Genomic DNA, 288,358 nt, shown 5'->3' with positions numbered 1-288,358 from the left:
ATCATAAGAGGCCCTGCATGGAGTGCTGAGAGGTTTGGATTTTATCTTGAGGCAATGGTGAATCATTAGAAGGGTTTAGATCAGGAGAGTATTCAATTATATTGGTTCTTCTTTGGTTTAGAAGAGTCCTCTGTTTAGGTTCCTTTGTTATAGGTGGTATTTACCTGGAGTTTAGCAAGGAGTAATTTAAAAGTAAAGGAGGAGAAGGTTTGGGGGTCTGTCTCCTCCTACTCTCACCTCTAACCCTGTTGAATAGGAAGTTAAAATCCTGGGTCAGAATGAGAGGGAGACACTTGGGCTGGAGTTTTGAATTGGTTAGCAGGAGCCGAGAGCTGTGACTCTTGGATATTCACTCTGGAAGGATATTACTAAAGGCTGACCTTCCTCTGAAATGGCCAGAGCTAGGGTTTCCAGCCCTCTCTAGATCTCTCTAGATCCATCCAGTGTGTGTGGTTTTGTCTTCCCTACCCTATCAATCTACCTACCTACCTTATTTGAGCTTTTGATATTTATAGGTCATACTTGACAGATGACTCTTAGTTACAATTATAATTACTCTGAATAATGTTTTAATTCCACCTTGTATTTTAAAGTTATAATATTTAAACCCTCTGTACCACTCTCTTAGGTAATAATGACATTGTATTTCCTATATATTTTGGCCATATAAATAACTCCTGGCTTTAAATCTTATAATCTTTACATGCAACATACCATATCCTAAACCAACATTATATACTACTAACCAGAGTTGGAGTCCTTAAGTGTTTTTGTGTGTGAAGGAAGGGGAGGATTTAATGTGGAGAAGGGGTCTATGTTTTTGTTTTTGTTTTTAAAGATTTTAGTTATTTATTTGACAGAGAGATCACAAGCAGGCAGAGAGGCAGGCAGAGAGTGGGGTTGGGGGAGGGGTGGAAGCAGGCTCCCTGCTGAGCAGAGTGCCTGATGCAGGGCTTGATCCCATGAACCTGAGATCATGACCTGAGCTGAAGGCAGAGGCTTAACCCACTGAGCCACCCAGGAGCACCTGGAGAAGGGATCTCCTTGTTTGGGACAATGGCAGTCTGAGCTGATCTGATATAGTGGCAGAAATTAGGGAAATAGTTAAGGTATAAGCAGTAGACAGGGTAATGCCAAATGATAATAATAATAATAGAGAGCACTCACTAGGCACAATAGTGCCGAGCACTGTACTATGTTTTATTTATTTTAATTAACTAATTAATTTGTTTTATTTACCGGGATGTTTTCATTTAATTTGTTTAATCCCTGCAACAGACTGTGAGTTAGAATCCCTTCACTGATTCACGTACTTCTAGCCTTGACTGGCAGCGTGCTTCAGCTGACTTTCTGAACAGTTTTGATCATAATAATATTGATTTCCTATCAGTTCCATTAACATGCCTTGTTCCTCCTTACTCAGGGCCTTTGTGTATGCTGCGCTGTATCTGGAATGTTCTGCACACTCATTCCTACCTACTCCCAACTCAAAAGCAATTATCTAGTTAACATCTACTTTTAGATATAGCTCAGATGTTCCCTATTTAGAGAGGACTTCCTTATACCCAAATCTAGGTAAGATCCAATTAGTTCATGATCTTATAACACTACATATCTTTATTTCCAGTAGTAATCTCAGTTATAAATTTATGTTTATTGGTATGTTTATTTGGCTTATTGTTACATATACTAGGTTATAAATTTATGGGGATAAGAACCATACTTAGGTTTCAGTTTTATTTATCTATTTATTTGTGATCATCACGATCTCCCCAGCAATTAACACATTGCATGGCACATGGTAGTCAATTGATTAATATTATCTAGACAGATTGTGAATGTAAAGACTTTCACTTTCCCCCATTTACTTTTGAGAATTCATCAGTTTAAAATGATTCTCTCACTACCACCTGTGGCATCCTTTCCCAGTACTTAGAGTGACCACTAGTACTCCAAACACAATGGCACTCAGGATTTCTCTTGAACAATAATAGTCATCATGCTACTGTGACTTCCAGCTTCCATCTGCTTCCAGGATTCTCCCTGTGACCAACACTGCTCCAATGAGAACAGTCTTTTAATTTTGTAGATTCATAATCAAACACAAAGATGTGTGCCTGTGAGTTGACCACTAGTTGAATCAAAATCTGGAGCAGTTATTTTTGAGACAAGAGAATGGACAGTGATCAAAGGCTGGGAACTTTTAGTGCAAATAAAGGGTGGCTCATGCATTTTAAAGACATGACATTCATAATATCAGAGTGCAAGATAAAATTGCTACTGTAGAGATTACAGTTCAAGAAGGTAGTAAAACTTTTGGCTTCAAAGGCAGGAAGACCAACAACTTTATCATTTCTCTCTGCCTGCTTGAGGGAAATTTAAAAACGAGACAGAAAAAGAGACATCTCTGAATTCAGTTTTCAAAAAGTCAGGAAATTACAAAATTGAATCTACTTTAGGATTTTTATTATGTAAAAATATTCTATGTATATAAAAGGGAAATGACAAGATGAAATTTTTTGCAGTAACAAGATTATAGGTGAATTTCTTCCTTTATTTAATTTTGATTAACATTCTATCATATGCAATATATAACATATTTTTCAAGGAACTCCAAATCTTCTGTAAAATTCCAAGTTGTAATTACTGTGTATTTACCATATGCTAAATTTCCTATTATATTATTTTTGTTATTCCCAATGACTACCCTGAGATAATGATGTTGAAAGGCAAAAAAAAAAAAAAAAAAAGATAGAAATTTTCTTCAGGTCTTGTACCTTGTGAGAGGTGTTGGGATTTGAGCCCTGTTTATCTGACTCCAAGCTTAATTTTGATCAGTTGTCCTATTTTGTTTCCTTTTAGAGTCACTTGAGACAACATCTTAAAAGAGTTTCCAAATTCCTTGATACTGTCGAAAGTATTTCTTCCTCTGCTGCTTTGTTAATTATTTCAATAGTTATTTATTAAACATTTGCTGTATGCCCATAATTGTTCTGGTTTCTGGCTGAGCAAAGGTGAACATAATGGACAAGGTCCTTACTCTGAGGCTACTCTAGTAGAAGAAAAATAATAAACTTTAAAAATAACAAACCAGAAAACTATGAGATCATAGTAAGTGATACGTAGGGAATGAATGTTGTTATCTGTTAGTAACTAATTACTGGACCCCAGAAGCTTGAACTAATGTGAAGACCTCTCTGAGGAAGAAGCAAACATTGTAGCTGAGATCTGAACAACAAGGATGTTATCAGCAAAGGAACACATTTTTACAAAGGCCTATCATGGTATGTTTAAGTTGTGGAAAGAAGAACAGTGTTGCTAGAGCATAAGGAGGAAGCATGTAGCTGGGTCATGTAGAGATCTATAAGCCAGAATAAGGGTAATGGATTTTAGTTTAATGGACATAGGAGGTCCTTGGAAGATTTCAAATAAAAAATGTGATTTCTGTTGCTGTGAGGATGGTGGATGGTAGAGGAACAAGCAGAGAAGCAGAGAGAGGACACTGAAAGCTGTTATGATATTCCCATACACTGACACCGGAAGCTGGCAGTGGTTTTGTTGGGCACAAAGGTTTGCAGGCCAGAGTGTTCATCAGAATTCCCTGGAGGGCCTACTAAAACACAGACTGATGCATCTTCCTCTCCTTGCCTCCACCAGTTGTCTGATTCAGTGTTTCTGGGATGGAGCCTAAGAACTGCCCAACAAGTTCCCAGATGATCCTGATGCTGACTCTCCAGTAGACAAAGATAAAGGGGAGAAAAATAATACAGATAAAAGGGGAAAAATTCAGAATGTATTTTACAGTGGCAGTGGTAGAACTTGTCAATGAATTGAATTTAGGGAGGAGAAAAAGAGAGGAACCAACCCCTAGAATTTTGGGGAACTTGGGAGGGCTTTTCACTGAAATGAGGGTTCTTAGGAAGGAACAGTATTTGTGGGATCGAAGTAAGGGAAGAGTCAAGATTCAATTAAATTAGGGGAAAATATGAGGACATAATATTTTATACAATTATACTGGATTATTTAAGTATGACTTTATATGATTAATTGCAGTAGTCTAAATCCTTTTATTGAGCTGGGAAGGTTGGTGTAGGTGGCTTGGGTGGATTCTAACTAAGTTTTGGGGGTCAAAATAAAGGCTATAGCAAAAGAGGGTACAGTGAAGCTGTTGGAAGCCAGAGTTATGATTCAAGCCAGGTGAAGTGACTGAACAAAAATTATGTCAGGAAAAAAAAAAGAATATCAGAAGTAAGTTTGGCAGACTCTATATGATAGGGCTGGCTGGTGTTTTTGTCTAGGGCATATGGGCTGCAAAGTGCTTTGATCAACCAGACCAATTTAGAGGATGAGTGGCAAGACAGGAACATATTTCTTAATAAGTAGATATGATAATAGTAACAGCTAACCTTTATTGAGAGCATAGTGTTTGTTAGGCATTGCTCAGTGCTCTGCATAGGTTATTTAACTCTTATAATATTCTTGCTAAAAAGCAAAAATTTAACTGACTAAATTTGGAAAGTGTAATTGTCTTTATCCAACAATTGGGTTGCATCCCATGTAGCAAGTAGAAAGGATCTCTGAGGAGCTGTAGAAAAAAGGTTTTTATAAGCAGAAGCAGGTAGGAGCAAGGAAGTCATAAACAGAAGATAGGATTATTTCAAGCAAGATCACTTTTCTTTGGGGAAAGGGAGTGGGCAGGGGTCTATCAGGCCAGTTACCTCTAATATTGATCAGGAAATAATTTGTTAATTATTTCAATAGTTATTTATTAAACATTTGCTATATGCCCATGATTGTTCTGGTTTCTGGCTGAGCAAAGGTGAACATAATGGACAAGGTCCTTACTCTAAGGCTACTCTAGTAGAAGAAAGATAATAAACTTTAAAAATAACAAACAAGAAAACTCTAATATTGATCAGGAAATTCCTGACTATAGGTTTAAAATTCCAGTCTTGGGAGAGGTCGAAACTGCAATTAAGTTAGGTTTTAAGTCGTGGTTGCTGATGTAGGGGTTAGCACAAGTGACTCCATCTTGGATTTTCTTTTTTTAATACTGTATAGAAGGAAAACTCCTCTATTCTCACAACACTTCTGACACCAAAATGTGTGCATTTTTATAAACCAAGCAATTCTCCATTTCTTGGAGGACACCAACCAGGTGTCCTACAATTTAACCCAAGTCTGATACTGACGGATATTTGTGCAGACCCTACAGGTTAAGGGCTCAGTCCCAGGAGAGTGCTCCCCACTTGAGATACCAATTGCATGTTCCAGGTTGTCACCTGTAGTTCTGCCTGATCTGCTATAAATCAGGGGTCCCCACAAACCCCCTCTTTGGGTTTGGTAATTTGCTAGGACAGCTCACAGAACTCCAGAAAGTGCTTTGCTTACTATTACTGGTTTATTATAAAAGATGCAACTCAGGAACAGCCAAATGGCATTAACCGATATATGTGGCAAGTGGTGTGGAACTTGTATAACTTTTCTGGGTGGGTCAGCCTCCTAGCACCTGATGGTTCATCAACCTGGAGTTCTCTGAACCTGTTTAGTCAGGGGTTTTAGAGAGTCTTAATTAGAGAAATATAACTCGTTAAATTATGGACGATTAATGATTAACTTAATGTTCCTCCATTCCCCCCACCACCCCCCTCGGGATATTGGGGGAATGGGGCTGAAATTTCTAAACGCTAATCACATTCTTTGTTCCCCTGGCAACAAGTCTTCCCATTCTTAGGGGCTTTCCAAAAATCACCTCATTAACATAAACTCAGGTGAGGTTGAAAAAGTTTTGTTATTTTAACAAAAGATACTACCTTTACTTCTGTCACTCTTTTTTTTTTTTTAATTATTTATTTTCTCACCATAGCACATACCCTCCCCAATGTCCATCACCCGGCCACCTCATCCCCTCCAGCAACCCTCAATTTGTTTCCTGAGATTAAGTGTCTCAGAGTTTTTCTACCTCTCTGGTTTCATCTTGTTTCATTTTTCCCTTTCTTCCCCTATGATCCTCTGTCTTGTTTCTCAAATTCCTCATATCAGTGAGATCATATGACTTGTATCACTCTTGCTATATCAGTATTCAGGGACAAAAAACAACCATTTCGACAAAAGATACTCCTTTCACCTTTTTCAGTTGAGAAATTGTAAGGGTTTTAGAAGTTCTGGCCAGAAGCTAGGGAATGAAGACCGAAATATATATTGCTTATTTTGTCACAAATTTATGCCCTTTAACATAGGTATCATTATAATCCAGTTTTATAGATGAGAAAACTGGGTCTGAGAGGATTGATGTAGGCAGACTTGGTCTGGGGACCCAGAGAGGTCCTAATAGGACCAGCCGAGAGGTCCTTGAATTTGGGCAGGACAGAAATCAAACTCAAGCCAAAAGGAAGTGAGAGCAGAGTTTACTGAAGATACAGAGAGAGTGCAGATATGAACAGAGCAACTGGGAGACTCTGAAAGTAAAGTTAACTGAGTCTCGTCTTTGCTTGGGGTTTGGGGTTTTATTGAGGATTATGGTCTGGTGTACATTTCCTCTCAGGCATCTAGGAACTGGCCAAAACAAGGACAAGTGCTCAAGTGTCATCCATAAGTCACTTATGCCCTAGAGTCAGGGGTCTTGGTGAGCCAGGGTCTTGGAAAACTCATGAGGATCCTCCCCAATCACTCCTTAAAAATTATCTGTTGTGCTGAAAGACTCCAAAGAAATAATTAACTTCTTGACCTTTAAAAGGAGGACGTACATTATCAGTTATATAAAGCATATGTGATGTGGAGTTGTAGGTCCTAGCAAAAATAGAACCAGGAAAAGGAGCTTTAAAAAAAGCAGTTTTTCATGTGGGTCCCTTCAGGATAGTATAACTTACCTGTATAATTTACCTGACGTGATATAGTTTGATACTGATAGAGCTAGAATTCAAAACTAGGTACTGTTCAATTTCAGTATAGTTTAATAAAGTTTTACTCTGTACAGTTTATTTTTATTTTTTTAAAAGATTTTATTTTATTTATTTGACACAGAGAGATCACAAGTAGGCAGAGAGGCAGGCAGAGAGACAGGGGGAAGCAGGCTCCTGGCTGAGCAGAGAGCCCGATGCAGGGCTCGATCCCAGGACCCTGGGATTATGACCTGAGCCGAAGGCAGAGGCTTAATCCACTGAGCCACCCAGGCGCCCCCTCTGTACAGTTTTAAAATGAGCATTTTACTGGGGGGAATATTGAGGTATTCATTTAGACATCTTGAGAACCTGAGTTGGGGTGGAAATGCCAAGGAACCCATGCGCTGAATATAGGCTCTTCAAAGGCGGGGAGATAACTTTTATAAAAGAAATAGATTACTTTGTACCACGATATTATGCTAGGTCGTCATTTAGTAAATATTTTTTCAATTTTTAAAAATTTCATAGAAACTACTTTACAGACTGTGCAATAGTGTGTGTCTCTGTGCATACAGATGCAATCAGCACATTGCTGGTTGGTCTTCATTTCTGCAGAAAGGACTTTCAAATGCACCTTGTATTAATAACTGAAGAATACTTTCACAAATAGGACTTTATTTATTGTATGAATTTTTGTGCCTTGAACAGTTATGGAATGATAAACATAAAACGAAATGTGTCTTGATTGGGTATTGATTTGAATTAAATGGAAAAGCAAGAAAATCGCGAGTTGGTCAGGTACATAGAGAGAAATATGATACGATTGGGGGCTGGGAAGGTGTTTGGCAGAAGTACTTGTTTCTAAATATTTCTCTAATAGAACAGATAGGTTCTCAATATGTTGCCATTAGCTGTGAGGAGTCCCTAATTTAAAAGTAGTCTCCTGAGGGCAGCATCCAGTTGTCGTTAACAACTGATACTGGAAGTATTTGATATCTAATTAAGAGTTGGAGTTAATGAGAATGGAGTCCAGGTAGGTTTTTCAGGAATGAAGTTAAAGCATTTTCCCAGAGCTAGCTTTTCATGGAGATAAGCTGGAAGGAGTGAGAGGAAAACACAGAGAAACGTTGCCCCAGCTGGGCACTGGAGTCTCCCATTCTGAGGGAGACTGCCTTGCCTTAAAACCCTGCTGACAGGGAAGTGGTGAGGATTTTAACTACACTACATGACTCAGCCTTTCTTCTCTGGCCAAAACAGTTTATCTTGCTGTGGGGGTGGCTAGTGAGAGGGTAAGACATCTGAAATAGTGCAGCTGTTTTATAGAGCAGCCAATGACCTATGCCATAGTCCAATACAACAAGGTGAGTTGGACCAATTAGAGTCTCCCTTTCAGTTTGAGCTAGAGCTGAGAGGATGCTGTGGTGTGAAGTTGGCACGAGAGTGGACCATAATGAAACCGGAGTTTTTAGGGAGCTCACATTTTGAAGAAGCAAAGGAAGGCAGTAATTATGACCACCTAGCCCAGGGGAGGCAGACACAGAGAGTTACTGGTTCTTCAAGCCTGTGAGTAATCTCATAATAAGCGTGCCTGCTCATATGATGGCCGAAGCCAACCTCCCTTGTAGTCAAAGGACTCCGGCTAAAATGCTGCCTGGTTAATTTTTGTTTAGGATGATCTTGATAGAAAATACTGAAGTGTGTGATCACTATGCCACTAAGTTTCTAGAAGAAAGCAGGCAGTGTTATTTAAGAGGAAGGCATTAAATTTTATATACTCACTGGTAATCTAACTTCACAATCAGTCTTCTCAGCCCACCTACTTCTCTGATCTAATCTTGTATGAACACGGGTTCTGAGACTCTGCATAGGTTAAAAAAAAAAGGGTGACTACTAAAGGGAGGTTAGTAAGCATTGGGAGACAACTATGAAATTATCTATAGCTCTTGATTCTATCAAATAGATGTGAGCAAAATTTTATCCAGATTTAGTATAGAAACACCAGGGGCTACCCAAACTGAGTTTATTAAGACTTTTTATTTATTTATTTATTTATTTTTTTGCTTAATCCACTTTAAAAAGTATATAGGAAAAGGAAAGTTTGTTGTGGCATCATTCCTAACATTTTGGTTCCCACAAATGATTAGCTTTACCAGAGGATATGAAAAAAAAAAAATAAGAGCAAAAGATCATGAAATGAGACCATATTGTCCAAACAGGCTATGTATGCCTTGGCAAACAGAACGCATGTATTAAGACAAATCACATTTAATTTGCCAGAGAACTGGATCAAAGCTGGCACAGAAAAAGACTCCTGTTGGGCAGATCAGGCAGGGAAGCTTAACAGCGGTCCTGTGAAGTAGGGAGACCATTTAATGTATCTTCCAGACTGGGACATTTTTGAGAGTAGTAGGGATGTTACTATTAATTACTAGGTCAATAGATGTAAACTAGAAGTCTTCCAGGAAACTGGATGTATGGTTACCCTATAAGAAAGCCAATTCATCATTTCCTCTGAAAAATTGCATTTATCTAATGGTGAAAGAACTGAAAGGCGGCAAGTCCCAAATTTAAAAAGAGGAAGAAAAAATCCCAAATCTAGTTCTTTTGAAACTGCTTATTGTTAAAATGATTAACAAAAGTCAACATATCAGGGTTTTTATTTTAGGGCCACATTTTTTTTTTTCCAAAGATTTTACTTATTTATTTGACAGAGATCACAAGTAGGCAGAGAGGCAGGCAGAGAGAGAGGGGGAAGCAGGCTCCCTGCTGAGCAGAGAGCCCAATACGGGGCTTGATCCCAGGACCCTGAGATCATGACCTGAGCCGAAGGCAGAGGCTTTAACCCACTGAGCCACCCAGGTGCCCCAAGGCCACATTTTAAGAAAGTTTATTTAGGTTTTGGGGGTGGGGAGCTTTACTCTTAAAAAAACGGCATCTCAGCTATTGCTGTGAGGATTCTTGGATGCCCAGGGCCCAGCTCACTTGTGCTAGGCACACCAGTTCTGAGGACTTTCTGGGCCAGGTCACATGCACTGGAATTTAGTTTAGTTTTTGTTGTTGTTGTTGTTTGTTTGGTTTAATCAAGGTAAAATTCACATAACATAAAATTTACCATTTTCACCATGTAGAGTTGAGTCTTTTAGCAAGTTTAGCACTGTTGTGCACCCATCACCATGATCCTAGTTACAGGACCTTTCTATGATGCTTAGAGGAAGTCACATGCACATTATGGAGTCAATCTGCATTCCCCACTCTCCCTGGACCTTGGTAGTCAGTAAACTGTGTTCTGTCGCGGTGCATTTGCCTTTTCTGGGTACTTGATATAAATGAAATCACATAATATAGGGCCCTCTGTGTCTGAGTTCTTTCCCTTACCATCATATTTTCAAGATTCATCCATGTAGTAGGCATGTATCAGTACTTCATTACCTTCCATGGCTAAGTAATACACCATTGTGTAGATGTACCATATTTTGTTTATTCATTCATCTAGTGATGGACGTTTGGGTATTTCTACCTTTTGGCTATTTAGAATAGTGTTGTTATGAACATTCTTACACAAGACTTTGAACACCTGTTTTCAGTTTTGAGGGGTATATACACCTAGGAGTAGGACTGTTGGATTATATAATAATTTTATTTTATACTTTTTGAGAAACCACAGACTTCGTTTTATAGGCAGGGCAGCCATAAGAGTATTCTCACAGAGGTCACCCAGGAGAGGGATTCAAGGGTGGCCATCTAAGTATAGGGTCATTTCCTCAAAAGATTGAGGCCCGAAGATGTATATCGCTTTTTTTTTTAAGATTTTATTTATTTATTTGAGAGAGAGTGAACATGGGTGGGGGAGGGGCAGAAGGAGAGGGAGAGAGAGAGAGAAGCAGACTCCCCACTGAGCAGGGAAACCCAGTGGGCAGGACTCAATCCGGGACTCAGGCGAAGGCAACCACTTAACCAACTGAGCCACCCAGGCGCCTTGTATATCACTTTCTAACGCACAATAGAAGTATATTTGTTTGGTTATTTCTAAACCAGACAGACTTAGGAAGGAAGCCTTAATACCCAACACTTGACTCCACCAAGTGATTTATTTATTCAATAAAATGAGGTCGGAAATTTGGCAGGGATTTTTGGTGGCTGGGTTATGGACATTGGGGAGGGTATGTGCTATGAGGAGTGCTGTGAATTGTGTAAGACTGATGATTCACAGACCTGTACCCTTGGGGCAAATAATACATTATTTGTTAATTAAAAAAAAAAAAAGAATTTTCTCTGCATCCAACACTTGTCTTGGTGCTACCGAGTCTCTCATATTTCTTAGATTTATTTTGAATTTACCAACCTTCACAAATTATAAAAGGAGACATTGCTATGTTTTTTACTATGTATTTGTTAAGTGCCACTAATCTTCAGAGGCTGATCTTTTAATATCTTCAGAACAGATTATTTCCTTGTTTTGTTAAGAAATTGCTAATATAGGGGCACTTGGTTGGCTCAGTGGGTTAAAGCCTCTGCCTTCAGCTCGGGTCATGATCCCAGGGTCCTGGGATTGAGCCCCGCATCAGGGTCTCTGCTCAGCGGGACCCTGCTTCCCTTCCTCTCTCTCTGCCTGCCTCTCTGCCTACTTATGATCTCTGTCTGTCGAATAAATAAATAAAATCTTAAAAAAAAAAGAAATTGCTAATATAAAAAATGAATATGTAATATAAGCACACTGGGTTTTTTTTCCCTTACTCTTTTTAAAAGTATTATTCTTATCTTTATGGAATAATTTTTTCCAGTGAAAGAGTTTATTTACTAGAAATAAACCCTTTCTTTGTATAAGAACAGAAGGAACACATGTCTTTGGAAAGCTAACAGATAGGAGTCTGTGTTTTTGAGTATTTTACCAATATTATTTAAGAAGTTTAAACAGAGGGTTGACTAGCTTCCAAATCAAGTTGGGAATACTGTAATATACTTTGATTTCTTTTGGATGGAGGGTCCAAGAGACAAGTTCTATCCTGGGTTTTCTTGTTTTCAACTAATGAACAGGCATGGGATGTCTAGGGGAGTGACACATGTAATCACTACCTATTATGATTAGACAGTGGTTTCAAGTTGTTTCCTAGCTTCGTAAACGCTCTCTCTTTCAGAATGTTTACTCAACAGATTATATATGTGCAAAAGACTTATCCTATAGATGTGAATACATTTCAGCTCATATGTGATAATTTCTTTGCTTTTAAATAGCTTTTGGGGGGATGTATACACATATACATATTTATAATTATATAATTGTATGATTATACAAGGGTCAATTGATTGTATTTTTGTTCTCCTTTATTCCAAGAGAGCAGATGAAAATTTTCTCCATTCTGTCCTTTATTAAGAAAATTTTGAATATCTTTGTCTTTCCACTATTGTGGCATTTATTTTGCCAAACAAATTAACTTCCCATTTATGCTCCCAAGCAATACACCTTTATTGATTAGATAAGACAATTATACTTTTGCTTTATTAAATTTCACGTTTCCTCTATTATAGAACTAGCACAGACCATAAATAATAATAAAAATTCAAGATCATAATTAATAAAATGATCAGAGGCAATGACAATGAGAGGACTGAACAGAGGAGCAACACTAGCAAAGTGACTAGACAGAAAATGTGTACCACACACTGGAACCCTGGCAAAGATGTTGGAGGTCAGCACGTTGGTCAGAAAATTGATTTTTATCATTTCAAAGACCCAGGCTAGTCATGGATCTTTGTGTGTGTGTGTGTGTGTGTGTGTATACACTAAATATATATATATATATATACACATATATATATATACATAAATATATATGTATATATATATTCTATAGAATCAACAGTGGAATGCAGATTGTAATTTGTTAGGGTTTCCCCCCTGCATTGTTCAGGCACTATGATTGCAAACCTTGAGGTCTGAACATGATACTTTGGTGTTCAGTGTTGGAAAGGATAGTCAGCAAAGGAAAATCACCCTGAAATACCAGATTCTTTTGACTGGCGAAGGAATAAAAATAACCAGGAAGAGAGAACAGCAGCAGAGGGACAGCATCTGTTTCACTTTTTTAGGAACCGCATCTCATGGACCCATTCATTAAAATTCCAGTGCGCCGATGCTTGCTTTCTGTGAAGCTGCATTTCAGCCCTGTTAGATTTGGAAGAGAGAGAGGGAGAGGAAGAAAGAGAGGAAGAGCAAGAGGGAGAGCCCGAGCGACAGCGTCCTCATTTTAAGTGTTTCTCATCTACTACATTGGATAATATCTACTATGGGGATTGTAAACTTTCAGGCACAGTGATATATTTTTGAACATCTGAGATACTACACACTGAAAACACCATGAAATAAAAAAATCTCTTCACACTTCCCAACTGGCTGTTTATCAACTTTTTCCTTTCCCACATTTATGCATGAAGTGTCCCTTTGCAGCCAGAAACTTGCTTATTTTCAGAGTTAATGGCAAAAAGCAAAGAAAAATGTAGTCCATTAGTGTGTTACATTATGTAAAGAAAACAAGATTGCCAAATACTGCCATCCAGTATACTTTCCAAGCATCTATTTCAGCCTTTTAATTTCAAATCAAACATCAAATCGAACAGTCCTAAATAATAGAGTTGGAAAAAAGTTAAATCTCTGCCTAACAGCGATTGACCCACTTATTTCAAGTTTCTGTAAACCCATCCTCTATCACGAAACCTCCAAGGGGAAACAAACAAATGTATATATACTTACAGTCCCACAGCAAATATTGAATATTGACTTGCCTGATTTCCTTTCCTTCCCTTCCCCCAAGGCGGGGACACTGTAAGGTTTAATTCTCTCCATGGCTGCGTGCTTGTGCATGTGTGCATTGCAGATTTAACAAGCCATGACGATAAAAGGTGAGTAAAGTGAGTTGTTGGACCAGAAGGGTATGTGATCCAGAAACTTGCTTTGAGGTTCTTCAGGTAAGATTTTTTTTTAATGGATACTGAGTACGAATAATATCGCTACTTTGTAGGTGAGCCTGGAACTAAATAGATGCTTTCTATCGGAGGGCTGCCAAGGACACCATAGGGCTACTAAAGCAGCTCTGTCTTCTTTAGGCAGGGGATGCTCCTGAAATAGGTTATTTCAGTAGCATAATGCAATTCTACCTTCCAGGCCAGTAGTTCCAGGAAAATGTTTTATTTTGCTCAGAACAATTACTGAAATTACGCTATCCTAGAATTAAAGGGTATCTTCTTTCTGTTCATGTAAAAGCAAAAAAAAAAAAACAAAAAAAAAAAAAAGGATATATCCCAATGCACTAATTGTATGAATAAAGGCAGTTACGCACTTATTCTTTCTATCTTTATAAGTGTGTAAGAAAATGTTCAGAGGGGTTACACTTGTAACTCGTAACATTGCTTTCCTCGTGGGAGCTGATTTGGATTGGGGTGACGATCGAGTGGGACTTCAGAGTTCTTTATAACATTTTTCGTGTAGTGTGCGTGCATAAACGTGTCACTTGAGACATTAAAAATTAAAATAATTTCAAGATATAATTATAGGGATCATTTAAATTTAAAGAGAGAATTAGAAGAAGAGGTCAGAATAAATTGATATTACTATATCAAAAACATCAAAATATCATTGCTAACTCTGAAGATGGATGAAGAGAACCACAAGCCATGGAATGTGGGTACCTAAAAAAGCTGGAAAACAGAATATATCCTCCCAGAGAGCCTCCAGAATGAACACAATTGGATAGACACTTTGATTTTAGCCTAGCATGACCCATTTTGGATTTTTGACATTTTGTATTTGAAACCATGAAATAAATGTATGTTGTTTTAATTCAAAAAAAAAATAATAATTTCAAGAGTTATCTTTTCTAGGTGCTTGCCCTTAAGCAGAATATTTAAGTTGTTCAAGATAGTCTCTTACTTTTCTACTTAAAAGTTTTCTAATCTAGGGAAAGCTGCATTCCTAGCCATTCTAGTATTTTTTAGACGGTTAATTTTTTTTTCCTTTATTTTTAAGTTAAATTAAGAGGATGTAAATATCTCTTCTTTTGGTTCTGTTTTTTTCTTCAGAGGTGAATATAAGTGAAGAATGCTGAGCAACATTTCATGAAACAACAGGGCATTGCTGAAAATGGCAGCATTCAGGACAATTTGACTATCAGCATCCCTAATAACATGGAAGTACTTCTAGAGCAAAGTATAAGAGCAAGAGTAGGAACAACGATACATTTTGTGCATAAAGTCTTTATTTGTAAATATCTTAATCCAAAGCCTTAAGTTTGCAGGTGAAAAATGCAAAACCCATTGAGTCTTTGAGTTTCCAGTTTCATCTGCATATCTGGCAGGTATCTCCATGGTAGTGTTTTTAAAATAGAAAAGAATGTAGCACAGTATAGTACTTATTTAATTTGGGTAAATCAGTCCCCAGGTTCTTGATGCATAGCTTTTCCCTTGCTAGGTTCAGTTAAGACTGGCTCAAGCCTCCATGTGCCAGACTGGCTAGAAATGTAGATGTGCAATTGCTGCGGCCAACCAGTCTACAAGTTTGTAAAGAATTTCAGGGGTTACACAGACAAAAAAGAAGCCCTTCCCCAGCAGCACTCAGTCATGCAGATGGGCCCTGCATCAGCTTTGTGTCCTTGACTGCCACCAGTTTGCTTCCCACTGACTTGTTCCTCCGCTGCTGAGCCCCAGATTTTCTCCATCTGCTAGGCCATGCAGCAGCAAACTTGGCTGGGGCTCACCCATGTGGTCTTTCAAAGGAAGATGACTCTGGATGTTCTTCAGATTCTCAGTGCCCAGTCTTTTTAACCCCAAACACAACGCTTCTCTTTTGAGGCCCCACTGCTGGGCACAGAGTTGCTTCCGTGACTGCCCATTGGGAATCCCCCAGTCTCCCATCCCTCCTTCCCTCCTATTATACAAGGGTATTATCTTTTGCCTCAGAAGTTTACTCTCTAGGCCAGGCTTTTCTTTCATTTATTAGGCTATATCTGTTTCTGTTCTCTTAATTTCTTTCTTTCTCTCTTTCTTTTTTAAAGATTTTATTTATGGGTGCCTGGGTGGCTCAGTTGGTTAAGCAACTGAAGGTTAACCTTCAGCTCAGGCCATGATCCTGAGGTCCTGGGATCGAGTCCCACATCAGGCTCCCTCTGCTCTGCGGGGGAGTCTGCTTCTCCCTTTGCCTTCCACTCCCCCTGCTTGTGCTCTCTCTCTTTGACAAATCTTTTTTTAAAGATTTTATTTATTCATTTAAAACAGAGAGAGAGAGAAAGAGACAGAAAGAGCACAAGCAGAGGGAACAGAAGAGGGAGAGAGACTCAATCCCAGGACCCTGGGATCAGGACCTGAGCAAAAGGCAGATGCTTAACTGACTGAGCCACCCAGACACTCCTCTGTTCTCTTCATTTCTTACCTGGCTATTCCTCTTGTTTGCTGACAACTCCTAACTGCCTTCCTTGCATACTGTCCAGGCTTCCTATTACTGCACTTTGTCCGGTATGACCTGAAAAGAGCATTCTACTATATTAGCAAACTATTTAACAAGATAAACATCTTTAGTTTCTAGTGATTGAGAATTCCAGGGATTGTGTCCCATGAAACAACAAATTACTAAGAAGAATGAGATAATATATTATTTAAGCTGCATAATCAAACTTATGAAGGATTGATTTATATCGAAAAGGGTTTATGGGGGCACACAGGTGGCTCAGTCATTAAGCGTCTGACTTCCACTCAGGTCATGATCTCAGGGTCCTGGGATTGAGCCCCATATGGGGCTCCCTCCTCAGCAGGGAACCTGCTTCTCTCCCACTCTCCCTGCTTGTTGTGTTCCCTCTCTCACTCTCTCTCTCTGTCTCTGTCTCTCTCTCTCTCTCTGTTAAAAAAATAAATAAATAAAATCTTAAAAAAAAAAGACATTTATGTATAAAAGCACAATGTAGCTACCTTCAGCTTTTTTTGTTTTAAATCTTTGTCACTATTAGTGGGGGGGGGGAGAATCCCATTTGTTGCAAGCCTGGTTTATACCACGATCATAACTAGTTGTGATATTAGTGTGATCACATCATAGTCTGAGCAGACCACCAATTACTTCTTTAGAAAGAAAGTACAATTAAAAATATGTTGGAAAGCCAAAGGCTATCATTCTGCTTTACATAGTCTAACAATTTAATATTCAAATGTTCATATCATCTTAGAAACTGTAATATGACAGCTTTAAAGTAATTAAACATATCAAGAAGCAACAAATTTATATATTTTTTGTAAGTAACTTCTTCCAAGATATTGATAGGATATTAGCATCAATTTAGATTGCTTTTAACTCTGCTTAGCTGGCTAGGGTTTGCTTGTATGACAATTAAGCCTGTCAGTTCAGAATGTCTGTTAGGAGTGCCACCATCCTTAATAGCTATATTGTTTGGGCCATTGTTACAATTTTACCTATAGATATATTCCTCTTGTAAGGCTTAAACGTTAATCTAGTCTTCCTTTTATGTAACCTCTGGGTCATCTTAGCTTGGATATACGTATAATACTTCAGTCATGTTATAATATGCTATGACCCGAATCTTTCTTGGAATAACTGCTAAAATCAAGAAATAGGGGGAAACAGCTATTATTAGTTGGTCATACCATGTATTTTCTTTTTCAGATCTTTGAAGTACACTTTTTAAGTAGATCTGTGATAACTCAGGTCAGTGAGACTTGCATAGTTTGATTTAATCTCAAGAACTTTTGTTAAATTTTATTTTTTATGAAATGTATTTCACTTTTGACATTAGGAAGAGTGCAGCTTTGAAGAATTCACGTAAACCTTCTACCAGCACTTTATTTTGCTAATGAACTAGAATTGATCTCTGTAATCGAAAGATAATGATACTGTTTGACTATAATGACTAAATACCAAATGAAACTCTGCGCAAGTAAAATTCTACACAATCCTGGATATAATGTGATTGCTTTAATTAATTGTGAAACCACATTGTATATCTTCTTGAAATTGTTTAATTATTAAAAAAAATCAGAAATGAGCAGTAAAAATGTTGCTGAACTAGTCTTAAGTTTTAACCTGGATTCTTTGCAAAACCTTGGGCAAGTCACCCAATTTTCTTGGGGCTCAGTTTTTCACCTGCAGACCTCGTAGAACAAGGTCATTTAAGGTCTCTTCCAGCTCTTCCCTCTCTAGAATCTGAATCCCACCATTGATTTTTCATAGTCAGTAAAAAATCTGAACAAAGCTAAACTGTGAAATATTTGACAAGCATTAACAGGATTGAACATGTTTTAGACGTTCAGTGTTCTGTAGGAGAAAAGAACAGTTAGATCTACTCCCTACAGCCCTCTCCCCCCATAACTTGTATTTTTAAAATTTTGAAACACTGTACAATTGACAGTTATCTAAACTAGTTTTATAGTTCTTGTGGTAAGGATGAAGGGAGAATGCTTAAACGTATAATTTCACAGGGCATGTTGTGCTTTATAAATGCAGTGACAAACTGTGGTTTGGGTAGGAGATCTGGGTTAGCTTGGGTGGTATATAGTCCAGACTATACTTGACTGGGTTTATCCTTGATAACAGGGTCATGAATCTTACTGAGATTTTTTTTTTCCCCATAGGGATAAGAAAAAGAGAGGGAGACAGAAAAGCAAAAGTGCCTGCAATACCAGAGCACCTGCTTTATTAAATCTTCCCCAGGGAGGTTCATTATTAAGCTCTGGAATATAAGATCTTACTATAAATGGCAGATAGGAACCTGTACTCTCTTCACTTGTAATATGCATATTTTACTGATTTCTTATTAAAATCAAATTTACCAATCAGCTTATGCACAAAAATATACTTCTTTGTAGAATTTCATGGGTGGATACAGCATATTAAATTGTACGGGAAATGTTCACATATTCATTAATAAAGATTCCTGCATGAGACAAAACGATTCATTTTTATTGCCTTTGCATTTTTAGAGTCTGTGTAAGATAACTGTCTTAAAAATATCAGAGAGAAGATTTTAGAAACAGGTAAAGCAGACTTGCTTAATATACCAGAAAATATCTAGCTTTATTTTTACTGAGGGATAAAAATAGTATATGCGCATATATTTTGAAATGAAAGGGTATAAATAAAAATGCAATTGTAGAGCAGATAACCTGAATTAATAGACTGCTATTTATCTGCCTTAGTATTCACATGAGGCTAGATTTTAGCCATTTACATTAATAGACTTTTAGCCAAATAATCTCTGAGTTACAATACTTGATTTCACTTTATAAATTTTTTTAAAGGACTGATTTTTTTTGAAGGAATAAGTATTTTACTGTATTGTAAAGAAGAATCATATTCTCATAGTCTTTTGTCCTCAATAAACAAATTCCATGTTTGCAACTTAGGATTTTTTTTACAGTGATGATTGAAATATTAGATAATTCAGTTTAATTTAGACAGAGGAAATTTTTTTTAAATTTTTTTTTAAAGATTTTATTTATTTATTTGACAGAGAGAGATCACAAGCAGGCAGAGAGGCAGGCAGCGAGAGAGGAGGAAGCAGGCTCCCTGCTGAGCAGAGTCCAATGCAGGGCTCGATCCCAGGACCCTGAGATCATGACCCAAGCTGAAGGCAGCAGCTTAACCCACTGAGCCACCCAGGTGCCCCTAGACAGAGGAAATTAAAAGTTTTGTTACAATACACAAATTTCATAGCTTTCAAGGATTGTGGTGACAGGAGGTCTATTTTATCTAAACCTGGAAAAGAAATGCAAAAGGAAGCACTGAGAATGGGGAAGAATTTGGGATTAGGAGTATATCACTGGAGGGTCTGGGTGAAGTTATGCTGAACATAAAATATTGCTTTAGACACATAGTAAGCCCAGCAACACCATGGGTGCACCTGTAATCATGGCCTATGTTAATTTTTCTGTGATTAGTTGGCTTATCTGAAAAATGGGGATGATGGTAGAAAATATAAGGCAAAAACATAGCAAAATTTGCTTAGAAACTATATTTGAAAATTTATTTTAAAATGAAAAGTTTATTTTCTATGGAAGTCTAATATATTAAAGTAGATTTTAATGTCATAACTAACTAAAGAACTCCAGGAAGAGGGATGCTATTTTTTTGGTGGAGGACTCTTAATGTTCAGAAAAATGCAGTATTCATAGTATGAATTGGAATAAAATCTATTCCATGAATTCAGCATTTTCTAAAAACTGATAAAAGTTAATTGTAAAAATCTTATGAGAAAAAGTGGTAGTTATACCCCCAATAAAAAAGGCAGAGAGAGCACAAAAACTTCAAGGCTTGTATATGTATAATGAATATCTTTTCCTACCATCAGTCACTTTCATTTTCCAAACTGACGCTATTTTAAAGACTACATATATATGTGTGTGTGTGTGTGTATATATACACACACACACATATATATATACGTATACACACACACACACACACATATATATGTAGATATATATATAAAGTTGATGATTAACTTCATCATAGTCATTCTCCAAACCAGGAAAAAAGGCAATGATATTACAACTGTGAGACCAGAGTGCTGAGCAGGTTTGTTGAATTCTGTGCAGTAGGCTAGGGAACCGGCGTATGTCCGGGCGAAATTCCTCTTGAATATGCTCCTGTTCTTCTGAGCTGGTTCTTCAGGGACAGGCAATTTCAAGTCTCCTTACCCAGGAGCTCCTTCTTTCTGGTTGTTGTGACCTAAATTTGTTAATACTATATAGACAATGATAAGTTGTACTTTGATTCATTAGGTCTGTAAATGCTATTTTATTTTAGAGACTGAAAAGGAGGCAAACTTCTGTGTTTGCCTAAGTACTGAGAGCTGGTGAGGGCCGGCAACAGAGATAAGGCCATCTTACCTCTCTTTGGCTTTTAGGTAAACTCTGTTATGAGTTAAGAAAACTGCAGCTCAGACATCATTTTACACTCACAAAATAGACCGAGTGATCATGGTAAGACATAATGAAAAAGGGTAGCTTAGAAATGGAGAAGCAGAGCTTCTGATAGATATCCTATCAGAATAGGATATTCCTGATAGATATCCTAGGAAATGCTAAGGTGTAAGTGACATAGAGGCCTTTGAGGCTGGGGTGGTGGGGGGAAACAGAGAGAGGGGGAGAGCCTTAAGACTTTAAGGTTCTTTTTGGCTCTTTTATACTGTATATGGTTTAATACTGGTTTTTACCTTGCGATTTAGGTGGGTTGGATAGGGATAGCAGTTCACCTCAGTTGGCCAGAATCTTTCCAGTCTTCAGTATCCTAAATGCCTTAATCTGACTCTGGTTATCTTGCCTTCCCTCACCCTGTGCCCTTCTAGACTTTTTTTTTTTTTTTAAAGATTTATTTATTTGACAGAGAGAAATCACAAGTAGACAGAGAGGCAGCGAGAGAGAGAGAGAGAGAGAGAGAGAAGCAGGCTCCCTGCTGAGCAGAGAGCCCGATGCGGGACTCGATCCCAGGACCCTGAGATCATGACCCGAGCCGAAGGCAGCGGCTTAATCCACTGAGCCACCCAGGCGCCCCCCCTTCTAGACTTTTGATACCACAGGTATTACTCCTGTCCTCTCTTAGAGAGATGACAGGAAATTAACGTAGTATCATTAACTTGAGTGCGCTTTGCTCGTCACTATTAGAGAAGTTAGTAAAACTAAAAAAACTGGTTTAGAGAGCAGTAGTTCTTAAGATCTCAAGATGTGGTCACTGGGCCAGCAAGAGCAGTATTCCATGGAACTTGCTAGAAATGAGGGACTCTCCCTACTTCCCCCCAATACTGAATCAGAAACTCTGAGAGGGGGCCCAGCAATCTGTTTTGACAGTTTCTGTAGGTGAACCTTTCGAGTGCCAATGTTTGAGAAGGAAATCTAGAGACCCGAGCTCTTTTCTCAGTTCTACCACTTTCTAGCTGTTAGATCTTGGTTAAATTTTGCTGAACTTTTCTGAGTCCGCTTCATGTGTCTGTAAAATAAGAGGGCATCAACAATAGCCCTTCTAGCTTCCATTCTGTGAGTCTGGGATTCTAATTACCTGGTAAAAGAGAACGTAGTGGGGGAAACAGTGCCTGAACGCCCAGCTACAGAGATAAGTTTGATATTGCTGAGTTATTTGCTTCTTCCACATGTTTCACGTACAGGGATCCTTCTCTATCCTCATTAGCTCTGTGTCTTCCATGTAGCAGACACTGTAAAACAAAATGAGCCTGCTAAATAACTCAAGACCAATTCAATTTCAAGTAAGTAGAATAGATTACAATGATCTGACTTTTAATTGTTGAAGATGACACAAAGCATCAATGATATTATAAAATGTAATTAAAAAAATACACAGCTTTTAGGGGAATGGCTTTCCCCAAATTCACCATAAATCGAGTGCTCAGAGAGCACGTAATTAAGTCTAGAAGCAATAATAGGGTGACATAGCCCTCTTTTTACGTGATATAATGTATTTAAAGTTTAGAGACCGATAAACATAAATTTTCATAAGGATCTGCTGAAGCACACTTTTGATAGCCTAGTGAAGATTAGTTGGAATAGCCAAAGGGCAAATCTTTTACTTGTAGATTTCCTACTATCCTCAAAGCAGTTTTCAAATGGTAACCTGCTTTTCAACTTATGCAGAGGTATGACACATGATTTGGAAAGCTATAGCTTCTACTGAAAAGGTATAAATGTATGTCTTTATAAGTATTAGCTATGAATGTGAGTATTTGTATAATATACGGGGACTTAGGGCTGCTTTAAGACACTGAATTCTGGATATTGAGAAGTGCAGGTGTTGACATTTCCTATATTTGGGTTATGTCAATACTGCAGAAAAAGTTAACCTCCTCCATCCCTTTATTGTACTAATCTGAGTCATTATTTATGTATATATGAGATACCAGTTTTTATAAAAGGCGCAACAGTGATAAATTTGCTTTGACTAACTTGAGTTATGTTAAAAAAATTAGCCCACCAGACACGAGTGGCACACGTATGATCTGGCTTTCCTTGTCTGTGTCTGTTCATAATCTCATTCAATCAAGTTGGGTACAATATACACTTGGTAGCTTTGTTTAACAGTCTCTGTCTATGTATATGCATGCTTTTTTCTTTATGCAATTGAATGTTTAGTAATTGAAGCTTGTTTATGATATCATGGAAGCAATATGATTACAACAATTTTTAATTTTTTTGCTTATATTCTTGGTATACATAAATCGGAATTATTTTTAAAAAGGTGCTTGTAAATGAGGTCTTGGAGTAGCTTCGTGTAAAATTATGTAAGACCAACTTTAATTGAGGGTGACTCTTCAGCACTTTGTAGGAAATTATCATATCCTCTCCTTTACAATACACGATACCAAATTATTTTCTGTTGGCTTTAGGTGGTCCCTGAAATTCTTTGCTTCAAAACCTGTTAAATATATAAAAAGAAGACAATACAGGGTCGCGTGTTCTTTTAGAGTGGCAATGTCATTTGTCCAGAAGGGGGCGCTCTCAGTCCGCATGCAGCGGAGCAGAGCAGACAGTCTAGTATCTTCTCCGCTGCTTGGAAATTGTCTGACAGGAAAATATCAACACAAACCATGCGATTTGCCGCTGGAGCACGCTGGACCTCATCTGCTTAAAAAGATGCACGGATATAGTCATCACAGTTCATAATTTAATAAACTGCTAAAAAACCCACACATTTTCATTTTAGCGACTTTGGTCTCACAACTAAATTCACATTGCTACAAAGACATTTGAATTTTGCACTAATATGTCATGAGCACTGCACCCATTGCAAATTAATGAGTCTCTGAATAGCACTGTGCATTTGTCATTTGAATTTATGCTAATGCAATGAGGTCTCCTGGTGATGCTGATAGTCCATAGCAGCTGCTCGAACCAGAGAATGTACCAGCCCTTTGCTTCTGCTTTATATCGCTACCTCCTTTCTTAGCTTTTCTGGCCTGTCACTTAGGCGGCAGTTCTGTAGCTGGTTATTGATAGGGCTGCTAATTATCTTTGACTTTACACTATTGGCCTGACCCCCAACACTGAGCAGAAGTAATGGATCAGTGTTGAGAGAATTATGTACATCATATGGTGACAGCCTCAGACCAGGAGGTCAGAAGGAGTTCATTGAGAGCCAATGGTATTTACAGAGGATGTTGGTATGGAAATTCGTAATATTTTTCAGTGATATTGTGTAATTTATATCCATAGGTCAATCTGAGAAAGTGACTGGGACCTTTGCAATCATGATGAACAGCATATGTATGCGTGTGCAAAAAGAGAGGGTGGTCCTTTTCAATCTATTCTATTGCAATCTGAGAAAATGGTCATGGCAATACTTCTGGGGAATCAAGGCGTTTGAGTCCTCCTTATGGTTGTACAAATTGCTTACTGGTCAAAGAGATGTGGTGACACGTTTGGATCTAGTGGAGGGATTGCTGGCATATTGTGTGTGGGAGGGAGATGCACAAATAACCATTTTCATGGGACACAAATCAATGACGAAAGGTTCTCACTGTTATCTTCTTAGGCCAAGTCTTAATTACAAAATTAAAATTTTTCCTTAGACTAGTGTTTCCATTTGACCTGCTTCTAGAACGAAAAATGAAAAGTATGTAGAATTTATTCTAATAGATTCAGGAAATTAGATTTGGTGTTTAGTAATGTCATGGAAAAATTAAGCAGAAAATTAAAAGCTAAAAACAAAAGTATCCATTAGATTATGTACCTTTTGAAAATTGTTACTGAATTTAAGAAATATTCTTTTTTCTTCCCGGGGCCAAAGAAAAGCGTGAAAGCTTTCCCTTTCAAAAAAAAAAAAACAAAACAAAAAAAAACAAATGTATACCCTGATTAAAATGTGGCATTGTTAGCATTCATTTCCTCAATTGTAAGAGAGGCTGAGATAAGTAAGAGCCAGTTCCTGAATTTATCTCCAGAGGGGGAAAAACATTTCAAAGCAGGTATGTATAATTGTTTGTTAAGTGATGACAGGAGGTGTGGAGTATAGAAGTAAAAGTGACCTATTAATTTCAAGTAGTGCCCAAGAGCAATTATTTAGGAATTTTTTCTTAGGAAACTCATAATAGCAGGAGGGATTTTATCCTGATTCCATGGGCTGGTACGCTGCTCAGAGCCCAAGCCCCAGGAGATGCACACCCCACTATTTCTCTCTACCTGGAGGTAGCAACCTGAGGTTTAAAGGGCCACCCCGGAGAAAGCAACCTGCCCGAGAAGGCTGCAGAGATGCTTCACTATAGGCGCCTCTGTTTCCCATCAAGGGAGGGAGACGTTTTTCACTCTTCTTGGAAAAACTTTGAAATGTAAACTGTTTCGATTGATGGCTCCTTCTGGCCTTGGCAACTCTTTTTGGTAGCTGGTGCTCTTTCTGTAATACTTGTTAAAAACGTCTCCGAAGCAAAGATGTTGTTTTTTATGTGATTTTTTTCCCCCTAAGTCAGTACATGTGTGAGTACAGACAGGCTCTCATCTCGCACGGCGGAGACTGGCAGGTGAACACCTACTCCTGTTGCCCTTCTTCATTTGCAATACTTTATAAGATTAGTCTCTTTGAAAGCTGTTTTCAGTCTAAACTGTCAATCCTCTTCGAATGTGGTCCCTCTCCCTGGGAATGACTTCTTAGAACTCACGAGAATGTTGTGGCCTGAAAGCCCCTTTCTTCTCCGGGAGATGCTTTAGTGAGTCTCTGCTACCTTGTCCCTAAACCTCCTACAGAGAGGCTGCCTGGGGGCAGCTTCACAAAACTGGGATGCACATTGGAGGGATCATATGTTTTCAAGCTTGAAACTACAGACACAATTTCCCCCACCACCCACATCATTGTAACTCTTTTATCTAGTGTTGGAAATTTCATTTTTGGTCAATCATCTATGAAATTACTATGCATATGTGGGTTCTTAGAGTCTTGTCACATTCTTAAACTATCTCCATGTGGAAAGAATTTAGGTGGTGACATAGATCAATCTGCTTAAACCAATTGATTTAGAAAGCGAAATTGTCAAATTGCATAAACCAGTGTGAAAAGTGCCCATTTGAGTCTAAACATTGACTGCTTATATTGATCTGTTGGACTTAGAATGGTTAAATGATTTCTTTATCCTGGGCTATATCAAGTCAAGTTCATGAATTACATATTTTTATTTGTTGGGGAGAGATTTTTCTTTGTCTGATCATATTGGATGCATTATACTGCTCCGTTTTGCAGCTGTTGCTTTTCTTTTACATGCATCACGAAGAGGAAAGCCCTATGGCCTGTTTCAGAGTGGAGCAGCCCTCTCCCCCAGTGTCTTGCACCCTGGGTTCTCTCTCTTGCCAGACACTCTCTCCACCAGTAGCGCAGTTTGAGGCAGAGAGGCTGTGAATCAATAGCTTTTTGATTTGCAAGTGTGAAGGCAGGCACTGATTAAATGTGTGATTGGAAGGGCAAGAAGCCAGGCTGGTCTTAGTCCTCATCAGCCAAGTGGCCGCCCAGGTGCCCAGAAATGCTTCTTTCCTTCCATGGTCTCGTATATTTGTACACACATTACACACACACACACACACACACACACACACACACACACACACGTACACGTGACCTCATATGTAGGCATACACACAAAGTTGGGCTGGGATTATCACACTGCTATTTTTAGTTTTTACAATTACAGATAAACAACAAACACTTGTGTGAAGTTATCAACAATATTTCTTAAACTCATTTTTGTATTATTTCCCAAAATACAGAGAAAGTTAATCTCTCCTAAATCAATATGAAACATTACATTCCCTTCTTATGAACATCTTACAAACCAATGTTTAAGTTGCAACTGATTCTATTTCATTTTAGCAGTCAAGGGCATATGTATTTGGTATGTTATGATTCTTAAGCTGTGTGTACAAGCCCTGTGTCAGGTTCCTTGCCTTCGAGATGCTTGTAATCTTGTATGAAAACAGAATTAGAGGCAATATAATATGAATAAATGTAGAAGATATTAGCATTATGACATTGTTCCTTTGTATTAAAGAGAAAAGTGTTAGGTCAATACTTTTCTGAACAATGTTCTTGATTTCTTACATATCATTCTTATATTCTTTGTTTTTAAAAAAATGTGAAAAAATGCAAACCAGTAACTAAACGACAAAATGGTTTATGAAGTCAGTGCTTAGCTTGCTTTTCTTTCCCCCACACCCTCTTTTTCTTCTCCTTGGTCCTATTAGGGACCTCAGAGCTACACTGAGACCCTATTCTCCCTGCCCAGAGGGGAGATATGTAAGCCAAGTAGAAATCAAACAAAGGATGAGACCTCTCTGCAGGCCTAGGTAGAAGTCCTGGGACCATTGGACCATTGGACCAAAAGATTTAGTTTTCAATAAATTCCTGCCCTTACAAAACTTTCTTTCTTTATCATAATGGCTTAAATTTACTGAAGAGAATTATGGCAATTCACTCCCCGGGAGGTCTTAATTTTCTCATTTGTAATGTAGGATAAATCTGTAAAAAATTATAAACCATTAGGTGATACCTAACAAACCTTCTAAAGAAAAAATTGCTCAGGATGCCTGGGCGGCTCAGTGGGTTAAGCCTCTGCCTTTGGCTCAGGTTATGATCCCAGAGTCCTGGGATCAAACCCTACATCAGGCTTTCTGCTCAGCAGGGAGCCTTCTTCCCCCTTTCTCTCTGCCTACTTGTGATCTCTGTCAAATAAATAAATAAATTAAATCTTTAAAAAAAAAAATCTCTTTTCTGTGCTTCCAAATGATAACATCATGGAGTTCCAATTTTTATTACTTTGGGTCCTGGAGACTAATGCATAGTAAAATACCCCCAAAAGCAAAGAAAACAAACCCTAACCTAAAATTATTTAAAGAATTTATTTATTTATTTGACAGACAGAGATCACAAGTAGGCAGAGAGGCAGGCAGGGAGAGAGAGGGAATCAGGGCTTGATCCCAGGACCCTGAGATCCTGACCTGAGCCAAAGGTAGAGGCTTAACCCACTGAGCCACCCAGGCGCCCCTACCCTAAAAAGATTTAAACCAAAGTATGTTTTCAGTTTGATTAAGAAGTAGCAGGAAGAAAAAAATAATCAATTCATCCTGGTAAGATTTCTATCTTAAAACTGAAGATATTAGTAAGAAGAAAACAATTATATATATATATATATATATATATATATATATGTGTGTGTGTGTGTGTGTGTGTGTGTGTGTATACACACACACAGTTTTATAAAAAAAATTATTATTGTGGTAAGAACACTTAACATGATCTCTGCCCACCTAACAAATTTTTAATTGTACAATACAGTATCGTTAACCACAGGCATTATGTTGTATAGCAGATGTCTAGAACTTACTGTCTTGCCCAAGTGAAACAACATACCAATTGAACAACTCCCCATTTCCCGGTCCCTCAAGTCCCTGATAATCACCAGTCCACTCTCTGCTTTTATTACTCAGCTTTAATGAAGAAGGAAATACTGCATATGTGACAACATGAATGAAACTGGAGGACATTATGCTCAGTGAAATAAGCCAGTCGCAGAGAGACAGTTACTGCACGCTTCCACTCACAGGAGGTATATGAAATAGTCTCAGAGAAGCAAAGGGTGAGAGATGTTTCAGGGAGCAGAGGAGAGTGGAAAAGAAAGGGAAGTTGCATATAAATCACTTTGCTCAAGTCCCTCAAAGAATCTCTGGTATCATCCTCCAATTTCTTTAACCAGGTTTTCTTTTACTAAATAACTCACCTTTTTTGCTTCTTTCTGCTACAGACACTGGGATATAAAATGATAAAGACTTTTGAGCTCCCAAAGTACAGAAGGAGTCTGCATGATCCCAGCCATGTACACTATGTGGGGGGGAAGGGCAAAGATATTTAAAAACTTACCAGCGCACTGAAAAGAGAAAAATTACTGAAGTGAGGAAATTTGAGACTGTCACCTAACATTTATTTAAGGTCACTTGAGAGAGCTTTTAAAATCATAAGCGAGAAAGAGAAATTAAGATGCTAACAATCATTTGAACATCATTTGAACAATGTGTGCATAATATCATGATAGGGCATTTGTGGGGCCTGGTCCAGTTGATGATGTGGGGACATTAGAGTAAATTTTCACCCTCTCTTTTAAAATGAGGAACAGAGCAGTACATGTGAACTAAAGCCCTGTAAGGGGAAGCAGCTGATCCAGAAAATACGATCCATGGCCCTTAATTTTTGGTTAGATGACTGACAAATTTGAAATTCGTAAGCTTGCAAAGCCCGTGTCATACCCCTTGGCCTCTCTGTGTGTCCTGGAGGCCAGATTTAAGGGGATGGTCTCTGCAGGGCAGGCATGTAGGAAGTGCTTGCCAAGTGATTTATTTTGCTAAAATATGATAATCGGCTTAGTAGGACTTGGTAGCTTAAAAAAAAATCATAAACGGTATGGAAAAGATGTCTACATTTCTAAATCTTTCAAAAAAAAAGCCTTCAGAAATTTTATCTGGCACTATGAAAATAGACTCCACAGAAGATTCTTCCCCTTCCTCCTCCCACTCCCCAATTTAAATCAACTAATTAAGAAAGACTGTAACTAGAAGGGAATGATTAACTCATTAACTTAATCATTGTCATACTTGTGAATATGGACTTATACCAGAGTTAAGAGGTTAATGAATTCAAATATATTGTCAAAACTGCCTATGGTTTTCAAAGAGGGGGATTTTATGTTCTGTAGTTCACATGCTTAGAAGTTAGAACTCGGCTGTGATAAAGTTTGACATCAAAATAGGTTACTGAAATTGTGCAGAAAATGGTGAGTAGGAAAAATAAGAATTTCTCTTTACCACCATTGCCACTATCATTGCTACCTTCAATACCACTGCCACAAACACTACCATCATCTTCACAAAGACTTTTCTTTTTTCATCTGGGCAGCTGGGAATTGACTTGCTTGGGCATTGGGCTTGGCCATATGTAGGGATTTTGAGATCCCTAGAATTTAGTCTGGCCATATACCCTTATTCTGGATGTTTTGTAGCGATGGGTTGATGGATTAATGGCTAATGAGTCCATTACCTACCCTGTTATCCATCAAATATAGCAGGCACTGAGCTAGGTGCAGTGAGTGGATCCAGTGTTCCGCAGAACAGACACTGCTCTTGTCCCAGCAGCAGTTACCCCCATCAGTAAGCACTTACCCCCTGGGGAGTTGCCTTCAACACAGGATACAAGTAAATATCTAATCGTAAATTACACAAGAGAAGATGAGAGATTACCGCCTCATGGTGGGACTTGGTTTAGGTTAGGAAGCTTCTTTAAGGAAGTGACACTTCTTGAAACCTGACGGGTAAGAAGGAGTGGCTTGGTGGAAGGTTGGGAAGAAGAAAACTCCAGACAAAGCTAACAGTAGGTGCATGAGGAGACCATGTAGAGCCTTTGCTTTGCTTTGGGATTGAGGATTTTGTTTTAAGAGAAACAGAGAACCACTGAAAAATTTTAAGAAGGGTCGACATGACCAGAATTTTATTGAAAGAAAATCACCATGGTTATTTGTGAGAAATATACTGGAGGAAGGAAAATGGTAGAAATATAGGAATAGTGGTCTACCTGAGAGAAGACGGTGCCTCAGTAAGACGGTGGAGATGTCGAGAAGGACATGGATTCAAGATACAATTTGAATTGATTGTTAGATTATGAATATTTAATAGATACTGAATTGATTGGTAGAATTGATAGATCAGGCCTAGTGAACAATGTGTACCAAAAGAAGGGTTTGCAAGAAAGTCTCATTTGTCAGAGATTGACTACCCCACTAACCACTTAACACAATTGTATGGTGATCCCACCCTTGGAAGAGAAATACTGTGCAGTGCAGCCATGTGGCACGACTCCAGGGGAACTCTCACAACTTTTCTTTGTGATTGGGTGTCCCCTGGAGTTGTGCAATGCAATGGCCCTGGGGCTGTGGAATATTGATTGTGCTTTGTTGCCTATAAAGATTATAACATGGAATGTTATTTACGCTGAAGGCCTCCATGTATAGTTATGTTCTCCTGAGAGGCTGGCTGGGGACTGGAAAATGCACCCTAGGAAGGGGAAACCATTTACTAGTTGGTCCCAACTAGGGAACCTTTGATAATTAATAATTTAATAATAATTCACTGTCCAAAGTGTTGCTCTTATATGATTTGTGTATCCTAAAGGGTGATCTTCTCCTAATTATGTGCTACCTGTAGCCCTGTTTCCATGAGGTACCACAAATTCACCTCTTCAAAGCATAGAAGAGGGGCGCCTGGGTGGCTCAGTGGGTTGAGCCGCTGCCTTCGGCTCAGGTCATGATCTCAGGGTCCTGGGATCGAGTCCCGCATCGGGCTCTCTGCTCAGCGGGGAGCCTGCTTCCTCCTTTCTCTCTGCCTTTCTGCCTACTTGTGATCTCTCTCTGTCGAATAAATAAATAAAATCTTTAAAAAAAAAAAAGCATAGAAGATGATGGTAGACAGGGTAGTAGCAAAAACGTTTATAAGTTGGAGATGAAATAGACATCAGAGGAAAATTATCCGTAGTAGTAAGGAGGAGCCATCAGTCAAGACAGGAGATTTGGAATCCAAAGCTTCTGGCTATCATTTTCATACATTCTCTTGAGTAGGTAAAATCCTTAAGCAAGCCACCCCTACATCATCACAGCCCGCTTTCACCTTGGAATTCCAGGCCCAGCCTTTCTAGTGTTCATTCACATGTTCATAAACGCAGATCACTGGCACCACTTTGAACAGTTTCCTTCCTTTGTCGGTAGGAAATAAGCCAATAGAGAGAAACTCAGAATTTGTTCCTCTCCCTCCCCTTTCCCTGTGTTCTCCAAATCTTGCACCTTGACACCTCTAAGGGGCTGCAAGTTTAGACATCCAAAGGCTGCTATTTCTACTCTTTTGATTTCTGAATTTGATAGGCCTCTGAATTAAAAGCTGAGGAATCTTGATTCAATCTTTATTTTATTTTTTTAAAGGTTTTATTTATTTTATTTGACATACAGAGATCACAAGTAGGCAGAGAGGCAGGCAGAGAGAGAGAGGAGGAAGCAGGCTCCCTGCCGAGCAGAGAGCCCGATTCGGGGCTCGATCCCAGGACCCTGGGATCATGACCCGAGCTGAAGGCACAGGCTTTAACCCACTGAGCCACCCAGGCACCCCTCAATCTTTATTTAAATTTAAAATAATTCAACTCTTCAACCTTAGGTCTTAATAATCTTTTTTTCTTTTTTTTAAAGATTTATTTATTTATTTGACAGAGAGAGTTCACAAGAAGGCAGAGAGGCAGGCAGAGAGAGAGGAAGAAGCAGGCTCCCTGCTGAGCAGAGAGCCCAATGCAGGGCTTGATCCCAGGACCCTGAGATCATGACCTGAGCCGAAGGCAGCGGCTTAACCCACTGAGCCACCCAGGTGCCTCAGTTCTTAATAATCTAAACCAGAACAGAACACATCTATTTTACTCCATAGTTGTTCTATCACTGTCTTCATTATTGTAGCAAAAGCACCACCATCAACCCATTTGACAAGACAGAACCTGGACATCTTTCTAGTTCCTCCATTCTCCATTCTCTTCTTACTCTCATCTGTTCCCTGAACCGATATCTTGAATCCATCTTTCCTCCATATCCATTGACCAATTAAAGCAGGTGGGGGGCACCTGGCTGGCTCAGTTGGTTAAGTGTCCAACTCGTGATCTCAATTCAGGTCTTCTTCTCACGGTGGTGAGTTCAAATTCCATGTTGGGCTCCATGCTGGGTGTGGAGTCTACTTAAAAAAAAATTTAAAAAGCAGCAGTGCAGTGACTCAGCTGGTTGAACATCTGCCTTGGCTTGGATTGTGATCCCAGGGTCGTGGGTTAGAGTCCCGCATCTGGCTCCTAGCTCGGTGGGCAGCCTGCTTCTCCTTCTGCCCACAACTCCCCCTACCTGTGCATGCGCTCTCTCACTCTCTCTCTAACAAGTAAATAAATAAAATCTTTCAAAAAAGCAGTTAGAAGGATTTTTTTAAAATGCATATTTGATCACTTCCTTCTTTTGCTTAAAATTCTTCAGTGACTTTTTATTATCTTTAAATACAATTAAAATTTATTGGGAAGTCAGACAAAGTCTTTAATAAACAACTGATGTCTCCCTGCTACCTGTTTGTCTGTTTTCATTTCCTGCCATTCCCATTTAAGTTACACTGAAATACAGATTCTGACATAGGCCTGGTCTTAAACTCTGTGACTTCAAATTTTTTTCCTCCTTCCTGGCTCTCCCCTTTATCCACAGTTTTCTGTCTAACTACAAATAATTCTTTAAGACTCAGATCAAAAATAATTTCTGATATGCACTGACATGCCCCCTGCACCTGACTCAGGAACCCCTTTCCTGGGTGGAATTAGGGGCTTTTTCTTGTATTCTGTACTGGAATCTACCATATGATTTTATTGTATGATCTCTGTCGAATCATTTTTTTTGTGTAGTTGCAGTATATATATAGAATAGTGACTAGGAATGTGGACTTTGGAGTTATGCAGACCTCCCAATCAAACGTATGACCAGGCAAAGTTTGGTTTCTAAATCTATATTGATAGATTATTGATTGAAAACATAATGCAAATAAAATGCATAATTGTGCCTGGTGCATACTACATGTGTAACAAATGTTGTTTGTTGCTATTGTTGGTATCAGTAGGAGTAGAATCTTTTATCCTTAGTTTCTAACAGAGTATATATCACTTAATAGATACACAGTAATTTTGACTGATTGAATAAATAAGCCTATACCAAGGGAAATTGGCTTATAAAATCTTGAGGAAAATTTGAATTTCTTATAGGAAAACTATCTGAAGTTCCAAGCAGTTTGGATACCTGACCATTTTCACATTGCATTGTCAAGGGCATGAATATGGAATACTCCACATTTCATAACTGCCTCTTGATTTGCAGGTTTAAGAAAAAAAAACTGTAAGTGTTCATTTAATTAAAATTGTTGGTATCACCTAGCAGAATTTAATACGCCATGTAATTATGAGTGATATAAAGAAGACTTCTGGGAACATTTTATGAGGTGTATGGCATAAGGATGTTTCCACCAGATTATAGATTCCATATCCTGAATTCCCAAATATCTAGTTTCTATACAGAGCTTATTATTTTATTTTCCTGTGTGAATCAGCTGATATGTAGACGTTTGAAGGCTGTCCTCTTTTCCTTAACTCTATACATGTAATTAGCGATCATTAACATACCTAATTAGGTAAGATTATATTTAGAACAAATGTTTTATCTGTAAGTATTATTCATAATAACCAATATAACTAAGTCTTATTCATATATGGCAGTGAAGCAGATTAGTTACGTGAACAACTTTCTAAATTTTTTGGTTGAAATTTATAATATGCTTTGTTATTTTTGTTTGAGTTTTATGTACAAATGTTTGGACATAGAAAAGAATTTGAACCAAGTGATAAAGATGCAGTGCAAACCACAGGTAGGACTTCAGGGACTCATGCCCTGATTGGCACTGAAATTAGGCACCTGGACTCTGAGGGTTGGCAGGGATCTCAGAGACTGTGGAGTCCAACTTTCTACATAACGAATGTTTCTCTCCATGCCCCATCCCCGAAGTCTTTATCTAGTGTCCTTCTAATCCTTTCCAGTTTCACAAACCTTTCACTAGTGAGACTTGAAATAACTCTAGGGAGTGTTTTAAATTTTTTTGGTGAAACCCTATTTTCCTGTAACTTCCATCTATTTGTCTTAATTGTTCTCTGTGAATATATTCCAAGTATTGATTTTCACTTGACGAAAAGCCACTTTAAACAATACTTTTTATCAAAAATGCTTATTTTATAGAGGAGACTAGAAGATTTTTACTAGAAATCTGGAGTTTCTAGATAAGATAAAAGTCAAGACTTCCGTGATGGGGGAAAATTAGGTCATTCCAAAAGTTTTAACCATACTTCTGCTTTAAGAGAGGTGGCTTTGTTTTGTTTTGTTTTGTGACTGGGCCATTTGTGTGTGAAAAGATTAAGTCTGAGGTTGTGGTCTTGAAGGTGAAAAAATGCTTTTCATGGGCTTCCAAAGAAGGAGAGGGTAATGGGCCAGTGATTGGGGGAGAGGGGAACCAGTAGCTATAAAGGGGAGGATGCTATGAGATGGCCAGAGGCCAGGGCCTGAAGAGAAAATATTGCCTGTGGAAAAAATTTGCTGTGATGGGATTGGCACAAGCACTTAAGAGATAGGGTTATCTGGGGGCACCTGGGTGGCTCAGTGGGTTAAGCCTCTGTCTTCAGCTCAGGTCATGGTCTCAGGGTCCTAGGATCAAGCCCCACATCGGGCTCTCTGCTTAGCAGGGAGCCTGCTTCCCTCTCTCCCTCTGCCTGCCTCTCTGCCTACTTGTGATCTCTCTCTCTGTCCGATAAATAAAATCTTAAAAAAAGAGAGGTAGGAATATCTGGAACACATTTTTATTTTTAGTTTTTTTTTTTTAAAGATTTTATTTATTTATTTGACAGAGATCACAAGTAGGCAGAGAAGCAGGCAGAGAGAGAGAGGAAGCGAAGCAGGCTCTCTGCTGAGCAGAGAGCCCTATACGGGGCTCGATCCCAGGACCCTGAGACCATGACCCGAGCCGAAGGCAGAGGCCTAACCCACTGAGCCATCCAGGCACCCCTGGAACACATTTTTAATCTTGTGGTTTGCATGCTGCTTCCATGTATTGCCCTCCATCTTAATCTGTAGTCAAAAATCTATATGTTACACACCGCCTTTTATTCACTATTCCTTTTATTATTAGTACTCAGGAGAGAATTGATGGAAAAAGGGACCATATTTCATAATTGGGTGAGCAGGAGTATAATAATACAGCGGAGAACCTTGAGGATGTTTGGGGGTGGGTTTGGATTTGAGACTGAATTTTCTACTCATCATATTTTGAGATAAGATTAATTTCTTAAATAATACTAAATATAGGGTGCCTGGTGGCTCAGTGGGTTGAGCCTCTGCCTTCGGCTCAGGTCATTATCCCAGGGTCCTGGGATCGAGTCCCGTGTTGGGCTCTCTGCTCAGCCGGGGACCTGCTCCCACCCCCCCACCTCTGCCTGCCTCTCTGCCTACTTATGATCTTTATCTGTCAAATAAATAAATAAAATCTAAAAAAAAAATACTAAATATAGGGGAGATTGAATACAGTTGGAAGAATTGAGAACACTCAGGTTATTAAGGTAGGGTCTCACTTAAAAAACTTAAAATTTTATGATTGCAGTGGGCTACTCTGGATGTGTCTAGTTATGTTGGAGTATGAACTGGTAGGATTGTCTGAACCCCGTTTGCTGTTAATATTTTCTGTATTATCTGAGTAGAAATACTGCTTATATTCTGTCAATATAATTCTTGATAAGTGGATAGTTGTCTTTCCTATTTAGTTTTCCATATATTTAATGACATGAAAGCATATTATTTCAAGAGAAAATCTAAGTATTATACTTTCTCTTTACTCATGGCCTCATATTTTACATAGTTGTAAATCATTTACTCAAATTGCCATCTCCCTTGGTTGGTGGTTCTAACTAAAGAAGTCCTGTGGTGTAGGGGAAATACCCTAAACTTAAAGAGTTGGAAGATCCTGCCTTGAATATTAGCTCTGCTAAACATAATATGAATGCTTGGAATGTCACAAATTCTGAGTCTGAATTTCTTTATCTATAGAATTCAAATTTCAGAACAACTTTTCTATCTTCCTTATAGAATTGTGGTGATTGTCAAATGCCATGATATGAAAACATGGCACACTAGGGATGCTTTTGAAATCCCTTTGTTAAAAAAAAATATCCAATTAGAAGAAATGGAGATACTTTCGACTTGTCTATGAAATCATTATTTTGCTTCTATAACTTTGTAACTCTCCATGATTGAGTGAACCATCCAAACAACGAGTTTTCTGTATGCTAATTCACATCTTCAATCAACTAAATTCTTCAGATAAATTGCACGTCCTTTAAAAAAATTGATAACTATGCTATATAATTCACTGCTTTAGCAAGGTAGCTACTCAAAGTAGCTACTTTCCCCCCCCCCCCCATTGGGGGGCAATTAAAAATAAGAAAAAAAAAAAAAAAGGAAAGAAAAGCCCCAAACCTCCAAGCTCAAGCAATTTAATCTTTTTTCCAGTGAGAGGCATAAATATACATTTCACAAGTCATACAAAAATACAATTTTATATCATGGCCAGTTAAGGAATGAGAGACACTGAGGGGAAGAGAAAAAGGAAGAGTAAGAAGACAGAATCTTTCATTCATTGTGTTTTGAATTCTTTTCTTTATTTCACTGCCTAAGTCCTGACTTTTCTTTCCAAAGGCTTAGAATAGCCTTCTCCTACCTAATGGCTATTAAAATCCATGACTGTTGCCTGGCATCCAGTATCTATTTCTTGGCCACTCTACTGTTATTGTGACCCATGCCTTTGTCTCTCCCCACAAGCCCACCTTTATCTGAAGGCCAGAATCAGTGCCCCTGGTGGGAACATGGGAATAGCACCTCTTTAAACTATCACTCTTTTGGTCCTATTGCTTTTGCAGCGTTCAGATTTCCTTCTCACACGCAATTTAACTGTTGAAATGAACTGCTTGGGACGTACCTGGCTCTTTTCTGAGAATCTCAGAATCAACTGTTACACACGATGTAGGGACCTCAACCATACAATTAGAATTCTATTTGGCACCTTTGCACAACTGGATGAACTTATCAGTCAAGAAAGGGATGTTGGGTAGGCAATTAATAAGGAAGCTTGCCAGGGGCTTAATGAAATGAGGTTCAGGACTGGTTTCAGCTTATTGTCTGGTTCCCCCTCACCAGTCTAATTAAAGCACAGATTTGAAAGCTAAGAGGAAGAATTGAACATTATCCTGATTAATTTTCATACTGGTAAGACCTTAAGCTGATTTCTTACCTTCTCTGGGCTTTAAAGTTCATAGCAATTTGGCATGCACAGAACAACTGCTTAATGGTGAGCCATTTTTTCCCAAGAGACTGAAGCTTCTAGAAAGCCCAATGGATGACTTTTCACATCCTATGAACTGGAGCAAACATGTGATGCTGCCAAATTGGAGGGCTTACCCTGCCTTAGTTGGACCAAGACCCCAGTGAATGCCAAGGCCCAGCACAGTGCCTACTTAGTGACTTGCTGACTACCTCACCCATACTGCTGGTGTTGAAACAAATTCTATTTGGAAACAGTCCAGATTCTTCTGTGTCTCCTGGGGGACTCTAGAATTTTATAGTGCATGTTTATATTTGTGTAATCAGCACATTTTTCTAATTAAGTGGAAATTAGTGTGTTTTACTAAGTATAGTTAAAATTATTGCCTTTAAACACCAAACTACACTGTAAAATATAGCTTACAAAATTGTGTGTAATGATAATAATAATAATATATTATATAGTGCTTACTGTGTGTAAACACGGTTTTAATTGCTTAACTTGTATTAATTCATTTAATCTTCACAATGCTGCTAGATTAATTTTCTCTTATTAACCTCAGTTTACGTATCAGGGAGGGTCTTAAGGCCAAAAGAGGTTAAGTGATTTGCCTAACTTACACAAAAACTCAAGGTTATACAAAACATCCCACCTTTATTCTTGAATGACAAAAACATTTAATAGAAATCAGTGTGGGCTGATGTTTACAGGTGTTTGTGTAGGAAGAAGCAAAAAATCAGGAAATGGGTACCTAATTTAGAGAATGATTGAGTTAAGATTTAGTGACGAGGAGAGAAGATTTGAAGACTCAGATAGCAGTGTAGATAGTAGTATAGAAAGTGTAAGAGAAATGGAAAATTCAAGATGCAAGAAATATGTCTTTTCAAATTTTATGGGGATAATCTATAGATTAAGCAGTGAGTAAAGATAAAGTAAAGTGAAATAACTTAAGGAAAAGCAAGAAAGGTTAATTCAGGGAACTTGTGTGGACCGAGTACAGTCCTGATGCTGACTCATGTTTGAGTTGTTCAAAGAAGACAATTTCGATATTCAGTAGGAGAATTGATTGAAACCCTGACTGAAAGATTAGGCTGAACTAATGACCAAAGAGAGCCTTTCCTTGGATTTGGGGGAAAATAGGGACAAACTGTGGAGAAATTTACCCAAGCTGTGAGACACATAAATGGTAGTCAGAAACTATATGCATTAGGACTGGCTGTTTAAAAAAAAAAAAAAAAAAAAAAAGACTGGCTATAAACATTGCACATCTAATTCATATTTCCATCCAAAGAAATTATCTAAGAATGGGATATCAATCAGCTGGATACAAAGATAATATCTTCTTTTAAAATGCTAACATGTAAAAAGGCTTACAAGAATTTGATGGACTATGTGGATAAATTTTTCCTTTACAACTTAGTCCTCTGTATTTTTTAAAATTAACATATAATATATTATTTATTTCAAGGGTACAGGTCTGTGATTCATCAGTTTTACACAATTCAGAGTGCTCACCATAGTACACACCCTCCCCAATGTCCATCGCCCAGCCACCCCATCCCTTCCATCCCCCTCACCTCCAGCAATCCTCACTTTGTTTCCTGAGATTAAGAGTCTCTTATAGCTTGTCTCCCTCTCTGGTTTTGTCTTGTTTCATTTTCCCCCTTCCTTCCCCTACGATCCTCTGTCTTGTTTCTCCAATTCTTCATATCATTGAGATCATCTGGTTATTGTCTTTCTGATTGACTTATTTTGCTCAGCATAACACCCTCTAGTTCCATCCACGTCATTGCAAATGGCAAGATTTCATTTCTTTTGATGGCTGCATAGTATCCCATTGTATATATATATACCACATCTTCTTTATCCATTCAGTTGTTGATGGACATCTAGGTTCTTTCCATAGTTTGGCTATTGTGGACATTACTGCTATAAACATTTGAGAGCACATACCCCTTTGGATCACTACATTTGTATCTTTGGGGTCAATACACAGTAGTGCAATTGCTGGGTCATAGGGTAGATCTATTTTCAATTTTTTGGAGGAACCTCCATACTGTTTTCCAGAGTGGCTGTAGCAGCTTGCATTCCCACCAACAGTCCTCTGTGTTTTTAAAAGTATTTATTTATTTATTTATGAGAGCAAGAAAGAGAGAGGGAGAACAAGGAGAGGGGCAGAGGGAGAGAGAGAATTTCAAGCAGACTCCCCTCAAAGCCCGGAGTCTGATGTGGGGCTCAATCTTATGGATCCTGAGATCATGACCTGAGCCATAATCAAGAGTTAGATGGTCAACTGACTGAGCCACACAGGTGTCCCAGAGCTCAGTCTCTTTGAGCCAAAGTTCTCTTTTTATAGTATCTATTTGGTAATGTCACCAATACTTTGCCGAGATGAATTCCATAGGTAATGTCAAATCAATAATACAACCAATTATGTAGAGAAGAAATAAATGAAAAGATTAATATTAAAATAGTATGTATTTCAATATGTAAATGGTCTGGCAAAGTGACTCTAAAAGACATAATTAAGTAGTCAGATGTTTGCTCCTCTTTGAAGAATTGCTTGGATTTAATGATATAAAGGCAAACTGACACAGTTGTGTTATACTAGCAGCCCAGATACCACGAGTGGTGTTGTTCTCAGTGATGTGATTTTCCAGAATGATGAACAACTATAGGCATGCTTTCAAACAAAATAAAATGCCATCTTCTCTCATTTTCCGTGTATGGTAGATCTAAAAACTGTGTAAAGCATACTTGGTGTTTGTATGTGAAAGGAACTTAAGGTGTAGGCTCATGTTTTTCACCTAATTGAATATTGGCATGATATTCTCAAGTCAAGAGAGATGCTGAATAATATCTTGTGGTGCAAGGTGTCCAGCATTCCTGGGTTCTATCTACTAAATGTTCATAGCGCCCCCCATCACTGTGGCAACAAAATACTTAAGTGCCCGATCCAATATTGGGCACTCATAGTTTTTTGAGTGCAAAAGCAAAAGAAATCAGACTCTGCTGTCAGTAGTTTCTCAAGATGATCAGAAGACCATTTTAACTTTCTTAACACTTTATGTAGGTCATGAGAAGACAAAACAACAAAACACCCCCAAACTGAATGGCTTAAAGCAACAATGATATGTTGTTTTTCATAAGTTGGTTGGTTGGGCAGTTAATTCCTATGAATGCCAACTGAACCTATTCAGTCATAGAGACTGTCCAAAATACCCTCATACAGTCTTAAATTTTCACCTGGCAAACATATATTTAGTTTCCAAATCTCAGTTAGATATCACTTTGTCTAGGAGGTATTTTCTGATTCCATATTCTAGACTGAATTCTCCATGTGGTACTCCCATAGCATTCATTTCCTAACTCTCATCACGTTTTTAATAACTTGGGTATTTTCACTGTCATATTATGAATTCTATGAAGGTGAATCCCATGTTTTTTCATCATTGTACCTGGTTATGTTGTCCCAGATAGTTAAAGGGAACATATTTTTGCATTGTATTGTATTTGAAGTTGATTTGAAATTCAGTGTGTGGATCAATGGCCAAAAAATGTAACCTAATAGTTTTAAAAAATATTGGTAGATTATTTAAAATGTCATTGTATTAACTTAATTTTAAAAATTTCCCTTGGCGATGAAGGGAAACAATGTTTTTGATCAATAGAAAAATATCTGTACAAATAACGTGCATTTACCCTTCAGTGAGGCATTGCATCATTACCATTACATTCTCTGCTATTCTGCTAGTGGGTGCTTAGAATCTTCTTTGGACATACATCCTTACCCATCTGGATTTCTTACCACGTCCTGTCCTATATTTCTTGGGTACATACTCTAAATGTTGAACTTAGTTTGAATTCTTAGTTATTTGTATGCAAATGGTAGATATCTTTCCTTCCTAGGGATTTATCCACAGTTTTGAGTCACACTTCAGTCTCATTACAGCATACTTAATTATTATGCTTGATGGTTGGCCATACTCTCATGTTGTCACTCACAGGCTATACCTGATCTGCACAAATGTGAATCTCAGACTTCCCCTGTACGTCTAATCCCATGTTTTGTCCTGAACCTGGGAAGGGGACATGGCACCCATAAAGCTCCCTTTGTGAGCTCTCCAGGCAAATGATGTTGTTTTATTCATTTAATGATCCTTCATTCAAAATACATTCTTATCACTAATCTCTGAGTCCTGTCATGGTTCTAGGATTACAACTTTGGGAAAAAAAATCAGACTCTAGTTAATAAAAAGTCCACTTCTCAATAGGCTTTACATCTCAGAGGCTTTATTGAACTATTATATTAGTTTAACCAGTCCAATCTACTTTAAGTAAAATTTAAGTTCTCCCTATGAAAAGCAGGCACTGGTTTAGAGTATTTCTATGGTCCCTAGCAAATGCAGTATCAGAAATTTTGGAATTCCTCTCACATTGCTTCTTTGTGAACACCCCATTAAAAACTCCCAGATTACTGGTTTCTCTCTGCCTCTAGTTGGTGTGGTATCCATGCTTAGATAAGAAATTGGAACCTGGGAGAGTAAGGTGGGATGTGAGTAGGTAATTTTTTTATTTGCATGCTGCCTTACACATATGCTTAATCAGCCTTGTAGTTTGAATAAGTAGTAGAAGCAATGCTATGTATTTGAGCTATTTTGAGACATTGAAAACATTGTGTCTCTTTCAAAATTGGCCATGTCTTTTTGATTTTCTTCCCACTCCGAACATAAAACAGGTGCACCAGCAATAGTTGGCACAAAGTGAAAAAGTTTTTGCGTTGAAGACTGATCATTTCTTGTAGTTCCCTTTATCTTAGTCATCAGTGTTGATTCAGAGATATTAAGTATGGTAATAACTTGAAGCCAAATTAGTCGAGATTTGGCCAGCACTAACCAGGGTTTGCTTTTACTGTGGGAGGAACTTGAAAAAGGCAATATTGATTATGTCTGGGATATGCCAATTATAATTTGACATTCTGATTTTTGCTTTTTGTTTAACTTAGAAGCAGATTCTGCTTTGCTCTATTTGTGAAAGACAACTGGATGAGTGAAGATTGCTGCAACTTGCAGTAAGACTAGCAGTTTATCTGAAATCCTAGGCAGAGAAAACAATATCTCCTTTTTCCTTTTTCTGATTCAAAGTATGTGGAGTTGAGGAATATTATTGACCAGGATTATCTAGGTAAAAAGGGAAAGATGAAAAGAGTAAGAAAGCCATGAGTGATAGCTGAGATGAAAATTAAAACAAAATATAATAAAGTACTTAGAAGATTTAAGTATGATATATAGAGTGATGAAAAAAGTTAAAAGAATTATGTTGCCATGAAGAAAACAGTTGGGGACAGAAAGGGTGCAGAATAACTTGATACACAGGAAATGGGTATTTTGTCTGGCTGAGATCATTGCACTTTAGCATGTGGAACAGGACGTTAAAATGAGATTTTTCTCTTAGCTTTGGCTGAGGCATGAAGACATCAGTGGCTACATTCAAGAATGAATTATGAGAGTGGACACCTTGCCTGAGAATCAGCAAGATGACTCTGAAATGTATGTTGAAGATCAAGAGAGAGGGGAGAGGGCAGGATTCTGTGAAGGGAGTTTTTGGAGATCTGTGTGTGCTGTGGGTGTCACCACTCCTCTATATAGGAGTAATTGAGAGAAGTTCAGCTGAGAGAACTAGATGTGTGTTTTTTACAGTTAGGAACAGAGCAGACTGATGTCTGATTCATGCCCAAGTAAGCTGAAGTGGACTTTAAGGGAAAACGAGCGTGTCTGGAAAGTTTCTGTAAATTCCTCTGTTAAGGGGCCAAAAGTGCATGAATTGTAGCCACGGGGAAAATTCAATACAAACATAAGCTTGAAATAATTTAAACATGGGACTCTGCAAAAGAAAATGGTGTGTCAGGATGAGAGGATCCCAGAGTAAGAGGCTAAGGGGTATGCCGCTGAGGTCAGAAGCCACAGAAGGATTAGGGGCAACCAGTCGCAGACGAGGCACTGCCTTGGTCAAGGGAGTCCCATTTGCAGGTGCCCAGCATGAAAGTCTCCAAAGAATCTGCAAAGCAATGAGAGAATAATTCTGTGAGGTCTGAAGATAATGGTGCCTTTCTATGACAGCAAAGTCAGTAAGAACCTTTCTATGTCTTTTACTTCTCTTACCTCCTACCATGAATTGGAACCTGTAAAGTCAAGAAACAGCAGCTATTGATTAAGGGAGAAAGATAAGAGAAGCAAGGGAAAGAAAGAAGAAAGGTATCCCATATTCCTGAAGGCAGGTGGCCCATCTGATGCCAGCCTTACACGGAGAGCAGTGGAAGAGTCTTAGTTGTGAATGAAGTTGGAAGGGTTCATCAATATATTGGATTAAATATTGTGATGTCTGAGTAAAGGGTTAAAGGGACCATAGGAATTTCTATCACCAAGAAGAGATGAGAAAATCGTGAGGCTTGCTTGACATTTAATCCAACGACGAGGATGAGTTTCCTGTTGTGATCCTGTTTAAAAGTACAGAGGAAGACAGAAATCACAGAGGTAACTTTTGTTTATATGCCATGAGCCCTTTTCAAAATATTGGTTCCGGAGGAAAAAGCATAGGCCCTTTCTTGAAGAAGATGTGCCTTGAGTTAAAAGATCATAAGCTTTAGAATTTGCTTCAAAATCTCTGATCTGCCATTTCTTAGTTATAACCCAGAACAATTTACATAACTTCTTTAAACCTCATCTATGAAATGTAACATAATAATTTGTGAAGCTCCAGAGTTAAGCTCAAGGAATGTCATTTTCTCCACCTTCTCACTCGCTTTTCTAGATAAAATCTGAATCTATTATTTTAAAGAGTATACTTCATGAAACTTGTGGTAGGTGGTGTGGGGTCATTTAAACATGGGATTCTGGAGAAGAAGATGGTGTATCGGGGTGAGAGGATTCCAGAGGAAGAAGCTAAAGGGTATTCCACTGAGGTCAGAAGGCACAGAAGGATTAGGGGTAAAAAAACTTCCCATAGGTTAATACATATATATAATTATATGTATAATATATATCATCTATTATATCTATATACATATATATATATAGATATAAACAATTACTATTACTATATAATTCTCTCTAGAAAACAGATTATAAATTCTTTGAATGCAAGAGAGACAGCAACAATACTGAACATAGTAAAATATGATAGTCAGTGGAGACAGTTACCGAGGACAGATCGCCAACATGGGTTATTAGAAATAGTTATGGTATGAGGTGGTCAAGTTCAGCTGTATGGATATAATCAGACAAACTGGATTTGATAGGATGATGGCATAACAGGCAAGTATGTGGGATAGAATCTACAAGTATTTCCAGATAGAAAAAGATAAGCTTGGGCAAAAGTGGAAATGAGCAAAGCATAACTAGGGGACAATGAACTGATATTTGTGAAGGAGCAGAAGACTTGTGTAGGTTTGGGAATCCCTTTATAGGGATTTATAGAAGAAGGAAATAAGTGAGTCGATAGAAGATTCTTACGAACTGAGCCCTTTTGCTTGGCACATATATCATAATTAAGGTGAAGATCCTGAAAGTTTTGGATGGGGAAAAAGAAATCGTTTGAGACAAATTAATCAACTTTGGTTTATAGGGTGGGTGAGCAGGGGATGAGACCATTTACAGATTATTCCAATAGCCAACTCGTGAGGATCGTGAACTCAGAAAGTAATAGCTGTGAGAATAGAAAGAAGGGATGAAATATAAGGAGTGAAGAGTTGACAGACTTCAGAAAACATTTGCATTTTCAAACATTACACAACGAAGAGTCTCTAGGCCAGCTCTATCCAAGTGAATTTTCGGATTTTTGAAATTTTCTCTATACTGTGCAAAATGGTACTCACACGTGGCTATTGCTCACTTGAAATACAGCTAGTGAAAACTGGAATTGAAAGTTTTATTTGATGTTAATTACTTTACATTTAAACTTAAAGAGCCCCATGTAGCTCGTGGCTACCATGTAAGTGTGGTATCTCTTCCACAACAAACTGCAGGACCCACACATGAGTTGGTAAAGGATATTTTGAGTATTGCATTGGCAGAATTGCCTCCTACCCAGTGATTTGAATTTGGCACCGTTGCTGTCTTTGGCAATTAGTGCAATGAGTTGAATATTTTATTATATTTTTCTCTGACTGCCTTATGGAAATAGAAAAATGAAAATGCTATTACTATTCTTAATAAGTGTGTGTTTCATCAATTAAGTACAATTAAGTGTCCAGAAAGTGGTAAAACTTCTGTCTCAACCAAACCTGGGGAGAAAATAAAAATAAAAATCACATATAAAAAATGGTAGAAATAGACTGCAAAGGGTAATTTGGGATTTATGTAATTTTATTATTATTATCCTCATCATTATTCAGCAACAATGCTTATAGGTGCAGTGACATGGAACAGTATCATTTACTTTTCTCACATTCCATTTCTGGTTATAATTTCAACAAGGAATGTAGGCATTTCTTCTATAGATCACTTCTCACAACATTGGAAGTTATTACTATCTTCATTTTTAATGGAGAAAATGTGACTAATTTTTCTATAACTACACATCTGTAAATGACAGATTTTGAACAGATCTAGCCGATGCCCGAATTTCCATTTTTGGAGTAGTTAAACACGGGACAAAAAGTCTTCAAGTTATCACATGGAATAGTTCATGTTTTAACATTTTTATCTTTGGTTGTTCAGATCAGGCTTATTCTATCAGCATTAAAGCTAGACGTAATCACATATTTGAGTCTTTAGAGAGTTGATAATTAATTGCAAAAATATAATGATTATTATATTAGTAAATAATATTTAGTATTTATTAATGAGGTAAAAATTAATTTCTTAAGTCAATATATTTTCTTATAAAATGTAATAGGAAAGGTTTATCTGCTAGAAATTCTACACTGGACCATAACAATCACCCTTTTGATTGAGACTGATATGTTCTTTTTCTTCAAGTTCATGAAAGGAAGTACAAGGAGGATTGTTCTTTGGTTCTAATCTCCAGTTGTCAACAAGGAACCACAAAACTGTTTGTAGACCTTTCCTAAACAATCAGCAGTCTTGCTCAGGTAACCATGTTTTTGAAAGCCAGCCAATCACTAAACATACTGAAAGTTAGCCAGTAACTATATACTTCCATTTTTTTAAAAAAGATTTTACTTATTTATTTGACAGAGAGAGATCACAAGTAGGCAGAGAGGCAGGCAGAGAGAGAGGAGGAAGCAGGCTCCCCGCTGAACAGAGAGCCCGATGTGGGACTTGATCCCAGGACCCTGAGATCATGACCTGAGCCGAAGGCAGCAGCTTAACCCACTGAGCCACCCAGGCGCCCCTATATACTTCCATTTTTAAAGTCAGCCAAATCCCTGGACTCTTTGCTTTCCCCAAACCCAATACAAGATCAGGTTTTTGCTTGTTCAATAGACTGTGTTTTGCCCTGTCTTAGCCTGCAACAAATACATCTCTGTTTCAAATATAGTTGAATGGTGGTCTCCTGCCTCAGTATTTCTTTCCTATTTTACTAGGTGAGTGATGCTTTCCTAGTATTTATGACTAGAAGTGTTTGGCAGGGGGCAAATGACAAAAGAGATTAACTAAAAACCTGGGGAAAATATCTTTTTCTCCTAGGTTCTCATGGCCCTCCCAATATTTAAATATTAAAAGATAAATAGAGTGACCAGTTACAACTTGGTCTCATAAACTAACAAATATTAAATGTCCTTCTTTCTCAATTTCCTTTTTCTCTTAGGGTTTCTCCAGTACCTACTGGGAATAACCTGAACTTATATAAAATCCAAGGGAATGAGAATTCTTCCATGACCTGAAAAAAGAATTTGTTAAAAATACGATTTCTTTTAGGGTGCCTGGGTGGGTCAGTCAGTTAAGCTTCCAACTCTTGGTTTCAGCTCAGGTCATGATCTCAAGGTTGTGAGATCAAGACCACTGTGGGGCTCTGTGCTGGGCCTACTTAAGATTTTCTCTCTCCCAAAAGACAATTATCATATGATCTCACTGGTATGAGGAATTTGAGAAACAAGACAGAGGATCATAGGGGGAGGGAGGGAAAAATGAAACAAGATGAAACCAGAGAGGGAAACAAACCATTAGAGACTCTTAATCTCTGGAAACAAGCTGAGGGTTTCCGGGGTTGGGGGTGGGAGAGAGGGGGTGGCTGGCTGATGGACACTGGGGAGGGTATGTACTATGGTGAGTACTGAATTGTATAAGACTGATAAATCACAAACCTGTACCCCTGAAAAACGAATGAAAAAATTCTCCCTTCCCCCCCCAGCCCCCACTCATGCACTCTCTCTCTCTCAAATAAATAAATGAGTCTTTAAAAATATGATTCTTTTATTATATAAAACACAAAATTTAGGGGCACCTGGGTGGCTCAGTCAGTTAAGCATCTGCCTTCTGCTCAGGTTATGATCCCAGGGTCTTGGTATCAAGGCTTCTCCCTTTTCCGCGTCCCCTGCTTGTGTTCCTTCTCTAGCTGTCTCTCTCTCTCTCTCTCTAAAAATAAATAAATAGAGAGGGTAGTTGGGTTATGGACATTGGGGAGGGTATGTGCTATGGTGAGTGCTGTGAAGTGCGTAAGCCTGACGATTCACAGACCTGTACCCCTGGGGCTAAAATACATTATATGTTAATAAAAAATAAAAAATTAAGAAATAAATAAATAGATAAAAAATAAAATAATTAAAATATGACAAAATTTATATAAATTTGATTATTGATTGAATGTTAAATTTCATAGGGTTATATAATTGATCTCTTTGTAATTTGTTACAAAGTATCCTTCTTCTGTTTGTAACTCTTAATAAGAGATTCTGAAATGTCATTCCCGCCCTTGTTATTATAAGAGTAACATTGCCCCTGTTTGATGGAGAGTACGTCCTTAATAGTCGTCTATAAATGATTACGTGGCCATTGTGGTTTTTCCTGCAGGGTTACAAGATTCCTGGACCTGAAGAGTTAAGACTAGAAATCTGACAACATTTGGCACAGTATAATACCATAGTACTATGTACAAATTAAAATGACCAAGTTAAAATTTATCTTAAGAATGAGATTGCAAATGTGATTTCCTATGAGGGACTAGAAATGGGGCAAGTGGCATAAAATAAAGGGTATGAGTCTTGATGGGGGGGTTCTCCTTCAAGTCATGTTTTCCCATTGAATATAATAAATAAGTAAATAAATAAATATCAATAGATATATTTATTTAAGCATTTGTTAGTAGATAAAGGATTAAATCTATAGGATTAAGCTTTCAGCATGTATACAAGAGGGAATTAGGTAAAATAAACTGGAAAGTAGTACACAGTGATATGCTGGAATCCCCATGGTTTGGGTCACCAGAACCAATTATTACATATTTAAGAATTTTGCTAGCTGGTTGACAACACATTGGGAAGCTTGAGCTCTGCAGTGATAAAAGTTTTTATACCTTGGAAACTGACAAATACTATAAATCAAGGTTTCTTCTCCTCCCCACCCCCACCGCTTGTGCCCTTCTGTTTATAGTTATCTTTGTCTGAAGATAGATTTTGACACCAGTTTGTTTTTATGAGCCACATGGACCCCATCATGAAAATACTGTATTCTTATTTCTTTGTGGAAAAGGCATAACACCAGACAGATGTGTTTTCTGACGAAATTGAAGTGGAATTATTTACCAATTCTAAAATGAGGTTTAAAGGATGAAGTTCTGACTAAGTCTCCTTCTCTTTTTCTTTCCTTTTTGTGACTACACTGAGAAATTATAGGCTAGTTGGGATCAGGTATAGGTCTATTGTCATAGTGGTACACTATTCACAGCCTCACTAACAGTATACAAGGACTCCATTTTCTCTTCCACCTCAACAACTGTTGTTCCCTTGCTACCTTCTCTCTCTGTGTGTGGTAATAGTCATTCTACAGGTGGAGTGTTATTTTCTCGTGATTTTGATTTGCATGTCCCTGATGATTACTGATGTTGAGCACCTTTTCATATGCCTGTTGGCCCTTTATCTGTCTTCTTTTGAAAATATCTATCAAAGTCTTTTGCCCATTTTTAATCAGGTCATTTTAAAATTTGTTTACTTTTTTTTTTTGCCATTGAGTTGACTTTTTTTTTTTTTTTGCTATTATTTTGATATTTACCCTTTATCAGATACATGGTTTGCTTACATTTTATAGATTGCCTTTTTTCCTCAGTTGATTATTTTACTGTGCAGAGGCTTTTTAGTTTTATGTAGTCCCCCAAGTTAAAAACAGAACTACCATGTGATTCAGGAATCCCACTTATGGTATATGTTCAAGATATGAAATCTCAAAGAGATAGCTACACTTCCAAGTTTATTGCAGCATTGTTCACAATACCCTAAATAAGGAATTAATTCAAATATGCATTAAAGAATTAATGATTAAAGAAAATATGGGATATACATACAATGGAATAATATCCAGCCTTAAAAAAGAAGGAAATTCTACCATTTGTGACATGGATAGATCTGGGAGACATTACGCTAAGTGAAATAAGTCAGTCAAAGAAGGACAGATACTCCATGATTGCACTTTAGAAGGAAGCTAAAATAGTAAAACTCATAGAAGCAGAGAGTGGAATGATGATTTCCAGGAGGAGTGGAAATGGAGAATTCTTGTTCAAGGGGTATAAAGTTAGTTATGCAAGATGAATCAGTTCTAGAGATCTGCTGTCCAATGTAGTACCTAGAGTTAAACATATGGTATTGTGCAGTTAAAAATGTGCTAAGAGAATAAGTCTCATGTTAAGACTCGTGTTTACTCACCATAAAACAAACAATCCCCCCAAAAAACAATGACAACAACAAAAGGACATAAGGAAACTTTTGGAAATGATGCATAGTTTAATTACCTTGATGATGGTGATGATATCATAGGTGTATACACATATCTAAACTCATCAATTTGTCTACATCAGATATGTAGTTTTTACATTTGTTATACCTCAATAAAGCTGTGTGGGAAAAAAGAAATGAAAATCTAATGGCTACATCTTGATTAATTCATTCTTTCCTATCTTCAAATTTTGGTGACTGTTAAAAAAATGAGAAATTCTGGATCTTTGGGGAAAACAAAGGAGTCCTTTACCTCAAGTAACTGTGAAAAAAATGTAACAAAGTTTCAGCAAAGACAACCTTTTTCTTTTGTAGGCTAATCTCCTAGGAAGGGCTTCGAAAGCCGTACCAGCATCATCATAATAAGTGTGGAATGATCATTTCCTTTGTATCCTGTGTGATCTCTGGGAATTTTGAAGCCAGATTCATTCTAGATAGTACAGCAATGAAAAAAGAGAAACATTCCTTAGTACTCTGCGGGAGGGGGTTTATGGGATTGTGGCGGGGCTGGAGGGTATATGAATTGGCTGCTCTTTAGAAGATTCACCTCTACTGGAATCTGATTAGTTGGTGATTAGTGTTAAGCAAAGTTAAATGATGATTTGGATGAACAGGGTTAGATTTTTAAGGCACTTTTTATTTGCCTTTTTGCTTTCTTGCTCTATTCTGAGAAATAATTTGAAGTTAGGTTCCATTTCCTATTTTAGTTTTTCTTGTTAATATATTGATTCCCATCTTTGTCTGTATGGAGAAAAAAAAAAAAAAATCCTGATACCTGGCCCCTATCCCAGAACAATGAAATTCAGAGCAATTGAAAATCACTGCCCTGGAATATAAACTTTTAATGGGTTCAAGATAATTTTAATTTAATTTTGTTTTATCACTTAAGGAGTTAATTTCTAAGTTGGTTGTTCTCCTGGCTATCACATTTTCATATGGTTCTCTTAACTTTCTTTTTTTGTATACATGAAATATTTTTGATCAGATGACACCTACTGAATAGGCGGCTGTTTTGTCCAGGACATCAGTTCTACAGGCTGTTAATTTGATAAGCAGTTTGTGTGCTTTGTTTTCCTTGATATAAAAAAGAACCTATTGAGACATCAGCACATCTGGGGGAAAACATGCTTTTAATATTTAGGTTGTTATTATTCACTTAAAATAAAAAGCTATCAAACTTGACATGTATCTTTAAAAAAATAGAAATGAATCCTTATGGGTAATAATGAATATGATTTTGAGAAGAAAGCCAACTGGGCAGAGAGCCTTAAGCAGTTTTTCTTCATTATTATTTTATCGTAGGACAGGACCTTTGAGGATATTAAAATATGACTCTTGTCTATTGACCTTACAAGAGATGCAGCTCCTGTTAAACACGGTCGCTTTGTTTTTTGCTTTTGTTCTGCTGGCTTATACTGTGGTTTGTTGATTAATTTAAAAAATCCTCAAGACATGATGTAAAATGAATACCGTGTTCTGGTGACTGGTATATACCAAACTAGAAGCAAATTCACATGAGAAAAGTGCTCGACAAAAATATTTCATCTAAGATATTTTCCAGCTGAGTTGCCTTCGAATTCTGTTCCCACCACATTCTCTGAATTGCACGGTGTGGAAAAGCTGAGACTTTTAACTTATGCTCTGCAGAGTACTGGGAACTTGGGCACAGAAACCAGGTCATTTCTTTCCTTTTTTTTTTTTTTTTATTGCTGTCTTTCTGCAAGGATTTAATTATTTTTTATATTGTTTATGTAAGGGAAGAACAAATTTAGGAAGAATTTACTTTAAGAACTGTCAGCTATCCCAGTTATATATTCCCATGCATTTTGTTATTATTTTGTGACAGTGTATTTTGTTATTATTGACAAATGATATGGATCAAATGATAATGGCCTTTGTAGCCCCAGTTTGGGTTTATATCTGTTGTAAGTATAACAGTATAAGAAGCCTAATATTGTTTGTAAACAGAGATCGATCAACAGAGATCAATGTGTTTTACTGAGAGCATATTACCTAAATTTGGGCTGTTATCACTATTGATTATTGCATGCCAAAGGTGTTTTCAGGTCTCTACAGTAAATGTAAAGTTTCTTCCTTAAGTGTTTACTGTCCAAATTACATATTATTCAGCAGGACTATCCAGGCATGAAATAAACATGTTACTGGATTCCTCTGCTTTTATATGCTTTCTTTGTTTCTAATTTATATCACGAATCATTTGGCAAGAACCATGTTTAATCCTATCAGCACTTATAGAATAGTAAGTGAAGTAGATCCCTATCGGTTTATTGAAGAATTCCAGTAGAAGAGACAAAATGACTTTACTGAAGAGATGGTGTAGGATTTGAAGAAATCCGGGGGATTTTGAAAAATGGCTGACTTTGAAGAATATTTGTTCATTCGTGAAATACTAATTGACTACCAGTTGTATGAAGGGCACCCTACTAGACCATAAACACATACATCCATATATATGTGTATATATATATATGTGCATATGGATGTATTTGTATGCATACATATACACACATTTTTTTCTTTATTCCTAGGAAACTCAGAGTCTGTTGAGGAAATGAGATGGATACAAATAACTATAAGGCAGGAGAAATTTTGAAGAATGAGGCTAAGATTTACACTTACTCCTTGTTCTACTATTAACTAGTTTGTGATAGTAGGCATACCATAGAGCCTTTCCGGGACTTAGTTTCCATGCCTGTAATATGAGAATACAAACTACTTTGTCTCCAAGATCCTTTCCAGACTTTACCTTTTTTATTTTATTTATTTATTTATTTTATTTTTTTATTTTTTATAAACATATATTTTTATCCCCAGGGGTACAGGTAAACCTTTCCAGACTTTAAATAAACATTATTAAAAGGGCGTATTTATGTGATGTACATTTTAATGCACTTGAAAATATAGTTATTCCTTAGTAAGAAATTATCATCAAAAAGCTGATAAAAATTGGATGCATCTGTAAGAGCTAGAGAAGGCTGGCATGTGTATCAGATGTGAGTAATCAGGAGAAAATCACTACTTTGGTTTTCTTCTTTCCTGTTCCTGGAATGTTCTTCCCTCAGAACCCCTGCCTCCCTCTTTGGCACTCTCCCTATGCTCCAGGTCTTTGCAGATAGGTCACTTCTTCTGAGAAGCCTTCCCCGACCAACCTACTCACAAAAGTCTCCCTGCCCACATTTCTCTATCACACCCCTTACTTATTTTTCCTCATAGCTCTTATTACTCCCTATCATTGCATTTTGTATTGGTTCGTATTGTTAATTAGCTGCCTCTCCCACTAGGATACAAGCTCTATTATGAGAGAAATTTTATTTATGTGGTTCATTGCTGTTTCACCAGCTTCTACAACAGTGTCTGGTACATTGAAGCCATTATATAAACACTTATTGACAAAGAAAGTAAACTTCCTTAAAATGACTCCAATTTTTGAACAATAGCCCTTCCTCTTTTTCTACAATATCTATTTACTTTCACAAGTATTACAATACCTAAATAGCTTACTAATTTGTGCTAGCTTTTGTAGATCGGATTTCAGTTTTGCTTCCTTCATTCCTTCCTTACTTTTGAAATGTGGAAAGGAATTTTCAGTAAAGTAGTCAAGAATGTGGAGCCTTTACTTACTCCTTTCCTAAATGTCAACTAGAAACCTTATGAGATTGAACTTTCTCATGAGCTTAGTGTTATTTACAAGCTTTATCAAAACAGATAGAAGAAATAATTCTTGCAGTTGTTTTCCATTTTATTTTTAAGACAACCTGAATGTACACGAAGACTAAATATATATAGGTATGTATATTTATTTTTAATATTGAAATGAGCTTTTTGAACTTATAAATTATTTGTGTCTGCTCAGGTCAGAAAAACAGATTGTACTTTTATTTTTGATTCAAAATGAAGTGTCATAAGAGTGAAAAGCTGAACTGTAGCTAAATTTGGCTCCCATCATAAATCATTAGAATACTTAGATAGTCACATTGTCATTGGCTACAAAGTCGATGGGGGCAGTTGCATAGGATGAGCTCACTCTATAAGGAGAATCCTCCTGGAATTCTGTAGGTGAAAAATGGTTTCATTATTTGGGGCAAAAATGGAATGAAATTGCTTACATCAAACTTTTTTTCCCTTTCAACAGAGACTCTAGAAGTCCAAACAAAATGAAATAAATTAATTGGTCACTTATATGAAGCTAAATTATAAATTTTTATAACAAAAGCTTAACTTATTTGAATGAAGTAAGAAAAAAGGAGAGATAATCATAGGTTTGTCATAAACCCTGTATTCTAGCATAACTGATATTGATTTATAGCTTATATTTTAAGTTTTTAAGTTTTTAATTTTTTAAAAGCTTTTTAAATTTATTTTGAAAGAGAGAGGGAGAGAGCGCACAACCAGGAGGGACAGAGGGAGAGGGAGAAAGAATGTCCCAAGCAGACTCCTTGCTGAGTGAGGAGCCTGACATGGGGCTTGATCCTATGACCCTGAGATCTTTACTTGAGCTGAAACTAAAAGTTGGACACTTAACCAACTCTGCCACCCAGGTGCCCTTATAGCTTATGTTTTTATTATATGCAATCGTATTTGTGAGTTCTTGCTTTTTATTATCACTAGTATATTAAATATGTTTCTAATTATCATAGATACAGATATAAATTTGGGCATTTGCATTTTGATTTCATGAATTAGTATAATTGTGAAAAAAATACCTTAAGCAGATTAGAAAATCAGTTTTCACCTTGGAATTTAGGCTTATTCTAACCTCTGAAACCTTATTTATGTGTTGCTGGTCTCTGCTCAAGAAAGAAGCCATGGTCAAAAACACCTTATGTAATTTGCTTCTGTTTGCAGCTTGACCCACTATTGCTTTAATGTGGCCCCTGGCAACAGATAGCTTTGATGAACTGTGTTTGCTACAACTGTCTGCTATTGATAGTAGAGAAAATGAAGGACTCTACTTTTTAAATAATATGGGCCCCTTGATATTGACAAGCACAGAAAAGTCAATCAAAATATCATACGTGTTCACCATTAGTATTAAGTCTGTGTTTCATCCTTTCCAAAGCTGAGCAAAATGGGTATGAAAATGGGTATGAATTTAAGTACTTGGGTTTATACAACCAATGCAAACATGTTTGTGCCAGGCAGTGATTGCATTTGTAGTTCTGTTCATTTTAAAACTGACTCATGGCTGAATTATAAATGGGGCATTGGCCTGTAATTTACAAATGGAAAATTTTGGATCAGTGCCTCCTGGTTTTAGCAAAGTCAGATTTTATCAGTTTTGAACTATTGGCAAGTGCAGCATAGCATGAATATTAAATAAATCATTCATTTTACTAGTTAACAACATTGAGATGTGACGGAGGCTGATGATCCTAATGACTCTTCCTTCCTCCTTTCTCCTAGCCATGGTTGATGTCTACGGTAGAGGCAGTGTTAGGTTGGCAATAGTTAAGTGGGTAAAATCCTCTCATCTGACTCTTAGTGAGCCTTGGGGAAGGTGTCTGTCTCAACTCATTGGTAAATCTCTTCAACATTTGGAGGTATTAAGCGTCTCTTTTTATTTTTTAGGAGTACAGAAAGGTTTGTTATCATATCATGGGACTTCCTGGGGAGAGAAGGGCAGGCCTCTCTAGACTGTCCAAAAATGGCTTGAAAGAGCAGAGAAAGGAGACTGATTTGGAATTTTTATGGTGGTTAGGGCATAGGAAGTGAGGAGAACTCCTGTGCATGAATAGGGGTTTGCATATTTTGAACATCCCACTGTTATCAAAGAAGAGAGCACCTGGGTTTTCTTTTCTTATTTATTTATTTATTTGTATTTTATTATTTTTGTTTTTTAGCTTTCAGCCCTATTTGTTCATTTTGGAATTATTTGTTTAAAATATTAATAAGGTCTTGGGGCACCTGGGTGGCTCAGTGGGTTAATGCCTCTGCCTTCAGCTCAGGTTATGATCTCAGGGTCCTGGGATCGAGCCCTGCATTGGGCTCTCTGCTCAGTGGGGAGCCTGCTTCCTCCTCTATCTCTGCCTGCCTCTCTGCCTACTTGGATCTCTGTATGTCAAATAAATAAATTAAATCTTAAAAAAAGAAAATATTAATAAGGTCTCACTTTATGTTCAAAATTTGAAGCAACTCTTCTTGATTTAAAAAATTCTAATAATTCCACAAGTCAAACCTAGTGCATTCAAGTAGCCCAAGTATTGAAACAGTATTTTCTTTGTTTCTGCCTGAAGTTGATACTTAAGCTATACACAGTAATACTCCCATCCTTTGTAACATGTGAATTTTGTGAGTACTGAATTGGGCAAAGTTTTCATTAGTTCTAGAACCAATGTCTATTTCTCAAACATCATAAACACCAGGGTACAATGTTACAATGTTGTTTTTAGAAACAAGTTCCCTGAAATATTTTATATAACCAGATTCTAATGAAATACGCATTTCAAATGGAGTCATTCCCAGGTTGTATGATCCTAAGACTTCTCTGGGTCTAGCTTCAAAATCAGTACTGTTGCTGGTATGAATGGCAATTATTATTCACATACTTATTCAGACATTAATTTAGAAGAGAGTTTATTAGTAACACCTGCTTACATGTAGTCTTTGTGTCATCTTATGGCTCTGAATAAAAAAAGAGAGGTAATTTCAAATTTCAAGGAAAATTTGATGTCCTTCAATGAAATTTATAAGGGAAAAATTATGTGGCTATTATTTCTTATCCATGGGCAGGCTCTTTAAAGAAAGTGATAAAATACTGGTGTGTGAAGAGGCAAGGAAGCTGGTTTAAGAAGGAGAAAGGTGAATCAGTGAGGCACTGGCCAGTGATAGAACAGGGTGGGAGACGGAACAGTCAAGAGCTGTAATTTGGCTGTCGAGTGGCATGTGGGAAGGGCACAGAAGTCAGGTAAATCATGAGTGCTGTGAGGGAATATATAGAGGGGTATATACGTTGTAAAGAGGTGGAGAATATGAGAATGTCTTCTCTGATAAGAGAAGTTCCAGTCTGTGATAGATCTAATGCATCGCCATTATGTATGTGTATCATCACAGCATATACATACATGTATATGACTATATCATGTGCACACACATATGCACATATGTACATATATATATATATTTGAATGTTCCTGTATTTTATATGCTTAATCATACTATGATTACATTAAAAGAATGGGATAGCGAAAGTATACAGTTTTAAAAACAGTGGGAAGGTTGTATTATCTTGCTTTGTCAGTGTGACAGGGTGGCTTCTTGTCTTAAACTCTGTATACAGTACATCTCTGGGAAAGGCTAGGGAAAACTGGAACCAACTGTGCTCTTTGTTTCTGTTCTCATTCTGACCAGAGACATCTTTAGAGGATATAGTCTAATCGTGTGTGTGTGTGTGTGTGTGTGTGTGTGTGTGTGTGTGCGTGTGCACGCATACTCTTACTCTTTTCATCTAACTTTCTAACAACATGTACAGTGTTTCTAAGAAGGAGTTTGGTTATATGGGGGAAGGTCTATGGCACAGAAGCTAGCAAAGATAAGAGATTTCACTTAAGATTAGGACTAGTATCTTTAAACAAAAAGTGGGAGTGGATTCGGAGGCATCCTCTGATGGTTTCTTTATTCTTTTTAAAGGATGGTTTATTCTTGCCGGAGAAATCTTAAAAAAAGTTCTAGAGGTTTAGATCTGTATTTTATTTATAGTTAATATCTACAGTTTTACTCCGAGATACTCTGGTTTAGAGTTTGGAAGGAGGAGGATTTGCGATAAAAAATGTACAGAAGTGAAAGACTATAAAGAACACTCATGACAAAGGCACAAGCATTTGCATTTCATGTTTGTAAATGACTCATAAAGTAATGAAATCCTTTATGGTATTTCCCCACATGAAACTGAAGTCAAAAGCTTTTAATCAGGTCTTCCTCAAATGCATCCTCCAATAATTTTGTAAAGAATTTTTGGTTTTCCCTAGAAGAGAGATGGGAGTATCTATTTGGATTAACTGTAATGGGAGGGAAAAATTAGTTAATTCTCTCTATAGTGGGTGAAAATTGGAGGTTGCTCTAAGGACAAATGCACAGGAATGACATGCCAGGACTGCTTGCACAGAAACTCATGTGCTTAGGTTCAGTGTTTGGCCTCAGGCCAAAGGCTGCAACTAACAGGAAAGTGTCAGCATCTCAATATAATTGCATGTCCTGGAGCCTATTATTGCACTAATAAAAATGCTTTTCAATAAATCTGAGAAAGGAAGTGGGGGGAAAAAAACACCAGAAAGAAAGGAATTGCCTGAAATATTTTATTATATTTAATAAAACTCTCATTAATGGAAAGAGTAGCTTTCTGCTAAATAAATGTACTTTAATTTTATTTTCTGATTAATTTGATTTGGGGGATAATGCAAGTACTTTCCCCCCCCCCCAGCATACTTTCTTAAGAGAAGAGTAAAAGGCAAGTAGGCATCCCTGTAGGCGAATATTTTCTCAAGGAGAGGAAAGAGGAAGGGGGACCAGGACACTAGAAGCCTAGAGTTTAGCTAGTAATTATGTCACTGATGTACTGAGTGACCTTGGGCAAATGATTTAACCTCTCCATCCCCATACATAAAATGTAAATGTTTCAAGCTTACAAAAGTCTTTGAAATAGTAAGGATATCAAAGGTACTTGATGTGTGTGCTGTTACTTCTAATGGGTGCAATAGAGAGCGTATATGATCACTAATAATATGATCACTAATAATGAGTTCACATGGTACTCACCTGCGTGTTCTTATAGGCACTAGCCCTAGTAATGTTAGTTTAGGAATGTAACCTATAAAGATTTTTCTATTCTGCTTCCTATAAAACAAAGAAGCACAAATAAGAGGAATAATGATAACCAAATTGTGTAGCTCATTTGCCATGGCTGATGTTCACAGAAATAAAGGGAAGGAAAAGGAAAAGAAATTCTTTTGCATCGAGTTTCTACCAAGAGTCAGATGTTTACATATGTTACCTTTTCTCTTTGTGTTTAGCAAAATTTCTGGCACATAGTAGGTATTTGACGAGTATTTATTGGGTGAATGAATGCTTCTTGTTTCTCTTTTAGTTTTCAAAATAACCTTATAAGGCAAATCTTGTCTCCCTGTTATAGAAGAGAATGAGATTAAAACTAAAAATTTGATTAAGAGTGCATGGCAACAAATGGTAGAGCCAGAATTTGACCCCTGACTTGTCTGACTCCCAGAGGAATGTTCTTAGCAACAAGACTTTGGAGGTATATTTTTTTTTAATTTTTTTTTTTTTTTTATTTATTTGACAAAGAGAAATCACAAGTAGACGGAGAGGCAGGCAGAGAGAGAGAGAGGGAGGCAGGCTCCCTGCTGAGCAGAGAGCCCGATGCGGGACTCGATCCCAGGACCCTGAGAGCATGACCTGAGCCGAAGGCAGCGGCTTAACCCACTGAGCCACCCAGGTGTCCCAGTGGTATTTTGATTAATAGAGGTTAGCAGTCTGAAGTTTGATAGTTATTATGATGACTTTATTGAGTGCAAAAGAAGTTGACGTGATGAGATCACCTATTCATTATGGACTTAACGGGATTTGGTTAGTGCTTTCCAAGTGAGAACTATATCTGAATGGAAGTGTGAGGGAAAGGGAGGGAAAGGGAGGTGCTGACTGCCTCTGCCTGGCAAAGAAGCTGGCATGGCCTGTGTGGGATCTTGTGGTCAAAGCTGAGCTGCAAGAACACTTCTCACACAGTCATGGATGTGAGGAGCTATGAGTGGAAGATGTAAGTCATGAGGGTGAGGAGGGCTCAGGTACTACTTTGAGCTGGGAAGCAGGGGGGATCAAAGGAAAGAACAGCAGGTGAGTGGGTCCTAGCGTGAAACTGCTGCTCATGCTTGAGCTCTCCTGTTCCAGCTACTTTGGTAAATGGCTGGGGGAAAGACATGTTTTGACCACCGTAGGTCAAAAGCTGTCTTTGCCTTGTGTGCTAGTTGTGACTCACTGCCTCTCTGTTCCCAATCTACCCTTCTTTGCCCTTGCTTTGTGCTACTGGAGCTAGAACCTGCAGACATTTTTTGTTAGCCAGCTGGCACAGTGTTAACTTTGCTGATAGAAAGAACTAGAAGGACACTGCAGGCAGAAAGGGTTTCTCTTCATCTTTTCAGTGTATTTGTTTGTCTTTGCTCCCTGTAGCGAACATTTTTCTATTAGTTTAACTAATGCCCAGGGGTTGTTTCTCAGAGATTGTCACCAATACTCCCAAGGGTAGCTTTCTGGCTAGTTTCTCCAGCAGCAATGATGGCTTCCTGAAGGATCTCACCAGAGTCTTGGGGGGGGGGGTGCAGCTTCCCAGAGAGCCTTCCTGGCGTTCTAGGGGATGGTTTTCTCTTTGGCACCCCAACAGGCAGTTTGCTGCAGGCCAGCCCTGACCAGTGGCGGTCAAGCTAACTCCTCAGCTTTCCAAGGGCCACAGCCACACCTTCCCTAATGAGGTTCAACTCTCAGCCTTGGGGAGAGCTCTCTTCCAGATTCATTCTTTCTCTGAATACTTCATCTTCGCCCTAGAAGTAGGGGCTGCTTCCTTCATCTGCTCTTCTCATGTTCTTTACTATTCTTTTACTTCTCTGTAGTTATTCCTCTGGTATAAGTTAATATATATTTTTTTAATAGTACATTGTCCCTGCTTAAATTTCTGGTTTGGTTTCTGATTCCCTGCTGGTCCTTGATCAGTACGCCAACTTCCCCTCAAAAGCAGAGCTTGAGGCAGAAGCCTATGTGAGAATGTAGTCTTAAGGAGCTGGAGACAAGGACAAGGGAGTGAAACAGGAAGAAGGAAGAGGCAATACAACAATGCGTTATCAAGTTGTTCATGCCAATGGGCAGCCGGTTTTTCAATCCCATGGAACTTTCTGAGAAACCGTGTGAAGTATATCTCAGAACTGATGGTGGAAAGAACTGAGAAAGTATTTATCCTTTGGCTCCCCTGTCCCGTTGTTCAGAGTGAAGACCTGCCAGACTGTATCAGCTTGAAAGTGGTTGAAGCCTGCAGGGAGCCGGTTGCCTCAGCAGGAGGTAAAGCCAACAGAATGTGTAAGCTGATACATAAGGGATGTTTGGTATGATTACCAAAATAAGAAATGAATATTTAAAAATCTTTTCTCAAATATTTTACAAAAACTTGGCTAAATTTACACGGTGAGAAGATCAGGTTAGTAACTGAAAAATATATGAACTGCAACTTGGTTCCTTCATTTAGGGTGTCTAGATCCAGTTAGGGCAAGAGTAGGTAGAAGATCAGCCCTGCATAGATACGCACTGAGCAGGACAATGTGCAGTTGATGTTAAATTATGGTACTATAGGAATTTACTGGGAGACATTGCATCTTACTGGAGCAAGAGGCCAACCAGTCCAAGAAATGACATTATCTCTGCCAAAGCTAAGAGGTCATAGATAACTATGGCAAGGAAGAGGAGACCTTGTCAGGAATTCAGGAAATAACAAGAGAGAGGTCAACTTGCTAATAGTTAAGGCAGCAACTAAAAGCAAAAGCTAAAAACCAAGTGTCTCAGGATTTTGTTATTTCTAGGGCTGTGGATGTGATTAGAGAGAGAAAACTGTGAATCCAGGAAACTTCTGATACCAAAAGGAGAAAGTCTTGGAGAAATAGTAATACCCTCCATTCTGCTGTCCTCTTTTTTTTTTTTTTTTTAAAGATTTTTATTTATTTATTTAACAGACAGAGATCACAAGTAGGCAGAGAGGCAGGCAGAGAGAGAGGGGGAAGCACACTCCCTGCCAAGCAGAGTGGGGCTCGATCCCAGGACCCTGGGATCATGACCTGAGTCGAAGGCGGGGGCTTAACCCACTGAGCCACCCAGGTGCCCCTCTGCTGTCCTCTTTGATAGACATCTCCTGATTTCCTTCCATCCACTTTCCATCTTGACTCAGTGGGGGATGGGAGAAGTCTGTGTCTTCCTTCCTCTTCTACCAGGCCACTTCCTGACCTCAGGCTGGAACTCTCTCGCATCCTCATTATCTGAGGCCCATAGTATTTGTTTCTGGCTAGTTTCCACTTACCATTTCCATTTTCTAATCTGTGAGCAAAAATTACAGAGCTTGACATTTATTTTGCAAATATTTATACTTTTTAACTTGGAAATCCTCAAACATATTTTCGAACTTTAATTTCAGAATTTTTTTTTTTAAAGATTTAGCATTTTTTAATTCAGGAAGCTAGCAATTTATGCGAATCATGCAGAAAGGATATACAGTTGTCTGCAAAATGATTGATTCTCCAAGTAATATAAAGGTTAGGGGTGGAAGGAAATCAGAAACAAATTTTGAAGGCGGCCATGAGAGCCAACATCGACTGAGAAGTCTGGCTTTGTGTAAAAGCTTTCATTTTCCTGGTTAGAAATGCGACCAGAAAGACATTATCTTAGATTTGTAGCTGAAGAAACTGACTGTGGAGGCGCATGACTAATGTGCTGTAGGTCAGATAGACCAGCCTTTCCTGGACTTCTATGTCCACAGTCATTTCTTCCTTTTCTGAAATCCTCTTGCACATTTTATAGATAGTGTGATTTGGGCCCTTCTACTATCCAGACCTACACTGTCAAAATATTTTTAAGCTCAGCCTCTTCAGTTAGATTAGAGACAAGGAATATTTCCTTAATATTACTAGTGTCTAGTGATGCTAAAAGGATGAGGAGCTCCATGTGGTTCAGGGAGAAGACATTAGAGTTGGTGGATTGATGCCAATTCTGTCACTTACCAGCTGGTGACCATAGGAAAGTCACTTAAACTTCCTGTGTCTCAGATTCATTATTTTATGAAATGGGCATAATACAACCTATCTGCCAGGATTTTTAGGATGATTAAACTAGGTTCTGTAGCTAAACAGTTCCTAAAGTGTGTTCTTTGGAATACTGATTGCAAAAGGTACTCCTCCGGGGGAAAACTCCTTGCTTAAATTAATTTGTGAAATGTAGTGTACCTCTTAAACTTTTTGAGTCACTATGCAAACCATATTCAGGAATCTGGAAAGTTCAGCAAGAGAGAAGGCTGTTTACCTTTTTTAAGTGTTATGTTTTCATTTAAGTGTTTCTCATAGATGTTTGACCAACCATTCTTTCAGTTAACATATATTGGATAGGTAGAAGGTGTGCTGAGAAACATAAATAACATTTGGAGCTTGTATTATGGTATTCAGATTTTAGGATTTGATTCTTAGATTGAAGGATTATAGGATCTGAAGGCAGTTTATCCAAAAATGTTATTAAGTTAAAAAAAAAAAAAGGAAAGTGTAGAAGATCAGAAGATGTTCCCATTTGGGTTTAAAAAAAGATATGTATTGCTATATGGTATTAAAATTTTGTGAAGGATGCAATAAACTATTAGTACTAGTTTCGTCTGTGATGGGGTCTGTGGTACAAGGGAGTCACATATATATTTATATTTACCTTTTTCCTGTTTCTTACTATAAGCAAGAATTACTTGCCTAAAAAAATAGAGGACAAACCAAGAATGCACCTTCATTTTTAATGAGTTTTAATAGATTAACACTTTAAGAAAGCTTTCTTTGCATTATTTGTGAATCATTAATCATTATTTTTTTAATCGTTACTTTTGTAAGAAGGAATTTTATGATCAGCGGGCCAGTTTCTACATTTGTTATATGAGCTTACCAGTATGGTTATTTAAGTGTACAACAGTTTTTTTGCCTTATTATGTGCAAGCTTCAGCAAAGATGCTGTTCTCCCAGCTAGGAATTCTACTTCTAGGTTTCTTACAGCATGGAAACCAATGCTAGAGATTTTTAGTAATATCAGTCTGTAGATTTATATTTCCAGTTGATTCTTTAATCCAGAATCAACTTACTAAATGGTGCTATCATTGAAAGCACCAAATAATTTGGGAAGAATTTAGTAGTTGTATAAGACTTTGTATTTGCTGGCTTACGAAGTTGGAACTACATTTAGGCCAATACTCATTCAGAAAGGTCATACTGTTTGACATCTTACAGGTTCAAATCCAAAAAGTACAAAGTGTTATAAAGTACATCCTAGACATCAATTTCTTACAAGGCAGATGAGGTGGATTTGAATATGCAGTGATCGATAATATAAACAGGAAAGAAAGAAAAAGCTTCTTTTCCTATTCACAACATAAGGAAGGTAATTTGCAGTGTATTTCCAGTACATGAGGTACTTAAAGCACATTTGGCAACACTTAGCAGTAAGTGGCAAATCATTGTTATGTCTCTCAGTACCCTACACACCCTCATCCATCCGGTGTTGGGGCATTAGAACAGTTCTGTGGCTATAACTGGTCTGTAGGTCTTGCCAGACTTTCGATTTTTGAATTTTGCCTTAAATCAACTGGTCTGTTTTTTTGTTTTTGTTTTTTTTAAACTTGTTCTTTAGGCGTAGATGGAAGCTACTGGTTTCATCCCTAGTAGGAGATAAAAGAAACAGAGATGGCCTCTTGTTTTACCACTATCTGTCCATTCTTCCTCCTCCCAAAGCCCTGGGCTGCTTGCTCTCAGTGGGCTCCACCCTCCGTTCTCTAGCTAGAAAAGTCACCATTTCCTTGTGGACTGGAATTTCCTGTTTGATATCCATCTAAAAATAAAGTCAGAGGGAAAGAAAGGAGAGGAAGTTAAGAAAGGTCAAAAGGAATGATGCGGGGGGGGGGGGGGTTCTTGTTTTCAGAAGTGGCAGATTAGCATTTAAACCAATGAAGGAGAAAGCAGAATAGCAATTTCTTCAGGTACCTTTTCAGTCTTCTTTCTTCTTCCTTTCCCAATGCCCATAATTTGAGAATCAATAAGCAACAAAGTATGTTTTGTACCAACCCCAAACCATCACTACCCAAGGGCAATGTGTTAAAAGCGTGAGTGAGGATATCAGTGATCAGCTAGGGAAAGTTTGTAGTGTTCGGTACAATCTGCTTTTTATTCCCCACAGTTGTGAACATCTGTTGAACAATTACATGTCTCTACCAACATTAGGATGAATCTTGATTGGTATTTTAACATTTTAGAAAATTATAAAGCAGAGATGTGATAAAGATAACCTTTGTTGATTTGTTTTGCCATGTGTTAGGCACAATCTGGAATACTTTACGTATAACAACTCATTTAATCATGGCAACCCAATGAGGTAGGTGCTATGAATATTATTTCCAACTTAGATAAGAAAAATGAGGCATAGACAGGATAAATATATTCCCCGCAGTCTCATAGCTAAGTGAATAATCTGGATTGGGTCTCAGGCACTCTAGTTCTGCAGCTAGTCCCCTTAACCACTGTATAGTACAACACAATCTCCTGATAGATATAGAGCATTATGGATGTGAGGAAATATGATTCTAAATAGCATAGTATCACTTGATGGTTTTATATAGTGTATCACAGAACCTTAGAAAATGGGGAATTTTGGGGCGCCTGGGTGGCTCAGTGGGTTAAGCCGCTGCCTTCAGCTCAGGTCATGCTCTCAGGGTCCTGGGATCGAGTCCCGCATCGGGCTCTCTGCTCAGCAGGGAGCCTGCTTCCCTCTCTCTCTCTGCCTACCTCTTCATCTACTTGTGATTTCTCTCTATCAAATAAATACATAAAATCTTTAAAAAAAAAAAAAAAGAAAGAAAATGGAGAATTTAGCACAACAGTGGTAGGTGAGAACTAATACTAATTGAATTTGCAAAACACCAGGCCATTTGCATCCATGAAGAGGTGGAGACAATATCTGGATGCTTCAGTTGGCTTGGGGGTCAGGAAACTTTGACTGTACAGGGCTAGAGAGTAAATATTTTAGGTTTTATGAGCCCTATATGCCAGTTTCTTTCTCTTCCTTCTCCTCACTGTCTTCTTCCTCTTCTTCTTTTTCTTCTTCCTCCTTCTCTTTCCTCTTCCTCCTCTTCTTCTTCCCCCTTCCTATGCCTTTTTATTTATTTTTTATCTTTCTCAGCATTTATTAGGTATTTATAATTCATTTCTTTAAAATTTTTATTTTATTTAAGTTCAATTTAATTAACATAGAGTGTATTATTAATTTCAAAGATCGTTCCTACACCTTTTTAAAATGCAAAAATCATTCTGAGTTTGGAGCAATACCAACCAGGTTTGGTTCTAGGTCATGGTTTCCCACCCATGGGAAATGGGTGATGAATTTCCACCCTGGGAAATGAAGGTGAATTTGCTTAATTATGTTTTGAAAGGGCAGTCCATCAGAGGTCTGGCTCCACTCCACTCAGACTCACTGAGACTCTCTTTGTGTTGGATCAGTTCTCTGGCTTTTTCCTTCATCATTGTAAGGTGGTAGCAAGATGGTAGCACGGAACAGTTGCCTTTCCATGCTTCCTTATTTGTGTTCAAGGGATGGTGTCGCAAGGTAGATAAAGCCTCTGCTGATGAATTCAAAGCAGAGATCCTGAGCATCACTCTAATTGGACAGTCTTGCATTATCCACAATCTAGACTGGTTTTTGAAACCAGGAATTTATGGCATTTATTGGCTTAGACATGGGTTGCATGAACTCTCAAAGAATGTGTGGCAAGAGAGATGGAGTTACCTGTAAGTCCAACTCATTAGTCTGGAGTGGGTCTTGAGATTTTGCATTTTGAATGAGCTCCCAGGTGATACTGACAGTTTCTGGTCCATGGGCCACACTTTGAGTAGCAAGATTTATCTAAATCTAACCAACATAACTATTAAATAATGAGAGACTGATGGGATAAATGTGGAGTTAATCACAATGCCTAGAATTGTTTACAAGTATATTTTTGGTAACTGTTGAAAGTAATGCATGTACAATATATGGACTAGAATCAGGACATGAATAATAGTTATTGCCAAAGTTTTATAGTAAGAGAAGATTTTTTCATAATAGAGAGAGAAAAATTCAGAACTACCAGGCCATTTCTGGAGGGAGGCATGAGAAGGTAGAGATAGAGGGGTGAGAGAAGCCAGGAAGAGAGAGAGAAATAGTTGAGCAATGTTATATGATCATGATTTTACTTTAAAAATTTGTGAAAACTGAAAGAAGGAGACTGATTTTTCTGTGGAATGAGGCAGAGGTAAAATTTAAGGAAGCCAAAGCCTCAGAATCAAAGGACACTGATCTGTATAATTGCCTCATGGATTATCGGAAGTCTTGGAGGTGCCAGTTTGAAGGACTGGGGATTCTCACGGCCCAGTGAAAGCCACCCAGTTTTTTTTTTTTTTTTTTTAATTTTAATTTTTATTTATTTATTTATTTTTTATTTTTTAATTTTTATTTTATTTTATTTATTTATTTGACAGAGATCGCAAGTAGGCAGAGAGGCAGGCAGAGAGAGAGAGAGAGAAGCAGGCTCCCTGCTGAGCAGAGAGCCCAATGCGGGACTCATCCCAGGACCCTGAGATCATGACCTGAGCCGAAGGCAGCGGCTTAACCCACTGAGCCACCCAGGTGCCCAAGCCACCCAGTTTTTAACATCCCAATTATATGCAGTATTTTATTAACTACTCCAGCAACTTTGTGAATTGGGTATTATTATTCTTGGTTTTAAAATGAGGAAACTGAAGCTCTAAGATACTAAAGAACCTGCCCAGTGTTTCACATAAAGTAGAACAGAAATTTGTGTCCCAACTGGACTAACTGTAAGATCCATGATTATTTGATTATGCTAGTCATTTTCAGAAAAAGAAAGAAAGAAAGAAAAAGAATAAGAAAAAGAACAAACCCTCCCCCATAAAGCCTCTTAAAAATGAAATGTGAGGGGCACCTGAATGGCTCAATGGGTTAAGCCTCTGCCTTCATCTCAGGTCATGATCTCAGGGTCTTGGGATCAAGCCCCACATTGGGCTCTCTGTTCAGCAGGGAGCCTGCTTCCCCCTCTCTCTCTGCCTACTGCTCTGCCTACATGTGATTTCTCTCTCTGTCAAATAAATAAAAAAAAATCTTAAAAAAAAAAAAAAAAAAAAAAGGAAATGCAAGTGGGTCCAGTGGTGGCTTAAGAATTTCTATGCAGAAGGATTTGACGGTATGTTATGGCTGTGTGTATGTAAGCTATGCTTACACAGGCTAGGATGCTATTTTTACTTAGGTAGTATGTTTATTGGAGATGGTTCCTTGGGAGTCAGTTAAATACCCTACAACCCATTTTTCAAGGTGTCCCCATGTGGGACCTGAGTACATGATAGAGACAAAATTGAGCTTCTTGCTTACGGCCTCTCAAGCATCTCTAAGGAACCTTAAAGTGAAAACCACTGAGGTATGTACTTCCTATTACTCCTAATTCTGTAAGTAGAACTGAAACCCAGAGATCTAAAGTAAATTGTCCAGGGTAACATAGGAAGTTAGCTGCTGAATGACTCTGAGGATTATTAAACCCAGGTGCTTAGAGATCGATTTCTTCAAATTGTATTTAAAGTACAATAAAAATTAAGATGATTGCCTAAAGTGTTAGAGTATTTTGAGGCTTGTGGAAAGTAGAATATTTTAGAATTAAGATTTGCTTTCTTTATAGAAGCAGTATCAGGTAAGGCATAATAAGATGTACTTTCAGAGTTTCTCTTAGTGTAGTATAATAGAGTTTTATTATTTATTTTTGTTTTATAATATTTTTGTTTGTTTTAATTTTGGAGGTTCGGTTAATGTTTTACCAGAACAATGTTTCTTTTCTTTTAAATACTTGATTTTGTGTAAGTAGCCATATTCTTAGTTACTACTACTACATACAGAGGGCAAAATTTTGCCAGCAGAATGTGTATCTGAAATTAAATTAAAATCAATGACAGGTTAAAAGGAATTCACTTTACATAAGAACGTTTTTTTTTTTTCTTTTAAAGCATTACTTAAATTAAGTGACACATGTGTCTATGTTATTTTGATTTTATAACTGTCAATTATATTGCTGTTAATTGCCAGTAGGGCCTTGTTATAAAAGTGTCTTTAAAAAAAATATTGAAGAATAAATTCATCTGAATTCAGTATTGACTCTGCCTTCTATTAGGCTTTTGGCCAAAATGTGACTCAGTAGGGTGAGTACAGTAGCTGAAGCTCACCCTTGGAAATCCTTTGGAGTAAAATGGTAACCACAAGGGCAAAGGGGCATGCCTTGACAACAGTGCCTTTCATTGGTGCAGACGGTCAACTAAAGGACAACGCACAATGTTTCAGGCTCGATCTATCATTCCAATGGCTCAGCTATTTGGCAGGAAGCATCATATACATAAAAACTCATGAGACTAAAATAAAAAAAATATTCATGTTACCCTAAATCTCAGTTTCCTGGGTAGGAAAATAAAAAAAAAGACTAAAGACTGATTACAAGGAGAGGGAGAGAGAGAAGAGTGGAGGAAGGAGAGGAGGCTGGAGGCTGTTACAGCTGGTTTGGACTTCTGTAAGGTTATGCTTGAGTATTGTTGCTCCTCATTTCTTCCCTACACTCATCACCAGAATAAGCACAGTTCCTGTGCTTTATGTGAAAAGTCATGTAAGTTCTCCTTTTATATTCACTTTGAAAAACATCCTTTTTTTTTCATTCTTGAATAGGGATTCTTATTTTTTTTTTAATTGGGAAAAAGCTAGTAATTCACTTTTTTCAGGTATATTAGCAGTTATAAAAAAGTGAGAGGACCACCTTGTCAGTAATAGGGTATTTATGTATAAAGCATAAACATTTTTTTACTTGGAAGTTTTCAGGTCCCAAACACTCATATGTACATTTGTGTAACTCCCTAGTGAGGAAGATAAAATGGTAAGTTGTCCAGATATGCTATGGATAGACAATTTAGAGATTATTCATATTTTTAAATCTCTCGATTTATAGTTTCAGGTCTTCCTACTTTCTGTAGAATCAAATATGGTTCATATGATATGAATCAAATACTGGTTTGCACAATGTGAAATAAAGAGCCATCACTTTAAAATACTTTTTCATAGGTCGAAGCCTGGTTGTGTTTTATCTCTACAGTTCCAAAGGCATATAGCCTTTCTTTTCATTTCATTTTATGCTGAAGGGAATCAGAATATGCCATCTCAAAATATGCCACTTTGAGCTGAAGACAATTAAGAAACAGCCAACACAAAAGGAACTCTCTTGCTTCCTCTTCCTAACTAAAAGTGGGCATACATTTCCTTTTGTGAAGGTATGCTTCCCTCCCCTCTCTTGCACCAGGAAGAGAACTACCCTTATCATCGGAGGCAGAAAGTTAGTACTGAGATGAGTCTTTATAAACAAACCTTACTCATATAACTTTTATCTTCTATTATTTTTCCCTCATATGTTTACCTTCCCACAATTTACCGTCCCTAGAAGCCCAAATCTTTCTCTTTGTCTTGCCATTTCTCCATAATTTATTACCCTTTGTTAAGATGGTATATAAGCGCCTAATTTTAACCACTCCTTTGAACTACTCATCACTGTGTTCACCTATGTGTATGCTCAGAATATGTGTAAATAAACTCTTTTTTCTCTTGTTACTGTGTCTTTTCTCACTTTAATTCACGGACCCTGGCACTAAAGCTAAGAGGGTAGAGGAAAAGTTTTTTTCCTTTCCTACAATGCCTATCTGGAAAACTCAGATTTCCATTTTATAAGAAATTTTATTACTTATACTGGATAATTTGATATGATCATCCTGGCCAGTGTAAACTCAAGTTGTGATAAATTGGTGGCTAATTACACAGTTTTTAATTAAAAAACTAAAGTAAAAGCTTAGTTCAAACACCATATATAGGGAAATAATATTTTTTGCTATGTTAAACCATTTGCATACTCCCCACTTCACTGTCCCAGCTAGAAACCTGCCATCTTGACTACCCTTTTGAATAAGATAAATGAGAGCATTTACTGAAGAGATAGTGAGTTAGAATCTAACATGAAGAATGCTGTGTAGATTAGTAGGTTAAAGATCTGGGTTCTGGTTGATTCCTTCAGACAGATCCGGGGAACTGATGGATCCAGGGTAGTGTGTGGATCTGGAAGTCAGGGACAGGATTTGTATCCAAAAGTAGGGTGGTGGTGGTAGTAGCTCAAGTGTGAAGGAGAGAAGCAGTCCACAACCAGGGTACTATTCAGGAAAAAGAGATAGGAAGGGAAAGAGGGAGTAGATACAGAAATCCGGAGTTCTGAGAGTGCAGAATAGTTGAGCGGATGGGTGGGAGGAAGACTTGGACAATGCCAGAGAGAAAAAGTAGATCTGTGGCTTGGACAACTGTGTTAAGCTAATATAACGGGTTATAGGCAGGGACATATGCTGGTCCTGGTCTTATATCTGGTGTGATTTTGGCCACTTTACCCTTTTCATGGCCATTTATCATTTCAGTTCAGGCTTCCTCTCTTTAAAAAAACAGATTACTAAACCTCTTTGTAATTTTATTCAGCAATTCAAGTTGATTTTTGATAGAAGAAGTTCTCCTTTTTCTTTTTAAATTCAACTTGAATCACTAAGATATACTAGAAAGATAAAGGAAACTCTAAGCAGACAGAAATCTAGCAGGCAAAAGCAGGTCTAATGTTTTTTAAAGGAAGATTCATATCATTTTTTATTGCTCAGGGCAATTTTTCCCCAAGTGTGTCCAGAGGAATACTTGTATGCAATGAAAAGTACTTATATAGAGTTCTTTAGTCGGGACTACTCAGAACCATTTTTATTGTAAGATCATGCTTGGTATTGAATCAATTTATTTCTGGAAGTCCTTCCCATCTTGAAGTTTAATAGAGCTATTAGAATCATGTAAATTCAATCTGGGATCAAGAGAAAATAAATTATTTTCCAAATAATTTTTGTTCCCCCTTTTCCAATTTATTATTTCAACAGAAAGTATCACAAGGATAATTCCAAGCATTCAGTGGTAAATCACCTCGGCTTCTACTGAGGTCGTAGTGATCTCAGATCACTACGTGGAGGAGATATTATTCCATTCTGATTGGACATCTGTAGAACTCCAAAGGCTGTTGTAGCCAAAAAGCTCTTGGGAATTCTGACTCCTAGGGTTCCCAAGGTCCCACCACCTTGGACCAACATTTTTTCTTTTATTTTTGTTCAGTCACTGGAGCTATTGGAAATTAGCCCAACCGCAGTAAGGTTTTCTATTCTATTCTATTTCAGATTTCCTTTTCTATTCTACTTCAGAAAGGCTCTTTGATTTTCATCCTGATGGGTTTCATCTTGGGTTTTCTAACTAAGCGAGAGGCTGATACTAAAGCAGGAATGAAAAAGGAATCACTGTCCGTTCAAACTTGCACTGCTAGTTGACTGATAGATTGTCCACTACTTGGGGATTTCCTCCAGAAGGGCCAAGCCACTGTGAATTCCAAATACATTTTGCTCTGTGAAGTAACACTGTTAATAAGAACCTCATGAAAGGTTTGGTTTTTCTTCTTTGCCCCCTGAGAATAACAAAGTAACACTGACTGAATAAACTGGACATTTTTGTATTTAAAATATGATAAAATAAATTCCGTTTTATGCCCAATTTAGTGGAGGTCTAAATGTTGTTTATTGGTAAAAATTTAATCTACAAATTAGAGATATGTGTTTATTGACATGTCTAAGAAAATATAATCACATATTTCTTTTAAAAATTGCATTTATGAGTGGGAAAAAGGGGAAGCTTCCACTTTCTCTTATTCCTTTAAGAAGTAAAGAATACCTTTAAAACCCTCTAACAGCTTTTCTTTTATTAGTAGCTAAAAGAAATCTCAAAGAGAGGTGGATACTTTAAAAATAAAAGGAGCAACATGAAAAGGTGCTCATCTTTCTGAAACCTCTATTGTTCAGTAATGCCTAATGTTAGACATTAAAGGTTTACATGTTCATCATCATATTTTATTGAAGTTGGTAATAATTTACTTATTATCTGCAATGGGTTTCTGAAAAATATTTCTCTTTCCATTAAGGATTTCATTTTCAGCATTTACTTGTCAGTTAAATCCTCACATCATTAATGTAACTTCTCATCACAGGCAAAATTGAATATTCATGCCTAGCTCAAATCACTGTTATTTTGGCCTCTTACATTTTTTTTCCCCCCTGAAAGTGTAGATTGTTAACCCATCACTTTACAGCTAAGATTGTTCGATTTCCTGAGACTGCTTTGGTTTGTCAGTGTAACTTGAAGTTTACATTTGGTCATTTTTCCATGGACGATAATTTCTGCTTTTAACCTTGACCAGGTCCAAGCATGTCATTTAACCCCTTGCTCTTTGCTAGCTACTTTATTAACTTTTTGGTAATATTCTTTGTCCCAGAGCCATGCTGTTTCAACCCTTCATACAATGCCTTGCCTGCATGGCAAATACATCCTTTAATGATGATCATTCTCTTAAATGCCTGACCTTCACCCAAAGAATTAATTTCCTTGTCTGAAAGACATTTGAAGGGTATTTTTAGATGGTCAGACTTAGAAGAGATGATCTCTCAAACCCCTTAAAACCGTAAGATTCTAGAATTCTATCTGATTTATCTCACTTTTGGTGAATCAACATTAATGAGGCTAGCTTTCAAATACATTTTTTTGAAGTTAAGGACCATACTTTCCTTAATCTGTATTATAGCAGGATAGAGTTTATTCTCCCTGCCAATCCTCCCCTACCCCCACACATACAACACACCATACTGGTTCCTTGCACATAACCATCTACCTTCTAAGGCCAGGTTCTAATTGATCTAGGGTAACAGTAAGAGGACTTTTGTAATGCTCCACAGGGAAAAAATCGACAAAGACTCTTTTCACATAATAACTCACAGGAATTGTGATATTCTGAGAGTAGATAACTTCGGCATTTTAAAATTCTTATTGTCTTGTAGCTACTTGATTCTAAATTGTAATCACTGAAAGACGCTTTTCCTCATCTCCTTCAGAAGGAAAAGAAAACAAAAACAAAAACACCTAACCCTGAAGAACAGATCAACAAAACTTTCCTAAATTGAATGAAACATGGCAACTAGTCCAAAGTTGAATAGGAGATACGAGGGTAGGCTGAGGGGTAGCGTGGTTTTTGGTGGGAAGCAAATGGATTTTAATGAGCTATAAGACCTGTCATGAAGGAGACAGGGAAGAGGTATGGGGGATATAAGAAAGCAGAGAGGGTGCAAGGTTGCTGTACCTGTTTAGGAGGGACTGTGGCCAGAATAAGATGACGATAATGTAGAAGCATCTAGAATGGATGCTATATGGAATACAGTATATGACTTAAGCCTGAATATGCTTAGGCATCTTATGCTTGTCATTGCTTACTTAACAATAAGATATTATTTTGGTAATGAATTGTACAGTTCTGGGCTTTCTATAAGGGCATTATAAGAGGGTTACATTGTTAATATGCAACTAATATTCATTTAGGAAGTGTTTATGCTAAAATATGTATGACGGCAATGATGAATGTCAGGCTTCAGAATGTAAGCTCCTAGAAAGTAAGTATATTTCTGGGGAACACGCTGTTTGTGAGGCTCAGTTAATCCAATTCTCCTTTTGCATTACTCCCTTGATGGCACACATATTGTTTCGGGTCATGCTTAGCCATTTAATAGTTGACTTACTATCAGAGAGTTATTTGGGAAAGCCACAGGGCAAGAGAGAGCCTAATTAATATTAAACCTCAACAATAATTTGGGCTTGTTTTCGTAAGTTGCCTGGTAAAGGAACATGCCAGCCCTGGGTTATCGGTATAATTAATGGTGACTTCTTGTGCTGCTGGCCAGAATCATTATACACTGTTTAGCATACAAATTATTATGGATAATATTTTTGATATAGTAGAACTTGACTCATTCATTTCACTAATCTGCAGATCCAATAATTCTCAGACCAACCTCAGCCATCTCTCTTTACTCTCCGTGGAGTTTATTAATGGCAAGAGCTGTCATGAAATCTCATATTACAAAGAATTCATTACTTCTACAAAAGATGCTGGAGTACATTTATTGGTCTATTACCAAATAATCTAATAAAAAATTAAATTGCAAGTCTATTTATCAGGTAGAAAGAGCAGTACTCTTTTTTGTGATATGACATCATAGCAGTTCATCCCATCCATATGCATAGAAAGTACTTACACTGGTTAGTTTGCCCTGATCTTTAATAAGTTTCTTCATTAGTATGACAATAAAACTTTAGAAGAATAGTTCAGCGGTGGAAGAATTCGGCTACGTCTGGAATATTCAGCAAAAGTAGGAAGAATGGTAAGTGTCTCGATAGGTGATCAAATACAAGATTATTACTTATGTGTCTAATTTTTTTATGATCCCCACCCTCCATAACAATCCAGTCCAATCCAATTTCTTAGCAAATTTACAGTTCATATAACAGAACAGACTGAAAGAGAGTCTGTAAATGGCAAACTGTAATAAATTTTCCATACAAATGATGGGTTAACTATCTGGGGGAAAAAAAAAAAAGCAACAGGCCAGAGTAACAGTGATTTGAGCTAGGCATGAATATTCAATTCTGCCTGTGATGAGAAGTTACATTAGTGATGTGAGGATTTAACTGACAAGCAAATGCTGAAAATGAAATCCTTAATGGAAAGAGAAATATTTTTCAGAAACCCATTGCAGATAATAAGCAAATTATCACCAAATTCAATAACACATGATTACTGCATGCCAGCTAATTCATTATATGCTACTTGACCTTTGGTTGAACAACAGTATTTCTGTGCAACTCAATTCAGCAATTTACAGTTTGAGTGCCTACTATGTGTATCCTATGTATAGCTATCTTGGTTAAGATTGAGAATAAATTCAGTTCCTTTCTAAAGCCCTTCATTTTATTTTAATCAATTGAGGGAAGTGCTAAATAAATGCAGTAATATCACATGCATTCAGCAAATATTTATGAAATGCCTGCTGAATTTGCCCTCCTTATAACTGTGTAACAAGATGTTAAATGGGAAAATTCAACTTGGATACCAAGTATGATAATATTATAAGCCAGGGAGAGGTACCACGTGATTATGCATATTTTCAATGCAAATGATAGAAAACTGGTTTAGGATTCATGAGCCTTTGCTTATTTTGAGCATATGAAAAGGTGGAGAGCCGAAAATTCAAGATTATTTGATGAATGGGATTTCTTTGGAAAAAGCTGAGATATGATCCCTTCTTTCTCTTTTCCCTCTAAGCCCTGCAAGGAAGGGCAGGGAAGTGCTTTATCCATTTTTCCTAAGTAAAAGGACATAGTAGACTAGCCTTACTTACATTTGAGAAAAAAATTTAAAACCCTTTGGCAGCTATATAAATGCCCTGTCTAGGGATCTTGACACAGTACTTCTCTTCCCCCCATCATAGGCAAAAGAACTTAAATTTTAAGAAACAGATGTGGAACTCTCAGTAGAGATGTTTCCTGGGGACTTTTTTTTGGTGATGGTGGTTGGGAGCTTTTAAATAGAAAGCTTGCCAAAGGAGAGCGCTCCATGCAAGTGGCTATGTAGAGTACATGGAATCTGCAGCTGGGGTGTGATGGGCAGCACCTGGCCAAAGAGGAGGTCCTTCCCATGACGAGGACGGGCATTCCACGGAGCTTGGCTGGAGAGATTCTTGAGACCCTGAGAAAGGATCTATTAAGAGAAAGCGTCATCTTTAAATAGTCATCTGTTTAAAAGAGTATGATGCCATTTTACCCTTCTTTCTTTGAATTCCTTCAACCACAGAGGGGCTAGAATCTTTGAGTATCCAGTTGGTGGATGTATTAAAAACTCCAAGATGGAGAAAAAAAAGAAAGGAAAGAAGGGAGGACAGAAGGCAGGAAGGCAGGAAGGCAGGCACAGGCAAAGAAAGGGAGGGAGGAAGAATGAAAAGAAAGGAAGTCAGCGGCTCTTCCTTTCCCAAGGTAGAGGTCTCTGCAGGGAAAATTAAAAATTAAATAATTTAATTGAGACAGATAGTATTTGTGATTTGGAGGACTTTTTTTTTTTTTTTAAAGATTTTATTTATTTAATTTGACAGACAGAGATCACAAGTAGGCAGACAGGCAGGCAGAGAGAGAGGAGGAAGCAGGCTCCCTGCTGAGCAGAGAGCCCGACGCGGGGCTCAATCCCAGGACCCTGAGATCATGACCTGAGCCGAAGGCAGTGGCTTAACCCACTGAGCCACCCAGGCGCCCTGGAGGACTTATTTTGCCAAAGATATGGAGTAGCTACTCTTTCCCATATTCCTCTCATTAAATAGAGCTAAAATCCCTGGACATTATATGTACAATAAACATTGACAGTGAACATTGAAAGAAGACAGGAAAGCTAGGGAATTTGGGACCCAAGGGACAACATGGTGGAGAGTTCCCTGGGTTTTATTTTTGCCTCATAGACCTCAGACTGGGTACTACAGAAGTCAGTAATCCAGAAATGTCTCAATGGGTGTGGAAACAAAAACAAAGCAAAAACATACACACAACAAATTCTTGCTCTTTCTCATCAAAGGACCAGTCTAGCAGAAAATTTTAAGACAATGAATTTTTTTACCTAGGCAAACATGGCAGAAAAAATTATTGCCCTTCCACCACTTGAAAAGATGAAGTAGAAAATCCCAAGGAATATTTAAAAACCTCCTAGAACTAGTAAATGTGTTCAGCAAGGTCACAGGATACAAAATCACAAAATCAACATAAAAAATAAATTATATTTCCATACAGTAGAAATGAACAAATGAAAACTGAAAATAAAAAACAGTATCATTTAAAATCCTTAAAAAAAAAGATACATACTTAGTTGTAAAGGTAACAAAATATGTTTAGGACTTTAATAAACTGCAAAATACTGATGAAAGAAATCAAAGAAGATTAAATAAAGAAATGGATATGCTATGTTTCTGAACTGGAAACTTAAACATAGCAAAAGTGTCAATTCTTCTCAAATTTATACAGGTTGAATTCAGGTCCTATGAAAACCCCAGCAAGATTTTTTGTAGATATGGATAAGTTTTTTTTTTTCTAAAATGTATATGAAAAAGCAAATGTACTATTATAGCTAAAACAACTTTGGAAAAGGTAGTATATATGAGAGGAATCATTTTAGTCAATATTAAGAATTAATATACAGCTACATTACTCAAGACTATATGCTGTAGGTCGGTGGATAAACTTCTGGACGAATAGAACAGAATGGAAAGCTCCAAAATAGCCCCACAAAAATCATAAGACTCAGTGATATTTGACAAAGGTATAGAAGATACTTAATGGAGGAAGTATCTGTCCTCCTTCCTTCTCTGTCTCTTTCTTTCTTGATTTTACTTATTTGTTTGACAGAAAAAGAGCACAAGTAGGAGGAGCAGGAGGCAGACAGAGAGGGAGAAGCAGTCTTTCCGCTAAGCAGGGAGCCCAGTGCAGGGCTTGATCCCAGGATCCTGAGACCATGACCCAAGCCAAAGGTGATGCTTAACTGACTGAGCCACCCAGGCTCCCCAAGGATAGTCTTTTCAACAAATGATGTTATCCATAGACCAACTGGCTATCCATAGATAAAAACATGAACATTGACCTAAACCTTACTTGTACAAAAATTTAGTCAAAATGGGTCATAGAGTTAAATGTAACTTACAAAACTATAAAATGTTAGATGATAAAGTAGAAAAAAAGCTTAAGAGTTCCTAGATATGACACTACAAGTAAGATCCATAAAAGAAAAGAATAATAGCTTGTACTTCATCAAATTTAAAAATATTTTGTTTCGCGAAGGTCTCTGTTAAGAGGAAAGTATTTCCAAACCATATAGCTGAAGTTCATATCTGGAATATGTAAAGAACTTTCAAATCTCAATAGTAAAACAAAACAAAACCCCAAAACAGTTCAACTAGAAAATGGAAAAGACATGAACAGACATTTCATTGAAGTGATAAGTGGATTGGTATTGAACATAACTGGACATTAAGGAAGTGCAAATTAAAACCATGATGGGATACTACCACTACCTATTAAAACAGCAAAAAGAAAACATGGTGACAACATGAAAAGCTGTCTGTGATCTCTCATACATTTCTGTTGGGATTGTAAAATTTGACAGTTTTAAAAACAATAGACATGCATTTACTATATGATCCAGCAATCCCAGAGAAATGAAAACTTAACATCTACACAAAAACTTGTATGTGACCATTCCTAGCACCCTTATTTGTCATAGTCAAAAACTGGAAACAACCAAAATGGTTCTCAACTGAATGATTAAACAAACTGGTACATCCATACTAAGGACTATGACTCAGAAATAAAAAGGAATAAAGTATCAATACACACAATTCTTCAGTGGATCTCAAGGACATTATGCTGAGTGAAAAAAAAAGAAGCCAATCTCAAGAGGTTACATTAAACATAATTCTTGAATTTACAAAATTATGGAGTTAGAAAGCAGATTGGTGGTTGCCAGGGGTTTGGAGGTGGTGGTTGAAGGAAATAGGGGTGATGTTTAACAGGCAGTTTGGGATCTTTGCGATAATAGAAGAATTGGATATTGTGATTGCAGGGGAGGCTACACAAATCTACACATGTGATAAAAGGATGTAGAACTACACACACTTTGTACCAATGTCAGTTTCCTGGCTTTGATACCATACTATAGTATGTATAAAATGTAACCACTGGGGAGAACTAAGTGAAAGGTACATGGGGCCCTCTCTGCAGATTTCCTGTGAATATATAATTCTTTCAAAATATATTTAAAGGGACGCCTGGGTGGCTCAGTTGGTTAAGCAGCTGCCTTCAGCTCAGGTCATGATCCCGGCGTCCTGGGATCGAGTCCCACATCGGGCTCCTTGCTCGGCAGGGAGCCTGCTTCTCCCTCTGCCTCTGCCTGCCATTCTGTCTGCCTGTGCTTGCTCTCTCCCCCGTCTCTCTCTGATAAATAAATAAAATCTTTAAAAAAAAAAAATATATATATATATTTAAAAATGTGTTTGTGACTTAAAGTGTTTGTTATAGTTTCTATTATCTGAAGATAAGCAGAAAAGTCATAGGACTTCTGAATTTTTTCCCAGAGGGGAAGAATTGCTGTGATCAGTGAACAAACTTAAAGGGACAAACTTAAAGAGACAAGGTCAAGTTGTTTGTATGATTGCACTCCATGAGGACTCCTTGTTAAATCTACCCATTACCTGTAATACTCTCTTTCTCTTAAAATAGTTTATTCCCTGGTTTTGCTTGACATGACACCCTCCTCATTTTGCCCATCCTTCTCACAAAATCTTTTTGTTCGTTTTTTGCTTTTAGTATTTTCACTTTCGTTTGGTGGAGACACTAACCAGCGAGTCACCCAAGCTTCGACTCATTAATCTTTGCTTCTTTGCTACTCCAGTTCCCTCTCTTCCCCAGATAATCACTCACCAAGTCCTGTTGACTTCATTTTCTGACACTTTCTTTGCTACCACTTCCCTTGTTTTCACCTTCATTTACTCTCACCTGAATTACCGGGATATCTCCAACCTTCACTTCAAGACTTGCTGGTTTGTTTTCCTTACCTCTATCTTCCAACAACCAACCAAAATGCTATATCTAAACCGCATTAGAGGGGCGCCTGTGTGGCTGTCGCTAAGCATCTGCCTTGGGCTCAGGTCCTGGGATTGAGCCCCGCATCAAGCTCTCTGCTCCGCAGGGAGCCTGCTTCTCCCTCTCCCACTCTCCCTGCTTGTGTTCCCTCTCTCTCTCTCTGTGTCTCTCTGTCAAATAAGAAATAAAGTCTTTAAAAACATAATAATAAACTGCTTTTGACCCTATCATGTCTAGCCAGAAGTGTTTTAGTGGTTGTCCATTGCGGACAGGAAACTTAGAAGCCCCTTAACTTGCCAGCCAAGGTTCCCGATGATCTCCCCTCTGCCATGCTCTCTGCAGCCTGCCTCCTATTTGGTACACAGATTTGTATCTCTATGCTGTTATTCATGCTTCTACCTCTAGTGTGAATGTTGTCTTTGCCTGAAGTACTAATAGACACACATACACACCCTCTCATTATTTTCAGATTCAAGGATTCCACGAAACCCTCTATCACCCTCTTAGGCTAGATCAGGTTTCCACCTCTGTGCTCCCTAAATCGTTCTCTCATGTAGACTATGCCTATGGTGTAAGTGTAGTCTTACTCTATAGGCTGCGAAATGGATTAAATTCTCTCTAGGTCTTTCCAAATTTGTTTTTAAGGAACCCATAAGGTAGCTCGTGATCATCTGGTGTCTCTCATTCATCATTCGTTCAAATTCAAGAGACATTAGTTAATTGCTTCTGTGTCAGAAGTACATTAGGGACAGAGATGCAAAAGTAAGTGAGGCACAACTGTTGCCCTTGCTTACCTCGAAGTACACGACATGCATTTTATGTTTGTGGTCAAATGGGAAGAGGACAAGACTCTCTTGAATAAATTAGCAACCTGACGATGGTGTGTTGGCATCCAGATGAGCTTGGGGGAAGTGCTTCATTGCTGAGGCTTGCTGTGGGAGGACCAGCGCTGGTGCGGAGGCTTCCTGTGGTCAGCATCTGCACACCACTTGCCTCTTTCAGGATGGATAGAGCCACAGACTGTTAGAGTCAGTTTATACCTGTTAATTCACTCTGAGCATTTTAGCAGTGAGATTGGCTATACGGTGGGGCATTTGGAAACCAGATCTTTCTCAGTGGCATTATCCAACAAAAGAGCTTTCTGAAGAGTGAGAAGGATTTACAGCAGTGGTCAGTTGGTAAAGTCAGAACTTAAAATTTTTCTATCATCGAAGCATCACACTGACTGCTGGTTTTCTACCATCTTTTCCTCCTTCTCCCAATCTTGATTCTAAACATTACTCTATTTTTTATTGCTATTTTGGTTGTAAAGGATTAGAGAATGCTATAGTAAAATGTTGTAGGAATTATAGAAGACTGAAAATGCTTGGTGTAATGCCTGGTCCTTTGTAATATTAAACAATCTGTGTAGAGAAACAAAAAAGGGTGTCTTTGCAATTTTGTTAGATATCAAAAGAACTCTTAGAAGACAAATTGGAGGAGCAATGCAGCCTCTCTTTTTATAATATGACAAAGAGCTAATTCAGCTTCTTTAACAGAAACTCACATAAGCCCAACCCTTTCAAAAAGCCTTTATATTCAATGTAAAGGAAAAATGTGTCTTCAAATCCTTGGAGTTCAGCTTCCACTGGTTTCAATGGGAGCTGTACATTCAGAGCCAAGGGCTAATTTTGGTCTATGTGTTTCCCCAATAAGTCCTCTTGGGTGATCGTTTTAGTTTCAGCAAAGTGTTTCCTCTAGCTATAAGAGCCAGTGTTTAAAAGTTTAAAGTAATGCGAATAGGCCAAAATCTAAATCAATATTCTGTAGAACAAATAAAGAGAACAGAGATTTAGAAGGCAGCCACATGGTATGTGCTCCAATTCCCTGGTAGGCCGATCAAGGAGGTTTCAACAAGAACTTAAAAATAAAGAAGCCTAAAAACACATGTTAACAAAACTGATCTCTCCCCCTCGCTGAGAAATGACTGGTTATGTTTTCAGATCAAGACACTGGGGTCCCAAAGGGAAGTACCATCGTGTCATGTCAAGTGAGTTCTAACACGCAAAGAGGATACAGATCAATAGTGGCTTATTTATCTTCCTCGATGCCGGTGATTTGAACGGAGTTTGTAAGGACTTTGTTTAGCTTTAAGGCATGCTACTTTGGTTCACATAGTAGCTTATGTGGAAATTACATGGTATGAATGCCACGTTTTCTCCTTTTCTCCACTGCCCATTCCTGCTTTCAGTGCCCCCTGACAAGTCCCCTGACTTAATAATTTTGTGGGGAGGATGACTTGCCCATTGATCTCTGGGGCCCTGAAGATTACTTATTATCTTTTACCTTTTGAGAACCTTGAGTAATGCTAGCTCAAAGCCAACGACTGGAAAGATATACTGCAGTGAAAGAACATCCAAAAGCAAGTTCATCACAAACCATAGATCATAACATTTGACTTCCCTATAACAGTAATTTGAGATATCATGGTAGGAAAAACGGACCACTGGAATGCGTAGGACCTTCGATATGCTTTAGAAGAGGGTTCAGTATAAGATAATTTAATTGCTGAGATGCCAAGTGCATTTTATTATGAGGAAAATTTACTTTTAAAGAATATTCCATAAGTGTAGTAATAATAAAAATAAATGGAACTTGTAGAGTGACTTCTGTTCCAGAGCATATTTTTACATTTATGATCTTATGAACCTCTCATGCAGTTTTTCAAAAGGATTCCCCTGTATGATATGTTCCTAATAGGCAAATACAAAACTCCTAAGAAATAACTGTTTTAAAAAGTTGAAAAGGTGGGTGCCTGGGTGGCTCCATCAGTTAAACTTCTGCCTTCAGCTCAGGTCATGATCCCAGGGTCCTGAGATGGCACCCAAAGTGGGGCTCCCCGCTCAGCAAGGAGCCTTCTTCTCCCTCTCCTTCTTCCCCACCCCCCCCACACTGTGCTCTCCCTCTAGCTTGTGTTCCCTCTCTCGAGTAAATAAATTATAAAAGTCTTTTTTTAAAAAGTGAAAAAGGAAATACTAGGGAGGTCTGAGTTACAAAGTACCACTCTTTTTTTTTTTTTTAAGATTTTATTTATTTATTTATTTGACAGACAGAGATCACAAGTAGAAAGAGAGGGAGGCACAGAGAGAGAGAGGAGGAAGCAGGCTCCCTGCTGAGCAGAGAGCCCGATTCGGGGCTTGATCCCAGGACCCTGAGATCATGACCTGAGCTGAAGGCACTGAGCCTTCAAGGCACCCCACAAAGTACCACTCTTAATATGCAGCAATTATGTATCTGTTTTGCCACAATAAAAGAAATGAAAGGAAAGTATAGCAATGAGACTACAAGTTGTGGAAAATATACCACAGCAATATTTCAGGAGATGGATCCTCCTTAAATAAGGGTTACTGAGTCACTGAAAAGGTGTTATAGGTACCCCACATTCTGATTCCACTGCCTTTTCTATTTTCTTTTCCTGTGGAAGCTATGAGAGTTCCCTGAATTTCTTGGCTCTATTTTAAGATACTAATACTTTGGTCAATGAGCAAATGCTTGTGAAAGTGCTTAAACATGAGTTATTTTTTTATTCTAGATGTTATTTCATATGATTCTCAGAGTGTAATTCTAGCAATTTTGAATTTTTTTACTTTATTCCCCCTTTCACTCCTTGATTTGTATTTGGAATTACAGAGGCTATATATCCGAAAGTGTAAAAAGTTCCACCCTTATTCTGGAGGAGTTTGATGCCACATTGGGAAGAAGGAGGATATGCAGAGGAAAAATTAAGTTCCAAGGTAGAATATATCCGGAGGAGTAGAAACTTAATAGGGAAATCAGAGGAGTTTTTCATGTGCTGCTGGAGTAACTGTTGAGGTCTGTATAGAGGTTTCCAGAAGAAGCCTAGAGGGAATGGTGAAAGCATTGATGCAGGGGTCGGTGAGGGGGTAGAAGCAATAATGATAGAGCAAGGAGGCGACAAGCACCACCACTTAGGACATGACATGGAGGCGATGTTAATGATCATGTGCACAAGAGACAGAGGCTGATTAACTCGCAGGTTGGCTTGACAGGGGAGGAAGGTTTGTGTTAAAGGGCTAGTGAAAAACAGGACTGAAAAGATGACTGAAAAACAGCACACATTAAGCTATGGAGTTTGAAGAATCTTCAGCAAGATGAGCAACTAAGGTTTCTGAGAAGGGACATGGCTTGGTAAAAGCAGTATTTTAGACAAATCTGGCGGGAATGTTCAGAGATGGTAAGTCTGGTATTAATGGGAGCAGTTAGGAGGTGGCCCTACGAAGCCAGGCATTAAGTGTTGAAGGGCAAGAGTTATTCCAGCTCTGTTCAAAACCCACGTATTTCTGTGCTTTGGGAGCACAGAATTCCCTAATGTTCCCTAAGAGGACATCCATCTCAGCAGCTTTAAGCCAAATGGGATACTTAAAAATTTGCTGTAGGGATTATGAAAGTATCCACATTGGTAATTAAAGAAATGAAACTGTTTTGGACTCCAAATTAACTGAAATGTAGAATTGCAGACCAGGAGTAGCAGATGCTCAATTTATGTAATTCTGGAACGCTGTAAGGAAGAATCACTACCTTATCTAGGAGGGAAAGGGTTTTCATTTCAGGGTTTTGGAGACTGACCAGACTTGCCTTGGTTAGCTCTTCTTTATTTTCCCTTAGGCCTTGCCTGCTGCCCTTGTCCTAAATTCTTTCAGTGGACCACTTGACAATGAACTCTATGTCAGCCTTTCCTGAAAGAGCAGGCGGGCAGCCACTCAACGTATCCTAGCTTACAACTTGGTTAACTAGCAGCATGTGGCTCCTTGTTTACTTTTCTGGGGCTGTTTTTTTTTTTTTTTTTTTCAAGAAATTTTTAGAGAACTGAAGAATTTAACAGGAGCTGTGACTTCCCTAAATATCGGTGAGGTCAGATTCTACTGAACTTCAGGATTAGTAGTGATCTGGGTGTAGTTTCCTTTTGGTGCTTGTTATACTCTCCGCAGCTCTATGTGGTCCTTATTGTTCCCGAATGTCTCTTTAAGTTAAGATGTCTAGGAGTTGGTTGAGTTGGCAGACTACGACATTACATGCTGTATTATTCATTGTTTGGTGACTAGACTTCATATCTGTGGTAAAAATAAACACGATGCCTCTCAGCTTATTTCAATCCATTCAGTACTCTTGAATGGCTTCCTGTAACTGTGTAGACTCCCTTTAAAGAATGCATGAAGAAGAGAGGTGGAGGAGGAAGAGGAGGAGGAGGTGGGAAAGCAGGGGGGAGGGGGGAAGGGAGGAGGACAGGGAGCGGGAAGGGGGAAGGAGCTCCATCTCAAACACCAACTGTATGACATCATTTTTAGAAGCAGGCTGAATGGCAACTTCAGTTTACAGAGAAGCGCAACAATCTCCTTTGTCGCACTCTCAACATGGAGTTCATTTTTCTTCAACCTCTATGGTTTTCCTTTCCATTCTTTAATGTGGAAGTAGTCATTCTTATGTGTCAATATCTCAGGTAAAAAGCAGGTTGTAATTTTTCTCATTAAGATGGAAGAACCGATTTCTGGCCATGTTGGTTTCAACTTTACTTCAGAAACGTACCAGTAGGTGTTGCTATGCTAGCACTAATGCAGACTCTCAAAATTAACTGGTCACTCTGTGGTGAGTGGGTCCCCAAATAATTCTAATTTGTGTATTCTTTCTCAAAGATCAGAACACTGCTACCAAACACTGACACCAAATACTGAAGGCTTGACGGGATTGTTTTGACTGCAAAGTGAGTTTTTAAATGAAGAAGATCTTCTATTCTGTTGTGTCAATTCGTAAGCCTGGAAAATAATTTCATGGACTTTCCAATAGTTAAGGTATTTTGGCCTTTGGAGGAGTAAGCGATAACCAATTTGTGTTAACTGGAAAAAAAAAGATCATTTTTCTCCTTTGCTCTTCTTAATTTCTACACTTCATTCATAATACATACTACCATCACCGCTGTGTCCCAAATGCACATAAAAAAGGGGTGGGGCGAAGTCTCTCCGCCTGGTATAGCTTCCAGGCATAGATAACCTTTGAAACATGCTCTGGCTTGTCAGACAAGTGAATTTACACAAGACCCACAGTTTAACTCTTCATAATATACCTCAACATCTCAAGTATGTTTATCCTGTAAAGTGTTTTCATATTCCTATGTGTAGGCAGAAACAAATGATTTCCTCGAGTTAACATCTATAACCCTGTTGCCCGTACTAATTATTAAGCAGAAACAACAGACGCCACTACTTCTGTTTTTGACTTAAGTTTGTTAAGCAAAAATTAAAAACTCGAAAGAGATTTTTTTGTTGTTGTTATTTCTATATTCAAAGATGAGGTTCTTAAATTTTTTTAAAAAAATTCTGTTAATTGACTCTTAGGCAATCAGCCAACCATTTCAGTATGTGTTTTGATGAAAAAGGAATATACAGTTCGTGTGTATTATACGGCTTCTACATTTGACGTTTCCTCAGTTGTACCAAGTGTGTGAAATTGAACAGTAAAAATCTGAACCTGTCAGGCTGCTTTTTTCTTTTTTAATTGCTAAACACATATACTAGAGATGAAAACTTGTGCTTTGATCTGAAAACACTGTTTAAAGAATGTGAATGTTGTATACACGCTGAAAAGTAAAGACATTGGTGAGGGAAGGAAAGAATAAAGCTTTAGAAGGAGACAAGATACAAAGAATTACTGGGGATATGAAGCTGTTATATTTCTGTTTTCATAGTTGCAACTATTCAATAATATGAGGCAATAACAGTTTATTGAGCCTTTAACAGGTAGGGCTGAATCACATGAGCCAAAGAGAACATGGATTTTTCTATAAATTGCTCAGTGCTCATTTTAAAGTAATCTTTAATAAAACAGTGAAGGGCTTCTGTTGTAGAAATCTCTTAGCACTTTCTAAACAGCAAAACAATAAAAACATTTTGAAGAGTAGGGTTCAGAGCAAAGTAAACAAATCTGAACATTTTTTCCCTGTATTTTTTATAATGAATTTCCATTGATTTTTTATAGTCATATGCTTTGTGATGTGTGATCTTTTCCCCTGCCTCCTTCCTTCTCTCATTCCTTCCTTTCTCGCTCCCTTTTCCCCATCTTTCTCAGTGGTGTCATTTGGGGGCAATGCTACTATGTTAGATAGCTGAGTGAGATTATACAAGGTGAAGGAAAAACATTCCAAGTTTTTCTCCCTGTAGAGTTTCATTATTGAAATGTTCTGAAGTCATGGGTGGTGAATGTGAAAATGTAGAGATGCAGATTGGTTGGTAATCGACCCAGTGTTTGTAGGAACTGGAGATGTAGCGTTCTAATCATTCTCTGTACCATCCCATGGAAGCTGGGTTTAATTCAGCTAAATGGCCCATGATACAGACTTCACTCCCTTTCAATTTGGTTTCTCCCCTCTGGCGAATTCTTAATCAGAACTTCCTACTATTTAGTAACTAAATTAAAATCTGTGAATTGTAGGCAACTGCATATAATGCAATGATATATCCATAAGCATTGAAATTGCTTAGAACATTACATGTAATGAACATTCTAACATAATAATAACATAGTTAAGCTTTGGTATGGGGAAATAATCTGGTTAGATATGGCAATAAAGCATAAAGAAGCACTTGTCTTTATTTCTGAAGAAAATATTAAAAGGTGGATGGTTCTTATGAAGAAAGTACAGATTTAAAAGGAGGTAGGTATGAGATTTTCATACAAATAATAATTATCTTTATGAACTGATTGCTTAATATGTGACAGATATTTTGCTAAGCATTCGACTTACCACATTTCATTTATTCTTTGCAGCAATTTAATGAAGTATTACAAACTTTTTACATATCAGAAAACTGAGACTTAGAAATGTTAATTTGTCCAAGTTCCCACAGCTAACCAGTGTTGGAGCTTGGATTCAAATCCAGGTTTGCCTACCTGTAGAGTTTGGGCTTTTAACAGTATGTTATAGAAATACAATCAGAATATATTTATACATTTAGTTTTTATTATTTTTATTTATTTTGTATAGAGTGTTTGTCTTAAAATGTGATCAAATCAAAGAGATAATTGGAAGTGTGGCATATTTAACAAGTTTAAATCGGATTTCCTGCCCTGAAGGTATTTGTAATGGAGAGTCAAACACTAATCCATGAACCTGTGAAATAGTAAGTCAATAAATGTGAAACTCTAGAAGATTAGAGTCAATAGGGATAGTGGGGGAGAAGGCTACCTGAGGTGAGACTCCATACTGAATCCTATACAAATAGAGAGGTGTCTGAAAGTTACCAAGAGAGATTGGTAGAAGAACATGAAAACATTACTAAAAGTGAATGAGTTGCTATCAGGAACAAGTGAGGCCAATACACTAACTCATTTCTTAATTATGGTTGTACATTAGAATACTCTAGAGTGTTATTTAAAATTCAAACACCTAGGGCATCTGGGTGGCTCACTCTGTTAAGTCACTGACTCTTGATTTCAGGTCAGGTCAGATCCTGGGGTCCTGGGATTGAGCCTCACGTGCAGCCCTGCACCGGGGTGATCAGTGGGGTGTCTGCTTAAGGATTCTTAAGGATTCTCTCCTTCTCCCTCCTTTCTCTCTCTCTCTCTCTCAAATAAATAAATCTTTAAAAATAAAATTACATTCAGAGACCTAGGCCCTACCCTTGACCAGTTTAAAAAATCTTTGGTAGAGAGGTTTGGGGACTTGGGAATGGAATTTTTAAAAGCTTTCTGGGAATCCTAATGTCCAGCCTGTGCTGAGAGTCACTGATAATGCCATGTTGGTGTATTTGTATTGGGGTCAAGTAGGAAATTAAATTAATTGGGCACTCTGTAGCCAAAAAGATGGCAAGATTATGTGATTGGACTTGATGATATAGATACATGGGTATAACTGGAGATTTCTGGGCAAGAGGTCAATTCAGTGCAGTTCAACTAACAGGAACTGAAAACTTTTGTATAAGGAACTCTGGAGAACCATAATAAGATGAACAGAATATGCTCTCTGGTCTTTAAAGCTTTGTAAATGTAGTAGGAGGTATACTCGTAGCTGTATGAAAACATGCACATGTTAAGGACTATAGTGTGAATGCAGAAATGCTCTGAGATTACTTAGGAATACCCTATTGGAATACCCTATTTCTGGTTGGGAATATCTGAAAATTGCAAAGAGAAGATAACATTTGAATTTTAACCCAAAAGTAAAATGTTAAGTTTTGGAAGACACGAGGAGAAGGGCATTCTTTTTTTTTAAACTCGTATTTTTTAATTTTTTATTTTTTATAAACATATATTTTTATCCCCAGGGGTACAGGTCTGTGAATCACGTGGGATTATGGAGAAGGGCATTCTTAGGGTAGAAAGTCCTGGAGCTCAGAGGCCTGGAGTTGATGTGGATGAGGGCAGGATGGTAGAAGCAGAAAGGAGCCGGATGAGAAAAGGGGAGGAGGACACGAAGAGAAGGAAGGCCATGGGGCCAGAGTGCTGCAATGCCCAGCTGAAGGTTCAGGCATGCCCCTGACACGCCGCGTAATGGACTCCACATTTGCCCTCAAAAGACTGCCTGTGCTGCTCAGGATGGAGGTGAGATGTAGCTTAAGATCAGCTGGAGGAGGAAATAGTAAGAAAAAGAGGGGTCTGCCAGGGCAGGACATTAAATGTGCTGGAAGGAATGATGCTCACTCAACAGGCCACGCATTCTTCTGACGGTCAGCATGACTCTCGTCGTCCCCTTTTCTAGCTGCTGGTACCCTGCCAGGCTTTCAGTCTCGCCTTCTCCCTCGAGCTGTTCTTGAGTCATGTTAAGGAAGACTTAATTTGAAATTTCTCTTTATTCTAATCGCATGTTGTTTAAATGCGAGTTTCAGCATTTATTACGTTTTATTAATGTGTGACTATGTGTGTTTCTCCATTACACTGTGAGTTTCTTGAGGGAAAAAACACTTTACCGACATTTATTACAATGTGGACACAAGTGTACAAGATGGTAAGTAGCTTGTCTGGACCTTAGAGAATATACAAGTATAGAGTTTATAGTTCATAGTATAGCCTAAAAGCATATGGTCTATATAGTATATAGTTTTTAAAAACCCTAATATTTTAAAATAAGTTATTGAGCTCTTATACACTAAACTCATTATTCAAAATTAATCTTTTCTGTAAACCTGTTAGGTAGACATTGTCTTCATTTTTCTTTTTGTAGAAGGAAATCAAGGCTTAGAGAGGCCAAGCAACTTGCTCAGCATCATATTGCTGATGCTAGTTAGTTGCCTGACCTCATAGCCTCAACCAGAACGAGTCAGTATACCGTACAGCAGTGGTTCTTAGTTAGCAAGTATCAGAATCACCTGGAGGGCCCAGCTTCACTCAGTATTATGGGATGGGACCCAGCAGGTGACACTAATGCTATTAGTTGGGGCATCTTATTTTGAAAACCCATTACCCAGAAAGTCTGGTTTGAGATGTTGCTCAGAATTGATTTTTTTTTTTTTTTTTTGCAGTATTCCTAGATGGTACTAGTGAGAAACTGGTAGCGAGAACCACTGTTCTTGATCATGAAAAGCCCTGAATTCTAATTGGATTTTATTATGGCACCTGTTGACAAAAGCGAGTCATGCATGATGGTATTGCTTTCTGATTATGAGAGGAAAATGAATTCGCAGACGTACTCGACCAGAAGTATGAGACAGGGGGTTTGGGGTGGGGGAGACCCTGAAAGTGGAATCTTTCCCTCTTCTCTGTCATCTCGCACACTGGAGTCAATCAGATGTTCCCAAAACATTGCTTTCACCCAGCTGTTATTCAGACAGGTAAGTCTGAAAGCCCCCAACAAGCTACTGACCTCACCTTTCCTAGCAGGCTGTGTTTTGTGGCACAGTAGCACTTCAATTCTGATCACCAAGGCTTTTCACCAAACCTAAGATTAACACTGTGCTTTTGTGTCTTCAGTTTTCCTTGATGATTTTGATGGGCCTTCCCCACCTCATTCTGCCAAATCCTATTCACGTGAACCCCTAATCTCGCTACTTAAAAAACAGCAAAACAAAGCAACAAAAAAGTACACTTAAATTGAACTGGTGGTAAAAAGCAAACAGCATGGACAGGCTGAAAAGGAAGACCTAACTCTCTCTTGCCCCCTCATCCCCTAGACTACATCCCAGAGGAAAGAATCTTTAACCCTTTTCACTATTTAATTCTTTATGTTGGTGTTTTGTGATGAACAGTATTAGAAACTATTTACTTCCTGTCCTGAACATAGGATAAAGGTCTCTTAAAGTCCTCATTTCCCCTTCCTATACTCTTTATACAGTAATATGATATTTAGTCAAGTCAGTTTTCAGTGCTATGACTGTGATCTTGTTCTCTCCAGATTGAAGTAAATCGCTATTCTCTTTTTATTTTCTAAGTGTTTGTTTTTTCCTGAAGTTTTGATTGTTCCCTTTTTCCTTGCCATGATTTCTTTCTAATAACTTCTCACTTACATTTCATACCCTTTATTATATTGGTATTTTTTCAAGTTTTAAAAATACTTTTCTTTGTGTCCTCATGACTCTTTTTTTTTTTTTTTTTTGCCATGTGGGATGGTTATCACCAAAACTGCTATAAAGCAGTAATCTTGGAGCTTCCCTCAATACCTTCCAGGTATTGAATCAACTTATTTTTTTGGATTTACTTTTTCAGCTTATATCTTTTGGTTTACTCCTTCCTTCAGCTGGAGCACGTTCCCAAATAACTTCCCAAGAAAGGGCATGTAAGAGGAAAATTGAATGAGTTCTTACATGTCTGATAGTGTTCCTTATCCATAGATACTTGATTTATAGTTTGGCTAAATTCTTCAGAAATCAATGGGGAAAACTATATTCCTTCAGAAATTTGAAGACATTGTTCCATTTTCTCCCCCTAATGTTCAGTGTTGTTGAGAAGTAGCATTCTAAATTCCTTCATAAGAGAATTAGATATTTCTTCTTATAGGAAAATTTTAGAATCTCCTCTTTTTAAAGAAAGAGCTAGTGCAAACTAGGGGAGGGACAGAGGGTGAGGAGAGAGAGAGGGTGAGAAAGAATCTCAAGCAGACTCCCCACTGAGTATGGAGCCCAATGTGAGGCTCCATCCCACAACCATGAGATCATGACCTGAGACAGTTAAGAGTTGGACACTTAGCCAACTGAGCCAGCCAGGTGCCCTGGAGAACTCCTCTTTTTAAATAGTGTTCTGAAACATTGTTAGGACATCTGGTATGACAATTTCCATTTACTTATTAATATTTCTGTTCCTTTAGTAGAGTATTTGAAAGTAAAAACCAATCCCATAAGCTTTGGAAATTTTATTTTATACTTTTTTTTATATAATTTCCTTCTCTCCATATGTTCTGTTCTCTTTTTGTCACTTGTTGAATCTCTTAATTTACAACCTTTTATTTTACATAGTTTCCGTCAGACTTTCCATCTTTTTTTATGTTTTGCTTTATCTTTTCAGTCTATCTATATTTTATCTTTTAACCCATCATTTACATTTTACTTTCATTAGCACTTTTAAGTGTTCTTTCTTGTTCTCCGACTCTTGCTTTTTTTTTTTTTTTTAATAGCACCTTATTTATGAGTTATAGGCACAACATAATGTAAGGGGTGTAAAATTGTTTTCACTATTTATTTAGTGATATATTTGGGCTCATTTTTTACTCCTTTCTTACAACTTGAGCATTTTTTTTTTTTTTAATCTGATGGTCTTGTTTATACTTAAAAGAAAGACCAAAAAAAAAAAAAAATTGAGTGGGAATTCTGTGTTTTTGCATGCAGCTCATGGACTACAAGGGATTATTTTGAAGTTATTGTTTGGGGAGCTGACCGTTATGGCTAGAGAAGTGCTATGTGTCAGAATGTGGTGGTCTTTCTCCAGGCTCATTCAGTTTTTTCCAGAGGTGAAACATTCATTGTCCTTCTAGGGTATAGAGACCAGTCACTAGTATTTTCTATAGTACATGGCAAATGAGTCTGGAGTTTATGGGGACTAATCAACTTTTTTATTAACTATAACCTTCTGTGAAAGCTTTTTAATATGTGGTTTTGTTCACATCAGTTATTATCTCTCTCTCTCTTTAACCTCTTCCATAATTTTGTTGAAATCTATTGTCTGCCAGTGGATCCTCTACTGATTCTAGGCTGAAAGCCTGGGCTTTCAGGAATGGAGGATCTTCCCTGGACATGACCTCATCTTGGTTTGATCATTGTTCCTGAGTAAGTAGCATTTGCTATAGGTTCATAATTTTCTATTTTGTGGCTCTTATTTTAGTGAAGTCCTGGGAAGAACACAAGTGAGTTGTGTGTACAGTTCTGATTTTTAGCCCTAACTTAAGGTCCAATGGAGTACTAAGTTCTATAAAATTTTCCTTTCCTGACTTCTTTCTCTACTTTGATAGGTCTCTCCTCAAAATTCTGTTATAGTAAATCAATTTATTTATTTTACCATTTATAATACTTTTTTTTCTATATTTTAATTCTGGATTTTAGACTTTATGTCTATACTTCTTTTTTTTGGTCTATACTTCTTTTGAACCCTCTGGCACCAATACATATATGCTGGACATGTAGTGAATGACTTGAAAATAATTGTACATTGGTAGAATCCAGAAACTGAAGGAAAACAAAGATACACCCATGACTGATAGTAGAAGCCTTGGTTATCTGGTAAAATACAGAAATATTGACAAAGGACGAAGTTGGGAAGGGAAGCCAGTGAATGTAGTAGACATTTGTCAGAACTTATTTCCAAAGATTCTTTGAATACCCTTTCTAGTTTGATGCTATAACTTACCTTATTAATCCCTCTGTAAAGCTGAGGGCAGTAATTCACTTTCACAACTTCTTACAGATACGATATAGTCATGTAATTGAGGTATCTTTAATCAGACAGTCATCAGTGAGACTTCAGTTCAGAAGTGAGCAGGGGAAAAAGTAGGCACAATGAGTAAGTAATTTCAGGTGAAGATGGTGGCAGAGACATCTGCCTTCCAGAGCAGCAGTAGAATGATTTCTGGTATCCTGTCCTGGGTGCCCTAGGCTGTAGGTGTGGGCTTTCCTGGGTGGCCCTTCAGTTCGGCTAGGATATGCTCCTAAGTAGTCTCCAAACCTGATCTTTAGGTGATCTTGGACACTCTATGTACATTCTTTAAGAATCCCTCTGTATTTGCTTGCATCTAAGAACTCTAAATGATATATCAAACAAGAAATATGTGTGTGTGAAATAAAGTATAAAAGAAGACAAAAATAGATCTCAGTTTTGTTTTTTTATGTATACATGTAATATAATTGAAGAAAAACTGGTTTCTGACAAAAAGTAGAACCAAAAGTAAGAAGACAATAAGTTAATATCAACTATAGTCAAGGAAAGGAAAGGAAAGGAAACTTGTTTCCCATTATATAATAATACAAAAATGGAGGGAATAAGGAGTACTCTAATTGGTTCTGCAGTAAAATGCTTTTATAAATATATTCATCGAAGTCTAAATATTTGTGAACTCTTTGGGGATTGAGCATATTACCTCCCACTAATTCTTGTCAGGTTAATGTTGGTAGTAAATTATGTAATTGCTTATTGACATTCCTTCATTTGTTCTCCCAACTACTTGGCCCTGCATGGAATAAACCATGCTCCGAGAAAAAACAAATGCTTGCTCTCCAGTAACCATGAGTGAGTTGCTTGAATTAAAGCAGCCAAGGAAATAATTTGCTTCAAATGAAGTTTCCATTCCTATTTTTGTATGGGAAGTCTTGGCTAACATATGAAGAGAGAGGGAAAGATAAGGAAGTTTGTGTACATGTCAGTAGGGGAATATATCAGATAGAATGTGGGCATAGGCGTATGTGTAAGAAAACTGAATTTAGGTTAGTTTTGAACATGTTGGGATATCAAGGGAAGCATGGTAATGAGATATAATTGGGAATATTTAAATGAAATTTGGGTAAAAATTTATGCCTAGAGACTGATGAGAACCATTCATAAGGGGGTAATGATTGAAGCTGGAGAGCTGATGCTATTTCCAAAGGAAGACAGTAGAGAGACACAACAGAGGACCTACTACTGAGCATGGGAGGAAACCCCTATTAAGGGCTATTGGAAGAGGAAGAATAGCCAAGGAAGATAATGGAATAGTCAGAGCTGAAGTATGAGAAGCAGAAGAGTGTTTCCATCCTAATGCAGGCAAATCCAGGGAGATTCTTTAAAACAGCCCAGTGCTACAAAATGGTGAGATCTTCAAAAAATTTTCCTTTTTATCCCAATCCCTTTATTTCATGATACAGAGGAGAAGCTCAACAAATGTTTGTTGCATGTACAAATTTGGACAGAGAAAGGAATATATAAAATAAAATAATCTGAGGGGCAGAAGAATCCAATAAAAAGATTTTATAAATTGAAATAGATCTTTATGTGACTAAAGATACAGGGAATGAGCAGTAGAAAGAGAAGAATTAAAAATATTGCAAAGAAAGTATTAAATGAGGGAAATGCATGAATCAAAAGTCTTTTTATCTAGAAAATTATTAAAATAGAATTTATAGATATATCTCTTTAGATATAATGCTTGAAAAAGAATTGAGATCTGATCTATTTCAAGTCACAGTGCAGTACGAACCTTAGACCATAGGATTTTGAAACTCCAACAACACTCATCCATCTAATTTTACAGAAAAGATCCCATGAATTATGTTTGATCTTAAAGATTGGTTTAGGTTCAAGGATTACCAAGGATTAGCCTAAAATCACTTTTTCTCTGATTTACGAATGAACTGAACAATTTAAGATACACACCAAGTCAAAGGCACAATGAGAAGGTGCAGCTTCTTGATGCATTCATTTTATCAGCTGAGGTGCAGGCTAACCTGCTATGACAAAGTGTACCTGATCCATGAATCCAGCAAAGCTGGAGGATATATAGTTGACTTACTTGTAGAATTTCTACACACCAACAAGGAAGCAGCAGAAAGAGAAATCAAGGAATTGATCCCATTCGCAACTGAACCCAAAACCATGTTACCTAGGAATAAACCTAATGAAAGAGGTAAAAGATCTGTACTCTGAAAACTACAGAACACTTATGAAAGAAATTGAATATGATACAAAGAAATGGAAAAACATCCCATGCTCATGGATTGGCAAAACAAATATTGTTAAAATGTCTACATACCCAAAGAAATCTATACATTCATGCAATCCCTATCAAAATACCGGAAAAATGAAAGTGGACCACTTTCTTACACCGTACACAAAAATAAACTCAAAATGGGTGAAAGATCTAAATATGAGATAGGAAACCATTAAAATCCTAGAGGAGAACACAGGCAGCTCCCTATTTTATAGCAGCTATAGCAACTTCTTGCTGGACATGTCTCTGGAGGCAAGGGAAACAAAAGCAAAAATGAACTATTGGGACTTCATCAAGATATAAATCTGCACAGTGAAGGAAACAGTCAACAAAACTAAAAGACAACCTTTGCAGTGGGAGAAGGTATTAGTCAATGACATATCTGATAAAGGATTAGTATCCAAAATATATAAAGAACTTATCAAACTCAACACCCAAAAACCAAATAATCCAGTTTAAAAAGGGGCAGAAGACATGAATAAACATATTTCCAAAGAGGATGTACAGATGGCTAACAGACACATGAAAAGATGCTCAACATCACTCATCATAAGGGAAATGCAAATCAAAACCTCACACCTGTCTGAATGGCTGAAATTAACAACATAGGAAACAACAGATGGTGAGGATGCCCAGAAAAGGGAACATTCTTACACTGTTAGTGGGAATACAAACTGGTGCAGCCACTCTGGAAAGCAGTCAAGAAGTTAAAAATGGACCTACCCTATGATCCAGCAATTGCACTACTAGGTATTTCCCAAAAGATACAAAAATATTGCCCTAAAGGAATACATGAACTGGGACGTTAATAGCAGCATTATCAACAGTAGCCGAATTATGGAAAGAGCCCAAATGTCCATCAACTGATGAATGGATAAAGAAGAATATTACTCAGACATCAAAAAGAATGACATTTGCCATTTGCAACCATGTGGGTGGAAGTTGATTGTATTCTACTAAGCGAAATAAGTCAGAGAAAGACAAACACCATCCGCTTTCACTCATATGTGGAATTTAGGAAATGAAATATGTGGGGACACCTGGGTGGCTCAGTCAGTCTGATTTGATTTCGGCTCAGGTCCTGATCTCAGGGTCCTGGGATCAAGCCCTGAGTTGTGGGCAGGGGGGGGGGGCCCTGCTCAGTAGAGGGTCTGATTGTCCCCCTCTCTCTCGGCCCCTACCCCTGCTCCCACTCTCTCTCTCTTCAAATAAATAATCCTTTTAAAAAATGAAACAGATGAACATAGAGGGGGGAAAAAAGAGAGGGAACCAGGGTTCTTAGTGAGGAAGTGGGTGGGAGGATGGGCTAAATTTGTCATGGGTATTATAATGAGCACAGGGTGTTAGATGTAAGTAATGAATCACTAAATTCCACTCCTGAAACTAAGATGACACTGTATGTTAACCACTGGAATTTAAAAACTTGAAACTACAAAGGGGCGCCTGGGTGGCTCAGTGGGTTAAAGCCTCTGCCTTCGGCTCAGGTCATGATCCCAGGGAGCTTGCTTCCCTTCTTCTCTCTCTCTGTCTGCCTCTCTGCCTACTTGTGATCTCTTGTCTGTCAAATAAATAAATAAAATCTTTAAGGAAATAAAAAGAAAAACTTGAAACTGCAAAAATCAATCAAGAAATAAAAGATGTGTGTGGGTTCAAAAAAACACAAACAAACCTCAAAGTGTATCTGCTCTATAGTCTTAAGAGTGAGAGCGGTTCATTTTTCTCTCATGGAGAAGTGTATAGGTGATGACTAGTGTGGGGCTGTCAGAACAGCTCCATCACCCACCATGGCTCTAGTCATCACCACTCCACAGCCAATGACAGGGGGACAGAGAATTCAAGGTAAACAGTCTGTATGAATGAAAGTGACTCAGAAGTTGTAGTCATCCCTTCCATTGGTGTCCTATAGGCCCATATTTAGTCATATGACCACACTTAGCTGCAAGAGAGGTTGGGAAAAATAGTTCATAGCTGGGCACCCATTATTGTCACTGCATCTTAAATTCTTTAGAGTCTAGGATAAATGTTCTTCCTCCTAGCATGAGGTAGGTGTTTCAGTTGGGAGAACTGAGGCAATGAAACAGACAAGCAAAATGAATACTTAATGAAACATCACAACATATTGAATAAATATGAGAGAGATTAAATACAAGTTTACAGAGGCATCTATTTAAAACGACAATTCTATTTGGGTGCCTGTGTGAGTTCCTACCACGTGGCATTTTCAGCCAGTGTGTGTCTATTGTCTCTGGGCAATTAAAATTATTCAGCATCAAAATCTTAGCTCTGGGACCAGAAAAAAGAATCTAAGAGGCATCCACTGATAGTCTGATTCGAAACAACTGCCTTTCCCTTTGCTCTATTCATACATATTTCAGTCCGCATTAATGTAAAGTACCTCGTGGGCTCTCTTCTACATGAAATCCTTGTTCTCAGCTTGGCAGCAGTCCTGGCACTAGGTTCTAAATGGTCATTCTGGGATGGTAAATCAGCAGCCCTCAGCTGATGGGTCTCACAATGAGGAGATTGCTGGAGGCAGGTGGTGTTGTGAGGCGTAATTCTGTTGGCATTAAGTGACAATTCATATTTGCTACAGGAGCAGTAAATTGCACTGTTTTAAAACAGGAAGTCTGAGTTAAAAGCTGTGTAAAACCATTATACTGTAGCCAGCACTCCAGGCTTTTCTAATTAGGTCATTTGGAAAAAGATGACCTTTTAGTTTCTGTGCCTCTTTGCTGGGGACACATGTTTCTAATTATCATTTGTATTTTACTCCGCCAAAGCTGTTGACAAGCTGAGCTTTTTTTGTGTGTGTGCATGCCTGTGTGTGTGTGTGTGTGTGTGTGTGTGTGTGTGTGTGTGTAGGCGCATGCGCACGGGTACTTACTCTGAGTTAATAACATTTCTGTGTTCTAGCACTGGGCAAATAGAAGAAGATGGAAACAATACGTGCAGTAATTCTAATGTCAGAGCAACTAAAAATCATATGGATTTGTGTGAAGAACACACTAAAGGAAGTTTCTGATGTTCCTAGTATTTTAGGACAACTTGACTGGAATTTTGTCTAAACTCACTGTATTGATGTTTCCTCTCTTTGGGCTGGCAGGTGTGAACACACCGTGTAAGATACAAGGAAGAAATGAACTTAGGTCCACACTGTTACCCGAAACATAACTGCTAGTCATGCTTCAAATTCTATCCAGCACTCAAACCAAAGATCTCATGATGGTCTCTTATGGCTCACTTGTCCTTCTGCATGCTGTTCTTGGAATATTTACAAATGCAGACACATACTATCTCTGACTATCCCCTCTTTGACAAGAAGTTCTGAAGAAAGGGACAACATGATTATCTGTGGTTCAAAAATATATTTCATGGTTTAGGAGATAACAGAAGAAGCCAGGCATTCTCTAATGCTGGCTGTTCCACTGATTTCCTTTTCTTTTGTGGGGAAAGTTTCTCAGTGTTGTATTGGGTTCTCCATCTGAAATCATAGAATTGTAAAATCACAGAGCTGGCAAACCTTTGAGAAGTCTTCCAGGTCACAGTCTGCCTTGAGGCCTTTCTGAACTTACTTTCTCCTGGAATATAATGGTCTTCTATTTGCTTAGCAATCTCTCACCAGAGAGCCTTGACAAGGAAGGATGGTACTATCTAAATGTTTAATATACAAATTACTCTGGCAGTTTGAGGAAAATGTATGGAAGATGATTTGAAGTTTATTATGAAATTGCTAATAATTTATTCAACTCAATTTTCTCTTAGAAGTCCTATAGTGGATAATGATGGGTCTCTAATGGAGTGCTTCCAAGTCTGGAAAGGGAGCTGGCAGTCACTGTATGATAGAGGTTGGTGACCTGCTAAGGATACTGAGCCAGAGTTCTGAGCAGCACAGCCTGGGTCCGTCCCAGGTAACAGCATCATATTGGGGAAGGATTTCTTGGTTTGGGCACTCTGAAGTCTGCTAGTTTTCTCCTACTGCTCTGGTGATCCTAGAGGATATGGCTTTTATTTCTTTCAACTCTTGAATAGAAACTCTTGAATAGAAACTACTACTGAGTTGTTTATCAGTGATTAAAACATCAGTGCAAGTGGCTGAAAGGAGGGCATTTGAACAGATGATGGGGCTGAAAGTTGGTGTCCGAAGACCCAGTCAAATAGCTGGTGATTTATGAGATGACCATGAGAATGTACCTAGCGGACCTCCCAGTGAGGTGGCTATAATTGACCAAAGTTCCCCAGCTGGAGCACTCTGAAATCTTTTGCCACATTCACACCGAGGCCACACTTTGTAGCCAGTAACTGAACTGGGCAGGCATACTAGGGCAGACTCATTTCTGGGAGACACATGACTCTTCTGGCAGCCACCTTTGGCTCATCGATTTACCCACCACCACCAGAACTTCCCTTAGGCTGTTGGGTGAGTGCTTTCCCTCTTCGGCTCCTCAGGGAATGGCTTACACATGGTTATCCCACTTTTCCATTTTCCTCTCTCTCTCTCCTTACTTTTACCTACATCGCCCTAATGAAATTCTGGGCATGGTAATCTTTATGCCCTACACACAACAAACACTAGGCTGTGGTACTTTACAGCACTTCTTTTGAAGGCTTGGGGGTACTATCAGAGAACACTAAGATGAGAAATGAAGACTTATCACCGGTTCAGATCTCACCTGTTCCAGATGCCATCTGGCAGGCTCAGGAAGCATCATTTTCACTGACTCTGCTTACCCCTCTGCCTGTGATGACATTACTCAGGGTCGTGTTATCTCCCTTAAAAGGGAGTTCTCTCAAATCAGTTTTTCCTGGAAATCTGGGACATTTGTTCTTGCCTCCTCCTTCGTTTCTCATCCTAGCCAAAGAATTTAAAATGAAGTTAACAACATCCTGGTTTCCACAGAGATGCTGTTCATAAAAGCTATCATTCAAACTTAGTCTAAAATTCCCTCTTTCAGAATAAGACTTTGGTTTTTCTTGTGCATTAAACAAAGGCAATTAAGGCGATTTCCTAAAATCGAAGACTGCTTTGACCCCTAGATCAGTGTTTCTCAAACTTGGCACTATTGACATGATGGACGTAATACTTCCTTTCTGCGGGAGTCTGCCCTGTGCGTCATAAGGTGTTTCGCATCACTGCCCCAGTCATGACAACCCAAAATGTCTCCAGACGTTGCTGAATGTGTCCTGGGGAGCAGAATCACCCCTGCTTGAGAACTGCTGCCCTAGAACAACAGGAGCAAACTGAAAGCAACTTTCAAAACAGCATTTTTGCTTCTGTATGGATGACCACCTGTGCTGCACATTGTCTATAATGTTAACCCAAAAAAGTAAAGTATAAGAAAGAGAGAGTGTGTGTGTGTGTGTGTGTGCGTGCACATACATGCATATTTGTGCACATACATGCAGTAGCTTAAGTCTGTGATGCTGGGAAAAGTGAACTGATTTGCCATTTTACAATGTTATTGACTAATGCAGGAAAAAAAAAAACAACACACCAAAAATTCTCCACTACTAAACCCACCACACAGCAGAATATCACAATGGGAATAGAACTACATGGTATTTTTCCAAGGCAATAGAAATCTACTTCCAGCTTTATATTTATTTACCAAAAAACATGACTTTTTGAGATCATATATCTGCCGTGTCAAGGATGCTCTGTTGCCATCCCTGTGACACATAATTATTTCTGGAAGTAGATTATACCTGGAGGAATGAGGGCAGAGTCCTCAGCTGGCAGTGGTTGGGCATTGATTTTCTCTGGTGATGACACATCATCACCGTCTGCTGCTTTGAACCCCCCCCCCCCCCCCGCCAATGCTTCATTAGGGAAATAGTCCATTTGCCAGAGTGGCTTACTGGGGTCATCCAAGTTTTGGCCTTTATTTTAGTGTGACTCCAAAGGGCAAACCATTGGGGGGTGGCTATTGTGATGGGTGGGTAGAAGTAAAGCTCTGTTCTCCCTCCTTGACACATTGTACATGAGATATAAAATATTTCTGAAAGTGGATGAACTAAGAATTGGGCAAGATATAAAGATCTTATTTGCCATGTAGGCTTTTCCTGATGTATTTCATTTTTTGGTTTACTCCTCTCCATGACCTTTTGATCAAATCAAAGAACCAGGCTATGCACAATGAAGCAGTTACATGATGATGCTATATTTTAATAGTTCATTATATTTAATGACCCCAAAGCATAGGCAATTGACTAGATTATAAAGATCAAAAACCACAAGCTGGGGGGTTGCCTGGGAGCTTCGGTTAGTTGAACATCTGACTCTTGGTTTTAGCTCAGCTCATGATCTCAGGGTCCTGGGATCCAGCGCCTTGTTTGGCTCTATGCTCAGTCTGCTTAAGATTCTCCCTTTCCCTTTGCCATCCTGCATTCACATGAGGACACTTTCTCTCTCTCTCCCTCTGTCTTTCAAATGAATAAATAAATCTTTAAAAAAATAAAGGTCAGAAGCTGGAAAATTTTGGAGGCATATGGTAGACGAAAGGCAACTCTATTTTTTAAATCTTTCCACCTAGGTAAAGCGAGGAGTGGCTATTTAATAGTGGGTCATCTCAGGGCCATTCCACAGGTATCTTATGACCACCAGCCTCTGGAATCACCTGCAAGTGAACAGGAAGACAAAATGCCTAGTTTTTGCATAAGAATCTCTTTCCTCCCTTGTATTGTTGAGAACACTAGGAGAATCATTATCTTAAACACCCAAGGTGTGGCAAAATAATACTGAATTGGAATCAGCCTACTAGGACTCCATTGGGTGGCTGGGGACTTTGGAGGAGTCACAAGAATCTCTGCATCTCAGTTTCCTCTTCTGTTCCCTGAAGCCGCTCCTTTCAAAGGTCCCTTTTCTGCTCTAATTCCTTGTGTCACCCTCTAAACTTATGCTTCCAAAATTCTTTAATGTTTTCTAATTCATCTTAAAAATTTATGAGACTTTTGCACTTGTCTGTGTATGTTTGTCTTAATATAAAAATAACAAGTTATTTCTTTTTCCACAAGAGACCTGCTTTATTTTTTTCCAGCTTTATTGGGATATACTTGACATGTAACATTGTATAAGTTTTAGGTGTACAGTGTGTTGATTTGATACATTTTTACATTGCAAAATGATTACTACCCTACCATTAGTTTAACACCTCCATCACCACACATAATTACTTTTATTATTATTATTTTTTTTTGGTAGTGAGAACATTTAAGATCTTACTCTCTTAGGAGCTTTCAAGTATAAAAATAACGTTTAAAATTAATGAGTCCAGTGGATGCTATGACAAGATGAGCCTCTTTTATTTGGAGGCTTCTGCAAACCCCTGGTATGTAATACTGTAACTTACTTCAATTTGGGGAGGCAGGCGAATAACCGTTTTAGCTCATCCCTGCTCTTATCAATCAGAATAGGGTAGGTTATAATCTCAAGATTTCAGTGGCTTGAAATAGTAAAGTTTTCTCTTTTTTCCTCATAGCAAATAGTCTCCGTTGGTCGGCGGGGAAGTTCAGCTCATTCTCACTTAGGGCCCAGGCAGAGGGAGGCTCCTTCTCTGCACTTTATGCTCCATGTCAGGCAAGGCAGGGCAGTGGAGATGTGGTGAATTGTTCACTGGCTCTTATATCACTTACATTTCATTGACTGAAACAAGTTACAAGACCATGCGTAGCTGTAAAGAAGGAGGAATGCCATTCTACAAAGTTCCAGAAGGCAGAGAGCCAGAATGAGTTGGCAAACAGGACTAATGCTTACCACATCAGCTAAAATGAAGAATGGGACAGAAAGAGGTGTCTAAGAGAGCCAGCAGTGGTTTTGGACATGTTACCAGATTACCAGCTCTCTAGGAGTCTCTTTACACATGAACTCACACAATGAACTCATGATTAATTTTTATTTCCCTTTACTATTTACACGTTTGCTTCACAGTATCTTCAAAGAATATAAGAGATTTTGAAGACTACAGTCACATTCTAATCCTGCTTCCCTGAGATTACTTCTAGAGACTACCTTGACTGGAGTTCTTGGATTTTTAGATCCCTCTGTCCTTGCTGACAGTTTTCTGTATGACTAACTCCCACAGCTGGTTAAGTAAGCAGAGTCTTTATCTCTGGATCCTGCTGGTTTACATTTCGAAGGGCCACCTTATCTCCAAGTTTTTAAAGGGTATCTCATTAGCAAAAGAAAAGGGCATCCTCCCTCTTTTGAGTACTGTTTTGTTCCCCACAGAAGGAGGGAAGACATTGAAGACGGTGGAGATGGACTCTAGACAGTCTACCTAGGGTCCTTTTCAGTTGCCCTGGGTCTAGAAAGTGCCACACCAGGTTTGCACTTTTCTCCTTCCAGCCAAGGACTGTCTGTTGGCCATTAGGAAATATTTTCTGAGCATATTCTTTGTAACATGGTGCCAGGAAATATAGAAAATCTGAGGCAAACTGAACCACCTCTCTCGCTCTTGTTCTCTCTCTCTCTGAGGCTCCTGGGATATTAAAAAATAAAGTAAAGCCAAAAAAGGATCATAGAAACTGTGATGAATTTAAAGTTGTTGGATGGAGTGCTTCTTTTTTAAAACTCTTGCCAGTATGTCTATGAAAGTCTAGGTATAATCTCATTTGGAGATATCAAAAATCTAAATTTGAGTCTTGTTTTTGAATACGAGGCTTATGCCAAATGGTTCTCTTGGATTCTCCCAACCCCACTATCTCCATGATAGGTCCTGGTAGTAAGTGTAAGACATTTTGTCTGCCCTTGAGACACTCAAAATCAATTTAGGGAGTCGGTATTAAAAATATAATACAGACACTAATACAGGTGGGTATAGAATAAAGTGCTTAGCTGGCAGCAGATGCCATATGTATTTTTAAGAGTTTCGAGAACAGAGGGATCATCGTGGGCTAGAGTAGTGAGGAGTGTTGTCATGTAAGGCTTAGGATAAAAGGACAAGAGGATTTTAGGAAAAACAATAATGACAACAAGGTATTGACATCCTTCTATAAATCTATATTCCATTAAAACTGTCTCTGCTCTATCAGTTTCACTGTTGGTCCATTCTCAGCCAAAAACCCCCCAGAGCTGAGCCCTTCCGAAATCCTGTATGATTTAAGCCCTGTGTTTTCTCTGTCTTTGAAGTAAGTTAATATGTGAACCAACCACCACCAGGGATGCAGATCTGAGGGCAAACAAGAGACTTTGTTCACACTTCCCTTTGAGTCCAGGAGGGAGCTAATAACTTTCCTTCCTGGTTCGCCAAAACATGGCAGGGGATGAGCAGTATGGATGGCAGAGTCAACGCAGGCAAGCCTTCTGGAGGGATTTCTTAAGCTCTCCGCTCTTTGAAGCAATTCAGGATACCGCATGTGGAACTATCCTGAATGTAGTGAGAACAGACTCGCAAAACCTTCTTGCTCTAGTGGGGCTGCGAGCATCCCCTACGGCCTCCCTTTTGGACAGCAGGAGCCCAGGGAGCATGCTCCATGGAGTCACCAAGTCTGCAAGAGGTGGGACAACCCTTTCTACTCATTGAATCCTGCTCTCCTCTGTGGTGCTGACTGGAGGGGGGGAGGCTCATCAGACTGAACTCCCTTCCCTTCTAAGGAGGGATATTCCCTCCCCCCACAAAACCAAAGTTAGAGTTTTTGTTTGAAAATGAATTCCTAGACTCTGGTTTTAGTTAGAAATTTCCATAGGGAACAATAGAACTATAGTACATTTCTAATTTAAAACTTTGCATTGTTGATGAAGTCTTGAAAATAACAAGACCAGGCAACCCAAACATCTGTTACTTTCAATCTTTTCTCTCTCCACTTGCAGCAAGTTTGTGGCACAGTTTTGGAATGTGGGAACCGTCTCTGATCAGTATTTTGGGCGGGGGGGGGGGGGTTGGAATGCACAAGAAAATATAGATAAGATTCTGTGCTCAAAATTTATAATGCATTGCAGATTGCACTGTGGGTTTCTGAAACAACAACAGAAAAATCGTGGTGGGTTTTAAAGCAGTTTGGAGAAATAGCACAGCTCTTTGATGTAGGGTATTTAAATTAAGGTTAGTCACAACATAAAGCTCAAATTTAAAATGTGTCTCCTTTCGATTACCACACATCAAACTACTTGTAATAGAGACAAAATTGCATTTCTCTAGGGGGAAATGCAATGCTATTTTGATGATCAAATGTACTGGGAACAAAGGTTCTTGTTAGCCCTACTGAGAATGGTATAGACAAGTTTCAGTCAACTTGGCTGTGGTCCAGTTGTGATGGCTGAACAGGGTGGTTTTTGGAATCGGCAGCCTCTGGTGGGGAAAGTGGGGCTGGGGTCTGGTAGAGGCAAAGCCAAACTCTCAGCACTCCGATTTGAGGCTTAGAATGCTCCAGCTCCCTGATCCCTGGCTTCTGAGTCAAGGAGAACGGGGCAGCTCACTGTGCAGAGGCTCAGGAGAGCCTGAGCCACACAGCTGACCTATGGTAAAGGATTCCTGTCCTTTGGTAATGGAACAAATCCCTATATGCCACATTATTATGATAATCGTGATGATGACCCCAGTGATTTTCTGGCAAAGGCTTTTTTAAAATGAATGTGACTTTGAGACGCTTACTATTTAACAAAAGTGCTATTACAGGGCAACCCACCAAGAAGTTACCATCTTGTGCAAAATATTAAAGGCCATTTTCTTCCGAAGGGCCTATGTCAGGCAGCCTGCAGCCTGGCAGAGATGAGGCAGTGCTGAGAGGAGCTTGTGTATGGGGATGAAGTTTTTCCCTCCACCCTCTGAGGTTCGATAGCAGGGTCTATGGAATAAATAAACACTGGGTAGATTAATAAGAGGAAAGTTTACTGTCTTTATTAATTTTTAACATTCCATACATAGGGATGTCACAGGGAAAAATAGATACCCTCCCCCAAATGGCAAAATTTGAGAGCTTATGTACTGTCGTAACAGAGGAAGGGGAGTAGGATTGCAGGCTCCTTAACAAAGATGAATGGGCCCTTAGAATAGACAGGAGGCATGACAGTTTGTGACAAAGCTTGTCAGGGGGTGGTGTCAACTTCTAGTTTCTTCTGTGACCAGAATCAATCTTCCCTGGTTGATTAAACTCCCAGGGAGTGGATTTATAACAACTGGGTTCCTTTTGGAGGATCTGTCTTTAGGCAATAAAGGGAAGTTCAGAGAAAGCCTCTCTGCATTTGCTGTTTTCGAGTGTCTTCAGTTCACAATAAATCAGTATACCGAAGTGGTGTATTTTACGGACGGATGGTGTGTCCTGAACCATCCTTCCTTCAGTGCCCAGAAGGTAGCCTTATCTGGCCGTCAGCAGTGAGGTCCTGAGCTGAACTAGTTGGGAATAAAGGATGATTAGGTGAGCAGGCTTGGTCTGGAGCTATCTCTAAAGGGTGGGGTAGAGAGATCTCAGTGTCACATATTGCAAGGAAGCTTGGAGCTAAGGGTGGTAAAGCAATTGCTTCTAAGCCTATGGGCTCCTATCTGATGCTTTTCTGGACTCCCTGGGTTTCCTTTTTCTTAGTGCTCTGTCTTTTGGGGAGACTTTTGGGTCTTAGTTACTCAGGTCTATTTGGTTCTTCAGTTTCATCATTGGCCCTGTTTTTTCACAGTGGGCCATTACCTGTTATTGCAGGGAGTGTTGGTCTCCCTGGGAGCAGCAATGGAGGGATTGCTCTGTTTTCCCCTTTTATCCCCCCATGCATTCTATAAGGTACCATTCTTGACACTTTAAAAACGAAGATGTTCCTTCCCGATTCCTATGACCCAGAGGATTTGTTTCCTGCTTGCTTCTCTTACGAAATAATAACTTCGGAAATGTATGCATCATAGATCTAAATCAGAATTAAGACTGGATCTCTTTTAGTTTAGAAATCTAGGGTCTGCCTTTTATAATTACATCTCTGCAGAAGTTTCTGCTTAGTATTCTACCATGTTGGATTTTTCCTAGTTGCATTCTTATGATGGCTGTATCTGCCTGCTAACTCAAAACAAATATGGTGGCCTGTTAGGCTAGAAGATTGCTGGGTCGCTCCAACAAGAGCAGTCCTTATCTCTAGTGTCAGTGTGCATTGCTTCCCACAATTGCAGAATCTCACCCCTAGCACCCTAATTTGGTACCTTTTTTCATGAATCTGAAAGGCTGCTGAGGTAGAAGTTTGCAGAGTTTAAGGAAAAAAGAGAATATCCAGCCCCCTCTCTCTTTCTTTGTAAGTGAAAATAGTGGTGCAGTTGCCCTGTAAATTGCAACTTGAAAATCCACAAATTTAAGTAGTCTTCTATGCAACTTCAGAAATATTTTTAAATAACTTCACTTTGAAATGTTGAATTGAGTGGCACCTGGGCGGCTTAGTTGATTAAGCATCTGACTTGTGATTTCGGTTCAGGTCATGATCTCATGGGTAGTGGGGCTCTGTGCTCAGTGGGGAAATCTGCTTGAGATTCTCTCCTTCTCCCCCTCTTCCCACTCATGCTCTCTCTCTCTCTTTCTCTCAGATAAGTAAGTCTTTAAAAAATATTGAATTGAAAGGTTTTGAGAAGAATGGTGTATGTATAACCTGCTTCAGAGGATAACGATGGGTACCCTCCCATCGTTGGGTGTCATCTTACCTGTGTATGCCCTCTTTGCCCTTAGGCCTTTCTCTTGGCTTTGCGTTCCAAGATATATTCATACATAAGGTTATATTCACATAACATACACATGTTCATATATGTATATCATATATAAATTAATGTACATGGCACGCAATAGAATTATGTTGAATCAGTTAATAAACATATGCTGTAGATTGTGTGTGTGTGTGTGTGTGTGTGTGTGTGTGTGTGTGTGTGGAGGGTTGGTTTGTTTAGCCTGTGGTCTGTAGATGGAGATACCAGGAGGAGTTTTCTTCTGTCTCTGAAGTTTTTATTTGTAGCTTCGGAGATTTTGCTTTCCAGATAATTCCTTCTCAAGAAGTTTGAAGAAAATTTACAGAGCAGTTTTAACTTACCTGTAGGTGGAAAAAAGGATAATTTTTACACTTTATAGCAATTTTGGATTTTTCACATGTGGATAATTCTGAGTTTACAAAGCAAACGCTTCAAAATTTCCTATTCTTTAAGTTGAAATGGTTGAAAATAATATTATGTTTGTATTTTGCTTTTCATAATTATTACTATATATACACACTTATATACTTATGTAATTAACACTACTATGAATTTGTGGTTGATTAGTTGCTTACTTTATCAATGCATTTTTTAAATCTTTCTGAAATCTACATACATCTTAGACACAAAAGATATACTCTTTTTCTTTTTGAAACTCTGGATAATCCACTTATTTGCTTTTACCTCTGGAAGAAATTATATGTATTTTTTGTTCAAGGAGGCATTTACTTTAAGCTGAAAAATAAAGCATACTACCCCCCCCCAAGTCTATTTTAATATCACCTTCAACTAAGTGTGATGGAGATTGGGTTACTGTCTTCCTCACCTTATCCACTTTATCTCAGAGTGGTTTGCAGTTAGACGGCATTGGTCCTTTTTATATACGTGACAACATGTCCAGGAAATTTATGATGGTGTAAAGTCCTATGGAAGATAGAAATTCTCTCCTTTGAAAGTGGAATGTCCTCTACTACTGGTAAGAATAAGCCTTTTTTTTTTTTTTTTCTTGGTATTGAGAGAACTTCAGGGTTTCTGCAAATTAGGAGGAAAAATCTCACACAGTCTGAGAATACAGCATTTGGGAAAGTTTGGCTACTGACATCTAGATGGTCTTCTTTCATTTCTTGGAGAAATAAATCTGTAAAAAAGTAAGACTTTCAAGCGGTAGTAATAAAGACTGAAATTTAACTTCTAAGGTCTTTCAGTAATACTAACTCAACTCTAATTCAATAGTATGCCCAGACTGGATATTAAGTATTATTTTAAAGTATAGGGAACAGAACATGTAGTACATAGGCAAAATATTGTTGTTCCATGAACATCATGTTTGACATTGCCCTACTTCTCTGGGTAAAATTTGTAAGTACAATCTTCCTATAGGCAGCAGCATCACATTCCTGAGCATTTATATTCCCCAAATTATCTGAGACAGGTTGGCAAACTAGGGCTGCAGGCTCACTCTAGCCCACCACTTGTTTTTGCAAAGAAAATCTTTCTGGACACAGTCACGCCCATTTATTTGAGCCTCGTCTATGGCTGTTTTTGGGTTAAAAGGCAGAGTAGGGTATTCATGATACACACTGTACAGTTTGCAAAGCAAAAAGTATTCTGACCCTTAAAGAAAAAGTTTGCTGACCCCCTAGTCCAAGATATTGGTTTTCTTCATTTTTCCTCACTGATGGTACCACAGAAAACCTTAAATAATATAGATTTAGACTCTTGTGAACAAAGTTAAAGTAAAACAAAGTATAAAAACGACAGTCTCTACTCCCCCCAAAAGGAAAAGCTCTTAGAAAATTTAAGAGGTACTGATATGAATTAAACTCCTAGGATCCTGAAATAAGCTCATTAAAATATGTTGATGTTGATGAAAAATTGTCGGGCAGCATATGAGAAAAAAATACTGGTCCAACAATCAGAGGACTTATGTTCCTATTTCAGGTTTGCCATTCTCTAACTCAGGCATTGGCATCTTCTCTGGTGAAGGGCAAGCCAGAAAACACTGTCGGAATTGTGGCCCATACTTATTTTATTTCATACAAAAGAGGAGGTGGGCTGGACTTGGTATGAGTCCTGTGATTTGACCACCCTGCTCTCAGGGTGATAAGCCTGATAAGCCACAACCTTCATGGGCTCCGTTTTTAGGAGACCCCAAATCAACAACACTTTCCAGTTTTAATATTTTTCTATCTTGTTACATGAATCAAAGTCAATGTTTACACATGGCTAAGTTTTACATGGATAATTTTCTTACCACGTGGCAAATAGAATCAGAACAATACAGGTGGGAATAGTATGTGACAAGAAACTCAATTTTGACATTTCCTTGTATAAGAGCCTCTATTCCCTTGTAAGACAATGATTCCAGACTTAAAAGTGTGACTCAACAACTATTTGATCTTACTCTCAGTTTTGTGGGTCAGGAATTTTGGCAGGGCTTGTTTGGATGGTTTTCCCTTAGGGTTTCTTTTGCAGCTTTTGTTAGATGTGAGCCAGGGCTGTGGTCATCTGCAGGTTTGACTGGACTGGGGATCCATGACACCTGACGGTTAATGCTGGTTATCAGCGCAAACTTAGCTGTTAATGAGAGCACCTACATGTGTCCTCTTCCCCTTGGAGATCATGGGTTGGCCAAACTTTTCGCATGGTGCTTAGCTTGTCCCACAGTGAATTTTCCTAGAGAATGGGTGGAAGCTGCCTGACCCATTCTGACCTAGCTCCATAGATACGTAGAAGTCACAAGTTTGCACAGATTCAAGTGGAGGAGTGCTAAACCTGCCCAATGTGAGAAGTATCAAAGAATCTGGGACCATATTACAAAATCACCACTCCTAGCTTTTGTGAAGTTTAAGTTTATAACTCTTAACACCAAGTTAGTAGAACTTCTGTATCAGCTATTATATAATTAACCACATTTATTAAGGGCAAGATATCATGATTAGGATCTTCTTAGGTCTCAAATGAAGCTGACAAATGTGTGTGTGTGTGTGTGTGTGTGTATCCATTTCTTATCCAGTCATCATCCATCAATGAACATTTAGGAGATACCCACACACACTGGAATATTATTCACCCTTAATACAAAAGGAAATCCCATCATTAGTGACAATATGGATGAAATTGGAGAAAACTAATCTAAGTGAATTAATCTACACAAGTAAAAGTCAGGGCAGAATGGCTGTTACTAGGGGCTGTAGGGCCGGGGAAATGGAGAGATGTTGGTCAAAGGGTATAAACAGACATAAGACGAGTAAGTTCTGGAGACCTAATGTACAGCCTAGGGACTACAGTTAATAATGTGGTGTAGTATGTCAAAACATGCTAAAAAAGGAGACCTTAAGTGTTCATCATACACACACGAAGAAAAGAGGTAACTGTGTGAGGTGATGGATTTTTAAATTAGCTTCATTAATCATTTCAAAGTGTAATCACCTCAAAATGTATATCTATATGAAAACATCACCTTATACATCTTAAATACATGCAATTTTTGTTAGTCATATCTCACTAAGCTGGAAAAAAAAGGTGGTTAGAGAAGTGGTGTGGGCGGGGAGTTCAGATAGGACTTGTCAGCCATGGGAAGGAGTTTGGATTTCACTGAGTAAAGTGAGAAGTCCTTACAGTGTTTTAAGCAAAGGCATAATACTCTCTAACTTAGATTACTGATATCCCTATGGCCCCCATATATCTAATAGCCTATTTTTTTTTATAAGTGGGCAAGAATGGAGGCAGAAGGCTCTAATTGGAGGCTTTTGTGTAATTTTGTGTGCAAGATGTTCATGGATTGCAGTAATTGTTAACAGTATGGGTGATTAGCAAAAGTAAAAACAGATAAGAAACTATTCCCATTTTCCAGGTAAGTAAGTAGAGAGAGATTAGCCAATTTTTACAGAAGTGGTAAACTGGTATTTGAATCTACATCTAATTTCACAGAGCAACTTCAGCCAAATGTCACATAGATTTGTCACATTTAAATTAGTGAAGTCCAATTAAATGAGAATTTATTATAATTTAGGTGGATTAGGCCAAATTAAGTCATTAACCATGGTCCTATTTTTAGGCAATTTTTACGATCATGCCTCTTCATTATCTCCATGTTCAAAATATTTAAAATATAATAAATTGGATGAACTGTAAATTATATCACCACCTTTTTATATGATTTTTATGGCAAATGGGGAACTCTCTGCAGATATAAAACCCAGAGCCTCATATACACATCCTGCATTATCCTGAGGATCAAGGCCTAATATTGTCAACCTGAGAAAGGTTGTTATTATCAGTCCTGGGAATTGATAAATGATCAGTAATGTATCTGAAATTTGTTTTTCTTCAGGTTCAATAAGGGCGGAAGAGAGAACTGATGGTAATCTGGAAGCAAATCTAAGGAGTGTCTCCTTTTCCTGAGAAGCTGGATGTTACCGGCAATTCCTCATGGTACCTAAAGGGCCTGGAGAGGTTCCCTTAACTGGGTCTTTCTTCCTTTCTGCAAGGGATGAGAGGGAGACTCTTCAGTTCTATTCTTGCGGCAGCACTTTAAAAAATGTTTATTGGAGAAGAAATTGACTCCTTTGTCATTAAGTTCGCGGAATCTTTTTGTATTTTCTTCACTACGTTACCTCCCCTGTGATCTCTTTGAGTTACTGGCAAGGTGATTTACTTGTAGCTCTAAAACCTCTCTGTTCCTTGATTTATAGGTTATACCGTGCTTCCTCTCTTGCACATGATCGAGATCTTCAAAGTGAGCATCTTTCAAAGGAGCGACAAGCAAAATACAGCTGTAGGAGCAGTAACTCCCTGTTCAGCAGCTTTGCCTGCTGTCACTGTTGACTGCTGGAGGTGGTGATCCATGTCAGTCACTAAAACGACACCTTGGCAAGACTGCAATCTGTTCCCAGAGTTTCTGTGTATGGCAACACTTTTAGATAATGAGGTTTTCATATATTCTCAGCATCTCACACAGTGCCTGGAACATAGTAGGTACCTGGTAAATGTTTATTAATATTAACTAGAAAATCACATTTTGAAGGCTTTGCTGACCTGCTAGAGGTAGATTTGTTGCAGAATGGAGCAAGGCAAGAGTTTCCTCTTCCATCTTGGATACATTTTATTAATATCAGAATAAATAACTCTCCAAGCAGGCAGAGACTTTTAACGAGACTCAATGGATTGATATAAACTTATATTTTTAAGCCATCAAACTAAGAAGAGGTTAAGACTAACGTTTACTTATTAAGATAATTTCCTAATCATTCTTATAAGAACTTAATGAGTGACAAACTGACGCTGGATATAAATTTATGATTTCCCAAAATAACATTTGATTGGTTTGAGTGATGTCTTACATCAAGTAATCATAGTTAATTTTTGCTTCTGGAGAGATTTGACTTTACCAGTCTATCATGTCATCAGATGTATTTCAAGAATGATTTCTTTGTCTGTTGATACAGAGTTAAAGAATTCCTATGGAGATTCTTGAATCTATAACTTGTATTTTTATCAGGGCAGATGGGAGAAGTTCAGAATAGTGGCAAAAAAACTACATCTTCATCTGAAATATACTGCAAACACATAAAGAATGATTTCACATCGAAAAATATTTTTAGTCATATAAATCAAGGACAAATTTAGGATTTTTCTCATATCTGAGTTATGGTGCAAAAAACAGCGGGTCACTTAAGTTTAAAGGAAGGTCAATAAACACTGCGACCTTAATTATAGTGTAAACGTCAACAGTTCCAACAATGAGAGGCTGGAGTTGTAAATTAAACATACTATAAAACAAAAGTGAAATGCATTTTTCTTGTTATATTTATTTCTCTAGCATTTAATATCTATCATTAAGACTGATGTTTGCTTTTACCTCACAAAAACGACCCAGGTCTGAAAGAAATTTCAGAGAGTAAAATATGGGGACAAAAAATGTTAGGTTTTACATTTCTGGGATTCTTTTCTAAAGAATGAATTTTGAATTATCATCATTTTTGTAATGAACAATCACCTTAACAACAAAAACAACCCCCTTGCCAACATTAATATCACAGTCATAGAAGGCACCATGAAAACTGGGAATAGGGTAATCTTTCTGTGTAGAAAGAACTCAGGCAACATGTAGGAATGGAGACTTATCTTGGGTGAGGCAAAAATGTTCCCCCTATTATTCAAGCACTTACTTCCAGGGCTGATACATTGAGTCTGCATCCGGCTATCTTTTTACCCAGATTCCAGTTCTTCCACAGACCAGGCACAACTGTTCTTTCATGGTCTTTACCCTTTTCCATAACAGCGGTGAGTGCTCACCCCAATTGCCCCTGCTGTTTCCCACTGTGCCCTTGCCCTTGTGATATGGGATTTAGCCCGCTGCCCTGGTTCTCAAACCCTGGCTGCACATTGGAAGCCCCTGTAAGCTATTACAAACTCTTCCTAGACTGGCCTCTCCTCCAGAGATTCTAATTTCATTGGCCTGGGTGGGGCTCAGGCTTTGGGAATTTTGGACAGTTCCTCAGGTGGTTCAGAGTTAAGAACCTGTGGTCGAGAAGGAAGAAGGAATAGATCACAATCTGAAGTTCTGCCTTTTAGCTCTCATCCTCAATTTAATGTTTCTCCACAGGTCCCCCAAGAGCCTCACAAAACCCAGGGCAGCCAGTCTCAGGTGAACCAGGGTGGTGGTCCATGGTTCCTGACTCTTGCCTAAACTGCTTTCTGGATTCTCATTGTCTACAATCCTTCTCAGGTGAGAAACTCAAAAGAGAGGTCAGAAAAGGGTAAGCAATCCTGATGGTATCTGGTATCATATCGGAATACATGGTGGAATGGATTCTTTTTACATGTGCAGTAAGTGAATTGGGAAGAATGAGGGGGTAATGGATTGGCACACCAAAATACATATGTAGCAGAATTAATCAAAGCAAACAATTTTAACCAACAGTATCACAGTAAGCAGCATTTCTATAGGATTTGGAAAATCTCAGATTCAAGTGCTGGCTTTACCGTTGCCAGCTGGGTAACTAGTACAATTACTTACCCCTCTCTGAGCTTTAGTTTCTTTATCTATAACACAGGCACAGTATCTGCTGTGCTCTCCTTACATGTTTGTTTTGCAGATTAAATTAAATTACAGAAGTGAAATAACATTTTATATTATTAGGTGATATATAAATGTTATTACTATGGGTTGAGCTGCTTTAATACGTATTTATATGAGCACATTTCGTGGTTCACTTTTTCAACAAGGGAATAATTCTGGGGAACAATGGTTATAAAACTGTAATGAAATCAATGTGTCACAGTCCTCAACTAATCTGCCTGGGTGGCAAGTTTATAAAAAATGAAGAATGCATCTTTTATAAACCTGATGTTTTAACCTTATATAGGGTACAATTGGTTATGGGTTTTGAAAAACAAAGTGCCATATGATTTTCTCATAATTTAAGAGATTTTATTTCAATAGCTATTGAGTACATAGTAAACATTTAAAGGGGGGAAAGCCCTATGGGAATAGGAACATCTGTGATTCTGATAGGTTATGGAAGAGGTCTTAGTTTTGTCTTAAACAGTTTTGTCTTAGCCAATTTGGGCGGCCATAACAAAGTACCATAGGCTGAGTGGCTTAAATGACATTTATTTCTCAGAGTTCTGGAGACTGGGAAGTTTGAAATGGGTTGCCAGCCTGGTTGGGTTCTAGAAAGAGCTCTCTTCCAGGTTGCAGTCTGCCAGTTTATGTCCTCATGCAGTGGAAAGAGGGTGAGCTAGTTCTCTGGCGTCTTCTTAAAAGGGGACTAATCTCATTCATGAGCGTATGAGGGTTGTGTCCTCATGACCTAATTATGTCCCAAAGCCCCCACTTCTAAGTACCAACACACTGGGAATTAGACTTCAAAAATTAAAAAAAAAAAAATTGTTTCAGAGAAAAAGAGAGATTGAGAATGAGCCCCCAAGGCGGGGGAAGGGGTAGAGGGAGAGAGAAAGATTTTTTTTTTTTTTAAAGAGTTTATTGGGGCACCTGGGTGGCTCAGTGGGTTAAAGCCTCTGTCTTCAGCTCAGGTCATGATCCCAGCGTCCTGGGATCGAGCCCCGCATCGGGCTCTCTGCTCTGCAGGGAGCCTGCTTCCTCCTCTCTCTCTGCCTGCCTCTCTCTGCCTAATTGTGATCTCTGTCTGTCAAATAAATAAAATCTTTAAAAAAAATAAATAAAAGAGTTTATTTATTTATTTGTCAGAGGGAGAGAGCACAAATAGGGGAAGTGACAGACAGAGGGAGAAGCAGGCTTCCTGCTGAGCAAGGAGCCAGATGCAGGACATGATCCCAGAACCCTGGGATCATAACCTGAGCTGAAGGCAGATCTTAACTGCCAGGTGTCTCAGAGAGAGAGAGAATCTTAAGAAGGTTCCATGTCCATCACAGAGCCCAACAGGGGGCTCGATCTCATGACCTTGGGACCATATTCTGAACCGAAATGAAGAGTCAGATGCTTAACCAACTGAGCCACCTAGATTTCAAAGTTTTAATTCTGAGGGGACACAGACATTCTGTCCATAACATGTGACTACCAGAAATGAAATAATAGGTAATGTCCATTTATACCATGTGCTGAGCCCATGCTGTGTATGGGGTACCATATTATAATCTCTGGATGCTTCATCTCATTTAGCCCCTCCCCCCTGATTTCTATGTTAATTAGATTCTAGTATATATTTTTAAAAAATCAATTTTATTGCTGTAAAGGAAAACAAAAAAAAAATGCCAAGGCACACAGGGTCTGTCATTTCCCTCGTTAGCCCAAGTAGTCTGACTCCAATTCCTTAATTTTTTTTAAAGATTTAATTTATTTATTTGACAGACAGAGATCACAAGTAGGCAGAGAGGCAGGCAGAGAGAGAGGAGGAAGCAGGCTCCCTGCGGAGCAGAGAGCCCAATGTGGGGTTTGATCCCAGGACCCTGGGATCATGACCTGAGCCGAAGGCAGAGGCTTTAACCCACAGAGCCACCCAGGTGCCCCCAATTCCTTAATTTTAACAACTGACCTGTACTGTCTTCCAGAAATCAATGTTATCAAGGTTTATTGGCATATTTTTTTTGTGGGAAATTGGCAAAAAGAACTTAGAATGAGGAAGAAGGATATCTTAAGATTTTTTTCAGAAATAGTTACCCTGGCTCAGTGTGTAGAGCTACAGCTGAACTCTGTGGAGGGTGGAGCTGCACATACTAGTTGAAAAAATTGTTCTCATGAGAAACTGTGGGTGGCTGGTACTCAATCACCCTGCTTCAGGTGATGGAGTGTGACATCACTGGGTCTACAGTGAACTGGGGTTTTGAGAGTATCAGAAGACAGCATTGTAGGTTGCAGTTATAGTGGTCTCAAGTCATGGACCTTCTACATTACACAGGGCACCAACCAGGACAGGAAGAACATGATAGAGACCATACTGTAGTAGACCGCCCTTGGTTATGAGTAGAGGCAACATTCCCTTAGGTGTTCCCAGAGGAAGTCTGTGGGACACTTTGTAAAATCAAGAGGAGACATGTCCCAGTAAAACACAGGTGATTCCTGTGGAAGTGACTTCAAAGTACCTGGAGGCTGGGGTGGCCTCAATAATAATAGGAGCAAGAATGATAACAATTACCTTATCATGTGCTCTTCTGAATGCTTTCCATACAATTATCTCAATCTCTAAAGCAGTTCAATGAGCTAGACAACTAGGTAATATTAATACCGTCATTTTACAGATAAGCATCTTGGAGATAAATAACTTGTACAAGTTCACACAAGTTAATCAATGTAAGGCCAGATTAAATCAGATTTTTCTGATCCCAGAACCCATGCCATATATTACACTTTATTTTCTTATTAAAAAAAACCTAGCTGAAGAGGGTGTTATACACCTTTTGATTAGAACTACCATGAAAATTGGAAGTGGTTGAATGTCAACCAGGCTATTACACCAAGGGCATGAATACCAGTGTTGGATTCATTAATATAACAGGACACAGCTGGGGCTTTTTGTTCAGTATGCTCATAGTTTCTTCAACTGATCCTATGACCTGCAGAAACTATGCTAATCATTTAGGAACAACAAGTGCAATTAATTACCCTCTAAATGCAGCTTAAGTCACAAAAAATGCTTTGAATAAAAGGATTTTGATTGTTTGTTTTGCACTAGAAAGGCCAGCATTGATCGGTGATTCCCAATTACAATCACAAACTCATGTTGATTTCAATATAAAAAAACTGGGTCTTTAATCCTGTTGGAGGACACCTCAGTTTGAGATTTTAGGTCTGGTTAGGTATGTTCATAGGAATATGAACAGATTCCACTTAATTATAAAGGACAGGAATGTTGAAATATTGAGAACCATGTATCTACAAGCACTGAGAATGATAATAGGGCAAAAGGGTTTCAGTGATTTTATTAGAATATTAAGCTATAACATCAGCTGGAACTGCACACCATATTACTGCTCCCAGGGTATATGGGTCTACCTGATTTATCAGCCTCAGAAACCGTCTTCTTTCATCATTGGAGTCTAGTTGGCTCCTAGATGCAGAACTGGCCCAACATTCTGGCCCTCTGAATGAGATCGCACATGCTGTGATTTTATCTCTGATCTTAAGATCGAGTTATCATTTAAACTTTTTCCTTATTCCTGTGACTTTGTCCTACTTTGTCTTCCAGCTCTGGACCCAAATGCTGGCATTTCCTCTGTGCTGGAGTTCTGGCTTGGTAATTTGTTCAAGACTATGGCCTTTTTTTTCCCCCCCGTAACTTGAATCTCTTCTAAAACTCCAACCTGGTGGCTGGGAAAACCCCTCAAGATTCTCTCTTACTGGTTATCTTCCTGCACAGACATGTGACCACTTTCAGCTGCTGGACATTGGCAGCCACATGCGGCAAGAGGCTACTTGGTATTGCAGTGGCTGTTGAACCTCAACTTTCATGAAAATCACTTGATGAATTTTTCTAATTTAGAACTCTGCGTTGTACCCCCAAGAGATTCTGATTCGTCGTTTCTCTAGGTAGGACTCTGCAGGCGGGTAGAGAGAAACATTGCCTGTTGTCTGTTGTTACACCTGTGCCGGCCAACATTGCGCTTCTTGTTCTACCAGGTCGGTCCCTCTTCCCAAAGGTCTTGTCACTTTATCCTACTGCAGATGACCTTCAGGTCTCAGGTGTGGCCTCCTCTCATCTCCAAACATGGTTAGATGGTCTCGTATGTGCTACTGTATATTCTGTCCTTATCCCATCGTAGCACATATAACATGGTTTATATTTCTCTATTCACTTCTTTATTCATATAAATATACACTGCCAGACTATGAACTTTGAAGGGAAGTAATGTTTATCTCTGAATCCTCACTGCCTAATGTGGTACCAGGTGCAGAGGAAGAAGACAAAAGATAGTTACTGAATGGTCTGGTCTAAATGGGTCTAGATAGTGGCTGGGCTTAGTCAGTCTTGCTCCGCTGAGTCAGCGGGGCTACTTGAAGATCTCAATTTGAATGACTTTAGGGATGCTGTTCTAGACATGTTTCTGGGACGGGAAAGAACTAAGCTTAAGGACACAATCTAGCCCAATCTATCCAGTTGATTGCTAGACTCTGATATGGTTTCCAGCACTGGTTCTCACATAAGGAACTTCCTCAAGTACAAACATGGAACCAGGCCCATGTGGTTTCTTAAAATTCAAAATATTCGAATTTTCAGTGTGAAATAAAACATTTTGGACATAAGGCACTTAAGTGTTAGAGAAAATAGGAAGCCTTCACGTTGGTTTGGGGCTGGATCTTGTGTTTAGAGATAGCTGATGCATTTCAGAAAGCAGCAGTTTCCTCTTATTTTTTTTTTTTCTCTCCCTTCTTGTTGGAGTTAGTGTCTGATTTCATGCCAATGAAACCTAGAATGTTAGAATCACTGAGTTCTGGTTTTGGAAAGGAGGACTTTTGAGATGATCATGTTTACAGATGAGGAAAGTTGGGTCAAATATTTCTTCAGTGTCTGCAGGGTACAACAGAATAAAAAAAAACAAAACTGAGATCGGAGGCTATACAGAGCAGGTAGTTTTACATTTTGGCCAGATCCCAGATCTCCTGATCTCCCTGACAATCCTTGCTCTGTCCAGAAGTTGCCATGCTGAAGTGGAATCATGGAGACCACAACACATGCTTATCTGATTTGATCCTGCCTTGTAGCAGGCTGTTTTCACTCTCCTCTGGGTCTTCATGATTTCTTTTTATAATGCATTGTTTTTTCCCAAGGTCTTCTATTATTTTTGTTGTTAGCCTGTTGAGTGTGTGTATTTCAAGGCTAATTATCTTATTACTTATTTAAGACACGTATCTGGAATTGGCAATAAGGGAACATTTAAGTGGCGCTTAAGAAGGAAATGGAGGGCAGTTGAGAATGGCCATACTTAGGCTGCTAGATGTTTTTTGGCTCATGTTTTATAAGCGCAGATTTTATGATATTGTATATCTTCTCAAATATAACTAAACTCTTGCCAATTCTGATGATTTCCTCTAATGGAAGAAAGCTGAGGTTTGCATAATATAAAATGGAGGATAGTCCAAAAATGATTAATATTTGACATTTGAGTGTTTTTCTACTTATTTTTTTCTCCAGCAAAACTTCGCTTAGCATCTTATATGCCAGACCCTGTGCTGGGCACTGGGCATCTATGTGTTTATCTGAATATAAACATGGAAGCCAATTTAGAATTTCATCTTAGAAAAAAACCATTAGAGGTACAATTTTAAGCAGTAGAGAAGCTTTTGAGAAGCTGTTTTTCGTCCTATATTTCATTTCTCCCAGAAGTCTACTCTTGGTGGGGACTTGACTTTTTTTCTTAGGTTAATATAAAATTTGCTTTCTCTCAAGCTGTCCCTGGAGGAATCCTCCTGGATTAGCTGGTATCTTTGTATGCAAATTGCATAGAGAGACTTGGGATGTCAACAGAACTGTCATTATATAGATTAAATGTTAGCCTCTAATGTAATTTCTGAGCTATAATCTAAGTAAAGCTACAACAAATGTTCTCAGTACACTAGGAGGCAAATTCTGTCTTTGACAAGCCATATTGTCTAGTCGGGTGATTAAAACTGAATTGTACCATTAAGGAGAAATCTCAGTAAGAATGGAGAAGATTTAATGAAGCTGAACTAGTGCTCTTTTAGAATAGGAAGGAAGTCACACACAAACCAATAAATAGTATTAGATAACTCTCTTTTGCCTCTTGAAGCTAATATTTCTAAATGCTTACAGTAAGGATATAATAATATTTCTGATGCCTTTAATCATTCAAGAACTGCTGTGGATAACCAGTTTTCTTAAAGGTAAAAGCACAGAGCACCGGGTATCCCTTGACTAAGTAATAAATGGAATATCTGAAATGCAAACTAGTATCTAAAATCTAAAAGTAAAAGAAAACACAGAGGATCTATATATTGATAAGGTTAGAGTGCAGAAATAGAGATGTAGGAAGTATTAGTCTTACAGACACACACACACACACACACACACACACACACACACATAATGTTTTAGATGATAAAGAAGAATGACAGATTCTAATCTGTCCATTTTACATTTTTACTGGACAGACTCAATGATTAGGTAAACCCTACAAGGTCTAATGTCATGTAAGAGACATGAGATCCTCCTTTCGTTATATTTATATTAAGATGTCTTCTTCATAAGGTCTCTGTCAAAATGTAAATATAAGGGTGACATGTAGGGCATACTAACTGTGTAACACAAAACATTTTTTGGATTAAAAAAGTGTTGCTCAGAATAAGGCAAAGTTATGGGAATTCTAGAAAGATGGGCAAGTTTGGAAGGACGCTTAGGGGTGAGGGATGATGGGAAGCTCCTATAGATGGGATGGAGCCCTACAAGAGATAGGTAAGGGTTCTAGAGAAATGGAAATGGATGAGAAGGCTTGGGGCAGATGAAGCTGCCAGAGAGGCTCCCCCTCTCTGATGGGTGGCCTGTGCTGCTGGGAGTCTACCTTGGTAGCGCTGTCACTGCACACTTTTGTACTCATATTAAGTGGGACATTTAAAATCACAGAGCAAATCATTCTACCTGCCTTATGTAGCTGCTTTGAAGATTAATGAGGTAACGCTTAAAAAGGGCTGGGGATGAAAGTTCACTATAAATGTTTGTGTACTGTGCTAAGAAGAGCTCTCTTTCGGAGCTGGTGTTTTTAAAATAAGTGTAAACATTTAGTGTTCCTGGTGCCTCCAACCTATTATTAGGGAGCTACTACATTGGCAGCTGGACAAAACTTTGGTATTTGATCCTCTTTATGTTTTTCTCACAGTTTCCCTGGAATATTCTCCACAGGGATGAGCCTTGTCAGGTTGGGTTAGTCACTTCATACAAATGTAAAAGAAGAAGACAAGCACCGGATCCAGGAGCTCTGAGCATGGCTACATTACACCGTCATGCTCCACACCCCAGTGCTTACAAGCCCAGCAAAGCAAACATAGATACATAATGCACACATTAGCAGATGTAGGCAGAACCTTGTTGCATGTTTGCATAGACAGAAGTGTAAATTTGAAAACTATAAAACAATCATTCATGGTTTGGTATGGGTTTTGTCTCTAATGATGCACTGGGGTGAGGGGTAGGGACCTGGAGAGTGCCTAGGCATCCAAGCTTCATAATCGTGCCCTGGCCAGGAGAAATAGCATCTGAGAGCCGTGAGTGGCTTTTCTTGTGGCTGCAGGAAAAAGTCAGAGATTCTAAGTGGGAAGATTTCCTGAGTGTCATCTGTAATTTTCTTCTTGCCTTTTTTTCTCCATGGCAGAGACATATGCTTGATCTATAATTGGGTGCTCAAGGAGTGAAACCTGGATCGAGTCACCAACTTGAGTCTTATTTTGTAGCTTGGCCTAATGGATCAGCAGTGGTATAACTGGGGACTTGCAAAAGGAGTAGTGATTTGCCAAAGAGACTATGAAAGATCTGGACCATCTTCTTATTTTACTGGGCTACGCTGAGCAGTTAAAAGGAAACTAAAGTGAGGAATGGGGTCTCCGTATCTATAAAACCAGGAAACAGAGGTGTAAATACTGTATTGTAAGCAGAAAGAAACAGGGCTTCTAGATAGAAGAGTTAAAAGTTAGCAAATCTCTTCCTTCTTTTCTTCTTAGGATGGGATCTATTTTCTTTACCCCTTGCCTTTCTCCTCCCAAATATTGGACTTTGCGTTTTAAAATAGAGTACGTAGAAGTAATATACTAGAAAATTCTCCAGAAGGAAATTTCTATACCTGTCTTGCTGGTGCAGGATCCTAGTAATAAATATGTTTACATATATGACTTAGTGATATACTATAATTCTAAGCACTTGGGTTTCAGAGTGAGATAAGGATTTTTCAGAGAATGAAAGATGATAAGGAGGGAGGTTCAACATGGTAAGGGTCTTCGAATCCTGGGATTGTTTGGAAGAGGGAAAGTGGATCCCTAATTCTTCCAGGAAACAAAACCAGAAGTCCAGAAGCACCTTTCCTTTTGTTCTTGCCAGTCTGCAAGAACCTGTGCTTGCCCACACAAAGAAACTTGACAACGCTTTGGCCTATAAACACCGGCATACCAACTGTACTAAATCTTTGCCCAGCTATTCTGGGTAGCTAGAGGAAAAATAGCAGACTGCATAGGAGGATGCTTGGGGGCCCGCCAAGGCCATGACGTACAGGTTTCCAAACAAAGCTATGACTGAATCAGAAAAAGCATGTCTGAGTCAGGCTCAAATACAAGGCCTCCTCTTCTCAAATTTCTCAGCTTCTTTCACAGGAAGAAGAGTTAGGGATTCACAGTACCTCTCCAACTCTCAGAAGTTATCCAAGAGGCCATCAGACTCTATTCTGTTGAAGTTTTGTGAAAGCTAGAAGAGGATGTTGGAGGAGGTATTCTCTGTATTGTTTGCTTTTTACTTTGCGGTTTGGCCACTAAACAACTCGTATACCAGGGTGCCTGGGTAGTTCAGTCATTCAGCGTCTGCCTTTGGCTCAGGTCATGATCTCAGGGTGCTGGCATCCAGTCCCATTGGGCTCCCTGTGCTCCTCTCTCTCTCTCTCTGTCTGATGCTCCCCCTATTTGTACTCACGCTCTCTGTCAAATAAATAAATAAATAAATAAATAAATAAATAAATAAAATTTTAAAACAAAGAACTCATATACCCTCTTCAGTGAAGCCAAAGATTTCCAACGGAGGACTAATTAAAACTACTGGTATTTTCTTAATACTGTTTAATGTTTCAACAGCTCTAATGACTAGCTCCATAGCTGTAGCTTTCACACTGCTGTTAGCATGGAAGATAAAAAGATTTTGGAAAAGTATCTTTCTTGTGTTACGTTGTTTCTGGTATCTGATAGCTGGATGAATGGTTTATTTTTCTGTTATCGAATGTGGATAGACTTGGTAGTAGGGTCCTCTATTGGATATTGAATAAAATAATAGGAAAAATTATCATACTCACATGTATGGAAATCTAGGTCCCTCTCCTTCCTTTCTTCTTTTTTCATTCTTTAAAATTAAAGTTTTTTTTTTTTTTTTTTTAAAGAAAGGATCCAGGTTACATCAGTCAGAATCTCTTGGATTTTCAGAGAAATAGTTTTCTCTCCTAAGTGGCCAGGTAAATTATGGGTGTGATTTAAACAATAGATGTTTTACATATAAGCATCTTAGGGGTATATTTCTTCTTTGTCCAGGAAACATCTTAACCAAGGCTCAGTAAGTTCAACTATTTAGTAATGATGTGAATGCCCACACTGAAATCATAGTGTTAACAATTTAAGCAATGAAATTTTGGCCTGAAGAAAAGCCGTATTTTTAAGATCAATTGGATTAGCTTGGGCTGCCGTAACAAATGCCATAGACTGGGTGGCTTAAACAAAACAAAACACAAGTTACTTCTCACAGTTCTGGATCCTGGGGAGCCAGCTGATTCAGTTCCTGGTGAGAGCTGTCTTCCTGGCTTGCAGACAGCCATCTTTCCCTGTGTCCTCACATGGTGGAATGATAGGGATCTGCGCTATCTCTTCTTTTTACAAGGATACCAGTTCTGTGGGATCAGGGCTATACCCTTATGACTTCCTCTAAACTTAATCATTCCTAAAAGGGCCTGTTTCTAGTCACGTGGGGTCTAGTGATGCAACATATATATTTTGGAAAAGACACAATTCAGTCCACAGAGCCAGTGGTGGGTAGTGTGAAACCTTTCGATGTAAGTCTCAATTCAAGAGACAGATCATTCAAGGGCCACAAAGAAGTAGAAGGCTACGTATTTTTAATATTCTCCTTTGTGGAGGAAGAGACCTAGATATAGAAAAGGGTACTCCTTTTCCTATACTGCCAGTATGCCTTTTGAATTAAAAATATGGGATATAAAATACTCATCATTTTAAGAACTTACATGAAATCCGTATCTAATTTGATTTAGAGAAAGGGATAGTCAGGGAGAGAGGGAGAGCCAGGGTGGGGGGAGAAAAAGAAGAAGGAGAAAAGAGAAATATTAAAACAGAGGGAGAAATTAATGGAGACAGAAGTGGCCGCAAAGAAGGAAGGACTCTTAGGAGAGAAAATGAGAGACACATGTAGACGAGTAGATGATGGAAGTTCATAGAAGGATCTGTCAATGAGGGGCAAGGTTGTAGGATGAGCCTTTGGATATCTAGGATGGGGGTCACTAGAAGCTCTGGTGGCAAGTACCTGGGTTTAAAATCTATCCAGTTATTTACTCTGTGGTCTTAAGCAAATTAATCTCTCTGAGCTCAGTTTCCTACTTATAATATTTATCTTACGCTATGGAATTTAGGATTAAGTGAGATACCACTTAATGCCCGACAAATAGTAAGGGCTCAATAACTGTGAGCTATTATTATGACTACTTGTCCTCCTTTGACATATGCTCTGTAGCTGTTGTTGACAGCTCCTTACATGGGGATCACACTCAGGTCAATTTTCTCTGTGACCTGGCATCTGTTCCATGCTGATTATGGACCCGGAATTATCTTGCCTGTGATTTTGTAGCAGGTATCTTGGTTTAATGTGGACCCCCCATTAAACCTACTCCCACCCCCAGATTATAGTTACTAAAGATGGCGTTCTTGATGGCAAGACTCTAACTTCTTGAGGCTCATTATAGGTGATGCTCAATGAAGATCTCTTAACTGATAAATATTATTTGATATATCCATTCATGTCTTTAAGAGAATGATTTGCCCATTGGCTTGGAAGTGCTTTGAATGTATTTGTGTTAAACAAGATTTGGGTAAATTATAAATTTCCTTGATTATAATTTTCCCTTTATTAAAGGGACACTCAAGATGTTTGTGAAATCTGATTCACCAAGTGAGTAGAAGCTCTAAATATGTTTTTGTTTATCTTCCTTTCTTGGCTTTTAAAAATCTCAAGTCCTTGTGTTTAGAGAGAGGCAGTTCCTTTTAAGACTTCATCGTGTGACCAGAAGCAGAAAGGATCAGTGACCTGCTTTTGAGAAATTTGCAGTTCAGTTTAACAGATGATGTTTCTGGGAAGAGGCTCATGTAAGACAGACTTGAGAGTTGCCTGAGAGTGGCCTGTTACCCAGTCTGGTGTTCCTGAGACTATAGCCCTGATGATGTGGCCCCTTGTATGTTTTAGAATTTGTGAAAGGTGTGTAGGTGACTAGTCATAAAAACCAAACCCTGTTCTTTTTTTTTTTTTTTTTTTAATTCACTGTCATTCCTTCTTACTTTCTGTTCCTACTTCCATTTCCTCATATCTCCTTTTTCTCTTGGCCTTCTCTTTTCCTGCTTACTGTCACATAGAACATGGCCTGTTTAGATTGTAACATTAGTTCTGAGAAGAGACTCATAACATAGGCAGGGAAGAGGAGGTATGTGGACTAATAGCAATGAAAAAAAAAGGCAATTCGGGTACATATGAAACTAAAGCTATGCTTCTGGTTATTTTCTGCCTCTATTAGGGATTCTTAGAACAAATACTTTGTAATTGTATTTTACATGGTGACCTTCTTCCTCTTTGACTTTTACATTTTCTCTCTCTTTCTGCTATTGGCCATACTCAAGATTGTGTATTTGTACGCTGTTACCTTGTCTACATGAAGAAACGTACTCCAAGCCTCTGTTGTCTGATATATTACACCAGGGACCTCACTATCTGAATCCTATCCGGAAGGGTAGCAGGATGGAGGACTTTGGGATAAACTTTGCAAGTAATGGGAGGGCGGGAAGAGAGTTTGGATTACAGGGCCCTCGAGTTCCTTTGAGATCTGTTTATCCTCATTGTGACTATTTGCATTTTCCCTGTAAAGCTTCCGTTTCTCCTTTTCTGCCTTTCTCAGTTTCTCAGCCACTCTGCTATTAGGATGGGCCTGGCTGTGCATTTCTGGGTTGTAATTCTGCGCCTGTATGCTGTTTGCGAGGACTGTCTCCCTAGACTCGACTTGGTGGCTCTGCACTCGGGGATGTGGCTGGCACACTTTCTGTCCTATTAGTATCCTGTTCAATTAGTGTTGCATGACAGGCCCTGGGAGTGTCTACAGCCTCGCTGGGGAGTGACAGCAGAAACCTGCTTTTTGTCGGTGACCCTACAGGGACTTCTCCATCAGGATTTGAATCTCTGGTGTACAACTCACTGCATCTCATTCTCTGCTAATTTGCATCTTAAGCGAAGCATCTTACTTTCTAGTCATCCATATTTATGATCTATCATAATACATGGGTGACTCCTTTCAGTGCAATTTTCCAATGCCATTAGTCTCTGTATTCCAAATTAGGGCCACCCTGATAAATAGGCAAATAGTTTAGCAGATTTCAAACAGGGATTAGATAAACAGGGGTAAATAAGAATAAAATAACACTTGTACCGAAGCCAGCTTAGAAAAAAAAAATGCAGTTTATGTCAACATCTGATCACTTTAAATGATATATTAATAGTAATAATAAAAAGTGCCTTGATATTTGTATAGTATAGAAAAATACACTAAGCACTTTCACGTGCAGTTTTTATCCGTGCACCTCTAAAACCTGTGGAGTATGGCAGAATGGGAATACAGAGGAGAGAACCATTGGAGAGATAAAAGACTTATCAAAAATTTCCAGGGGCACCTGGGTGGCTCAGTTGGTTAAGCGCCCAACTCTTTATTTCGACTCAGGTTGTGATCTCAGGCTCCCTAGGTAGAGCCCTGTGTAGGGCCTCTGTGCTTAGCTCAGAGTCTGCTTCTCCTTCTGCCCTTCCCCCTCTGCCTTCCTCCTCTGTTCCCTCCCTCCTCTGCCCCTGGCTTGCACACTCAGTCAAAAATAAATAAATAAGTCTTAAAAAAAAAAGTTCCAGAGCACACCTAAAACCCTAACCTTCTGTGTCCTAGTCTTAGGTTCTAGTCACAATAACAAGTTGTTTGGTAGAGTAACTTTAGACTGGAGAAGTGTTTAGGAAATGCTGTTCGATTTAACAAACAGGAATGGAAGCTTCATGCTAAGTTTTATGTTAGGTTCCAGGTACACAATGATGAATAAGAATTGAACTTTCGTGCTTCTCCCCTTTATTAGCTTCTGCTAACCAGTTTCTACTTAGACAATGCTCATATTCCAACTGGCCTGGGGCTGTACCTTCTGGATACGTGATTCAGTATCCTACTTCTTCAACAACATCCCAAGACGGAACTAAACCCCTTGCTAGAGCTGGGGTTTGCATTTCCACTAAACCAAGAAGAACCTGCATCCTAGCAGGTTCTTAGATGAACAGGAATAACTTTTTGCATTTATTCATGAAGACGAACCCTAAGGAAGGCTGGATGGCATCTTGGCTGTCCTGATGCACTGAGACAGACGTGACATACACTTAACATGTCAAACTTTAGCATGCTTCCACCAGAGAAGTGTGGCTCTGGTGGTGAGAGTGTGAGTGAGGGCGAGATTGGAAGGAGTGGGAGGGGTTTGAAGAAATTATGATTTAGACTGCTCTTGAGAGATACTGTGTGATTCATGATCATCTCTTTTTGGTAGGCTTTCCCCTACCTCGAAAAATGCATTTCTTAACTTGTTGTAGTGACCATCTCATCGTTCCTTTCTTGTTTGGATGATTGGTCTATGGTTCTAATACCATTTTTTAACCCTTAATTCCATCTTATTAGCATAAAATATGGCTTTATCCCCTGCTCATTTCTTATCTTCTCCAAGGTACAAATGACCTAATTACTAAAATAAATGTCAGTATATTTTCTGTTCTCATCTTCTTTGACCTCAACACAGGAGCAGACAGAAATTACTGAGCCCACTTTTCCTGAAACTTTTCTTGAATCCTTTTCCTTGGATTGAGCAGTTTCTATTCCACAACTTTTTCTTTACTCCATCTCACCATTTATTCCTGCTGTAAGCTCCTAAATGTGGACACCACTAGATCCAATTCTCTATACTGTTTATTCTCTCACTGTATATTTCATTTATATCCACTGATTGAATAATGATCTATATGACTGATTTATAGATCAGTAGTAGATCCTGCTATATCACTTTAGATAGATGATCTGCTACTTCCTCTGAAATATTCACATTCAGAAAGTCTCCCCAATCCCCATTTTAAAAAAACAAAACTCAAAACAACAAAGTTGAAAAAAAAAAAAAAGAGTTATCTTTCCTGACCTAAACCTTTTCTGTTTCTGTATTCTCTATTTTGGTTAATATTATCACCATCTACCCCAACATAGAACTGAGATCACTTTAACTCCTCTCTCATACTCTGATTAGTGTTACTAAGACTAATCTAGTTCTGAGGTGTCTCTAAAGGCTCACTTCATCATTCCCAATTTACTGTCCTTCTCTGGGCCATCATCTCTTTTTCCTTAGACTAGTGCAACTGACTTCCAGCTAGCTTACAACTTATTATAACTTTTCATGTGGATACAATTCTGTTTCCAAATGGATAGTTAGAATTCTAACAAAAATATCTTATATTTCCTGCGGTAATCAGGACTGCTCCTTATACATAGTAGGGATTCAGTAAATATTTATGAATATTTTAAACCACATGGATCTTTCCAGGAACAAATCTGATTGAATTCTCTGTGTTTGGTCCTGGAGAATGTCTTGGCATGGAAACATACTAATGTTAGACCTATGGAGGCTTCTTCAGTGTGGTGGGGAAAGTCGTCTTGTTTACTAGGCATTTTTAACTGATAGCACTAACTTTTTGATTGTGTTATAATATTAGGCAAATATCAAGTTACATTATGGATATGCTCTACTTCCTTGTGAAGTCTTCTTTGAGATTTAAATATTCATGTTTATCATATTTACATATTTAAATCAAGTTGTATTATGAGTATGCAGTGCATTATGGGTATGTGATACTTCCATGTCAGTTATAAATATGCAAATATAATCTACTCTGCATTGAGGTAAAATGTTTCTTGGCACTACTGCTCTCAGTACTGCTTTCATACTACTGTGGTATGAACAGGTGATAATAGATGGCTGCAGTGAGTTTTAGGTATAGTGGATTCTTCTCTTATATGTAGACCAGATTCCTCAATGAATAAGAAGGGCAAAAATTACATAGAATCAAAATAACACTATAATTCCCCTAAGAAGTTGTTACATGAACATGGACATGAGGTATTACCTCACTGTGTCCAAAACATCCGTATCTTCTTCCTAATGTTTAAAAAATTACTTTTTCTGGGGTGCCTGGGTGGCTTAGTCAGTTAAGCCTCTGCCTTTGGTTCAGGTCATGATCTCAAGGTCCTGGGATTGAGCCCCCCTATCAGACTCCTTTTTTTGCTGGGAAGTCTGTTTCTCCCTCTGTCTCTGTCCATCCCCCTTGGCTTGTGCTCTTTCTCTCTCTGTATCAAATAAATAAATAAAATCTTTTTTTTTTTTTTTAAGATTTTACTTATTTATTTGAGAGAGAGAGAGAGATAGGAAAAGAGCATGAGCAGCGAGAGGGAGAAGCAGGCTACCCTCTAAGCAGGGAGCCTGACACTGGGCTTGATCCCAGGACTCTGGGATCATGACCTGAGCTGAAGGCAGATGCTTAACTGACTGAATCACCTAGATGCCCCTAAATAAATAAAATCTTAAAAAAAAAAAAAGTTCTTTCCTTAGTTGAGAAACAGATGACTAGATAACTTGTGTATAGGACACAAACCTCAAAATGCATACTATTAAACCCCAGAATCATACTCAGCATGATAGGATGCTCAGATTATGAAAGGAATACATAAACTATGACAACTAAGGGGACATGAAGCCACACTTCCAGTTTCTAACATCCCAGTCTGTGCGCTCTTTGAATGGAAAAGTGAGGAGAATCACTCTTCCCTTTATTTTTTAAATTGTTAAAATTCGTGTAATTAATTTTGCATAAGTTAAATGAGCTTAGTCCATGACTCCATTGAACATGCACTCATATATGTATAGAATAGATTTTGACACCCTGATAATTTTTAAATGAGGTAATTTTATGCTATTAACTGTTTGTGTTTAGAACACTTCAAATATCTGCAACAACTTTTAACTTTTCTTCATTAGCAGTGAATTTTGACCATAAAATGTAAAATCTAGATTCTCCCAGAAATTAAAGATCACTTGGTCTTTATTTTATTTATTAAAACAAATTATTTATTTATTATTATTATTTTTTTAATTAACAAGGATGTTTTGCATCTCCCCATTAGGACCTTGGTCACATTAACATGGACACATGATACCACACTATAAAATACTTCAGCTTCATCGGTTTTATAAAGGTATAACTATGGAAGTTACTTTCATAGTACTGCCCAATTTCTTCCGGATTATTGTAATTTACTGTTAATAAGTGTATTTTGCTTCACATTTCTGGATGTGTTTGAATAAGTTTGTGGGACTCCTAACGATGCAACATTCTATACTAAGGAGTTGCTAATACATGATGAGTTGTCATTATTTAAGTAACTCTTTAACCTGGTCAAATGTTCTTAAATAAGTGGGTGGGAGGTTCAACAGGATCAAAGGTAATTAATGTTTTCCAGCAGTAAGTGTGATAAATACTTGCTTGTTAAGTCAATAACAACAAGACAAAACTTGAGTGTGAAGTAAGGGTAGACTATAAGTCAATTGCAAGTAACATTCATGTGATAGATACACTAATTTGCCACTTGTTGTTCCAGCAAGATTTGAAAAATTAGATAGTTGAAGTTGCTATAAGGAACACAATTTACTGCACAGATGCCCCAAGAGAAAACTTTAGGCCCCAGCTTCACCTATTGACTTTTGCCAAGTAGTCACCTGGGGTCTGTTGTGAAACAATCTGTGACACACCAGAGCAATAATTGTGTAGAAAAATTAGAAACAATTAAACACTCTGCTTCCTGGTAATATAATGCTGTTTGCTTACGATCTGCAAGTACTTGCTGAAGAGTATGATGGTATTGGCCTAAAATAAGAGTAGAATAGGAAAAACTGTGGAAGAAAGGACAGCATTCCCCATTGAAATGAAATTTAATGAGGGCGGTGGAGAAATGTAATTGTGTGTTCTACCCGACTCAACTTTTAATTTAACTGGGATCTGTAATATGTGTTCTATAGTTATTGGTACTTAGTAAAATAAGTTACAAGTCTTGCTTCTACCCATTTACTTGGAGTTTAAAAAAAACAATTGAACGAAAGGTGGGAAAAATAAAAAAGTTTTCTACACGGTCCATGCTTTTAGATTTCCATCGTCAGAAGTTTTTAAGATGAGAAATTGAAATTATTTGAAAGTTAGTTATGGTTGGTGCTGGTGGAGGCGTCCCCAGGGTTGGCTCAACTGCTGCCGGCCCCGCGACCCGACTCACTGCTCGGCCCCTTGCTGGCTGTGGGAACACCCTCCCGCACCAACAGCATCGGATCTTTGGCCGTCCACGTGGAGCTCCTCGGATCTCTTACTTGCTGCGCTTCCAGGAGGAGGAGGGCTGCAATTCTGAGGCTGAGGTCGGCAGGGTCAGGGGCCCAGGCCCAGGAGTCCTGAACAGGAGCTGCCAGGCCACGCGGTCCTGCCTGCCTCCCCCAAGGCCCGCCTTGCCCGCTTCCGCCCTCCAGGGGGCGCCCGTCCTGCCTTCCCGCGCGGTCAGCGCCCCTGCTGTGCGTCCTGAACCGGAGCATCTAGGGATGGACCTTGGAGGAGGAAGATGGCGGCGGCAGAGCCAGGGCTGAGGCCGTGTCCACTTGGGCGGCAGAAGGTAGGATGGCTTGTTTGAGGAAGGTGAGGCTAGAAGGATACCTGAGCGAGCCTAGAGGACGAGAGTCCAGGCGCACTGTAGTTTCCTGGGCTATGCGGAGCGGGGCCCATTCTCCTATTAGGCCGAGCATCGGCGTCCTTGACTTCTGTGCAAAGAGTTCTGGGTGCCACCCGCAGTGTTTCCAAGTCGTTAGATCTGGAATGGGACTCAAGAGTTTGCATTTCTAGGACGTTCCCAGGTGTTGCTACTGCTGCTGATCCAGGCATGACAATTTGAGTCATACATAAAAAGATGTTTATCAGGATATGCCTGTCCTGATAATCTCCTTCTGAAGAGGCATCAAAGTGCATGAGCTGGGGGACTTTTGCCTTATGTGTCATGTTCAATTTTTTGTTTGCAATGAGGATATAATAGTTTATTACTTGTGCAAAGACAAAAAAAAGTTATGGTTAATACAATAATACCCAAAGATAAATATTCACCTGATTTATGGTTTCATCAATGGTGCGTCCTCTTGACACTGTAATATACTCTTGTTTAACATTCAGATATGATGGTTTTTCCCAGATATGGGTGTTTTCAACCTTTGACATTTATTGGTGAAAAAATTGACAGTGTCCATAGAATATGGGAAAGTATCTCATGGTTATAAGTAGCTTTTTAAAAAAGTTTGATTTCCTGTCACACATACTTAACTTATTCAGATGTCTATGTGTTTCCTTGGTATCTTACTCATTTATGTACTTGCTTTTGGTGACGAGGCTTAATTTTTCAAAATTAAGCTGAGTTTCCTTTTCACCTGGGAATTGTTTAAACTAAGCTCTATGAAATATTCTGTTAATTTCCTGGCGTGAGTAGAATAATTTTCAAGATGGAACTTCTCAGAAGAACATTCTGAAATGTGCATAGTATCACTGATAAAAACTAAGCACATTTCTAGAAGAATGGGTCTCTCTGTAATAGGAGAATGCTGAATAGTTCTGGCTATTAGGTTAAAAACAGTCTCACAGAGGCTTTTCCCTTGTTTCCTCCTATTTCTCTCCAGCTCCTCCTTCAAAGTTCCCAGTGTCACACTGTTGATAGGAAACTGAACTAGCACCAGGTAGGCTTCGGTCCACGTGCTGAGTCTGCCGCCTGTTAGTCATGAAACTCTGATCAAGACTCTTCCCCTCTCTGACTAAAATATACACAGATCGGGGCAATCTGGGTGGCTCAGCCGTTAAAATGCACATAGATCATACAGGGGTGGTTGACAGGAGCTCCTAGTTTACAGGGTGGCTGTGGGGATCACAAGAGCTAATGTTTATAAAATACTTAGCACAGTGCTTGGCACACATAGTTAAAAGCATACTCATAATTCCTTCTAGGATTAAGAGCAAGCCTCTTGCTTGTCTCACTTTCATCAATTACCCAGCCTCTTCTGTATCCCAGTAAGAATCAATTCCACATCTCCCAGCTGGGATTGTAGGTAGAGAAAAATAACATCCTCCACACATTCCTTTCATTGCTCTTCTTGGTAACATATCTTTTACATGAGTCCCCAATTTTCCTTGCCTAATTTATAATGTTAATGATAATTGATAATGACAATCCTCAAAGAATTTTGATCTAAACTATTAATATATTTATTTTATAAATGAATAATATATTTAAAGGGGTGAGTGAGCAATCTTTTTCTACTTTTTTATAAATAAACTGTCACTATCAGGTACTACACAATAACAAGATTGGAAGTAGGATTGGAATTTGCATTTTCCAAGACTGATACAGGAAATCCATTTCAAAATCACAATAAAACAACATCAACAATTAATATCAACAACTATAACAACTATTAACTTTGTGACAGACATCATATTAAAAAATTCATATATGTTATCTCTTAATTGTTATGTCAACCCCATGAAGTAAGTAGGTACCACTATTATTCTCTGAGAGTAAGTGCCTTGCCAAAGGTTATGAAGCTGATGTGTAGGAGAGCCACATTTTGACCCTAGATAGTATCATTCCAGTCTTTTTTTTTTTTTTTTAAAGATTTTATTTATTTATTTGACAGAGATCACAAGCAGGCAGAGAAGCAGGCAGAGAGAGAGGAGGAAGCAGGCTCCCCGCTGAGCAGAGAGCCTGATGTGGGGCTCGATCCCAGGACCCTGAGATCATGACCTGAGCCGAAAGCAGAGGCTTTAACCCGCTGAGCCACCCAGGCGCCCCAGTATCATTCCAGTCTTAACCATTATGCTGCCCTGTCCCCCAGTATGTGTGACTATATGGATATAGAATGATTGCATATGGGTTGTATATCTTCTTAGCACTAAGCAAAATTTCAGCAGCTGTCAGAAAAATCTTTTCTCTGTTCCTTCTCCCTGTGCTTTTGCAGTCACTGTCTGCTATGATCAGGGTAATTCATACTCTTCTCTGCCAAACCCCACCTCTTTCACTCTTCCCTTATACTTGCAAACATAACTCCAGATAGTCTTTCTGTACAGACCAGAAAAAAAAAAAAAGGATTTGGCCTGTAACTCTTGTTACCAGTTGCCCTTTGCCCAAAGCCATGAACTTAAGTCTGCATGCTTGTGATTTTTGCTTATTTTCTATGCAATGTCAGTTGCATTGTTGCATCTTTGCCTGCATGGTCATTTTTTCAAATCCCGAGTTCAGTGAGGGGTCAGAAACAAGTTGCTTCTTGGTGTCACTGTGCAGTGGGTTGCATACGATAGGAGCTCAGTATTGATGATTTTATAAACCCAAGAGGAGCATAAACAGAAGTAGAAACTGCCTTAAGGATTTAAACCTCAGTGGGCCATCTGCATATTGTCTGTGTACAATTCCGCATACTAAGTGTTAATTTTGAGATTCCCTCTTACTCTCGAGGCATAGTAGAAATGATTAGGCTGAGAATCACAACCCTGATAATTAGCTTAGAGATTCTGAATCAGGATGTGTGCTGTGAAAAAAGTGATTTTTTTTTTTTTTTTTTTTTTTTTGGAGCATTTGGCCCTAAGGGGTTGGATAACCAGCTGTCTCAGATTTTATACCTGCCAACATCTGGTTCGGTCAATAGGTACCAGGAAATGTAACAGAGCAGGAGGGAGTTCTAACTCTTTCTTGACCTCTAGAGAGTAGGACAAGGCCCCAATTCTCTTTTGGGAACAGTTGGGAAAATATAGAATTATTTATATTGTATAACATTTACAAAGTGCTTCACAAGCATTTTTTTAAAGCCCTTGCTTCTCAACTTTATTTGAAGTGAATGTGTATATATATCCCCATTTTATTGAGCTTGTTAAGGTGCAGAAAGATGTACTTTCTTGCTTTGATGCCCAAATGAGTAAACAGCAGACCAGAACAAATATTCATATACTTCAGATTTCATTCTGTTTTTTCAGTTTTTATGTTATCTTATTTCAAAGGCAAATAAAACCAAGAGGAGAGGAGAATGGAAAAGAAATATAGTAGAGTAGACCAAGGGGGAAATGTTAAAAAAAGATTATTTATGTACTTCTCATATTTTTAAAATCTCAAATGTGTGTTGATTCTATAGTGGTTTAAAGATGTAGTCATGGTCTGCGGCACCTGGGTGGTTCAGTGGGTTAAAGCCTCTGCCTGCGGCTCAGGTCATGGTCCCGGGGTCCTGGGATCGAGCCCAGCATCGGGCTCTCTGCTTGGCAGGGAGCCTGCTTCCTCCTTTCTCTCTCTGCCTGCCTCTCTGCCTACTTGTGATCTCTGTCTGTCAAATGAATAAATAAAATCTTAAAAAAAAAAAAAAAAAAGATGTAGTCATGGTCTTTGAGATGGCCCAAGAAACATTATATCTTTTTTCTACAACTCCTATAATCTTGCTCACTGGTATTTCCCCCATCTGACCCTGACTGTGCTATGTGGTGGTGGGAAAAAAAAAAGAAAAAACACTTAACCTATAATTTTATACTTGTAGTGTTTGTGATACTTCAGCCTCTTCCAGTTTAACTGGTCCTCTGATTAATTAGTCCATAGACCTATTTCTTTCTTCCCTTTTCCTTTTCCCAAGGTAGCCCTTGGGTTCAGGAGAAATACCAATGATCTTAGGGCACTGGGGTACGGGAGGAGGTTCTTTGATCTTGTGCTGATCTTGTCTACAGTGTAGCTGTGTTGCCCCTGGGTGAGGACTGGCTGGTCTCTGATGAGGTGTGATTAGTTGGTAGTATACTTGGCTGGTATCTTGCTGCTTTCATTCATACCTGGTGTGTACCTCCTATTCTACTAAGACTATAACTGTATTTGTGTATGTATGTATATAATTCATATGTATCATAAAATACATATATATACATACATGCAAAATATACACAGAAAACATAAACAGTCATATATATATATGTGTGTGTACGTGTGTGTGTGTACAGTTTAGAAAATCGGGTGCAATATGAAAATGCAGGCTCATAAGTGTCCAAAGTTGTACGTTTGTTTTCTTAAATAAGCAAAGTACATGAGATTTTGTGTGTGTGTGTGTGTGTATTTCTCTATGATAAGACCTTATTTTTTTCCCTATATTATTAGGGGGTCTTCATATTCACTAAATCAGTTCTGATTTGGAGGTTTGCCAAAATAAAGTCCTGTTGGCTTCAAAGAAACATTGTGCTTTGCTGATCTCTGTAATACTAGCTTTTGGAGACTCTTAATTTCCAATCCAAAAGATTTTGCCTAACCTTTTACAGATAGACTCACATAGTTTGGGAAATCAAAGAGAAAGGCATTTACAGCTAGATTGTTATGATGATCTATATGACATGATGAATAAATCTCTTTCTTTTTTAATGTTAATATCTCTTTCTACAAATCTCTGATGATTATACCTTGGTCAAAAGTAATGGTCTAGGAAAAAATATTTTATTTAAATGTCTGTCAGATAAATAAAAACCTGAAAAAAAGAAAATAAAAGAAAAAAATTAAATGACTGTTGGAAAATCCACAGTATACTTCTGAATAGACTTATTTGCAGGGAATGAAGATTCTCTAAGATACGTATGTACCCATTGGTAGATCTTTGAAGTGAAGTTTTTAATCTGTGCATTAATTTTAGAATTTTATCTAATGATGTTGTGAGAACTAAGAGAAAAACCAAAGAATAATTAAGATTCATTTTGCAAATTATCTGTATATTCTGTTTTTTAAAAAATTGAAAAAAGTCAGTCATGAATACAAGCTCAGGATTCCTGACATATATTTTTTTGAATTTATAGCAACTTGTTATTATATTGTAATATAGGGGGCTTGGTTTCAAATGGCCTGAAAACCTCTTTTACACTAGTCTTTTAAAGATGCATATTTCTGAGCAAGAAAAGAACTTCACTTAATTTTGAAAGCATCATGGAAGATCCAAAGACAACACAATACCTAAAATGATTGCCAGGCTTCCAACTCTTTCTTTTTGAAACTGAATCCAAAAGGAAGTTATTTATTGGCTGCGTAATTTTTATCTGGAGGTCTCCTTTAAGATTTGTTGTATCCCTGAACAAACATAATTCCAAGATCTATTTAGATTAATTGTAAAAATAAATATTTACTGAGTGTCAGCAATGAGGGAGATGTTGAAATCTAGTATGTGTTAATATTTAGTTAAAGGGAATTCTTTTTCATCATGGTAAGTTAGGCCTATCTCTTATTACTGAGTGAGAAGTAAAGCAGCCTCATGGGTTGAACTGGGAAAAATGCCAGTTACACATATATGTGCAACTACCTTCGGGGGATCTTACACATTTTGCAATCCTTGTTTTTTTTGGGGGGGGGGGCAATTTCTTTCTCTTCCTTGATGTTTTCTAACCTAAAAGATAAGGATTTCTTATGCTTGTTATTCTCAACAATGGTGTAATTTTAAAGCTCTGTGAAGTACTCAGCTTTATAACAAGATAGTTCCTTTGGCAAATATCTTTTATTTTCTTTTTCCTCCTTCCTCCTTCCCTTCCTTTCTTTATACCTTATTTTTCTCTTTTCTTCATTTATTGTTCTTTTCTTCCCATCTGGAGACCTTCTTCCACCAGCATCAAAGTTAGTAAATCTGCATTTTATTATTTAAACATTTGTGAGTTCTGCAATTCAAAACTTGCCCAAACATTTGAGAAGTTTTTTCTATTACCAAATGGAAAGTAACATGTTAAAAACATAATGCCTATCTATAGAAGGTTAAACACATTAAAAATAACTTTCAGCAATCTTTTGAATACTTTCTAGAGCACCATAAAATCGTGTCCAAATACTGTGCTGCTCTGGAGGACCATAACAATGGTAGCATTTGTTGGTGTTTTTGAATGTAGAGCGTTGATCATGGTAGTGTCAGGGAGTGGAATCAGTGAAGGAGAAAGAGAAGGCTATATTGACAGAAGCAGCAAAATAACTGGAGGAGGCTGGGTTCAAGATTGCTTATCTATGGTGTTTGGTGTAGAGCGAATGTTTGTGTTCCCTCAAAAATCATTCTGGTGAAACCTAATCCCTGCTGTGATGACAGCCAGAGGTGGAGCTTTGGGAGGTCATTAAGTCATGAGAAGGAGCCCCCAAGAATGGAATTAACAGTCTTATAAAAGAGATCCCAGAAGGCTCTCTCACTCCTTCTGCCATGTGAAGATAGAGGGAGGAGACCATAGTCTGTGAACCAGGAAATGGGTTCTCAGGAGATAGTCATTCTGCTGGTATCTTGATCTTGGACTTCCCAATCTCTAGAACTGTGAGGAGTAAGTTTCTGTTATTTAGAAGCCACCCGGTCAATGGTGTTTGTTATAGCTGCCTCAACAGATTAAGACAGTTTTGGAAGCAGCTGCTGAAATGGTGAGCCAATGATGGTGTAAGTAGGCAGTTGGAGTGCCTTCAACTGGTACATTATGGTGTTGTCCTCACTCAATAGTTGCACGCAGTTGAGTGTTAAAAGAGACCATGAGCATGAAAGGGAGGTTATCACATGAATTAGGATATTAGCTCTAATTGCTAATTAGATTCTTTTTTCTACCACAATTTGTGCTACACCTTTAAATTTAAATGTAAACAATGGGGCAGTGCTCATTGTTATGGTTTTGTTAGATTTATGAAATGTCCACAAAGTGCTTACATCTAAGCTGGCATTACTTTATGTGCAGAGTAGTAGGTAGGAGGTGGCTTTAAGCAAATCACTGAAAATTGCAGAAAATATTGCAGTATGTCAAGTGATTTAAGTTGTCAGGAAGGTTCGGAGATTAGTTCAGTTACTGAATTTCATGCTTAGTTCTTTCCTTTTTTTTTTTTTCTTTTTTGCAAAATAATACTAGAAAATAGAGGTTAGCTATTACTCTTACTTTAATATTTCTCTTCTTGATTGCAATTGACATTTTTATTTGGACCACAAAGCATACAAAATATAGCCATATTCTTTTTTCTCTTAAAAAAAGGTTGCATGAAATGAAATTCAGGCCATACACCTCTGTCTATTTCTTTTACATTTTGATGCAAGGAGCAGAGCATCTGTACTAATTTCTTATAGAAGATAGTTTTAGTAATACCTCTTCATGTTGCTGGAATACATTTATTTAATAATTATTTTTGAAAGGTCTATTGCATGTCAGGAATGCCAGTACATGGTGGTTGGGATACATTATTGAATAAAGAAGACAAGGATCTCTAGCCTAGAATTTACATATTTAGCAGGAAAGGCAGGTAATAGCCAAATAATAAGTAAGTAACTTATACTATGTTAGAAAGTGATAAGTACTGTGGATAAAAGAAAAGTAAAGCAAGGTCAGGAGGATTGGGTTATTATGTTAAGTTCAGGCCATCTCCTCACTGGGATGACACTGGGGGAAAAAAATTGAAGAAGGTAAGGATTATGGCCATGAAGATCATTTGGGTAAGAATGGGGCAAGAATTGTCTGGCTGACTCAGACAATAGAGCCTGCGATTCTTGATCTCAGGGCTTTGGGTTCAAGCCTCACATTGGGTGTGGGGACTCCATAATGAATGAATGAATGAATGAATGTCCCCAAAAGAATGCCCCCATTGAAATGTGTATTGCAGGAACAGTGGGGACCCATGTGTTCTTCCACATCCAGCACGCCTTGTCATCTGACAAGGTGGAAAGTCAAGACTCTTTCCTTCAGTCAGTAAACACATATCAAATGCCTGCTGAGCTTTTGGGAAGATTAACATGTATCCTGACTGCTTAGAGCTTATCATTTATGGGGAAAAATATGCATTAAACACCTTAACTATGCCTGTGAAATGTTTTCTGAAGTGTGAGGATGCCACAGAGGAATGTAGTAGGAGATTTGACTTCACCTCATACTCAGCAATGATTTTCTCAAGAAAATGACTTTCTGGAGATGTGAAGAATGAAGAGAAGTGAGTGGGATCAATGAATGAGTATTATTTTCTAGATAGAGGAATTAGCCTGTGCCAGAGGGACTGAAGTGGGAAAGAGACCAGCAAGTTTATGAAATTAGGAAAAGGCCAGTGTGACTTGAGCATGGAGAGCAGGAGGAATGGTTTGAGTCAAGGCTGTGGCCAGATGTTACACATCCTTAGACCATATTAAGGAGTTTGGACACTACCTAAGGGCCAGATGAAACCACTTGATGAGTTGTAATGTGTGCTGGCATTATAGAAATAGCAGCTAACTGGGAATCGGTGGACCTGGGGTCTAGAGCTGGCCATGGTACTAACTTGCTGTATGATTTGAAAAAGTAAAAAATACCTCTGGGCCAAATTATTTCATGCATCCATAAATAAATTTATATCTATATCCTTTTTAATAATCTTGTCTGTATCTATATCTATTTGCTAGATTGCTTTGTCTTTACAGTATTGTCATAGGTTGAATTGTGTCCTCCCAAAAGATAGATTGAAAGTCATAACCTCTAGTACCTCAGAATGTGACCTTATTTGGAAATAAGGTCATGCAAATGTAATTGGTTCAGTTAAGTTTAGGTCATAGTAGGGAAGGATGGGCCTTTTAATCCAATATGATTGATGTTCTTATACTGAGGGAGAGATTTGGGGGCTTGCAGAGGGAAGACAGCCATGAAAAGACAGAGGCAGAGATTGGAGTAATCCAGCTAAAGGCCAAGGAGTGCTAAGGATTGCATTTTTAACTAATTACATCTCAAAAGACCGTTTCCAAATAAGAGTCATATTCACAGGTTCCAGAAACTCAGACCTGAATATATCTTTTTAGAGGAAACACATTGTCCCATCTATTGTTCCTGTTCTCTGAAGAATTGTCTATACTCATCATTTTGAATTTCTTGTGATCCTATTTAATCCTATAATTTGGTTTCTTTTCCTATCACTACCAACTAGCTACCATGAAAAAAAGTCACCAAAGATCCTCTAAGTGCTAATCCTTCAGATAATTTTTAATCCCCATCATACATGACCTCTAAAGGAATATTTGAATCTGTTGGCCACTTCTTTTCTTTTGAAACTTCCTCATCCCTTTGTTTCAAATCTGCATTCATAATTTTCTTGTACTTTCATCCCTCTGCCTGTCCTTTATTCACTGGTTTCCCTTGAGTCTTATGCACTTTTTCTGGTTCATTCATCCATCCCTATGTCTTCACTCACTGAATGTAAGTTGATGATTCTCACATCTCCATCTTTAGCCAAGACCACTTTGAACCCCAGGTTACAGTGTTGAAATCCCTACTGGATAGCTCTGCTTAACATGTCCAAAACTGAGCTCATTGTTTTTATTTCTTAACTATTCCATTTACTCCATTCTAGTGAACAGTATCACTGTCTACTCTTTCATCTGAATCAGATACCTGGAAGTTGAATTGGATCCCTATGCTGCTGCCATTCCTCACCAGTCCTTTTTATTGTTTTTTCATCTTCATTGCACTGGTATTAGTTCTTGCAACATAGCTGGTCCCCCATTCCCAGTTTGTACTCTCTCAGTCTGCTCTCCAGGATCAGAGAGGTCTTTCTCAATAAGAACCTTAAGATGTAAATTTTCTACTCAACCCCTTGAAATTTTTTTTAATTTTTATTTTTTATTGCTCAGAGAATAACATTCCAGCTCCTTAGCATGGTATCCACAGTCAGCCTTCTGCCTGTAGCCTAGCTTATGTTCTACCTGCCAGCCGTTAAATGATGCTTCTCTCACACCCTGATGGCTGTTCTTATCCAAACAGGCCAGGTGACTTTCACAGCATTGCTTTTACTCATCCTCATCCCTTATAATAAAAGCCCCTTCCCCAGTCTTCCTGAATGAACATCCTTCATGTTTTTTTCAAGTCTAACCTCTAGCATTATATTTTCTGTGAAGTTTCTCTGATTGTCCTTGCTCAAGTAGTTCGCCCTTTATCCTTTGAGATGTTCTGTCTTATCATCTATGACATTTTATGAATTTAATGTGCATGCATCTGTTTCCTCTTCTACACTGCAAATACCTTGAGGGTAAGGGCTACTGTATTGATCGTTTTATTTCCAGGACCTAGAACAGTGCCTTCCCATAACTAGTGCTTAATGAATGTGTTTTGAAGGTATAGCATATGCAGTTTCCAAGTACTTTATTTTTAAAAGGAGCACAGTAACTTTAGGATTTTGATTTCTTTATGTACCAAATTATTTCTTCAAGTTATTAAAAAAGGCAAATCTTGAAGAACTTCCAGGAATTAAAAAAAAGAAAAATCCAGCTGAATATGAAATCACTTCATAGAGTAATAATGCAATACTATACCTTGAAATTTTGCCACGGTCTATATTCCATTATGTTTTGTAGTTAATCACTTTTGCTTTAAAAATTCTAAGTTGATCAAAAGGTAAAATAAGAGGGAAACTCTCTCTCTCTCTCTTTTTTGAGAAAGAATGCGCAAGCACACACACAGGATTTGGGGAGGGGCAGAGGGAGAGTGAGAGAGAGAGAATCTCAGGCAGGCTCCTCACCTTGACACAGAGCTCAATGCAGAGCTCAGTCCCATAACCCAGAAATGATGACCTAAGCCTAAATTAAGAGTCAGAAGCTTAACCAGCTAGGCCACCCAGGAGCCCCAAGGGAAACTTTCTTTAAGCCAGCAGTGGCTGGTGAACCAGTATGTATTGTCTTCAATGGAAAAGAGTTAGTCAACTTTTCCTTGTTTCATCCTGTAGGACAGAGGGAGGTAGTGACCATAAGCAGTAAGCAATAAATTCTGTTTAAAGAGGGCATGCCAATAAAGGTTTCCCCACAGTGAGGAAGTTGCTACCAGTTCGTTTTGAATGCTTAATGCTTTATTATGTTGTTTCTGGATGGCTTTCCTTCTTTCTTTTCCCACTCCTTGGGCCCCTCCTCTAGGGCTCAGTAACACGGTAGAGATGCTTTTTGACAGACAAGAGATAATCTTACACTTGACTTCCAATATCAAGGCATTTTAACCGGCACACTTTATATTGAATAATTCATGGGTATTCAAGCTTTAGTTCACTCCACAAAGAAAGTGCTTTCTCTTAGCAGCCACACTAGATATGAGCAGCTAATTCATTATTTAAAGAGATTAAGTATTAGCAACTGGTACTGGCTCTTCAGCGCTCTCTTTATTCCCTTTGCTCGTGTTATCCCCAGCCTCTCAGCTGCCTAGAACAGTTTTTAGATTGATTTTACCATATTTAAGTCTTTTTAAAAACAGATCTACCCCAAAACCTCACTATTTTCAGACTGCTTTGTCCTATTTTAAAAATGTAAAGCAATGTCTGTTAGAACTCTGTGAATCTTTGCAGGCTCGCAGGAATATATACAATTGCAACTCTTTTTGCTTTCAGTTAAGAAAATGTGGCAGGTGGGAGGAATGTAAGAAATCTGAGTTTGTTCAAATTTACAGACCACTTGCTGCAATAGGCCAAGGAAGGCTTGGGCATTTTAAACAGGTGGTGAAAGTGGATGAATTCTCAACTTTCAAGTATTGTTCCTCTGAAAGGAAAAGTCCCCATGGAGAACTGTCCTCTTTATATTTTGAGAGAAAATGAGAGGAAGAAGGGTTTGAAATGTCTGTTTCTCTTTTGTAGACAGATCCTCAGGTTGGATCTCATTCACCACAAATTTTCACTCTTTCATTACCAGTTAAGAAGAGAGAGGAAAATTTGTCAAGAGGTTATGAGGTTTCACTTTCTGTAAACCTTGCCAAAGGGTACCATAACAATGTAAGCAGGTCTGGAATGGTAAAATAGTGAGAAACGTATATACACAGGCACACACACATTTATATGAGAAACTTTTTTAAAAAAGTGACTGATGCTGAAGAAATGTATTTTCAGGACGTGAAATGAAAGAAAACATTGGATATCATGTTGCTTAAAGCAGTAATAAATTCTTCTCTTAATTTTATATTTTGGATTAGAGTTAGCCTTTTCTAGGAGTGTTGTAAAGCAGATATTCCATTAGAATGATAAAAATAAGTTGATGGTTTTATTTCTACTTTATATGGCCTGAACAAAACTGGATGCCTTTAAAACTAAGGAACCTCTAAACTTGTATAGCTTTCCTTTTACATTTAAATTATTCAACGGTATGGATTGTAAATGAACTCCCATACCTCTAGAATGCTCTTGAATTTCAGGTAACTTCTACTTTTTGGGTAGGGAATGTATTATGTGCACATTTTATTCATTCAAAAATTTCCTGAATTGGAATATTGTAAAGAAAATGGGAAAAGCATATAATAGATGATCAATAAAAGATATATTTTTTGAATGACTAAAACTTAAATAAGCCCAGATTGGGCCCATCCTGTGAAAAACCTTGCTTTGAAAGGGAGAAAAATATGTCTGCATCAAAAGCAATTGCCCTTTTATTGTGTTAAATGCAAGGTCCTGTGCATTTACAAATATTCAAAAGCAAGATACTGTCCTCACCTCGTAACAGTCAATGTCTACACTAGCCTTAGAGCCATCAGGGAATAGAGAAGTGAGACATAGGAGACCAGAGGGTCACCAAAGTTGTTTCTTAATGTTAGATTCTACAAGCTCTTTCTTGTCTAGTATGCAAGGAGGAGCCCCAGTTGAGTATTTTTCACACAGAAGAGCATATAATGGTAAGTGGCTTGGGTTTTGAAGTTAAAATGACCTGTGTCTAAAATATAGTTCTACCATGTAATAGCTGTTGCAACCTTGAGGAAATGGTGAACTCTCCCCAAGCTTCTTTTTCTCAACTGTAAAACGAGGATTTTAATAATATGTACCTCATAGGTATGAGAATTAATGAGATAATGTCTGAAAATTGCTTGCATAGTGCTGAGCACATAAGAAACATTCAGTAAACCTCTTTTCAAAAAGTGTTTTTGGAAAATTAACCTGGCACTGACCTAGAAATTTAATTTGCAGTTGAGATTGTAGAAGTTTAGGAAATTGCTGCATTGTAAAAAATGGGGAGTTATATGAAATGCTAATGTGTTTTGTCCTAATGTAAATAGGCATTCCGGATCAGTTGTGGCAAAAAGGAGAAAAAAACATTTCATACTGATCTTGGACATAATTATCCGTAGATAACAAAAGAGACCTGCACAATATGATCTGGTAGCTACCATTTCCACTGGGGTGCTTTTACATGTCTTCGTTGAGGTAAAATATGTTTTAAAAGAAAAATAAATGTAGCTTTGTTCTTTGCAAAGTTTTATAAACATTTTGAAGTTTCTGTAAAAATTTGATAGTATATGTTGTGCTATGTATTGATTATATTAAGCATTCAACTGAGAAAGAGATTGGAATTGAAAACTTTGTTTCTTGAATGGGAAAAAGGATTGGAGAATGAGGGCCCATCTATTATTATAACTTAGCTTTAAGAACTTATTTAGGAATCTGAATTGTGAAAGATTGAGACAACGTAGTTGGACAGAAACTGTCTTCTCCAAGAATCAGAATTTAAATTACGAATCCCACATTTTAAGATTTATCTATCATGTCATTTGTCACATAGAATCTATATCTTTCTTCTGGATTTCTTCTGGAGACCTTTTTAAACAATATTAAATTTTTCTAGCACACATATACACACATACACATTTATAAACACAAAACTTTCAAATGTAGGTAGCCACGCCCACTTCCTCTGAATGATGGAATCTCAATAAAGAGACAAAATAAGAAGACTAAAATACCATATATGTATAAAAAATTTATCAATCATTCTAAAACTTTATAAAAGTAAGCTATTTTTTCCCTTTGTAAGCAAGCTTACTTTTATGGATTAAAAGTGCTGACAGCCAGTCTGGAGGACCAAATTGTGTTTGGCAGTTCTCATTTGCAATTAGCGAGGGAGACCATTCCTCAATGGTAGGGTCACCTAACCAATGCCAAGTTGAAGTCCACCCACAATTATTGAATGCTGACAACATGCCCTCCTTGTGCTATATGCTGGGAACTTAAATAGGAACTAATGCTGGAAACTCAAAGAGCTAACATCAAGATGTTTTTGACTGAGGGCAGATACTAGAATATTTGTATTATTTTGGTGTGTGTAGCGAGTACTCTGTTGCTAATAATAGTCAAAGACCTAAAGTTTGTGAATGACATGAATTTTTCATCTGTCTAAAAGGACTTAATGTTTATGCACCACACCCAGTGCATAACAATGAGTTCTGGAACACTGAAAAGAATAACATAAAATAAAATGAAAAAAAGAAAAAAAGAATTTCCAAATGCCAAAACAAAAAAAATAAATAAATAAGAGGAGTCAGTGTTATTCCTCTAATGCTATCACTTGCACTCATGTACTTGTATGAATTCAGATATGATTTTAAGGAGGATGAGAGAAATCACGAGTAGAGCCACAACTATGCAGCAGCCTCTGGTGACCAGCCATTAGTGCTCTATGACTAATAGTTGTGTGCTTGGAGTGTTTTGTAGAATTTGTGAAGTATGACATTACAGTTGCTTTCATTGTCTTTATAATTTTACCCATGAATACATTTTTAGTGAAAGTGTGAGACGAGATTAAACACCGGTGCTTAGAGTTTTATACAGTTAATTGTCTTATTGAGAATGATGTTCTTTACATAAAAATATGTTACAGCCTATACATTATATGTAGTAATAAAAATGAATTATATTTATTTATGAATATTCCTAGTGTTACACAGTTGCTCAACTTATTAATGTTACTTGTTAAGTAGAATTCTAGAAAGTTCAAAATTCATATTTAAGAAATGTGGTTTAATATTATAGAAAATATTAGTCACTTATTTTTCCCTATAAAAACCATTTTGACACCTTAAAAATATGATTTAATTTTCATGTTTTATAAGTACTTTTTTGAATGCTATGCTAATGAAAGTAAGACATCCATATTATTTGGTTTATTTCCAGATTTTTTCACTTTTTCCTTTCCCACTGAATTGTATGGCTCTTGTAAGCATTATTTGACATGTGGAATACAATGGGGAAAAAAGAAAGTTGGGACGCAGTAGCCTAGTAGATTTCAATTATACCTTTTCTCCAAGTGTGTGATTGTCCTATACAAACTGTTGCAAGGCCTGAGAGTTATTCAGGTTTCAGTTATTTGGCCAGCTACAAATCTTGTTTTTGATACTTTTAACCTGTCTATTTTCCAAACCTCAAATTTCCCGATTTTTATTATATTCCTTTTTTTGGGTTCAGATTGCCCACTTCTCTGGGCTACTAATATTAGGATTGAGAAAGTCTTTCCAATTATTGACCAGTTCTGTCCAGACAGAGTAAATGAGGACCCTTTCCAAATGCTTTTTGGAAATAGTTATATTTAATGCCTCAGATTTGATTTGTCAATCTTATTTCAATTGACTGCCTTACCATCTAAATTCCATATTTATGAGAAACTGAATTAGTATATATGGGGTGATTCAAGAGCAGTAAGATATTTCAAAGTTGCTACAAAGAACAGGTGTATTTTAAAATAATATGAGCCTAACAGGGCTGAGAAAGCTGCATGTGTCTAGAACTAAACAGACCCATAAGAAAATAAAGATACATTACTGGCCAACTTTGGTGCCAGAAAAAAGATTGTGAGTTTTAAAATGTAGGTATCAAGATAAAACCTCAGAAATTATGTTACAAAGGAGGAAAAATAGAACTAAATCAATCATCTAAATTCTTTGGTAATTTTTAAAGTACTACACTAATTTCCTCTCTAAAGACAAAAATAACAAGTAAACTCAACAAATAACAACTGGTTATAAGAACAAATGTCTTTAAGGTGACATCTTTTTGATTATTGATACTCTAGCTTCAGCTGATTTGCGTTTGAAAAGTACCTCTTTCCCTTTAACAACCTATACATTTTTGCCACCTCAACTGTAGACAATTTAAAGAAGGGAAAACCATTTTTGTTTATTGTCCCACAGGTATCGTCTTTTAAACAGAAATTCAAACAAACCATGGATTCCAAAACACTTGAATCAAAACAGGGCCGTGTGTGGTATATTCAGCTTTTGTCTCTAAAACCTATGCTATTACCCACTAATTCAATTAATGTAGATAAGTTTTGGGTATTTTATTACTGATAAGCATTGTTTAATACAGTTAAAAGTTCTAAGAAAGCTGAGCTAGAATTACTTCAGAATTGCATATTTTTTTAAAAAGATTTTATTTATTTATTTGACAGACAGAGATCACAAGTAGGCAGAAAGGCAGGCAGAAAGAGAGGAGGAAGCAGGCTCCCTGCCAAGCAGAGAGCCAGATGCAGGGCTTGATCCCAGGACCCTGGGATCATGACCTAAGCTGAAGGCAGAGGCTTTAACCCACTGAACCACCCAGGCGCCCCCAGAATTGCATAATTTTGATGGCTGTTTTTGTGTCATTTAACTTTTTTAAAGTTAAATGAACTATTATCCATCTTTTTCTTTTTTTAAAGATTTTATTTATTTATTTATTTATTTATTTATTTATTTATTTATTTATTTGAGAGAGCAAGCACAAGGGGAGTGTTGGGGGGTTGGGGGATGGGGCACCAGAAAGAGAGGGAGGAGGGAGCCTGATGTGGGTCTTGATCCCAGGACCTTGAAGTCATGACCTGAGCTGAAGGCAGACACTTAACCAACTGAGCCACATAGGTGCCCTCTATTATTCATCTTGTCAGTAACAAATGATGTAGATATTGTAGAATACATATATGCAAATTAGTTATACTGTGCTTTAGGAGGTATAACATAGCTTTTTCTTGTTGATTATTATCTATTTAGAAGTTTTCCTTTATGATTATCAGTTAAAAAGCAATAACAGGCCAAAATTAAAATTTGGCCATGTATAAACCATAAGATAAATTATTCTGAACGTGGGAAATCCAAAGTGATTTCTTCGGTGAAGTTGAGATACGACATGTAGGAAGAATTTTGTCAGACCCTAGGCAGCTATGCTACTGGAGTCCCAGGACTCAGATTATAAGAGAAGAAACACTCTGCCTTCCAGAAACATTTGTGTATGGGGAATACTGCAAATGAAGGCAGATGTAAAATAAAAACCTGAAGGATTTAACCCTTGAATTCTTCTCTTTAGTTTGTTCCATTTCCTCCGAATGACTGAACATATCCTGAAATGTCTGTTATCTGTCCTTTATCTGTATATCTACCACAGAAACTTCCAGTGTATACAAATACAAATTATTTGATATCGTCAGGACATACAGCATTTCATGTAAATTCATATATGACTTATCCACAGAACTGAAGCATAACTCTGAGAATTGCACTTAAAAAAATCAACAATTTGAGGAAAAAATGTCTTCAAAGTAGTGAAATGTTTCTGGGCTTCCTTAAAAGAACACCCAGCCATAATTTTTTCCCTCAAATTCAGGATTAGAAAATGCTTTGGGTCCTCATACACTGAAGCTTGAGAGAGCCCCCCTCTCTGAGGAGTTCGTAAGCCTTTGGTCTGTCTACTGTTATACTTTAGTTTGTTTCAACCATGCTTTCAATCTTTATTGCTGTTATGAGCCTATGTTTCAAACAGCCCTTCTATTGATACTCTCTTTTCTCTACCGTAATTTGTATATTCTGTACAACCTGAGGCTGAGAGTCTTTGCTTACCAGAATTTTCTCTACATACTGGACTCCAAGCAAACTCTCTGGGAGTTATTCTATGATTATAAAAATCAAAACTATTTTCATTTGTAGTGTTATGACTGGACACTTACTGAAACCGTTTTGATCAGGGCTCCAAGAAACAAACACATATAAGTAAGAGTTGGGCCCTTCTGTGATCAAATATGCAAATAGGTCACACTTTGTTTTATTAATGTTCTTGGGAAAATATTGCTTATAGGCAATATGGGCAAATAGGGCACGATTAGAGTTGCTAAAACTCTAGAGATCTTTCTACTTAGCTTAATATAAAGTATGAGAGACACAGAAATTCTGTTTTGAATTATTAAGCTATTACTTTTGAATTTTGTGTAGCCAGATTTCCCAGGGTTTCCATTTAGTGTTTACTAAACTAATAAGAGTTCCTTCTGGAATCAGCAGAACTCAGCTCTAGCAAGGACCTGGTAAAGTTCTAGCCCTGGATGCGAGTAGGAAATAAAATCTCTTTGCATTCCTTCTTCCAGAGAGGAGAAATAAACAAGTCCCATGAAAAAATGTATGTTCATTGTATTACACATTACACAAACATCTCTTTGAGATGTTTGTCGGTCACCCCTCCCCCACTGCACTGCATTTTGAGAACCTAATACCAGCTACTAGAAGTTATGCTGTACTACAAAAAATAGAAGACCTTAAAAAAACCTCTCAGATATAGCTAGCATTCAAAATGCTAGATTAATGTAAAATTAATTTCAGTTGCATAAATATCTAAATAACTCTTGAGTTAGAGTTGTATTAGTTCCTTTAGATGATGTTCAAGGTGTAGGAAGGCAAACGTGAACATAGATATTCATTTATCTCTATAAAATACTTTTGGCTTGAAATTATTAGCCTTTATGTCTGATACAGATAGCTGGCTAGAGAACTCAAGATGTCAAGACATCCCTTCTATTGTAGCATTTATCATTATTTTTTAAAAGATTATTTATTTATTTATTTGACACAGAGAGAGATCACAAGTAGGCAGAAGCAGGCAGAGCTGGGTGGGGGGCGGGGAAGCAGGCTCCCTGCTGAGCAGAGAGCCTGATTCGGGGCTCGATCCCAGGACCCTGAAATCATGACCTGAGCCGAAGGCAGAGGCTTTAACCCACTGAGCCATCCAGGCACCTCCACTGAGCCACCCAGGAGCCCCTCTCTCTCTGCTTTTAAGTAAAATAGCATTTTAGTCATTTGGGAAAACTGTATTTGAAAAAAAAATTCTTTTGAGAAATAGTTTTTGTCTCAGTAGTTTCCAACTAACACATCAAACTGTACTAATAGGTCTCACACATGTAATGGACTGTTGCCATCACAATTCCTTAAATTGAAGGTAGAGGTTTGGAAGGAGCTCTGGAACATGGCTCCAGAGTTTGGCTATCTTGCTTTCAGCCTATTAGTTTTTCGGCAGTACCTTCCCCAGCTCCACCCGATAAAAGTTTAGGGGAATGAGTAGTTCTCCTTTCCTTTCTTTTTTCTTTTTTAAAAAAAATGAAAGTTTGAGTGACAGACAACATTATATTAGTTTTAGGTGTACAATATAATGATTTGACATTTATATACATTACAAAAAGTCTAGTTACTGTTTCTCAACATACAAAGTTACAAAGAAAAATATTTTTTCTTATAAACTTTTAAGATTTACTTTCTTAGCAACTTTCATATTTATAATACAATGTTACTGACCAAAACTAGCACCATGCTGTGCATTTCATCCTTACGTCTTAGTTATTTTGTAACTGGAAGTTTGTACTCAACCATTTTACCCAACCCACCCATGCTCCTCCCCCTGGTAAACACCAGTCTAGTTTCTGTACCCATGAGTTTTGTTTTGTTTTAGGACTGTTTGTTCTATTTCTCTGAAAAATGCCACTGGAATTTTAATAGGGATTGCGCTGAGTCTCTGGTGCTTTGGGTAATATGCACATTTTTTATAATACTAATTTTTCTCATCCATGAACATTGACTATCTTTCCATTTATTTGTATTGCCTTCCAGTGTTTTCATCAGCATCTTATAGTGTTCAGTGTATAGGTCTTTCATCTCTGTGGTTAAATTTAGTCCTAGGTTTTTCCTTGTTTTTGATGCAATTGTAAATGGAATTGTTTCCTAATTTCCATTTCTGATAGCTGTTAATTTATAAAAACACAATAGGTTTTTTTTTTTTTTTTTGTATAGATTTTGTACCCTACAACTTTATGGAATTGTTTATTAGTTCTGACAGTTTTTTTGGTGGGGTCTTAAATGTAAAATCATGCCATCTTCAAATATGATAATATTTCTTCTTACTTATCAATTTGGAAGACTTTTATTTCTTTTCCTGCTTAATTGTTCTCTCGAGGACTTCCAATATTATAATGAGAAGAGTGGATATTCTTGTCTTATTCATGATTTTAGAGGAAGAGCTTTCAGCTTTTTGTTCTTTTGTGATATTAGTTTTCATCTGGTTATATGTGGCCTTTATTATGTTGAGGTATGTTTCATCTATACCCGCTTTGTAAAGATTTTTATCATATATCTGAAATCAATGATGTAGTATATGTTGGCTAATTGAATATAAATTAAAAAAGAACTTTTATTATAAATGGATGTTGAATTTTGCAAATGCTTCTTATGCATCTATTGAGAAGAGTATATGATTTTTTATTCTTCATTTGTTAATGTGTTACAGCAGGATGATTGATTTGCAGGTGTTGAACCATCCTTGCTTCCTGAAGTTATTTCCTACTTGATCATGCTGTATGATGCTCTTAATACATTGTTGAATTTAGTTTGCTATTTTGTTGAGGATTTTTGCATGTAGGTTCATCGGGGATATTGGCCTGTAATTTTCTTCATTTGTGATGAAGTGTCTGGGCAAGGTATGCTGGCCTTGAGTTTGGGAGCATCCCCTCCTCTTCAGTTTTTTGGAAGAGTTTGAGAATAATAGATATTAGCTCTTCTTTGAATGTTTGGTAGAATTCACCAGTGAAGCCATATGGTCCTGAACTTTTATTTGTCAGGAGTGTTTTGATTACTTATGCCATCTCCTTACTGGTAATCAATCTATTCAGATTTTCTGTTTCTTCCCGATTCAGTCTTGGAAGATTGCATGTTTTGAGGAATGTATCCAGTTCTTCTGGGTTGTCCAGTTTATTGATGTGGTCTCTTATGATCCATTGCATTTCTTTGGTATTAGTTATAACTTCTCTTTTCATATCTGATTTTATTTTTGTGCACTTTATTTTTTTCTTAATGAGTCTAGTTAAAGTTCTGTCAATTTTGTTCATCTTTTCTGAGAAGCAGCTCTTAGTTTCATTGAGCTTTTCTGTTTTTGTTTTTGTCTCCAGTCATTTATTTTACCTCTCATCTTTATTATTTCCTTCCTTCTACTCCCTTTGGGCTTTGTTATTCTTCTTCTAGTTCATTTGAGTGTAAACTTAGATTGCTTGAGATTTTTCTTGTTTCTTGAAATAGGCCTGTGTCATAAATGTTCTTCTTAGAACTGCTTTTGCTGAATCCCAAGCATTTTGGATCATTGTGTTTTCACTTTCATTTGTCTCAAACTGTTTTTTAAATTTCTTCTTTCATTTGTTTATTGACTCATTGTCTGTACAGGGTCTTGCTGTTTAATATTTGTGATTTTTCGGTTTTCATGTTGTAATTGATTTCTAGTTTCATACCATTTTGGTCAGAAAAAGATGCTTGCTATGATTTCAGTCTTCTTAAATTTATTGATACTTGTTTTGTGGTCTAGCATATTATCTATCCTGGAGAATGTTCCACATGTACTTGAGAAGAATGTGTATTTTGCTGTTTTTGGATAGAATGTTCTGTATATATCTATTAAGTACATCTTGTTTAATGTGTCATTCAAGGCTGATGTTTCTTTATTTTCTGTCTAGATGATCTTTCCATTGATGCAAGAAGGCTATAAAAGTTCCCTATTATTATTACTGCCAATATCTCTCTTTAGGTCTGTTAATATTTTCTTTATATATATAGGTACTCCAATGTTGGGTGCACAGTATCCTCTTGTTGGGTTGACCCCTTTACCATGTAATGCCCATCTTTGTCTCTTATTACAAATTTTTTGTTTTAAAGTCTGTTTTGTCTGATATTAAGTACTGTTACCCCAGCTAGTCTTCTTTTCTTTTTTTTCCATTTGCTTGAAACATCTTTTTCCATCCCTTTACTTTCAATCTGTGTGTGTTCTTACATCAGAGATAAGTCTGTTATGGCAACATACAGATTTTTTTTAATCCACTGACCTTCTTTATGTCTTTTGATTAGAGAATTTAGCCCACTTATATTTAAAGTAATTATTAATAGTTAAGTACTTATTGCAATTTTGGTGTTTTCTGGCTATTTTGTAGCTCCTCTGTTCCTTTTTTCTCTTGTTTTCTTCACTTGTGTTTTGATGACTTCAAATTTAGTATTATGTTTAGATTCTTGTCTCATCTTTTATGTATGTATTATAGGTTTTTATTTTGTGTTTATCAAAACTTACTTATGGTCTATTTTAAGCTGATAACAAGTTAAGTTTAAACACATTTTAAATCTGTATTAAAAGAATAAAAATAAACACATTTTAAATCTGTATTTTTACTCTCACCATATTATATGTTATATTTTTGATGTTACATTTTACATCTCATTTTGTGTATCTTTAACTAATTATTGTAATTAATAGTTATTTTTACTTCTTTTGTCTTTTAACTTTCATACTAGTTGTATAAGTAATTTACTTCCTCTACTACCTGTTTACCTTTCTTAGTGAGATTTTTACTTTCATATGTTTTATTACTAATTAGTGTCCTTTCTTTAAAACTTAAAAGAAGTCCCTTTAAATTTTCTTATTGGGCTGGTTTAGTAGAGACATTCCCCTTTAGCATTGCTTATGTGGAAGATCAGTTCTGAATGATAACCTTGCTGGGTACAGTATTCTTAGTTAGAAGTTTTTTCCCTTTCAGTGCTTTAAATATATATTGCCACATTCTTCTGACCTACAAAATTTCTGCTGAGAAATCTGTTAGAAGTCTTACGGGGTTTCTCTTTTATGTAATAAGTTGTTTTTCTCTTGTTGCTTTTAAATTATCTCTTTAATTTTTGGCATTTTTATTATAATGTGTCTTGGTGTGAGTTTTTTTAGTTCATCTTGTTTGGAACTCTCTGGGATACCCAGATCTGCATATCTATTTCCTTCCCTGGGTTAGGGAAATTTTTAACCATTATTTCTTCGAATAAACTTTATACCCCTTTCTCTCTTCTCTTTCTGGGACCCTATAATGTGAATGGTATTCTATTTCATATTATCCCATAGGTCCTTTAATCTATCTTCATTTTTTAAAATTCCCTTTTTCTTTTCCTCTCTTTGCTGCTGTTTGGGTAAATTCTACTGCCCTGTCTTCCACATCACTGATTCTTTCTACTCCTTCATTTGGTCTTTTATTAAACCTGTCTAGCATATTTTGCTCTTCAGTTATTACTTTCTTCAGCTATGTGAATTCTTTTTGATACTTTCTTATATTTTATGCCCTTTCTTCCTGTGTTTATCCCTTTTCCTTCCAAGTTCAGTGATAATCTTTATGACCATTATTACTTTGAAGTCTTTAACAGATAAATTACTTACCTCCATTTTGTTGAAGTTTTTTTCTGGATTTTTATCTTGTTCTTTCATTTGGAATATATTTCTCTGTTTCCTCATTTTACTTAACTGTATGTTTGTTTCTATGTGTTAAGTGAAATAGCTCTCTGAATTTTGAAGGGGTGGTCCTGTAGTGAGGTGAACTTTATTGCTTACCCTTCCCTAGTTCTTTGTTGTCTCTTGAACTATTAGGCTGATTGTTTTAGACCCATGGGTCTCAGAAATTCAACCCCTCTTAGGGTGTTCAAAGTGCATGTCTCCTGTGTGGTCTCTGTATGTGTACCCTGGTTTAGAAGGTCTTGGGTGGGAGGCAAGGCATTCACCCATTGTCTTGGCAGGAGTGGGGCATGGCAGAAGCACATTGGGGAGCACTAGCAGGTTATTACAAGGGTGCAAAAATGGTTCCCACAGTGCCAGCACTAGTAAGGTAGAAAAAAATGTGAAAATGGTGCCTGATAAACCCCCATCTCTGTGGAGAATTTCAAAAGGCTTTTGCCCCTCTGGCAGATGCTTTAAGATTAACAAATGAGTCTTCTTCACATATGGTCTTGGCATTTTTCCAGCTGCTGGTTTTGCACTGGGTCCAGGGATTATTGGGTTTGCTCAGGAGCCCATTAAGATCATAATCTCCATTCTCTACAGCCTTATGGTTCTCCTGGGTGTAAGCCCCACTAGTTTTAAAAGCCAAACATTTTGGAGGTTCATCTCTCTGGTACAGGTCCCAAGTATTGGGGTGCCTGATGTAGAGCATAAAACCCTCACTCCTCAGGGTGGAGTTCCATATTTGTGAGACCTCCCCCGGCCCCACCCTGACTCCCACCCAAGACCTTCTAAGCCAGGGTACATCATACAGAGACCATACAGGAGACATGCCCTTTGAACACCCAGAGGAGTTGAATTTCTGAGACCCATGGGTCTGAAACAATCAGCCTAATAGTTCAAGAGACAACAAAGAACTAGGGAAGATTAAGCAATAATGTTCATCTCACTACACAGTTTATGAGACTTCAGTTAGGACCCAATGGTGGGTCACTGTGTTAGGAGTGAGCTTTCAGCAAGACAATCTCTAACTGTCCTACCATCTTGATCTGACCCTTATTCTTTGTTGTGGAGTAGCTGTTAACTAGTTATCAGATTCTTTTCATAAGTAATTGTTCCACATGTAGCTATAAATTTGTTGTGTCCATGGGAAAAAGTGAGTTCAGGATTTTTCTATTCCACCACCTTAAACTGCCTCATCTTTTAATTTAAAAGAGAGAGAGAGGACCCCTGCTTTATGTTACCACTTGGAAATTTTTACTTTTTTACCATTTTTACACTCTGTGTTCTTATCCAAATCCATTCTAATTCTTTGTGCTTTTACTGAGTCCTTTCTGGTCCTGCAAAGAAACAGGGGAAAGCTGCTCTGAATCACTGATAGCACAGCTCTCCATGCAATTGATGACTTTTGGCTCATGGCTGATTTGCTGTGACAGAAGCAATGTGTGACTCATCAGGGGCTGCTCTTGAGTCAGTGAGTGATAAGACAACTGGCTGTATCTCTAAAATACTCCTCAAGTCTGACTCTCACACTCACTGGCTTAAAAGCACAAGAATTAAGAACACAGGATAGGATTTTTGTCCTCATTTGAATCTTCAGATGATTTCATTTTCAATTCAGCACCCCAAACTCAAATTTCTAAAAGTTCAAATCACTTGCTTCCTGATACATAAAGGTGACTTCTAAATAGTATTGCATTTAATATGGAGGGATAGGCAGTGTCACATGATGAGTGGTATGAGGAATTCCAGGAAAATCCTTCTATCAATATCAAGTCATCAGAACTAGAAATTCCTTGGGAAGGAGCAGAGATTAGTGAGAAGAGTGCTGGAGACAGCCAGCCCTGGACTTGAATTTCTGCTCTTCCACATAACAGTGATGGGCATGTGGAAAGAAAAAGGTTGGAGATAACAGAGCTAAGGTACTAAGGACTGGGGCGGGGGGTGGTGGGAAACAACATGTGCCAACCTGGAAGACCTTGGATGTATATATGTGTGTATATTGGGGAAAGTTGGGTAACAAGCGGTCATACAAAAGATAAGGTGAGATAACTCCAAACACAAATACCAAATACTTTCATAATGATAACAGTAAAATATAAGGTGAGAGAAAAATTTCAAAGTTTACGTAGCTAAATTTGTTGATACTCAAATGCAGTTAGTTAGATTTATTCATTCTCTCACCCTCTCTCCATATATATATTAATTTATCATATATATATGGTATTACATGTAAAAATCAATCAATCAATCTATCTATCTTTCTGTCTCCTCTGAGCCTGTTGTTGCACATCGGATATGATGTTAGCCATTGGGAATTCAAAGGCAATAAGCCATGGTCTTATTACCTTATATTTGCACACTACTTTGTATCTTTCAAGGTATTTTCGCATGTATTAGCTCATTCTGTGTTCTCAGACAGAGAGATAATTAGTCTTGCTAGGTCATGAGAGTCTGCAGGGGAATGTTGTAAAGAGTCATGCCCTGTATCTTGGTATGGCACCTTTCCATGTGACTTTGGAAAGAGTATGGGATTATAAAGTCTAGAGAAACCATGACTGCCAAAGGTAAGAACTGTTGGGTCCTAGAAGTTATAAATTATGCAACCTCATGAGTGTTGAAAGAGAAGGTATCTCCATTCATCTCTTTCCTGAAATGTCCTGTGTCCTGGGAAGACAGTACTGTTCCCTTGCAGAAATGCTAGGATATCTGTGAGTCCATTTGCAGAATCATGTTAGTTGCATGGGCTCCCAGTGGGGGGGGATTGTATAGCTAACTCTCCAGAACAGTTATGAGGCCTACTCTCATCCCAGGTGGTAAAATCAGGATCTTTTAAAGCACTTCTTTGGATAGGTTATAATATAGGATCACAGGGTGAATGAGAATTTACATTCTTAAAACAAGCTAGATAGACAGATACTCAGGAAGGCATTTTTCCAAATGAAGGGGAAATGCAGAAACAAATTTTGAAAAAATGTCATCAGAGATATTATCCATTATCATTAAATATAGATAGACAATATAGAATGCAATTAATGTTATTTTTGATTCCTGGCAGAACTTGAGATGGTGGTTTGTCTGACTGCTATAGGACATCAGTGAGTGGGACTGGGCCTCATTAGGCAGGTGAAAGGAAGAACAAAAACTGCCAACACAACAAATGCAGCCCCTTGGTGCAGACAGTTAATGCATTTTGTCATATTATAGTGGAAACTGTAGATCTCCCTGGTAATGATGAGAATAGGGAAAACAGAACGCCCAGCTTAGATGTTTAAGGACCTAAGTGGTTGTGAGTTTATGAGACTTCAGTAAGGAATGATCTTTGGAATACAGCCATTAAAATTGAGTTTCATTTGAGCACAAACAGGTTCAAACAATAAAGGTTGCTGAAACCTTTATTTCAAGTGCATTGTGGAAAATTTCAGAGCAAATCAAATTTAAGTTAGCAGTATTTAATTTAGTTTAAGAACTAAAAAAAAAAACTATCATATATTAATAGGTCAGATAAACCCCCTCTTTAACCTCCTTCAATGGCTTCTCAGTGCTCTGAGGGAAAAACCTCACTTTGTATTATGGCCTCTGTATTAGGTCTTGGCTATCCCAGTCTTGTTTCAATTCCTTAACATGACAGTCCCCTTCCGGCTTTAGAGGATCATCTTCTCAATCTCTTTTCAATCTGTGTGATGCACCATTTTTCAAATTTTTGCTTAAATATCACCTCTTTGGGAAAATTTTATTGAGTAAACCAGATCCTCCCCCTCACCTCTTCTGCTGCTTCTCATCTGCTGTTGTTCTCATTTTAATCCCATATTCCTTAGGATTTTTACTATTTTGTTAATTTTTTTGCGTATTTTACCTGCTTTTCACACCAGAGTATAATATCCATGAGAGGGGGCGCCTGCGTGGCTCAGTGGGTTAAAGCCTCTGCCTTCGGCTTAGGTCATGATCCCAGGGTGCTGGGATTGAGCCCTGCCTTGGGCTCTCTACTCCACAGGGAGCCTGCTTCCTCTCCCCTTTCTCTGCCTGCCTCTCTGCCTACTTGTGATCTCTGTCTGTCAAATAAATAAATAAAATCTTAAAAAAAAAAAATCCATGAGAGAAAATGCTATGTTTGTTTCCCACACCATGGTATTTCTGGTGTCTAGTAGAGTAACTAGTAAGATACATGATTGATAAAGAAATGAATGAAGAATGTCAGTTATTCATATTAAATTTAAAACATTACAAGAATACAGGGGACCTAATTTCTGAAATTTCTTTCATTGGCTGTAGTTAAAGCAGACAGAGTTAGAGGAGGTGGGCTAGACCAAAAATCATTCTTCATGCACATCACAGTTAATATGGTGCTAGTGTGCATACTGAAATGTTTAATAAAGCTATCATCACAAAAACTCTGAGGCAATGTGGGAGCTGATTTAAAAACAAATACAAGGACATATAATGCTACTTTAGGTGCACAGGGTCTGTTACAATAAATTACTTTAAGTCCAGAAAGAAACTTTGTTTATCTACTGCAGGTGTCTTCTCTCCTTAGTTCATTGGGATACTTGAGAAACTGAAGAGTAGTAGTGTGTAGAAAGCACACCATCTGGATCCCAATTTTGCTGTAGAAAGTCTTTGCTCTACATGATAAGCATTGGCAATACAGTGATGAAGGGAGACAGGTTTCTTTGCTTCCTGGAGCTTATAGTCTCAATTAAAAAAAAAAAAACATTTTGGGACGCCTGGGTGGCTCAGTTGGTTAAGCAGCTGCCTTCGGCTCAGGTCATGATCCCGGCGTCCTGGGATCGAGTCCCACATCGGGCTCCTTGCTCGGCGGGGAGCCTGCTTCTCCCTCTGCCTCTGCCTGCCATTCTGTCCACCTGTGCTCGCTCTCTCTCCCTCTCTCTCTGATAAATAAATAAATTAAAAAAAAACATTTTATTTATTTGACACAGAGAGATCACAAGTAGGTAGAGAGACAGGCAGAGAGAGAGGGGAAGCAGGCTCCCTGCTGAGCAGAGAGCCCCATGCAGGTCTTGATCCCAGGACCCTGGGATCATGATCTGAGCCGAAGGCAGAGGCCTAACCCACTGAGCCACCCAGGCACCCCATTATAGTCTCAATTTTTATTGGAATTTTCTTCTTAAGCCTTTATCAGTTGCCAAATTGGGCAATATTTTATGAGACATAAAATGCTCTGTGGTCAATTTTCAGTGAATATCTTTAAGCATTTCTAGTCTAATATCTCTCCCTACTTTTCTTCAGTGTTAGCCTTTGTCCTCTTGTTCTAATGCTACATGTTTAGTAACGTTTTAATAGAAAGTCAACACTTAGGGGAAAATGGACTCTGAAAGAATAGAATTCTTATTTCCAGCATTTTTTTTTAAACTGGAGAACTAGTTTACGGCCATACCACCCTGAACGCACCTGATCTCGTCTCATAAACTGGAGAACTAGAATAGTTGTGTGACATTATATCTTGGGAAAAAATGACTCTGGTGCAGGTTTTTTTTTTTTTTTGCATTAATATGTCTCCCTTCCCCCGCATTAGTGTGAAGCACCCACATTTCAAACAACCACAAAAATAAAGCAAAAGCCACTTTATTTTTTACATTCTGAATTCAGTATATATACTATAACTTAAACCTGTTGATACTGCCACATAGAAATCACTCAGTATGATTTTATTTTCATGCCCTGTATTTAAAAATAGAATATGCTGAACATATCATTATAACAATCACTTATTAAAACGTTTTTTAATTTATTATAGCCTCCAGGAATTTTGAGATATGAAAGATATTTTTATTCTTTAACAATATACTCATTTTTTTTTGCTTTTCATGGTTTTCCTTCCACATATAATTTCATATTTTCAGTATATTACTAATACTGCCTACAAGTGTTCCTCATTTTTTACTTCATATTTATTTTTAGCCTGTGATTTTTAGATACCAAGTAGCCAAGTATGTTATGTTGTTCTTAAAGTAAGAGCAAGCTCTTTTTTTTTTTTTAAGATTTATTTTTTGAGAGAGAGCGTGTGGGCTGAGTGTGTGGTGGGGGAAGGGAATGGAAGGGGCAGAGGGAGAGGGAGAGAATCTCAAGCAGGCTCCCTGATAAGTGCAGAGCCCCTATAGGGGCTTGATCTCAAGACCTTGAGATCATGACCTGAGCCTAAATCAAGAGTCCAGTGCTTAACCAACTGGGCCACCCAGGTGCCCCAAATAAGATAAAGTCTTGAATGAAGGCATGAAATACTTTTTTGATTGAAGTATACAGAATTAAAAACATGAATTTTGTTACATTAATTTTGTTTCCTTGGAGATGTTTATATATTTACTTTTTCTGGTAAAGTTGTATTCTGGAGAGTTGAGTTCATTAGATAGACAAGACAGGAGTCACATAACTATGTTTTAGCTCTCTGCTTTGCTTGATTTTTGTTCCTAATCATTTGAGATCAAAATCAGCTCTAATCCTTTTATTTATCTTCATGTGAATGATTCCAAATAATGTCTGAAAAGGTGGTACATGCAACCAGGAATACACTCTCTTTGGTAGTACTCCAAAATTAAACAAATCATCTTTGCTTTGCTGCTTTTCTGGATGTATAAATAAAAGTAAAAAGAAATAAAGACAATTTTAGAACTTTTCAACAATGTGAATATATAGTTAGTGCTACTGAACTGTACACTTAAAAATGTAAAATGGTAAATTTTATCTTATTTGCATTTTACTACAATTAAAAAAAGAAAAAGGAATGACAAAATAAAGAAAAGGAAAAAAGAAAAGGAAGAAGAGAAAATCACTTGAAAGTTGTCATGATATTCCACTCCAGGAAACACTCAAAAAATAAATAAATAAATAAAGCCAGCACATTCCAGAGATATGTCAGCATTGCCTCAGGAAGACAAGAATAAGGAAAAACAAACTAATAATGAAAATAGCATGCAAACAAGACAACCCTAATTATTTAATTATGGAATTTTAGAATAATGCCTTAACCACATTATTCTGAATAACTATCAAGACAGTAGCAATTATTTAACCATAGTGTCCAGAATTGTATTATTATAGTATTTCACTGATTTGGAAGTTTATAAAAAGCTGTTCAATACATAAAATTTTAGAAAAATAAATAAGGACTTCTTTCTTCTACAGGTTTAATGGGAGAATAACACAATTAAGTTTAAAAGGAGAGGAAGAAGTTATTGGAAAAAGAAAGGGTGAAATGTTATTGCAGAACATTTAATTCTTGATTCTTCTTGCTGTCAGTAGGAGCATTAATGTTACAATAAGGAAAGTCTTGAAAAAAGATAAAATGACTATTAGAGAATTAGGAATAGTTTTTGAAAAGGAGTTTGAGTCATACCAAAATAAAAAAATAATTCCCTTTCCTACCTTAAATCCTTTTTAAAAAACTTCTAATTTTCAAGTCTTTCCAGACTTACAAAACTCTTATAAAAGTATATAAAGCATTCCTTCACTCATATTCACCATAAAATAACATCTCACATAAACGTAATACAAAGGTCAAAGCCTGAGGACTAACTCTGATATGGGTCCTTAGTCAATTCTAATTGGCCATTTTCTCAGTCATACTTTTCCATTTGTGATCTTGACATCTTGAAAGAGTGATAGCCAGTATTTGGTAGAATAAATCTACTTCAGATTGAGTCAGTCTGATGTTATCTCATACTAAAGTTGATATATGGCATTTTTGCCAAAAATAGTGGAGAAATGATTTTGCGCCCTTCTCCATGCATCATGTCAGAAGACCCTTTTTAAGTTCTGATACCATTTCCCCTATCCCAGCCCTGGTTACTTTTTTTTTGGAAAATGGTGTTTGAGGGGGAAAAAAATGTGGTGTTAGGCATGTTCATTACTATTGGGTAGTCATTCTTCTAGACACTGTCTTTCTTTCTTACTTTCTTTTTTTTTTTCTTTTTAAGATTTTATTTATTTGAGAGAGAGCATGATACAGAGCAGAGAGCACAAGTGAGGAGGTTGGGGGAAGGGCAGAGGGAGAAGGAGAAGCAGATTCCCTGCTGAGCAGGGAACCAGATAGCCAGATGCAGGGCTTCATCCCAGGACCCTGAGACCATGATTTGAGCCGAAGACAGACGCTTAACTGACTGAGCCCACCCAGGCACCCCTCTTCTAGACACTCCTAGTGGACAGAACTAGGAAAAGCACATACAGACATATACATATTCACACAGATGAACATAAATATATGAAAAAAATATATATATCCACACACATACACATACATGCATGCATCATACACATTTATATCTATTTCTAGATATACCTGTATTAAAAACAACAGCAACAACAGAGTTTATACTGATTAATCCAATTTTAATTCAAACTGTCCAGTCCATTCTAGCCTTCTCTTTTATTCTATTTATTAATCTTTACTCTGACAATGAGATAGCTGTCTCTCGTACCACAACATATTTGTCTGCCAAATCCTAGATGGCACATAAAGTAGTTTCACAATTGTTAATCTTATACTCCTATGAAAAATAAAGTTATTACTTAGAGTAAATATTTGTGCTTCTGCTCTAGCAGTATATATAGTCAAAGTATTGCTTTATATAATACTTAAGCTAGCTATCCCAACTCCAATAAATTTAATACATTATTTCATATCAAATAGAAGAATTGCATTTTGAGCAAGAAAAACACCATGTGACTGATGTAAAAACAGTGAATGTGCCTGAGTAGTTGGGGCTGTAGCAAGATCTTTCTTTTATATATATTTTTTGGTTTTTATTTTTTTTAATCTACTCTAGTGTCTATATTAGATTCAATTTGGACAAAATGTAAGCTCTAGTGACCAAAAATAACATTTTCTTATTATTTTTTATTTTTATTCATGTGCTTTAGAAAGATATTATACAGATTAACTCAGAGAACTGTGGCAGAAAGTAGGTATACCATTTATGTATTTTTAACATGTGCTTCTTTTTAATGTGAAAGTCATAAATTCTCATAAGATGGATAAAGAAAAGTAGTATAGATGACATTCAAAACCATTTGTTACCTCATTATCTAGAGACAACCACTATTGAAATCCCAGTGCATTTGATTCACTTTTAAATATGGGTATATGAAAAAAAATAAATATGGGTATATGAAAAGCTAAATGTATAGCTTTTAATCCTTCTCTTTTCACTTCTATTTACATTGTAAGTATTTTCCTTGCCACTAACTATTCTTCAAAAAATGTGATTTTCATGATTTTTCATGAGTATTTTTCCATCAAATTCCATAATTTATCTAGCTATCTTCCAAATGTTGGTGATTTAGCCAGTTCCCAATTTTTGTGTTCTTGTAAAAAAAACTTGATTGAGTGTTTTGACCCTGTTATAAAAATTATATATATTTGATGGTGAATGAAAGGTTAGTGCAATTAAAATGTAGTAAACACAATTTAAACGATGGTCAGAAACTCTTAAGGAGAAAACAAGTGGCAAGACTTTTTTGAATGAATAGAGGAAACTGAGGAAAGTGGAAAAGACAAATTCACACCAGATGAAATATACAGAAAGGTTCTTCTGTACTGAGACGATGGGTGGTAAAATGTATTGACCCTTACCACCAACATTCTGTGAAAGAAATTTTACTGGGTCTATCAGGGTTTGCTATATAACAAACCATTTCAAAATTGAGTTGCTTAAAACATCACACTTTAAAATTTTTTCCATAATTCTGTGTAGTAGTAGGGCAGTTTTTTTCATCTGAGATGGCTTGGGCTTGGAATAGATGGTCTAGGATGGTCTCAATCACATAGCTGCTTTAGAAGGGAAAGCTGGATTCTCTCCACATGCGATCTTTCATCCCTCAAGGAAGCTATCCTAGGCTCATATATGATATCAGAGGAGTCCCTGCTTTTTTAGGAGAGTTTCTTTGAATTTCTTCCCTAGTGCTTACCAAAGATTAGGTAAAAATAAGTCCTTAAGTTGGTTGTTGGTCACTTTGTTCATGGAATTGCTCCGTTTCAGTTGTTTTAAGACTTTGGACTCTTTGGACCACCTTTTAGAATCACCTTAGGAGCTTCTTAGGAAAAAAAATCTGATGTGTGAACTTAAGATACAAAGGTTCTTTTTTTTTTTTTTTTTTTAAGATTTTCTTTATTTATTTGATAGAGAGCAGGGGAGAGCACAGGCAGGGAGAGGGGCAGAGGGAGAGGAGAAGCAGGTCTCCCAGGTGAGCTGGGAGCCTCATGTGGGGCTTCATCCCAGGACCTTTGGATCATGACCTGAGTGGAAGGCAGTCACTTAACTGACTGAGCCACCTATGTGCCCAGGTCCAACGGTTCTGATTCAGTAGGCTGCAACCAGATCCAAGAATCTTAACACCCTAAGTACCCTTAGGATTTTCTGATTCAGATAGGCTAGATTTTGAGAAAACTCTGCTAGGTTATGACTCAGTGTATTACAAAAGCATAAGGGAAATTCATGAAGTACATGTGGGTAAGAGATACAACAATTTAAAAGTTGATATCCTAATTTAAAAAGAATAGGTTGTGTCCATTGCGTGCTTTTATTAAAGAGTTCATTTCCTCTTTTCATTTGTTGTGGCTGGCACTGTACTGGCATTTGTTGTGTACTGTAAGATGGGCTAGACTGAGGAAGCCTTGAATCTAGAGAGTGGAAGTGGTTCAGAATTGAGCAAAAACCAGGAGTGCAAACTCAAGAGCAAGACCAGAGTTCTAATTGTTGTTTTGGGGAAGTGCACATGGATTTAAAGCACCAAGAAAAAATTCCAAAATCAAAATACAAACAAACAGACACATATAGATGAAGCTACTATTAACCTGAGGACTGCACGGGTTCCAGATATGACATACAGAAATAAGAGAGAAAGAAAAGATGATGGATAGTGATCTAAGCATTAAAAATGCTAGATTAAGGTTTACAGATAGATATGAGGAATGCAGTTGGTATCAGGATTAAGGGTTAGGAAAACCCAGTAATTTGTGGAATGTAATTCAGATTGGAGAGTTATCTAGTTCTGGAATACCAAGGGTGGAGTCTCCTGTGACTTATTTATTTATTTTTTTCAATTTCCAGACATAAAGGAGAATATGTTGTATGATTCTGTTTTACGAAGTTCAAAAAGCAGGCAGAACTTAACCTATTATAATAGAAGTCAGAACATTGCTTACCTTTGGTGTACTAGGGGGAGTGGCAATGACTGGGAAGATACAAGAAGAGGCAAGACGCTTCCGTGGTGTTAAATAGTATTTTACATTTTGATCTGGATGGAAGTTCCATAGACATATGTTTTTCAAAATTTAACTGGGCTGTACATTTAAGATTTATGCACTTTCTGTTATATCTCAATAAAAAGTAAAAATTAAATACATGAAAGAGGCTTTTAAAAAATATACTTCTAGACACTGTCAAAGGAGGGAAGCTTAGGTCATTTAAATGAGGAAAAAACACAGCTTCTGATTTTGTCAGTGAAGAAACTGAGGAAAGTGGAAAGAACAAATTCACACTGGATGAGATATATGGGAAGTTTCTTCTGCACTGAGAGAATGGATGGTAAAATGTATTGAACCTTATCACAATTTCTGTGAAACAAATTTTACCCAGCCTATCAATTTTTGCTGTGTGACAAAATTCTTTTTTTTTTTTTTTTTGGATGAAAGGTATTATATCTTCATGGATTCATATTATATATTACTATAATGATAGTAATGAGGCAAGTTTTGTACCCCTTCTATTCCTGTTTTTTGTTTTTATAGTTGAAAATATTGATAGATATTTTCACCTAAATAAGTACGTGGAAAAATTTTTTATGGTGTTGTCACTTTTTAAAGTTCTTTATCAGTCTTATATCAAAAATCATATGGGGATATATTATTAAAATTATATTTCAGTTGTCAACTTGATAAAGATCTCCTTCAATTTCCTTGTAAGCAAGGAATTAGAAGTCATTTCTCTTGCAAAAGAATTTATTATCTAGTTATTAGTCATATATTTTGTCAACAACATAAAGGCTTTGCCAAGTCTTTTCAAGTAATAGTCATTCCTATTACTTTTTCACGTGAAGACACCTTGCTTAACTCAATATACTCCGAAAAGGCTGGTGAAATAAAAATATCATTTATTTTAATACATTTATGCCAATGTAATTTATGATAAAGCACTTTTTTCTTATAAAGTATCTTATATTTATTTCTATCAAAACTTCAGTTATAGACTTAATTCTTTCAGCTCATGGAAAATGTTCATCTTAAACCTAATTGGAAAGTTTAGTTTCATTGTCAAATAAATCAGCCAAGGCAAGCTGTCACAGAATGTCTAATTTCATTTTTTAAATTTATAAAACACTGATATTTTTCTCAGATAACCACATCGCTTTGGATTTCCAGAAGTGATTCTGATGGGTAAACCAGGGATTGAGTCTTAACATGAGTTTGCTAGTAAGGTGGCTGCACCTTTAGTATTTTGTGCCTGTGTGTCCACAGGGCTCTCCCTCAGGGTAGTGTCAATAGGCAATGAAGGGGCAAGATGGAGTAGGCAACAAAAATTGTCTTCACTCAGGCTACCCTACTTAGAATTTATCTAAATTCAAATGATTCCAAAGTGGGCCAAATTGCCACCTTTAATTTCACTTTTAGTCCTTACTGGAAATAGGTATACTATAAGGATGGACACAAAGCTGTGGCATATATATATTGTGCCTTGATTTAAGAAGTCTTCACAGATATCAGCATTTCAAATTGTTCCTTTGATGGATGCCAGGGAAATGTACACTACACAGTGCAGTGTAGCACTGTGAGGTTCTAGATGGATAAAAACAAATATGCTTTTTCTTTTCAAAGTGGGAGAAGAGTGAATATCAAAAGGCAAGTGGGAGAGGAGAGTATGTTTGATTCCTGGGCAGATTTATCTAACAATGGGCTATTTATTTCCTGTTTGAAGGTAAAGTATGTATATGCACAAACATACCTATGTGTATAACATGTATGAAAAAAAGTAACAAATGATTTTTGTTGGCCTTTTATTTTTAGTAGTTAAATTTGGCAGATGAAAGACAAAGCTTTGTTATTTTACTGTTATTTTAAATGGATGAGGAGGCGTGCATTAACTTATATTTCATTTTTAAAATTTACCTATTCTTTCAATTGTTAAAAAGATTTTCTATTTTTAGAGCAGTTATAGGTTCACATTAAAATTGAGAGAAAGGTATGTACCCCTATCCCCATATATGCAGAGCCTCCTGCATTATCAACATTCAACACCAGAGTGGTACATTTGTTACAACTGATGAACTTAGGATGACATACCATTATCCCTTGAAGTTTTTAGTTTACGTTATGGTTCACTTGGTGTTGTATATTCTGTGAGTTTGGACAAATGTACAATGACATATATCCACTGTTCTAATGTCATACAGAATATTTTCACTGCCCTAAAAGTCGCTGTGTTTTGTCTACTTTTCCCTCCTGATCCTCCCACCCCTCTACCTCACAACTACTGATCTTTTTACCGTCTTCATAGATTTGCACCGCCTTTCAATTTTGTATGTGCCAGAAAATCATAGGATGCTATAAGATTTCAACAGATCTGAAAGTTAGGAGAATGCCTTGCAGAGTTAAAATTAAAAATCCTGTCTTTTCTGGAAAGGTTACCTACTGTCTAGCTAGAGAATAAGATAGGAGATTTCATAGAAATAGAATCTCTTTGAAACTTAAATCAGGAAATCCAAATGGATTGGGTATAGTACTTTAAAGAATTTAGGTTATGAATAAAAGGGGAAGAGTACAATGCAACTTTTGCCCCTTTTTATTTAAATTAATACAAAGTCTTAGTTCCATGCTTGATTGGAGGAAAAGAATAAAGTGTCAGAAGGAGACAATGAAATATTTGTATGAAAACATGGGCTATTAATTTAAATGCATGATGCTGTTTTTAAGAATATGCTAGTTTAAAATGTATACAAGTTCATTTAAAAATTAGGAAAAAAGCAAAAAGAAGAAATAGATATTACTCATAATTATAATATTTAGAAGCAGTCATATAATACCTTTTTTCAGTTATTTTTCCATGCATATGTATTTTGGTATAGCTGTAATTATATTGCATTTATAATGTGGTTTTAACACCTGTCACTTTTAATATTTTGTCATTTAACTAAAAATTCCAGAACCCTAATTTTAATGACTCTATGGTATTTCATCATATAGATGTATTATAACTTAAGGCATTCTCTAGAAGCTGAAAAACATAAGGAGCCATATTTTCTCCTAAGCCTCCAGAAAGAAGTGCAGCCTTGCTGACACCTTCATTTTTAGCTCAGTGAGATGTGTCAGAATTCTGTTGTTTTAACTCACTGAGTTCATGGGGATTTGTCACAGCAGCAATAGCAAACTAATACATAGAGAAGTGCTTTTTTGGTGATTCACTATGGTCTGGAATATTAAAAACCTGCCTTTATTCATAAAATCTGCCTTATTATCATTCAAATTTCAGGTGCTTTTTGCCAAAACACTAATTAAAATATTTACTACAATTAGTTTTTTTCTCCACTGACCTTAATAATATTAAACAGATGTTTATTTATTAACGTCGCTTTACATTTTGCATGCACATTATTTATGATTTTCATTTTATGTACTGATCAAAATCCATTACCTTTATTACTTTAGTTGCCATTTCTGGGATTGGCTCACAGCCCTAATTTTATTCCTTTCCATTTCTACTGCATAGAATTGGAGAGCAGTACCTCAAAAAATATAGAATAATACTAATACTTTTCTCCTCCAGTGAATCAGCCCCAAATTATTTTTTTACATAAATATTTCCTTTTAAAAAGATGTGATGTTTGGATCTCTTTAGGGTCTGAATTTTTTTGAAAGTCTATGTTAATAGATTTTTTTTTCATTTAGTCAACATTTGCCGAGCACTGTACTATGCCAAGTTTTTGGTAAAAGGTTGATATACATAGATAAGAGACCAGTTTCTCCTTTTAGGGATGTCAAGACAAAAGCTAAGAGTAGGATAATGGTAGGCTGGACTTGTGGCCAGCTTGTAAAAGGAACACATAGGGAATCCCTATTATCTTTAATTTTAAATGATTTGCCAGCTTCTTCCCTGGTCCCACTACAGTCCATTCTTGAGACAGAAATCAGAGTAATTCACTTAAACGTAAGTCATAACTCAAACCCCTGAGTGGCTTCTCAACTCACTCCGAGTAAATGCTGGAGTTCTCAAGGTCTATTAGGTGAAAGGCCTCACTTGTCTGCCATCACCACATTGCCCCATTCACAGAGCTCCAGGCATGAAGGCATCCTTCCTTAACACATTCTGAGCATGTTCCCACCTCAGGCTTTCTGCACTTGCAATTCTTTCAATCTGGAGCATTCGTCCTCTGAATATACAGAAGTTTGTTCCCCTTCCTGGGAATTACTGCTAAAATGCCTTAGTATCATTAAGACTTTCCCTGACTTTCCTATTTAACAGCAGTTACCCAGTGGGTTGGGACGTCCTAGCTCCCCCAGCCTGTTAATTTTTTTGCTATCCTATGTTTTCTTTTCACTTACATGTCTTATTATTCCCTGTGGTTTATTAGGTGTTTTATCTCTTCTCTTTCTTCGTTCATTAGGAGGTATGCTCCAGGAAAAATTTTAGTTAATATGATCCCTGCAGTACTTCCATGTGTAAGACAAACTTGGCACAGAGTAGGTGCTCATATATTTGTTGAATTTATGGTCAAATGAACAGAATTTGATTCAGTTTCAGGATGTCAGAAGTACTTTCCTATGGAAGTTACTGTGAAATTGGTTTTAAAAGATGACGAAGAGTGACAGTGAAGGGAGAAGAGAAGGTACGCTAAGCAGAAGAGAAGGCAGACAGTAAAGCAAGGTCTTCCGGAGTATTAGCCTTTAAATGGATTAAGGTCGTATCAAAGATATTTAGTCTTACTCTAAGAGAACTTATAAACCAGCTGGTGTGTACATCTTATCTTCCCAACTCAGAAAGAGAAATTCTTTCCATTACAAGTGGAAAGAACACTGAAGATGGATAAACAACTGCTTGTCCAAGACAAAAAAGTACAGTCTATTTTATCAGTTGAATGAAAGTGAAAACCCTGGGACACCTGGGTGGCTCAGTGGGTTAAAATCTCTGCCTGTGGCTCAGGTCATGATTCCAGGGTCTTGGGATCCAGCCCCACATCGGGCCCTCTGCTCTGCAGGGAGCCTTCTTCCTTCTCTCTCTCTCTCTGCCTGCCTCTCTGCCTACTTGTGATCTCTGTCTGTCAAATAAATAAATAAATAAATAAAATCTTAAAAAAAAAAAGTGCTAATCCTGGTCATACATGTTCCCAGTAGTATGGTTTTTGTATGTTAGAAACTTACAGGGATGGAAACTCTAACTTGAGAAGTTTTCATTTTCTTTGCGTAAAACATTTGTTCTGCTTCTGCCTCAGTGTTTCTGTTTTCAAATTTCAAAGTATATTTTGGTGACAGCTTCGCTTTAGGCTGACTTTCCTCATAGGTTTTATAGACATCCAAATCTAGTGCATGGTAGAATACGTCAGTACCTCATACAGAGGATAAAGGAAAGGGTATCTTTGAAAATTGGTCATCGAGGGCGCCTGGGTGGCTCAGTTGGTTAAGTAACTGCCTTCCACCCAGGTCATGATCCTGGAGTCCTGGGATCCAGTCCCACATCAGGCTCCCTGCTCAGTGGGGAGTCTGTTTCTCCTGACCCTCTCCCCTGTCATGCTTGCTCTCTCTCTCAAGTAAATAAATAAAATCTTTAAAAAAAAAAAAAAAAAAAAAAAGAAAAGAAAACTGGTCATCGAAGGCTGGGATTTAGAATTATAAAAACATAGTCTGGTATAATAACTGCCTTCAGGATACTTACAATTTGATGCAAAGAGTAAAATGAACAAAAAAGTTGCTATTATCAAAGTCACAATGTCCAGGCACCATGATAAGGGATTTCATAATCATTAGTATCCCTAGCAACCTTATTACTGTGTTTATTTTATAGATGGTGTGAATGAGGTTTGGAGAGACTAAGTAACTTGCAAAGTTACAAAACTGGGAAGCAGTAGAGCCACTTCTTGACTCCAGATCTGCTGACGTCCAAGCTCATACATTATTTTTCCTGAAGACACCAAGTTTTGTATTTAAAAGAAATGCATTGAAAGTTTCATATGGGAATATATAGTCCCATATGAATCTTTTAAACTATTGTAAACTATTGTATTTCATATATATATATGGAGTACAATAGTATATATACTTCATACATATAGTATATATATACTTCATATATATGAAGTACAATAGTCAAATAACATAAGCAACTAGATATATATATGCATATCTATATATGTATATAAACATGTATGTTTATATATTTTCATATATATATATCCACTTGTTTATAATATTGGAGCAACTAAAAGCAAGTAAATTCATCTTTGCTCTGTGCACTTGGCTAAACTTAAATACCAAAACACAGAAATTACCAACATTCCTCTGCATTTAGTTATATTTTGGGGGGTAGGTGAAAAGTTTTAATGAGTTTATCAGACTTTTATTTTCCCAAGAAGTCAAAAAAATAAAAACAAATTATTTCCCAAAGTGTGTTTACTTTTCTTTGTTACTTTTATATTGTTAAGTAATATCTGTCATTAAGGATCTAATGTGTATAATACTCTCAGTTGACATCTATCTTTTAAAATAAGCCACGTTATAAAAATTTAGCATTTAAAGAAATGCATTATCTTTTTCAGGCCCCCATTTATTGCTCTGCTGAAGTAATTCACTGGTCTGTTGTACATCCTGGAGTACTTTGCTGGCAAAGTGAAGAATGTCATCTGTTGAAACTCCAGAGAGTATGCTGCCTTCTGTAGAAGCATAATGACTTATTAAAAACAAAACAAAATGAAACAAAATAACTCTGGAGATTTTGCCGAAGGTTTTGCAAATACTTTTCCGTGCCTCTCTAAAAACTTCCATGTTTCTGAAATTCCTAAAAATTCAGTAAAATCTCATCAACTGGATGTTGGTATTTTAAAACTAGTTCTAATTTGAAGAGTGATTTCCCAAGTCACCTAAATTACATTATCTGTACAAATATGAAAGTTGAAAATTTGGTGCGAGTGCAGTCTGCCTCTAGAAACAGCTAATCTCAAGCAACTGTTTTTAAAACTCTGAAAACAGAGTTAGCTCACAATTTGTAAGGCACCTGAAAAAAGGCAGAAAGGAAGAGGATAAAGTTCTGTTTACATTTTATTTTTTTCTTGCAACTCTTTTTTTTTCTAATCCCTTGTCAAATAGTCATTTATGACTATAGCAAATGGTTTGCCTAAAGGAGAATCTCTTTAAGTGTTTGCCTCGCTCACTGAAGATCATATAATGTTGATTTTATGTATCTTTAATTCACAGGTGTTTCTTCTGGGTCTCTGTTATTTTAGATCATTAGAACTTTACTTTCTTAAGGTAGAAATAGCACAGATGAATTTATATGGAGGGAAAACAGACTTTAGTTTTATCTCATAAAATCAAACTTTTAATCTTTTTTTTTTTTTTTTTTTTAAACCAGGGTCATCTTCTACCACTTTATCTTGATAGCACTTGAATGAGCCAATGAACTTAGACTCAAGGAGCCTTCGTCTTCTTTGAATCTTGCTTTGTTTTTCTTTTCTACTTCCATCTAATGAGTGGCCAGATCTGAATTTTCTTTTGCAACAGTACTCATTGCTTTCTATTTTTGCAAGGCTGTTGTCACAAACCAAGTTCATGTCCTTACTGTCTAATACCTGCAAATGTGGTGATGGTGTTTCTGTTCTCAACCCCAGTTTCAATTTTTTCTGCATATCCCCTCTAGGACACCGATTAATTTAACTTCTTGCTCAAGAACCAGTAATGAGTCTCATTTTGAAATCGTACTTGAGTTCTTGGAACAAGCTGACCCCAAAACTACGTTTCTAGCATTATTTCCACTTCAATTTACCACAAATCATTTAGAAAAACTGCACAATAATGTTTTTGGTATATGATATGATTTTTCCTATAGGTCACCTTTGCTCATGGTATTTGAAAATAACCTTTAACAATTCCAGATATATAAGCATATATAAATTGCCATAAATTTATATGGATCTGGAATATAAGCCGAAAACCAGAAATCTTGTTTTAACCACTATGATATTATGCATCTATATTTGTTTAATGCTCAAATGAATCAATCACACCATTTTTTCTCCTATTAAATGACAACACTGTAGCATCCTGGGAGTGAACGTTTTGGGTTAAATCTATTTAAGAAAAAAACCCCTATTGTCTACCTAATAAACTTTTGAGGTAGTATATAGAATGAATAAGAGGATGGACTCTGGCCATAGATCACCAAGATTCAAATCCTGCCTGCTACTTGCTCGCTCCTTAATCTTGAGCACATTATTAAATTTCCCTCTGTGTCTTAATTTAGAAATGCTATCTATCGCATGTTTATAGAGGATTAAATGAGTTAACATATGTAAAGCACTTAAAATATTATCTGAAACTGCAAATTATTAGAAAAATAAAGACTAGTTATTAAAAATATAGCAAATTTCAGAATGTCAAAATTTAGAAATCTAAAGACCAATGTTCTCTCTTACCTCTTTAACTTGATTTTTATCCACATTTCTTTACTGGATACATTTCTTACAATCAGTTGCAGCCTTTGGGCATTATAAAATGAGAAGACCCTGGGTGCCTGGGTGGCTCAGTGGGTTAAAGCATCTGCCTTTGGCTCAGGTCATGATCCCAGGGTCCTGGGATCGAGGCCCGCATCGGGTTCTTTGCTCAGCGGGGAGCCTGCTTCCCTTCCTCTCTCTCTGCCTGCCTCTCTGCCTACTTGTGATCTCTGTCTGTCAAATAAATAAATCTTTAAAAAAAAAAATAAGAAGACCCTTTCTCATTGTAACCCCAGTGAAAGAAGATACGTGACTTGGGGTAAGCTGTGTCTTGAAGGCTCCATAGCCAAAACTGCTTCTGCTGACCCAGAGACTTTATCCACAATGTTGCCATAGTCTTTGAGAATGCTGAAGGTCAGAAGGATTGAGAACCTTGAAAAGAATTATAATAGCTAATTAAAATAGTTAAACTTGTTGATCAATAATATATGCCAGTCGCTGTTTTAGGTATTAATCATTTCAGCTCCTTTGAGTCTGATGACAATCAAATGAAGCAGACACCATTGTAATGAATTCCTCTTTTTTAAATGAAGAAACCAAGTTAGAGAGGGAGTAAATAACTTGCTCATAGTTGTATAAACAGAAAGTAATGGAACCAAAATTTGAACTGAGAAGTCAATCAGTCCGATTTCAGGCAAACCCCTTCTCTCACCACTTTAACCATTAAGCATTTTACTGCCCCTTGATAGCTAGTATAAATGTTTACCTCTTGTATTAGTTTACTTGGGCTACCATAAAATACCACGGACTGGGTGACTTAAACAACAGAAATAAATTTTCGTATAGCTCTGGAGGGTAGAAGTTCAAGATCAAAGCTGTCTGCAGGTTTGGTTTCCTCTGAGGCCTTTCTCTTTAGCTTGCAGATGGCTGCCTTATTGCCTTATTGACCTCACATGGTCCTTTGCTCACATGTCTCTGATATGTTCTATGTGTTCAAATTTCCTCTTCTTATAAGGACACCAGTCAGATTGGATTAAGGACCACCTACCTTAAGGGTTTCATTTTAACTTAGTCACCTCTTTAAAGATCCTGTGACCCAAATACAGTCACATCCTGAGTACTGGAAGTTAGGGCTGCAACATATAAATTTTGGAAGGATATAGTTCAGCCCTTCACACCTCTGAAATCTGTGACCCCAGAAACCCTTTTCTAGAATGTGTTACATTTTAAAAAAGTAAGCTTCAGGCAAAAAATTTCATTCTTTTGTCATATTTCTTTCAGTTAATAAGCATCTGATAATTTTGTCAACACTAATACTTACTTATCTCCTGTCCTTTTTTGTCTTCGAACATTCCTAATTCTTGGAAACTTCTCACAGTTTTATCCCATATGGCACTCTCATCTGTCTCTACCTGTCTCTACCTGTCTCTGCTGTTTTGCTCGCTAGATCCCATCTTCTCTCAATGAGTGGAGGTTCTGGGAGAAAAGTTGTTTGTTTGTTCCATGGTTCTCTTTTGAGAATTTGCATGTACTTAGTTCTCTTTTCTTATACACTTTCCCACACGACTGGCAAAGAGGGAGAAGGAAGAGTGTGGACCTTCTTATATTCATAGCCTCTTCCCCACGACAGTAGCCTTAATTGAATACTTCTCTGAGCAAAGCACTGTGAAAAAGTGTTTTATATCCATTCATATTTTTAGTTTCACCTGAGTTTTATGTTAGCTAAATTTATTACCCCCATTTATAGATTATTATCCTTATTTGCTGATGTTTAAAGAGATTATTTTAGTTACTAAGTGTCACAGAGCTAGTAAATGATAGAGATGGAATTTATACTTCAGAGGTTGGCTTCTTAACCCTGGTGATACATAGTGACCTGGCTTTTATAACTGATAAACGTTTATCATTGTATTTGACATCACTGAGCAATTTCTCTCTATAATGGTGAAAAATTTGTAGAAACTCATTTAAAGGGGTTTATTCCAATTATGTAAGTGTAACACTTTCATCTTCATGATTATCAGATATTAGAGTGTGGAGATTACCAAAATGAACACCTTTAAGTTGCAAAATGACTGCATGTTAAGACATTCATACCTATTTGTAAAAAGTCCCTCATAGAGCCCTTGGGCTGCATGCAGGTGCTAAACATAAATGGAACCCTGATAGGCTATGAGAAAAAGAATCCCATGTTCCAAGTATAAGTAGGAAAGCCAAATATTGCACTGATTCTGGCTCTGGGAAAAGTACATACTGTTATATTCCGGCACATCAGAATTTTCCAGGGATGTGCCTGGTGTCTTGGAATTAAGCCAATGTGATTTTCCTGCCATCTAAGTCTTGCTTCTTTATAGGTCTCTGTGCCATGTTCATTATGTAAATCATAGCTTCCTGTCCCTGAATTGTGAGACTTTTCTCTTTCTCTATACAAATGGAAACACCCTCACCATTTTCCAGAATCTTGCAGATATAATCATCATTTGTCCCTTTATAGCTACAGGCTTTACTTTATACAAATGTATGAAGGAGAGAACTGATGAAGGGAAGTTGTTCATACATACCCATACTATTCAATAATTATTCTTTTATTTATTGATATTAATATCTAAATAAAAACCCCTAGGCTGTTTAATTTTGGCAGAGAGGGGAATATTTTATTTTTCTGTTGGTTTGCTTATAGTTAAAAACTTAGACACAGGCTTTAAAAAATTATGATGTTGTATATAATTCTCAATTTCAAATACATTTTACTGGTCCTCAATCTTAGTTCAGTCTGACAAATCCTTTTAGGATCCTTGGAGAAATATTGTAATTTCTTAATCAGTTTAGAAAAACCAATAAACCCAACATAAGCAACTCAGTAAAAATAGAAATTAACAATATGAAGAATCACTAAAAACTACATACCTATGATTTTTAAAATGTCATTTAATTAGAATAAAATGTAAATATTGATTTATTTTCATTGAGACTTGGGATTAGTTTTTAGTATGAAAGATTAATAGCATCTAAATAAAGTAATATATGAATGCCTAGCATTTTATATAAAATTAAAAGAAGAAATGGGTTATCTATGTTATAAGGAGCATGTATCCAGTTGATATAAAGTCATTCAGAAAAATATCTTCATATTGCCTAAATGACATGATGAAATGATGGCTGACTCTCAACTTAGAGAGAGAGAAGAGTCTTTTAAAGTCAATGATTAGGGGCAAATTCTTTAATTCTGGTCATAATGAAGATTTTTGATAGGATTTAAATATCTTGAAAATCCTGAACCTTATTCTCTGTAAATTTACATTATCTTACTTGTAATTACCAGTGAATCACTTCTGAAGACAAATTTATTCCCATTATTTTTGATGATACACAATCCGTTATCCAACCAGGAAGTTTAGGAATTCAGCAAGTTTAGGAATGCAGACATACCACAAAGTGCGAAATATGGCAGAGAGGGGAATAATACGGCCATAGTAGCTGGCTTGGAGAGCAATCAAAAAAGCCTGCAAGATGGATGGGTGGCTCTCCAAATTCTGATTAGAAATTCCAGTGTAGATTAATGGGGACCTTACTGAAATTAATACATTTCTTTTGAAAATTGGCAGTGGGTTTTATGTTGAAGGTCCCCAAGATCATCCACACGCTTGAGGTTTGAAGGACACATAGTGTTCAGAAAAGCTGTCATATTCAAAGTGATGGTTTATTACAGTGAAGGGATATAGATTAAAATCAGCAAAGTGAAAGAAAGCTTGTGGGGCAAAGTCCAGGGACTGGCAAGCTTCTGGGGGTTCCTTCCAGTGGATTTGGATAGGAATGTACTTAATGCTCTTGAAATGATGTATAACAAAATATGTGCAGTGTTGCCAGCCAGGGATCCTCACTCAAACATTGGTGACCAGAGTTTCTACTAGGTATGTGTCATGTAGGCATCCTCATGACTGACCTCAGCTAGTCAGACTTCAGAGCCACCCTAGATCAAACTGAAATAAGAGTAACCCAAGGCTTCAGTCATTAAAAAAATTCGTATCAGGCAGAATATTTCCAGCATTCAGAGATTATCTCCCAGGAGCCAGGCCAAGGGCCAGTCTTAAGTCAGTTTCTCCTTTGGAATGGGCAGGGTTTGAAAAGCCCAACCCTGATAAGTTTATAGCTACAGAATGGTAGATAGATAGGTTATTTCCCTAAAATTTTATTCAAACACATTTTCTCAGAGTAATTAAAACGAAATTGTAGGGTTCATGATGATAAGAGTTCTAACTATGGAAGAAACTACTGTTCTGAATCTTATTAATGGAGAGTTTAGTAAATCATCTAGAGTTCTAGGAGATCCATGTAACTCAGTATCCTTTAATAAAGGAAAGAGTACATTTTACATCAAATCAACTATTCGTATCTTTTTGACACAGATAGATAACACAAAGTTGGTATTTTGTTTGCTTAGTAACCAGTGATAGACGAGTTGCATCTGTGGTTAAGTTAAAAGTAATAATAAAACAGTGCTCATTTTTAAAAAAAAAAGATTTTATTTATTTATTTGATAGACAGAGATCACAAGTAGGCAGAGAGGCAGGCAGAGAGAGAGAGAGAGAGAGGAGGAAGAAGGCTGCCTGCCAAGCAGAGAGCCTAATGCGGGGCTCGATCCCAGAACCCTGGGATCATGACCTGAGCCGAAGGCAGAAGCTCTTTTTTTTTTTTTAATATAATTTTTTATTTTTTATAAACATATATTTTTATCCCCAGGGGTACAGGTCTGTGAATCACCAGGTTTACACACTTCACAGCACTCCATAAGTGACTCTTAATCTCACGAAGGCAGAAGCTTTAACCCACTGAGCCACCCAGGTGCCCCAACAGTACTCATTTTTATATTGTGAAATATGCATCTTAAATTAGAATTCCCCAAATCTCAATATAGCTACTGAATATAAGTGAATATTTCATTAATATGTTACTCTATTTTCACCAATTTTATCTCTGGAAAATAAACATATCTGTCACTTCTAAGAAAAAAAAATTCTTTTTCTTTCATATGAATTAATATTTTTTGGGAAAAGCCAGAAGAACAAGATACAGAACCTCAATGGTTTCAAATAGGAGTATAGTATTTTTGTAATGAGCACTGATTTATAAGTCTAACCCCCAGAGATGCACACAGGTTTATCATCCAGCTGTAAATGTCTAAATGTGTAATGGAATACAAGGTCTAATTTCTAAATTATTTGTATTTGATGATGCATTGCTCATTGATAAATGCAGCTGAAGCAAAAACAAAAAACAAAAAACCAAAAAACAACCCCAAAAAACTTCAAGTTTGGTTTTTTTAAAAAATGTTGGTCATACAATGCATTATATTAAAGCTTTTAGATAAACGGCAAAAATATTATCTAATGTGATATTATGGGGGAAAGATAAAAGAATGAAGGAACATGACCATTTTTATTTGTTTGTCAGCTTTCTTAGTTTTTTAGACCCTTATAATCTCTTTCAGTTTTGGAGCAAACATATCACGTGTGACAGAGTATCAGTGGTTAATATTAGAATCAGGGTATCATGAGAAATATATAGTAGAAGCAAGATACTATTATTTTTTGCTAATAACTCATGCTGGCATTAATTAGCTCTAACATAAAAATAATAGAAGCCATGCATACCTCTCCATGCACAGTTTGGAGGTTCTTTTCTCAAAAATGATTTGTTCAGTTAAATCTTAATAACAATAGACCTGGGGCGCCTGGGTGGCTCAGTGGTTAAGCCGCTGCCTTCGGCTTGGGTCATGATCCCAGGGTCCTGGGATCAAGCCCTGAATTGGGCTCTCTGCTCTGCGGGGGGCCTGCTTCCTCCTCTCTCTCTCTGCCTGCCTCTCTGGCTACTTGTGATCTCTGTCTGTCAAATAAATAAATAAAATCTTTAAAAAATAAATAAATAAAAATAACAATAGACCTAATACCCTTCATTACAAATTCAAAGTCGCATATCTGTACATATATTTTAAAATGGCCAGGTTGCTTATGTTGTTTCAAAAAACAGTAGAACTTGAGTTGACACAAAAGAATATGACTGGTTATAATTTATATGATAGCTGGAAAAGGAAATGTGATAATAGTTTCTTGACAAAGAGCAGAGCAACTAAAGATAGTTCTAGATTCCACTTCAATGTAGGATGTAGTGATGGGAATGGATTGCCACAATTGCCACATTTCTCCAAATAAAACTTTTTCTAAGATAAAACCAAAACTTAAGCCCAAGAAATCCTGAGCTCAGAGCTTAGAGAAAGATTGTTAAATGTCAGTTTGAGGTAAGGAAATAAAGATAGGCATTAGTGATCCATAGAACATTTCTTAAGGATGCCACTGTCAAAAGTCCTTTTTACCACTGCCCTATGGTTCTTACTAGTTTGCCTTCTTTTAGAAGTTGTTTTTCTCATCAAATTTGACAATTTTAGATAGACAAATGACAATTTGATTGACAGCTTGACATTGCTAGATAAACTAATTCATTTTTGGAATAAATTCAATGTCCAGTGGCTCAGAGGCTTCATATTGAATATGTCAGAACTTTGTTCTTGTTTAATAAGTGCTTATATTTGTATAATTAATAATAACCTAGAAAGATAGAATTAGTCAGAAGTGTTTTATGATAACTTATTTTTTGTGACAGTCTCTTAAATTTGGGTATTTTTAAAAATCTAGGGTCAGTTCAAACTCTATTCTTAAGTAGTGCTTTCTGAAGTAGTTTTCACTGGAAGACATCCCAATTTGCTTTTTAAGGAATCCAGATTTTCAAAAGTATAAACGTATAATGATTTTATTTTTGAAATTCAAATGTAACATACAAGTCAGTTTACTTTTAAATGAAGACTTGCCTTCCCATTAGAGAAGCTAGATTGATAAATAAAATCTATTATTTTATTAAACACATTCCCCAGAGTAAAGTATAACTCAAGTACATGACCGTAATTTTGCTAAAACTGTGTGATCATAAAAATTACAATAGCTACCTTCTCATACTTCCAAATATGGAAGATTAGCAAAACAATAGCAAAAATTCAATTAAATTCAAGTCATACTTGTTGAGATCTAACTTAATGGAAAACACAGTATTATATCCTTTCAGTGATACTAGAACAACTGAAGTGTTCCAGTACAAAGAAATTAAAGATTTTATCATGGCTGGTAAACATAACAACTGTTGTTATAAGTTGAGGTAATGAAGCATCCAACAATTCTTATGAAAAAGAGGAAACTAGTATGAGCTCAAAGATACGGAGACAACTCCATCAAGGAAGTGGTGAGAAAAACCAGTCTTAAGTGATGGGTCCAATTTGGACAAATGGAGAGAGGAAAACAGAAAGGCTTTGGGGGAAATCATAAAGAAACAAGAAGGTTGGAATAATCAAGTTAGGGCCATAAGGATGTCTGCAGTATTAGACATCGACACTTTGCAGACTTGGACTTGGCTCTGTTGAATTAATAAGGAATTCCATAGAGCACAGTTTTTTGTACTTTCAATCTGAAGAAAATCTGAGTACTGTGTTTAGATTCCTGCTACATTTAGACTCTCGTGTCTCCTTTTCAGTGCACTTTGACCCTGAATATTTGGATGCCTAATGATAATGTTAGGATTTAAGGAAGCCATATTTTGAAAGACATCGGAAGGAAATTAAAATATCTATTATCCTAAATTTTATCCTAAAATTTCTAGAAATACTGCAAACTTGAAAAATAATGGAAAGAATGTAGCAAGAGTTCTTACTGAAGGGCCCCTTATTTCCTTTTCAGGAGGCTTTCAGGTGGCTTTCCATCCTGATACCCCAACACAACTATTCTCAGTATCTCTACTCTGCTCTGTCTTCATGTCCTTATGACATTTGCGATAAGGAACAATAAGGTATTAATTCATTTCCATATGTTCACAAATCAAAAGATTATATTCCTGCTGGTGAGTCATTTCCAGAGTAGTTCACTGGAGTTTGGGATCAAGGTCAGGAAATACATTAAGCTTCCTTAAGTACAATTCCTTCCTCAATTGTAAATCCTGGTGGCTCCAAACAAGATATGACGGATGGAAGTGAAAAAGTAGATTGTTCTAGAATTTATTAAGGTGGGGTGGATGAAATGAGAGAAGAGAGAAGAAAATAAATCATACCAGAGGTTTGTTATGGTAAATCAAGGCATAACCAGCACTTCAAAATATTTCCTGTGGTTGCATACTGCCACTTTATATACATTGCATATAGTATAGAGGATAGAAGTCTCTCAAATAGAGTGTCTGGATCTGAACTCTTGACTTGACCATTACCTAACTATATTCGGGGCAAGTAACATAACCTCTTTTTCCGCAAAATTAGAACTTCTTAGTCAGAGTTGTGCTGATTAGTAACTCTGAAGTGTATACTGGTAGGTACTTGATAGATATTTAAAGTTGTGCATAGCTTATAGTGAGTACTCAATAAATCCTAGAAATTATTATTCAGTAGATATTATTATTTCCATTATAGTTTGGTGACTTTATAATTCTAATATATTACAGAATTAGGATAATCATGTCCACTGATCTTTTACAGAGTGCCATATTGGAGACATTTGAGCTATGTTTACATACCTAAGTGGTTTGTAATTTACAATAGTGTAGCAGCTGGTTCATAGAATATCAGTAGTAAGAGTGTACTATAACAGATTACTTCAGAAAGACAGAATGGGTGGAGTTAGCAGACAGAATCATGGAAAGAAAGTTTTGATCACTTTGGGCATAGGTCGTATTTAGTAATCTGTGTGACATCTAACCTTAATAGATGAGACAAATATTTTTAGTTGAAAATGTTAAAGGTTAATAAAAATTAATAGTTGCAGGTTAATATAAATTAAATTGGAAGATTAAAATAAGAGATGTCAGAACCTCACATATGCTGCAATCAGTGGAAGCACTTTAGCATCCCAGAATCTCTATCAGCATACACTTTGGCAAATAGAATGTGCTTGCTGTGAAAATTCACCTTTAAGGTAAATGCCCTAGCTCCTTCTTCCAAGAAATTGCTATTTTTAAAGTATTCTTATGCAGAAATTCTAGAGCCATTGCAAATTACAAACACCATTTCTGTGCTGGTAGAAGACATCTAATAACCCTTTCACCCTTTGCTTCTTTTGATGTGCATAAAGAAGATATCTACAATACTCAGTTAGCGAGTGTGAATCTTAGAAAGACTCAGACCATTTGATTTTCCAGGGTGGGTGGCTGAGAGGGTTTCTTTGAAGTTACTTAAGTGTTTCCTTTTCTAGTTGAATTAGGAACCAAAATAAATTGTGATGGACATCACTATGATTTATTAGTATCAGATTCTCCTTTTTCTTCTTAAGAAAGGTCATACTTTTCAGTTACCTTGCAGTTAGGAGGACTGGTTTCTGATTTTAACCAGTGCAGCATGAGCAGAAGTCACGTGTGAGGCTCCTAGTCTGAGGCTGCGCAAGGTCCTGCTGGTATCTCTAGACTCTCTTCTGTCTGAGGAATTTTGGAAGTGAGCCCTGGGATCCTAAGGGATTGAGATGGTAAACCACAAAATCATATTAGCCTAGATTTTCAGGTTTTTTATTGGAAAATATCTGTGTCAAGAGTTGCCTGGGTTTGTAGAAGGCTTAACATAATAGAAAAAATAAACTTTTATTGTGTTAAGCCACTGCGATCTTGAGCTTGTTAGTTATCACAGCATAGGCTTTCATATCTTAAGTAAGGTGGTGGGTTAAATAATTACTTACTATAGAAAAAAGCGATTTTTGTTTAAACATATCTACAGTTTGGGGATGATTAAATTATTCACAATCAAAGAAAAAAAATACCAAATAAGCAAAAACTTAGAATCATGGTATCGCTTTATCTATCTATCTTCATTCTCCCATTGCTTTCAAATTATTGCTATTATATATATATATGGGTGAAGCAGGGAAGCAGAATTCAGGCTGCTAAGAAAAGATGAGTTTCTATTTTTTATTACTGATTCTTTCTTTTTGTTTTGGGCATGGGAGCTAAGATTTCCCTCATAATCCATATTTTAGATAATTTTTCACCTTGCTAAAGATTATTTTGTGTTTCTGCAGTTTGTAAAAGAAAACTGCTTCAAACCCACCACGCTAAAATGTAGTTACTTAAATTACAGAGACAAAAGGAAGCTGAGAACAGGAATTACTAAATACTTGTTCCCTTGTCAAGGAAATTTTAGAAACTAGTGCAGAGTGAGTGGTGTGGGGTGTATGTGTGGGGCGAACATTTGAAAGAGGGAAGCAGGAACTATTTTGTTGGCATCACCAAAAAGTTGGTTCAAAGTGGCTCATATTTTATTTCATTTTTTTGTACAATTAATGCCTTTGTTATTTCTATTCTCCCCAGAAGATGTGCAAATATTAATATACTTGACTTAGTTAGGTTGCTTGTAATGACTAGTAAGTATGGTGTGGCAGATTTCATTTTCCAGAGAGAGTTGCACCAGCATATATTTCAGCCCATGTGCTTTTCTTACAATGTAACATTGATACTCTGTCACTGAGAGGTAGGTTCCATGTTCTTCCCCACCTTGAGCCAGGGCCAACCTATGTAACAACTGCTTCTACCAAGAGAGTGCTGAAAGTGATGCAGCAGGACTACAGAAGCTAAGTCATAAAAGGCTTCTGTGTGTTTATCTCTGAGGGATGTATGACACAGGAAGCCATGTAGGAAGTATGGCTGCCTTAAACCTCCTGTAGAGACAGGATCTCTAACTGTTCCAGCCCCAGCTCTGCAAGTCTCAGGCTGGGCATCAGACGTAACGGGTAGGTGAGCCTCTAGATAACTTCAGAGCTTAGTCTTTGAGCAGTAATAGCCAAGCCTGACTTCACACAAAACACTGATAATCCTGTGGTTTCATGAGGAAAATACATGTTATTGTAGTTTTAAGTCAAGTTTTTAAAAATTAATTTTTGAGATATTTCTGTTTTATTATATTAATTATGTTATTTGAGATATAATTCACATGCTGACAGCTTCACAAAAGTATAAAGTTCAGTGGTTTTCAGTATATTCACAAGTTTGTGTAACCATCACTGCTATTTAATTTAAGAACATCTCATCATCAGAAAAAGAAACCCTATATCCATTAGCAGTCACTCCCCATTCTTCTCCTCACCCTATCCTCTAGGAAACAATCTCTTTTCTATTTCTGTGGATTTGTCTATTTTGTGTCAATGGAATCATACAGGATATGGCCTTTTTGTGGCTTGTTTCTTTAACTTAGCATAATGTTTTTAAGGGTCATCCATGTTGTATCAGATACCAATATTTCACTCATTTTATGACTGACTAGTATTCCATGATATATCCCATGGTATGGATAGACCACATTTTTATTTATTTTACTTTTATTTTTTATAAGTTAATGGACACTTGGCTTGTTTTAATTTTTTAGCTATTTGAAAGTCCAATTGTCAGGTCATATGGCATGTGTATGTTCATTGCCTTGAGGCACTGCCAACGTATTTTCCAAAATGGCTGTATCATTTTACATTTTCATCAGCAATATATGCAGGTTCCAATTTTTCCACATCCTTACCAGCAATTGTTAATGTTTGTCTTTTTTATTTATAACCATCTTAGTGGGTGGGAAGGAAGTTGCTGGTTTTGGGGTCCTTTGTTACATAGTCATGCTAACTGGAACATATGGTTTGAATGAAAAAATGCCAAATTAGAAATCAGAAGACATGAGTTCAAGTACCATCTTTATAGCTTGCAAATTGACCTTTGCAATTTATTTGCCTTCTGAGCCTCACTTTTTTCATTTACATGATGAAACTATTTCTTTCAGTTCTTAGTTTCTTTCAGTTTTCTTTTCCTTACCATTTAAGTCAACTTATCTAAGTATCCATTGTGATTTAGGAAAACTTTGCAATGGACATTTATCTTTGGCATGAAGGTACACATGGATTGATTTTATTTTTTTAAAAAAATTAATAGAAATTGGTCTAATTAATCAATGGTCAATTACATGTCTTGATTACAGAAAAGGTTGATGTAATGATAAATATGTCACACATATTTATTTACTTATTTATTTTAAAGATTTTATTTATCCATTTGACAGACAGAGATCACAAGTAGGCAGAGAGGCAGGCAGAGAGAGAGGAGGAAGTAGACTCCCTACGGAGCAAAGAGCCCAATGTAGGTCTCGATCCCAGGACCCTGAGATCATGACCTGAGATGAAGGCAGAGGCTTTAACCCATTGAGCCACCCAGATGCCCCAATATGTCACATTGAAAGCCAAGGTGAATGAGAGTTTTTGTATGGGGTCGTTGGACTTAACTTGTTACCTGAATAACTTGAGCAGTATAGACTGATACAACATGACAGACAAATTGACTTCTGGAAAGTAAACTCAGCTAGCTTCCATTGTCCGTTTGGATCCTATTACCCTTACAAAGAAATTTATGGCACCATTTTATGCTTCATGGCCAATACATTGATAGGACCAGTTGGATGTTGTCAAGAATTTGAGGTTATATCACAGAAAATCATTTAGTGTTTTCACTGACCATTTAAAATAGGTGCATTAGTAATAAATACATGTCATTCCAGCAAAGTCAGCTCAGTTGAAGTCCTTAACATCATGGTGCAGTATAACCTCCCTTTGATTATTCATTGTTTGAAACTTCAAAAGGAAGATGAATCCAGTAAAAATAGTAACTTGAAATTTTTATCTTATTCATTTAATCTGCTTTATACACTTTGACTTGCCTACACAATCATTCAGTTGATTGGGTACACTTTAAAGGAAAAAAAAGTCAAAAAACAATGTTTTTTGGCCTACATAAGAAGAAAATTGTACTTTTCTTAATTTTTTTCATGTATGACTAACATGTCTGTAACCTATGTCACTGGGAAAGAACTGAGGAAAAGGAAGTGAAATTGTACATGTAGTATTCTTAAAGAAATCTGATGTGTTTCCACTTGTGCAGATGAGCTTCAGAAAGATGACTCTGTTCTGTTCTATTTCTCCATAACACTTGGAAGAGTACCCTTCATAGAATCATTTCTTTATAAGTATCAATTAAATGATAAATATTTAATCTTAGAATATGAAAGATTTGCCTACACTATACAGGTTATAACACAAAATATTTAGTTTTATGTCTGGAGTTTTGTCCACTTAAGTCAGTAACCGTGCACTTGTTAATTAGTAATTAAAACCCTAACTATACATATTGTTGGAGTGGTTAAAAAAGGCATATGATCCTATAAATGTAGCGTAATGTAGTGGAATACCATTCATTTGAGAAGTTGCAGTCATGGGTGCCTGGGTGGCTCAGTTGGTTAAGTGTTTGCCTTTGGCTCAGGTCATGGTCCAGAGGTCCAGGCATCAGGCTTCTTGCTCAGTGGGGAGTCTGCTTTTCCCTCTACCCTCAACCCTTGCTCACGATCTCTCTCTCTCAAATAAATAAATAAAATATTAAAAAAAAAAGTTGCAGTTAGATGCCAAACTTCTGCTTAAAAATGTCTTTTTAGTGGCAAGTTTCTTGTTAGGCATCAATTCAGAGACCTGGGGTGGATCAATCTGAATGAAATCTTAAGTATAGACTTATACTTTATTTACATGTATTTAGAATGAGTATGTAGACACAACAAGACTAAACAAGGAAAGATTGGGTATATTCCGGTTAGATCCCTGAGGCTCTTAGACTATATGGCTCTGTTCAGTTTTGGATTAGCTGAGCTACCTATAGGGTAGCTCAGGGTGTTGGCCTGTTTGTTTTTTTGTTGTTGTTCAGGGTTGCCCAGGTTACATGGTATGTTACATTGTACCTCAAAGCATAAGGAAGACTTAAAACTAACCATTGAGAATTTATCCTCTTATAACTTTAGAGAGATCCAAAATAGAATACACCTGCAGGAGAATGTAACTGAATCCCATTAAGCAATCATCTGCCAATATTTGAATTTTGAGAGGATGGTATTAAATGTCTTGTTAATTTAACTATGCTTATAACACCAAGTTCTGAGATTGTGTTGAAATAATGTTAAAATAAATATGAAATAACTCAAACTAGCATCAGAGACACATTGAAACATAAGTGAAAAACAGCACATGAATCTATCTAGCCAGTTTATATCACCCTAGAGATTTAGATAAAGAAAAACAAACATAACCTTTTCAGCTGTTTCTCACAGGGGAAAAAAAGAAATGAAACATTTGATTATAATTGTTTTAATGAGCTATGATTCAAAATGATGAAGTTGTAATGGTTTGGGTAAAAAATATTCTGTTAATGAGCTTTTATTTCTATCCAAATCTACAAGATATAAAACTCTCCAAGGATAAAGTTTAGTGGCAAGGAAGTATTTACTTTCTGAAAATTAAAATACCTAATATTTATCTGCTCTATTTTCAACAAACATACTTATCAATTATTGGGATTAGCATAGAACACCAAGGATTTAAAGAATACAAAAAAACTCTTCAGTGGACATAGAATATGTTTATGTTACTAGTTCCCACACTGAACTTTAGCTGTAAGGTAAATTCTTTGCCCAATATTTGGGAGTTGTAATTTATATCTGTTATTTTAATTGCAGGGAGTTACAGAGTAGTCATAAAGTTGTTCCACGTGAAACAGCAAAACTACCAGGTTCATTTAAAGTAGGGCATTATAAAATGATGCTTGTTTTGGATATCCACTATCACTTCTTACTAATTCGTGTTTCCAAAAGGAACGCTATCTGAGGAAATACTGTGTGGTGAACAGATGTCTCCTGGTGATTGCAACTTTCTAACATGACTCCAGATAAAACCAAGCAATGTAGGAATTAACAGTGTTGTTATTACAAATTACAAAAGATTAAATATGAGCAATTTGTCTTCACATTAGAATTCTAACTAGTTGTCAATGAGAAACAGAAAAGATATTTTATCATCTCAAGAGTTTTATGAATATTATGTTTTAATCTTCGTTTTACTAGTGAGGAGACTGTGGCAATGAAGAATTAAGTAGCGTATGGGGCACTGGCTGGCTCCGTCAGTTAAACATCAGACTCTTTAAAGATTTTTTATTTATTTATTTGACAGAGAGAGATCACAAGTAGGCAGAGAGGCAGGCAGAGAGAGAGAGAGAGAAAGAGGAGGAAGCAGGCTCTCTGCTGAGCAGAGAGCCTGATGCAGGACTCCATCCCAGGACCCTGAGATCATGACCTGAGCCAAAGGCAGCAGCTTAACCCACTGAGCCACCCAGGCACCCAAGCATCAGACTCTTGACTCCAGCTTAGGTCATGGTCTCAGGGGCCCAAGATCAGGTCCTACATAAGGCTCTGTACTCATAGGTACTTTATTGAGCTGAAAATGAGTTAACAAAATGTTTCCAGTACATGTTTTTAAACTGTTTACTACATGTATGAACCATAGTTATTAAGTAGTATAAAATATATTTCTGAGCTTTCCAGAATAATAACGACTTACTTATCCACTTAAAAAACATTTATTGAGTCTTTACTGTTATCTACCAGGATGTTCTAAGGACTGGGAATAAGATTGTAAATTTCCTGCCCTAACTGAGATTATAGTCTAGCATTATCATATTATACATATCATTCAGAAACTTGCTTCTCTCAAAATTGTGCTATTAGTACAAATCCATATACACATAAATTAAGTTCTGTATTTTCAGTTACTATACCATTATGTAAATACACCACTACTGATGAGTCTCACTACTCATAAACATTGAGATATTTATCACTTTTGTATTACTGTTTTTTGTATCACTATTGCATCAAAAATCCATGTCTCTTTGTATATATGTGTGAGAATTTTTGTTTGATGTATATATTTATGTATTAGTCAGAGTAAGCTCTTTGTGCTGTCATACAGAAGTCTCTCCGAATCTCAGTGGCTTAACAGAAAAGAAATGTGTTTCTTGCTCATATAAAATCTGTTATGGATTCAGATGACTCCCCAGGATAGCTTTCCTCCATGTGATTGGCTCAGCATTCCCCTGATTGCCTTGATCTTATGTTCCCTACACATTAGCATATGCTTCCAAGATCATCTTGGCAAGGCAAGTAGGAGCTTAAAGGTCTTATATTCACAATCATATATCGAGCAACATGTGACATCCATTTCTGTTTCCCAGTTACTGGCCAGAGCTAGCCAGACCTAAAGACAATGGTCCTGAGGACTATAATCCTTCTATATACCCAGAAAGAGGAAAGAATAGTTTATATTCATAACCTAGCCATGAAATTGTCTTGTCATGGGGTAAACATATTCTGCATTTGAAGATATTGGTAAATTCCTCCCCAAAGCGATAGCTTCAAGTTTATATCCCCATCAGATGTACAAGAAAATCCCTTCTTCCCCAAAGATTCACCTGGGCTTTGATCCTGTTAGACTTTGTAATTTCTGGCCAAGCTGTTGTATGTATATTGTTATCTCATTATTTTAGTTTGCACTTCCCTGGCTACTAGTGAGGTTGAGCATTTACTAAAGGTTTCTGAAGTAAAAAATCTATTTAGAGAGTTTGCCTTTAGGGAAGAAAGGAGTGAAATGGGAAATAAGAGGTGACTATAGAGGACTTGAGGTTTATCTGTACTGCTTTATTTCTTTAAAATATGACTTGAAAAAAGATACAGAAAAATGTGGGTGATTGTTAATTTTAAGTAAAGGTATGTTAATACTTACTTTTTTTTTATAAACATATATTTTTATCCCCAGGGGTACAGGTCTGTGAATCACCAGGTTTACACACTTCACAGCACTCACCAAAGCACATACCCTCCCCAATGTCCATAATCCTACCCCCTTCTCCCAAACCCCCTCCCCCCAGCAACCCTCAGTTTGTTTTGTGAGATTAAGAGTCACTCATGGTTTGTCTCCCTCCCAATTCCATCTTGTTTCATTTATTCTTCTCCTACCCACTTAAGCCCGCATGTTGCATCACCACTTCCTCATATCAGGGAGATCATATGATAGTTGTCTTTCTCTGCTTGACTTATTTCACTAAGCATGATACACTCTAGTTCCATCCATGTTGTCGCAAATGGCAAGATTTCATTTCTTTTGATGGCTGCATAGTATTCCATTGTGTATATATACCACATCTTCTTGATCCATTCATCTGTTGATGGACATCACAATAGCCAAACTATGGAAAGAACCTAGATGTCCATCAATACTTACTTCTTTTGAATCTCACATTATAAAACAAGTTTAACATTGTTTAAGTTTTATTAATAGTTATTTATTTATTCATTTATTTATTTTTGTTATGTTAGGCACTGTACAGTACAGCCTTAGTTTTTGACATAGTGTTCCATGACTCATTGTTTGTGTATAATTTTAACATTTAAAAAAAAAGATTTATTTATTTATTTATATTTATTTATATATATTTTAAGATTTTATTTATTTATTTGACAGAAAGAGATCACAAGTAGGCAGAGAGGCAGGCAGAGAGAGAGGAAGGGAAGCAGGCTCCCTGCTGAACCCAATGTGGGGCTCCATCCCAGGACCCTGGGATCATGACCCAAGCCGAAGGCAGAGGCTTTAACCGGCTGAGCCACCCAGGTGCCCCAAAAAAGATTTATTTATTTGAGAGTGCATGTGAGCACACGTGGGCTGTGGGGTGAGGGGTGGAGGGAGACAGAGAAAATCTCAAGCAGACTCCCTGCTGAGTACAGAGCCTGACTCAGGGCTGATTTCAGGATCCTGGGATCATGACCTGAAATGAAATCGAGAGTCAGATGCTTAACCGACTGAGTCACCCAGGTGCCTTACAAATTTAACATTTTTAATTGTTTTTTTTTGACTCACAGTCTCTTACCTTGATCGTTGGTGCTGTATTTTACTGTGACTCTGGTGACAAGACATGTCTGGATTCCGAGTAAGTGCTCTTAAGACCCTGATACCTTTGTCCAGCTTCAATTTAACTGAGCCTTTTGGGATTTGGACATTAAGAGAAAGAACTTGTTTGCTCTAATTCAAGTGAAAGTGAAATCATATCTTGAGAATCCATAAATGTGAGATTCTCTAAGAGTAGAGATTATCTTTCTGAAGTCATAGCTAGAGAAGGAACATTTAAAGGGAAAGCAGGTCACTATATTTGCCATCTTAAAAACAACAACACCACCACATATTAGGAGCACCTGGGTGGCTCAGTGGGTTCAGCTCAGGTCATTGATCCCAGGGTCCTGGGATCGAGCCTCACATCGGGCTCTCTGCTCAGCCTCGAGCCTGCTTCTCCCCTCTCACTCTGCCTGCCTCTCTGCCTACTTGTGATCTCTCTCTGTCAAATAAATAAATAAAATCTTTTTTAAAAAAAAGAGCTCTTTAAAAAAAAAAAAACTCGTATTAAATGATTTAAAATTTGGATAGTTTATGTAAGTAATTATTTTTAATGTCCTTTTGACTTACATGTGTGTCTTCAGAAGGAATATGTAACTATAATTTTAGCATTACAGGTTAATTCTGCTAATTGGGCTACTTCCCAGGTAAATATATTAGTTGTTCTTTAGTCTTAAATATCTTGGTCATTGAGTTTGAAACCAAAATGTACCTACCTACTTATTATTTTCCCTAGGGAATTTTAGTAATGGATTGATTTTTTTGTGAAACACACAGTCATACTGGTTGATTGGAAGAGTTTTCATGTTTTTCACTAAGCAACATACCCTGAATTCTGACACGATAGTTTACTCTGGCTTTTTATTTCTAGAGTTTCAATGTGTGTTGCCCACATCTGACCTGAAAAGCAAATTTGGCCTTACATCTTAGAGTTTTAAATAGTTAAAGGCACTGTGTTTTGGAGTTAAAATATTCTTTCTTTTTTTCTTATCTGTGAACATTCCCAGAGTTTAATTCTTGGCCATTTCTCTTTCCTTTTTATATACTTACCCTGGATCAACTATGACTCATGGTTTTGACTTTCACTTCCATGTTGATGGCCCTCCTCTTCACAGAACTTCTTCTATTTATAATTTGGTTAGGTTCCAAAAGGTTGGTTTAAGTCTGTTTGCAAAGTGACACTTAAAATGAGTAACTGCTAACACCCTCTGATGGTACTAGGCAGAGTTGATTATTTTTTCCTCTCTTCTGGCTCATAGCTTTGTTTGAGTCATAAGAGAAACTTTTGTTCCATTTACCCCAGCTTCAGAGGTCGGTATCTCAGTTGCTTTTGGGACTTGTTCCCTTGGTGGACTGCCTATAGCTCCTCAAACTGTTTTAAACATATTAAAATTTGGGATCATTTTCTTTACAAATAAACTCTGCCTTTCTCCTTTCTATATAAAAAAATGATAGCTGAAGTCACGGTCTTCAACTCAAGGTCTATACCCTCCCATCATTTTAATCTCATACATCCATTTTCTTCAAATGCTGTAGATTCTTTCCCTATACTTTCTCTGATGTCTTTATATTCTTTGCCCTGACCCTTATGAATAAACTAGTTTCAAAACCAATGATCATGTGCTTTGAAGATTATAGCAGAGTACTTCCTCTTCTCAAGACCTCCAGAGCTCTTGTCTCACCTACGCAGCCACTGTATGTGTATTCCTACAGCTTTACATGCTAGTCCTTGGCTCAGTGGTTGATACTGATCTACAATTTATTATTAGATAACATTCAAAATCCTCAAAATGGCATCAAATTGCCCAATAATCTGGTTTCATGCTATTAGCTAAAATTTATTTCCTATCTTTCCAAAGGGAATCCTGCATTCCATCAAATTAAGACATTTCCTCACAGATGCAGCCTGAACACACTTTACTCCAAGCTTTTTGCTCCTAGGACTAGCCCTGGATTAACATTTCCTCTTTCCTCATATAAATCTTGGTGGTGTTTCAAAATCCAACTTAAGCCTCAGTGCTTCTTGAAATTTTTCAATGATCCCCCATTTAAAAAATCTTTTTTATTATAAATATAATATAGATTTAAAATAGAAGATTTTTAAATTTCAAAAAGCTTCAAAAAGTTGAAAAAATACATGTAAATATTATCTAATTCTGCCTTGTTGACTTTGACTTTCATTATTATTTTGATGATTCTCCTTTGGAGCTTGAGATCCAGGTTCAGTCTCCTATCTTTAATTGCACACAGAACTTTTTTACCTAGATGGCCATAAACTCAAGCATTACAATTTGGCATATTTTATTCCAGTCTTTTTTTTAAATGTATTTTTATGTGTTTAATACTTTTATATTATAATGTTAGGTAAAACTTTAAATAAGACTTTGATGGCTATATATCATTCTAATATATAAATCTTCCTTACATTACACTATATTTATATATCTTTAATAACTTTCAATATTTGTTATTTCTTATTCTAAAGGGTACCAAAAAAGAGAATTTTTAGATATAAATCTTTATCCAATTTCAGATGTCTCTAGGTTAATCTTTTAGAAATGGAATTATTGGGTTGAAGGTATGAAAATTTTATATTTAAGAAAACTCACATTGTCAAATTACTTTCAAGGGCAGTTTTATTCATTTATAATCCCAAATCAAGATTCCATAAGACAGTGCCTGTATTTATTGTGATGGAATAGTGACTGAACAGTCTTTTTTTTTTTTTTCCTAGTGAGATTTAAAAGGCTAAAGGTAATATAACTTTAGGAAAATTATTTAATCTCTTTTGTCCCCAGGCTCCTCCATAAAGTGGAGAATATAATAGGCTTTCCCTCATGGGTTTGTTATGAGGCTTTAATTTATAAAATGTTTTGCATGGTGCCAATACAAAATGCATAGTCGACAAATAGTAGTTATTAGGATTATAAGTGCCAGTGTATTACACAAATTATTATTCCATTTATATATTTTTTTACTTTAGACTTCATACATTTGCTAGCAAGAAGGAGTTTCCAAAGTGGTTTCTTTAATTTAATGTTAACAACTTGGGGGCCCCTGCGTGGCTCAGTCAGTTAAGCATCTGCCTTCAGCTCACGTCACGATCTTACGGTCCTGGGACTGAGCCCCATTTTGGGCTCCCTACTCAGTGGGGAGTCTACTTCTCTTTGCCCCTCCTCCTGGTTATGGTCTCTCTTGCTCTCTCTCTCAAATAAATAAATAAAATCTTTCAAAAAACGATGTTAACAACCTGTACGTTTTAAAGGAGTTTTAAATATAGATGACCTGAGATTGCTTGGGTGGCTCAGTTGGTTAAGCATCTGCCTACAGTTAAGGTCATGATCCCAGCGTCCTGGGATTCAGCCCAGTGGGGGAGTCTGCTTGTTCCTCTGCCCCTCACCCTGCTTGGGCTGTCTCTCTCTGTCTTTCAAATAAATAAATAAAATCTTTAAAAAAAATGTGTATATATATATAGATGCCCCAAACAGTAAAACAGAACTCTTTTAAAGTATTATAGGTTTCATTGCTATGTCACCCAGGCCAAATTTCTTCTTCCACTTGAAAAGTCTGTGAACCTCTAGCAGCACCATCAGTCAGCACCTCACCACTCTTCTTGTAGTAGTTCCACATGGAGATGTGCAAGTGTTAAAATTAAACTTCTGTTAATCTTCAGTGGAATAGGATAGGGATGCATTTCTAGGTTTGTGGAACCTAAAGGTCATGCCATTTTAGAAAAATTTTTAAAGAAAATAAGAAAAATTGTGAATTTAAAAATTGCCAGCTTCCCTACCAGATTCTTGTGAAAAGATGGGAAGAGTGCTAAAATTATATTCACTTCTTGGGAAATCAACTCATGCTCCTTTGAGTGCCCTGCCATACTTTGCAAGTACCTTTCACACAATAGGTGCTCCATACACATTTGTTGACTTGAACAGGAATTGAGACTTGAATAGGAATTTCAGAATTATCACAGATGCTTTGATATTGGTGTAGATAAAATGTTAGCTGTATTCCCATGATCTGCATATAGCTGTGATGTAGAAATCGAAAGTTGCTGACAGCATGTTAAATATAAAGTACAAAATCCACCCTTGATTTCTCTTCTGACACCCCTTTGTAGCCCCTTGAGGTAGAGACTACAAAGGGAATATAGCCATCTCTGAGAAAATTTAATTTATTCCTGCTAGTCTCACAATTTGAGAGATTCACTCACTAAGTTCTTTTTTTATGTTCTTACTCTCTAAAATTATTCTAGTGGAAATAGAGAAGTTGGCTGCCAGTGTCATTGATAGAATTAAAACTGATCATAGATTTTAATCATAACTAACAATATTTGAATTGTTAAAGAGAAGAGACTTGCTCTCTTCAATAAGGGACCACTTTTTTATTTTTTTTTTCGCCTTAAGTAGGCTTCAGGCCCAACATGGAGCCCGGTGTGGAACTCGAACTTATGACTGTAAAATTAAGACTTGAGCCAAGATCAAGACTCAGACACTTAGCTGACTGAGCCACCCATAAACCTGAAGGGACCACTTTTCAAACTCTTTCGCCAACTTAGGACAACTGAAGAAACATTCCCCAGCAGGTTAAGCCCTGTCACTAGAAATAACAGTTGTTCTCATGTATTACAAAATCCAGACAGATGAAGTCCTGTTTGTAATTTTGATTTGCTGAAGAACAACAAGAAGAGCAACAAAAATGAGGTGAGCAGTGTTTACTGGTATATGCTAAATGTGCCCACTGGATTTAAAGATTAAACTACTTTAAATTGAGGCGAGTTGGTTTCTGCGTCCGGCCGTGACTGCATTCTAACCGTAAAAGCTTCTTACTTTGAAAACGAAGGTTTTAGCAGGCTGCCCTGCTACTGCTCTAGTGGCTTTAATTGCTGCCCTTTCATAAAGTCCACTTCTTGTTTATCCCTTAACTGAGAGAACTTCAGTTTAGAGTACGTATCTGCATCTTCACAGCTACTGAACTGCTCTTTCACCTCAACACCTTGTTGAGAACTATTTAGGAGCCTGGCTTCATACTTCCTTTACAACAAAGAACAAAATGTTCCCGGCACGGTAATTCTACTTAGGAATGGATAGATTCTCACATACTTAAATTCTGAAAGGTACACGAGATGGTCTGTTCTAAATGACAGGTTGCTATGGTTACATTCTTCTGTGGCTCAGATGGGGATGGGGGACAATTATCAAGTTTTGTTTGGTTGATTTTAAGTAGTTTGTTACCTGGATACTCAACAAGTAAGAAAACTGGGGGGGGGGGGGGGGGGGAGAGAGACTTGTTTTCTTCTTCCCCAGAAAGGTAACAGTCATCGTGGGGCAGGGGGCACAGAAAACAAAACCAAACCCACATTCTAAACAACGTGGTCAATTACTTAGTTCAGATAAAGAGTTTCTAAACTGTTGACTTTATTTAGAGACTTGCACAAGGCCTGTGAACAGAGAGTTTAATTCTATGAATTGGATTTTTGTTAACTCAAGTCGATTCTGTAATACCAGCTTTAAATAATTTGCCTCCTTTCCAAATTTGTCCTGTGCTTCTCAAATGAGTATGTGTGTGTATTTTAATAGTTACTTCTTTTGTCAGTTTTGCTGCTTGGTCTTCCCCCTCCCTCCCATGGTGGAAGCGAGATTGTTAATTAATGATATTCCAGAGGCAATTTCTGGAGTGACTATTGGAAAACCCTCCTTAATTAACAAAATGATAAATTCCCCACTGCAGCAGTGCTGCAACAAAGTTCATCTCTGTCATTCAAAATCCATGATTCTGAAACAGTCTCCGACATTTTTGTGAGGATGTTGGGCACTTAAAGTCTGGGTCTTTTATCAAAGGTTCCACAGTAAGCTGGAGAAGGAGAAATGAAGAGTGAAACGGAGAAAGAAGAACTGGACAAAATTAAAATGCTCTTCTGTCATTGTAATAGTTCATACGGGCACTGACAGGAGAGCATTTTAATTTTGTCAAGTGTGTCTGCTACTCATTTATTCCATCTCCTGCTTGTTATCGAAGTTTCAGATTAAATGTAAAGATATGAATGTATTGCCATAATAAATTTATAAGTGGATATTTAAAGAGCAAAGATTTGAATGACACAAATGAACCTCGGTGTAGCAGTAAAGTAGATAGGATTTGTAGAAAGATGCCACAGAAGTCAGAAATGACTGCTGGAATCGCCTTAATTAAAAAAAAAAAAAAAAAAAAAGGAACTTGAGCTGCATGAGCAACCACAGAAGGTATCTAATACGAAATTAGGCTTACTTTACATTATTTATGCCACTCTAAAATAATCTAATAAAAGCTTTAGAAAATCTGATTAAACTGTATTATTCAAATGTAAGGCAAGTGCTTAGACAATGGATAACTAAGCTGTTAAATTTGGGGGCAGAAGGTAAGATTCCAGACCAAGTTAAAGCAGCATGTAATTTTAAAAGTATGGATTTATTTATAAGGTATCTATAAAGTATAATTAGTTTTTGAAATTATATTTTGTTAAGTGATTAGGAATCCCAGTGAAATAAACTGTAGAGGTAACACTTTGTAAGGAAGGATGCCTTATTTTACTCCCATAAGAGGCTTGGTATTTGTTCAGATGTCCCAGCAAAACCACAACCTAAGACACTTTTGAGGAGTTGTCCTAACATTTTTATTCATAATAGAGAGAAAGTGATTCAAGGAGGCATTGGCTACTATTACATGATGTATGGTCAGGACCCAGAGTGCAGGGCTGGGAAGAAGCAATGGGGAGTTAAAATGAGGACACAGGGATAGATTATTTGACATAATCCTGAGCAGACCTGACTTTTGTAATGACACTCAAACAGCAGATAACCCTGAAGGCAATCTGAAAAAGAAGAATAAGGTGGTCATACTAGCAGATATGAAAGGAGATGAGTAAGCTTTTCTAAAATGTCTGAACCGCTATTGAAAAGCATGTCCTTCGATTGTGACCACTACTTCTTTTTTCTTCTCCTGCCTGCTGCCTCTGGCTAATAAAGGATTCACTTTTGCTTGTCTGCTTTAACACAGAAGAACCCCAGTGAGGATTAAGTTATAAGGATTTTAAGGAAGAGGGAAAAAAATGCATACAAAAATAGCAATGGAATAATAGCACGAAAAGGACCTTGCTTAGGCTGGTTTTCTGATTTTATCCAAGTAAATATCACCTTCAAAATATTATCTGACTTTAACTTAAATGAAGAGGAAGAAGATGATAAAGTTCCCCACTTAGCTTTAGATCCAGTGTTTTGTTTTCTGTTGAGTATAAATAGTAAACCTTAGAAACAGTTCATTTAGTTACTCTAATACTTAAAAAATCCCTTGTGGGACTAATAACAGCCCATCCTTTTGGTAGACCTATTTAGTAAGTTGAGGTGTGGGGAGAAATGTTGGGGACTCTAGCAAATGACCTATGGCAATAGATTTTGCCTAGTAAGTATGTGTGTATGCGGTACATGCCCTATTAAATTTTCAAACCATTAAATTGATTTTATTATAAAGTCAAGTTAATATTAAACATTTTTAAAAAACTATATGTTATTGATAACATCTATAAACTGGAAAACTAATTTTGGTGTATGGCATAGGTCTTTGATAAACAATATATAAAATTGAGATTTCCAAATTGTGGTATGTAGCAGGGTCACAGTTGATAAATTGTGACTGAATTGTGTGGTCTGTAAGTAATCTTTCTCATGACCACCCCATCACTGACTAGTGTGCAGGGAGGGGTGGTAGGAAGAAATCTTGACAATCAGTGGTCTCCTGGCCTCTTCATATTTAATAGTCTCTTTGGTAAAAATGCTAGTCCTCTGAGTTTCCTTTTCTACCCCCAGATAGTATCTGTCTGGCAATGATAGATGACAATGAGGAGAGTGTGAGTACTCCCATATGGCCTCCATGGTTGTCATGAAGGAAGTCACTACTCAAGTCCATGGTCCCAGTTATTTGCAAAGAACATATTAAAAGCTCACTAAAATTTCTTTTTTTTTTTAAAAAATTATTTATGTATTTAAAAAGAAAGGCAAACTGCCATATACTGTGCCTCATTTAGATGTGTCTGAAGTCTTAGAAGCTTGACTACCCTATGTTCTCCTACAAATAGACATCAAGAGCTTGTTTGGAGGTTCTAGCAGGAAAGCACAGCTACCGGTATACCCTTGACTGAAGAACAGTCCTCCTCTGTCAGGGAAGGTCATCCTCTTAGACTGAGCACACAGCTATGGGAAGGATGAACAGGAGTGATGAAGGGGGGAAGGGGACACCTACCTAGCCAGCCAGATAGCCACATCAGTCCTGGAAATCCATGAGGTGGCAGATGTCACAGCCAGATTGTCCTCACAACTTAAAATTTCTTGATCTTGATCCAAGGTTTCTGCTCTTTCACCTTTCCCCTCAGAACCCCTATTACTCCTTACCAAGGCATATATAAGCCCCTATATGCAGACCGCTGGTAACTAGGAACACTATCTTTGGCTAATATCTCTAGCCACCTCTCTTTACTGGTACTGCACTACCTTTCCTCCTCCACACTGCCCAAGACTTGCAATTTTTTAATGTTCCCAAATTCCTCATAGACATTTAGAGTTTCCATAGACCCCTCCTCAAGTTTGATCACTTTTTTCTCTACCTTTGGCTTTCATCTTGATCCTCACTCCACTAAGGCCACCAGGGGAGGGCTTTCTACTTCTCTTTATATGTGGAAATAATTTCCTGTAAGTCAACATATTAGGGTTTTCTAGAGAAACAGAATCAATAGTATCTCTCCCTCTCCTCTGCCCTCTCTCTAGCTTTCTGTCCATCTTTGGAAAACAAGAGTGTGGAAGCTGAGAAGTCCTGCCTTGGTCATCTGTAAGCTGGAGAACTAGGGAAGCTGGTGATGTAGTTCCATTCCTAGTCCAAAGGCCTCAGAACCAGGAGAGCTGATGCTAAAACTTCTAGTCCAAGTCCAAAGGCCTGAGAGCTAGAGAGCTGATGGTATATAAGTGACAGTCCCAGGGCAGAAGAAGACCAATGTGGCAATTCAGTAGTCAGACGGAAAGAATGAGTTCTCCCTTTCTGTACCTTTTGTTCTCTACCGGCCCTGACTGTATTGGATCATGCTCACCCACATTGGGGGAAGTCAGTCTGCTTTATTAAGGCTGGCAGATTCAAATGTTAATCTCATCCAGAAGTACCTCTGCAGACACATCCAGAAATAATGTTTAACCAAATACCCTGTCTAGGGTACCCTGTCACCTAGTCAACTTGATGCATAAAATTAACAGTCATAGTTCTATACTCTTTTCCAGTTTTACTACATTCTTCCCATTTTATCTAACTCAAAATGCACCCTCCTCCAGTCCATACAGTTTGATCAAGTGCCCTGTGAACTTATCCCTCAGTACCTCTCTGACCTCATCTCCTAATAATTTTCCTCTTGCTCATTCTGCTCTCACTACATGGACCTCCTCTTGCTCTCCAAAAATATGAAGGGACTGCAGCCTCAGGACTTCTTACTATGTGAAAGTTCACATGTAACAGATACCAGCATTGCTGGCTCCCTCATCTTACTTAGGTCTCTGTTCAAAGATCATCTTGTGATACACTCCTTTCCTTTCCACCTTGGGTAAAATGGGAACCCTCCCCCTAACATACTCCACTCTCTGTTCCTTTATCCTTCTTCATTCTTTCTTCATAGTACTAGCCATCTGAATATCATGTTTTACTTGTATATATATTTCTATTATCGGTCTCCCCCTACTAGAATGTAAACTCCATGAGAGTAGAAATTTTGTTTTATTGAATGTTTTATACCCAGTAGTAGAATAGTATCTGGCACATAGTAAGAAATAATGAATATGCACACATACATATGTACATATGAAGTCAACATGCATACACACATTTGTCAGATGAACAGATGATAATGTTGGATGATATGCAGGAGGATAAACTGATTTACTGAAAGGAAATATGTGTGGGGAGATTATTTCCAAAAATACCACTTACAACACAGAGGTTGCTTTTATTTCATATGGTGTTAGATTTTTTTTTTCCCCCAGAAGAATTATTTTAACATTGTTTGGAAATCTAGTTAATGTACCAATCAATGTCGTTGGAAAAATACCAGATAAATCATTAAATCATTGTGTGTATAAACAGAACTCCTTTCTTTCTTTCTTTCTTTCTTTCTTTCTTTCTTTCTTTCTTTCTTTCTCTTTCTCTTTTCCTTTCTCTCCTTTCAGTCAGTTATTTCAGAAAACCAGTTCTGAGATAAAATATATATTAAAAAACTAGGTCCATTTCACAAGTGTTTTATGTTCTAAAAAGTAGTTCAATTCAATTTACTCTAATTAGTAAATAGAAATTACATTTTAAGCAATGTCTTAAGCTCTGGCAATACAAAATTAATCATCATGTATTCTGTGAAGGATGATTTATAAAAATAGTGGTTTATTTTTATGGAGTTTTGTATTTTACAGAATCTTTTTATGTATATTCCTTACTTAATTCTCATAGCTATTTCTGAAGTAGCTTGTTACCCTTACTTTTCAGAGATTTTAGAGGTTAAGAGACTTGCCCAAGGCTTCACAGCTAGTAAATAATGGAAGCAGAAGTTAAATTTAGGCTTTTATATGTCAAACTTGGGATATTTGCTTCCTTCTTATGGTTTATATTTTTAGGCAACTTCATGATTTAAAATATGATTTATATACATTATCTACTTTATATAAAAACATTCCTGTGGGCATATTTTGCCAAGGAAAATGTGCTTTATAAAAATCCCACTAAGATGGTCAAAGTTATATAACTTATTTGTGGCAGAGTCAGTTCTTGATTTCATGACTTTTTACACAAATATCAGTGCCTTCTACATTGTTCATCTGACCCAAAAGTTTAGTAGCTGTCACATTAAGACTGAGTCAAAAATAAACTAAAAAGAAAAAACACTGAATTTTAGGATAAAAATTATAAAATTTACTCAATTAAAAAAATTCCAACTAGTTATAATGAAGCAGTACAAAATATATCTGTAGTTCATACACATGAAGTGTATATTTTTATTCTATGGGCTATTAGTTATCTATTTACTATAGTTTATTCAGACTTAGGAGAGTTTATAAAGTTCCATAAAATTAAACAAAATAGAAAAATTTTAAAGTCATCTTTAAAGGATAAATAAGTAAATAAATAAATGAAAATTGTATTTAAAGAAAATAATAAGGGCACCGAACAGCATTACCTACACTGGGTGACCACATTTCACTCTTACTCAAAAAAGAAGTGTGGTGTGTGCCACAATTCACTGTATTCAAAATGTAATGATAAACCAGTGACTTAGAGGAAACAAAGATTTCTTTGAAATGAGATCAGAAAGAAATTGCTTTTGAGAGTGTTCATAAAATGACATTATGTAATATCATGAACATTTTCAGCAGTGTTCTTAGAATTTTGTGAGATTGTTTACAGTGTCTCTCAATATAAAATTAGCCCATTACATCAAAACACAATTCATAAAAGAAATTCACTGCCATTTGTCAGGCTATTATCCCTCCAATAAAAATAAAAATTATGAAGCTGAAGAAAGGGGATTGTTAATATAAGAGTTCAAATGTTGGGTAAATCCATATGAGCCTGTGTCTTCCCTTTGGGCTCTTCATCTTGGTATAGATTCTTCTTGTTAAGGGAATTTGATGGGATCATGTGATTTCTCCTAAGGCATTGCTTTTGCAGATATTTCTGCAGAAATACCTCCAATCGTACTGTAGGTAATAATGAAGACATTTGCAGTGAAAGGGTAAAATGAAAGAGATACCTGAGTGAAGGTTAGAGACAATAAAAGGCAACTCAGACTCTTTCTCATGAAAATCTGTATTTGTTATACTATTGTAACTATGTGCCTGAACCAGCCCCAGTGCCTGAACAACATTGATGTTCCTGAAAGATGGGACTTATTTATGTGGCTTTGATGAGTCCCCAGGACAGTGTTGTGTGCTACCTGGGTTCTGGGTACCTTGGTTTGGATAAGCAATACCTAAGGAATTGTGTTAAGACAGAGGCCATTTACATCTCTTTGTTCTCTTTTTGAAGCTTTCAAATTTTTATTTAAATTATGACATATTAAAAACATAAAAAATTATAAAGATTAATGCAATGAACGCCCATATAATTACTCACCAAATTTTAAGCATCTTAATAACTTGCTATTTTAGCTCCAGACTTTAATAGAATTACAGATAAAACTGATGGCCCCCTTGCTGCAGTCTTTGCACACACTGTTCCCTTCCCACTCTTGAATCGCCACTCTCCTTAAGTTGGTTTGTATCCTTCCTAAAAATGTTTTTCCTCTTTTTTACTTTTACTACTTATGTATGGATCTACGAAAAACAGAATATTGCTTGTGTGATTGATAGCTGAAATATGCATCGTTCCGTAAACTCCTTTATTCAACATTATGTTTTCAAAATCCATCCATTTTAATACATGGAATCTGTTTTGCTAAGCTTAACCCATGGTGTCCTATTTAGAAATGTACTACTGTGTATGTATATCATTATCCAACTGATGGATATTAACTTGGTTTCAATTTTTCTCAATTACAAAAGTGCTGCAGTGAATATCATTGTTCAAGTCTCCTTGTATGTACATTTAGATTTATTTCTAGTATATATGCCCAACAGTGAAATTCTTGGGCCTAATGTATGTACATCATTTTTTTAATCTATCATCTATCTATCTATCTATCTATCTATCTGACAGAGAGAGATCACAAGTAGGCAGATAGGCAGGCAGAGAAAGGTGGAAGCAGGCTCCCCACAGAGCAGAGAGCCCAATGCAGGGCTCGATCCCAGGACCCCAAGACCATGACCCGAGCCAAAGGCAGAGGCTCAACCCACTGAACCACCCAGGTGCCCCTGTATATACATAATTAGCATAATGAGATTACCAAGTTGTTTTTCAAATTTATACTGTTACCTGTGTTGTGTACCAGATCCATTTAAATTTTTTTGTCAGTATTTTGGGGTAAGATGCTATGTTATTATTTTTTTTTTTTTGCTGTTTTTTAGAAATTTTTATTTTTTTAAAAAAATTTCTTTTCAGTGTTCTAGAATTCATTGTTTATGCCCCACACCCGGTGCTCCATGCAATACGTGCCCTCCTTAATACCCACCACCGGGTTCACCTAACCTCCCATTCCCTTCCCCTCCAAAACCCTCAGTTTGTTTCTCAGACTCCACAGTCTCTCATGGTTTGTCTCCCCCTCCAATTTCTCCCAATACACTTCTCTCCATCTCCCCAAGTCCTCTGTGTTATTCCTTATGCTCCACAAATAAGTGAAATGATATTATTGACTCTCTCTGCTTGACTTATTTCACTCAGCATAATCTTTTCCAGTCCCGTCCATGTTGATACGTCATGTTTTGTTTTGTTTTGTTTTTTTAAAAGATTTTATTTATTTGTCAGAGAGAGAGAGAGGGAGAGAGAGTGAGCACAGGCAGGCAGAGGCAGAGGGAGAAGCAGGCTTCCTGCAAGGAGCCCGATGTGGGACTCGATGCCAGGACGCCGGGATCATGACCTGAGCCAACTGAGCCATCCAGGCATTCCACGTTATGTTTTTTAATTTGAATTTCCCTCATTCAAGTAGAGGAGGTTAAGTACATGTTCATGTGTTTATTGAACATTGAGCTTTCCCCATTTGGGAATGTACATAATTTTTGCCCATTTTTCTATTTGATAATTTTACTTTTCATACTTGTATTTTATATATTATGGATGCTTTCATCTTATTTGTTATACATGATAAAATTATGTTTTCCAAGCATGTGTCTTAAAATTAAATGAATATGTCTTTCAGCTAAGCTTATGAACTCTTGTCATAGCCTAATTTTTTTAAACTTTAATGTAGTCAATTTAAAAAATTTTTTTTTAATGTAGTCAATTTACTCTTCCCCCTGTTTTATGTTTGGTATTTGAGACATATTTTTATTTATTAAGGCCTTAAAATATTTGCTCAAATTTCCTCCTGAAAGTTTTCAAATTTTTTCCTTTACATACTACTTTCTTAAGGTGTCTGGGATTGATTTTGTAAGTGTCATGTAGAGAGATCCAGTTTCCTTTTTCTACTTGATACTCCTATACTTGGAGAAATGGGAGATTGTTTTCCATTTAATTAGCAAAGTAACACAACATCTTGTATTAAATAATCTGTTCTTTTCTTACCACAGTGTAAAATTTGGTTTATATAAAGTTGCCACTTGTGCATACACATATCTGGGCTCTGTGTTATGTTCCATTGTTCAGTAAACCCCTCTTCCTTCTCTTTCTTCTTCAAAATTGCCAGTTATTTTTGGCTCTTTACTCTTAGGTATGAATTTCAGAATCCATTTTTTTTTTTTTTTTAAGTTTCACAAATAGTTTTATCTGGTTTGGAAATCATACTTATGTTAGCCTCATGAAATGAGTTGGGTAGCTTTTTCTCTTTCCAGGTTTCTCAAACAGATTTTTTAAGATAGGAAGCATCTGTTTATTGAAGGCTTTGTAGTGTCATTTCTAAAATTGTCTCTGGTTCATATCTTTTTCATGGGAACTACTTTTGGATTAATGATTTGTATTTTTGAATATTCATGACCCTTTAAATTTTCTGTTTATTCTTTAGTTAGTTTTCATAATGTGTGTGTATATATATATATATATATATATATATATATATATATATAAAGATTTTGTTTATTTATTTGACAGACAGAGAGAGATCAAAAGTAGGTAGAGATGCAGGCAGAGAGAGAGGAGGAAGCAGGCTCCCTGCTAAGCAGAAAGCCCGGGACCCTGGGATCATGATCCCAGCCAAAGGCAGAGGCTTTAACTCACTGAGCCACCCAGGTGCCCTGATAATATTAATATTAATATTTTTCTAAAAAATTAAATTCCATTGAAATTTTAAAATATATTGTCATTTATTTGCTTATAGCATTATGATGTTAAAAATCTTTACTCTTTTCATGGTTAGGTTTTATGTATGTTCATCTTCCTTTAAACTTTTTTTTTTTTTAAAGATTTTATTTATTTATTTGACAGAGAGAGATCACAAGTAGGCAGAGAGGCAGGCAGAGAGAGAGGAGGAAGCAGACTCCCTACGGAGCAAAGAGCCCAATGTAGGTCTCGATCCCAGGACCCTGAGATCATGACCTGAGCCGAAGGCAGCGGCTTAACCCACTGAGCCACCCAGGCACCCTTCCTTTAAACTTCTAATACTTGTAATTTTTTCTCTCTTGATTAGTCTTCTAAGTATTTTTCTTCTAGTTTTTCTAATGTATCAACTTATCCACTTATTTTGAATCATACTTATTTTTAACAAATCTATCTCAGATTATAAACTTAACCTCTAAATTTTGCATTAGATGCAGCCCACTGGTTTTTTAATGCAATTCTTTCATTGCCATTCAATTTTTAATAATTCATTAGTTCCCCTTTACTCCTTAACCAATGCATTATTTCATGATTTACTCTTTATTATATGCTTAATGTAGATATTTATTGTTTAAACTAAGAGCTATTTTAAAATGTGTTTTCAGTTTCAAACACACACTGTATGGTATTTTTATTATTGATTTCTTATTCAACTATGGTCGGACAACATGGTCTGTGTGGTAGTAATTTTTTAAAATATCTGTTGAGATTGCCTTGTGACCTAACTCTTGATTAATATATGTAAAAGTTTCTATCTGTGCTTAAAAAGAATATATGTTTTGTATTTTGGGGAGTACAGTGTTCTAAATTTATCAAATGGAGTCATCTAAATGTGTTGCTCAAATTTTATATATCTCCTATACTTATTTTGTCTGTTTGTTTTGTCAGTTTCAGAAAGAAAAATGCTAAAATATCCCATTTTGATTGAGGTTTTGTCAGTTTTTTTTTTTTTTTGTAATTCTGTATTTTTTAAAAATTCTGTTCAAGGTTATCTTTTTAGGTATATGTAGAGTCAATAATATCTTAGTGGTTAATTGTCTTACTATTATCTACATAATAGTAAGTTCCCTTTTATATCTATAATACTATTTTATTTGCCTTGAATTTTATTTTGTCTGCTATTGGTCTTGCTATGTCAGCTTTGTTTTGTTTAATATTTACTGTGAATTAACAGTATACTTTCCTTCTGAAAATTGGCACCTTTTCACATTTATCTAACCACTGACTGAGTACCTAATCTAAGGTGAGACATACCACTCAGCAATATGATATTGCCATCCATATTATTTTAAATGTTGCCTCTTCCTGATGTAGTGCCCCACTCTGGAAGTGAATCATGAACTGTCTTTTTCAGGGTTATGTTCTACATTTAGATTTATTTCTAGGTGGTTCTACATTTTTTCTTGTGGTTCACCGTGAAGGTTCTTGGATGGTTTGTAGTTGAGTCAGCTAGGGTGAGATGTGAAACTTTAAACATCCTGTAATCAGTTATCCAGTTTCTCTCATTTAAAATGGACTCCCATGGAACCAAAGAGTAAAGTATAAGAGAATCTGCAAATTGATTACATGAAGTTTAAAGTGAAGCTTCCCTGAAGAATTTGTAAGAGAAGGAAATAAGATTGTCCCTAGAAACTTAAACCATAAATATTTTTCCTGCAATTTGCTTTTTTCACTCAATTATATTTTTATTTTAATTACCCATTACAACAAATGCACTCCTTAATTCCTGTCACCTATTTCAGCCATTCCCCCACTCACCTCCTGTCTGGTAACCATCAGTTTGTTCTTTATAGTTAAGAGTCTGTTTACTTGATTTGCCCCTCTCTCTTTTTTCCTCTTTGTTCATTTGGGGTTTTTCTTAAATTACACACATCAATGAAATCATATGGCATTTGTCTTTCTCTGATTGACATACTTTACTTAGCATTATACTCTCTAGTTCCATCCATGTTGTAGGGAATGGCAAGATTTCATTTTTTCTTATGATTGAATAATATGTCACTTCTTCTTTTTTTTGTCCATTCATTAGTCAAAGGGCTGCTTCCATATGTTGGCTATTGTAAATAATGCTGATATAAACATAGGGGTGCACATAATCCCTTTGAATTAATGTTTTTGTATCCTTTGGGTAGATACCCAGTAGTGCGATTGCTGGATTGTAGAGCCATTCTATTTTTAACTTTCTGAGGAAACTCCATACTGTTTTCCAGAATGGCTACACCAGTTTGCATTCCCAAGAGTGCAAGAGTTCCTTTTTCACCACATCCTTACCAACACTTGTTTTTTTCTTCTGTTTTGTATTTTAGCCATTTTGACAGGTGTGAGGTGATATCTCATTTTTTTTTTGATTTGCATTTCCCTGATGATAAGTGATGATGAGCATCTTTTCATGTGTCTGTTAGCCATCTGGATGTCTTCTTTGGAGAAATGTCTATTTATGTCTTCTGCCCATTTCTTAATTGGATCATTTGTGTTTTGGGGTGTTGAGTTTTATAATTTACTTACATATTTTGGATACTAATTCTTTTTTGGAATTGTCGTTTGCAAATATGTTCTCCCATTCCTCAGGTTGCCTTTTAGTTTTATCATTTCCTTTGCTATGCAGAAGCTTTTTATTTTGATAAAGTCCCAATAGTTAATTTTGCTTTTGTTTCCTTTGCCTCAGGAGGGATTTGCCTCAGGAGACAGACCTAGAAAAAATTTGCTACAGCCAATATCAGAGAAATTACTGCTTTTGCTCTTTTTAAGGATTTTTATATTCTCAAGTCTCACATTTAAGCGTTTCATCCATTTCGAGTTTTTTTTAGAGTATAGTGTAAGTGTCATTATTTTGCATGTTGCTGTCCAGTTTTTCCAACAGCATTTGTTGAAGAGACTACCTTTTTCCCATTGGATATTCTTTTCTGCTTTGTCAAAGATTAATTGACTATGTAATTATGCTTTATTTCTGGACTTCCTGTTCCATTCCTTTAATCTGTGTGCCTGATTTTGTGCCAGTACCATACTGTTTTGATTACTATAGCTGTGTAATGTAACAAAGTCTAGAATTGTCACACTTCCAGCTTTGCTTTGCTTTTTCAATATTACTTTGGCTATTCAGGGTCTTTTTCAGTTCTTTATAGCTTTTAGGATTTTTTGTTCTAGCTCTATGAAAAATGCTTGTGGTATTTTGATAGGAATTGCAGTAATATGTAGTTTGTTTTGGGTAGTATAGAGGTTTTATCAATATATGTTCCATCAATCCATGAACATGGCATATCTTTCCATTTCTTTGTGTTGCCTTCAATTTCTTTCATCAGTGTTTATAGTTTTTAGAGTATAGGTCTTTCACCTCTTTGGTTAAGTTTATTCATCAGTATCTTATTATTCTTGGTGCAACTGCGAATAAGATTGTTTTCTTAACTTCTCTTTCTGCTGCTTCATTATTGGTGTATAGAAATATGACAGATTTCTGTAGATTAGTTTTGTATTCTATGACTTCATGAATTCATTTATTAGTTCTAGCAGTTTTTTGGTGGGATCTTTTGGGTTTTTCTGTGTGTAGTATTACATCATTTGCAAAAAAATGAAAGTTTGACTTCTTCCTTAGTGGTATTAATGCCTTTTATTTCTTTTTTGTTCTGATTGCTGTGGCTAGGATTTCCAGTACTATGTTAAATAATAGTGGTGAGAGTCAACCTCTCTGTCTTATACCTGATCTTAGGGGAAGGACTCTCAGTCTTTCCCTATTAAAGTTGACATTAGCTATGGGTTTTTCATATATGGCCTTTATGATATTAAGGTATGTTCCGTCCAAACTTAATTTTTTGAGCATTTTTATCATGAATGAATGTACTTTAGCAAATGCTTTCTCTATGTCTATTGAAGTAATCATATGGTTCTTATTTTTCTCTTATAGATGTGATGTAACATATTGATTTATGAATAAATCTCAGTTGATTGTGGTGAGTGATGTTTTTAATGTATTGTTGGATTCAGTTTGCTAGTATTTTTTGAGGATTTTTTGCATCTATCTTGATCAGGAATATTGGCCTGTAGTTCTCTTTTTTAATGGTATCTTTAACTGGTTTTGGTATCAAAGAATAAATTTGGGTTTACTTCCTTTTTTATTTTTTGGAATAGTTTGAAAAGAATAGGTACTAACTCTTCTTTGAATGTTTGATAGAATTTGCCTGTGAAGCCATCTGGTCCTGGACTTTGATTTGTTGAGCAGTGTTTTGATTATTGATTCAGTTTCTTACATATCATTTATTTCTATTTTAATTTTTATTTTTTCCTTCCTTCTGCTGCTTTTAGGTTTTGTTTGTTGTTCTTTTCCTAGTTCCTTTAGGTGTAACATTAGGATGTTTGAGATTTTTCTTGCTTCTTGAGAGAAGCTTGTATTCCTAAAAAACTTCCCTTTTAGAACTGCTTTTGCTGTGTCCCAAAGGTTTTGAACCATTGTGTTTTCATTTTTATTTGTTTTCATGTATGGTTTTATTCTTTTCTTTTATTTTCTAGTTAGCCTATTCACTGTTTTATTTTTTTCTTTTATTCCCTGGTTAACCCATTCATTGTTCAGTTGTGTGTTGTTTAACCTCCAGGTATTTATGGTCTTTCTAGATTTTTTCCTTATGGTTGACTTCTAGTTTCTTAGCATTGTGTTCAGAAAAAGATGCATGGTATGACTTTGATCTTTTTGAGTTTGTTGAGGCTTGATTTGTGGCCCAATATGTGATCTGTTCTGGAGAACGTTCCATGTGCAGCTGAAAATAATGTATATTCTGCTGTTTAGGGTAGAATGTTCTGAATATATATGTTAAATCCATCTGGTCCATTGTGTCATTCAAAACCACTGTTTCCCTTTTGATTTTCTGTTTAGATGATCTGTCCATTGATGTAAGTGGGGTGTTCGTGTCCCTTACTATTATTGCATTATTATTGATTAGTTCCTTTATGGTTGTTATTAACTGTTGTATGTATTTGTGTGATCCCATGTTGGGTACATAAATATTTATAATTGTTCTATCTTCTTTTTGGATTGACCCTTTTATTATTATATAATGTTCTTCTTTGTCTCTTGGTATAAAGTCTGTTTTGTCCAATGTAAGTATTGCTACCTTGGCTTCATTTTGACATCCATTTGCTTGAAAAATGTTTCTCCATCCCCTCACTTTCAATCTGTAAGTGACTTTAGGTATTAAAATGAGTCTCTTGTAGGCTGTATATAGATGGCTCTTGTTTTTAATCCATTCTGTCACCCTGTGTCTTTTGATTGGAGCATTTAGCCCATTTATTTTCAAAGTAATTGTGAGGGATATGTATTTATGGCTATTTAATACTTCTTTCGTGATTGTTTCTGAGGACTTTCTATGATCCTTTCTTGTCTTTTTCCTCTTTAATGGTTTGCTGGTTTTCTTTAGTGATATATTTGGATTTCTTTGTCTTCTTGCAAATTTGTTAGTGGTTTTTGATTTGTGGTTACCATTAGGTTTGTATATAACATTTTGTGCATATAACAGTCTATATTAGGTTGATGGTAATTTAAGTTTCATCCTATTCTTTACTCTTCCCCAAGTTTTACATATATGGTGTCATATTTTAGATCCTTTTATTTTTGAGTTCCTTGACTGATGTTTTACAGAAATATACATTTTTACTGCTTTTCTGCTTCCTAGCTCCATAGTGACATTTTTGGTCTTTCTTTTCCACTTGAGAGTCTTCTTTATTTTTTCTTGTGGGGCTAGCTTAGTGGTCATGAACCCCTTTAGTTTTTGTGTGTCTGGGAAACTCTATCTCTCCTTCTACTCTGAATGATAGCCTTACTGGACAGAGTATTTTTGGCTGCAGATTTTTCTCATCTAGCACTTTGAATATATCATTTCACTCATTTCGGGATTGCAGAGTTTATGTTGAAAAATCTCCTGCTAGCCTTATGCACTTTCCCTTGTAAGTTCCTGACTTTTTTTTTCCTTGATGCTTTAAAATGTTTTTCTTTATCACTATATTTTTCCATTTTAATTATAATATGTCTGCTTTTGTTGATTTTGGTGGGAATCCTCTGTGCCTCCTGGATCTGGGTGTCTGTTTCCTTCCTCCAGTTAGGGAAGTTTTCAGCAGTTATTTCTTCAAATGAATTTTCTGCCTCCTTTTCTCTCTTTCCTTCCTCATGTCTTACTCATGTCTTCCACTCTTTTCTCAAGTCCACTGAATTCATATGATCATTTTTTGAAATTCTCTACCAGACATGTTACTTATATCTGTTTTGCTTAGCTCTCTGGCTTTATACTTCCCCTGTTCTTTTATTTGGGATAAATTCCTATGTGTTCTCATTTGTCTAAGTCTCTGTGCCTTTTTCTATGCATTAGGAAAGTCAGGTACATCTCTGCCTTGAGGGTAATGGCCTTGTGAAGAAGAGGTCCTTTCTTGTCCTGCCATTTAAAATCCCTTATTCCCCAGGGTCTAGCACTTTCAGAGTGTTTCTAATGTATGCTGCCTAAAATCTTCTATTGTGTCCTGGGTGCTTTATCCTTTGGGCAAGTCATCTGCAGAAGCTCTCTTTGCCCGTTGTGGGTAGTGTTTGGTCCCAGGCCTGAATGTGGTGCATTTTAATTAGGTATTAAACTGGGTCTGCTTGTGAAATGAGACCTGTTGCTGCTGCCACCAGAATTGAGGCTTTGCAAAACTCCTAGGCCTTGCAAAACTCCCTGCAGAACTCTTGACACAGTGTTGGGAGGGGTATGGTCTGCTCTTCTGTGGGAGGGGGGCCTACTGTGTTGAGACTGAGGCAAGTATGAGTAGGAAGGGTGGTTCTTCCGGAGTGTGGGAGGTGGGGGTTTGGTCTAAGCAAGTTAGATAGGGAGTGTTGGTGTTGCACTGCTTCCTGAAGGTGGCCCTATGCTCATACCGGCAGGCAAGAGAGAGAAATGGCACCTTCCAGTTCCTTTGTTCCTGGAGAGGTCTCTGTGAACACTGCCTCTCTGGGACATACTCTAAGATAAGCAATTAACCTCCCCACTCTGTGCCCCAGGCACTCTTCAGATTTTAGTCTTCATGCAGGCTCTTTGCCCTGCGTTTTCTCTGAGAGTAGCTCCCATCTCTTCCCAGCTCTCCCAGAGCCAAGCACACTGACCTTTAAAACTACAGGCTTTAAATGCCGCTCGTTACAAGAACTCAGAAAATTCAGGCTTCTCACTTTCCAAGCTAATTGCTATGGGGATTCATTTCCCATGCACTTCCATGTATGCTAGTCCATCTTTTGCCTTTCTTTATGACTGTGGCTCCCTCCCCACCACAGCAGCTGTGATCCATTTCTCTCCACACTTCTGTCTTCTTCAGTGTGGCCTCTTCTGTACCTTTAGCTGTGGAGTTTGTTCTTCCAGTCTTCAGACTGATTTCTGGAGTATTTAGGATGATTTGATAGTTATCTAGCTGTATTCATGAGATGAGGCAAGCCTAGGGTCCTCCTATTCTGCCACCAACTTCCTCTTGCCTTCCAAACTAACATTTTTATACAACTGCATCAAGACTGGGGAATCTTAAGTTGCTTCAGAGATACGCCATAGGAAACTCTATTCTGAATGAAGGTACTATAGAAAAAATTTGTCTAACAATAAGGGTAGTATTTGGCTGTGTGAAGTTTAAGGAAAGGAAAGTCACAGAGATAAACTTTGAATGTCCACGCAGCTTTCCCAATGGAGGGAGCCTTCCTTAGCTAAAGGGCTTTGGGTTTGTGTGGTCCTATTCACTAAACCATAATTTCTGAGAAAAAGACTACAAAGAATTGTAGTTAACAACAACCATCATGTACTTTAAGCCCAATATAAGACCATCCGCTTTATCTTCAAATGGTAACATAAGATTCTGTTATCCTGATGCCATTAAACATTGATCTAACTAAATTCTCTTGTTCTAATTCCATGCTCATTGAGCAAACTCTTGGTTATTATTTGGTTTTCCATATAGGTCTGCTTTTAGGTAGAAAACTGACTGGTTATCTGGACAAGATAATTCTATTGCTGAAATAAATATATTTCTCACTGTAAGTTAATAACTTAGTATTCTCATTATGATTTTATTTCCCACATGTCTGTTTTAAAAGGTAGTATTGCATATAGTTAAAAAAGAAGGAGCTTTTTGATTTGGAATGTATAGTTATTTCTTAAATGGTTGTATAGTTTTCCATTTACTTTTGTGTGTATGTGTGTCATTTTTTTAAATTATTTTTTTAATTGAAGTATAAGTAACATATGGTGTCATATTAGTTTTAGGTGTATAATGATCATATAATGATTCAGTGATTTTATACATTACTCATTGTCCATCACCGTAAGTGTTCTCTTAACCCCCTTCATCTATTTCATCCAGCCCCCCATCCATTTCTCCTCTGGCAACCACCAGCATGTTTTCTGTATTTTAAGAGTCTGGTTTTTTGTCTCTTTTTTTCTTTGCTCACTTAACAAACATGTTGTTTATTTAGTTTTTTTTTTCCTGTGTTTTGCTATACAGATAATGCTATAAACATCTCCTTTATGTATTTTCTAAACACATGCAATGATGTCAATAAGATAAATTTAAGAAGTTGCTTTTCATGTGTCTTAATTTTAAGAAAGAATATGTCGATCATGTTCACATGAGTATTTATGGCACATGTAAATGTGTGTTGCATTTGGGTTTATCTCACACTGTATATCTATATATCAATAACTGTATTTGAATTGTGATGTTATGTTGCACTGGAGCTTATAGAACTGTCTCATGACTAGTTTAGAGGAAGAGTTAACATGCATCTGCCTTAGAGAGATGACTATGCTTTCAGGCCCTGAAAAAGTTAAGTGTCGGAGCCTGCAGATTTAAGGAACAAGGCCTTGCCTAAGGAAAATTCTCAAGGACAATATATGTGATTCTGAGGCTTCCCATGAGAACGTTCCCAGGTGACATTCTGACATCACTGTATACATTAATATTTGTGCTATTCCTTCCATTACTTATTTAAGTAGTTGACAGATAATTTTTTAGAACTGCTTTATTTTCCCTGCCATAGTTTATCTCCTACTACTCTGATTCCAGCATAGGTTTCTGACTTTCTGCTTAATCCATAGCTAAATAATTGGTCACATAACTCTTTCCTTGCTTATTGTAATTGCCCCTTGACTGTACTTCTCACTCACATGGCCTTTGAAATCTGTGTGTTGCACAAGGATGATGGTTGAATTTATTGCCTGCCACTTTTCTGAACCCTGCTATCTCCTTTCAGCCCACCTAGTAACAGCAGAGACAATCATTTTGCATACAACGTGTCTCTTGTCACCTTGCCAAGTTGATTGGCCCAAAGTTACGTATGTTATCCAAAATATTCAGAGTTTTTTACCATGTCCTTATACCTGTTATGTTGTGGTTTCACTCTGACTGCTCTTTTATAAAATCAAGAACTGGAGGGAACTTTTTTATTTAAATTATTTGGGAAGCCAAGAGAGTTGGTCTTGACTGAGATCTTGACTAGAATAAATATATGGGTAAAAAGATGTAGGTAATGAGAAATTAGGAGATATAACTTTCCACATTACGTATAACACTTTAGTCCTTGCTTTCAGTGTATTTCTTCCTGAAGCTCAGCTGCATTTCTGTTTTTGAATTCCTTTAACATTATATTAAATGTCACCTTTTTTCATGAGGCTAGCTTAAAAGGGTTTCTATTAAAACTATATGAGCAATCACATTGTCCATTCTATCCTTTTCTTATTTCTGTATCTTGAATACAAAGCTGTGACCCTCAGTCAAAATTTTCCTCCAAAGTCTTCCATCCATGTACCAAAGCTTCAAATTCTAGGTGGTTTATGAAATATGAAGCTCTTTGTGCTATTTGTGAATTTATTTATCTCATGAAGTGAAAGCTTGATCACTTTCTCTGAAAATTAATTTCCATGTAAAATATTTCAATATTTTTTATGCTATGGATTTTTTTAAAGTAAAAACTTCACAATTTTTAAATAACTTGGAACATTACATATTTGTCTATTTTTATAATATATATACATATGTATACACACATATGCATGCACACACACACACACATTTTCTTCTCCTAGGCTAGACTTTCAACCAATTTGGTGTGAATTTTAATGTTCATAGCAAAAATTGAAGCTTTTTTTCCACTTAAGAAGTTACACTCTTACCTTTTAAATTTTCCCAGTAGAGTTGCACAGAATAAAAATGATTCTTTGATAGAAGAAGAAAAAATCTCATCTCTTTTCATTTTTATCTGTACTATAAATGTCTATTTAGTTCCCATGGAAATGCAAACTCAAGTTTAAAATATCTGTGTGCATGTGTTTGTATATGTGTATGAGGAAAATCATGCTAAGAGTAGAGCATCAGTCATGTAGGCTAATACTCTGTTTCTGACAATGAAATCAGATTAAGTTTGGCAAGAAAGATGCTTTTGTCCTCTGTGGAGCAAGCTCAAGGGGTTAGGGTTGTTGGAAGTTGAAGCAGAATAAGGGGAAATTCTCCAGAAAACATGTGGTATATTTGAATTATTTTAATGTGTCTTCTGAAGGTTTCATTCTTTGAAAAATTGTATATGATTTCCTTCACTAGAAAGTTCAAAAATAAAAATGTAAGGTAGAACAAAAACAGAACGAAGCTGATGCCTGGACTGACTCAAGCCCATCTGGGAACACTTCTCAGATACTGGACATTTCCCGTGAGGGTGGTGTATCAGTCTTAAGGGACTGATTGTGTTTATTTGCAATCTTAAAAGCCTAAGGGGATTCCATGGCGGTAAACTCCTGTTCTGATTCCCTATCAGAACTCTAACTGCTGAAGTATCCCTGATAAAGTTCTATCTATTATTTCTTGGCCTTCTTTCAGGAATGGGTAGCATAGCTAAATTCAGACATTAAGCTCCAGCCAGGGTCAAAGAGCAATTTATGTCATCAGCTAAAAACACTGTATGTGTGTTTATTAGAGTGTTGTCAATACAGATGAAAATGCCACTTAGTATCTTATGTTTGGCCCTAATTACTTATATTCATTAAAATTCATAAGCATTAAGTTGGTAAAAAGCTTCAAGTAAGAAAACATGCCAAGAGTAATGTACTTTTCTTGTTACCTGCATTTTGTATTTGAGAAAACCGGTATTGCTGCCTTGAAAAATTTAATGACCAAGGAGAGATGATTGCTACAGCACCTGGGTAGCTCAGTCATTAAGCATCGGCCTTAGGCTCAGGGCATGATCTCAGTCAGGGTCTGGGGATTGAGCACCATGTTGGGCTCTAAGCTCAGCAGGGAGTCTGCTTCTCCCTCTCCCTCTATCTCTGTGCTCTCTCTCTCTCTCTCAAGTAAATTTAAAACAACAACAACAACAACAACAACAAAAAACCCAAAACAAAACATTATTGTTGTAGGACTTCCTTTTGTTTAAGTACTTGAAGAATGGTAAAAATCTTAGAGATGGCAGGTTATGTAATTCAAATAACCTTTCTAAAATAGAGGTATTTATCAACTTCTCTAATTAATGTCATTGAACTTTGGCTTTCCTACCTCTAATATAAGGGAATTGAGCAAATTAGAAAGCAGTCTTTTCCATGGACAGCTAACTTTAACAGTTTCCTTCTTAAAATGAGCTATTCTTATTTTCTGCATAATTGGGTACATGTTACTTTCACTTGACTATTGTCACAAATTGTTACAACATCACTGCTGAACCCAATCCTCCAAAGTGCTTAAAATCACATAGGCATGTATTTTCAAGCAGATAAAGGAAGAAAAACAAACTTCTTGTTTTTGGTTAATATCCTTGTTAAGTTTATACTTTGAGCACCAGAACACTACAACAGAGAGAAATGATTAGACAGTTTGAAGGACCCTGCCTTTCTCAAAGGGAAGCATCCCAAGAAGCAATGTGGCAAATGGTGCTAAAACCATGAGCTTATTGGGTCTAGTGCCTTTCTAGACAGGTGGAAATGAACAAACAAACAAAATAAGACTAACTGCTCCTGTGTCAAGGAGGAGCAGGAATCAAACTCACTGGAAAAAGCTCGAGGTCAGTGTTAGACTCTCCTTTCACCTTTTCTTCCCTATCCCATAAAAGAGAAGTAAGAAAAAAATAACCAAAGCTCTCTTTGATCCTTTAAGATCCATCTAAACTGAGTTCTTCTGTGATTTTTTTATATGCTATTATCGACTCTACAGAGCTCCTCCCTTCCTTTTTGTGTCCTACTATGTTCTGCACACATGTCTAGCACAGCACCCAAAACACAATTGCATCTACTGGCCTACAGGTTTAGCAACTTGAACCAGGTTGTAAGAGCTCCACGATGTCAGGCACCATGGCTTATTCAGCTCTGAACAGATGGTGGGCTGACTCTGAAGAGGTACTTAATTTCTACTTACTTCTACTTGTGAAGAAAGGAAAGAAGAGGAAGCATTCCCTTATTGCAAGACACTTGTTTCTCTTCCTGAATAGCAACTTCCTTCCAGATAATAATTCACCTTGATTGGCTTGAACTCTGCCATTCTCTCTGCCCCTCTGTTGTTGAAATCTTGTCTCTTGGAGCCCAAAACATGAGTATGAAATGTAAATCAAATTCAGTAAGTAGATAGATCCTAGAAGGAAGAAGATATGCTTCACTGTAGCTTGTTTTATGACTCTGATTTATTGTTCACCACAGCAAAAAAGTGAAAGAATTGTACAACATATTGTATATAACCATTACTACTGAAGCAATTTGAATTGCTTTCTGTGAGTATACTGTCACTGATCTAATTTTTACTAAATGTTAAGCAGGTTTTTGTGCTAAAAATATATTGAGCTGAAATAGTGGATTAAGAAAGATGTTGTTCTAAATCCCATCTTGTAATTTTCATTTAATGGGTCTAAATTCCTTGAAGTCTCAGACTTTAAAATTGACTTGCAGAGATCTTAAGTTATGGCTCCGAATCCCTTTGGAGGAGGTGCTTATGAATATTAACTGTACCTTAGGATGCACTGTGTTGGTACAAGACTCATTTGAGCACAAAATTAGTGAGAGGTGAATGATGAATAATGGGCTCAGTGTGTGGAATTTAAATATTCCAAAGAACAGACTCTGTATGGTATTGTAAAATGTCTTGTAGCTTCATTTCTGATTTTGAAATGTTACAGTGCTTGCTTATTGTCACAGCATGATCTTCAGCACAGTTGGGTAGTGCTTTTTTAAAGTAATGCAAATGCATGAATGTCAGAAATACCTTCAAATATCGAAGACTGCATCTTTAAGGAGTGCATTTGGCATTAAACAGTCTTTTCCAGCTAATGAATTTCTCAAGTTACAAGAATAATGGCCTTTTTAATCTTAGCAAGAGTAATTAAACAGACATTTGTTATTAATGATGTTGTTAATGGCAGAAGATATTGAATTCTCACATTAGATATTATATGGCTTGAGAGTGATTATTTTGATTATCAGACATATGAGTATATGATGGTCTTAAAAGTACACTTCCTTAAGAGCATTGTAAGTACCAGTTATTTTAAATAGAAAAAGAAGTCCCATAACTTTAATTAATACCAAGAAAACTGAATATTTCCAAACGGAGGCAGAATTAGCTCGTGGGGACTAAGAACATTTGTTTGATTAGTTCTACTCATCAGCTGAAATGGTGTTTTTCTCCTATTGAGATGGCTATGTGCAGCCCTCAGCTTGAGAAAAAAATTACTTACTCAAAGTCTGCTTCAAAACAGAAAGGCAGATTATGTTTGTTGGCTGCTCTATGTCTGTTTACCTCCCCTAACAAGTTCCTCAATTCTGTTCAGGAATTCACCCTATCCTCAGCTTTAGAAGGGCATTTTAATCAATCAGATCATTCATTCATTACACAAATATTTACTGAGTGTCAGTTATGGTCAGGTACTGCTCAACGTACTGGGAATATAGCTGTGCAAATAGAATAAAACAAAACAACAGAGCCAAAATATCACGAATAAATAAAAGCAATGTAAAAAGACAAAACTACCTACCTACTATGATTGGAGTTAATGAATTAATCAAAGCAAAGCCAGTCATGCCACAGCAGTTCCCAGTTATTCTCATGGTCCAGTGTCAGTGGTGGGTATGTTGGCCAAGCGGCCTTCTTTAGGCTGGAGAACAAGGCTTTTATCTCTGCTTACAGAAAGAAAAAAAAATTCTATCTCTTTCCCTCTAGATATAAACAAAACAGCAGCCTGACCCAGTTGCCACTGGCAGCCATTTTGGGTTATCCATGTCCTGCTCTAAAAGTATCTGAACAGATACAATTTTTTGAATTAAAATTAAATACTTCTGTGACAAAACTGAATGGCTGTGTTCTTTAAGTGTATGATTGATGGCTTGGGGCATCAATTGGGGCAAATAAAAGATGCTTTGGGGATTTGAGGATCAGGGTAAAGGGCATTTTTATAGCAGTCATATTGAGGGAACTATTGAGGGATGAGCTAACATGTACTGGTAGGAGCCACAGGATTGGATTTTGAGGATGTTTGATCAAGCTTAAAGGCAGTAATGGCCATACTTAGTAAAATAAAATTCCTGAACTGCTGGCGTAAGTGGTAGAGGAAAGAATTAGCTCAGGGAAGTGAGCATGCTGGAATTTATATATTATGTGACGTCAAAAGACCCACCAGAGAATTATGTTGCAGGGAGGTTCCAGGGGACACCCCATTCATCAAGGCCATCAGAAACTCATTGGTGAGAGGAATGTCAGCATCCTGAGGTTTAGTGGTAGATTTTCTCTGTAGGCTGGAGCTGATGGCAGGAATCATTGATCTGGGATCTTCATGAGTTCTTGAGAATAATGACAATAATGAGAATAATGGGTCTCTGAGACAATAAGCAGTGCTTAGCCATTAAAAGCCAGGGACATCACAATTATTTTAAGAATTAGCAAGCTAAGAGGGGTTAAGGCAAGGTAAGAGGCTAAGGAGGTTGTCCACAGGGAAGGTTGTGGTTAATAGAACATGGTTTTCTGGGGTCAAAATAGCTCTCATGTGAGCTACTTAGTATATGCCATAAAAGACAAGAATGGATGATAAGAAGGTATCTGATGGTGGTTGCTCTAGACAGAAGCCGTATTCTCTTACCGAATTTTGGTACCTGAGTTAGTTTCCGACACAGAGTCCAGTGATTGAGGAGGTGGCAGGATCACTCAAAGACCCCTTGGCAACACAGTGTCAAGTATATACTGCAATAATTCCCTTAATCTTTCCCCAAGAGGATCTATGGATATTTAATTGAGTGCCCATGCATTGTGGAAAGGGAAATGTGAGGTATTTCCAGGGCTATTTAATACAGGGTCTGAACTGACATTGATAATCAGCAGTTGTAGTAACACCAGCTGAATCCCTGGACTATGCCGTAAGCACAATTACAGTGGAGGATACCAAGCAGAAGCCTTTGGAATTGCCTCCTCCTGCCACCAAGACAGTGAATCCAAACCAGTATTGACTTCTGGGAGGGATTACAGAGACTAGAATCACCCTTAAGTATCTTAGGATGCAGGAGTGGCGGTCTGTATCATATTTCTATTTACAAGTCTGGTCCCTGCAGAAACTGAATAGACCTTTGAGAATGACTATAGAATGCCGGAAGCTCAGTCAAGTAGAGACCTGAGTGAAACTGCTCTGCTGGATGTGCTATCTTCGCTTAAGTAAAGCAATATATTCTCAGGTATATGACATGTGGCTTGATGTAGCAAATTTGTTCTATTGTAGTCAAAAGGAGGATTTGAAATAGTTTGTACTAATGTGGAAAGGGCAATAATATACGTTTAATGTTTTGTTCCAGGTATATATTAAGTCTCCCACTCTCTTCATGATATAGTCAGAAGATATTTGGAACATCTAGACATGCCATAAAGCATCACATTGATCTATGTTATATTAATAATATGTTGATAAGGAAGAATGAGAGAGATGTGATTAGCATGCTGGAGGTCTCAGTAAGACACATGTGCCTCAAAGGGTGGGAAACAAACCCATCAAAGTTTCAGAGACCTGATAGGTCTGTAGTTTCTAGAGATACCATAGTTGGGCACCTGGATGGCTCAGTTGGTTAAGCAGTTGCCTTCGGTTCAGGTCATGATCCTGGAGTCCTGGTGTAGATTCCTGCATCGGGCTCCCAGCTTGATGGGGAATCTACTTCTCCCTTTTACCTTCTCCTTTCTCATGCTCTCTCTCACTCTCTCTCTCTCAAATAAATAAATAAAATCTTTGAGATACAGTGGTCAAGGGCATGCTGGGATACTTCATCTAAAATTAAAGACAAATGACATTATTTATTTATTAAATTATTCATTAATTTGTATTTATTTATTTATTAAATGACATGATTTATTATTAAAGACATTATTCTCTCACCACAAAGAGGGCATAACATTTGGTAAACCTCTTTGTGTTCTGGAGGTGGTACATTCATATTTGAAATATGTCCCAGCAGATATGTAGATGATACAAAAGGTTTAGCTTTGTGTGGGGCCTAGAACAGGAAAGGACTTTGTGGCATATTAAGGTTATAGGCAAGCAAACATCCTCTTGGGGTATACTTTCTGGCAGACTCTAGGATGCTTGAGGTGTCAGTGGTGGGAAAAGATGCAGTTCACAGCTTATGGGAAGCCCACTGGAAGAATCATATTGAAGGCCCTACAATTCTAGAGTAAGGCATTGCCCTCTGCAGTGCGGAAATAGCTCCTGAGATGTTACTGGATCCTGACAGAGACCCATATGAGCTGGGTTCTGTCGGATGCCTGAAGGTTTTAAGTTGGATGGAACTGTCAGAATAAATAATAAATTTGTGTTGAGCCTGAGCAGAACAGAAAGGACAAGAAAACTGCATGGGCAGATAGTTTTGATCTCTTCCCCCTTGTCTGTGCCAGAACCCTTCCTCAGCTCGTGTTTGTGGTCATCTGGGGATGTCCTTTACACTGCTGAAGGAAGAGGAAAAAGCCCAAATAATGAATGGGGTTCTCACTAAATAATCAAATACACTGGTTCACTATGTGGGTCAAACCAAAAATGGATGAGGTTGCTTTACAAGCTATACTTAGACAGTAGTAGGAGACAACTTTGCCGTTGTTAGAGATTCTAGTGGTGCACCTGGTTACCTACTCTGTGTGGAAGAAGTAGCCAGAGACGTCCTTGCACCTGAGCTCTCAATGGTGGAGATTCTGGTTCCTGAATGGAACATGCTCTTCTTAGGGGCACACTCAAGCTGGAAAGGAAAAAGCCATCTATGGTCTCATTTTTCTGTGTGATTAAACATAATAACCCCAAAATGCCTGGCCAATCATTTAGTCTTAGCAGAAGCTCAGTCTTTTTTTGTGGCATTTCCTGTGATCTCTTTCTCTTTCATGAGTTCATTTCCTTCATCAGGAATAATGAGCTTTTAGTTAGGTGTAAGGAATAAGGGGGCATGACCTTGACTTCATTTTCCTTCTCTTCTTCATTTTATGTCCCTTGATTGTCTCTGTGGCCCCAGAAAGGTGCAAATCAGGAAGCTATGGGTCTAACAGTTCTGCTTATATGTAGAAGTGGCCCAATTTCTTGAACAGAAGGCTTATGGCTTACACTTTTATAGCTGAAGGAACAGGGCTGGGCACTAGAAGGTATGGAGCTATACCTACTGTACTGTGTGAATGAAAGAAACCATATCATGTGCTGTTGCTGTGAAATGATTGTCTTCAACATCTCAGTAAATGACTCTGAGCTGCTGTTTAGTCATTCTTGTTACAAATATGAATTAGATTGTGGGCTGACTTGGCAACCTAGAAGAGATTTCTTTCAAACCAGAGATTCAGTGGGAAATTATTTTTCAGTGGAAAGGAAGCACTTTAGTCCAACTTGGGGGCAGCTTCCACAGTGACATAGTGTGTGCTTCTTTTGGCTTTTGAATCTTTATTTCTCCTGAGGAAAAAAAAAAAAAGAAATTGAGCAAAGCTTTAAAACATCTACGAGGCTCTAGAGAGTAGAGTTTACAGAAAGTTGAATTATGCAGCTCTTTGAATCCATGAATTGAAGCTCTCCTGCTTCTGTGGCTTCCAGCAGACGCCTTCTAAGAAGCACTGGTCTACACTGCTTTCTCTCATCAGGAAACTCAGCCATCTTAGTTTCAGGGTCATTTGAATCACATGGTTAGCCTGGTTCTTTTTTCATTTTCCAAAATATCACAAATAGTTGTGTGTGTGTGTGTGTGTGTGTGTGTGTGTGTTTAAGGGAAAAAAGAAATCTGGCTTCAGTTGTTAATTTCCTCTGTTCCGTCAAGATTAGGCTAGTAGTTCTGAGTAATTCTGGTTCATTTTCTCAAGGGAGAAGGCCTGAAATAATCCAGTGTTTATTTTTATACAAATTCTCACAGTGCTACAACATTTCAGTGACTTCCTGGGATGTTTCTAGTTTTTCACAGGGCAAGAGGCCATTCTCAGAGGTAACTCCTTCATGTAAACCTAAAAATGGCACTTTCCCACATTAGAGTTTATCAGGAAGTTTAAAGTTCAGTAGTCCTCCTCTCTTTTCTTTCTCGTCACAGAGAAAGGAAAAAATAAGAGGTGGTTCCAGCATTTTAGCTCATTCCAGCACAGTCATTCCATTTCAGTATTTTGGAACCTGGGAAAGAGGCAGGGAGATTGTAGTGTATCTTGGCTGAGAGATGGCTGGACTGGGAAACAGGACTCTCTGTCATTCCCTGTGTCACTCTCTGTGTGACCCTGACCTCTTCCCAGCATTCCTGACCCCACCTCTGAGTTGGGGAAAATAATACTTGTCATGTAGCCCTCACAGCATTCTCCCAAAGCCATGAGATACTGTGCTGGAAAAAAAAAAAAAAAAAAAAAAAAAAAAAAAAAGGAAATTTTGTTCAGAAGGCCAGCACAATGGCATTTCAACCTGCCTTGCTGGATTTGCCCTCTACTACTCTTTCTCTGGGACCCTTTCTTTCAGCCCAGGTGGTAGACTCACTCTCTGTTCTATGTAATGTGCAATTGTACACCTTTCCTCAATGTCTGCTGCAGCTGCTTCTCTGCCTATTTAATGTTTAAGATCAGTCAAAACCCAACTCTTCAGTTTAGCCTCACTCTTTTCCTTCCTCTGACTCTTTTCACTTGATATTTCACGTGCATACAAATTTCCTGCTGCCCTGTTTGTGGAATGTATTAAAACAATTTTTTGTTCTCCTTTATCTCTTCTAATATAGACGGAGTACTGGAAGCACTCGAATAGTCTGTTTCACTGACCAAACAATCTTTACATCAGCTCCTTCGCCATTCAGTTTGGGTTTTAATGATGTCACGAGCCCCTGTGGGCACATGGTTGTTAAAGTTGCATGCCAGATGTCATTAAGGTATACACATTCAAACATACAAAGTGGACGGTAAAAGATCTTTGTGAAATGTTTAGCCTAGAGTGTTTAATTCGATCCTAGAAGGCAAAAATCTCTTAGTGGTGTCAGGTCCAGAGCTATATTTAAGTTTATTGTTTCATAACAAGTCTGGTCTATTTCAGTGTATTGTTTTCTGTACAAGGTCTCCCTGTAACTATGCATTATAATAGACTGTTGCCAGCATTCTCAAAGTTTCAGAGATGGATTCTTGATTACTTGCTTCCTGCCCCAGGGATTCTTGCTGTTAGGATTGTCATTAAACAAAGCAGCCTCCCTGGCATTGTATTCTGAACAAATAATTTGCACCTTCATAAACTGATTAACGGGATGAGTTTGTTTTGATAATTGATCCTTGACTTGTATTTTAAAGGACAGCAAAAATCTTAGAGGTCTTCTATATTTGTTATAAATGCTTTTCCTGGAATTTTAAAAATAATTTAGAAACTCAAGTAAAAAAAGAACATAAGAAACAAATGAAGTCTGGAGACCATTATTTCAATTATTCTGGATGTGAATTACCATGGTGACCAGCCCAGCTCTAGACTTTATCTTCTTAAAGTCATCTCCCTCCCCCAACCCAAAGTGAGTGATGAGATCTTTGGCACAAAGACAATGGCCCATATGCAGTACAGCACACAGAGAAAATTTTATAACCTAAAATATTATTACTGTGCACTACTCTGTCTGAAGACCAAATAAGAATCTTTGTTGATTAACTGGCTTAAAAAAAATGTCCATATTGACAAGTGTTCTTCATTTCACACTCCAAGTCAATAATTCTGTCAGTCATACAGCCTTTGGCAAGTAAGAGGGAAAATTTCTCCCAATAAATCTATTGTAATCATGGGATAATTTGACAGCCATTCTGTTTTCTGATGTTTAATTACATTTTGTTTGTTAGGTTTTCTTTTCCTTTTCTTTTTTAGAAGCTTGAGGGAAATTCATACAAATATCAACAGATGTCAAAGAGTTTCAAATAAAACAGAGAAGTAAAAAGTAAAAGGAAAGATTAGGTATAGTAACTGACACACTTAGCCCAGGTGGAGAATTTGGTTGATGGGTCATTTTGGTGGTCTCATGAAATCTAGTGTATAGCTGTTATTGGTAGAGTGTATTTTTAAAAAATTGGTACAGCACATTTTAAAAGTGGGAGGGAGATTTTTAAAGCTATGGCAGAGTTCACAATGTGACACTAGCCCTTAAAAAAGACTTCTCTTTCTATTCCAAAGTGACTCTAGGATTGGAGTCATATTCAACAAACAATGGGGGAAACATTATCTAAACATAGTTGTCAACAGACTAAAATGACAAACACTGTACCATACAAAATTATTTTTGGTATTTCTTGAGGTAACAGAAAGAGGAAAAGAGTAGATTTTCATTCGATATGGTATAACATTTTTGTAAGGGCTAGAAAAATGCATGATTCTGACATCCTGAACTCTTAAAATTCCCTTAGGAAATAGCCAGAGATGGATTTTGATAGAAACAAATTCCCATTTTAAACTCTTTATAAGCATTTTTCTTATTATTCAGGTGGTAGTCCTTTGGGCATTGCTTTGGAAAGCAGAGTGAGAAAGTATATGTTCTTAACTGGTTAATGAAAAATTGAGATAAACAAGAGTTGCTTAAATATAGATTTTTCTCCTCACATAATTTGTCTCATTAAAATGCTTTTAATATTCTGTATTCTGATTTTCCTTGAAGGAAATATTGTTCTACAAAATTCCAATGAGACATGCTAAAAATAATGTCTGTGACAGAAATGTTAATTTCCTATCTAAATAATTAAATTTAAAACTATTGCATTTTATATTTCAAAAAAAGATCATTAGATCCTTTTCCTTAAGGGAAAACTGAGACTAAGAGAGCATAAAAAACTTGCCCAAAGTCACAGGGCTAACTATGGATAGTTAGGGTTGGGTTGAACCCAAGTTACTTATCTCTACTCTCATTCTCTTTCCATTATGCTAAATCATCACTGCGTATTTGAAAGTCTGCCTTCTTTCCTTTCATTACAAGAGGGAAGTCTTGTTGAAGTCTGCATACTAGACATGCGGTGCAGTAACTTGATAGAATGTTAGCTGTCATGTAGGGGTCCAGTAAGCTAGATTTATGTTTGGGATGTTATTGAGTAGGTTTTTATTCTGTATAGGTTACAGTATTTTGTATGGGCTGGAAAATATATGATTAGAATTTTATTGTTACTATTCTAGGGAATCTGAAAACACAATTGGCTTTGTATCAAATTATGAAATAAATAAAATTTTCTTTTGAAACTTCGATTTTTCCACTTAGTGTCATTTCTTTTACCTTACCTTAGTGTCTTTCTTTTGGGATTTACTACCCTGTCATTTACTTTTGATCATGACACTTTGAAACCTGGATGATATCAATAATATTTAATTTATTATGAATTCAAATGATATGCTAGCTCTCCATAGAATATTTGTATTTTGACATTTTCATTGTGGAATGAAAGACCATCTCTCCAATTATAAAAATGAATTCAGGTACTAATTAAGAGGTTTAAAAATAAGTTTTCTTAAGATTATTCTGTTCCCTTAAAATCATGCAACCTATGTAGTTGTTTACTCTATTTTTTTCCTCATCTTAAGACTTCCTCTTTGGGGCGCCTGGGTGGCTCAGTGGGTTGAGCTGCTGCCTTCGGCTCAGGTCATGATCTCAGGGTCCTGGGATCGAGTCCCACGTCGGGCTCTCTGCTCAGCAGGAAGCCTGCTTCCTCCTCTCTCTCTCTCTCTCTGCCTGCCTCTCTGCCTACTTGTGATCTCTGTCTGTCAAATAAATAAATAAAAAAAAGGTCTTTAAAAAAAAAAAAAAAGACTTCCTCTTTGGCATTTGTTTCCTGGAACCATAACCATAGGCACTCTGCCTTGTATCAGAGTTTGTAAAAAAGAGTTATTGGCATGATTTTTATTAGATTTAGTTAAATTTGTAAGTATTTGTTAATCTGCTCTATGTACTGTGTTTAACACTGTGAGGAAGAGAAAGTTGGGTAGAACATTGGACTATCTGGAATATTCTGAAAGATCTAGAATGTTGAACACCACATTTTCTAATTTTCTATCTTCGTAGCTCAAAACATGGGTTTAAGGTCCTTTTCTATCAATTCCATGCAGTCATTATCAACTGATCCAAGTTTATATGCTTTTTAAAAAAAATTTTTTTTAGTCTATATGCTATTTGAAACCCATTTGTTAGATCTACAGGAAAGTACAGTGCAGTGCTTCTCAAACTTCTTGGACTCAAGAGCTTTATATAGGCTTGAAAATGGTTGAAGATCAAAAAGACCTTTTGTTTTTGTGAGAAGTATCGATATATACCATATGAGAAATTAAAGCTAAGAAACCTGAAAACTTTGATTTATTTAAAAATAACTTTAAAGCCATTACTTGATATAAGTACAAAGTAGCATAACATATTTTTATGAGAAAATACCTATGTTTTTCAACACACATGCACATTTAATGAGAAGGATGGCATTCTTTTTCATATTTATAAATATCTTTAATGTCTGGTTTAATAGAAAACATACATGCTTCTTCATTTAATCTGTTGTTATACATTGTTTTGGTAAAGTTATATAAAGAAAATCTAGTATTATATACATATATAGTTAGAAAGGGGGAATATTTTAATAGAGTTTTCAGACAATTATGGTTATTCTTCTTTGATATTACACCAAAACTCAACAAGTGCTAATAATCTTAAAGATCACTGGAATTGTAGAATCTGAAAGCCATGCCAAGAACTTTCTGTACTCATTAAATGAAGTTCTACTGGACTGTTTTATACTTTGAATTTATCTTTTACCCATACATGATTTTGTAACATCATTATTGATGATTTGGAAAACAGTGGGCTACTAAGTTATATATCTACCAATGGCTGACACATTTTACTTTACAATATTAATAAAGTGCATTCATTGATGTCACCAACAATTAATCAGAAAAGTTTTTAAGTATTGGGATGCTGTCATGATGACAGATGCAAATTTTCCAAAGTTGTAAGTTCTGCTTGAATGCTTAAATTTTACTTTTGGCAAGAAATATTGTACAGATAGTTTTCCCTGAAGTGACAGTGTCATTTTTGTCAATTCCAAAACAATGTCTGCCAAATAAGCAAGTCTGAGTAATCAGAGTTCATTCTTTCAGGTAAAAAAAACCTGTTCCCTTAAGAAAAGTGGCTAGTGTGGTAGAAACTTGAACAATCATGTGGTGCTTTTCCGAGAGATCACCATTATATGGTCATCTTAAATATGCAGTAGGGATTTAGGTGTGCTTCCCATTTTGTCACATAGAATATTTTAAAAAAACGTGTACTCAAAATGTGAAATTTAATGAAACTGGCTTTTTATTTATTCTTTTATAATGAGTGTGGCAGTGATGAATACAGAGACTACTGGGAGAGTTTGGTGCCACTGCTTTCATTCAAAGGTACCAGCAGCTTTATCTGTTATTTCTTTCACACACAGCGCAACACTATTAGTGCAAATGCCAATAGTTAATTTAAAAAATAGTATCTTAGGATTATTAGGAAACTAGTTCTGAGTTTATGGATCCTCAAGGGAAGTAGGGATTCCCAGAGCACTGTGGGCCATATTTTGGCAACTGTTGCTAAAGTGTACAGAACAATCTAGACTGATACTTATCAGCTATTGTGATTCTGAAAAAAGAAGTTTGCTTCTCTAGGCCTCAGTTATTTATGAAACGAGAGAAAGTGGAAATCTCTAGCCTTAAATGCTATACTTTTCTGTTTTTTTTCTGTTTGCCTCTATATTGCCATTATATGACAGGGCAGAACAATTCTAAGTCCTGGAAATAGCCCTTTGCCAATTATTCAAGCTGTAATTCATGTCAAGAAAGGAACTAAGGATGTTCATTTAAAGTATTTTCTTACTGGTGTGCCATTTGTGGATAGGAATGCCATTTATTTCTATTTTTCTTTTTAAATTTGAAATAATTTTTGGACTTTTAGTTTTGTGTGATTATGATTTTTATACTTTTATATTTTTGTATTATTTTAATTTTTATAAAAGAAAATCAGGTCTGCTAACAATAATTGTAGTTACCATTTATTGAACAATGTGTTAGGCAGTATGCTAGCTACTTTAAGGTCATGAGTTCATGTAACATTCTGACATCATTGACAAAATACTCAGTTCCACAAGATTCTCCCTAAACTAATGGAAGTGAATTACCAATCATGTGACGAAATAGGACTTCCTTTTTGAAACTATAAAACACAGATCCTTTACATGTGTAATTCTAACATGCAATAGGTGATATGTTACAGACTGTTTTTCTAAGCTATGTTTTGAATGAACTTGAATATTTAGAAACACTTTTGATACATCTACAGATACATACATATATGTAACACACACAAATGCGCTTTATTAAGCAAAATATCATCAATATTTTTGCAAGACAAACAGTAATAAGTAGGTATTTCAGGTAGATAGAAGTCAAGTTCATCATGAACAAATTTGGAAGTCATTTTAAAAACAGAATTGTGCTTCACTTCTACTATATGGAGTTCTGTTATTATAGGATATGATCTTTTTCTTAGTCCCAGAGGAAATTGACATCTGTATTTGATTTAATGAACTTCTGTTTGTCCATAACCCCATGCAAAAGAAAAGACCCTAATGCATCCATGAACATACCCAGTTTTTCAACTTTGTTCCCAGAACTCCAAGCCGGCACTCTGAGAAAGAGCTCTCAAGTTTCCACATGTTTTGACAGACGGAGTCACTTAAAGTTAGCCCTCCTGTGAATCTACATTTATCTTTAGATTGATGAAAATAAGTTTTTTGTTATATTTTATCATTATTATTGTTTTAAGCAAATATGAGAATCTTAACATGATTTTTGCATTAAATTATGTCACTCAAATCTAAGTTCTGCTCCCCTGTTTTTTGGGGGTTTTTTTGGTCCTGAATTTTGAATAAAGATTTAGAAGGAACATAACCACAGTAGTATGTCAGGGAATCAAATAGATGTGATTAGATCAAAATCAGTTCCGTGCATATACCTGCTATTGAGTTCTACCTTTCTCCCTATAAGGGATAGCTATAGCACTGTTAAAAAGCTCTTTAGTATGAACATTTGAAAATGTAGTTTTGTGCTGATGCTAAACTTTAATAACTAAGGCTTCTTTCCATGTTTTTTAAAAGCCTGACAATAATGGCTCAGTAATTACTGAACTAATGTTATCAATTCCAACAGATATCACATTTATTAAACAGAAAATGCTATGTTGCTGTTCATCAGTTAGAAATGTGTGTAATTGAAATATGAAAATGAAGTCTGTTGGAGTATGTGATTCATCATGAATTCTGCAAGCCCTACACTAACTCTCCTTTTCCTAATTAAACTGTCAAATTGAAATCTTATAATTAATGCAACCACATGCCTTACACTAGGTTTTCCACCCGCATGTAAAGCTCAATTCAGCAGAAACTTTGCAAGCGCCTTCTCTAGGACAAATGCAATTCTTTGCTCTTCTGATCTCGAGCAGAAATCCTGCCTTCCTCCCCCAGCCACAGAATATTGTGTAGCAGGAGATTTTTGTTCTCTGCATGATTAGGAGTGGAGTGGGCTGACGGGTTTGTCAGGGAAGTTGGTAATTCCTGCTTTGAGTTTTTCGTGGTGAGGCAGGAGAGAGGAAGTTGAAAGCTGGAATGAAGCCTTCTGTATTCCTTCTGGCATTTTATATTTCTATACCATGACTAGGCTATTTGTTGGTATTGTTAAAATTTAAAGACTGAGGTGGATTATTTTCCTGATGATAGCTTTGAGGGCACAGCATGATTGATAGGAATTTATTTTATATTTAGGGTGAAAGCTGTACACATATAACATTGTATGATATGTAGCTGATATATATATATATATATCATATATGTTAGATTCCACTTTGGCAAGGAGATATCTTAGAGATATTCTTACTTACAAAGTGCTTATTTCTGCCTATCTCTGTGAAATCACTTAGGTGGTAAAAAGATTTTTATCTCTTGTGTTAACTCTGATCCATTGGTAGTTGCTCCCTGGGCTGTCTTCTTAAGAAGGATTGTGAATTACTCAGGAAAGGACAGATGTTGGTGAGGATGCAGAGAAAAGGAAACCCTCTTACACTCTTGGTGGGAGTGCAAATTAATGCAGCTACTCTGGAAAATAGTATGGAGGTTCCTCAAAAGTTAAAAATAGAACTACCCTAGGACCCAGCATTGTACTCCTAGGTACTTATCCAAGGGTTGCAGAAATAGTGATTTGAAAGGGCACATGCACCACAATGTTTATAGTAGCAATGTCCACAATGGCCAAACTATAGAAAGAGCCTAGATGTCCATCGACAGATGAATGGATAAAGAAGATGTGAAATGTGTATGTATATGTGTATATATATATACACATATACACACACACATACATATGTACATACACACATATACGTACTATGGAATATTACTTAACCATCAAAAAGATTGAACTCTTGCCATTTGCAATTACTTGGCTGGAACTAGAGGGTTTTATGCTAAGCAAAAGAAGTCACTCAGAGAAAGACAAATATCATATTATTTCACTCATATGTGGAAATTAAGAAATAAAACAGATGAGCATATGGGAAGAGAAGGAAAAATAAAATAAGATAAAAACAGAGAGGGAGGGGTGCCTAGGTGGCTCAGTGGGTTAAGCCTCTGCCTTTGGCTCAGGTCATAATCTTGGGGTTCTGGGATCAAGCCCCGCATCAGGCTCTCTGCTCGGTGGGGAGCCTGCTTTCCCCCCTCTCTCTGCCTGCCTCTCTGCCTACTTGTGAACTCTCAACCTGTCAAATAAATAAATAAAATCTTGGGGTGCCTGGGTGTGGCTCAGTGGGTTAAGCCTCTGCCTTCAGCTCAGGTCATGATCTCAGGGTCCTGGGATGGAGCCCTGCAATGGCTCTCTGCTCAGCAGCTAGCCTGCTTCCCTCTTTCTCTCTGCCTGCCTCTCTCTGCCTACTTGTGATCTCTGTCAAATAAATCTACAAAATCTTTAAAAATAAATAAATAAATGAATAAATAGATAAATAAAATCTTAAAAAGGAAAAAAGAAAAAAAAACAGAGGGAGGCAAACCATAAGAGATTCTTAACTATGGGAAACAAACTGTTGCTAGAGGGGCAGTGGGTGAGTGGATGGGGTAATTGGGTCGTGAGCATTAAGGAGAGCACTTGATGTAATGAACACTGGGTGTTATATGCAACTGATGAATCATAAATTATACCCCTGAAACTAATAATACACTATATGTTAACTAAATTTAATTTAAATAACAAATTTAAAAAAATATTGTGAATTTATCACAAACAGGGCAAACAGGGTTAGGATCAATTAGTAATGTCTGATATGTTGAGGTAACAGGTGCTGGCAGAAAATTGATTCTTAATTCTATTCGTGGGTTTGTCAGATTTTTTTTTTAGGATTTTATTCATTTATTTGAGAGAGAGAGAGAGAGAGAGAGAGAGAGAGAGAGCATTAGAGGAGAGAGGTCAATGGGAGAAGCAGACTCCCTGCTGAACAGGGAGCCCGATGCGGGACTCGATCCCAGGACTCCGGGATCATGACCTGAGCTGAAGGCAGTCGCTCAACCAACTGAGCCACCCAGGCGCCCGGGTTTGTCAGATCTAAAGAGATGTCTTTGTCAATGCCTTTTAACCATGCATGATGTCTCTAGTCTTTCTGTTTTTTATTAGACACTAACTCTGGTCAAACTTGAGTTTCAAGTTTATGGTCAAACTTTGAGTCTTAAGTTTTTTTTTTTTTAAATTTTTATTTATTTATTTATTTATTTGACAGAGAGAGAGATCACAAGTAGGCAGAGAGGCAAGCAGAGAGAGAGAAGAGGAAGCAGGCTCCCCGCTGAGCAGAGAGCCTGATGTGGGGCTCGATCCCAGAACCCTGAGATCATGACCGGAGCTGAAGGCAGAGGCTTAACCCACTGAGCCACCGAGGAACCCCATAAGCCTTAAGTTTTACAAAGAAACAAGTTTCTGATTTTAATAATCAATAGATCTGTTCTCAGTTTCTACAAAACAATATTTTATTCACTGAGCTCATCTTCTACATAGGTGCAGTTCTCTTCATTCTCTGATTCATTTGGACCTGTAGGCCTAACTACATTTTAGGAATCTCTAGTTCTCAATTTGGTCAATTAATTTGCACAGTTATACTTATTTTACCTGCCTAAATAGAGATAGCTAGTATATCACTTGTTAGTGTATCCTGGTCAGGCTGGCAGGTAGGTTAGAGCAGTTCATGGAGAGTCATGAAGCATCAACATTAATGGTAACAGTTCAACTCAGTCTATAAATCAATGAATATGTGAGTATCTAAAACACTGCACTATATGAGTGAGTGGGACTGACTGGGTGGAGCTAGCGAGAAAAGGGTTTCTCTCTCTCAATCTCTCTCTCTGTTTTTTTTTTTTTCTTAAGTAGGCTCCACACTGAGTGTGGAGACCAGTGCAGGGCTTGAACTCATGACAGTGAGTTCAAGACCTGAATGAAGATCGAGAGTTGGACACTTAACTGACTGAACCACCCAGGCCCCCTAAGGGGCTTTCTCTTTTTATTCTATGATATATATGTATATATTTTTTACCAGTGTATATTCCTTTATTGTTTTTTTTCAATGTTGTAAACTTTATACCATTCTATTTATAAGCATATGTAACTTGCATACCAGCTAGGACATCTCTACTTTTTATGATTTAGGCAAGATACTCTTGAACCCCTGTTTGTGACCTAGAGTAACGTGCTACTGCCAAGATTTCTGAGTATTACTGGTAGGCTTACATTTTCATGGCTCTGGCTTCCTTGCTTCTTTTTATTTTCCTAATTTCTCTGTATCTTCTAACTATTTCTTTATTTATGCCTTGGCTCCAAAGCATGGAACTCAGACCCTTTCCTTAATTTGCACAGACCCATACCTACATGACATGCCCTCTATATACACACCAACTTTTTTGTGTAGACCAGATGTTTCTGCAAATTTGAGAAGATAAAGAGTATTTGATGCCACAATAGCACAAGCAATTTAAGATGAAATTATTCATTATAGTTCCTAGGAGTCCTTTGGCCCTAATACCATGTTTCTCTGCCCCAAATTTTGTTTCTCCGGGTCCTTCTCTGAAACTGAGAATTGAGTTTTTTGTCACATATGAAAAGAAAGGTAATGCACTTTGCTCTTCAGTCGTCTGCTGAACAATAGGTTTAATAACTGGGTTTCATCCTTTCTTTCCCTCACACAGTGTAGAGATTATACTTCCCTAGACTTATGCTTTGCTTTAGAGTTTATATATGCATGTGTGTGTGTGTATATACACATACACATTTATATGTGTATGTATACACATGTATATATACAAATATATACATATATATACATAAATATATACAAATATATATATATTTGCCAAACATATACAAGTACATATAGGTCTTTTTGTATGTATATGGGGGAGTATATTTTCTTCAGCCATTACCATGTTGATTAACCTGTAGTTTCACTACTAGCAGCAGTGCTGTACGCATGTCTTTATAACTATGAGGTTTTCTAGAAGTACAATGAAGTTTTCAATAGATAATATTATTCTGATCCTCACAATGGATGTTTCTTAAGTATAATCCACCAATCCAGTGTATGAACATCTTCATTTCACCACAGCATTGCCAAACCCTCAGTATGTTCTAATTAAAACAATTTTGGTTACTCTTCCAGGGATCAAAATGGTGTCTATTTTTAATTTGCATTCACTCAGTTAGTAGTGATGTTGAACCTTTTTTAAATTTTTTTAAACTCATGAATTAGCTATTTGGATTACTTCTTAGATTGCCTATTCTTATCCTGTGCTTATTTTCCTGTGCACCTTTTCTATTTTTCTTGTTGTTTTGTGAGAGCTTAGCACGTACTAAGAATGCCGGCTGATTTTTATGCATTAAACATTACAATTTTGTCCAAAAGTGTCACTTATCTTTTATGTTGTTTAAATTATATTTTGCATCCCAGGGGTTTTAGATTATATTTAATTTTTAATCTATCACTGATTTTCTTGGTGTTTTCACATACGACATCAAAAGCCATTTCTACTTTTCACTACTTTAACTTCTTCATAGACTGGCTTCGTACATATGGATCTTTATAAAATTTACTTTTTTGAATGTAGTGAGGTAGGATTCTGATTTCTTCTTTTTCTTTCTCCAGTTATCTGAACATCACTTATTAAAGAACTCAACATTAAAAGCTGATTTGAAATTCCACTTTCCATGTATTGAATATACAGAAATCTATATACAAAGATTAATTTCTGTATTCTGTTGCTTTAAAAATATTCTGATACTCTGCATAATGCTGCCTCTTATTATATTTCATTTTCAATTAATTTTTGGCTGTTTTTCAACTAACTAACATGTATTCAGTGATTTCTTTCTGGGCACCATGGCTGGCTTTCTCCATCCATTCTCTGCCACACAGGGGTTGCTCAGGTGCTGGCTAGGTTTATAAATATCAAATGTCACGTTTTCTTTCCCAGTTCTATGAAGAGATGAAAATAAGAAATTTCTGTTATCTTAAACTTATGATGAATCTTTCATTCTACTTCTGACTAAATGCCAAATCCCTAGGCATATAGTTTTATTAAAATATTTGAAACAAATAGTAATCTTGTTAAAAAAAAACAGAAAGAGTTTACACTTGTTACGCTAGGACAATATAGTAGACTGTATTTTTTTTTCTCTAATTTTCTCAGAATGAAAATAATCATGTGATTTTTAGAAAGCATGTCTACATGGGTGGCTAGGTGGCTTAGTCGGTTAAGTGTCCACCTTTTGATTTTTGCTCGAGGTAGTGATCTCAGAGTTGTGGGATCAGCTCCGTGCTGTGTGTGGAGCCTCCTTGTAGTTCTTTCTTTCCTTCTCCCTCTGCACCTCCCCCCATGTATACATGCGTACATACATTCTCTAAACTTTATGTGCATTTGTGATTACATTCTTTGTGAATTTGCAGAACTCTTAGGGCAAACATGATGTACACTTAAAAAATTATTATATCCTGCTCTATTACCCTCAAGAAACCCCAACTAAGGTGGCATTTATGTCTCTGCACAGAATAACAATGTTCTTTAGTGTATGCATGGGGATAGAGGTCATTTAACTATAATCCCACTTGGGCATCTCGGAAAGAGTGCAACGAGGAGTTGCTGAAAACAGAGCTGGAGCCTGTGGGCATTTCTCCAGTTCACACTCTTGGAACTGTTCTGTGTCTCTGCATGGTTGTCCAATATTTAAATGGACTGACTTAAAAATACTTGCTGGCTGGTGGCCAGTTTTGGATAATGTTGGATGGGAAGGGATTCTCAAAGGAGAGATTAAGGGAGGAAAAAAAGGAATAATCAGTTTCTCATGGGACTCAGGAAGATGCTAATGCTCTCTGATAAATGAAAATGCCACCTGTGTGTGATGAATTATTGCCTGTTTCTTGTCTATTTCAACTTAATCTAGCAGAGGGGTTCAGAACATAGCCAATACAGTCAAATATGGCAGGTTCTAGGCTTGGCTCTGCCATTTACTCTCTTAAGTCAAGTCGAACAAATAATTTCACCTTTCTGAGTCTTAGTTTCCTAAATAGTTGTAAGATTGAAGTGAGGTACTCCATGTAAACCCTTTGAAAAACACTTAGCAAATAATACATATTCAATAACTGTCAGTATTATTAGCTAACTTTAGGGTACAAAAACTTGTTCTGGTATCACAGAATAGATAGGAGCAATACCTCTTATACAACAGGCGGTTTTAAGTTTGACTGGACATTTATCTTCTCCTGTTTTCCTGTGGGATATACTGCATAAACCAAGTAAGAGGAGAGGAGGGAGAAGGAGAAATCAGCTGTGACAGAATTATGATGCACTTAGTTTCTATTTGGAAGATAAACTGCTTATCTGGACCGACAGGTAGAGAATATCAGTTGGATGCAGAGGACTAGAAAAGAGTAAAGCACGTATTTATAGACATTTGTATGAAGTTGAATTATTTTATGTAAACATTTATCAATTTGTGTTCATCTTATATTGCTCAACACATTCCTTACCCAAATGAGGCCATCTGGGAATTTCAGCTATGCCCACTTCCCCCACAAATTAATGCCCATGTATTCAGAATGGATGTTTTCAACTACGTACTGTCAGAATTTTGGCCCCTATATTCCCAAACCATTATTAGTAGCCCATTCTATTGTGGCCGAGTGAGTCTTCCATTCACCCTAATTGCCTTTAGCTTTAATTTAAATCTGTTTCCTTTTCTTTCCCCTTCAGAGATGGATAAAAGCTTGACATTTTCATGATAAAAATGTCTCCATATATGTGAAGACAATAATTAACTAATCTCTTAGAGTTTCTATTTGGTAGACTAAAAAACTCGATCCCTTTAACCTTTCCTTTCAGTTCATTTGTGAAAGAATTGGCTTAAAGTGCTTTCAGACTTTGTGTCTTGAACTCTCACCCCTTGAACTTGGCATTTCAGTCAAAAAGGGTGTGATTTTTTTTTTTTGCTAGGCCACAATATGATTTAATTATAATAACGTTTAACAATAATGTAATGATTACAGACTTCGACATAAATGCAAAGATGTCTTTTTTTTTTTAACATAAATGCTGTTCATTCATTTAATACAACTATTGTTTACTATGTGCCAGCCTGGGTGCTAGGGAAACAGTGTCAGGTGTGACCTGAATAGTCCCTGTCCTCATGAAGTTTATAATCTAGTGGAGAGGAAAAAGACAACAGATAGAAACAAGTAAGATACGTAGTATGATTTCAGATAGTGATAAATGACCCCCAAAATTAAAGCAGGGTAAGATGATAGATGACCTTCTGGAAGAAGGTCAGGGGCAGTTTTAAAAATGGTGGTCACATTTGAAATTATATTTTACAGAGAGCAGAACTGTGTTAAGTCTATAGAAGGATCTGGGGGAGAGCACGTCAGGCTGAAGAGTAAAGTGGTGCTCAGATGTGGAAGAGCTTGGGGATGAGGTAAAGAGTGGTGTCAGCTGGGCTCAGAGAGGTGATGGAGGCCAGGCTAGTCAGATGGCATCTGGAAGGTGACAGTTCTGAGTTTGGATTTTTCTCCAGGTAGGAACGAAAGCTGCTGAATGCATAAGATCTGGACAAAGTTATGATGCAATATCTTACAAAATCCCTGTGGGTTATGTGAAAATGGATTATTAGAAAAAATATTAGAAGCAGGGAAACCTGTCGTTGATACGGTTTTCCTCATGCTCCATACATGTCTTTTCATTCCAGTATGCCTTTTTTCCCACCACTGCCCAATTTAAGGATCTGAACAAGGAAAGAAGACAATTTTGGAATGTTGTGTTTTTGCAGGTCTTGAAAACAAGGGATATAAAATGTCTTCAGGTAGACCTTTCTCAATGGTCAGGTATGAAATGCAGTAAAAGATCAGGGAAAGCTGCAAAGTGGTGATCGAACTTTTTTTTTTTTTGTCTGAGAGATAATTTCATTAATGTGGGGCCCAAAGAGGATTGAAAACTACAATAGGTGTGGAGATTGAAATAAAATAATTGTCAGGGGGGCGCCTGGGTGGCTCAGAGGGTTAAGCCTCTGCCTTCAGCTCAGGTCATGATGTCAGGGTCCTGAGATCGAGTCCCGCATTGGGCTCTCTGCTCGGCAGGAAGCCTGCTTCCTCCTCTCTCTCTCTGCTTGCCTCTCTGCCTACTTGTGATCTCTCGCTCTCTGTCAAATAAATAAAATCTTAAAAAAAAAACAGTTGGCAGGTATTATTTAGCCTCTTGTTCCCAGTAGAAGACACATGCAAAATAAACACATGTGTTGATGATGTAATTTATAATTTATTAGCATATGATTGACTTGAATTTGATCCTGTTGTTCTCTGCAATATCAAAACCTAGCTCTTTAAGTTAGTTTCCTTCATAGAAGTAATGATTATGAGGCATCTACCCAAATCTCGTATTCTTTCATCACTTTAATTTTCAGCTTTCCACCTTGAAAAAAATCAAAGCACCAGTTCAGATGTTTTTCTTTTTATAGGATTATTAGTATTCTAAGAATATTGAATTCTACAATTTCCACCACAAATATAATACTCACCATTTTATATACATCAAAGTGAAATTAACCACCCTCAGATAGCTTAGAAACCTAAACCCCACGTAGGGTATTTTTCCATTATGGTAAGACACATTTTTGAGCTCACTAATTTACAAATGTGCTTTTGGATGACAAGCTATTTGCAAAGATTGAGACCATATTGTGTGCACTGCACAGAGGAAACCTGAAGGACAGATAGCCGGGTGAGGTTGATGAGGAGCAATGAAGTCTGTACTGCGTGTTTTTAGTAGGAAATAGTTAATATTTCCTCAGCTTTGCCTTGAACCTGACTCATCTGCTGCTTGATATTTACTGAGACTAGAGGAGTTTTTTTTTTTTTTAACCTTTTGAGCAAGTTGGCTCTGTGTGCAATTATGCCCTAAAATGGAGCCCTTAAGCTGTGTTTTGAGGGGTAAAAATAATCACAGCAGAACAAAAGTGATTCACCTCTCACTTTGCCAGAGAAAAGCAGATGAAGAGAGCAAGAGAGTGAAAACATTGTGACCACTGAGAGACAAGCTTGTTGGAGGTAACATTATTTAGTCTTCAGATGTTTTATGCTCCCCTTTCTTTACTAGAGCATCAGTCTCGTTAGCATGTATCCAGAAACCTGCCGCAGTCTTTTCCCATAATGATTTACTTAACTTGTCATCTCATCAGAAAATGAAGCCCATGTACTCCTCAGTCCCAGCCATTGCGGGAAGTGATTTCACCATCCTGAGCAACGGGAGCTGCTGCTTCTTTGGCACTGTAGTGCCCAGACTCCACGAGGCGTTTGCCTCCCTGGACAGAGGGGCCTTGTTGCTGAGTAGGCCCTACTGTACATATTACTACAATTATACTGGATTAAATGGCAGTATAATCGCATAATAACTTTACTTGGCTGAAGGGGAGAGTGCAATTTACAGAGAACTGTGATTTCCCAAGGGGCTCACAAAGCAGAGGAAGCATTCGAACAGTGGAAGCAGAGATGAGTGTTTTATTCCACAGTCCTTGGGATACTTATAACTCACCAATGATTAAGAGCATTTTGATTTGTATTCTTCATCAAGATTATACTGTACATTTTGAACAGGTTTGATTTGGGTTATTCTCTCATTTGTCAGTAAATTGTAATTGACCAACTTATTCCTGTAGCTTTTAAAAATAAACATCCCCTCGCAGGGCCAACATTTTTTTCTCCTTTTTACAACAATCAAAATGCAGAAATGCACTGAATAATTTTCATTAAAAAAATGTGAGTTTCTTCTCAAAGATACCAACTACAGTTATGTTTCCTCTGGGGTTATTATTTCAGAAACTAACTATGCATACACACATTTAATCTTTCACTCCTAGAGAGTGGGCAATAAGCAATGTGCTTAGGGTGCAAAACTCAATACCAACGACTAACACCAAAAGTGTATGCCCCCAAATTGAGGGGTACAGTCTGCTATCAGGAAGATACCAAACTTTTATCCAAAATGTCAATATAAATAATTGTTCCTCCTAAATTTTTCAGGAATAATATTTTAGAGGAGGAGCCTTCTTAATTTTAATGGTTGACTTGTCAGATCTAGGAGCTATGGTAAGAAAGCTCTGGAAAAAAACAGAGATGAGATTTTTCAACTTTGATTTCTGGCAACAGTTAGCCATTGGGAAATGGTTTTAAATTTACTTAGTCTTTCTATTACTTTCTATTTCTATTACTTTCTTTCTATTTTCTTTTCCTTGGCTTAAGAGAAATATGGATCTTATTTCATTAATATTAACAACATTAATTCCAGTGATCATTATCTGAAATCCGTATATTTTGCTTAAATGAAGATCTGCTTAAATGAAAATCTACATAGGGGAATATTTCTGCATTAGATATTATACTAATTTTACATGCAATCCTATAGATACTTGCCCTGGTGGGTTTTCTTGAAAAAAAAAAAAATATATATATATATATATATATATATATTCTGATAAATCTCTCCCAAATACCTGTTTTATTCAGAGGAAAGATTCTAAAGCAAGGGTTGAAACTTTCTCTTCAGAAGTTTTTCCAGGGTAAGAAACTCTTGCTTTCTTTGGAAATCCTGTCTTTACGCCCTTAGCAGTTTTAGAATTAATCTTTGTTTTTCATTTTCTGGAAGAAACATACAAGGTGTGCTTGTACAGGAAAAGAAAACGAAAGGAAGGAAACGAGAAGACAATAATTCCTCCTTTAGCACATTCTCTTTTTACTTAAACATTTGTGGAAGTGAGAATGTGTCTGTGTTCGGAGCACAAAGCTTTAGTCTGTATGGTTTCATGCTTTTAGAACCTGTTCTCTGTGTAGCGGCTCAGATGGAGAGACCAAAAGCATGTGTAACTCTCTTGGCTCAGCGGCAGGACAGCAGCATTCTACCCCCACACTGTAGGGGACATTACAGGAGGAGCTCCAACGCCAACCTCGGGCTCACCAGGGTTCAAAGGAGTGATTGCTATGGTTCCATGCTAGAATTTAAATAATATTTTGGATGCATTTCACAATGTCTTCTCTCTCTCTCTCTCTCTCTGACTCTTTTCCTCCCTTTCTCTCTTTCTCTCTCAAACACACACACACACACACACACACACACACACACACACATATACTCACAAATACACACACACATACATATATACTCACACGCACATTTCACCTTCCTTATGAAGAATTATTCTCTGGACAGAGGGAGGAAAATTGTTCAAGATATGTTTTAACATTCTATGCACAGCAACACTGATTTTATACTACATGATATTCAGAAATAGCTTGAAAATAACCCACCCAGTTCTGAGTATTCACAAAGCCTTGTTTATCCTGAAACGGAATATCATTGACTGTACTATCTCTTCTCCTTGGCTGCATTTTTAAAAAAAATTTTACATTTTATTAGCACATTTATTTGAGGAAAAGTATGAAAACAAATGCAAAGCTTACTATGAGTCTATGTCTGGTTAATAGTTGATGATTTTATTGGAGGAGTTTAATATGTAGCATAAATGTTTGGAGACACAAGATTTCATGACTGCCTAACTGAGGGTTGACTGCATCTATTACCATTTCAAACGAAATCTCTGAAGAAATTTATCTTTTACATCTGATGTTGATTTGTTCCACCCTACCTAGCTATCGTGGATGCCATCTCCAGAAATACCTTCTACAAAAACAGTGAATAATGTCCTCTGGATGCTTAAGATTTCTGATTGATTTGTTCTCTACCCAAATCTCCCATGTCCCACACCTGACTTTACTGATTATGTAATCCATGCATCAGGCCTAGATAAATGACTAAGATGTGTCTGGCTATGTGCTTAATAGAGAAATTTCAATCAGCCAGAGTTCTGTTTCCCTGTTATGCAGCAGGCAAACTTTTTTCCCCAGTATATGTTTGACACTCTAATTAATGGAATTTCATATGGGAGGGGCTTTTTATTGTTATATCAGGTCACTGAAGGGCATTTTTGGCTAAATTAAGACTGACTCTCCAGTATCAATATGATGATATCCTTGATGATCTACAGTGAGCTTAGCCCTAACTACATCTGCATGCTTGTCAAATTGTCCTCATAAACATAACATGTCGCAGAAGAGAAGTTCTGATACTCCATTCTCACACCTCAGTTGAACAGTTTTCTCCTTTCTTCCACATCCCAGCAAATGGCACCACTGTTTGTCATCTTTGATTCTTGCCTTTTCTTCAACACTCATATATGATACATCAGAGCATTCTTTCGATTCTGTCTACAAATGGTATTTAGATATGACTACTTCTTTTTTTTTTTTTTTTTTCCCCTCACCACTACCCTGATCCACATCTCTGTTGTTTCTCTTGTAACTTCTGACAGGTATCCTGCTGGTTTTTTCATTGTTCTCTTATTTAGCTTACTTCAAAGACCAATAAGACCATTTCCCATCCAGCAATTCCCATTACTTCTGAGATAAAACCAGCTTCTCCTCAAGGCCTTCCAAGTCTTGCATCATCTAGCTTTTCTGTCTTGCCTACTCGTGTTCCTCTAACACACGAAGATCACTTTGATATTTGACAGCATTACCTTGTCTTCTTACACTGCTCCTTCCCAAAGTTTCATGTGGCTGGCTCCTTCTCTCAACTCTTGTGAATCACTCTATTTATTTACTTACTTATTTATATTTTTAGAAAGAGAGAAAACAAGGTGAGGGGAGCAGGGGGTGAGGGGAGGAGAGGCAGAGTGAAAGGGATTCTTTTTTTTTGTTGTTTTGTTTTTTGTTTTTTGGTCAGAGAGAGAAAGCACAGGCAGGCAGAGTGGTAGGCAGAGGGAGAAGCAGGCTCCCCGCTGAGCAAGGAGCCTGATGTGGGACTTGATCCCAGGACGCTGGGATCATGACCTGAGCCAAAGGCAGCCACTTAACCAACTGAGCCATCCAGGTGTCCCAGAAAGAGATTCTTAAGCAGACTCCGTGCCCAGCACAGAGCCTAATTTGGGTCTCAATCTCATGACCCTGAGATCATGACCTGAGCCAAAATCAAGAGTTGGATGCTTAACCAACTGAGCCACCCAAGTGTGCCTCTTGTGAATCACTTTAAATGCTACCCTTCAGAGGTCATTTCATGCCCACTTACCTAAAAGCCCTATCCAGAGGGCTGTGTTCAAACCCCTTCTCCCAGTGTTAGATTCTGTCATTTCATTTCACCTTGTTATTTTTCCTCTATAACCGTGCACAGTCTGTTATGTATAACTTATGTCTGCCTTCCCCAAAGATGTAAATTTTGCAAGAACAAGGACTATGCCTTTTCACCATTGACTATTCAGTGCTAGGAATGGTGCCAGGCACAAAGCAGATGCTCAGTAAATACTGGTTGAATTAATGCTGCTATACCAAATAAAGCTTTATATTCTGGTTTTATGAAATTGAAATGAAATTCATGAAGACATTTGTTTTCTTATAATTTATAAAAAATGCTACAAAACAAAAAATAGAATTAATAATAAAAACCAATATAATAATTCCTCTCTGTAGAAGTGTAGTAATACTTGCCTCTATGTGCAAGTAAAATGGAAAAACTCATCAGACTTAATGATTCATTTAATTATGAAATTTAAGAATGAAAATTAATTTGTTTTACGGTTTCAAATGACTTAATACACAAGCTTATTAAGCCTCAAGTATTCAAGAGGTAAGTCAGTCATTCAAAAATCTCAGTAAGGACCAAAACCAAATACATGTGAACCCAGAGTTCATTAATCATAGTTGTAAAAGCAAATATTCATTGAATCATTTCTGTATGAGATCTTTAACATTATTATTTTGTTTGACTTTCACAATGTTGTGAGTCGTGCGTTTTTATTTCCATTTTGCAGATGAGAAAGCTGAGGCTTAATGAGGTTAGGGGATTCTATAATAGGTGCCAGTTCTCGTAAGTAGTAGAAGCTTGAAAAGTTTGAAACCCAACATTTCTGTAAATAAGTTTGAGGTCTTCATCTGCCCCTTTGATGTCTTTTTTTCCCCCCTTCACATGCTTCTGATTTGAGAAACTTGCAGATAAAATGAAGCCCTATCACAACTTTTTTACAAACACTATTAAAGTGTACTTAAGTTTGTACTTAGATGCAGGGAACAAAATTTGGCAGCATATCAAATACACTCCTACCTCATTCCTCAGCTGTGGTTTGTACCAACTATCTTATAGGCTGGAATTTTGATCAAACCAAATGATAGGAAAAACACATATGCCTCAATAACTGGCCAGGATAATAAATGTTCAGAGCTGACATGGGATACTGTGGAGGAAGCACCATAAATTTCGTGCCGAATCAGCTTAAGAAGGCAAGCTGAGGCCAAAGAATCACAGCTGTCATTTGGCTGTGGGAAAGAGTTCAGAGGTCCCTTCTACTGTTCATTCCCATGAACTTGAGGTTCTCCAAGGGGCACTTCAGGAGGTGACGTTCCATTTTCTGTAGTAATGTGACTCAGAACATGACAGATAGCTAGTAGTTAATCAACAGGTTATGATAAAAGTCCAACCTGATTTATTTCTTTTGCTGGAGATTGGCTGTATTTTCACATACATACAAACACATGTGTGCAAACTAACAGATCTAACAGAAACCAGTCTAAAGGGTCCAATTGACATTTCCAACTAATATTTTATTCTCTAGAAATTCATAGGAATTATAAGACATAATTAAATATTTCAAATTTCCAAATAGAAGTGACCTCTACCCACAAATGTAATTTTTATTTATGTGGTATAAAAGTCATGTTAACATTTGAAAAATTAACTCAATTTAGGAGAAATTTCTTTTGTGATGGAAGGATATGACTTAATCCAAATATGGAATATGGAGTATTAAAGAAGATCATGAGAATGGAACTCTGCCAAACACAGGGTTCTGGTAATACTGTTAAGATCTTTTTGGGTTCCATGATCTTGAAATATTTGTCGTGATTGACAATTTGTGATAAACCTTACATTGTTGTGAAATGTAATGATGATGATGAGAGAATAATGGTGATAATAAAAATAAAACAATATCTAACAATTATCAAGTCGTTTGCATGCCAGAAACTGTTCTGTTTTGTATTTATTATTTAAAAAATTATTTATAACAACCCTATAGCATAGAAACTATTATTATTGCTTTCATTGGTGGGCAGATTGAAGCACAGGGAGGTTAAATAATTTGTGCAAGGCCAAACAGCTTATTTGTGATTATATAAAGTTATTTGGAGATAATTGTGATAAAGGAAGTGTATTCTGCTCTTATTCCATCAGGAAAAGAACATATAGGAGGGCACAGTTAATGGAGAGGGATGCTAATTTTGCTACTACATTTGCTAAATAGTTGATAATCCTTTAAGTTGGAGGACATAAATTGACAGAAAATAAAGAAAAAGTAACACTTTTCCACATTATTGCATTTTTGTTAAGTTCTTTAAGTCTTGATATAGTGTATCAAATATATAAATACACCGCTTATTTACATCCTGTTTGTGGCCCATTTTGGCATTTAATTTACTGTTTTTGAAAAGCCAGCAGATCTGGTAGGATCACAAGCTTTTGATTGGAGGAGGAACAGAAATGAGAAAGGTGTTCAATTCCTTAGGGCAATGGTTGATTTATTTTGACTGTTGTCTTTCTGTCGGCATACTTTTTTTTGGTACCATCTCATAATTGGAGCACCAAGAAAAGGTTGACTTTTTAATGCTACTCAAATAGAAAAACAGTAACAGCAGAAATTAGAGTGCAGTTTTTAACAAATAGTTTGAAAACCTAATACACTGCAAATGAAAACAAACTTCTTGGTCTTTAAATTATGACAATAGTGAGAGAATCAGAAACAGCTGTGGCACTTCAGGAAGAAGAAAAATACTCAGCTGTAGTGTAGAGGGGTGATGCTGAACTGTAAAAAATTGTCATTGGGTTCTATTACATGCTAGCTAATTAATGATAATGAATCTTGTTTTTTTTTTCTTTGTACATTTGGTACATATTTCAAGATGAACAGGCGGACTACTCTGTGTGCATATCTATGCTTGCCTTGGCATCCGAAATAGTTTCTCTTTTATTCTGTGAAACTGAGTATAGAAGAGACTGTCTTTACTTTAAGCCAGTAACTGGGTTGATTCGTAGGCTGGCTCTTATCATTATTATTTAATTCCTCCATCATGTAAGACTTTTCATTTTCCCCCAAGGTCATCAATAATGCCTGCCATAACTCAGCATTGTGGGCCAAAAAATTAAAGTGAAAAAACTTCTATACTTGGTAGCTGGGTCATTATTTTAGAATTAAATAAATGTTGGTTACATTGTTACAAGTGACTGCACATGGTGAGAACATGATTTCTTTCTCTCTCTCCAAAGCTAAGAGGCTACTTTCTGTGTTTTATTTGTATGTTTATTTGTATTTTTATATTTATGTCTCTCAGTAAGCAGGCCCTGGAACAGCAAACAGTCACTTGGTATTTTGGGAAAGTGTTCATTGAAAATATCATGGGGCTGTGTTTGCTGTGTTTCTGTACACACATTGTATATATGGTTGGCAATATATGTGGCTTTCTAATTTTAAAAACCACTTATAGGGGTGTGGGCACTGTGGCCAGAGTCTTGGGATCTAGATGAGTAGATAGACACCCAAAAATCATTAATTTTGTAGTTTTGCTTTAGTAGCAGGGCTCTACACATGTTTATGGTAGTGATGACATGACTACATTTATTAAGATTCAGAAAGCTTTCATTTTCCTAGACACCCCCAACAAAACCACAATGATACCTTCGAAGGAGACAGTCCTCTGCCCTCACCTCAGCTGCTCTTTTATTCACCACAGCCTTAGGGACACCTTTGATTCCTCCTGCTCATTAAGAAAAAGGCATAATTGTTCTTGTTTACTTATCTTTTGAAAATTATTGAAGAGCTTTTCTAAAATAAACAAACCCCCAACTAGTCTAGAAAAGGCCTCAAAGCCATGGAGCCTCTTGGTAAAACAGTTTAAACCAGAACTATATTTGGTCTTTAGACTGATACTGTGACATAGACAAAGTAACACTGCAGTATTTTGAGGTTGGTGTAGAATTAAGGGTTAAAGGAAAGAGAAGAACAGATCAGACAATAATTGTAGGAGAGAAAAACTTCTTTTTTTCCCTTCTAGGGCCCTTGGCTGGTCTAGTCATTAAATTGACATAAGATAGATTAATAGGAGATGGGACACCTGGGTGGCTCAGTTAGTTAAGCGTCTGCCTTCTGCTCAGGACATGATCCCAGGGTCCTGGGATCAAGTTCCTCATCTGGCTTCTTGCCCATAGGGGAACCTGCTTTTCCCTATACCTGCTGCTTCTACTGCTTGTGCTGTCTTTCTCTCTCTGGCACATAAATAAGTAAATAAAATCTTAAAAAAAAAAAAAGACAAATCAATAGGAGAAAAATTTAATTTTGTAGGTATAAGAGCTTATAGATTATGAGACTCAAGTAACCAAAGCAGGCAACTTTTATACCTTTTAGCTGAAGTAACAGTAGATTTGTGAAGAATTAGTAAGAAAGAAGTTAAGGTTTGGATTAGTAAAATAGTGAAGAAGTAGCAGGGTTTATTAATACAGCTTTCTTGCCCTAAGTTTCCTATTTCTCGTGATAAGGATGTCTTTCTCCTGATTTAGAAAGTATACCTTTCATATGGGAGACTTCCTTCCTGCCGTCGGAGGGACAAAGGAGGGTGAGTGTGTCCTTCCTGCATTGGTTGTTTCTTAAGTAATTTAAATCCGAAATAATTAGTATGCCAAACTGGTTTATTTTGGAGGCCTACCCTGAACTCCATCATCGTAAATTGCCTTCTTCTTTTCCTTTAAACTTGAAAGGACCTTAAAACTTCAAGTGGACTAAAACTACTTTCATATTCCTTTGTCCCTTCACTTCTGAGGTTGAACACTTTCAAACCTTTCCAAGTCACAAAGTGCCTTCAATGCTATCAGCTGGTCTCTGAAATAGGTTAGTTTTTAAAAATTTATCTATTTGTTTGTTTATTTGCTTCCTTATTTAGTTACTTACTTACTTATGGCAATTCTGCATCCATAGAGATAAATCTGTATTGGTAAAGTGGTAAAGTGTATTGGTAAAGTGGTAAAGATTTTAAAATGGAGAAAATGGCGAGAAATGGAGAAAAACCTAAATCAGTTATTGCAAATGTAGCTCATGAAAGGGAATAACATGTATATGAAGGCTAGAAATGATTTCCATGACGTAAGTGGAACTAATAGAATAAAATTGTGAAGTTAAGGCTATTGCCAAGAAAAATAAACTAATAGTAAAAAGTAGGTAAATGTGATAGTGGTAGGAGAATTGACTATAATTAAAACCTGCTAATAAATTCCTGCAAATCAGGACCTTTTGATTGTTTGGGTGGGGACTAGTTGAACTCTACTTTTGCTTAGCAGGAGGTAGCAGAAGTTAATATTTATATATTTTGGAAGTGAATGTAATGTTCATACTGACTAGAAATAAAGTGTTTTCCAGCGTATTTATGCATTTAGTAGCATCTTTTAACATAAAACACATTTGATGATGTTAATTATAACTTAGTCCTACCCATTTGTTTAAAAAAAATCTGCTAAGAAAGCTAAGTAGATATTTGTTAAAATGAGAAATGTGCATTCTGATTTAGATTTTACTGCATAAAGTAATCATTTAGTTGCTAGGGAAGATTAGATGTTCATTAAAAAATACTTTTGATAATTCTGTAGAAAAGGTACTTATTAATAACCCAAGTGCTATGAATTTTCGATGGAGATCTATCTGGAAAGCAAATGTCATAAGTGCAAGAACCGATATTTATAATGTTATCATCTTTTGCAATGCTTTTCTCAGTATTTCATATTTAATTAATTCCTTTATTATATTATAAAAATTTCTACTGATTTCAAATAATATATCTTCATTTTAGAAAAATTGGAAAATAAGAGGGCAGAGAAAATAATTTTAAAATTGCCTATTATTCCCCCATAGGAACAGTCATCTTCCTTACTGGTGAAAGTTTTAGTGTTCTTACTCTCCTCCTTGTATCTAGGTGTGTGTCAAATGCATGTGTGTGTCTCTATGTATGCATTCGGTTACATAGTCCACTTTACATTGTGTACGAAAACTCTATTTCTAAATTAAAAACACATTTTCAGATTCCTTACATTTTCTTGTCTTAATAAATAAAATCTAGTAAGGACAACAGTTAAAAAAATAATGCTTTGCACAAACAGCAGGCCATCTGTTACTTTCAGGTAGACTGATAGCACTTCCATGAGTCAAAGGAGCTAATCTGAAATTATTCATCAATAGCCCATCCACAAGGCCCACATAGAGCAGGATCTGATAAGACTAAAGAGTTAAAAATTTTGTATTTTTCAGTCAACCAGCCCTCCAGTTTATTGCTTGGATTCTTTCATCATCCTTGAAAACTATTAACAGAACATTAATTCTTCATCCTTCTTCCTGTGGTGTGGTGCCCTTTACATGTTTGAATCTGATCATAAGAGCCTCTTTGGATTGTCATAAATGTGGGCTATAGTGAAACTAAGAACAAGCAAGTGTCAAATTCATCGTACAAAGTGACAAAAGTCCTGTTAATAGTTATAGTCAGTTCAGTATTTACAACTCATGCTTTTGACCTAGTTTTTGTTTTCCATCTTTGTCTTATTTTTAGTGTAAATCTTTGCCAACAAAATTGAAGTCTCCTATCTTCGGGTGCTAGTGCTACTTCTTTGTAGCTTACAACAAAAAAGTGCCTAGTGAGTGTACCTACATCTATGAATATAGAGATCTGGGAAGACAGGAATATGTTAAGTGGGACAAGAAAGCTGTACTGACATAATAAATAAACCCGTGAATGAGGTTAAGAAATCTGAAGCTTAATAGAAGGAAGGTGTGTTTCTCAGTTTCACCAAGTCTGATGAAATTCAAAGGACACTTCCTTTACAGGTCTCAAGGTTACAGGCTGCTTCTGTCTGTGGCTTGGTCGTCTAGACATGTGGCCTTTAAGGTTGCCACTGACAAAGGAGAGACAGAGGAGGCTTTTATTTTAGCTCCCTCAGTATGCAAGTAACATGTGTCCCTTCTCACCTCTTAGTCTACCTGCCAAACTAGTCACACAGCTTCAACCTAATTTTAAGGGGAGGTAAGGAAATTGTGTGGGGTGTATCAGTCAGGGTTTGACTAGAGAAGGAGAACTAGTAGAGATACAGATATCAAGAGATTTATTATAAGAAATTGGTTTATAAAATTGTTGGGCCTGGATAGGCAAAATCTGAAATCCACAGAAAGGGCAGGCCACCACGATGTGGGGATTGCAAGTGGGCAAGAATCACAGGTGGAGGGGCGCCTGGGTGGCTCAGTGGGTTAAGCCGCTGCCTTCGGCTCAGGTCATGATCTCAGGGTCCTGGGATCAAGTCCCGCATCGGGCTCTCTGCTCGGCGGGGAGTCTGCTTCCTCCTCTCTCTCTCTGCCTGCCTCTCTGCCTACTTGTGATCTCTCTCTGTCAAATAAATAAATAGAATCTTAAAAAAAAAAAAAAAGAATCACAGGCAGAGGCTACAGCTGCTAACTACAGGAGGACTGTATTTTTTTTTTTTTGGAGATATTATTTATTTATTTGACAGACAGAGATCACAAGTGGGCAGAGAGAGAGGAGGAAGCAGGCCCCCCGCGGAGCAGAGAGCCCGATGTGGGGCTCAATCCCAGGACCCCGAGATCATGACCTGAGCCGAAAGCAGAGGCTTAACCTCTGAGCCACCCAGGCGCCCCAACAGGAGAACTTTTTGTCTCCGTGAAGCCTCAGCTCTGTTTTCAAAGCCTTTCAAGGGATTAAATTAGACCCACCCAAATTATCCAGGATAATCTGTTACTTAAACTCAGCTGATTGTGGCTTTTTTAATTAATCTGCAAACTTCCTCCACAGCAACACCTACTAGTGTTTGATTGAATTACTGTAGCTAGCCAAGTAGACTCCTGACAAGAATGAGAATAAGAATGAGAATGAGAATGAGGAGGAGGAGAGCGGGGGAGTGGAAGAGGGAAGAAGTGGAGGAGGAAGGGGAGGGGGAGGAGAAGAAGAAAAACACTGCAAGGAAGCATGTGGAATAATAGGTGAGCTCTGTCTCTGTCAGGATATGAGATCATTATATTATGTCTCTTGAGGCCTTACGCATTAACAGCTACAACAAAAAAAGAGATGTGAATCAATGGTCCTGTGAGTTGATGTGTGAGAAGAATGAGAACAATCATTTAATTATATAATATGCACATTTCATCATCTAAGTTGAACGAATAGATTATTGAAGACATTTAATCTAGAAAAATTTTATCCAATTCTTAGAAACCTGTCAAGAACCAGCAAGCACCTCATCATACCAACTTATTCTGGCTTGAGGTCGTTTTGGTATTTGGCCTAATTGTGTTACTAACTATGTTTTTATAAATCCTGTTCTTATTTCTCCATTCCAACTATTTTGTTATGCTATATTATTGTTCTTATCGCCTAAGCATCATGTACATATTTGTTAAATTCTTATTATGAGTAGGTCCAAACTGGCCTGTTCCTTAATTGTAATGCTACAGAATTTAGATTTTACTTGAAGTTTAAATGCTGCCTCTTGATTATCTTCCTTCCTTTTCTTATGCCTGTTGGCATTGCCTTTATAACCCTCTTGTGCTTCTCATTAGCAGCCCACTGAGCTGCATCATCTTCTCACAGTGACAACAAGCAAAAGGCTTCAGTTTAGAAGCTCCCCCTTACCACCAGCCAGTTGGTCCTCCCCATTGCCCAAGTCACAGCTCCCTCACTGTTGTTAGCATCACCTGGTAATGGTGGATGCTGTTTCACGTGTTTCCCCGTACTCTGAGAGTAATATTTGCCAAGAGTTGGCCAGACATGATAGTGGACGGAATCAAGCTAGTCTTCCATCTGCTGCCTGCATGTGCTGTCTGTGTATACCCTGCATATAACCTGAGCAGAGAGACTTGCTTCCACAGACATCAGTTCTACCAGGTGGAGCCAAAAGCAAGCCCTTTCTGGCCAAGTTGTGCTTAGCCTTTCTCTGTTGGAAGTTACTCTTTGCCAGTCAGGCAATAAGTCAGAACTAAAAGCTGCAGGAGACAGACAAAGCGATGCAGAATTAATGAACTTCTTTGTGCCAAAGTACAAAAATAATATTTGGGCAGTAAACATTTTCGTTTTAAGGTCAAAGTTATTTCACCTTGGGACCATTATTAGATTAACAGGTGATTTATCAGGCACAGACTGGACTGCTTTAGGGGGCCTGAAGGAAAGTGATTGTGCCCGCTAAGCCGAAGTGTATACTTCTCCTTCGTTATCTATGAGGTCAAGATCTCACCTTATCATGACATACCTAAACCTGGATTCTTATTGAAGAATATCATTAGTGCATGGTCTGAGTAAGCAATATGCATTTTTAAAATTGTCTGAACACCTCTTTACATGCCAACTCTGGCGATAATTACCAAATGTCTATATCTAGAAAAACAGGCAATTCAGAAATATCAATTTGTGCTATTATTTATGATACACATGTGCTAGTTTTCCCTAAATATAGACATTTGGTAATTATCACTGGGACTATTTGTTACAATTCCAAAGTAGATACCAATGAAATAGAAATAATTTATTTGGTAAAAATGTAAATGCTGAAAAATTCTCATTATCTTTTTGTAGAGTACAGTTCTTGGTTTCCTATTCATATTTCATGTAATAATTTTGGATTAGCCATCTGGTTTGTTGAGGGTTGAAAATCTGTTTAACACCAACGCAGAATTTTTGTTAAAAAATAAAACAAGTCACATAGAAATCACAAATGTTTTTCAGGTATTTCACAATGCTAATAATGAATAACTTTTAAGAGACGGTATGTAAATTTGCACTTTTATCTTTATCACCTTTATTATTTTTCTTCTTCTTCTTCTTCTGCTGCTGCTGCTGCTGCTGCTTCTGCTTCTTTCATTTGTGCAACTTGGATTCACCTGCAGCATGTTTTTGAAACCTATTTTTCAGGGATGTGCCAGTCTAAATGGTTGAAATATAACAATTCTTACAAAAAATTTGTGTTGGCCCACCCACATTACTCTAGCACCACTCCTTCCCTTGTCCAAGTGGCTAGCTCAGTGGATTAGATACAGCATTTTCTCAGTGATTCCACGTCTATATCCCTGAGACTGAATTACCTCCTCTCTGCCTCCATGTCTGCAAAGAAACTCCAACCTGTTGTTACTTATCCTGGGTAGATGTGGGTTGGTCCACACTAGAAGACAGGGAAGCAGAATATGGGTTGATTAGTACAGTTCCACTGCTTCACATGCGTAGAAAACCTAAAGTGTGTACTCTAAAAAAAGTGGGTTTGTAGTGCTATTTCTTTTGTCTTGGTATACACCATTCTCATCAGTGAATTTCCTTCCAACTATACTAGGAAACAACCTGTGAATGTGGGTGTGTGTAACTCCATCCCAAATCATTGATCCCAAGACAGCAAAATGTATTCTGATGTATCTTGCTAAATTATTTGGTAGTCATATTTGGTAGTCATATATTATTTGGTAGTCATATATTTTACCCCAGGTGTTAGAATATCTGAATAAATTGTTTCACCCATTCAAGTATCAAGCAGGGTGGATGTGGGTTGACCAGCATATCTGTGGTATTGGACCCTGGAGACTAAACTGTGGCTCCTGCAGCTTCTCTGAATATGGTATTAGGAAACATTCAGGGTCTTTCAATGGAAAGATGTAGAATTCTGTTAAGTACTCCTTCAGACACCACCTATAAAGAAATGCAGCTTTGAAGAGAAGTGCTTAATGGAATTTGAGGAAGATTTTCTGTTTCTATACGGACTGGGCCCAAAGCTGAGTAAGAGAATCACAAGAAGCATGCTTCTAGATGCCTGGAGAAACAACTGGAAGGAAGCAGGTTGGCTTTTCATTAGATTTCGAAGTGGCTCCTGATTTTGTTTTGATAGGGAGAAGAATGTTCAGCTTTACTCTATGATCTCATATGTAATCATCTACCCTCTGATAAGGAAAAGGCGAGGGAAGTATTTCTTGCCTTTGTAGAAGTCCTCTAAGGTGTAAAGGTGGAGGTTTTAAGAAAATGTGTATATAGCTATGTTGTACATTGAACAAGAGATTCAGAATCTTGGTCTTCTCAATTCTTTATTTTCTCCTTAAACTTTTTAATCTGGAAAGGAATGAAAAATGATCCATATATTACTATCAGGCCAGCACTTGTGGTGCTCCCAGTAACAATCTATTTTTATTGTTATTGATGTTAATTTGGCCAAGGTGGAAAATAAAGGCTATCATGAGTTAAAAGGCTAGTAAATGGATATATGTGCAGACTGAGCATTCCCACACAAAGCTATGCACAGGTAGTAAGGTGTTGGAGACAACACTGACTGTTTGATGACAACACTGAGCAATTAGCACAAAATTAGTCTCTTGCTGCAAGTAAAGACACACTGAGTGCTATAGGCATATTGAAAGGCTCACAGACCAGTGTAGCAGAAAAATACCATAAATAGCCTTGGTCAAATCAGAAAGGAATATTCGAATCAAAAACCTATAGAATGTTTATATTCTAATCCCTTTCACTAGGAAAAATGACTCTTGTCTCCATTTCTTTTATTTGGGATAATTCTGTTCACTAACTGGTGAGGAATACGAAGATAAAAGTAGTTAAGAATATGAGAATATCATATTAAGATATGATTAAGGCTTATAATATCTTAGGTGGTACTTAAGTATATTTGGAAAGGGATCTGAAGTGGATTCTGTCCTCCATTCTGTCAGTTTTTTGCAAGAGATTTCGTGTGAGTAACTCGAGTTTCTGTACCTGGTTCTAGAAGATGACAGCATTCTCTTACCTAAGTGATGGAAAGAACTATAGTAGAAGGGGATGGAAATGGCTGGGTGGGGAGCAGCAGGAGTATTCTCAGACAAGACAATTACAGTTTGGAGCAATGCAACATAATTTGCATGGGCCCAGTAATTTCTGAATATTAATTTGAAAGCTGAATTAAAAGGTCTCAGCTTAAAGGGAGTGATTCAGTGATTCTGTCTTCTGGGTGTTTTCTTGTTTCCAATGTTTATTTTCTACCCACTTTTTTGCTGTTCTTAAACACACACACACACACACACACACACAGTGTTTTCTATACAGTACAAACAGTTCTGTACCTACTCTGTGCATTCTGAGGCACAAGACAATTAAGAGCATTGTTTTCACATTTAAAGTTTAGGTCACTCTGTTACCAAGTCTAGGTGCTTAATTTTGTAACTCTTCCAGTCTGACTCTGAAATGTGTAATTCTGTGGTCTCTAATGTCTACATTCCGCTGATTCTCCAGGGGCAGAAGGCCCTGAGCAAAGTAGCTCTTCCTACAGGTCCTGCCAGGTGAAGTACAGGCAGTCAGCTCTAAGACTCCAGCAGGAGAAAATGCTTAGGAGTATGTGTATGCCAAAATATATTTTTAAAACTCTTTCTATTTATGATCTGTAATCCTTCATCTCAGGGCTGTTAGGCACTGCCCTTTTTTGAAAGCTGTCCTTTTGAGTGCTGATACTAAAACCAAAGTCTCAAAGAATCACAGAAGCCACTCTTTTCCTAACTACAAGCTTTAGGATTAGTTTTAATAGCATGCCATTCGCCAGACTGCCCGAGCTGCTGCAGGCTACGGCTAATTCCAAACACTAAATAAGATGGGGAATCCCATTTGGTGGGATTGTATCATAAAGCCACAGTTGTCTACGTATACATGTTCCTGTGCTTAGCATTGTGTTGACAATAAGAAGAATCATCATACATTTCTATAAGAAATGCAGGGTTCTTTAAAGTGGTCTTTTTACAGCATCCCTGTGAAGCATTCCTTGAAAATATGCTTCTCTGGGTTTCCCCAACTGAAGACACTGATCTTCATCAAATCAAAACGTGAAACAATTTCCCAGAAGTCATACTTTTTAACTCTGGGATGAGGGTTCACTCCACTTAGGAAAACTTGATAAAAACATCACTGTATCATCCTATTATTCTAATATTTTAATAACTCTTATGATTCTGGCAGATTCCTTTTCTAAAAAGAAATATTGTCTTTTTTTCTCTAAATCTGTTTGAGTGTTCAAACTTAAATCTAAACATATTCCTAAAGCAAAAGCAAAGCCTAACCTAACCCTGAATAATATTGATGTATTGTTTTAATCAGATATAAATACCCTTTAACTCTGTACTGCTCCTTTCCATTATGGAGATAAAGTTCTACCTATTTATGATTAAAATGGCCAATTCTTGGAGCTGCCCAAGCAAGTCATAATATGGCTATAAAGAAGACCCCTCCAACGAATGTCTGTGTTCAGACCAAATTATCAGAATGTTCTTTATCCTCCCATGCATCTTTAATTAGGGTGCCATTAATGCCTAGAACTGGGAACCTCAAGAGGCAGCCTATACTAGATACGAATTCTGCTCCCAAGGTACTACATGATTATGTTGTGAGATATTTGCAGAGAAGTTTATTTTGGGCTGGGTGAAATTAGCATCTTTGTTTACAAGAATACCATCTCACTGATCAAGTTAAAGTACATGCCTAATAACCAGCATTTCTTAGGCTTTTATGTTGCCCTTAATTAGACTCTTCAAAGTTAATTAGGGGAACAAATGGTACTTTTTGTTCTTTTAAGTCCCCTTTAACAGCTTTCTCACACTTAAAATGTTCCCACATTTATAGGTAGCTTGGCTTCTGCTTTAAACCTACTGGTTAACTGCTCATTGGTTAACTCCTCCTTCATTCACAGAGTGCAATCCACTCTATTTTCCTGGGTGCCTTTGATCTTTTTTTTTTTCTTTTTCCAATTTTCAACTGTTAATATGGTTTATTTTTAGATACAAAATTATTCATTAATTTTTTTTTTTTTTTTTGTTCCTGTTTGGGAACAGCATTTTGCTCAAGGCTTAGAAACTGGCAAACTAAATTTGTGGAACACTGGCACATGCAGGGAGATGAGGACAGTTTTTGCCTTATAAAATTGCACAGAAAAATTTGAGTTTTCCATTCCCCTACCCCTGAGCATGGAGTGGTGGTAGTGGGTAGGACATAACACACTTCATTTGAATTAAAGTAAAAATGATTGACCTCATTTGAGTATTTTTCTTTTTTTAAAATATTTTTCCTTGTTTTTCTTTTTACTAAAGGGCTTATTACATACAGAAAGCTGGCAGTTAATATAATAATCTAATACCAAGGATGTAAGATTTTTCAGCCATGATGTCTGTCTGCTTTGTGCTACTAATGGTAGCATAAGACTATTAGAAGTGAACCGAGTAAATGAGAAATAGTCTTTGCATTAGAGCAGGAGTCTGTCACTCTTCTGGCAACCCTGCAGAGAGCTACACATCAAAGCCACCACACTGTGCTAATAGTGTCACTTATCCCACAGCCTTTACACTGTCCCATATGCAGTTACTATGCAGGGGGTGCGCACATGAGGGTGAGAGGGGAGTTGACAATGTGCTAGAAGAAACCGTAGGAGATAAACTGAATGTGATTTATCACCTCTAATCCTTGCAATGAAAAACATTTAGGAAGAGCAAATAATTGAGGTCTTTCAGAAGTATGTTTTTATTGAAAAACAACAACAACAACAACCAAAAACAAAAAAAACCCCCCAAACCTTGAATTAATTAGCAACCTAAAAATGGAGGAATAAAAATATTTTTAAGAAATCATGGGAAAATTCTCAATATGTTTATATAATTGGAAAAATTGGTCTTTAAAACAATCTCCTTAAAATTATATGCCTGAAAAAAATTATATGCCTGAAAGAATGTAAAAAAATATGCGTTCATGCTTGTTTTTATATATGGCAGTCCCAATTGCAGGTCTCTACATAACTCAAGCTGCTGAAACTATTTCTATTAAGAAAATATTTCCATTAAGTTGAAAGCAATATTTCTATTTCTATTAAGATATTTCTATATCTATTTATTTCTATTAAATATTTCTATTTTATAGAAATATTTCTATTAAGCTGAAAGCAATGGGTGATAATGTATCTATACTCTACTTATCATCGTCTTCCTTCTCGGGCTGATACTGTTTTCCCTGTATTTGATTTTTTGGCTGTTGTTGAGTAATCACCGAGTGGTACCAGATTGACTGGCTGGGAGGGTGAGAAGCATGCAGGCAGCCCAAGTGGAGACCAGGAAAGCCGCTCCCGGCCCTGCCCCTGCGGGTGGAGCTCTGCCTCCCCATGCTGGTGAGGTAACTCCACAGAGCTCGCTGGTGCCTGCTCCAGGATTTCTACCAGGCCTCTGGTGAAAGGGCCAGCTTTATTTCTAGGTCAGCTCAGTGGGTTAAGCTGCTGCCTTCGGCTCCGGTCATGATCTCGGGGTGCCGGGATCAAGTCCCGCATCGGGCTCTCTGCTCAGCAGGGAGCCTGCTTCCTCCTCTCTCTCTCTCTGCCTGTCTCTCTGCCTACTTGTGATCTCTGTCTGTCAAATAAATAAATAAAACCTTTAAAAAAAATAAGTAAAATATCCAAACAGTTTGGGAGAAATGGGAGGGAGGGATTAAAATGGCTGAGTTGAAGTTTGCCTGTATATTTCAAGCATGTACTGAGTTGGTATAAAAATTTTTCCAACAATGTTGGTGTGCTCTAGGAGACTATAAAATGAGCATTTAGAAAAAAAGGAGCATTTCATGGAAGATAAAGCCAATAGACAGAAGGATTAAAAATAAACACCCCATTCTTTCAAATTACCCCAAGACCTCTTTTGCACAATTTTGGCACTTACACCTCTTATTTGGAGGTCAAAACCGACAATTTCTGTTTACTGGGCTAGAACTTTTAAGCAACCAAGAAAGAAATCATACAAGGGATGCCCTGAAGATTCCACATTTTAATCTAGAGGAGTCCATTTTTTGACCCTCTTTTAATCTTATAATTGTAACATATGAAGTGATTTGATTTACAACCCATTTTGAGTCTTTGACAACATGAAGGTAGGACGAGTTCTCTAGGACCAGGAGAGAGAACTTTTTAAAAAGCAAAAAAGGAAAAACTGCAAAATTTGGGGGGTCTTTCAGGGTAGACCAGGAATCTTGGGATCTGACATTATGCTTCTGCATGAGCATAATATCATAGAAATGAAATGAATTTTGCCAACTCTAGAAGAGCTGTTCCCCTTCTCATAGTCTTATCTTAGTTAATAGCATCGCAAATTACTGAACCTCTGAGACATCCTCAGTCCTTCCTTTACCCTTCCCCTTCCTTCCTTACCCAATTAGCTTTGTCCTATTGATTCTCCCTCTTAAGTAGATCTTCATTTTTCGTCCCTGTCCTAATAGCCACAGCTTTATTTTTGGGATTATTGCACATTTGAGACCTTATTCTTCATTCTTCATGTTTCATATCCAGTCCCATAGATTAGATGTAACAAAAAATGTTCACATATAGTCTGTCAATGCTTGAAAAGGGGGTCTTGTGTGTCACTGTTTTCTGGATGCAACTGCCTATCACTTAGTCTCCCCAGTTTTAATCTATCCACACTGCCCGAAGTCCTCTCTGAAATCACAAGGCTGATCCTAGAGTGTGCCATGCTACCATTACATAATCTCCAGTGTCTTCTGGGAGAACGACATTCATCATGATGCCTCCCCAGTCTTTCCCCTCCACAAACCCTGCCACCTTCATCTCTTCTCATCTCCCACATGCCCCCTACGCTTCAGCCACAAGGAACTTCTCACCATTCTCTGAATATGCCACTCTTTCAAACTTTGTATTTTCCCATATGCTGTTTCTTTTCCTGGAGTGCCCTTCCCTCCTTTCTCTGCACGGCAAACTCCCACTCATGCTGCAAGACCCAGCTCAAATGCCATCTCCTCTCTGAAAACTTCCCCACTTCTGCAAAGAAGAACTGCCATTCAGAGATCCACTAGCTTTTTGCGGACGTCTCTTTCAAGATAATTGTAGATAGTCTCACCCCCAACTGTGGGCTAGAAGGGCCCGACTTAAAGGTCTTTGATCATCCTTCAGCTTGGGAGATGTCCATGTGTTCAGAAGGGTGTTACCCAAACCTCCCCCTTTCTGAATTATGCTCTGGATACCTGGTACCATAGAACTTCCTGCCCAGATGGCCCCAGTACCATCCCAGAAACTGTTGGGAGTCCTTTCCCTGGATCTTTACATCTGAGAGTAGTCCTTGCAGTTGGTGTGAGCACCACTAAGTTTGAGGGTTGGGTGGATTGTGGTTGGAGCTTGGACTTGTTGCTTATGATGTCCTCACACAGGTGCCCAAGGCTCTTCATGATAAAAGAGCTGACTATGGGATGGTGAGAGAAGGTAGGAAAGTTACAGGCCTGGGGCTGAAGGCCAGCATCTTCAATGACATTGATCTCCAACCTGGAACTCTGAGGAATTCAGGAATTCTAAATTTGAGCCTTGTAGTCCATGTTATTAAGAAGGCATATTTGTCAAGGTAGAATTTTTTTAAAAAATTGTATTTCAACTGTTTATAGCTTAATTGGTAATTAAAAAAGTATTTAAACATCAGGAACAGGTCCAGCAATTGTTGGGAATGGGCCTTATAGCATAGTTATTTCTTAACATCCTTATCTCCTTAACTAGACTGTGAGTTCACTAGGGCTAAGACTCTTCTTCTTCTTCTTCTTCTTTTTTTTTTTTTTTAATATTTGTACTTCAGTGGTTCAATATTTTGCTTGAAAATACATTTGTTGATATAAAAAATTCAAGTATTCAAAATACTTGATTTAGAGAGGCAGGAACATGTATAACAGAAGTTAAAGAACAGTATGTAAATTGGTTCAAAAATAAATCAGACTTTCTGTGGTTGAGAAACAGACTCATGAACCTTGGGTAATCATCAGTCCCTAGTATGATGAAAAGAGAGCAGCACAGTAGGTAGGGACAGACATCATAGGCTTCTGAACTTCTTCCTCCCACAGACATTGAATTTACAGACACCCATGGAGCAGTTCCCTCTGAGAGAAATTCTGAAACTAGCTAAGTGAGTCCTACACACTGGGCAAATGAGAAAATACACATACTAAAACAGGTAGGAAAGGCTGACAACACTGTTTCCATATACTCTCCCTGACACAGTACCATATAGTCGGGAGAGAACCCCCAATTCCCAGCTTTTTTCTGAGCAGCAGAGAGTTTGGACTGCACTTCTAGTGCCCCACTTTTAAGCTTCCACAGCAAGGATGGGCCCCGACAACACCAGTTTCTGAAAGTGCACGGGGCTTGCCTTCTCAAGATCCAAAGGACTGTAGTAAGCAAAGAAGCAGTTCTTAATAGGTGTGCAAACTCTTCCTGTGACTCTCTTCCCAGGGCTCAGGGCAGAGGGGAGCAGGCAGCAAGACCTGTCCCATTGCCTTTTTCCTTGGAAGAGATTTGAATGTATAGTTTATAAACTGCTGCGTGAGGTTTCACCTTCTAATTCGCATGCATCTAGGAGCTGGCTGTGATTCTCCCAGAGAGCAGGGACGCCAGTGAACATTTCCTCCTCTCTCTGGCTTACTCCAACAATAAAAACAAGTTGCTTGTATAAACTTGTCCAAACATCTCTTGTCCTAACTTTTATAACTGCCACCCAAGGGATGGGTCAGTAAATCACCTAGTTTTGATGGTCAGTGGGGCTTTTATTCATGAGTCTATAGCAAAAAAATAAATAAATAAACAATTTTTATACAAAAACAGAAGCACCCCTCTCCCCCACTTCCCCTGCAGCTATATACCTGGACTCAATGCAGAGGAAGCAGGTGAAAATGCCCACCTCCCTGTTTTTCCCTAGAAAAGCCATCAGTACATACTTTCTCAGGTGCTATCTGAGGGTTCAGCTGTCTCTTCTTCTTTTTCCTTTTTTTTTTTTTTTTTTAAGATCTTATTTATCTGTTTGACAGAGAAAATGAGAGAACACAAGCAGGCAGAACAGCAGAGGGAAAGAGAGAAGCAGGCTCTCCACTGAGTAGGGAGCCCAATGCAGGGCTTGATCCCAGGACCCTGGGATCATGACCTGAGCCAAAGGCAGTTAGTTGCTTAACCAACTGAGCCACCCAGGCATCCCAACGGTTCAGCTTCTAATCAGCCTGCATCTACATACTGAAATCCTTTCCTTTGGGACCCTGATGGGTCTTGGCACATCCTCAACTACTTATCAGCCTAAAATAGACTGTGAATAATGATAAGATCGTTCATGTAGGTTTCATGGTAAGGCAAAAACCTGCAGTGGGTACACAAAAGAAAGAAAGAACAAATCTAAGCATACCATTAAAGAAAATTATCAAACCACAAAGTAAGAAAGCAAGAGAGGTAGAAAGAAATAAAAGAACAACAAAATAGCCAGGAAACCAATAATAATAAAACAGCAATAGTAGGTATACCTATCAGTAATCACTTTAAATGTAAATGAACTGAGGTGCCTGGGTGGCTCCAGCTGGTTAAGTGTGGACTCTTGGTTTGGCTCCGGTCATGATCTCATGGGTCCTGTCTTTGACCCCCTTGTGTAGGCCTAGCAGTGCTCAGGAGAGAGTCTGCTTAAAGATTCTCTCCCTCTGCCCACCCCCCAGTCGCACTCAAGCATGTGCTCTCTCTAAAATTAGTAAATAAATCTTGAAAAAAGATAAATGTAAATGAACTAAATTCTCCAATGGAAAGACATGGGTTGGCTAAATGGATTTTAAGAAAGACCCAATTATATGCCTACAAGAGACACTTCGGCTTTAAAGACACACATAAAATGAAAGTGAAGCCATGGAAAAAGGTATTCCATGCAAGTGAAAACCAAAAGAAAGCAGGATAGTTATTCTTCTATCAGGTTAAAAAAAAATTAAAAAAGCCTTTAAACTGTAATAAGAGACAAACAAGTTCATTATATAATGACAACTGGTCAGTTCATCAAGAAGATAAAATAATATTTTATATTTATGTACTCACCTTTGGAGCACCTAAGTATATAAAGCAAAAGTTAACAGATCTGAAGTGAGAAATAGACTAGAAAGACAACAGAAAAGATCAAACCAAAATTAAACTAAGATGAAACTAAAAGCTGATTTTTGAAAAGATAAAATTGACAAATCTTTAACTAGACTTACAAAGATAAAAAGACTCAAATAAAGAAAATTAGGAACAAAAGAGGAGGTATTACTGCTGATACCACAGAATACAAAAGACTATAAGAAACTACTATGAATTATAATATGCTAACAAAATTGGACAACCTAAAAGGAATGAATAAATTTCTAGAATCCTAAAATTACCAGGACTGGACCATAAAGAAACAGAAAATCTGTATAGACAAATTACTGGTCTGTAATTCCCTCTGAGAGGTAAATAGAATCAGTAATAGAATAGGAAATAGAATCAGTAATCAAAAACCTCCCAACGAACAAAAATACTGGAATATATAGCTTCACAGGTGAATTCTACTGAACATTCAAAGGAGAATTAACACCCATTTTTCTCAAACTCTTCCAAAAAATAACAGACAAAGCTTCCAAACTCATTTTATGAGGCCAAAATTTATCTAAGACCAAAACCAGGCACAGGCACTAAAAGAAAAGAAAAGAAAATGATAGGTACCTATCTGTCTGATAGATAGAATGTTGATGCAAAAATCCTCAGCAAAATATTAGCAAGCTAAAACTATTGAATACCATGGCCAAATGGGATTTATTCTCAGGATGCAAGGATAGTCCAGTGTATGTAAATCAATCCATGTGACACACCACATTAACAAAATGAAGGATAAAAATCATGGTTATCTTAATAGATGCAGAAAAAGCATTTGGCAAAATTCAACATCCTTTTGCTATTAAAAACTGTCAATAAACTGGGTACAGAAAGAATGTATCTCAGCATAATAAGGGCCATATACGACAGGTTCATAACACACATCACACTCAATAGTGAAAAGTTGAAACTTTTTCCTCTAAGAACAGGAAGAAGACAAGGATGCCTAATCTTGCCTCTTTTATTTAACATAGCAATAGAAGCAGAGCAATTAGGCAAGACGTCAAACAAAAGGCAAAAAAAATCTGGAAGAATGAAGTAAAATAGCCCGTTTTCTGATGACATGGTATTGTATATAGAAAACCCTAAAGACTCCATCTAAACCTTAAAGACTCTAAATGCTGCCAGAACTAAAAAATGAACTTGGTAAATCTTTAGGATACAAAATCAATATATAAAAATCAAGTGCTTTTCTGTATATCAACAACAAATGGTCAGAAAGGGAAATTAAGAAAATAATCACATTAATATAGCATCAAAATGAATAAAATACTTAGAATAAATTTTATGAAGCAGGTGAAAGACCTGTACATTAGAAACTAGAAGACATTGATGAGAGAGATTGATGAAGTCACAAATAAATATATTCTGTGCTAATGGATTGGAAAAATTAATATTGTAAAACTGTGCACACTACCGAAAGCAATCTACAGATTCAGTGCACTCCCTATCAAAATTCCAATGGTGTATTTCAGAGAAATGGAACAAACAATAATCTGATGTATGAAATTACAAAAGACTCTGAACAACCAAAGGGGTTTTGAGAAGGAAGAACAAAGTTGGAGGCATTGTACTTCCTGATATTAAACTGTATTACAAAGCTCTACTAATCAAAAGAGTATGCTATTTATTGGTATAAAAACAGATCATAGGTCAATGGAATAGAACAAAATGCCCAGAAATAAATCCATGCATATTTAGTCAATTAATTTTTTTTTTAAGGATTATATCTGTTCATTTAAGAGAGAGAGAGAGAGCGAGCATGAGCCGGGAGAGAGGGAAAAGAAGCAGCAAACTCGCCACTGAGCCGGGAGCCTGACGCAGGGCTTGACCCAGGATCTTGGATCAAGACCTGAGCCAAAAGCAGATGCTTAACTGACTGAGCCACCCAGACACCCTTAGACAATTAATTTTTTGAAGAGTTATTTATTTTCAGAAGAGTTCACACAAGAACAGAGGGAGGGGCAGAGGGGAAGGGAGAGAATCTTACGTAAGCTCCCCTCTGAGCGCTGCTCCTAATGTGGGGGCTCCATCTCAAAACCCTAAGATTATGGCCTGAGCTGAAACCAGGAGTCAGATGCTTAATTGATTCGGCCACCAAGTGCCCCTTTAGTCAATTAATTTATGACAGAGGAGCCATGAATATACCATGGGGAAAGATGGTTTCTTCAATAAACAGTGTTGGGGAAACTGAACGGCCAGATACAAATGAATTATACAGGACCCTCTGTCTTACACCATATAGAAAGATCAACTCAAAATGGGTTAAAGACTATTATATAAGACCTGAAACCATAAAACTCCTATAAGACAACGTAGGGGGTATGCTCCTTGACGTTGGTCTTGACAACAAAGTTTGGAATTGATATCAAAAGTAATGACAACAAAAACAAAAATAAATAAGTGGGACTACATCAAACCATAAAGCAAAGGAAATGATCTACAAAATGAAAAGGTAACTTGTGGAATAGGAGAAAATACTTGCAAACTGTCTTTCCAATAAAGGCTTAATATTTGAAATATGCAAGGGACTTACACAACTCAATAGCAGAAACAAAAATATACAATTAAAAAGTAGACAAAGGACCTAAAGGGACTTTTTTTTTCCCTTAGAAGGTATACAAATGGCCAAAAGGTACATGACAAAGGTGCTCTGTATCACTAAATGCTAGGGAAATGCAAGTCAAAATCACAAAGAAACACCAACTTAAACTTTTTAGGATGTCTATTATCAAAAGACACGAGATTACAAATGCTGGTGAGGCTATGGAGTCAAGGAAACCCTCCTGTAACCGGTGGGAATGCAAACTGGTACAGCCATTGCGGAAAACAGTATAGAATTTCCTCAAGAAACTAAAAATAGAACTATCATATGATCCAGTAAACCCCACTTTTGGGAATATGTCCAAAGGAAACAAAATCACTATTTCAAGGAGACATCTATACCCCCATAGTCATTGCAGCATTATTTACAATAGCTAAGGTATAGAAACAGCCTAAGTGGGGTGGCTGCCTAGGTGGCTCAGTAGGTTAAGTGTCTGCCTTTGGCTCAGGTCATGATCCCAGGATCCTGGGATTCATTCCCACATTGGGCTCCCTGCTCACCTGGGAGCCTGCTTTTCTCTGTCCCACTTGCCCTGCTTGTGTGTGTGCTCTCTCTCTGTGTGAAATAAATTAAAAAAATAAAATAAAAACAACCTTAGTGTCATTCATCAGATAAATGGATAAAGAAGTTGTTGTGTCTGCACATACAATGAAATATTATTCAACCAAGAAGAGGCCCTATGTCCTCACAGTCCAAGTCCGTTCTCAGGAATGAATCTGAAACTCTTATTAACGGCAGTTTCATCCTTTCATTCATTTACTTATTCACTCATCCTTACCACTCTATAATACTTTAGTATTTTAATAGAATTCAAGCTAAAGAAATTGCATTCCATCAGTGGAATTTCAGATAACTTCCAGTATGGGGTGCAGGAGTCAGAATGATGAAGGTATTCAAGGAGACTAGTTCAAGGAGTAGCAGATCTACTTGTGACAACTTGATACCCTAAGATATCAATGGTTTAATATTCTGCTCAAGGAGCAGGTGTGCCATATACACTGGATGACATTCCGTCATCTTTAAATTTACATGTTCATACATAGGTAATGAATTTTAGGAGCATGAAGTTGTAAAACATTTTTGTTTTAGGAAAGGCATCATATTAATAGCAAATTATTATAAATATCAGTAGCCACACAGAGGGATTAAAGCAATTGAAAATACAATCCCATACCTATATCTCACCATATGCAGCTCAGAGATAATACCAGAAGTAAAGTCTTTTAGGGAATTTTGTCATTAAATTTGAGAGAAAACACTTCTTTCTTACTAGGCACATAAAGGCTAGGAAAGAAATTAAGGCATGTTTTATCAGGATGAGACTGGTTGGAGAAATAAAATCTGATTTTTCATTTTGTTTAACCCTTTTCCTAAAATGTACTTATGAATATGCTATCCTACTCCTATAAGTTTAGAGCCAACATGATTCAGACTTGGATGATTGAAGATACCATGGTGCCTAAGATTATCACAGAATATGAAATTATCTTTATCCAGTAGTACAACTATATATGTAATGGAAAAGAGGTTGAGCTGACTGATTATTGACACCTAGAACAAACCCTAGAAATTATGTGCTGGTGTTATTTGGTTTTAACATTGTGTGTCCCTTTCTTAGAAAAATAGTGTGCTTATGCACAAGGATGGTTTATAATTATAGGTGCTAATTAATGATCAAATAATTGAGAAATGGGTACATGTACATACATACAAGTATATGTATATATTTATATGATTTGTATATTTAAATAAGCTCTTTAGAGTGTCTAGTTTCGTGTTCTTTACATAGTATACCTGCAAATTGTTTCCTTAAAAATTAATGTTGTCCCATCCACAAGGGCTCGGTTCTTGTCCAAATGCACCGAAAGCCACAAATCTTGGTGACTGACAATGACCAAAGCAAATTCATGCTAATTTGTGTTTTTGGTAATCTCTAGTCAAAGAGAATGCTTACTAGACCTGGGTTTAATTTTGGTTCTGTTATTTACTAATTTTTGGGGCAAGTTACTGAAATCCTCTGAATCTCAAATGCACTCATAAAATGCAATGAATAATACACACTTCATAGTGTTGTCCTGAGGAATAACTAAGAAAGTGTGTGTAAAACAACTGAAATGGTCTCTCTCCTAGAGTAGATGTTTAACTGTTACTTTCTCTCCTTTTTTGTTCTTTCACAGAGATGGCTGAAAATGCACCCCAAGGCATCATATCCTTTATTCCTGATAAGCTATTGTAGGTTTACTATAGTAGAGTATTAGGGGGCAAAGGATCCATTTTAAGAGCTAATTAATTGCATTTTTATATTCTTTTAAAAGCATGCTTTGATTCTGCACTGCCAGGGAACAACTATCCTATTCATTTGAAGTGTACTACATGCTGATTTGTTATATATATGTAGATAGATAGATCTATATATACATATAGTGAAAGGATTCCCGCCATTGAATTAACATATCATCACTTCACATATTTGCCTTTTCTTTTTTGGTGAGAACACTTAAGTTCTACCCTATTAGCAAATTTCAGTTATATGATATAGTATTATCAGCTACAGTCACCACAATTTACACTAGATCCTCAGACCTTATGAAAGTTGCACCCTTTCCAGCTTCTTTCTATTTCCTCCCCCTCCCCAAACCCCTGGCAACCACCATTCTACTGTTTCTGAGTGGTATAATTAAAAAAAAAAATTTACATAATGGTGATACCATGCAGGATTTGTCTTTTCCTGTCTGGCTTATTTTACTTAGCATAATGTCTTCCAGTTTCATCCATGTAGTTGCAAATGGCAGGATTTCCCTCTTTTTTTTTTTTTTTTTGTTAAGATTTTATTTATATATTTATTTATTTATTTGACGGAGAGAGAGAGTGTGTGAACAGGGAGAAGGGTAGAAGAAGAGGAAGAGAATCTCAAGCAGATTCTGAGCTGAGCACAGAGCCAACATAGGCTGGGTCTTATGACCTGAGGCACCTGACCTGAAACCAGGAGTTAGGGACTCAACCGACTGAGCCACCCTGGCACCACCCTCCCCTTTCTTTTTTTTTTTTAAACAGAGTTAATCCTGTCTCTCATGATCTAATATCTTGTAAGTCAGACTAAGATTAAGAAGAAGAAATATTCCAGGGGATATAAAGTTTAAAAAGCAGTAGTTTGAGGATTCTTTGAGAAACAACTAGCCAAATAGTCAATTTTTCAAAAACCTTGATCTAAGTGACTGTGTTATTATGATAAATGGTTATAGATTAAACATTAATTCTGGCAACTATATGCCATCTGTCACAGTGATGGGGACCAGTGTCTTCTGGATAGGGAAAGCTTCAGTATCAGTTCTTGGATTAGGGCACTTATCTTTGCTAAACCCAACGTCTCTGTATTCCTTTCTTTTCTCTCCTCTCTCCTCTTTTCTTTTCTTTTCTTTCTACATAAATTCTATCCCTCCTTCTCTGGAAGGATACAAAGTCCTTTGATAGTTCCTTCTTGGGTCCAGGAGGGACTATATTGAAGGGGAAGAATACAAAATGGAGGAGTGCTTGTAGCATCATCCTCCTGAAGTCTCTACTCAACTTTCTCGTGCTCCCTTCTCCCTTACCTTTTTTTAATTTTTAAATATTTAGTCATTTATTTTAGAGAGAGAGAGGGAGAGAGAGGTGGAAAATGGGCAGAGGGAGAATCTCTTCAAGCAGACTTCCCCTGAGCATGGAGCCCTACACGGGTTTGATCTCATGACCCATGAGTTTATGACCTGAGCCGAAACCAAGAGTTAGATACTCAAATGACTGAACCATCCAGGTGTCCCTCCCAAACCTTTTTTTTTTTTTTTAAAGATTTTGTTTATTTATATATATATATAGAGAGAGAAATTGAGCATGAGCAGGACAGAGGGGTAGAGGAGAGGAGAGAGGGAGAGGGAGAAGCTCCCAGCTTAGCAGGGAGCCCTCTGTGGGGCTTGATCCTAGGACCCAGGATCATGACCTCAGGCAAAGGCAGACACTTAACTGACTGGCACCCCACCCTCCAATATCTTTTTTAATAGGGAATTAATAAAGTTTCTTAATCTCTCTCTCTTCTCAAAAAAAAAAATTTAAAAAAGACTTCTGGGTTTAAATTCATTTAATAGGTGACCTTTCTGATCTAATAGCTCATGAACAATGTGGCAATGAGTGCACCTTAGCTTAAGCTTCAATAACAAAATATCATAGACCAAGTGGCTTAAACAATAGACATCTACTATTTATTCCCAGTTTTGGAGCTGAGATGTCCAAGATCAAGGTGGACAGGTTTGGTTCTGGTAAGGACCCTCTTCCGCACATGCTGTTAGCTACCCTCTTATTATATCTTCACATGGTGGAGAGTGGGGGGAGGAGTAGGAATATCTGGTGTCTTTCTCTTCTTATAAGGGCACTAATCCCATTGTGGAGGCTCTACCCTCATGAGCTCACCTAAACCCAGTTACCTGCTGAAGACCCCATCTCCTAATACCACCACACCAGAGTTTCAAACCTCAACCAGTATATTAATTTGGGGAACCACGTGTGTATGTATATGCGTAAAATATATATAGCATGTAATATTTTATATACATGTGTATATTATATGTAGTATATTGTGTATATAAATATATATAAATTTATGGTGATATGTGTGTATTTAAGATCCTGGACACGTTTGAATCAACTTGACTCTAACCCTGTGGGATGCAAAGGAAATAAACTATTAACAGAAGTTCTTTGTCTGCCTAGTATTGAACTATACGGACATCTTCTTTTCCTGTTCTACTCTCAGCATGCAGTGAGTAGTTTGAATATCCACAGAATTATATTGGACTTTTGATTTCATTTTTAGTTCATTTTTCTAACCTATTTTTCTTTTCAAAATCTTTCTTTAGTTTGCTTTTCTTTTTCATGTATTCTTACATTAAATCTTTTTCCTTAAGGAACACTTGTCAGTCTTAACCAATATTCTGTTTGATACAGAATCACCAAAGGATAATAAGTCATGGTTATGGATTAATTATCCAAGAATCTATTTCAAATCTTTGAATCTACTGGAAGCTTAATTATAAAATTTAAAATCTTAAATAACTTTTAGAAATCAACTCATTATTTCCTTCTTATAGAGATGAGGACTCAGAGACATAATTTCACTTTCTGATTTTCATATACTGAGACTAGAACTCCGTTTTCTTGGTTGAAGGACAATATTCTTTGCCTAGTCATTAATTGCTATATTTTGTTTCCCCAAAACTTTTTTTTCCCCCAAATTGGCTTCTACTTCCATTAGGAAGCATTGAATTAAGTCTGAGGTTTAGGTGCAGTTCTGCCTGGATAGATCAGGTTGGACTACATTAGTGATGAAAATTAGCACTTGTGTGAGCCTTGAGCTTAAAATAAGTCAAGGCTAATGGAAATCATCCAGTGGACCTAAAAGCAATTTAGCATTCCTTTCTGTTTTTGCTTTGGTTTTAAAAAGAATCTGTATATGTGGGGAGTTCTGAGTGGTTCTAAAATAGGCAGGTTCTTATATTTTCTGAAGCCACATTTTTAAATATCAGACATGGCTGATAAAATGTAGTTAGTCTTATTTTCCATGGGGTAGGGGTGTGAGACAGACACATGTATTTCTATTTATTTCTGACCTCATTTTCTCTCATGTCCCTCGTGTTTCCTTCACTCTAGATATGTTGGCCTTCTTACTGCTGTGTGTTCCCTTGTCTGGGGTCACATGGTTTATACTCTCATTCTCTTTAGGTGTCTGCTCAAGAGTCACTTCCTCAGAGAAACCTTTGTTGATCAAACTCTCTAAAGTGCACTCCACTGCTCTAATTCCTTCTCCATGCTTTATGTTTTTTGGTAGTGTTTTTCACTACAGGCTTTAATATAGTGGTTTGCTCTTTTGTTTTTGTCTGTCTTTTGAGTAAACTGTAGTTCTGTGAGAATGGGGACTTTTATTTGGTTCTCTGCTTTCCTCTAGGGCCCAGAACAGTGCCTGTACTAAGCAGTCCTCCAAAAGACACTTTTAAAGGGATGAATGATTTCCGGCATTCATCTTCTCCATGTCACCTTCCTAGAGCACCTGTGGAGCAACATGTGGAGACAAGTGCCTTTGAGGGAGTGCTGGTTTTAAGCTGAGAGACCCATTCTTTTTCCGAAACTTCTTTTTCTTTCAAAGAAGTTGAATCTGAAGAATTTTGTAACTTTGGATTCAGTTTTTTACTATCAAATTAAAGCTAAAACTGCTGCCAGGAAGGAGGGAAAGCCAGATTGGAGGGGGAGGAGGCGAGAGGTAGAAGAAGGGGAAGCAGAGAGTTGGGGGAGAAGATAGCTGAAAGATCCAGGAAACCTGAGGAGAGGCAACAAAAACCAATTAAAGTTAATGAACTACAGCTAAGCTTTTTATTTTAGTTGTTTTTTCCCCCCTCACAGTATACCAGCCTCAACTTGGAACTATTTTTCTTGGAGAGATACTTGCAAAAAGTAGATTATTTCCTCCCTACCCCCATGCTCGGGGAAAAAAATAATATGACACTTCAATCAACAAAAGCATGAGGGTATGTTTTGTGCAGCTATCTAGTGGATTTGTCACTTGGCCTTCAGCCTTGGTCCTACCTCCCACTGAATTCTGGCAAAATCCCAGAATGTCACAAATCTTGTTCTCCTCTAGCTTCACATAAGCCGAGAGAAAGTCGGCCCTACTGAGTAGCTATCTGGAGACAGGAGGCGGAGGTCCAATTGTAGTATCTAATATTAGAAATAGAGACGCCTCCAATGGTTTTTGGCAGACTGAGCCTAGAAAGAGTGGCTCTGGCTCTCCCACTCAAACGTCTTAAATAGTTTATATATCTCTTTGATTAATTTGGCTGGAAACATGATTGCAGTTAATGTATTAGGTATAAAAGTTTAGAGGAAGATTCTTATCTCTATTATACCCATTCTCTAGAATAACTTATTCTATCAATGCAGCTATATTTAAATGATGAGTGCTAATAAAAATGAAAGACCCTCATATTAATTGAGTGTTCTTTATTACCCACAAAACCAAAAAATTAGAATATGAATGAAATGTACTTCACTAACATTTTCTATTCATTCAACATTTTGGTCAAATATCACATTCAAATTTATGATTTCATTCTAAAACACAAAAAGTAGTATAAACAGTTATAAATTACTTTAAAAGATGCTTAAAATCTGAGCTCTGGACACTCAGGTTTCCAATTTGAAGTATGTTTTCAAATACTCTGCTATTCACAATAATCTCTTCCTCAACCTATTGTCTTTACCTCAGGCTTAAAATCAGAGTTTTGTCTATTTATTTCTCAGCTTCCATCTTATTCCATTCATTCCTTTTTTGATTCCATATATATATTTTCCATATATATATATATATTCCATATTCCATATATATATATATATACACACTCATATATATATATATATATATATATATATATATATATATAAAATTTGTCTTCTTTCATACAATTTAAGAATCCTGGAAGTAAGAGTGGCCTTACTCAATGTTCGGCTGGATGCTAATTCATCTCTCTGTCACCCCAGTTCCTTTTCTTCTATCCTTAAAAATGCCGGGGCGCTCCCTGTTGCTGGAGGCAGCCCTTCCTTTGTTGGGAAAAACCTCCTGATTAGAAAAGTTGTCCCTGGGTTAAATCAAAACATGTATGTTGAAATGTATAGTTGTTTTAGCACATCAATTTTGCTCATTTGGTGATTCATTTATTCACTCACACATTGATACATGCACTTAATAATTATTTGGTTATTTGTTGAGGTTTACCATGTATAGGGGCTATACAAGCTCAGGGCCCTAGAGTATAACAAAATTAGTCTATTTTGGTATATACTTTTTTTTGTTGTTGGAAAGAGAAGAAAACTACAGTTGTAAATATAAATATCCTCACTTCTACTTTATCTGACACAATATAATTTTAAACTCTACTCTGTTTTTGAAAAGCCTTTATATGTTAATATTGCTCTTAAAATGTACACTCACATTTGAAGGGGATTTTTTACATTTAAAAAACACTAAAATTATTACCTTCCACATTTGAAGGCATGCCTTCTCTTAATATTGCTTTTTTTCTTCATATATTTAAATGTTGGTCATTATTTACTTATATTATCTCTAAACCTCAGATTTTGAAATTAAGATGAAGTATATTTAAGTCAGGAATTCATCTTGTGCTGGGATATGTGTGTGTGAGAGAGAGACAGAGAGAGGAAGGGATTGGGAGGGACTGGGAGAACTCCATTTTTCTTTTTATTTTTCCATATTAGAGTTTAGCTTGTCAAAGAATTATTTTCCCTACCTATATAAAGAGTGTTTACAAATAATGTAAACAAGACAGACATTTTTACTTACCAACAGAAAAAACATATGACAGACAGTTCACAAAAAATGTGAATGAAGATTTCTAAAAATACAAAACTTCAACCCTCACCTGTATTAAAAATGTAAATTGAAACCTCAATGAAACAAATGTTTTTAACCCATCAAATTTCCAAATTGTAGTCAGTTGTTTTTAAATTTTAATTCAATATGGGAAAGAAAGATGCAGGCTTTCATTTATTACTGGTTTAGATATAAATATAGAAGATGGATTGAACATTAATAACATTTCCTGAATCATAAGGAGATTAATGAGAAATAACATTAATGATTTTTGCCCCAAATTGTTCAGTGTTATTCATGACAACAGTATTTCAATTTAGACATCCAACAATAGGGAAATGGTTAAATGCATCATAATACCACTAATGAAATATTATACAGTTATTTAGTATCATTTTCAAGAAGTATTTAATGACACAAAGGATGCTGTCATTGTAATTTTAGGTGAAGAAAATGAAATATTCAAGTATATGTAGACTGTGACTTTTATAAGTTCAGGAGTATTTGTCTGTTGTATTTATAGTTGACTGTCCCCAGTGCAGTAGAATTATGCCAGGCACTGGCAGGCATGCTGTACATATTTGCTAAATCAAGTAATGAATGAATACGCAGTATGTTTCCACTTAAAAATACACATACACATATATACACACAATTAAGAAGAAAAACCATCAAAATACTAACAATGTCAATCTCTATGTTGGTCGTTATATTTTATTTTTATATTTTCAGTAATTTCCAATTCTCTATAGTTTATAATCAGGCAAAATTTACTGGGCCAATATCCTAGTTATCTTCAACCAGTAACTCCAACTTATAGAGATATTCTTCATTTCTGCTTCTATAGTTCGATTCTGAAGCCATGCCCAATAAATTTGGCATATTTGCCTTTCTAGTGAATACTGATAAGGATGGAATTCTTTACAGTACAAACTCTTTCTCTCCAGTGCACTTTGAAATAATGAGCTAAACAATTTTAAACCCACCTCCTGTTGAGCGTATTAGAATGTGTGGTCAGCCCATACCCTTCTATTTTGTTCATGATGATTCACTGTAGAACGTTTTGGTAGCAAAGACCTGCATCCTGACCTGCATTAGCTACTGAGCTTCTCAGAAAAAGAAACAAAGTTAGTTTGGTTTGGTTTGATTTTAGTGATCCTTGCAGGGATTATGTTTTTGTTTTGTTTTTGTTTTAATTCTCAAAACATAAATGTTTGAAAATCAGTTTCAGAATTTTATCTGTATAATTTCAAACTTATCTTTCTCTTTTAAGATCTACATTTTTAAAAGAAGAATAAAAACATTTGCTTGTCTCCTGTGTAGCACCTGGATACCCTTGACACTGGTCTCTCCGAATGCGCCAAGAATAAGTTGACTTTCACATCAGCAGTTGTTAACTAGGTTGCTTTCCCCAGAGAACTTTAGAGATCCCTTCCATTTTGCCAAGATGTTGTTCTTTAGATTTCAGTGTTTGCATACATTTTAAATGGCACGGTGCTTTCTTACTATGCCTTTGCTTTTTCATTTTCTAATTCAGTACTTAATTTGTGTTTTCCAGTAGATCATTCTCCTTGATAGAGAGGATTAAGTCACCTTTGTTCTTGCTTCCCTGTAACAACTGACAATAACACCATTATCTCCTGAGCTTATTCTCTAACTTTCCATCTGAATTTTCTGTGCCATCGTCTGCATTTCCTCCAAATGGGGGAAAATGTTTTTTTTTTCTTTCTTAATTTTCCATCTTAAAAGATTGCAGAAATACTGAAGAAATAATACAAGTATTTAACCCTCATCTAGCTTCCCTGAGTGCTAATTCTTTCCCCACCACCTTTCTTAAACTGTTTGAGAGTAAGTGCAGGTATTCTGTCCCTTTACATCTAAATGCTTCTGTGTATTTTTCTTGAAAGAAATTAAGAAGAAAAGAAAGAAAAAGAAAAAGGAAAAGGAAAGGAAAGAAAAAAGAAAAGAAGCGAGGCATCTCAGTGGCTCAGTAGGTTAAGTATCTCCCTTTGGCTCAGGTCATGATCTCTGGGTTCTGGGTTGGAGCCCTGCATTGGGCTCTCTGCTCAACGGGGAGTCTGCTTCTCCTTCTCATTCTCCTTCTGTACCACCCCCCCATCAAATAAGTAAACAAATAAATAAAATCTTAGACAAGGAAAGAAGAAACAAGAATATTCAGAGTGTAGTTATATAAATCAGGAAATTGGCATTGATACTGATAGGACACGCTACCACAAAATATGGCATTTCGGCATATTGATTAAAATGAGTGAGTCTGAGAAAACTGCCAACGCAGGAAGGTAACTGACCTCTCCCTTCTTGCGTTCTTCCCTGATAGGAGATAAATCTCCATTGTGTAGATACCCTCCCAGGACCAGGAAGAGGGAAGACATTCTTATCACCAGAGACAGAAAATTAAAAATCTTGTTAAGCTAATCCTTATCTTCCTAGGAAGTTCTTCACTATTCACTACCTCTAGCCCACAGGCTTTTGTCTTGTCAGTTCTTCATAAATTTATGGTTTCTTTGTCTAAAAGGTATGAAAGTTTCCTGCTCCAGTCAACTCTTTGGGTCTCAATCTCTTGTGAAGACTCTCATGTATATGTAAAAATAAAATTTGTATGCTTTTCTCCTATTAAATTTGTCTTCGTTAGTTTAATTTTGAGATTCAGCCAAGGACCCTAAGAAGATCGAGAAAAGGTTTTTTCTCTCCTACATCCAATCCAATGGTATTATAGTAAAATATATATAATAAACAATAATAAAGAACTTATTCAAATATTGCCAGTTTTTCTAAGAAAGTAATGTTTATAACAAATTATTATTTCTTTCTGGTCTAGGATCTCATGTTGCATTTAGTTGCCATATCTCTTTAGTCTCCCTTATTGTGGAATAGTTTCCAATTTCTCTTTGTCTTTCATGACCTTGATGTTTTTAAAGAGTGCAGACCAGTTATATTGTAGCATGTCTCTCCATTTTGGGTTGTCTGATATTTCTTCATGATTAGATTCAGGTTATGCATTTTTAGCAGGAATACCACAGAAGTGATATGTCCTTCTCAGGAGGCACTTGATGTCCATTTGTGCCATTACTGGTGAATTAACTTTGATCATTTGGTTAAGGTGGTGTCTGCCAGGTTTCTCCCATAAAGTTACTATTTCCCCCTTCATAATTAATAAGTATCTTGTGGAGAGATACTTTGAGACTTTGTAAATAATCCTGTCTGATCAAATATTCACCCTTTAATTTTAGTATCCATTGATGATTTGTGTCTGAATCAAATAGTATCATAATGATTATTTCCAGAAAATGAATTTCTAGTTTGATAACTTTTTCCCTGTATTTATTATCTAATATTTTTATGTAAGGATGACTTTTTCATTTTCTCCCTTATTATTATGTATCTATTTATTATATTAGTATGGCCTCATGGATTGTTATATTCCATTTAATTCAGTGAGTTATATGCTGTTACTATCATTATCTATTTTGATGCACAATTTGTCTCAGATTGGCCTGTTAGAGCCCATTCAAACTGTGTGTGTGTGTGTGTGTGTGTGTGTGTGTATGTGTGTATTTTGACATGTCCTCATTTAAGTGCAAGGCAAAAATTCTTTTTTTCTGGACTCAAGATACTGCAAGAACATGTATATCTTCCAAGTCCCAACCCTGGCATCAGCCAATTAGCCAAGAAGCTCAGTTTCCTGTTAGTATGGGATGATGTTTAAAAATCCAAGATATGGATGCAGGTGTGGTCATTGCTTTTGGAGGTATTGTTGCCTCTAGCTTTTTTTTTTTTTTTTCAGAAGGCACAACACACTACATAAATACATACATACATTGTATACATATAATTACATCTATTTCATTATCTATCTGTGTCTTTTATATTGATATCTCCAGTCTGAAATCAACATCAGAGATCCTTCCTTCCCATAGTTATAACTCTGTTCTTGGACAATGAGAAATCTGGCTGGCTATGTATATTTTGATATGTCAGAGAAGGCCAGGTTTCTACTTAAAAATTTATGACAAGAGTTTTCAGGGGTTTTTTGAAAGATTTATGTATTTATTAGAAAGAGAGAGAGAAGAGAAAGAGTTCATGAATGGGGCAGAGGGAGATGGATACAGAATCTCAAGCCGACTTCCTACTGAGTGTAGAGCCCAATGCAGGGCTGGATCTCATTGACCCTGGAATCATGACCTGAGCTGAAATCAAGAGTGGATGCTTACCTGACTGAGCCACCCAGTGCCCTTGTAGTTTTCAGCTTTAAATTAAATCACTAAAAACAAGGCAGAATAAAGAAGTTACAGTACATTGAGTACAATTATTGAGAACACAGAATTTTCTATATGTTTTCACACACACAGTCTCTCTCTCTTTTTTGAGAGAGAGCAGGTGAGGAAGGGCAGAGGGAGAGGGAGAGAGAGAATCGTAAACAGGCTCTATAACCAGTGTGGAGACTGACACAGGGCATAATCTGAGATCATAACCAGAGCTAAAATCGAGTAAGATCTTTAACCAACTGAGCCACCCAACCACCCCTCCCACTCTCTTTTAATATATTGTCACCTTTATTCCCTGCCATACTTATTTTTATCCATGAGGCTCTTAAACATCCCCGTACTTGGATTATCCTGAAGATTATCTTTACCACTGGGGAGTCTTTCCCTATTGAATAGCTGGTTTGAGTCTTTGTACCGTGTATGTTGTAAACTCTGCAGCAATGTACCATGGGCAATGGGAACACGCAGACCAAGCACAAATGGTAAGAGAAGACATGTCTGTAAAGAATTTTAAAACAATAAAACCAAATAAAATCAGTCTCATATATATTACAATTATGCATCAGCAAATTTGAACATTTTCGGTGATAAAATGCTCTTTCCTGCAGATGGGATGTTCCTCTCCTGTCCCACTAGTGTATCATGCAAGGTTAATCACATTGATCCAACTGTTACAGCATGAATTCATAGCTAGACTATGCCATTGTCTCTATGTTCTGTGTTGCTTTCAAACTGTTTTATATTTATTTAAACTTTCTAGTGTAAAATTCTTTTTTTTGTTTTCAGATTGATTAGACTTAATGCAGTAAGTACATTGCTATACTTATTTCTCAAATGTAAATGATGGACTGGTCCTTTTTTTGAAAATTTTTTGAAGATTTTATTTATTTGACAGACACACAGTGATAGAGGGACAAGCAGGGGTAGTGGGAGAGGGAGAAACAAGCTTCCTGCTGAACACAGAGCCTGATGTGGGGCTCATTCCCAGGACCCTGGATCATGACCAGAGCCAAAGGCAGACAGTTAATGACTAAGCCACCCAGGTGCCTCTGAAAAAGACATTCCCAGGGCACCTGAGTGATTCAGTCAGTTAGGTGTCTGACTCTTGGTTTCAAGGCTCAGCTCATGATCTCATCAAACACCCTACCAGGCTCAGTGCTCACTGGGGAGTCTGCTTGAGATTCTCTCCCTCTGCCCCTCCCTGAACTCTTATGTGAGCATGCTCGCTCTCTCTCTCTCTCTCTCTCTCTCTCCCAAGTAAATAAATAAATAAATCTTAAAAAAGGAAAAGGAAGATCCTCATAATTAATTTGGTTGTTCCTTCTTGAACCATAGTTTAGAAAAGAATGATTTAAGAAATAGGTGTTCAGGGATGCCTGGGTGGCTTAGTTGGTTGACTGTTGGACTCTTGCTTTTGGCTCAGATCATAATCTCCGGGCTGCGAGATGGAGTCCCCCATTTGGATCTACCCTGGGCATGGAGTCTGCTTAAGATTCTGCCTCTCTCTCTTCCTTTTCCTCTGCCCCTCCCCCTGTTAGTGCATGCTCTTTCTAAAATAAATAAATAAATACATAAATAAAATCTCAAGAAAAAGAAATATATTTTCAGCCTTTGAAAATAGCTTATTTATTCAGTTGTGAATGATCATCTCAAAGAAGTTTCTTTACAACTGGTTAGTTATTTTTTTTAAAGTAACCGTTACAGTTACAAATACTATATAATTCAAATATTCTTATGGATATTCTGTTTCTTCAGGATACATTCTTGGATCCCAGTTTGAGAAATCCTGGGCTAGATTTTTAAATTGTCCTGTGTCATTCAAAGAAACATCTCACATTTTCTTTTTTTTTTTTTTTTTTTTGGTAGAGATGCTTTGGATTTGAGAACATCTGCAGCAGTCTGAAACACGTTTTCTCCAGCATTGTGCTTTAATCCTTCTGTAGATATCAGACATTCTCACAGATTCTGGGATATATTAATTTTACTAAACAAATACCATTTATACCTCTGTCTTGAATAGTGTCAATCTGAATTGAAAACATGTCAACTTTGTTAGCATCCTTAAATTCCTCTTTTAAAATTGAGAGAAGTCCATAAAAAGGGATTGGGTCATGATAGAAACCTTTTCAAAGTAAGTAGCTATGAGAGATACACTCACCTTATGGTAAGAAGCAGGTCCAGGTTATGTCTTCCCACTCACTTTAAAACCACTATGTGAAGAGTATCTAGAATCTGTCTTCCGGATAGGAAATGAAAGTTCGAGGTAGAACATTTCTTACTTCCTATACTATAAATTGAAGAATTAATATTCAGAAATGATTAACTGAATTCCTCCAAATTTAAGCTTCTTTCTTCTTTATGCTTTTATGAAAATAGAATTCTCTGAAACTATCTGGGACCCTTAACTGATCTTTTGCAACAAGAGCAAAAAAGAATGATCATTCTACTTATCTAATAAGTAATAACTTATTAACTAGAGCTTTGGTAAATTTGAGAATTTAATCTCATTTGATTTTGGTTAGAGATACAGCTTAACTTGAATATGTATCTAAAATGGATGTGTACCATGTAAATTCTTCATAGCATTTTTAACATTTTAAATACTACTTAATTAAAAATATTCAGAGTTTACAGCATTGTTTGGATGCTGGTGGAGGTTGTGAAACAAAGAATC

Source organism: Mustela nigripes, chromosome 12 (assembly GCF_022355385.1).
Source record: "Mustela nigripes isolate SB6536 chromosome 12, MUSNIG.SB6536, whole genome shotgun sequence".
Classification (NCBI taxonomy): Eukaryota; Metazoa; Chordata; class Mammalia; order Carnivora; family Mustelidae; genus Mustela; species Mustela nigripes.
Note: the sequence above shows the minus strand (reverse complement) of the source record.